The sequence below is a fragment of the Homo sapiens genome, chromosome X (genome assembly GCF_000001405.40).
Source record: "Homo sapiens chromosome X, GRCh38.p14 Primary Assembly".
Lineage (NCBI taxonomy): Eukaryota > Metazoa > Chordata > Mammalia > Primates > Hominidae > Homo > Homo sapiens.
This window is the reverse complement of record NC_000023.11, coordinates 51,762,929-52,051,286: the sequence shown is the minus strand read 5'-3', so window position 1 is coordinate 52,051,286 and position 288,358 is coordinate 51,762,929. Positions and strand designations below refer to the sequence as shown.

The following is a 288,358-nucleotide window of genomic DNA, read 5'->3' as shown; positions in this document are numbered from 1 at the left end:
GTGAACACCCAGAGACAATCACCAAACACTAAGGAGCTATGAGTGTCACATCATAATCCCTCACCTAGCTCTGCGCAGTGGCTCACACCTATAACCCCAGCTATGCAAGACACCGAGGCAGGAGGATTGGTTGAGGCCAGGAGTTGGACACGAGCCTGGTCAATGTAGCGAGACCTCATCTCTAAAATTATAAAAATAGAAAAAATTAGCCTTATATGGTGGCACGCATCTGTGGTCCCAGCTACTCGGGAGACTCATGCAGGAGGATCACTTGAGCCCAGGAGTTTGAGGCTGCAGTGAGTTATGACAGCACCACTGCACAGAGCTTTGGGAGGCTGCACTTTGAAGGCAGGAGTTCAAGACCAGCTTGGGCATCACAGCGAGACCCCAACTGCAGAAAAAAAATAAAATTAAATTTAAAAAAATTAAAAATATCTCTGACCGATACATTTCTCAAAATTTGAATTTGTCAGTTTACATTAACCTTCGTTACTCAGCCTGGATCCTATGGACTTCAAACTTCATTTCCTCATCCTCTGGACATCTCTGCCCTGCCAATCCCTCATTCTCAATTTGGCCATCCCCGGGGATGGAGGTTATCAGCATGGCTTTAACTGAGAGCATGAAGCATGGGGCTGGTGGCTCATATTTTTAACAAAGCCAGCCTCTCTGGTTGACCCCATCTTTACCCCTCACTGTTTCTCACAGTTTGAATTCCTGCAGATGTCCACTGTTTCTCTGCATCTTCAAATTCTTCTGCTCCAGTGGCTATTCCCCTCAGCATACAATTACGCTCCACTGTCCTCCATTTTAAACAAATACCTTCCCTTGGCGACACTTCCCTACCAGCTGTTCTCCCACATACCTGCTGCCTTTCACAGCAAAACTTTTCTGGTAAGTTGTCTGAACAGGTTGTCACCACTTCCTCATCTCCACCTCCGATGTCTTGCATGGCCTTCTGTCCTCCAATATGCTTTTTTTCTTTTTCATGCTCTTTAGTAACTTACATGATGTCAAATCCAATTATCATCCCTCTGACCTGGCTTGCCCTCTTAGTAGCATTGAACGTGCTGGCCACTATCGGTCTCTTGAGATCTTGTGGATTCCATGAAACCATCTTCTTCTGGTGATCTTCCTTCCAGGATAGATCCTATTCTTTGAGTTGTTTCCTGGCTCCTCTTCTTGTAAACTCCTCTACTTTTTGATATGCTCCAGATTGTGGCCTTGTTTCCTCCTTTTCTACATTTTTTTCTCGAAGAAATTTCCTTTCACTTTACAGATGTAAATAACACCTACATCTGCCACCTCCTGTGTCCATCAGAATGTTTGGTTAGCAACAACAGAAAAACACTCACGATTGCTCAACCAAAAAAAAAAAAAAAAACAAACAAACAAACCTGATGCAAGAATATCAGGTTGCACACGAAGTCAATAAGAGGGCTGCATAACCAGAATTGGAAAGCAGGTAGGATCCACGGGAGTCTGAGACATAGAAACAATCACAAAGGTCATGCCTGAGAAATAGCTTTGTTTTGACATTGTTCTTGCAACCTTGCTACTCTGCCAGAGAGGCCGCTTTGGAAGCCTCCTACCACATTTAATTTTTCAGCCTTATGGAAGTCTTCGTATAGGTTTCGTTTTGTAATAATTCAAAAATATCCCTCCAACTTGTATCCTAATATACTAGCATGTATGTTAACTTAGGAATAAGTTATGAACATTTTGAATTCCTTCAGAGATTCTTTCCTCCTTCATTAAAAGAAACAGCTTTATTGAGATATAATTCAGATACCACAAAGCTCACCCTTTTAAAGTGTACCGTGCAGTGGTTGTTAGTATATTCCAAAAGTTGAGCAACTCCCATTCCGTAGGTGGCCTTTTCACCGTGTTGATTGTTTCATTTGGTTCACCATAGGTTTTTGTTTTCGTTTTTGGTTTTTGCTTTCATTTTATTTTATTTTTTATATATATATATATATATATATATTTATTATACTTTAAGTTCTAACGTACATGTGCAAAACGTGCAGGTTTGTTACCTGTTGGTGTGCTGCACCCATTAACTCGTCTTTTGCATTAGGTATATCTCCTAATGCTATCCCTCCCCCCTCCCCCCTCCCCCTACCCACAACAGGCCCCGGTGGGTTCACCATAGGTTTTTGGTTCGACTTAGTCTCACCAGTCTAACGTGGCTTTTTGTTGCTTGTGCTTTTTGTCATATTCAAGAGATAATTTCCAAGTCAAATGCCATGGAACTTTTCACCTATGTTCTCTTCTAGGAGATTTACAGGAAAAGATATTTGAAAAGGATATATATGATAAGGGATTAATATCCAAGCTATACAAGGAACTCCTACAACTCAATACCAAAAAAGAAGACAACAAACTGACTAAAGAATGGGCAAAAGACTTGAATAGACATTTCTTCAAAGAGGACATGCACATGCCCAACAGTATATGAAAAAGTGCTCAACGTCACTACTCAGCAGAGAAATGCAAATCCAAACCACAATGAGCTATCACCTCACACTTTGAACGATAGCTATTATCAAAACAAAAAAGAAAGAAAGAAGAAAGAAAGAGAAAGAAAAAAGAAAGAGAAAGAAAGAAGAAAGAAAAAGAAAGAAAGAAAGAAAGAAAGAAAGAAAGAAAGAAAGAAAGAAAGAAAGAAGGAAAGAAAAGAAAGAAAGAAAGAAAGAAAGAAAAGATAACAAGTGTTGTTTTGGAGAAGATGTGTAAAAATTCCAACACGGGCACACTGGAGTAGGCACATAAAGCGGTGCAGCCACTATGGAATACACCGTAGTGGTTCCTCAAAAAATTGAAAATAGAACGACCATGTGATCTGGCAATCCCACTTTTGGGTATATATCCAAAAGAATTGAAATCTGGACCTCGAAGGGATATATGCACTCCCACCTCTATTGAAGCATTACATCTAACAGTCAAAATTTAAAAACAATGTGGAAACAACCTAAATGTTCATCGACAGATGAATGGATATTAAAAATGTGGTATACACATAAAATGGGACATTATTCCACTTCCATGAAGAAGGAATTCCTGCCATCACACCCAAATAATGTGGGTTCTAAATATTTCAGCTATCTAAAATAGTCAAATTTAAAAACCAGAGTGCAGTGTCGGCTGCTTGAACCTGGAGGGAGGGGGAAACAGGGAGTTGCTATTCTATGGGTATAAAGTTTCCGTTGTGCCAGGTGAATACATTCTTGAGATCTCCTGTACAACCCTGTGCCTATGGTTAAGAATATGGTATTTTGCACTTAAAATTTTAGTGAGGGCGGATCTCATGTTACGTGTTCTTAGCACAATAAAATAAAATTTAAAAAACGGAAAAGTTGTGCAACTATCACAACCATGTAATTTAAGAACTTTTTTATTCAAAAAACACGCTGTATGTATTTAAGTGACCTAATCTCCCCTCTTCTTCAAACCACTGGTACCCTCTGATCTATCTTCTGGCTCTCTGATTTTGCATGTAGTGAATGTTTCCTATAAATCAGATCATACAATGCGTGACCTTTTGGACCGGCTTCTTTCAGTAAGCACTATGTTTTCCAGATTAATCAATGTTGTGGCTCGTACATTCCATTAACTACCATATAATGATACTACATATTGGTTACTCATTCAACTGTGGATGGACTTTTAGATTCTTTCACTTTTTGGCTACTATGGAGGAGGCTGTTATGGACACTCTTGTACAGGATTTTACCTGAGTTATTTTTTGAAATCTCTTGGGTGAACACCTGGAGTGGACTTGCTGGGTCATAAAGGAACTCTTACTTTTGGAGGAACTGCTGCACCCTCTCCCAAAGTGATTGGGCCATCTTACAATCCCATGAGAAATGTCTTAAGATTCCAGTTCCTCCACAACCTTGCCAACATTTGTTATTGTCTATCTGTTTGATTTCAGCCATCTTAGTGAGTGGGAAGTGGTATCACAACGTGGATTTGACTTGCACTTCCCTAATGACTAATGACACTGAGCATCTTTTCTTGAGCTTATTAGCCATTTGTACATGTTCTTTAGAGAAATGTCTATTGCAATGCTTTGCCCACTTTTATTTGGGCTGTGTGTCTTTTTTATTAGGCAGTCGTAAGTGTTTAGTAGATATTGCAAATAGAGTCAAATATGAGATATATGATTTTCCAATCTTTTCAATCATCTCATAAGTTGTCTTCCCTGTCCTTGATGGTGGGCTTTGAAGCACAAAAGTATTTAATTTTAATGAAGTACAATTCCTCTGTGTTTCATGTTTTTCACCCGTGATATGGGTACCATATCTACAAAGCCAATTCCAATTTCAAGGTCATGAAGGTTATCCCCAAAGTTTTTTTCCAAAAGTTACATAGTTTTTTTCCCCTTAGGTTTATGTCTATCATTCATTTTGAATTAATTTTCAGGCATGGCATGAGATGGTGGGTCCACTTCATTCTTCTCCATGGGCATAACCATTTGTCCCAGCACCGTTTGTGGAAAATGCTATTCTTTCTCACTTTGAGTTGCCTTGATACACTTGTGGAAAATCAACTGAACTTAAAAGAAGAGGTTTATTTCTAAAATTTGCATTTTTATGACACTGATATATATATGCCTAAATTTATGCCAGTACCACAACACATTGATTACTGTAGCTTTGCAGTAAGTTTTGAAATAGAGACGTGTGAGTCCTCCATCATTGCTCTTTTTCAAGATTGTTTTGGCTTTTCTGGGTCCCTTGCGTTGCCAAGGGAATGTCAGAATCAGATTGTCAATTATGGCAAGAAGATCCTGGTGGGATTTGAAACGGTGAGTATGTTGTATCTATAGATCCACTTGTGGACTGTTACTATTTTAATGATACACAGTCTTCCCCGTCCATGTGTAAGGGACACCTTCACATTTCTTTAGGTCTTCTTTAATTTCTTTCAATAAGGTTTTGTAGTGTTCTGCGTACAAGTCTTACACTTCTTTTGTGGAATTTATTTCTAACTATTGTGTTTCTTTGGATGCTATGATAAGTGGAATTGTTTTTAAAGTGTCCTTTATTGGATTATTCATTGGTAGTACAAAGACATAAAATTGTATGTTTTACATTGATGTAGATATTATATGGAATAAATTCAATGACTCGTCCTGATAGTATTTTCTTTTCCGGCTTCTTTAGTGTTTTCTATGTACAAGATAATGTCATCTGTGAGCAGAGAGAGTTTTACTTATTCCTTTCAAGTCTGGAGGTCTTCTATCTCTTTTTCTTGCCTAAATGCATTAGCTAGAAGCTCCTGTACAATGTTAAATAGAAATGGTGAGAGCACACATTGTTGCTTGTTGAGGGTGAAAGTTTTCAGCCTTTCACCATTAATCATGATGGCAGTTGTGAGTTTTTGGTAGAGTCTACTGAGTTGCAGAAGCACCTTTTTTCTCCAGTTTCTTCATATTTTTTTAATTGTGAAACGGTTTTGGATCTGTCACAAGTTTTTTCTGTGTCTACGGAAACGATAATATGGGGTTTTTATTTGGTTAGTGTGGTATATTATATTGATTGATTTTTGTACGTTGAACCAACTTTACATTCCTGGAGCAAGTTCCACTTGGTCTTTGTGTAAAATCTGTGTGTGTGTGTGTGTGTGTGTGTGTGCACGTGTGTGTGTTGCTGGATTAGGTATGTGTGTAATTTGTGGAGGAGATTTGTGTATACATAACAGATATGCATCTGTAATTAGGTTAGTTATTTCCTTCTGATGCCTTGTCTAATTTTGGAGTTTGGTTAAAGTTGGGCTCGAAAAACTAGCTGGGAAGGGCGCCCTTCTGTTCTTGAGCAATCTTGTGAAGCTTTGGTGTTAAGTGTCCTTTAAATATTTGGTAGAATTCCACCAGTTAACCCTGGACTTTTCTTTGGGGGAATATATTTGTTAGTAATTCAATCCCTTTACTTGTTGTAAATCAATTCAAATCTTCTACTTCTCCTTTAGGCAGTTTCAGTAATTTGTGTGTTTCTGGACATTTGTCCTTGTCACAAGATTATCTAATTTGTTGCCATGCTGTTGTTCACAGTATTTCCCATAACCTTTTTATTTCTGTAAGATTGTATTAATATCCTATATTCTAGTTTTGATTTTTGTAATATGCATCTTTTCTATTCTTTCTTAGTCTAGCAAAAGCATGTCAATTTCGTTGATCTTTGTTAATGAACCAACTTTTGGTTTGGTTAATTTTCTCTATTATTTCCTATATTCTTTTTATTTATATCACTCTAACAGTCCTTATTTCCTTCCTTCTGCCTGTTTGGGGTTAGTTTAATTTTCTTGCTCCTGTGTCTTAACATAAAAATTTAGAAGAATTTTTTGAGAGCACTACTCTTTTTTCAATATAGGTGTTTATAGCTATACATTTGCATCTAAGAGCTAATTTAGCCACATCCTACAAGGCTGGGATCTTGTGTGCATCTTTCTCCCTTCAGTTGTGTCCATTTTTGCTTCGTGTATTGTGGGGCACTATTGCTATGTGTCTATATATTTTTATAAAAATCTTTATATCTTCTTGATGGATTGAGCACTCTACCGTGATAAAACGTCCTTCTCTGTATCTAAATCGAATTGTTGTCTTAAAGTATATTTTTGTCTCAGAGAATATTAGTAGAGCCACTCCAACTCTCTTTTCATGATTGTTTCCACACTATACTTTTCCACGCTTTTATTTTAAGCAATTTATGTCTTTGAAAGTAAAGCACACCTCTTCAAGATAGCATGTAACTGGAGCATTTAAACAAATCTGTTCTGCCAATCTCTCCTTTTGGTTTTGTTGAGGGCATTTTCTTCTACATTTATAAAAGATATTGTTCTGTAGTATGCTCTTCTTGGGATGTCCTCTTCTGCCTTTGGTTTCTGGGTAATATTGGTCTCATAGAATGACTTCAGTGAATTTGAGCAAGTTACCTAACTTTCATGAACCTCAAAGACTAAGAGGAATGTGAATGGGCTGAGTCTGGAAGGTCTTCTTTTCTCTAAGCAGTCTTCTCCAGGTGGTGGTGGGGCGGAGGCACCTGCTAGGAGTAGAATGAGGAGTGGATGGATAGTGGGGTCAGATATCATCCTGTGCACCCCTTATCTCCCAGGTCCTCCCTTCACCTTCCTGCCCATCCTCTCTCCCTCCCCATTTACATCTACCACAAGGAATTCGAAGGAGTTTGCAGAACTTTAGATGAAATTTCTCTTTCTCCAACAGTGGATTGGATAAGAGGCGCACAAAATATTTCCGAACCCAAATATTTTTCAGAGAACATAGGATGATGAAGAAACAATGTGCCGTTGAACTTCTATACTTTCTTCCACACAGTGAAAAGCATATTTAGTCTTTACAGTGGGTAATAAAATCCCTGAGTCCAGAAAATGAAACCTGGGGGAACGAAGAGGCTTCACTGAGGCTTCAGTATTTTGGCAATCTTCATAGCCAAGGAAAGGCTTGCTGGGGCACTAGGAGCAGGACTGATGGCTGTAGAATCACACAGCATACAGAATGGAAGATCAGGCTTCCTCTTACCACGGGAACTCCCAATCTGGTTTGAAAAATGGGACCCATACATGACATTATTCAATACAACGAAAGGTGCTATATAAGCTGAAGAGCCTTCGAAAAGATGGACGAGAATTAGTCACTGCCATTGAGAAGTTCAGAGTCCGGTGGGAGAGATAAGGCTCATAGACAATGATACTTATCATAGTGAATATTACCTTTCTTACAGGAACAAAGAGGAGGGAAGAAACAACTTCCTGAGGGAGTCAGGAGCACTTGCTCCAAGTTTAAGCGATGAATTGCAGGTTATCAACCATCAAAGCTGTGGCAATGACATTCTGGGAAGAAGGAACAGAATTTGCAAAGAAGGAAGCTTATTTGACACACATTTTTTGAGAGCTCTGTCTTCCCCAAATAGTGTGCAAGTTTTGAGAGCTACAGAGGAAATGAACAATGCCTCTGTCCAGATCACTAATGAATCCATGTACCCTGAACTGGCAAGGGAAACATTCACAAGCCGGTTCTCATCATTTTAAAAGGTATAATGACTCCAAGGATGCCTGGGGAAGGCCATCTCGTCATCCGGTCAGGTCCCCCACAGGGGAAGTCAGTACCATGCTATGATCACCGTTATTCCCAGTTTTGTAGGTGCAGCAATTAAACGTTGTCCACACATCCAGAGGGAATTGGGCTACAGAAGACTGCCTCACATTGATAAAATTTACCAAAATTATACCCATATGGTACACAAAATGAGGTCAGGTGCATCATTTGAATGAAACATTGACAATTTTAAAACACATTAAATAATTTTTCCTAAATGGTACATTTTGCCTCACGTTTGTTTTTTACAGTAACTTTCTATTTATGACAAGTCATGTTGGATTTCCACTTATGGTAGTGATATTAAGTTTCCTTTGAAAATATACTTATTGATGAAAAACTATTTTGTTCAAAGGAAAACACTATGCCTTCTAAACACGACAATGAAGATAGCGTGTGATATTAATGAATTAAAATTCTAAACAAACTATAAGAAATGCAAGTGAAATATTAACGTAGATCGGAAGCATTTGGTATTATAATAGTTTTACCACAATTAAATATCGCAAAAAGAGTGAAGGTGGTAAACGGATGATTACTGAAATCAGGGACCAACTCGAATTTTCTCCCAGAGTCCAGTGAATGCGTCAGACACTCAGCTTTGGTTCCCATGGTAACTAGGACTAATGGTCTCAGGACTAAGAATGAGACAAAGAGAAACACAGAGAAATGTGCACATTCTGTCTTCCTGTGAGGTACACAAGCCCCTATTCAGCAAATGAAAAGAACATTCACTTTAGTTCTGCCCTGACCTCCCCTCACTGCTGGGTGGAGGAGAACGGAAAGGCAGAGGGATCCAATACCAATCTTAAGCGTTTACATCCAGGCTTCCTTGTCCCTTAGCCACCATCTTACCAACAATGTGTTGTACCTCCAAATCATGCCCGTGGAATCTAGGATTCTTGCTATCCCAATCCACTTGCCCTGTTCCCCACCCACTAGCCGCTATCATAATATGGGAGGTTTTCAGTCATCCCCATTTTATGTCAGATAGTTCCAGCCCGATTTCAGAAATGCTGCCCCAGAAAAGTTCCCTGACCCTTCCTGCCAGATCGCACAGAACAGAACTGACTCCCTCCCTTTTCTCCTCTGTGGCCTGGGAGACCTCGGCCCAGATCATGGGCTCCCACTTCCTGCCACACTCCCATTCCACCAGGGCCTGGGGGGAGACCCAAAGGAGGGAAGTTTCTGACAGTCTCCTGTTTGGGGAAGCAGCCAAACTAATGAGGGGCCTCTTCCCTGTCCCTTTTTCCTGAGTAGCTATCTCCTTTGTATTGGCTCCCTGTATCAGAGGCTGGACAAATAGGGTTCCAGGCAGGACATGACACATTCCACACCATAAATTTGTGAAGAAAAAACACACAAAAGCTGGGCATAGGCCCCCAACTTCAACTCCCTTCCTTCCATTTATTCCAGCGAGTCTCTGAAGTCCCTTTGTCCAGCTGCACTCTCCTTTCCTGGGACCCAGCTGCCATTTCCCATGTCCTGGAAACTCTCGGCCCAAAATACCCAAGTAACTTCATTGTACTATTCCTTTCTTGCATTGCTGTAAAGAAATACCTGAGACTGGGTAATTTATAAAGAAAAAAGGTTTAATTGGCTCACAGTTCTGCAAGCTGTACAGGAAGCCTGATTTTGGCATCTGCTCGGCTTCTGGCAAGGCCTCAGGAAACTTGCAATCCTAGCGGAAGGCAAAGGAAGAAGGAGCACTTCACAGGGGGAGGGAGAACTTCACATGGGTGGGGCAGAAAGAAGAGAGTCAGGAGGAGATGCTACACACTGTTAAACAACCAGCTCTCATGAGAGCTCTATCCTGATAACAGCACTAGGGAAATGATGCTAAACCATTAGAAACCACCCCCATCATCCAATCACCTCCTATCAGGCCCAACCTCCAACACTGGGGATTACAACTGGACATGAGATTTTGGCAGAGACACAGGTCCAAACCATATCCCTCATCTTCACTGCAGTGGAGCAACCCACACCCATAGCCATGCCCTCCACCAGAAGGAACCACATGAAGGTCTGCCCATCTTCCTGACCTCCATGGACAGTAGGCGACGCCCAGTCTCCTTTTGGTCTGGGGGTTTGTCTCATATGCTCTCCTTGGTACCCACCTGCCAGTGACTCCTCTGTGTTTCACACCCCTCTCAGGGGATCCCAGACCCACTTGGGTGCTGGTCTCTGTCTGGATGACTAGTACCAGTTTCCCTTAGAGAAGGGCCAATGGGAAATGCTTATGTGAGGAAGGTAATGCTTCGCTTGACTGCTTTGCTCTTAAGTCCTCAAAAAACACCACTTACAAGACTGTAGACTCTATGCCGCTTACAGACTTCAATGAAAAGTCAATAGTTTCTATATGAAATGATAGTGGAACAAACCACTAGTGAGCAATGGCTAAATATCATTGCCCCGGGAGTCCAAAAAGAACCACCCATCTCCTGCCTCCCTGATGCCTGCAATCCCAGCTACCTGGGAGGCTGAAGCAGGAGAATCACTTGAACCTGAGAGGCGGAGGTTGCAGTGAGCCAAGATTGAACCACTGCACTGCAGCCTGGGCAACAAGAGCGAAACTTCGTCTCAGAAAAAAAAAAAAAAAGAAAGAAAGAAAAGAAAATATGTCCAATATTGAAAGTGGGGTGTTAAAGTCTCCAACTATTATTGTATTGTTTCTTATCTCTCTCTTTAGCTCTAATAATATTTGCTTTATATATCTGAGTGCTCCAGTGTTAGGTGCATATGTATTTAAAATTGTTATATACTCTTGCTGAATTGATCCATTCATCATAATACAATGACTTTGTCTCTTCTGATAATTTTCATCTTAAAATCTATTTTATCTTATATGAGTATAGCTACTCCTGTTTCTTTTGATTTTCATTGGCATGGACTGTCTTGTTCCATCATTTTATTTTCAGTCTATGTGTATATTTATAGGTGAAGTGTGTTTCTTGTAGGCCACAGATCCTTGGATATTGTTTTTTCATCCTTTCAGCTACTCTGTCTTTCAGTTGGAAAGTTTGGAAAGTTTAGTCTATTTACATTCAATATTATTATTGATAGTATGAATTTATTCCTGCCATTTTGTTATTTGTTTTCTGATTGTTTGTAGTCTTCTCTTCCATTTTTCTTTTCTTCCTGTCTTCCTTTTAGTGAAGGTGATTTTCTCTGGTGATATGATTTAGTTTCTTACTTTTTATTTTTTGTGTATTTATCGTATTTTTTTAGTTTGAGGTTAACATGAGGCTTGCAAATACTATCTTATAGTGCATTATATTAAGCTAATAACAACTCTGTTTTCTTTAACAAATAAACATACAAACAAGCAAAAAGGTAATAAATTCTGTATGCCTTAACTTTGTCCCCCAGCTTTTTAATATTTTTTGTTACTATTTATATATTTTTGTATTGTCTATGTCTTGAACAGTTGTTGTAGTTATTATTTTTAATTGGTTTTCTATTTAATATTTCTTAAAATAAGAGTACTTTACACACTACAGTTACAGTGTTATACTATTCTATGTTTTTCTGTGTACTTACTATTACCAGTGAGTTTTGTACCTTTAGATGATTTCTGACTGCTCATCAATATCCTTTTCTTTCTGATTGGAGTACTTCCTTTAGCATTTCTTGTAGGACAGGTATAGTGTTGATGAAATCCCTCAGCTTTTGTTTATCTGAGAAAGTATTTCTCCTTATGTTTCAAGGATATTTTCACCAGAAATGCTATTCTGGGGTAAAAGGTTTTTTCCTTCAGCACTTTATTTTTTTTTTAAATTTTACTTTCAGTTCTGGGATACGTGTGCAGAATGTGCACGTTTGTTACATAGGCATACATGTGCCATGGTGGTTTGCTGCACCCATCAACCTGTCATCTAGGTCATCACTTTAAATATGTGATGCTACTGCCTCCTGGCCTGTAAGGTTTCCACTTAAATGTCTGCTGCCAGGCATATTGGAGATCCATTTTATGTTATTTGTTACTTCTCCCTCTGCTTTTTCTCAAGCAGGGGTCTTGCCCTGCAGCCACCAAAGCTGAGAATGTTCTGAGTCTAACCTGAAGCCCGCAAGTCTTAGAGTATTGTCCAAGGTCCTTGATGTAGTACCTGGATATCATTGCTGGTTATTCAGGACCTAAGGGATCTTCAGTTAGCAGGTGATGAATCCTGACAAGACTGAGTGCTTCCCTTCAAGGTATTATGTTCCCTCCTTGTCCAGGGTGTGTCTAGAAATGTTGTCCATGAGCTAGGTCCTAGAAAGGTAGATTTATGACTCTGCCTGTCGCCTTATCCTGCTGTGGCTAAGCTGGTATCCAAGATGCAAGAGAAACTCCTCCTCACTCTTCCCTCTTCTCTCCTCAGTTATTAGGAAGGGACCTCTTTTGGAGCTACACGCTCTGCAGCCTGGGGTGAGGGAAGGGGTGATGCCAGAACTCCCTTAGGATCCTGGTTGTTGTCTCAGTAGGTTGTGTGTCCCCCTAGTCTTCTGGCTCTGGGCCCTGTTCAGCAGTAGAACTTGCCTAGGAATTGTAGTCCTTGTGGCCTAGACTGCATTTCATATTATTTAGCATCCCAGAGAACTTTAGCCCACAGGGGCGAGATTTGCTGGAACTCAAGCTCTGACCGCTGGGACTGGTGATTCTCATCTGATTAAGGCTGGTTTAAATGCTCTTGCCATGGGCAGACATCTGCTAAGTTTGATCCCATTTTGCTTTCTGCTGTATAAAGGGCAGCATTGAGTCTGGTGCCTCACAATTGCTGGCTCTTCCTTTCCACAGAGCACAGAAACGCTCTTCACACAATGCTGCTGCTGCTGGGGTGTGAAAGAGAGGTGGTGTCGGTGATTCACGACTGTTTTTACTACCTCTTCCATGCCTCTTTCAGCAATATAAATTTGAAACCAGGTACTGTGAGTGTTCAGCTGATTTTTGTTCCTATAAAAATGCTTTTTTCTGTGTAGATAGTTGTTAAATTGGTGTTCTTGTTGCAGGGACAATTGGTGGATCCTTCTACTCTGCCAACTTGCTCCACCCCCACCCTCACACCATAAATTTGTGAAAAAAGACAACAAAAAAGCTGGTCATAGGCCCCCACCTTCCCCTCCCTTCTTTCCCCTTATTCCAACGAGTCTTGGAAAGTCTGTCCAGCTGCACTCTCCCCTCCTGGGGCCCAGCTGCCTACCATTTCTTATGTCCTGGAACTCCTCTGTCTGAAATACCCATGTAACCTTGTCTTCACTGCAATGGAGCAACCCACATCCATAGTCATGCCCTACACCAGAAGGAATCACATGGAGGTGTGCTGCTCTCCCTGACCTCCAGGGATGTTGTGTGACATCCAGTCTGCTTTGGGACAAGGGGGTTGTCTCATACGCACTCCTGAGTATCCACCTGCCAGTGATTTCTCTGTGTTTCACATCCCTCTCAGGGGATCCCAGATCCACTTGGCTGCTGGTCTCTGGATGACCAGGACCAGTTTCCCTTGGAGAAGGACCAATGGGGAATGGCAATGCCAAGAAAGCAATGCTTCTCTTGACTGCTCTGCTTCTTAACTCTCCAAAAGCACCACTCACAGGACTGTAGACTCTGCCAGTTACAGACTTCAATGAAAGGTCAATAGTGACTACATGAAATTATAGTGGAACAAATTACTGGCGAGCAATGGCTATGTATCCATGCTCCTAGAGTCCAAAAAGAATTGCCCATCCCCTGCCTCCCATGGAAAAGATAAGGTCTTCTGATGACATTCCATTTCGGGTGAATTCCTGTTCATGGCTTTTCTTCCTGCTTTGAACACTGCCCTTTTCTCTCCCTGGAAAGGAGATAGTCCCCTCCATTAATCTGCTTTACTGTGGGGTTTTCTTTTTTAATCAACAATGGGATCTTCCCACATTTCCACCTCCCTGTGAACATATAAACACACACAAACTTGAAGGAACTATGAGTGGCACACAATAATCCCAAACCAATACATTTCTCAAAATATGAATTTGTCAGTACAGATTAGCCTCTAGTAGTCAGTCTGAGTCTTAGGGTCTTCAAGCCTCTCATTTCCTCATTCTCTGGACATCTCTGTCTTGCCAATCCCTCATTCTCAATTTGACCATCCCTGGGATGTAGGTTATTGGCATGCAGGTTATCACTGAGTATGAAAGTTGGGGCTGGTGCGTCACCATTTTAACAAATCCAACATCTCCAGTTGATCTAATCTTTACCTCTCACCCTTGCACAGCTTTAATTCCTGCAGATGACCACTGTTTCTCTGCATCTTCAAATTCTCCTTTTCCAGTGGTTATTACCATCGGCATACACTTATGCTCCATTATCCTCCATTTTAAACAAATACCTTCTTCTGATGACACTTCTCTACCAGCTATATACCTGCTTCCCTTCACAGCAAAATTTTTCTTATAAATTGTCTACATGGGTTATCCCCACTTCCTCCTCTCAATCTCCAATGTCTTGCATCCCATTATGTTCTCTAAACCTGCTTTTTTTATAGTTTATAATAGATAAATACAATAGCAATCCTAAGAGGAAAATGTATAGTGATATATACCTACATTTTAAAAAGAAGAAAAATATGAAATAAACAACCTAAATATACACCTGAGGGAACTAGAAAAACACGTGAAAATCTAGAAACACCAATATAATCATTTAGAGTAAGGGTGTTAGACACAGATCCTGGTCCAAATCCTAGGTCCATCACTTCTGGCCATGTGACAATAGGAGAATTACTTTTGCTTTCTCAATTCCAAAATCTTCTGTGAAATTTCTATAATGACCAAACTCAAGGGGTGTTTGAGAGAATTAAATGAGGTAGTCCCTATAAAGTAGTAGTAGGATACCTGGCAAATAGCGAGTGATCAATACATTTTAGCTACCATGAATGTCATTGTTCATGTTACTAGTGACCATTACTTCTCAGGTCATTGCTCCTCCCTTCATCATAGTAACTCAGATGCCAGGAAGATGCTTGCAACGAGGGCTTGTTATTGAAAAGGGGGAAGATGTAGGTATGTCACAGACTGGCGAGGCTGGTCTAGTGATTCTTATGGTTCCCCTGCCGTATTTCCCTTCCATTTCCTTTAAGATGAGTTCAGGAGGTAGTTAGCCTTGTAAATTCCCTTTGAAGGATTACGGTTTGCATTATATTCTTCAAAGAGATCACCCAAAAGGACATTAATTGCAGGGAATATTGCATTTTGATATTTTGAAAAGGCTCTTGATTTTCAAGTTTCATTACCACATGACATTTTAGGTACTGCTGAGTCACAGTCTGGCACTTGGAAGAGCAGAATTTTGCTGGGAATGAAGGTGATGTGTTGCAAGATGGATGAGCCTGGTGTAAACTCTGTTTCTCACACAATAGCTGGCCAGCTGGTAAGGCTTCATCTTGCCAACTCTATATTAGAAAGCTGTTTCCATATAACATATAAAACAGAGCTTCTAAGTACACACATGGGTTGATGTGTGGACCACAGTACCAAGCTATTCCATATCATGCCAACCATTTGAAGCCAATATTCTTCACACCAGAAAGCCTAAAAGCCCCCTCATTTACCAGGCAAGAGTTTAAATTCAGCATCTCCATTCCAGGCCCATGTGAAGGCCCTATGAGAAGTAGAGGCACAGGGACAACACTGGGAGTGGGGAGGGGGGCCATAAGCCACATGTCCATTCTTTCTCTGTCTCTTTTTCCTTCACTATCTTCTCTAGGATCATATTAAAAATTAACATGGGCCGGGCATGGTGGTTCACACCTGTAATCCCTGCACTTTGGGACGCCGAGGCAGGCGGATCACCTGAGGTCCGGAGTTTGAGACCAGCCTGGTCAACATGGTGAAACCTCGTCTCTACTAGAAGTACAAAAATTAGCCGGGCTTGGTGGCGGGCGCCTGTAATACCAGCTACTTGGAAGGCTGAGGCAGGAGAATTGCTTGAACCTGGGAGGTGGAGGTTGCAGTGAGCCAAGATCGCACCACTGCACTCCAGCATGGACAATAAGAGTGAAACTCCATCTCAAAAAAAAAAAATTAACATGTAAGATATCTGATTTAATATAATTGTTATATATTATCATTTTATACCATGCAAAAAAGAGGAAACTATCTTCAAAGCTACTAAGTATGGAAGACATTTGTGCATCAAAAATAATCACTAAAACGAGTGCAGTGGGAAAAATTCTCTGGGTTCAAATCCTGACTCCACCACGGGATGTGTGACCTTGAAGAAGTTATTAAACAAGTCTCTTTGATTCACAGGGATCAGTGGTGGTACCTGTGTTGGTGAGGGCATATATGTATAGGAGAACTGTGAACATGTTTTTTCTTCAACTTTTCTTCTAATTCCTACCATTTAGATATCTTGAGATCATTTCTATTACTTGCTGCTTTTGTTGATTCTGGTTCACACTTCTTGATATGTCTAGAAACGTTTTTGTGTGCAGTACATTGTGAATGATGCATTGTTTGAAATTTGGACTTTAACATCTTCCAGAAAGGTTGCTCAGTTTTGTTGTGGCAGGTAGTTGAATTACTATTGGGCCTTTTGGTCCTGCCAAGCTTGCTTTTATTCTTTGTTAGGATGGTTATACATCAGTTTTGAACTTAGTTCTAGGGCAAAGTATTTACTCTGAAATATGTCCTTACTCCTAATGCCTGGCCTAGTTGTGGTCTGAATTGAATGTCCACAATGTTCAGCAAGGTCTCTGTGCTTAGCCCCACATCACTTGCTCTGTCATAGGTTTCTTGGACTCTTGCCCTAAACCCTTGACCAGAACTGCCTTCTCTCCAGATATGACAAGCAACTTCAAATGCTTCAGTAGCCACAAACTGTCTCTCCAGCTCAGCGAAGTCCTTGCACTTTGTTTGGACTCCATCTCCTTGTGCCACAGCCTGGAACATACCCCCAGGCACATTGTATCCTGTAGAAAACATTGGTTTATCTCATGGGATTTCCTTCTCTCAAAGATCACAATTCTGCACTGCCTGTTTTACAATGCTCCCAAACGGTCTCCTAATGAATTTTGTACAATTTTATAGTTGCTTACACTGTAAGTACATGTCATGAGCCAGTTACTATGTCATAGCCCAGCTAGTATAACTAGTTTTACAAATCTCAATCACCATTCTATTGAGAGGAGGAATTTAATCTCAAAAGGGATTTAACATATTTTTCATTGCTTTTTGCAGAACACAGATTAATTTAGAAACAATACACGATCTAAAAAATTCTGTCTGTCTCAGTCTCTCCCGGGAAAAGGTTATCTAATCTCTACTGTCAGAGAAACAATCTTTGAGTACATAGAATGGGATTGTGGGAAGAGAAGGACCGTATTCAGCCTTCATTGACACATAGACAACCTCCTCATGTGAGGGAGAATGGAGGTACCTATCTTTTCTGCTTTCCCTAAATCAGTGAATGGCTGGCTGAATGACTGACTGATTTTGTAGTGCAAATCCAGAGAAGTATGAAGAAATATGGAAGGAAAAGTTAGTTAATATTGCAAAATTTTGCACAGCTCAAGTTATAAAGTTCTCTGTGTACTCTACATAATCCATAAACCAGAACTAGACATTTACCTCTCTGAACAGAGTTTGCTTAGTGAGTAGTGACTACGAAATTTTAAATATTGCAAAAGGCCTACTGGACATTGACAAGAACCTGGTTTCACTAAAAGCCACTGACCTTGGCAATGGCAAAGGTGGGTTTATCCTCCAGAATGACATGGGCTGGAGGTTGAAGAGGCTATCCAGAAGTTTCAGCCAGGAGCTGATCACCAACCTGAATCATGTTGCCCACCTGCATCCCTCACAAACATCACAGAATTGTAGTAGCCTTCCTTGGTTTATATGAGGAGTCAGATTGTTCATGCTTATCTTAGAAATTGAATTAAATACAAGTCAATCCTATCTACTTTGAAAACAGTACAAAAACAAACTTAGGGCAGCAATGTTGTTTTGGGAGTGCTCTAAAAAAATCCTATTCTTGCTCTCACTTGCTAAGCCCAAACCCTCCTTGCTCTTTCTTCATGTTCTACTGCTCTAATTCTGGGATTAAAAACCCAAGTGTTAGAGGTTTCCAAATGCGGAACATTAGGCCACCAAAAACAAGGACCCCTAGTATCTCTGAGGCAGCCCTTGTTCCTTTCCTATAATTGGCTTAGGAGATGAGAAAGTAGTTTAGAATATTCAGGAGGTTGGGCAAAGAGAGGGAAAAGGGTGGGGAAGCAGACTTACTCCTCACTGCTCTCACCTTCTTGGTACCTTGACTTAAACTTTGCCCTAACACCTTTCAAATAGGATTGAAAAGCATGAAAGGAAACATAAAAAATTAGAAACGCAGCATCAACCCCATGGAACCAGGGAAATTCAATTAGAACAGAAGGACAAGACTGGGAGGCTTTCACCTTGGGGAGTTGTTACTAAACTCCTTCATGATTAGAATGCATCCAGTTTCCCCAGCGTGGAATATTTAGAGGCCAGAGATATAATGCTTCTGAAAGGAGTGCCACACCTGGAAATAATGAAAAGTCTATTGCTCAGCTCCCAACCCTGCCCAGAGCAGCACTACTGAGTCAACGGGCTGCCTTCTCTTCCTGATGTAATGACAACAACATTCTTCCCATAGGTTCCAGGGTGAACAACCCAGAATCACTGTCAATTTAGGACAAGAAAACACCAAACGTCAGTGGCTGTAAGGAGGACAGAGCAGTCACCGAAAAATAAGTTATGACCCAGACCCTCAGGGAAGAATACATCAATGACTTAGTAAAGAACAGAGAGTTCTGTGCTGACGTGGGTGTCAGGTAAAGGAGAATGGAATAAACCTCAGTTGAGTAGGGTGAGAGATAAGTCTGCTAAGGTATTTTGGTGCAAATATAGAAAGTTTTTTAAAGGCACATGCCAAAGAGTTTTAACTTTATTTTATTAGTGATGGTTGAAATAATTTTTATCAAGGGTGTGCTTTTGTAAAATTCATATTAGAAGCACTATGGGGCACAGAAAAAATGATGAAGGCCTCCTCTCTTATGTAGTGAATAGCATAAACTGCTGCACTTGTCATCACTAAAAAGTTTCTCCTGGGAATTCTTTGAATATTTCATAATGAAGTATCCATGCCCCTGTCTCAGACACTGGGATGTTATCTAATCCCCTCTCTTAGTAAAATACTCATGCTGGTATTTTAAATTCATTAGATAAAAATAAATCTGTTAAATAGGAAACTTACATTCAGGAGACATGAAAATGTTATTCCCCTGGCACAAGTACATATTATAAACTATGACCACTAAGCACTAAGCTAAGTATTTTTTAAAGTTATTTCTCAAGTTATGCTGTGTTATAATGCACCATGAACAAATATTTTGAATGCTGGCTGATACAGAGTCTTTTAGCCAAGATTATTGGTAGTCTGATGAACTCAAATGGAAAAGTGCCTCTCATCCTGAAGTCATTTTACTGCACCAATGTTAGCTTTGTCATAAGGTTCTCCCAGTCCCCTTTCCTGAGTATGTATTAGGGAATACTTACTTTATGACCATTCCACTAGGGCTTAATTTGAGTGATGCCACCATGTGACACGAGTGTGATCTCAGTAGTGGGTTTATTTTCGGATGGCAGAGGAATGCAGGCTTGACCACAACCTATGAGAACAGAGAACTGATTTTCCAGTCATGGAGAAAAAGTTGTGGAGCCAGCATTATAAAACAGATTATGGAGAGTATAGGGAAGATGCCACCTGTTTATGTGGAGGCATATTTGGAAACTGATCACCTAAGAGAAACTTATCTCATGTGATTTTTGACTCTCAATAATTAACAATTGACACGGGTCTGAGTGTGAGATTTTTGTGCAAGGGTAATATTACATGTTGATAAGTGGTAGTGATTCTGCAGGACATTTGGGCTACCTCTAAGAAAAAAGGTAAGTTAAAATACACAACTTAGTGATAGCTTAAAGCCATTCCTAAAAGGATGGTACTGATATGTGTCATCTCTTTCAAAGCAAATGTAAAATGTGAGGTAAATAATTAACATTTGGGTGAAGAAAAACTGATAATTAGTTAAATATGTAGAAACAGTTACTGAAGATGACCAGAAATTTCTAATTTTAAATGAGAAATAGCAGAAGCCAGTAAGTCAGCCATGGGATATTTGCCAACTTGGGCAGTGTAAATTTAAAGGTTAAACTTCTGACAGATAAAATGAGGCCTAAATGAGGACAACCTATTTCTGTGAGACTTGTTCTAGAACCAGAACACTGGCTTTCTGGTATTTGAGGTTTTGGTGCATGGGCCCCGGATGGAAAAGACACGTGTTGGGGAACCAGTGGGATTCAGGAGGCTTTGACCATCCTCTCATCAACAAACGTTCACCTTATCTTTTCACACATGAAATCTACCAACCATGCCTGAAAACACCAAGTGCAGAGCTCTAGATGAGGGCATGGCAACACCTGAGGGCATGACTATCCGAATGGGTATATGTGACATTTTAATGTCACTGAGAGACATCAAGTATATGTGGTCACTGGTGAGAACTGGAGAGTTTGGGGCTAGTATTTGTCCAGAGGACATAATAATGCTATACATATGACATTTTCTTTCTCCATTGTCAATGGACCATCAATGGACTTAGGCTGTTTCCATTTATTGCCTATTATAAATCATGCAGCAATAAATATGGGGTGCAGATATCTCTTTGATTTCATTTCCTTCTGTTACATACACAGGAGTGGGATTGCTGTATCATATGGTTGGTTGTTCTGTTTTTAATTTTTTGAGAAACTTTCGTAATGTTTTCCATAATGACTTTACTAGTTCATATTCCCACCAACAGTGTATCAGGTCTCCAATTTCTCCACATCTTCACCAACAGCTTTTATCTTTTGACTTACTGATAATAGTCATCCTAACAGGTGTGAGGTGGTATCTTATTTTGGTTTTGATTTTCATTTCCTGATTATTAGTAATGTTGAACATCATTTCACATACTTTTAGCCATGAGTATGTCTTTGGAAAAATATCGACCCAGTTCCATTACCTATTTTTTAAATCAGGGTTTTTTGCTGTTGATTTGTAGGAGTTCCTTATATATTTTAGTTATCAACTCCTTATAGAACATATGATTACAAATATTTCCTCTCAATCCACAGGCTTTTTCATTTCGTTGATTCTTTTTTCCTTTGCTGTGAAAGAACTTTTTAGTTTGATGTAGCTCCACTTGTTTATTTTTGCTTTTGTTACCTGAGCTTTTGGAATGTTCTTTGTGTATAAAAATGTGATTTTAATTTGGTGTATTGATTTTGTATCTTGTATTTTATTGAATTTACTTATTAGTTCTAATAGTTTATTTTTGTTAAGTCATTTCAGTTTAGGTTTAGGGCTTTCTATGTGTATGATCATGTCTTCTGGAAATGGAGATAATTTTTCTTCTTCCTTTCTGGTTTGAATGATTTTTATTTCTTGTCCTTACCTAGTTGCTGTGGCTAGGAATTCCAGTGCCATGTTAAAAATAAGTGACAAGACTGCAAAAACATACCAAATTGTAAAGACCATTGACACTATAAAGAAACTGCATCAAATAATGGGCAAAAAAACCAGCTAGCATCATAATGACAGAATCAGATTCACACATAATAATATTAACCTTAAATGTAAATGGGCTAAATGTCCCAATTAGAAGACATAGACTGGCAAATTGGATAAAGAGTCAAGACCCATCAGTGTACTGTATTAAGGAGACCTATCTCACATGCAGAGACACACATAGACTCAAAATAAAGGGATGGAGGAAGATCTACCAAGCAAATGGAAATCAAAAAAAAAAAAAAAGGCAGAAGTTGCAATCCTAATCTCTGATAAAACAGACTTTAAAACAAGTTCTCAGAGACCCACAAAGAGACTTAGACTCCCACACAATAATAGCAGGAGACTTTAACACCCCACTGTCAATATTAGACAGATCAATGAGACAGAAAATTAACAAGGATATTCAGGACGTGAACTCAGCTCTAGACCAAGTGGACCTAATAGATATCTACAGAACTCTCCACCCCAAATCAATGGAATATACATTCTTCTCAGCACCTCATTGCACTTATTCTAAAATTGACCACATAATTGGAAGTAAAACACTCCTCAGCAAATGCAAAAGAACAGAAATCATAACAAACAGTCTCTCAGACCACAGTGCAATCAAATTAGAACTCAGGATTAAGAAACACACTCAGAACTGCACAACTACATGGAAACTGAACAACCTTCTCCTGAATGACTACTGGGTACGTAACGAAATGAAGGCAGAAATGAAGATGTTCTTTGAAACCAATGAGAACAAAGACACAACATACCAGAATCTCTGGGACACATTCAAAGCAGTATGTAGAGGGAAATTTATAGCACTAAATGCCCACAAGAGAAAGCAGGAAAGATCTAAAATCAACACCCTAACATCAAAATTAAAAGAACTAGAGAAGCAAGAGCAAACAAATTCAAAAGCTAGCAGAAGACAAGAAATAACTAAGATCAGAGCAGAACTGAAGGAAATAGAGACACAAAAACCCTCCAAAAAAATCAATGAATCCAGGAGCTGTTTTTTTGAAAAGATCAAAAAAATAGATAGACCACTAGCCAGACTAATAAAGAAGAGAGAAGAATCAAATAGATGCAATACAAAATGATAAAGGGGATATCACCACCGATCCCATAGAAATACAAACTACCATCAGAGAATACTATAAACACTTCTACACAAATAAACTAGAAAATCTAGAAGAAATGGATAAGTTCCTGGACACATACACCCTCCCAAGACTAAACTAGGAAGATGTCAAATCCCTGAATAGACCAATAAAAAGTTCTGAAATTGAGGCAGTAATTAATAGCCTACCAACCAAAAAAAGTACAGGATTAGATGGATTCACAGACGAATTCTACCAGAGGTATAAAGAGGAGCTGGTACCATTCCTTCTGAAACTATTCCAAACAATAGAAAAAGAGGGACTCCTCCCGAACTCGTTTTATGAGGACAGCATCATCCTGATACCAAAACTTGGCAGAGACACAACAAAAAAAGAAAATTTCAGGCCAATATCCCTGATGAACATCGATGCAAAAATCCTCAATAAAATACTGGCAAACTGAACCCAGCAGCACATCAAAAACTTACCCACCACAATCAAGTTGGCTTTATACCTAGGACACAAGGCTGGTTCAACATATGAAAATCAATAGACGTAATCTACCACATAAACAGAACCAATGACAAAAACCACACAATTATCTCAACAGATGCAGAAAAGGCCTTTGACAAAATTCAACACCCTTCATGCTAAAAACTCTCAATAAACTAGGTATCAATAGAACGTATATCAAAATAATAAGAACTATTTATGACAAACCCACAGCCAATATCATATTGAATGGGCAAAAACTGGAAGCATTCCCTTTGAAAACTGGCACAAGACAAGGATGCCCTCTCTCACCATTCCTATTCAACATAGTATTGGAAGTTTTGGCCAGGGCAATCAAACAAGAGAAAGAAATAAAGGGTATTCAAATAGGAAAAGAGGAAGTCAAATTGTCTCTGTTTGCAGATGACATTATTGTATCATCTCGGCCCCAAATCTCCTTAAGCAGATAAGCAACTTCAGCAAAGTCTCAGGATACAAAATCAATGTGCAAAAATCATAAGCATTCCCATACACCAATAACAGACAAACAGAGAGCCAAACTATGAGTGAACTCCCATTCACAACTGCTACTAAGAGAATAACATACCTAGGAATACAACTTACAAGGGATGTGAAGGACCTCTTCAAGGAGAACTACAAAACACTGCTCAAGGAAATAAGAGAAGACACAAACAAATGGAAAAACATTCTTCTCACGGATAGGAAGAATCAATAGCATGAAAGTGGCCATACTGCCCAAAGTAGAATATAGATTCAATGCTATCCCCATCAAGCTACCATTGACTTTCTTCACATAATTGGAAAAAACTACTTTAAACTTCATATGGAACCAAAAAAAAGCCTGCATAGCCAAGACAATCCTAAGCAAAAAGAACAAAGCTGGAGGCATCACGCTACCTGACTTCAAACTATACTACAAGGCTACAGTAACCAAAACAGCATGGTACTGGTACCAAAACAGATATATAGACCAATGAAACAGAACAGAGGCCTCAGAATTAATACCACACATCTACAATCATCTGATATCTGACAACCCTGAGAAAAACAAGCAATGGGGAAAGGATTCCCTATTTAATAAATGCTGTTGGGAAAATTGGCTAGCCACATGCAGAAAACTGAAACTGGACTCCTTCCTTACACCTTATACAAAAATTAACTTGAGATAGATTAAAGACTTAAACATAAGACCTAAAGCCATAAAATTCCCAGAAGAAAACCTAGGTGATACCATTCAGGATATAGGCATGGGCAAAGACTACATGTCCAAAACACCAAAAGCAATGGCAACAGAAGCCAAAATTTTCTAATGGAATCTAATTAAAACAAAGAGACTCTGCACAGCAAAAGAAACTGTCATCAAAGTGAACAGGCGGTCGGGCAGCCAAGATGGCCGAATAGGAACAGCTCCAGTCTACAGCTCCCAGCATGAGCGACACAGAAGATGGGTGATTTCTGCATTTCCATCTGAGGTACTGGGTTCATCTCACTAGGGAGTGCCAGACAGTGGGTGCAGGACAGTGGGTGCAGTGCACAATGCACGAGCCAAAGCAGGGCGAGGCATTGCCTCACTCGGGAAGCACAAGGGGTCAGGGAATTTCCTTTCCTAGTCAATGAAAGGAGTGACAGACAGCACCTGGAAAATCGGGTCACTCCCACCCTAATACTGCGCTTTTCCGACAGGCTTAAAAAACGGCGCACAAGGAGATTATATCCCACACCTGGCTCAGAGGGTCCTACGCCCACGGAGTCTCACTGATTGCTAGCACAGTAGTCTGAGATCAAACTGCAAGCTGGCAGCGAGGCTGGGGGAGGGGCGCCCGCTATTGCCCAGGCTTGCTTAGGTGAAAAAAGCAGCCGGGAAACTCCAACTGGGTGGAGCCCACCACAGCTCAAGGAGGCCTGCCTGCCTCTGTAGGCTCCACCTCTGAGGGCAGGGCACAGACAAACAAAAAGACAGCAGTAACCTCTGCAGACTTAAATGTCCCTGTCTGACAGCTTTAAAGAGAGCAGTGGTTCTCCCAGCATGCAGCTTGAGATCTGAGAACGGGCAGACTGCCTCCTCAAGTGGGTTCCTGACCCCTGACCCCCGAGTAGCCTAACCGGGAGGCACCCCCCAGTAGGGGCAGACTGACACCTCACACAGCGGGGTACTCCTCTGAGACAAAACTTCCAGAGGAACGGTCAGACAGCAGCATTTGCGGTTCACAAAAATCCGCTGTTCTGCACCGACTGCTGCTGATACCTGGGCAAACAGGGTCTGAGGTGGACCTCTAGCAAACTCCAACAGACCTGCAGCTGAGGGTCCTGTCTGTTAGAAGGAAAACTAACAAACAGAAAGGACAGCCACACCAAAAACCCATCTGTACATCACTATCATCAAAGACCAAAATTAGATAAAACCACAAAGATGGGGGGAAAACAGAGCAGAAAAACTGGAAACTCTAAAAAGCAGAGTGCCTCTCCTCCTCCAAAGGAACGCAGTTCCTCACCAGCAATGGAACAAAGCTGGATGGAGAATGACTTTGACAAGTTGAGAGAAGAAGGCTTCAGACGATCAAACTACTGCGAGCTACAGGAGGAAATTCAAACCAAAGGCAAAGAAGTTAAAAACTTTGAGAAAAAATTTAGACGAACGGATACCTAGAATAACCAATACAGAGAAGTGCTTAAAGGAGCTGATGGAGCTGAAAGCCAAGGCTCGAGAACTACATGAAGAATGCAGAAGCCTCAGGAGCCGATGTGATCAACTGGAAGAAACGGTATCAGTGATGGAAGATGAAATGAATGAAATGAAGTGAGAAAGGAAGTTTAGAGAAAAAAGAATAAAAAGAAACGAACAAAGCCTCCAAGAAATATGGGACTATGTGAAAAGACCAAATCTATGTCTGATTGGTGTACCTGAAAGTGACAGGGAGAATGGAACCAAGTTGGAAAACACTCTGCAGGATATTATCCAGGAGAACTTCCCCAATCTAGCAAGGCAGGCCAACATTCAGATTCAGGAAATACAGAGAAGGCCACAAAGACACTCCTCGAGAAGAGCATCTCCAAGACACATAATTATCAGATTCACCAAAGTTGAAATGAAGGAAAAAATGTTAAGGGCAGCCAGAGAGAAAGGTCGGGTTACCCACAAAGGGAAGTCCATCAGACTAACAGCGGATCTCTCAGGAGAAACTCTACAAGCCAGAAGAGAGTGGGGGCCAATATTCAAGATTCTTAAAGCAAAGAATTTTCAACCCAGAATTTCATATCCAGCCAAACTAAGCTTCATAAGTGAAGGAGAAATAAAATACTTTACAGACAAGCAAATGCTGAGAGATTTTGTTACCACCAGGCCTGCCCTAAAAGAGCTCCTGAAGAAAGCACTAAACATGGAAAGGAAAAACTGGTACCAGCCACTGCAAAATCATGCCAAATTGTAAACACCATCGAGGCTAGGAAGAAACTGCATCAACTAAAGAGCAAAATAACCAGCTAACATCATAATGACAGGATCAAATACACATAACAATATTAACTTTAAATGTAAATGGACTAAATGCTCCAATTAAAAGACACAGACTGGCAAATTGAATAAAGAGTCAAGACCCATCAGTGTGCTGTATTCAGGAAACCCATCTCACGTGCAGAGACACACAGAGGCTCAAAATAAAAGGATGGAGGAAGATCTACCAAGCAAATGGAAAACAAAAAAAGGCAGGGCTTGCAATCCTAGTCTCTGATAAAACAGACTTTCAACCAACAAAGATCAAAAGAGACAAAGAAGGCCATTACATAATGGCAAAGGGATCAATTCAACAAGAAGAGCTAACTATCCTAAATATATATGCACCCAATACAGAAGCACCCAGATTCATAAAGCAAGTCCTGAGTGACCTACAAAGAGACTTAGACTCCCAGACAATAGTAATAGGAGACTTTAACACCCCACTGTCAAAATTAGACAGATCAATGAGACAGAAAGTTAACAAGGATATCCAGGAATTGAACTCAGCTCTGCACCAAGTGGACCTAATAGACATCTACAGAACTCTCCACCCCAAATCAACAGAATATACATTTTTCTCAGCACCACACCACACCTATTCCAAAATTGACCACATAGTTGGAAGTAAAGCTCTCCTCAGCAAATGTAAAAGAACAGAAATTATAACAAACTGTCTCTCAGACCACAGTGCAATCAAACTAGAACTCAGGATTAAGAAACTCACTCAAAACCGCTCAACTACATGGAAACTGAACAACCGGCTCCTGAATGACTACTGGGTACATAACGAAATGAAGGCAGAAATAAAGATGTTCTTTGAAACCAATGAGAACAAGACACAACATACCAGAATCTCTGGGAGGCATTCAAAGCAGTGTGTAGAGGGAAATTTATAGCAGTAAATGCCCACAGGAGAGAGCAGGAAAGATCCAAAATTGACACCCTGACATCACAATTAAAAGAACAAGAAAAGCAAGAGCAAACACATTCAAAAGCTAGCAGAAGGCAAGAAATAACTAAAATCAGAGGAGAACTGAAGGAAATAGAGACACAAAAAACCCTTCGAAAAATCAATGAATCCAGGAGCTGGTTTTTTGAAAGGATCAACAAAATTGATAGACCACTAGCGAGACTAATAAAGAAGAAAACAGAGAAGAATCAAATAGACGCAACAAAAAATGATAAAGGGGATATCGCCACCGATCCCACAGAAATACAAACTACCATCAGAGAATACTATAAACACCTCTATGCAAATAAACTAGAAAATCTAGAAGAAATGGATAAATTCCTCGACAGATACAACCTCCCAAGAATAAACCAGGAAGAAGTTGAATCTCTGAATAGACCAATAACAGGATCTGAAATTGTGGCAATAATCAATAGCTTACCAACCAAAAAGAGTCCAGGACCAGATGGATTCACAGCCGAATTCTACCAGAGGTACAAGGAGGAACTGGTACCATTCCTTCTGAAACTATTCCAATCAATAGAAAAAGAGGGAATCCTCCCTAACTCATTTTATGAGGCCAGCATCATCCTGATACCAAAGCCGGGCAGAGAAACAGCCAAAAGAGAGAATTTTAGACCAATATCCTTGATGGACATTGATGCAAAAATCCTCAATAAAATACTGCAAACCGAATCCAGCAGCACATCAAAAAGCTTATCCACAATGATCAAGTGGGCTTCATCCCTGGGATGCAAGGCTGGTTCAATATACACAAATCAATAAATGTAATCCAGCATATAAACAGAGCCAAAGACAAAAACCACATGATTATCTAAATAGATGCAGAGAAAGCCTTTGACAAAATTCAACAACCCTTCATGCTAAAAACTCTCAATAAATTAGGTATTGATGGGACGTATTTCAAAATAATAAGAGCTATCTATGACAAACCCACTGCCAATATCATACTGAATGGGCAAAAACTGGAAGCATTCCCTTTGAAAACTGGCACAAGACAGGGATGCCCTCTCTCACCATTCCTACTCCACATAGTGTTGGAAGTTCTGGCCAGGGCAATTAGGCAGGAGAAGGAAATAAAGGGTATTCAATTAGGAAAAGAGGAAGTCAAATTGTCTCTGTTTGCAGACGACATGATTGTATATCTAGAAAACCCCATTGTCTCAGCCCAAAATCTCCTTAAGCTGATACGCAACTTCAGCAAAGTCTCAGGATACAAAATCAATGTACAAAAATCACAAGCATTCTTATACACCAATAGCAGACAAACAGAGAGCCAAATCATGAGTGAACTCCCATTCACAATTGCTTCAAAGAGAATAAAATACCTAGGAATCCAGCTTACAAGGGATGTGAAGGACGTCTTCAAGGAGAACTACAAACCACTGCTCAATGAAATAAAACAGGATACAAAGAAATCGAAGAATATTCCATGCTCATGGGTAGGAAGAATCAATATCGTGAAAATGGCCATGCTGCCCAAGGTAATTTATAGATTCAATGCCATCACCATCAAGCTACCAATGACTTTCTTCACAGAATTGGAAAAATCTACTTTAAATTTCTTATGGAACCAAAAAAAGGGCCTGCATCACCAAATCAATCCTAAGCCAAAAGAACAAAGCTGGAGGCATCACACTACCTGATTTCAAACTATACTACAAGCCTACAGTACCCAAAACAGCATGGTACTGGTACCAAAACAGAGATATAGATCAATGGAACAGAACAGAGCCCTCAGAAATAACACTGCACATCTACTACTATCTGATCTTTGACAAACCTGACAAAAAAACAAGCAATGGGGAAAGGATTCCCTATTTAATAAATGGTGCTGGGAAAACTGGCTAGCCATATGTAGAAAGCTGAAACTAGATCCCTTCCTTACACCTTATACAGAAATTAATTCAAGATGGATTAAAGACTTAAACGTTATACCTAAACCCATAAAAACCCTAGAAGAAAACCTAGGCATTACCATTCAGGACAAAGGCACAGGCAAGGACTTCATGTCTAAAACACCAAAACCAATGGCCACAAAAGCCAAAATTGACAAATGGGATCTAATTAAACTAAAGGGCTTCTGCACAGCAAAAGAAACTACCATCAGAGTGAACAGGCAACCTACAAAATGGGAGAAAATTTTTGCAAACTACTCACCTGACAAAGGGTTAATATCCAGAATCCACAATGAACTCAAACAAATTTACAGGAAAAAAACAAACAACCCCGTCAGAAAGTGGGCAAAGGACACGAACAGACACTTCTCAAAAGAAGACATTTATGCAGCCAAAAAGCACATGAAAAAATGCTCACCATCACTGGCCATCAGAGAAATGCAAATCGAAACCACAATGAAATACCATCTCACACCAGTTAGAATGGCAATCATTAAAAAGTCAGGAAACAACAGGTGCTGGAGAGAATGTGGAGAAATAGGAACACTTTACACTGTTGGTGGGACTGTAAACAGGTTCAACCATTGTGGAAGTCAGTGTAGCGATTCTTCAGGGATCTAGAACTACAAATAGCATTTGACCCAGCCATCCCATTACTGGGTATATACCCAAAGGACTATAAATCATGCTGCTATAAAGACACATGCACACATATGTTTATTGCGGCACTATTCATGATAGCAAAGACTTGGAACCAACCCAAATGTCCAACAACGATAGACTGGATTAAGAAAATGTGGCACATATACACCATGGAATACTATGCAGCCATAAAAAATGATGAGTTCATGTCCTTTGTAGGGACATGGATGAAATTGGAAATCATCATTCTCAGTAAACTATTGCAAGAACAAAAAACCAAACACCGCATATTCTCACTCATAGGTGGGAATTGAACAATGAGATCACGTGGACACAGGAAGGGGAATATCACACTCTGGGGACTGTGGTGGGGTGGGGGGAGGGGGGAGGGATAGCATTGGGAGATATACCTAATGCTAGATGAGGAGTTAGTGGGTGCAGCGCACCAGCACGGCACATGTATACATATGTAACTAACCTGCACAATGTGCACATGTACCCTAAAACTTAAAGTATAATAAAAAATAAATAAATAAATAAATAAATAAATAAATAAGAAAATGTGGCACATATACACCATGGAATACTATGCAGCCATAAAAAATGATGAGTTCATGTCCTTTGTAGGGACATGGATGAAATTGGAAATCATCATTCTCAGTAAACTATTGCAAGAACAAAAAACCAAACACCGCATATTCTCACTCATAGGTGGGAACTGAACAACGAGAACACATGGACACAGGAAGGGGAGCATCACACTCTGGGGACTGTTGTGGGGTAGGGGGAGGGGGGAGGGATAGTATTAGGAGATATACCTAATGCTAGATGACGAGTTAATGGGTGCAGCACACCAGCATGGCACATGTATACATATGTAACTAACCTGCACATTGTGCACATGTACCCTAAAACTTAAAGTATAATAATAATAAAATAAAATAAAACAAAGTGAACAGGCAACCTACAGAATGAGAGAAAATTTTTGCAATCTATCCATCTGACAAAAGCCTAATATCCAGAATCTATAAGGAACTTAAAGAAATTTACAAGAAAAAAAAACCCCATCAAAAAGTGGGCAAAGGATATGAACAGACACTTCTCAAAAGAAGACATTTTTGCAGCCAACAGACAAATGGAAAAGTGTTCATCACTGGAGAAATACAAATCAAAACCACAATGAGATAACATCTCACACCACTTAGAATGGCAATCATTAAAATCTCAGGAAACAGCAGATGCTGGAGAGGATGTGGAGAAATAGGAACGCTTTTACACTGTTGGTGGGAGTGTGAATTAGTTCAACCATTGTGGAAGACAGTGTGGTGATTCCTCAAGTATCTAGACCTAGAAATAACCATTTGACCATGCAATCCCATTACTGGGTATATACCCAAAGGATTATAAATCAGTCTACTATAAAGACACATGCACACATATGTTTATTGTGGCATAATTCACAATAGCAAAAACTTGGAACCAACCCAAATGTCCATCAATGATAGACTGGATAAAGAAAATGTGGCACATATATGCCATGAAATATTATGCAGCCATAAAAAGGATGAGTTAATGTCCTTTGCAGGGACATGGATGAAGCTGGAAACCATCATTTTCAGCAAACTAACACAAGAGCAGAAGTCCAAACACCACATGTACTCACTCATAACTGGGAGTTGAACAATGAGAACACAAGGACACAGGGAGGGGAACATCACACAGTGGGGCCTATTGGGGGTGGAGGGCTAGGGAAGGGATAGCATTAGGAGAAATACCTAATGTAGGTGATGGGTTGATGGGTGCAGCAAACCCCATGGCACATGTATACCTATGTAACAAAACTGCACGTTCCATTCTGCACATGTACCCCAGGACTTAAAGTATAATAAAATACAAAAATAAAAATAAGTGACAAGCGTGGGCATCCTTGCTTTGTACTGGATCTTAGAGTGAAAGCTTTTAATTTTTCCTCATTTATTGTGTTAGCTATGGGATTTTCATATATATCCTTTATTGTATTGAGGTAAATTGCTTGTGTACCTATTTTGTTGAGAGTTTTAATCATGAATGGATGTTGAACTTTGTCAAATGGATTTTATGCATCTATTCAGATGATCATGTGGATTTTTTCTTTCATTTTCTTAATGCGTTGTATCACAATGAATTACTTGTGTATATTGAACTATTCTTACATCTGAGGAATAAATTCCACTTGGAATTTATTCAACTGGGATATGTTCCTTTTAAAATGTTTTTGTATTCAGTTTTCTAGTATTTTATTGAATAATTTTGCATATATGTTCATCAGGTATATCAGACTATAGTTTTCTTGTAGTGTCTTTGTCTGTTTTGGGTATCAGGCTGATACTGGCCTTCTATGATGAGTTTGGAAATGTTCCCTCTTCTATCTTTGGGAAGACTTTTAGAAAGATAGGTATTAATTCTTCTTTGACAGTTTGATAGAATTCAGCTGTGAATTACTTGGTCCTTGGTTTTGTTTGCTGGGATAGTTCTGGTTACGGATTAAATTTTCTTATTTTTTATTGGTATGGGCTTTCTTTTTTTTATAATGTTTCTAGGAATTTATCCATTTCTTCTAGGTTATCCCGTTTGTTGGCATATAATTGTTCATAATAATCTCTTATGATCCATTTGATACTGAGGTGTCTTAATCTATTTGTGCTCCTGTAACAAAATATCTGAGACTAGGTAATTTATAAAGAATGGAAATTTATTTCTCATACTTCTGGAGGCTGAGAAGTCTAACGTCAAGGCAATGGTAGGTTCAGCGTCTGGTGAGGGCTGCTCTCTGCTTCCAAGATGGTGCCTCATTGCTACATCCTCCTGGGAAATGAATAATGCAGTCTCACACGGCAGAAGGGACAGAAGGGTAAAAAGAGTCAAAAGCTGTGTGAAGCCTTCTATACAGCAGTTTTAATCCCATTCATGAGATAGGAGCCTTCATGACCTGATCACCTCCTAAAGGCCCCTTCTAATACTATCGAATTAAAGACTAATTTTCATGAATTTTGGAAGGGTATGATGGTTAACGTTATGTGTCAACTTGATTGATTGAATTGAGAGATGCCTACGTGGCTAGTGAAGCATTGCAGATGGGTGTATATGTGAGGACGTTTCCCAAGGAAACTGACATATGAGACAGTGGACTGAGAGAGAAAAACCCACCCTAATGTAGGCAGGCATCATCTGATTGACTAGGGGCTTGTCTAGGACAAAGCAGGCAGAAATGGGGATATTCAGTTTGCTCTGGCTTCTTCTCTCTCTCCTTTCCAGAGCAGGAGGCCTTTGTTCTTCTCTTGCCCTTGGACATCAGACTCCTGGTTCTCCTGCTTTTAGATTCAGACTTGCTCTAGTGGCCTCACATGGGCTCTCAGGTCTTTGGCCTCAGACTGGTGATTGCACTGGTGGCTTCCCTGGTTTTGAGGCTTTCAGACTTGTACTGAGCCAGGCTACTGGCTTCTCTGGGAGCCACATGACAAGCTTCTCTGGTCCTTCAGCTTGCAGATGGCCTATTATGAGACTTTACCTTTCTGATTGTGTGATCCAATTCCCCCTAATAAATTCTCTTTCACATATATACTATTGTTTCTGCCCCTCTGGAGAAACCTGACTATTACAAGGAGACGCAAACATTCAAACCATAGCATAAGGCATCAGCTGCAATGTCTCCTCTTTCAGTTACGATTTTTTAAAATTTTAGTCTTCTCTCTTTTATTAATTAGTACAACTAAAGGTTTGTTGAGTTTGTTCATCTTTTCAAAAAACAAACTCTTGGTTTTGTTGAGTTTTTTATTTTTAAAAATCCTCCGCTTGATTTATTTCAGTTCTAATTTTATTATTTCCTCTTTCTGCTAACTTTAGACTTAGTTTGTTGTTCATTTTCTAGTTCCCTGAGTTGGAAAGTTAGTTTGTATTTTGGGGAGCTTTATTCTTTCTTCGTGTAGGAATTTATTGGTATAAACCACCCTTTCAGTACTGCTTTAGCTGCATCTAAAAAGTTTTGGTATGTTCTGCTTTCATTTTAGTTTGTCTTGAGATACGTTTTGATTTCCTCTTTGACACAATGATTGTTTAAGAGCATGTTGTTTAGGTTCCACACCTGTATATTTTCTGGTTTTCTTGCTGTTATTGATTTCTAGATTCCACTGTGACCAAAAAAGATACTTGAAATGATTTTGATTTTCTTGCATTTGTTAAGACTTGTTTTGCAACCTAAATGTGATCTATTTGGTAGAATGTTCCACGTGCACTTGAAAATAATGTGTATTCTTCTGCTGTTGAACGGAAAGTTTGGCTTACGTCTTTTGGCTTTGATCTGTAGTGTTGTTCAAGTCAGTTCTTTCTTTACTGATTTTTCTGACTGGATATCCATTCCAAAATGGAATATAGAAGTCCCCTACTATTAATTTATTCCTGTGAATTTCTGTCTTCAGATCTGTCCATATTTCCTTTATATATTTAGGTGTTCTCATATTGGATGTTTATATATTTACAATAGATCTTTTGGTTGAATTGACCTTTTCATCATTCTACAATGACTTTTTTGTCTGTACAAAAAGTTTTAGACTTAAAATCTATTTTGTCTGATACAAGTATAGCCACTACTGCCTATTTCAATTACTGTTTGCATGAAATGTCTTTTTCTATCTCAGCACTTTCAGCCCATGAATGCCTTTAATGTAAACCAAAAAGTGTCTGAGACAAATCTCAATCAATTTAGAGGTTTCTTTTGCCAAAGTTGAGGATGTGCCCAGGAAAAAGAAACACGAGTTATAGCAAGATCTGTAGCCTGTGCTTTCTCCAAAGAGGATTTTGAGCACTTCAGTATTTAAAGGGGAAAGAGTGGGCAGGAGGAAAAGGAAGGGAAACAAAGAAAGAAAAAGTGGGGTAGGTGGTGAACCAAGTGTTGCATTCTTGTGAGGCTTTGATTTGTGCTCACTGAATTCACATTTTACATGTGAAAAGAGAGGAGTGGGGACAGTCAATTATGCATTCGTCTTGTGCTGCATACATTACACTTGATGTAAGATAAAGTAACCATGTGAAATTTACAGTTACCTGGGAACAAAAAGGAAGGCAGATTTTTGCGATTTTTGCATGACTCAGTTCCCAAGCTTAACTTTCTCTTTGGCATAGTGAGTTTGGGTCCTGAGATTTTATTTTCCTTTCATGTTTCCCCCTTGTTCTTCAAAATCTTTTGGAGAAAGCATTGTAGAAGAAAATGAGTCTCCGGTAATGGGTTTGGTCTGATCCTTCATTGCTAGGATGGTTTATTCCTAGGATGGTAGGTCCCATGTTGTTAGGAAGCCTCATTCTAGAAAGTTGTGAAGTCTCACATCCCATGGAGAGAAATAGCAGGAGGAAGAAAGGTGGAGAAAAAAAGGACCAAATCCAGATTATAGCAATAAAGGGGAAAGCAACCCTGGAAAACTGATTTAGGCTATATTGCAAAGTCCATACATCATTAGGCAGGCAAAAAAGTGGTTTATGTATATAAATAAGTTGCTGTTATTTCTCCCAAAGTTTAAGTTGTCTAGCTTCAGCCTACAGAGCTTTAAGAAAAGCATAGTTTTAATTTCCAGTGATTCCAAGTCAGAAAAATGGGAGAGAAAAAAAATTGAAAACAGTTTGGAGACTTATAGCCTGTAAGGAATTCAGGATTCAATCTAGTTAAACCATAGACAAATAATAAAAGTGGAAAACAAAGGCCAAGGCTTGAATCTAATAAGAGGTGTACTATAGTTTCTTTTGAAACGTGATTTTTCTCTCTTCACTTCCTCATTTTTATTAAAGACAAATCATAATGGAATCAATTTGTTTGCAAAATAAGTTGCAGTCTTATTATACTTGGCCTGATTATTTGCATAAAATGCAACAAGAATAAGTATTTTCCACATAGGCTTTCTTTAAATTGGCTTTGCTGGAACTTTCTTAAAAATAAGGAATCTCAGATTTGACTTTTCAAAAGCCTCCTGAACCCAGCCAAGGATTCATCTGTGTCTGTAGATACTTGAATGAATTGAGTGAATTCTTCTCTTCTTGTGGTACCAAGATAACTTGGGGTTCCTGGGTCTGTCAGAAAGTGACATATTTACTTTCCACAGGTCAGGAACCCTGTAAAGGAACCACATAGACAAGGTACAAGGCCAGGTTTTCCAAGGTGCTTTTATCAGCTCTATAAGTCAACTTCTATTTTTCAAAGCAGTCTGCTCCACATCTGAATATATACCATTTCAGTCAAGGCCTTGGTAAAATAACCAGTATCTCCAATGGTGTTCTGTTATAAAAGGAAATAGATTCTTGTTGAATTTATGCAAATAACTATATTGCCAGAAATTAAGAAGATGCACAAACGGTTTCCGAATTCTGAAGAAATCAGGTAGAGAGAAAGAAATAGAAATATGCTTCAAATTTTGCTCACAAGAGTATACTTTACTCAATTGTTAAAAGAAAAGCTATAAGTAGCTCAAAAGGTTAGTTTTCTTGACTCTGAAAAACATCAGAAATATTTAGCAATGTTTCAAAAAAAATGGTCATAAAAATTATTTCAGTCTTCTGTTTGTTCAGTCCCATGTAATTAAGTCATTCCACTTGATATTGGGTTAGCAATACTCATGAACATATCAGACTTTTAATTAGAGTCTTGGAAGTTTTTGTTTCTGTTTTATTTGCTAGTACTATGGCACAGTCTCCAAAGTTATCAGAAACCTGCATTCAAGAACACCTGTCAGAGTCCTTTTCATGAATTCCCCTAAAAAAGCACGTTTGGGGCTGCAGCTTTTTTATAAACAGCCTTTTTTTTAGAAGAATAAAAGTAAAATAATAATTGTGATGACCAAAATCTTAGGACAGTCATGGTTAAAGACACAACTGACATGAAAATTTGTTTTTTTTTCCCTGTGGCATACAACAATTTAACATAATAATTATAACTATTACTGGTAACATATACTAAGACATACCAGAATTACAGGAATCTCATACAGTTTTGGAACATATATTAATTACAAGCTTATATAAATAGAACCCAAGGAAAGCTAAACATTTCATATTTGACGATGCTTCCTGTATGATTTTAACCTATCAAATAAGCCAAATATGTCTTCTTTGGAATTCAGACAATCTAACATTTAAAAGAGTTAATGAAGTCAAAAAGACTGAATTTAGACTTGATTTTGGAATGTTTATTAAATATCAAAGGTTTAAAACATTTGATATCACAAAATAGGATCACAGGTCACTGCAAAATATTCTTTTAGCCAAAGTAATAATTTAAAGATTTTTAAAAAGCAAAAACTTTTATTATTTGATAGAGAGGAAACTCAATTTCTCAAATAATGAGACCTAAGAAAGACAGTAAAAGGGCAACTAAATCTGTCCTCTCTCCCCTCTTTTTTGCAGTTTACTCAAAACACAAACAAAAATCTTTACTATCTCTTAATATTACATGAAAACCTTGTTCAAAAGAGAAAATCAAGTTTTATCTTTGCATAATGTATTAACAGTAAAGCTAATTTTAATAAAATCACATAAACAAACTCATCGTTAAAACCTCTAAACTAGACAAAATTACTTTCCCTTTAGCAAAGAACATATTTCCATGACTTTCTATAACCCCTTTTTCCAAACACATCCTAATTTCCTTATGTACTCTCTATATAGAAATGTTTCTCTTATACTAGTCATTTTAATCATATATAGTAATTAGTGTATTACTCTAAGCAACTCCTTTTTAGTGAACAACCTAGGACGTAAGCAATTTTAATTATGTATCAGATGCAGAACCCAGGACAAAAGACGGAGTTGCAGATAATGTCTAACCCTTCCCAACATAGTCAAGTAGCATAGTTGGGCCAGGGAGAACTTCACATTTCCCCAGGGCTTACTATAAGATAGACAACTCAAACAATTATTTAAAATGTCACAGAAGCAGTTTATGACCTTAAAATATCTAACAAAGACAGTATCTGACCTGCCTGACCAGATCAGATCAAATCATTAAATTAAATTTTGAAGACATTTTCATTCTATTTTACCAATAATTTAAATTAGCTTTACTTACTAAAGGTTATTACAGTCACAAGAACGAAAAGGTGTTCAAATAAAGTTTTTATTTTTCTGATGAAATATTTGAGCACTTACTTTTGTCTATAAGCCTATTAATTAGAGCTTTTTAGATATTTTGGTAGTGAAACATCACAAACACATGACATGTATAAACACATAGACATGAAGACATATAGACAGAAACAGATTTTATAGATTTATAAGATTTTTCATTTGCTAGTTTTTAAAGTTCCCCTCCCCCGCTTTAGATGCTCAATCTCTTTTAATTAACTGTTTCATTGTTCTAGGCAATTGTTAGCCATGACACCTTAAATTTGCATTTCTAAAGGGACAACTCCTAGATGAAATAAGATAGAGAATTTACAAGTCAAAGTTCAGAACTAAGAAGTTATTCTTAATATTGTATCGTTATTTGCTCAAACCCAGGGCAAAAACCAGGGTAAGTAAATTGCAGATAAGATAGGAAAAGTGCTTCAACAAGCATATGACATAAATTTAAAGCAATGGTGAGAGGTTTTATTTTTTATTTTATTTTATTTTTTTTTATTACACTTTAAGTTCTAGGGTACATGTGCACAGCAGGTTTGTTACATATGTATACATGTGCCATGTTGGTGTGCTGCACGCATTAACTCGTCATTTACATTAGGTATACCTTCTAATGCTATCCCTCCCCCTCCCCCCACCCCACAACAGGCCCCGGTGTGTGACGTTCCCCTTCCTGTGTCCAAGTGTTCTCATTGTTCAATTCCCACCTATGAGTGAGAACATGCAGTGTTTGGTTTTTTTGTCCTTGTGATAGTTTGCTGAGAATGATGGTTTCCAGCTTCATCCATGTCCCTACAAAGGACATGAACTCATCCTTTTTTATGGCTGCATAGTATTCCATGGTGTATGTGTGCCACATTTTCTTTCTTTTTTTTTTCTGAGACGGAGTCTTGCTCTTTCACCCAGGCTGGAGTGCAGTGGTGCCATCTCGGCTCACTGCAAGCTCCACCTCCCGGGTTCATGCCATTCTCCTGCCACAGCCTCCCGAGTAGCTGGGACTACAGGTGCCTGCCACTATGCCCAGCTAATTTTTTGTATTTTTAGTAGAGACGGGGTTTCACCATGTTAGCCAGGATGGTCTCGATCTCCTGACCTCATGAACTGCCCGCCTCGGCCTTCCAAAGTGCTGAGATTACAGGCATGAGCCACCGTGCCCAGCCTAATGTGCCACATTTTCTTAATCCAGTCTATCATTGATGGACACTTGAGTTGGTTCCAAGTCTTTGCTATTGTGAATAGTGCCTCAATAAACATATGTGTTCATGTGTCTTTATAGCAGCATGATTTATAGTCCTTTGGGTATATACCCAGTAATGGGATGGCTGGGTCAAATGGTATTTCAAGTTCTAGATCCCTGAGGAATCGCCACACTGACTTCCACAATGGTTGAACTGGTTTCCAGTCCCACCAACAGCGTAAAAGTGTTCCTGTTTCTCCACATCCTCTCCAGCATCTTTTGTTTCCTGACTTTTTAATGATCGCCATTCTAACTGGTATGAGATGGTATCTCATTGTGGTTGTGATTTGCATTTCTCTGATGGCCAGTGATGATGAGCATTTTTTCATGTGGCTGTTGGCTGCATAAATGTCTTCTTTTGAGAGGTGTCTGTTCATATCCTTTGCCCACTTGTTGATGGGTTGTTTGTTTTTTTCTTGTAAATTTGTTTGAGTAATCTGCAGATTCTGGATATTAGCCCTGTGTCAGATGGGTAGATTGCAAAAAGTTTCTCCCATTTTGTAGGTTGCCTGTTCACTCTGATGGTAGTTTCTTTTGCTGTGTAGAAGCTCTTTAGTTTAATTAGATCAAATTTGTCAATTTTGGCTTTTGTTGCCATTGCTTTTGGTGTTTAAACATGAAGTCCTTACCCATGCCTGAGTCCTGAATGGTATTGCTTAGGTTTTCTTCTAGGGTTTTTATGGTTTTAGGTCTAACATTTAAGTCGTTAATCCATCTTGAATTAATTTTTGTATAAGGTGTAAGGAAGGGATCCAGTTTCAGCTTTCTACATATGGCTAGCCAGTTTTCCCAGCAATGGTAAGTGGTTTTAATGTACACAGGCAGACTCCCTTACAAATAGAAATTTTTCTTAAAATGTAAATTTATTTTACAAAAGGATTTTAAAAAAGACTTCAGTCAGCTGGAAAAAAAAAATTCCCCAAATCAGGATCCATAAAAAGAAAAGGCATAAAGGCCTTTAAATATTTAATATATAGCTTGGATATCAGCTTTTAATTAAACTGACTTTTAACCATAGAGTTCTTTTTAAAACAACCATTTTAAATCTCTTATTATCAGATTTTAGCCAGGATAAACAGCCAATATTTTTGGCTTTTGAAGTTCTTTACCAAAGGTATCCTCCCAAGTGCCTTAACCAAGATTATGACTTAACCAGAGATGCATGAGATGTCTCCAAAGCGGTGGCAAGTAGGTTTTTCAAGATCCAGAATCACCCAAAAGATACCTTAGAGAAGGTAAAATTCAAGACAGGAAATCATAAGCAGTCCATCAAAGGGAAAGGGATCAATAAGTGGCAAAATTCTTGCAAATATCAAATGAAAAAAGACTCATTCCCTGGCTGGGAACTGAACACAGGCTGCTATGGTGAAAGGGCAAAACCTTAGCTACTAAACTACAGCATGGGGAAGTCTCTACTGTTATTCCAAGAAGAAATCTAGAGCAGGCAGTTTTGAGCTTGGAAAGGATTCTAACTTTCTTTCAAGTCAAAAATAATTTTTTTTTTTTTTTTGCTTTTCAATTTAGTGAGGTCTCATGACACTACTATGTGTCCTTTTTAAATTTAATTTTCTCATCAATTGTTTAGAATAAGATATCTCTAAAATCTTTATCTTTTGGCCATTGACAATCAGAATTTTCAATAATATACTTTATTCCAATAGTGAATATTCATAGCACAAAGTACCAAAAATACACCAGAGTCACTATACCAAGGCTAGTCACAAAAATCCTTTTTTAAAAATTAAAACTTTGCAGACGAGACGATTTTACCATCCATTCACCTGGAGTTCAGAGAGAGAGGCCAGGAGCCTAGCTGGTAAGAAAGTCTTCCCCCTTTGGCAATTAGGCAGGAGAAGGAAATAAAGTGTATTCAATTAGGAAAAGAGGAAGTCAAATTGTCCCTATTTGCAGATGACATGATTGTATATCTAGAAAATCCCATTGTCTCAGCCCAAAATCTCCTTAAGCTGATAAGCAACTTCAGCAAAGTCTCAGGATACAAAATCAATGTACAAAAATCACAAAAATTCTTATATACCAATAACAGACAAACAGAGAGCCAAATCATGAGTGAACTCCCATTCACAATTGCTTCAAAGAGAATAAAATACCTAGGAATCCAGCTTACAAGGGATGTGAGGGACCTCTTCAAGGAGAACTACAAACCACTGCTCAATGAAATAAAAGAGGATACAAAGAAATGGAAGAACATTCCATGCTCATGGGTAGGAAGAATCAATATCATGAAAATGACCATACTGCCCAAGGTAATTTATAGATTCAATGCCATCCCCATCAAGCTACCAATGACTTTCTTCACAGAATTGGAAAAAACTACTTTAAAGTTCATATGGAATCAAAAAAGAGCCCGCATCGCCAAGTCAATCCTAAGCCAAAAGAACAAAGCTGGAGGCATCATGCTACCTGACTTCAAACTACACTACAAGCCTACAGTAACCAAAACAGCATGGTACTGGTACCAAAACAGAGATATAGATCAATGGAACAGAACACAGCCCTCAGAAATAACGCCACATATCTACAACTATCTGATCTGTGACAAACCTGACAAAAACAAGCAATGAGGAAAGGATTCCCTATTTAATAAATGGTGCTGGGAAAACTGGCTAGCCATATGTAGAAAGCTGAAACTGGATCCCTTCCTTACACCTTATACAGAAATTAATTCAAGATGGATTAAAGACTTAAATGTTAGACCTAGAACCATGAAAACCCTAGAAGAAAACCTAGGCATTACCATTCAGGACATAGGCACAAGCAAGGACTTCATGTCTAAAACACCAAAAGCAATGGCAACAAAAGCCAAAATTGACAAATGGGATCTAATTAAACTAAAGAGCTTCTGCACAGCAAAAGAAACTACCACCAGAGTGAACAGGCAACCTACAAAATGGGAGAAAATTTTTGCAGTCTACTCATCTGACAAAGGGCTAATATCCAGAATCTACAATGAACTCCAACAAATTTACAAGAAAAAAACAAACAACCCCATCAAAAAGTGAGCAAAGGACATGAACAGACACTTCTTAAAAGAAGACATTTATGCAGCCAAAAAACACATGAAAAAATGTTCAACATCACAGGCCATCAGAGAAATGCAAATCAAAACCACAATGAGATACCATTTCACACCAGTTAGAATGGCAATCATTAAAAAGTCAGGAAACAACAGGTGCTGGAGAGGATGTGGAGAAACAGGAACACTTTTACACTGTTGGTGGGACTGGAAACCAGTTCAACCATTGTGGAAGTCAGTGTGGCGATTCCTCAGGGATCTAGAACTTGAAATACCATTTGAACCAGCCATCCCCTTACTGGGTATATACCCAAAGGACTATAAATCATGCTGCTATAAGGACACATGCACATGTATGTTTATTGCGGCACTATTCACAATAGCAAAAACTTGGAACCAACCCAAATGTCTGACAATGATAGATTGGATTAAGAAAATGTGTCACATATACACCATGGAATACTATGCAGCCATAAAAAATGATGAATTCATGTCCTTTGTAGGGACATGGATGAAATTGGAAATCATCATTCTCAGTAAACTATCGCAAGGACAAAAAACCAAACACTGCATGTTCTTACTCATAGGTGGGAATTGAACAATGAGAACACATGGGCACAGGAAGGGGAACATCACACACCGGGGACTGTTGTGGGGTGGGGGAAGGGGGGAGGGATAGCATTAGGAGATATACCTAATGTTAAATGACGAGTTAATGGGTGCAGCACACCAACATGGCACATGTACACATATGTAGCTAACCTGCGCATTGTGCACATGTACCCTAAAACTTAAAGTATAATAATAATAAAATAAAATAAATAAAAAAAGAAAGTCTTCCCCCTTTGTTGGCAGATCAGTTTCCTGGGTTCCCTTCACCATGGGTTCCAGAGGAGAAGAGCAGCTTTAGTCACCTTGCTTGCTGCACCAAACTGTGGGGGTCATGACTGCTTGTGCCCAAAGGTTCACTGAAAAATCACTGGAATGAGGCAATTGATTAATTGGAGAAAAGGCATAGAAATTTATTTAATATATATTCATAGGAACCTTCAGAATGAAGGCCCAATTTCCCAATAAATAACAGAAGCTCATATACCATATTGAAATGAAAGAAAGCATGCAGTTTCAAGGTATGTAAAAAAACACACACAAAAAAACAAAAACAAAAAAATAGTTTTAGTGGCAAGACAGGTTATTGGAAGAAGAAAGGAAAAGACTTGGTTAGCAAAAGTTAGTAAAAGGTGGCCTTGTTATGTGGGCAAAACTTTTCAGGTAGTCAAATTTTTTAACTTTCTTAACTGGCCAGTTTTCTATTTAGAGATGGAATTTTGACTTTCTAATTTCAGTCAACAGTAGAGGGGGCCAGGAGTTGGTCAAATCTAGTGGAAGATGAACTGAAACAAACAAACAAACAAAAAAAAAAACAGAAAAAAAGTGATCACACAATTTACATACAGTTGAGATCTCTGAGCATAAAAGTTATAGCCAGCTGACAATAAACCTTGACCTTCAGCTATCAAATCCCCAAATGAAACCCCAAACCAGCTTCTTACTTGAAGATGGAGGCCAATGTGAAGACTGATTTTCACCTGCACAAAAGAAGAAAACTCCAAGGAAATGAGTTCTACAACAGAATACAACTCAAAATTCAACCAAAAAAAATTGGGAGATCAGGGATCTCTGGAGAGAGAAGCTCCCATATTTCAGCAAATAGTTCAATCAGTCAGAGCAATAAAGAGCTTCCAGCTGGTACCAGATCCTTGCTAGGAGAATTGCTGCAAGCCAAAGGACCAAACTCCATTCAAAATCCCTTAGGGGTTGCCAACTGTAAACCAAAAAGTATTTGAGACAGATCTCAATCGATTTAGAGTTTTATTTTGCCAAGGTTGAGGACACACCTAGGAAAAAGCACACAAGTCACAGTAGGATGTGTAGCCTGTGCTTTGTCCAAAGAGTGTTTGAGGACTGCAATATTTAACGGGGAAAGAGCAGGCAGGAGGGAAAGGAGGGGGAAAATGGAGGTGTAAGAGGTGAGGGCAGTGTTACATTCTTGTGAGGCTTTGAATAGCACTCACTGAATCCACATTTTACCTCTGAAAAGAGAAGAGTGCGGGGGAAAGACTATGCATTCATCTTGTGCTGGGTAGATCCATATTCTATGTAAGATAAAGTAATCATGTGAAATTTACAGCTATGTGGGAACTAAAAGAGGACGTTTTTTTGCATGACTAAGTTTCCAAGCTTAACTTTCTCATTGGTATAGTGGGTTTGGGGTACAGAAATTTAATTTTCTTTCATATTAAATATAAAGTAAATCTCTTGTACTAAGCATATCACTGGATTCTGTTTTTATAAAAATCCACTCATCGGCCAGGCATGGTGGCTCATGCCTGTAATCCCAGCACTTTGGGATGCCGAGGCAGGTGGATCACCTGAGGTCGGGAATTTGAGAACAGCCTGACCAACATGGAGAAACCCCATCTCTACTAAAAACACAAAATTAGCTGGGCATGGTGGCACATGCCTGTAATCCCAGCTACTCGGGAGGCTGAGGCAGGAGAATCGCTTGAACCCGGATGAGCTAAGATCACTCCATTGCACTCCAGCATGGGCAACCAGAGCGAAACTCTGTCTCAAAAAAAAGAAAGTCCATTCATCAGAATGTACAGACCTTCTGATCAGTGGGTTTATTCCATTTCAAAAGATATAGAGCAGCTGAATGAATGAAAAAAATAATAATAAGACAAGACAAAACACTGTGCTGTTTACAAGAGACTTACTTAAGCTTTAAAAACACACATGGACTGAAGTGAATAGACGGTAAAAATATTCCAGGCAAGTTGAAACTATGAGAGAGCAGGAGTAGCTATCTTATAACAGACAAAATAGACTTTCAGTAAAAATCTATCAGAAGAGAGAAAGAACACCACTATGTAATGATAAAAGGGCCAATACATCAAGAGGATATAACAATTGTAAATACATATGCACTCAATATTAGAGCACTTAAATATTTAGGCAAATGTTAACAGAACTGAGGGAGAAATAGGCGCAATACAATAATAGTAAAGGACTTCAATACCAAACTTGCAACATTGGATAGTTCATCCAGACAGAAAATCAGTAAGGAAATCTTGAACTTGAACTGTATTTTAGATCAAATGGATCTAACGAACACATACAGAACATTATATCCAACAGCAGTAGAATACATATTTTTCTCAAGGGCATATAGAACATTCTCCAGGATAATAGGTTGTGCCATAAAACATGTCTTAACAATTCAAGAAGATTGCAATCATATCAAGTATCTTTTCCAACTACGACAGGATGAAACCAGAAATTAGTAACAGGAAAAAAACTGAAAATGTCACAAATATGTGAAAATTAAACAACAGGCTCCAGAATAACCAATAATCAAAGAATAAATCAAAGGAGAAATTAAAAAGTATCTTGAGACAAATGAAAATGAAAACACAGTATACCAAAACTCGTGGAATGCAGCAAAAGCAGTTCTATGAAGGATATTTACAGTGATAAATACCTACATTTAAAAGGAAGAAAGAATTCAAATAAAAAAAGTAATGTTATACCTCAAGGATCTAGAAAAAGAAAACAAAGTCCAAAGTTAGTAAAAGAAAGGAAATAACACAGATCAGAACATAAATAAGTATAATAGAGACTAAAAAACACCATAAAAATAAAACTTTAGTTGTTGGTTTTCTGAAAAAATTAAATATTTGACAAACCCTTAGCTAGACTAACAAAGAAAAAGACACAAGTTAATAAAATAAAAAATGAAAGAGGAACATTACAACTAATAGCACAGAAATATAACGGATTATAAGAGGCTACTATGAACAATTATATGCCAAAACATTGGATAACCTAGAAGACGTGGATAACGTTCTAAAAGCATACAATCTATCAAGTTGAATCATGAAGAAATAAAAAACCACAGAGCAATAATAGTAATAGTAAAGTAATAACAATAGTAATAGTAGATAGTAATTGTAAAGAGATTGAATCAGTACTCAAAAATCTCCCATTATTAAAAAGCCAAGGACATGTCTTCTTAGGTGAATTCTACCAACCATTTAGAGAAGAAATAATAAAAGTCCTTCTTGAACTCTTATACAAATGTTAAGAGGAGAGAACTCTTTCAAACTTGTTGTGAGGCAGCAGCAGTGATATATCAAAGCCAGACAAGGACACTACAAGAAAAGGAAATTAGGGAAGTGACATCAGGAAGATGGAAGAATAGGAGGCTCCTGCTTTCCTTCCTACCACAGATGCACCAAATAAGTTCTACACATGGATCAATTTCCTCTGAGAGAAATCCAGAAATCCTGACTCCTGTACTCCAGGCAGCTGAGAAAATATTCACTTCCAATTAGGTAGGAAAGGCTAAGATATATTCATGCACAAATCCCATCACAAGCACAGCACCTTACAATCAGGAAGAAATCCCTAACTCCCAACTTCTCCCTAAAGAGTGAAAGCTTTGGACCACACATAGAGCATTTCAACTTTTACTGCTCTCCTCACAGTGTTTGGGTCCTAAATCACCCAGCTCTGGAAGCAGAAAAGACTTGGCATTACCAGATCTCCCCAGACCACAGAGAACAAAGAGACAGTTTTAAACGGGTGTGTGAGCAGGTTCAGTGACTATCCTACCCCTTTCTTCACCTCTGTACTCAAAAAAGAGAAAACTGACAAAAGCTTCAAGCTCCCAGTTTCTTCCTGGTATTTGTCTATACACTTTTCCAGTTGCTGTTAGAGGATTGGATGTCTGACTAACCTGATTCCAGGAGCTGATGGGGCAGATAAACAGTAGGCCTTTGGGAGCCTGAATGAGAATGTGGGCACTTTCCATGCCATCTCCCCTGGCTCACTCCAGTGATTAATTCAGGTCTGCAAATTCTCCCTAGAAGGAGTTTGTGCATGCGTCAAGCAGCCTCACTTTTACAGCTCCTACCCAAGGGAATGAAAATTAAAATCAAATGAAATGTCACTTCATATCTGTTAGCATGACTACTATCAAAATGTCAAGAGATAAAAAGTGTTGGCAAGGGAGTTGAGAAAAAGCAACCCTTGTACACTGTTACTGCAAATATAATTTGCTACAGCCATTAGAGAAAACAGTATGGAGGTTCTTAAAATAATTAAAAATAGATCTACCATATAATCCAGCAATTACACTTCTGGGTATACATCCAAAGGAAATAAAACCACTGTTTCAAAGAGATATCAGCACTTTCATGTTCATTGCAGCAATATTCACAATAGTCAAAATATTCAAACAACCCAAGTTTCCATCAATGGGTAAAGAAAATGAGTTTTACACACACACACACACGCACACACACAATTTAGCCTTAATTCTACCATTTGTGACAGCATGGATGAACCTGGAGAACATTATCCTAGACGAAAAGAGCCAGACACAGAAAGCAAATACTGTACGATTTCTCTTATATGCAAGAAATCTAAAAAAGTTGAACTCATAGGAAAAGAGTAGAAGGGTTGTTACTGGTGGTCAGAGGTGGGAAAAATGGGGAAATGTTTGTCAAGAGTACAAACTTCCAGTTATGAGATGAATAAGTTCTGGAGACTCAATGTACACCATGGTGACAATAATTAATAATACTATATTGTATACTTGAAATATGCTAAGAGACTAGATTTTAGCTATTCTTACTGTATACACACACACATACACACACACACGGTAACTGTGTAAGGAGATGAATAAGTTAGTGTGATTGTGTTAATTATTTTACAATGTATATCGAAGCATCACATTGCATACCTTGAATATACACCATTTTCATTTGTCTATAATTTCTCAATGCATCTTTAAGAAGTAATTTTAAAAAGCCATGACCCCTATGCCTGTTCACTCTTTGGAAATATCTTATTCTAGAATCCAACAAATTCTAGATTTCTAGACTTGAGCTTTGCATGATTATTCCAGGTGACTTGTGATACTCTGTTCCCAAGAAGGCTATGTAACATGGGTTCCATTTATAAATTAAACTTAATTAAAAGAAAATTGTCAAGAAAAAGACAAGACAAGAGCTGCACTTTGAAAGGACTGAATTAGAAGATGTGGAAGAGAGGAATCCAGGGAATGGGTTAACAATTCCATACTATTTCGTGATTTAGGGGTGTGAAGCTCTCATTCTTCTCTTGGATCAACAGTTTCATCTATTAGCATTTCATCTGTTAGACGAATAATTTTGGAAGAAGAAGACACCTATATATTTTTCTACCTTTTCACATTATCCTTCCATGTTTTAAAGAGGGATATGATGTCCCATCTATTTGTTAGCCAAGTCCCATAAACACAGTGCAGGAATAAAATAATGCCTGTGTTCTAAGACTGTACTGGACTCATGACACATAGAATTTTAAAATTTTCAAAAGAAGACATTTATGCAGCCAAGACACATGTGAAAAATGCTTATCATCACTGGTCATTAGAGAAATGCAAATCAAAACCACAATGAGATACCATCTCACGCCAGTTAGAATGGCAATCATTAAAAAGTCAGGAAACAACAGATGCTGGAGAGGATGTGGAGAAATAGGAACGCTTTTACACTGTGGGTGGGAGTGTAAATTAGTTCAATGACAGTGTGGCGATTCATCAAGGATCTAGAACTAGAAATACCATTTGAACCAGCAATCCCATTACTGGGTATATACCCAAAAGATTATAAATCAGTCTTCTATAAAGACACATGCACATGTATGTTTGTTGTGGCATGATTCACAATAGCAAAGACTTGGAACCAACCCAAATGTCCATCAATGATAGACTGGATTAAGAAAATGTGGCACATATACACCATGGAATGCTTTGCAGCCATAAAAGAGGATGAGTTAATGTCCTTTGCAGGGACATGGATGAAGCTGGAAACCATCATTCTCAGCAAACTATCACAAGAACAGAAAATCAAACACTGCATGTTTTCATTCATAAGTGGGAGTTGAACTGAGAACACATGGACATAGGGAGGGGAACATCACACACCGGGGCCTGTTGGGGGGTCAGGGGCTAGGGGAGGGATAACATTAGGAGAAATACCTAATGTAGGTGATGGGTTGATGGGAGCAGCAAACCACCATGGCACGTGTATACCTATGTAACAAAACTGCACATTCTGCACATGTTCCCCAGAACTTAAACTATAATAAAAAATAATAATATATGAAAATGTCACCATTGTTGTTGTCTGAGGGGATACATATAATGTGTTTAAAGATTATTCAGTTCAATAGGAGAGTCCATCAGTGAATATGGCCAATAAAATAATCCTACTACAAAAAATAAATAATAAGGGTCAAAACTGGAAAGGAAGAAGTAAAATTATGTCTGTTCATATGACATAATCTTTTTAAAATATTTTTTATTTCAATAGCTTTTGGAGTCCAAGTGGTTTTTTATTAGATGTATGAATTGTATAGTGGTGAAGTCTGAGATTTTAGTGCACTTATCACCCAAGTGGTGAACACTGTACCCAACATGTAGTTGTTTTTACCCCTCACCCCCTCCCATGCTCCCTCTTCTGAGTCTCCAAAGTCCATTATACCACTCTGTATGCCTTTACATATGCACAGCATAGCTCCCAGTTATAAGTGAGAACATATGGCATTTGGTTTTCCATTCCTGAGTTACTTCACTTAGAATAATCTTATATGTAGAAAACCCCAAGTATTCTTTTTAAAAACTGCTATAATTAATACATAAATTTAGCAAAGTTGCAAGGTTCAAAATCATCACAAAAAAGAAGGTTTTTTTTCCTATGTACTACTAACAGTGAACAGTACAAAAAGATAATTAAGAAAACAATACAATTTACAATAGCCTCAAAAATAATAAAACACTTAGGGACAAACTTAACCAAGGTGAAGGACTTACACACTGAAAACTAAAAAACATTGCTCAAAGAAATCAAAGATAACACGTAAATGGAAAAAAAGAATCCTGTGTTTTTGGATTAGAAGACTTAATATTGTTTCAACTTCATACTACCCAAAGCAATCTATAGATGTAGTGCAATCCCTATCAAAATCCTAGTGACATTTTTTACAGAAATAGGAAAAACCATCTTAAAATTCATATGAAATTTCAAGGACCCTGAATAGCCAAAACAATCTTGAAAAAGAAGAGCAAAGTTGAAGGTCTCACTTTTCCTGATTTTAAAATACACAAAAATGCTACAGTAATCAAAACATTGTGGTACTGGTTCAAAGACAGACATATAGGCCAATGGAACAGAATATAGAGCCCATAAATAAACTCTTGTGTATATGGCCAAATGATTTTCAACAAGAGTGCCAAGACCACATAGTGAAAAAAAAAGAACAGTCTTTTCAACAAACACTGTTGATAAAACTGAGAACCTACATGCAAAAGAATAAAATGGGCCAGATGTGGCAGCTTCCACCTGTAATCCCAGCTACTTGAGAGGCTGAGATGGGACGATTGCTTAAGAATAAGAGTTCAAGGCTGCAATGAGCTTTGATTAGGCCACTGTACTCCAGTGTGGGTGACAAAGTGAAACCGCTTCTCTTAAGCAGAAAAAGGTTAAAGTGGAATCCTAACCTTAAGCCATATACAAAAATTAACTAAAAATGGATTAAAGACCTAAACATAAGACCTAAAACTATAAACTCTTAGAAGAAAATTGTATTAGTCTCTTCCCACACTGCTAATAAAGACATACCTGAGACTGGGTAATTTAAAAAGGAAAGTGGTTTAATTGACTCACAGTTCAGCATGGCTGGGAAGGCCTCAGGAAACTTACAATCAGAAAGTTTCTCAGGAAGGAGAAATGCCAAGCAAAAGGGGTAAAAGCCTCTTATAAAACCATCAGATCTCCTGCAAACTGACTCACTATCATGAGAACAGCATGAAGTTAACCGACCCCATGATTCAATTACCTCCCACTGAGTCCCTCCCATGACACACAGGGATTATGGAAACTACAATTCAGGATGAGATTTGAGTGGGGACACAGGCAAACCTTATCAAAAACATAGGGAAAAAGTCTTCATGACACTGGATTTGGTAACGATTTCTTACATATGACAACAAAAGCACAGGTAACAAAAGCAAAAATAAACAATTGAGACTACATACAACTTCAAAACTTCTGTAAATCAAAGGATACAATCAATAGAATGGAAAGGCAATGTATGGAATGCAAGAAAATATTTTCAAATCGTAATCTGATACAGGGTTAATATCCAGAATGTATAAAGAACTTTTTCAGCTCAACAACAAAAACAAATAACCCCATTTAAAAATAGGCAAAGCAAAGCAATCTATAGATTCAATGTTATTCCTACCAAATTATCAATGTGATTTTTCACAGGATTAGAATAAAACTATTCTAAAATTCATATAGAACCACAAAAGAGCCTGAATAGCCAAGGCAATCCTAAGCAAAAAGAACAAAGATGGAGGCATCACATTACCGAACTTCAAACTATACTATAGGCAATACTAACCAAAACAGTAAAGTACTGGTACAAAAACAGGCACATAGACCGATGGAACAGAATAGAGACCTCTGAAATAAAGCCACACACCTAAAACCAACTGATCTTTGGCAAAATCAAAAAAAAAAACAGTGAGGAAAGAACATGCCATTCAAAAAATGGAGCTGGAAAAACTGGCTAACCACGTACAGAACAATGAACCGGGACCACTATCTCTCACCATACTTAACTTAAGATGGATTAAAGACTTAAATGCAAGACCTTAAACTATAAAAGTCCTAGAAGAAACCCTGGGAAATACCCTTCTAGACATCGGCCTAGGCAAAGAATTTATGACTAAGTTCTCAAAAGCAAATGCAAATAAAACAAAAATTGACAAATGAGATCTAATTAAATTAAATAGCTTCTCCACAGCAAAAGAAACTATCAACAGAGTATACTGACAACCTATAGAATGGAATGAAGAAAATATTTGCAAACTATGCATCTGACAAAGGACTACCATCCAGAATCTATAAGGAACTTGAACAAATCAAAAAGAGTAAAACAAATAACATCATTAAGAAACGAGCAAAGTACATGAACAAAAATCTCTCAAAAGAAGACAAAAAAGCAGCCAAAAAACATATGAAAAAATGCTCAGCAGTAATAATCAGAAAGATACAAATCAAAACTACAATGAGACATCATCTCACACCAGTCAAAATGGTTATTACTAAAAAGTTGGAAAATAAGAGATTTTGTTGAGGTTGCAGAGAAAAGGGAAAACTTGTATACTATTGGTGGGCATGTAAATCTGTCCAGCCACTGTGGAAAGTAGTCTGAAGATTTTTCAAAGAACTTAAAACAGAGCTACATATCCATAGGAAAATAGATCATTATATTAAAAAGACACATGAACTCATATGTTCATCACCACACTATTCACAACAGCAAAGACCTGGAATCAACCTAGGTGTCCATCAGTGGTGGATTAGATAAAGGAAATATAGTACATATACACCATGGAATACCACACAGCCATAAAAAAAGAATGAAATCATGTCCTTTGCAGGAACATAGTTGCAACTGGAGACCATTATCCTAAGTGAATTAACACAGAAACAGAAAACTAAATACCACATGTTCTCACTTATAAGCAGGAGCTAAATATTGAGTACACATGGGCACAAAGACAGGAACACTAAACAATGGGGATTTTAAAAGGGGGAAGAAAGTAGGGGGAAAAGGGCTGAAAAACCATCTATTGAATACAGGGTTTACTACTTGGGGGACAGGAACATTAGAAGCCCAACCTCAGCATCATACAATCTACCCATTTAACAAACCTGCACAAGTACCCCCTGAATCTAAAATAAAATTTTAAAAACGGAAAAAGGACTTGAATAGACCTTTTTGCAAAACTAATCAAATGGCCAAAAAGTCTACGAAAAGAAGCTGAACATTACTAATCATTAAGGAAATGCAAATTAAATCTACATATCACTTCACATTCATTAGGATGGCAAATATCAAAAACAAAAATAACAAGTGTTGTCAAGGATGTGGAGAATTTGGAACCTTGTGCACAGTTAGTGGAAATGTTAAATGTGCAAGCAATATGAAACACAGTTTGGGGGGGGTGGAGCCAAGACGGCCGAATAGGAATAGCTCCCGTCTACAGCTCCCAGCATGAGCGACGCAGAAGACGGGTGATTTCTGCATTTCCAACTGAGGTACTGGGTTCATCTCACTGGGGAGTGTTGGAAAGTGGGTGCAGGACAGTGGGTGCAGTGCACTGAGCATGAGCTGAAGCAGAGCGAGGTGTTGTCTCACCTGGGATGAGCAAGGGGTCAGGGAATTTCGTTTCCTAGTCAAAGAAAGGGGTGACAGATGGCACCTGGAAAATTGGGTCACTCCCACCCTAATACTGTGCTTTTCCAACAGTCTTAGCAAACGGCACACCAGGAGATTATATCCCATGTGTGGCTCGGAGGGTCCTATGCCCACGGAGCCTTGCTCATTTCTAGCACAGCAGTCTGAGATCAAACTGCAAGGCATAAGCGAGGCTGGGGGAGGGGCGCCTGCCATTGCTCAGGCTTGAGTAGGTAAACAAAGTGGCCAGGAAGCTCAAACTGGGTGGAGCCCTCTATAGACTCCACCTCTGGGGGCAGGGCATAGCCAAACAAAAGGCAGCAGAATCCTCTGCAGACTTAAATGTCCCTGTCTGACAGCTTTGAAGAGAGTAGTGGTTCTCCCAGCATGCAGCTGAAGATCTGAGAACGGACAGACTGCCTCCTCAAGTGGGTCCCTGACCCCTGAATAGCCTAACTGGGAGGCACCCCCCAGTAGGGGCAGACTGACACCTCACATGGCCAAGTACTCCTCTGAGAAAAAACTTCCAGAGGAACAATCAGGCAGCAAAATTTGCTGCTCACCAATATCCACTGTTCTGCAGCCTCTGCTGCTGATACCCAGACAAACAGGGTCTGCATTGGACCTCCAGCAAAATCCAATAGACTTGCACCTGAGGATCCTGTCTGTTAGAAGGAAAACTAACAAACAGAAAGGACATCCACACCAAAACCCCATCTGTACGTCACCATCATCAAACACCAATGGTAGATAAAACCACAAAGATGGGAAAAAAACAGAGCAGAAAAACTGGAAACTCTAAAAATCAGAGCGCCTCTCCTCCTCCAAAGGAACACAGCTCATCACCAGCCACGGAACAAAGCTGGACGGAGAATGACTTTGATGAGTTGAGAGAAGAAGGCTTCAGATGATCAAACTAATCCAAGCTAAAAGAGGAAGTTCCAACCCATGGCAAAGAAGTTAAAAACCTTGAAAAAAAATCAGACGAATGGCTAGCTAGAATAACCAATGCAGAGAAGTCCTTAAAAGACCTGATGGAGCTGAAAACCATGGCACAAGAACTACGTGATGAATGCACAAGCCTCAGTAGCCAATTCGATCAACTTGAAGAAAGGGTATCAGTGATGGAAGATCAAATGAATGAAATGAAGCGAGAAGAGAAGTTTAGAGAAAAAAGAATAAAAAGAAATGAACAAAGCCTCGAAAAAATATGGGACTATGTGAAAAGACTAAATCTACGTCTGATTGGTGTACCTGAAAGTGATGGGGAGAATGCAACCAAATTGGAAAACACTCCGAAGGATATTATCCAGGAGAACTTCCTCAATCTAGCAAGGCAGGCCAACATTCAAATTCAGGAAATACAAAGAACTCCACAAAGATACTCCTCGAGAAGAGCAACTCCAAGATACATAATTGTCAGATTCACCAAAGTTGAAATGAAGGAAAAAATGTTAAGGGCAGCCAGAGAGAAAGGTCGGGTTACCCACAAAGGGAAGCCCATCAGACTAACAGCAGATCTCTCAGCAGAAACTCTACAAGCCAGAAGAGAGTGGGGGCCAATATTCAACATTATTACAGAAAAGAATTCTCAACCCAGAATTTCATATCCAGCCAAACTAAGCTTCATAAGTGAAGGAGAAATAAAATACTTTACAGAAAAGCAAATGCTGAGAGATTTTGTCACCACCAGGCCTGCCCTAAAAGAGTTCCTGAAGGAAGCACTAAACATGGAAAGGAAAAACTGGTACCAGCCACTGCAAAAACATTCCAAATTGTAAACACCATCGAGGCTAGGAAGAAACTGCATCAACTAACGAGCAAAATAACCAGCTAACATTATAATGACAGGATCAAATTCACACATAAGAATATTAACCTTAAATGTAAATGGGCTAAATGCTACAATTAAAAGGCAAAGACTGGCAAATTGGATAAAGAATCAAGACCCATCAGTGTGCTGTATTCAGCAAATCCATCTCATGTGCAGAGACACACATAGGCTCAAAATAAACGGATGGAGGCAGACCTACCAAGCAAATGGAAAACAAAAAAAGGCAGGGGTTGCAATCCTAGTCTCGGATAAAACAGACTTTAAACCAACAAAGATCAAAAGAGACAAAGAAGGCCATTACATAATGGTAAAGGGATCAATTCAACAAGAAGAGCTAACTCTCCTAAATATATATGCACCCAATACAGAAGCACCCAGATTCATAAAGCAAGTCCTTAGAGACCTAGAAAGAGACTTAAATTCCCAGACAATAATAATGGGAGACTTTAACACCCCACTGTCAAAATTAGACAGATCAATGAGACAGAAAGTTAACAAGGATATCCAGGAATTGAACTCAGCTCTGCACCAAGCGGACCTAATAGACATCTACAGAACTCTCCCCCCTAAATCAACAGAATATACATTCTTTTCAGCACCACACCACACCTATTCCAAAATTGACCACATAGTTGGAAGTAAAGCTCTCCTCAGCAAATGTAAAAGAACAGAAATTATAACAAACTGTCTCTCAGACCACAGTGCAATCAAACTACAACTCAGGATTAAGAAACTCACTCAAAACCGCTCAACTACATGGAAACTGAACAACCTGCTCCTGAATAACTACTGGGTACATAACAAAATGAAGGCAGAAATGAAGATGTTCTTTGAAACCAATGAGAAAAAAGACACAACATACCAGAATCTCTGGCACACATTCAAAGCAGTGTGTAGAGGGAAATTTATAGCACTAAATGCCCACAAGAGAAAGCAGGAAAGATCTAAAATTGACACCCTAACATCACAATTAAAAGAACTAGAGAAGCAAGAGCAAACACATTCAAAAGCTAGCAGAAGGCAAGAAATAACTAAGATCAGAGCAGAACTGAAGGAAATAGAGACACAAAAAACCCTTCAAAAAATCAATGAATCCAGGAGCTGGTTTTTTGAAAAGATCAACAAAATTGATAGACCACTAGCAAGACTAATAAAGAAGAAAAGAGAGAAGAATCAAATAGATGCAATAAAAAATGATAAAGGGGACATCACCACCAATCCCATAGAAATACAAACTACCATCAGAGAATACTGTAAACACCTCTACACAAATAAACTAGAAAATCTCGAAGAAATGGATAAATTCCTCGACACATACACTCTCCCAAGACTAAACCAGAAAGAAGTTGAATCTCTGAATAGACCAATAACAGGCTCTGAAATTGAGGCAATCATTAATTGATTACCAACCAAAAAATGTCCAGAACCAGACGGATTCACAGCCGAATTCTACCAGAGGTACAAGGAGGAACTGGTACCATTCCTTCTGAAACTATTCCAATCAATAGAAAAAGAGGGAATCCTCCCTAACTCATTTTATGAGGCCAGCATCATCCAGACACCAAAGCCTGGCAGAGACACAACAAAAAGAGAATTTTAGACCAATATCCTTGATGAACATTGATGCAAAAATCCTCAATAAAATACTGGCAAACCGAATCCAGCAGCACATCCAAAAGCTTATCCATCATGGTCAAGTGGGCTTCATCCCTGGGATGCAAGGCTGGTTCAACAATCGCAAACCAATAAATGTAATCCAGCATATAAACAGAACCAAGGACAGAAACCACATAATTATCTCAATAGATGCAGAAAAGGCCTTTGACAAAATTCAACAACATTTCATGCTAAAAACTCTCAATAAATTAGGTATTGATGGGATGTATCTCAAAATAATAAGAGCTATCTATGACAAACCCAGAGCCAATATCATACTGAATGGACAAAAACTGGAAGCATTCCCTTTGAAAACTGGCACAAGACAGGGATGCCCTCTCTCACCACTCCTATTCAACATAGTGTTGGAAGTTCTGGCCAGGGCAATCAGGCAGAAGGAAGTAAAGGGCATTCAATTAGGAAAAGAGGAAGTCAAATTGTCTCTGTTTGCAGATGACATGATTGTATATCTAGAAAACCCCATCGTCTCAACCCAAAATCTCCTTAAACTGATAAGCAACTTCAGTAAAGTCTCAGGATACAAAATCAATGTGCAAAAATCACAAGCATTCTTATACAACAATAACAGTCAAACAGAGAGCCAAATCATGAGTGAACTCCCATTCACAATGGCTTCAAAGAGAATAAAATACCTAGGAATCCAACTTACAAGGGAGGTGAAGGACCTCTTCAAGGAAAACTACAAACCACTGCTCAAGGAAATAAAAGAGGATACAAACAAATGGAAGAACATTCCATGCTCATGGGTAGGAAGAATCAGTATCATGAAAATGGCCATACTGCCCAATGTAATTTATAGATTCAATGCCATCCCCATCAAGCTACCAGTGACTTTCTTCACAGAATTGGGAAAAACTACTTTAACGTTCATATGGAACCAAGAAAGAGCCCGCATTGCCAAGTCAATCCCAAGCCAAAAGAACAAAGCTGGAGGCATCACGCTACCTGACTTCAAACTATACTACAAGGCTACAGTAACCAAAACAGCATGGTACTCGTACCGAAGCAGAGATATAGACCAATGGAACAGAACAGAGCCCTCAGAAATAATGCCACACATCTACAACTATCTGTTATTTGACAAACCTGAGAAAAACAAGCAATGGGGAAAGGATTCCCTATTTAATAAATGGTGCTGGGAAAACTGGCTAGCCATATGTAGAAAGCTGAAACTGAATCCGTTCCTTACACCTTATACAAAAATTAATTCAAGATGGATTAAAGACTTACATGTTAGACCTAAAACCATAAAAACCCTAGAAGAAAACCTAGGCATTACCATTCAGGACATAGGCATGGCCAAGGACTTCATGTCTAAAACACCAAAAGCAGTGGCAACAAAAGCCAAAACTGACAAATGGGATCTAATTCAACTAAAGAGCTTCTGCACAGCAAAAGAAACCACCATCAGAGTGAACAGGCAACCTACAGAATGGGGGAAAATTTTTGCAGCCTACTCATCTGACAAAGGGCTAATATCCAGAATCTACAATGAACTCAAACATATTTACAAGAAAAAAACAAACAACCCCATCAAAAAGTGGGCAAAGGATATAAACAGACACTTCTCAAAGGAAGACATTTATGCAGCCAAAAAACACATGAAAAAATGCTCATCATCACTGGCCATCAGAGAAATGCAAATCAAAACCACAATGAGATACCATCTCACACCAGTTAGAATGGCGATCATTAAAAAGCCAGGAAACAACAGGTGCTGGAGAGGATGTGGAGAAATAGGAACACTTTTACACTGTTGGTGGGACTGGAAACTAGTTCAACCATTGTGGAAGTCGGTGTGGCGGTTCCTCAGGGATCTAGAACTAGAAATACCATTTGACCCAGCCATCCCATTACTGGGTATATACCCAAAGGACTATAAATCATGCTGCTCTAAAGACACATGCACACGTATGTTTATTGCGGCACTATCCACAATAGCAAAGACTTGGAACCAACCCAAATGTCCAACAATGATAGACTGGATTAAGAAAATGTGGCACATATACACCATGGAATACTATGCAACCATAAAAAATGATGAGTTCATGTCCTTTGTAGGGACATGGATGAAGCTGAAACCGTCATTCTCAGCTACTATCGCAAGGACAAAATACCAAACACCGCATGTTCTCACTCATAGGTGGGAATTGAACAATGAGAACACATGGACACAGGAAGGGGAATATCACACACTGGGGCCTGTTGTGGGGTGGGGGGAGTGGGGAGGGATAGCATTTGGAGATATACCTGGTGTTAAATGGCAGTACACCAACATGGCACATGTATACATATGTAACTAAGCTGCACGTTGTGCACATGCACCCTAAAACTTAAAGCATAATAAAAAAAAGAGACAGAGTATAATTGTTCCTCAAGAAACTGAAAACTGATTTACCGCACGATCCAGCAATCCTACTTTTAGCAATATACCAAAGGAATTTTAAGGAAAATCTCAAAGAAATATGCATACTCCCGTGTTCATTGCAGCACTATTCACCATAGTGAAGAGGTGGAAGAAATCCAAACGTTCATTGAATGGATTAATGGATAAAGAAAATGTGGTATATGCACTCTTATTCCACATAGCATTGGAAGTTCTGGGCAGGTCAATCAGGCAAGAGACAGATATATAGGGTACTCAAATAGGGAAAGAGGAAGTCAAATTATCTTTGTTTGCGTATGACATGATCCTATATCTAGAAAACAGCATCGTTTCAGCCCAAAAGCTCCTTAAGCTGATAATCGACTTCAGAAAAGTCTCAGGATACAAAATCAATGAGCAAAAACTGCTACCATTCCTATACACCAATAACAGGCAAGCAGAGAGCCAAATTATGAATGAACTCCCATTCACAATTACTACAAAAAAAAAATACCAGAAATTCGGCTAACAAAGGAAGTGAGGGACCTCCTCAAGGAGAACTACAAACCACTGCTCAAGGAAATAAGGGAGGACACAAACAAATGGAAAAACATTCCATGCTCATGGATAGAAAGAATCAATATCCTGAAAATGGACATACTGCCCAAAGTAATTTATAGATTCAATGCTATTCCCATTAAATTACCATTGACATTCTTCAAAGAATTAGAAGAAACTGTTTTAAAGTTCATATGGAACCAAAAAGGAGCCCAAGTATCCAAGACAATCTAAGCAAAAAGAACAAACCTGGAGGAATCATGTTACCCAACTTCAAACTATACTGCAGAGCTACAGTATAAAACAGCATGGTACTGTTGCAAAAACAAACACATAGACCAATGGAACAGAATAGAGAACTCAGAAATTACACCGCACACCTACAAGCATCTGATCTTCAGCAAACCTGACAAAAACAAGCAATGGGAAAAGGACTTCTTATTTAATAAATGGTGTTGGGAAAACTGGCTAGCCATATGCAGAAAATTGAAACTGGACCCCTTCCTTATGCCTTATACAAAAATTAACTCAATATGGATTAAGGGCTTAAATGTAAAGTCCAAAACTATAAAAACCCTAAAGTAAGATCTAAGTAATACCATTCAGGACATAGACACGGGCAACGATTTCATGACAAAAACGCCAAAAGCAGTTGCGACAAAAGCAAAAATTGACAAATGGGATCTAATTAAACTAAAGAGCTTCTGCACAGCAAAAGAAGCTATCATCGGAGTAAACAGACAAACTACAGAATATGAGAAGAATTTTGCAATCTGTCCACCTGCCAAAGTCTAATATCCAGAATCTACAAGGAACTTAAAATAATTTACAAGAAAAAAAACAAACAACCCCATTAAAAAGAGGGCAAAGGACATGAAAAGACAATTCTCAAAAGAAGACATTTGTGTGGCCAAAAAACACATGAAGAAAAGCTCAACATCACTGATCATTGGAGAAATGCAAATCAAAACCACATCGAGACACCATCCCACATCAGTCAGAATGGCGTTATTAAAAAGTCAAAAAACAACAGATGCTGGTGTGCTGGTGAGGTTGCAGAGAAAAAGGAGTGCTTTTACACCGTTGGTGGGCGTATAAATTAGTTCAATCATTGTGGAAGACAGAGTGACGATTCCTCAAAGATCTAGAACCAGAAATACCGTTTGACCCAGCAAGTCCCACTACCAGGTAAATACCCAAAGGAACATAAATAATTCCATTGTAAAAATACATACACATGTTTGTTCACTGCAGCACTATTCACAATAGCAAATACATGGAATCAACCTAAATGCTCATCAATGATAGGCTGGATAAAGAAAATGTGGTACATATACACCATGGAATATTATGCAGCCATAAAAAGGAACAAGATCATGTCCTTTGCAGGGACATGGATGGAGCTGGAAGTCATTATCCTCAGCAAACTAATGCAGGAACATGAAACTAAACACCACAAGTTCTCACTTATAAGTGGGGGCTCAATGATTAGGACACACGGACACATGGTGGGGGGGAACAACACACACAGGGTCCTGTTGGGGGGTGGGTAAGGGGAGGGAGAGCATCAGGAAGAATAGATAGTGTATGCTGAGCTTAATATCTATGTGATGGGTTGATCTGTGCAGCAAACTACCATGGCACATGTTTACCTATGTAACAAACCTACACATCCTGCATATGTACCCTGTAACTTAAAATAAAAGTTAAAAAAAAAGAGAAAGATCTACAGGATAAAAGGCGTGCTTTAGTAGAAAGTAGGGGATGATATCTAATACACACGCCTTTCCATTGCCATCACTCAAATGACAAGTGCTGGGGGAATTCTTGGGCTACAACCATTTTTTTCCCCAGAGCACTACAGAGGTTACTCCATTACCTTCTCTATCAGATACCTTTTGTGCCCACCTTTGACACCAATTGTTTTCTTGTCTTGGCATGCCTGACCTCACAGTGCTTTACATCAGCTGCGATTCTCCTCCTTTCTGCCCTCGGGCTTCCCTAACGCTGAGCAGTAAGAGGCTCAAAAAATAACAGATGTTGAAGTGGATGTAGTGAAAAAGAAACATTTTTACACTGTTGGTAGGAATGTCAACTAGTACAACCACATGGAAAACAGTGTGGAGATTCCTTAAGGAACTAAAAGTAGTTCTACTGTTTGATCCAGCAATCCCACTACTAGGTATTTACTCAGAGGAAAAGAAGCCATTATACCAAAAAGATACTTTCACACACGTGTTTATAGTAGCACAATTTGCGATTGTAAAAATATGGAACCAGCCCAAATGCCCATCAATCAACGAGTGGATAAAGAAAATGTGGTAGATATATACCATGGAATACTACTCAACCATAAAAAGGAAAGATATAATGGCATTCGCAGCAACCTGGATGGAATTGGAGACTATTATTCTAAGTGAAATAACTCAGGAATGGAAAACCAAACATCGTTTGTTCTCACTCATATGGGAGAGCTAAGCTATGAGTACACAAAGGCCTAAGAATGATACACTGGACTTTGGGGACTTGGGGGAAAGGGTAGGGGTGGTGAGGGATAAAAGACTACACATTGGGTATAGTGTACACTGCTTACGTGATGGGTGCACCAAAATCTCAGTAATCACCACTGAAGAACTTATTCATGAAACCAAACACCACCTGTTCCCCCAAAAACCTATTGAAATTTAAAGAAAAAAACAGATGCTGGCGAGGTTGCAGAGAAAAAGGAACACTTTTATACTGTTGGTGGGAGGGTAAATTATTTCAACCATTGTGGAAGACAGAGTGGCAATTCTTGAAAGACCTGGAGGCAGAAATACCATTTGGCCCAGCAATTCCATTACTAGATATATACCCAAAGGAATGTAAATCATTCTATTATAAAGATACATGCATGTGTATGTTCACTGCAGCACTATATACAATAGCAAAGACATGAAATCAACCTAAATGCCCATCAGTGATAGACTAGGTAAAGAAAATATGGTACGCATACACCATGGAATACTATGCAGCCATAAAAAGGAAAGAGATAATGTCTTTTGCAGGGACATGAATGGAATTGGAAGCCATTAACCTCAGCAAACTAATGCAGGAACAGAAAACCAAACACCACATGTTCTCACTTTTAAGTGGGAGCTGAATAATGAGAACACATGGACACATGGTGGGGAACAACACACACTGGGGCCTGTTGAGTGAGGTCGGGGAAGGGAGAGCATCTGTAAGAATAGTTAATGGATCCTGGGCTTAATACCTAGGTGATGGGATGATGTGTGCAGCAAACGAACATGGCGCACGTTTACCCATGCTAAAAACCTCCACATTCTGTACATGTACCCCTGAACTTAAAATAAAAGTTGAAGAAAAAAATAAAATGAAATAAAAGCTAACCACTAACATAAGTCAAAAAAGAAAAGAAAAGAAAAATATATTCTACTGAGTACAGTGGCAGGCGCCTGTAGTCCTAGGTACTCAGGAGGCTGAGGTGGAAGGATTGCTTGAGCCAGGAGTTTATGTCCACCCTGGGCAATATAGCAAGGCCATGTCTCAAAAAAAGAAAAGATCCTATGCAAATAGTCATCAAAGGAGAAAAGGATAACTATGCTAATATCAGACCAAATAGATTCCAAGTTTACATTTACTATAAGAGAAAATGATGGGCATTACATATTGATAAAAATATTAATATATTAAGAAGATATAACCATTATAAATATATATACACAAAACAAAGGAGCCCCCAAATATGTGAACCAAATATTGACAGATCAAATCTATGGGTGAAATAGACCATTCTACAATAATAGCTGGAGATTTCAAGACTCCACTTTCAATACTTCATAGAACATCTAGACAGGAGATAAGAAAACAGAGCACTTGAACACCACTATAAACCAACTAGACCTAACATGTTCAAAATGGAATGAAGCTAAAAATCATAACAGTAGACAAAAAAGAAAATTCACAAATATGTAGAAGTTAAGCCACACAGTCTTAACCACCAGATCGGAAAACAAATCACGAAGGAAATTTGAAAATACCTAGAGATAAATGACCATGAAAGATAACATTCCAAAATTTATGGGATGCAGTGGAAGCAGTGCTCAGGAGGAAATCTATTGCTGTAAAAGTCTAAAATAAAAAGATAAAAACAATTCAACTTCTTCCTTTCCAATAGATGTCTTTTTATTTCTTTTTATTGCCCAATTTATCTGGCTAGGGCTTCCCGTACTATGTTGAATGGAATTTGTGAGAGTGGACATCCTCGTCTTGTTTTGATCTTAGAGGAAATGCTTCCACCTTTCCATTACCAAGTATGATGTCAGTTGTGGGATTGTCATATATGGCCCTTATTATGTTGAGGTACATTCCTTCTACACATAATTTATTATCAGAAAAAGATATTGAATTTTGTCAAATGCTTTTTCTCTATTGTCATGATTATATGATTTTATCTTTTATTCTGTTGATGTTGTGTATCACATTTATTGATGTGAGATACCATCATGTATCTCAGAGAAAAATCTAACTTGATCACAGTGTATGATCCTTTTAATGTGCTGTCAAATTCAGTTTCCTTGTATTTTGTTCAGGATTTTTCCATCTATCTTCACTAGGGATATTGGCCTGTAATTTTCTCTTCTTGTTTTGTTCTTATCTTGCTTTGTTGTCAGGGTAATGCTGGCCTTATAAAATGAGTTTGGAAGTTTTCCCTCCTCTACGATTTTTTGAAGGAGTTTGAGAAAGCTTGGCATTAATTCTCCTTTAAGTTATTATTATTATTATTATTATTATTATTATTATTATTATTATTTGAGATGGAGTGATGCTCTGTTGCCCAGGCTGGAGTGCAGTGGTGTGATCTTGGCCCACTGCAAGCTCTGCCTCCCGGGTTCATGCCATTCTCCTGCCTCAGCCTCCTGAGTAGCTGGGACTACAGGCTCCTGCCACCATGCCTGGCTAATTTTTTGCATGTAGTAGAGATGGGGTTTCACCGTGTTAGCCAGGATGGTCTCGATCTCCTAACCTCGTGATCCACCCATCTCCCAAAGTGCTGGGATTACAGGCGTGAGCCACCACTCCCGGACCTCCTTTAAATTATTGGTCAAATTTACCAGTAAAGCCATGTGGTCCTATGCTTTTCTTTGTTCGGAGAGTTTGGTTAGTGAATCAATCACTTTATTATTATTGCTCTGCTCAGATGTTCTAATTTTTCATGATTCAGTTTTGGTAGGTTGTAAGTATCTAGGAATTTATCCATTTCTTCTGAGTTATTCAATATGTTGTTGTATAATTGTTTATAGCAGTCTCTTATGATCCTTTGTATTTCTCTGGTATCAATTGTAAAGTCTGTTCTTTCACTTATAATTTTATTAATTTGATTGAGATCTTTCTTTCTTCTTGGTTAGTCTAGCTAAGCATTTCTTTTGGGCATATATCCAAAGGAAATGAAATCACTGTTTCAAAGAGGTGTCTGCACCTCCATGTTCATTGCCGCATTATTCACAATAGTCACAATATTAAAGCAACCTAAATGTCCATCAATGGATAAATGGATAAAGAAAACGCGATATACATGATTATCTCAATAGATGCAGAAAAGGTTTTTGATAAAATTCAGCACCCCTTCATGATAAAAACTCTCAATAAATTACATATTAAAGGAACATGCCTCAAAATAATAAGAGCCATCTATTGCAAACCCACGGTCAACATTATACTGAATGGGTAAAAGCTGGGAGCATTCCTGTTGAAAACTGGCACAAGACAAGGATGTTCTCTCTCACCACTCCTATTCAACATAGTATTAGAAGTCATAGCCAGAGCAATCAGGCAAGAGAAAGAAATAAAGGACATCCAAATAGAAAGACAAGAAGTCAAGCTATCTCTGCAGACGACATGATTCTATACCTAGAAAACCCCATAATCTAGACCCAAAAGCTCCTTCAGCTGATAAACAACTTCAGCAAAGTTGCAGGATATAAAATCACTGTACAAAAATTACTACCATTCCTATACACCAGCAACAGCAAAGCCGAGAGCCAAATCATAAAGGCAATCCCATTCACAGTTGCCACAAAAAGAATAAAATACCTAAGAATACATCTAACCATGGAGGTGAAAGAACTCTACAATGAGAATTATAAAACCCTGCTCAAAGAAATGAGAGAAGACACAAACAAATGGGAAAACATCCCATGCTCATAGATAGGAAGAATCAATATCATTAAAATGGCCATACTGCCCAAAGCAATTTAAAGATTCAATGCTATTCCTACCAAACTACCAATGACATTCTTCACAGAACTAGAAAAAAAACTATTTTAAAACTCATATGGAACCAAAAAGGAGTCCAAATAGCCAAGGCAGTTCTAAACAAAAAGAACAAAGCTGGAGGCATCATGTAACCCAACTGCAAACTATACTGCAGGGCTACAGTATAAAACAGCATGGTACTGTTACAAAAACAGGCATATAGACCAATGGAACAGAATAGATAGCCCAGAATTAAGGCCATACACCTACAATCATTTGATCTTCAATAAAGCTGACAAAAACAAGCAATGGGGAAAAGACTCCCTATTCAATAAATGGTGCTGGGATAACTGGCTAGCCATATAAACAAGATTGAAGCTGGAACCCTTCCTTACATCACATATAAAAATAATCTCAAGATGCATTAAGGACTTAAATATAAAACCCAAAACTATAAAAACCCTGGAGGACAACCTAGGCAATACCATCCTGGACATAGGAAAGGGTGAAGATTTCATGATGAAGACACCAAAAGCAATCGTAATAAAAGCAAAAATTGACAAATGGAATCTACTTAAACTGAAGAGCTTCTGCACAGCAAAACAAACTGTCAACAGAATAAACTGACAACCTACAGAATGGGAGAAAAAATGTGCAAACTATGCATCTGACAAAGGTCTAATATCCAGCATCTATAAGGAACTTAAACAAATTTACAAGAGAAAAACAAACGACCCCATTTAAAGTGGGCAAAGAACATGAACAGACACTTATGAAGAGAAGACATACATGAGGCCAACAAGCATTTGAGAAAAAGCTCAATGTCACTGATCATTAGAGAAATGCAAGCCAAAACCAAAATGAGATACCATCTCATGCCAGTCAGAATGACCATTATTAAAAAGTAAAAAAAAAAAAAGGCAGATGCTGCTGAGGGTGCAGAGAAAAGGGAACACTTATACACTGTTGGTGGGAGTGTAAATTAGTTCAACCATTTTGAAAAGCAGTATGGTAATTCCTTAAAGAGTTAAAAGCAGAACTACCATTCAACCCCGCAATGACATTACCGGGTATACACCCAAAACAATACAGATCATTCTACCATAAAAATATATGCATGCAAATGTTCATTGCAGCACTATTCACAATAGCAAAGACATGGAATCAATATAAATGCCCATCAGTGACAGAGTGGATAAAGAATATGTGGTACGTACACACCATGGAATACTATGCAGCCATTAAAAAGAGCAAGATAATGTCTTTTGTGGGAACATGGACGGAGCTGGAGGCTCTTATCCTTAGAAAACTAACCCCGGAGCAGAAAACAAAATACCACATGTTCTTACTTATAAGTGGGAGCTAAATAAATTATGAGAACTGATGAACACAAAGAAGAAAACAACAGACACTGAGGTGTACTTGAGAGTGGAGGGAGAGAAGCAGAAAAGATAATTATTGGGTACTCGGCTTAATACCTGGATGATGAAATAATCTGTAAAATAAACTCCCATGACACAAGTTTACCTATGCAACAAACCTTCACATGTACCCTAGAACTTAAAATAAAAGTTAAAAAAAAGAAAATGTGATATATATACAATGAAATATTACTCAGCTATAAAAAATATACTATTTTCAATAACATAGATGAGTCTGGAGGACATTATGCTAAGTGAAAAAAAATGAGACACAGAAAGACAAATACTGTATGATCTCTCTTATGTAGAGAATCTAAAAAAGTCAAACTCACAGCATTGGAGAGTAGAATGGTGGTTCTAGGAGAGGGGCGTGGAGGAAATGGGAAGATATTGGTCAAAGGAAACAAACTTTAAGTTATAAGATGAACAAGTCTGTAGACCTAAAGTACAGCATAGGTGGTGATAGGTCTTAATTTATTTGATGGTGGTAACCATTATATAACATATAAATCAGATCATCCCATGGCACACCTACAATATTTACAATCTTTGTCAATTAAATACTTTTTTAAAAAAACACAAATCTCTAATCAGTAAACTAACTTTAAACCTTTAGAAACTGGAGAAACAAGAGCAAACAAAAGCCAAATCTAGTAGAAGGAAGGAAATAATAGATCAGAGTGGCAATCTGTGAAATAGGAAACCAATAGGAGAAGCAACAAAACTCAATTTATTTCCTTGCAAATACCAACTAAACTGACAAAACTTTAGCTAACCTGAATTTAAAAAGAGAGAACAGGTAAACAACTAAATTATAAGTGAAAGCAGGGCTATTACTACTGACCTTAATGAAATAAGAAATAGAATTCTATTAAGAACTGTATTCCAAGGAATGAGATAAACTATATATAATGGCCAACTTCCTACAAAACACAAATTACCACAACTGTCTTAAAAAGAAATAGAAAATCTGAAAATGTATATCAAGTAAAGAGATTGAATCAGTAATTTTAAAGACCTCTCCACAAAGAGGAGACCAGGAACAGATGGCTTCACTATGAATTTTGCCAAATATTTAAATAAGAAGAAATGAGAGTTCTACTCAAGCTCTTCCAAAAAAAGTAGTAAAAGGACACTTCCTAATTCATTTTATGAGGTCAGCATTATTCTGATACAAAAACCAGATAAAGTCTTCACAAGAAAACTACACACCAATATCCCCTATGAATACAAGTGCAAAAATACTTAATGCATACAAACTGAATCCAACAGCATATTGAAAGGATTATAAACCATGAACAAGTAAATTTATTCAAAGAATGTAAGGGTGTTTCAACATATTACTATCAATCAATGCAATAAACCACGTTAATAGAATGAAGAAAAGAAAAACTATAACCAACCAAATTGATGTTTAAAAGACATGTGACAAGATCCAACACCCTTTCATGATAAAAACAGAAAAAAAATCCTAAGTGTAAAAGGTAACTTCTTCAACATGTTAAAAGGCATTTATTTAAAAAACTATAGCTATCACCATGCTCAGTTTCAAAACACTAAAAGCTTTCCCCCAGATCAGGAACAAGACAAGCTTTTATCACTGATATTCAACATTGTACTGAAAGTTCTAACTGGGGCAATTAGGCAAAAAAATGAAATAAAAGGCATTCAAAATAGGAAAAAGTAAACCTATCTCTATTTGCAGGTGCGATAATCCTATATGTAGACAATCACATATAATCCACAAAAAAAGCTACTAGAGTTAATAAATGAATTCAGCAAAATTATATGATAGTCTAAAATTCAGTTGTTTCTACATACCAGCAATGAACTAAACAAAAAATAAAGAAATCTATGACATTTGCAATAACATACAAAGAATACCTGGGAATAAATTTACCCAAGGATGTGAAAGACTTGCACACTGAAAACTATAGAACATTGCTGAAAGACATTAAAGAAAACCTTTAAAAAATTGAAAAAATATATTTTCGTGTCTTGAAAGACATTATTCTCAAAATATCAATGCTATCTAAAGTGATGTACAGATTTAGTTTAATCCTTATCAAATTCCAGTGGCCTTTTGTGTAGAAATGGAGTAGTAGAACCATAAAATGTATAAAAAATTTCAAGGGATTCTAAATCACCAATATAATCTTGAAAAGGAAGAACGAAGTTGGAGGAATCACAATTCTCAATTTCAAAAGTTACTTCAAAGCTACAGTAATCAATAGTGTTGGTACTGGCATAAAGACAGACACATAGACCAATGGAATAGAATAGACAGTCCAGAAATAATCCCCTGCATACATAGTCAAACAATTTTTTGGAAATTTTCTTTTAATTGACACATAATAATCATACATATTTATGGAGTAGGAAGTGATATTTCAATAAATGTATACAATATGTAATGACCAAATTGGGGTAATTAGAATGTATATCACCTCAAACATTTACAATTTCTTTGTGTTGGGAACATTCAAAATCCTTGTTTCTAACTGTTTAAAAATATACTGTAAATTATTATTGGAGAGTGTATTAGTTTGTTCTCACACTGCTATGAGGAAATACCCAAGACTGGGTAATTTATAAAGAAAAGAGGTTTAATTGACTTACAGTTCTGCATGGCTGGGGAGGCCTCAGGAAACTTACAATCATTTTGAAAACACATCCTTCTTCACAGGGTGGAAGGAGAGAGAAGTGCCGAGCAAAGGGTGAAAAGCCCCTTATAAAACCATCAGATCTTGTGAAAACTCATTCACTATCACAAGAACTGGATGGGGGTAACCATCACCATGATTCAATTACCTCCCACTGGGTCTCTCTCACCACATATGAGGATTATGGGAACTACAATTCAAGATGAGATTTGGATGGAGACATAGCCTAAACATATCAGAGAGCTTCCTGGTAGCTGAACATTTAGAGGTTCCTGGAGCATGGCATGCCTACCTCACTCTACACATCTCTTCATCTTTATCCTTTGCAATATCCTTTATAATAAACCCATAAAGGCATTGAAGATATGTGATTGTGAGACAAAAGTGTCTACAAAACTATGGATGGTACAAGAACTTCACTTGATATTGAATAGTACCCAGATACTGAGGTGCAAAAAAAACAAGTACTAACTCTGCAAGAATGGCAAGACAAGTGGGTGAACTGAAATATTGGTTTTCGTCAAAAACAAGGACATCAGCTATTAAAGCAGCATTTAGATACTTTTCTTAAAGGCAAGAGTGGAGTGAGGGTATTTTTTCCTCTGTGTGGAAAAGCAGTTGAGATGAAATATTTTGCAGACTGGGGACACAGTGTACTTGATGTGGAAATTACCAAGTACTTTTGGTGTGGAAATCACCAAGTACTTGCTGTGGAAATCACCAAGTACTTGGTGTGGGATATGAGATTTTTTTACAGAGCAGAATCTTTCTTACTCAGAAGAGCCAATCACCAAAATTCCTGGAGCCAAAGTGTTTAAGAGTTCTTTGGGGAACATTTCATTGTACTGTTGCTGTATTTTTTATCCTCCTAGAGCAAATATTGGCAAATTTGACAGGATTTAGGATGGAAGAGCATTAGTTGCCATTAATCCAGCTGATCACAAATGCTATGCAGTTATAATGTCGTCCAACCTGGGTAAAGGGTTTCAGTACCTCATGTGTGTTCTTTCTTATGATCCAACTAAACATGCAGGCCCACCATTTTGTGTTCTACTTGCTGAAATTGAAAGGCTGTTCAGTACAGTATGTAATATTCGTTGTCTTGAGAAGGTTGGTGCTTTTGAGGAATAACATAAAAGTTTGGGAATTGACCACATTTTTAAAAGATTGTATCTATTTACAGAAAAGTAAGTAAGATGTAAGTAAAATAAAGTAACATCAAAATGTTTTTGAGTTTTTGAATTTCTGAGCAATTGAAAATTATGCTGAGGCCTCAAAATGTAATGGATGAATTTTTTATTGCTTATAAATAATATAGTAGATTCTTGCTCAAAAATGCATAGAAGTTTTTAGAAGAACTTACATAGTAAAATGGTAAAGTAGCTCCTTTGAAGAGGAGAGTATGATGGTGAAAGATTATACCTGTGTGTCATATAGACTGAAAGACCTTTTAAAAATCAATCGGCATGTATTATTTGTATAATTAAAAAATAAAAGAAAAATGCAATGCATATTACATAAATATAGCAGACCTAGAAAAACCGACATTATTTTTTTTTGAGATGGGGTCTCACTCTGTTACCCAGGCTGAAGTGCAGTGGCACAAACATTGCTCACTGCAGCCTCAACCTCCTGTGTTTAAGCCACCCTCTCACCGCAGCCTCCCAAGTAGCTTGGACCACAGGCACATGCCACCATACCCAGCTAATTTTTTCTTTAATTTTTTGTAGAGACGAGGTCTTGCCATGTTGCCCAGGCTGGTCTGAAACCCTGGGTTCAAGCAATCCTCCCACTTCAGCCTCCCCAAATGCTGGGATTACAGGCTGAGCCACCCCACCTGGCAGAAAAACTGACAATCTTTATGAAATTTAGAATGATTGAAGGACGTAACACTTCAATAGAGTTCAAGATGGTCCCAAGAGTTATATAAAAGATTATCTTTTACTATAAACCCTTGTGTTTTTACTCAAATTCTAGTATCCCTTTTCACACATATTCTCCATACATAATTTTAGGTGTAACAGAATCAATAAACAAATAAATTTTAATTAAATAATCCAGTCTATGTGAAGCAAAATATTCCCAAGTTGTACTAATTTTTTAAGTTACAAAATTATTCTTAACTACAGTGACTCTATAGTTCTATAGAATACTAGAATGTGTTCCTCCTATCTAGCTGAAATTTTGTATCCATCGATCAACCTCTCCCTATCCTTTCCTCCTCCCTACCCTTCCTAACCTCTAACAACCACAATCCTACTCTTCTAATACTTTTATGAGCTCAACTTTTTTAGCTCCCACATGAGTAAAAACATGCAATATTTATGTACCTGTGCTTGATATTTCTTTTTCATTTATTTATTTATTTATTTATTTATTTATTGAGACAGGTGCTTGCTTTGTTGCCTAGGCTGTAGTGCAGTGGCATGATCATGGCTCACTGCAGCCTTGACCTCCCAGGCTCAAGCAATCATCCCACCTCAGCCCTCTAAGTAGCTGGGACTACAGACATGAGCCACTACACCTAGCTAATTTCTTAATTTTTTGTAGAGACAGGGTCTCATTATGTTGCCCAGGCTGGTCTTGAACTCCTGGGCTCAAGTGATCCACCCACACTGGCCTCCCAAAGTGCTGGGATTACAGGTGTGAGCCACTGTGCCCAGCTATGCCCGATATTTCACTTAGCATAATGTCCTCTAGGCTTAACCATATTGCAATGAATGATAGGATTTACTTTTTTATGACTGAATAGTATTCCATTGTGTATATATACCACGTTCTCGTTATCCATTCATGTGTTGACAGACACTTAGGTTGATTCCATATCTTGACTATTGTGAATAGTACTGCAATAAGCATGGGGATTCAGACATCTCTTTCCTTTCCTCTGGATAAATGCCCAGTAGTAGAATTGCTGGATCATATGGTAGTTCTATTTTTAACTTTTTGAGGAACTGCCATACTGTATTCCATAAAAGTTACAGCAATTTACACTCCCATCAACAGTATAGGAGTTCCTTTTTCCTCACATCCTCACCAGCATTTGTTATTTTTTTTCTTTTGATATTAGCCATTTTAACTGGAGTGAGATAATAGCTCATTATGGTTTTGATTTGCATTTCCCTGATGATTAGTGATGTTGAGCATTTTTACGTGCACTTATTGGCCATTTGCATGTTTTTTTTTTTTTAGAAATCTCTGTTCATATCATTTGCCCACATTTATTAGATAATCTGTTTTTTTCCTGTTGAGGTTTTTGAGTTCATTGTATAGTCTGGATATTAATCTCTTGTCAGATGAATAGTTTGCAAATATATTTGCCTGCTCTTCACCCTGTTCATTGTTTTCTTTACTGTAAAGAAGCTTTTTAGTTTGATATAACCAAGTTGTCTATTTTTGCTTTTTTGCCTGTGCTTTTGAAGTTTTACCCATAAAATATTTCCCAGCAAATATATCCTTCAGAAGTAAAACATTTCACAAACAAGCAAAAAATAAGGGAATTAATTGCCACTAGACCAGACTTACAGGAAATGCTCAAAGGAGTTTTACATCTGGAAGTGAAAAGATGATCATGAAAACATGTGAAACTACAAAACTCACTGGTAGAGCCAACACACAAAGGAGAAAAAGAAAAAAGTCAAACCTTATCTCTACAGAAAGCCACCCAACTGCAAAAATAAACAATAAGAGAAGAAGTAAGGAACAAAGTACATACAAAACAACTAGAAAATCAATAAAATGAAAGGAGTAAGTCCTCACCTAATCAATAACAACTTTGAATGTAAATGGATTGCATTCCCTGTTTAAAAGATATAGATTGGCTGAATGATTTTTTTAAAGACCCAACTATATACTGCCTACAAGAAACTCACCTCATCTGTGAAAACACACACGTATACTGAAAGTGAAGGGATGGAAAAAGATATTCCTTGCAAATGGAAACCAAAAGTGAGCAGGAGTAATTATGCTTATGTCAGACAAAACAGACTTCAAATCAAAAGCTATAAAAAGAGACAAAGAAGGACATTATACAGTAAAAAAACATCCAACAAAAGAATATCACAATTGTAAATATATGTGTGCACACAACACCAGAGCACCCAGATATATAAAGCAAATATTATTAAAGCTAAAGGGATAACCAGACCCCAATAAATAATAGTTGAGGACTTCAACACCCCACTGTGCAGCCCTGTAGGTGGTTGTGGTGGGATATTGACAGGGCTCCAGGGATGTGGAGATACAGGGGCCATTGAACATCAAGGGCAATACATACTCCCGTGACTCTGCTCTCAAAATGGCACCATACTGCAGCAGTCTGAGTCCCCGTGAGTCCTGGGGTCACGGGAAAATGTAGTGTGAATTCCCTCTCTAAAAGAATGCAGTCACATGAACTCTAGGCAGCTCCCTATACTGGACTCAGGACCTGTGAGGGCTGTCAGGATCTCCTGTAGCTAGGATTGCAGGCATCCATGGTGAGAATGAGCACTGCTAGGGATTTTCTGCTTACCTTTTTCCCACAATGGGGAGTGCCTCTTGACTCCAAAGCCTATTTAGGCCAGGGGCTTCACTTCCCTCTCTATGCTGCTATCTCGAGTTTCTGTGCCTCCGAAGTTCTTCATCATCGCCTTGTTGAATTCTGGTGTACACTGGAATTTGTATACTTGCTAAAATTTATTTGTAACCCCCAAATCAATACTTGTAGCATGTTTGTGGTCATTTGCAGACATGCACAGACCAGCAAAAACATTGAGTCACCTGACACACATGTTCCCAGCTGAGACTGAGCAAGAGAATATTCTACTGTCTTTTTTCAGCTCTCATATGTAAACACATACCCATTTCAAGTTCTGTTTGATCTTCTCTGTGGGCTGAAAAACGGAGAGGCAGAGGTGGAGAAAAGCCTCTCTCTCTCTCTCTCTCTCTCTCTCCCTGTCTGTCTCTTCCAACAATACCAAGTAAGTTCCTTCTGAGACGGTTACCTGGCTGACTACAGGAACTCTCTCTTAATATATATTAAATTCCCCGGGCAGTGCTTACATGTTCCAGAAATCCATGGGGGTTGTTACTTGTCACCTCCGGCTTAGTTGGCAGTTCCAGCCTTCTCTAGCGGGGAACTGTCAGGGTCTCCATCCAATTCCGCAGGCTACTGCTCTTTCCTTTCCCAGATCTACCTGTTCCTTCATTCCCAAAACACTGCTAACAGCAGACTATAACGTTTAACAAACATGCTACCCATTTTAGGAAACTAGAGGATATTACAGTGCACAAAAGGGTGACACTATGGTTTTCCATATCATGGAATGTCCACTACTTATGCACTGACCTACCACAATATTGCAGGAATCTAATTACTTCGTCAGACTGTGATCCCACTTGACTCTGCCCCACATTCTCTAAGACTAGAAAACTAACTCCCATTCTCTCTGGCCCAGCCAAAAAGGAGGTAACGTCTTGATCTCTGCCAAGATATACCTTATATTATCAATACAGCTTTTTATATTATTCAGCTTAGTATTTACTACCTTAATTTGAAGCATCTGCATATAAATCATGCCCCAGTGCATGGATTTTCTCAAAATAATACATAGATATGTCTATTTTGATGGCTGCATAATGAAAATGGCTTGTAAAAGTGGATTCCCTCATAATAGAGTGTCTCTTTCAAGCTCAAATTTCAGCTGACACAAGAGTAAGAAACGGATTCCACCTGAAGCATCTGGAAAATGTTGCTGGCACTCTAACAAAGTAGGCCTTTTTATGGCTCTTAGTAACTCAATAAACAGTGCCTATTATTATTAGTATCTTTTCTATAATACAGTTCAAGCTAGATTGAGAAAACCGAAGTTATCACCCCATTGCACATTCAAGCTTTGCCTCTTGAAACAGAGGATGCTTTAAAATAATCGATACACATTATTTCTCTTCAAATGCCATAATTCCTCTTGGTCCCAGACTGGCAACCCTAAGCAACATGAATGTAGATTTGTGAGGCTGTCAGTTTTTTGTTGACCCAGAACCATTCGTTGTGCGCCTACTATGCCTCTTATATTGTTCAAGAGATTATATCTCAATCAATGATGTTAATGCCTCCCTAGGGGCATTAACAGTCCCACCAACAGTGTAAAAGTGCTCCTATTTCTCCACATCCTCTCCAGCACCTGTTGTTTCCTGACGTTTTAATGATCGGCATTCTAAATACAAACTACCATCAGAGACTACTATAAACAACTCTACACAAATAAACTAGAAAATCTAGAAGAAATGGATAAATTCCTCGACACATACGTCCTCCCAAGACTAAACCAGGAAGAAGTTGAATCTCTGAATAGACCAATAACAGGCTCTGAAATTGAGGCAATAATCAATAGCTTACCAACCAAAAAAAGTCCAGGACCAGATGGATTCACAGCCGAATTCTACCAGAGGTACAAGGAGGAGCTGGTACCGTTCCTTCTGAAACTATTCCAATCAATAGAAAAAGAGGGAATCCTCCCTAACTCATTTTATGAGGCCAGCATCATCCTGATACCAAAGCCTGGCAGAGAAACAACCAAAAAAGAGAATTTTAGACCAATATCCCTGATGAACATCGATGCAAAAATCCTCAATAAAATACTGGCAAACCGAATCCAGCAGCACATCAAAATCTTATCCACCATGATCAAGTGGGCTTCATCCCTGGGATGCAAGGCTGGTTCAACATATGCAAATCAATAAATGTAATCCAGCATATAAACAGGACAGCAGATATATAGAACAATAGCTGGTAGGGAAGTGTCATCAAGGGAAGGTATTTGTTGAAAATGGAGGACAGTAGAGCATAAATTGTACATTGATGGAAGTAACCACTAGAGTAGGAGAATTTGAAGATGGAAGAGAAATGGTGGTTATGTGTAGGAGTTAAAATTTTTAAAGAGTGGGAGATAAAGATTAGATCAACTGGAGATACTGGCTTTTTAAAAATTGTGACTCGTCAGCCTCAAGTTTCATACCCTTAAATGCTGATAACCTACATCCCAGTGGATGACAAAATTGAGAATGAGGGATTGGCAAGGCTGAGATATCCAGAGGGTGAAGAAATGAGGTTTGAGGTCCATGAGATCCAGACTGAGTAACAGAGGTTAATCTAGACTGACAAATTCAGATTTTGAGGAATGTGGTTTGTCCATTCAGCAATTGATGGACATTTGTGTTGCTTTCACTTTTTAACCATTGTTAGGATTTCTGCTATAAACATTCATGTAAAAATCTTTGCACGAATGAATATTTCTGTATCTATTTGGAAGATACTCAGGAGTAAAATTTCTGGGTTATATTTTTATCTTTTAGAATTGTGTTTTTACTGACTGGAATTATTTCACTTATTAAGGGTTGTTATTCTGTTCCATTGTTCAATATGCCTGTGTTTATACCAATACCACACCTTCTTGATTACTGGCTTGATGGTAAGATTTCACACACACACACACACACACACACACACACACACACCTGCATATATATAATGCAAGCAATTTGGTAAGTTTGGACATAGGCATACACAATAAATCCATCACTACAATTAAAGTAATTAACATATATCCATCATCTCTAAAAGTTTCCTCAGGACTCTCCTTTTATTGTAGTAAGAATGCTCATTATGAGGTCTACCCTCAGCAATTTTTTAAAGTGCACAATACAGTATTGTTGACTATAGACACCAACTTGTATAGCAGATCTCTAGAAGTTACTCATCCTGCATAACTGAAACTTTATACACATTTAACATATTCCCCATTTCTTCCTTGCCCCAGCCCCTACAACCACCATTTTACTCTCTGCTTCTATGAGTTTGACTATTTTAGATACCTTCTGTTAGTGGAATCATTGAGTATTTGTCTTTTGTGACTAGCTTATTTTACTTAGCATAATGTTCTCTAGATTAATTCACATAGTCACATATGGCAGGATTACCTTCTTTTTAAAGACTGAATAATATTCCATTGTTTGTATATGCCACAGTTTTTTTTCTTATCCATTCATCTGTCAATAGACATACAAGTTGTTTTCATATCTTGGCTCTTCTGAATAATGCTACAATGAATTTGGGAGTGCAGCTATCTCTTCAAGATCTTGATTTCAATTCTTTTGGATATATAATGAGAAGTGAGATTGTTTTATCATATGGTAGTTCTGTTTTTAATTTTTCAAGAATTCTCCATACTGTTTTCCTTAATGTACACCAATTTACATTCCCATCAACCTGTGCAAGGGTTCACTTTTCTCTATATCCTAGTCAACATTTGTTATCTCTTGTCTTTTTTATAATAGCTATCCTAACAGATGTGAGGTGATATTTCATTGTGGTTTTGTTTTCTTTGATGATTAGTAATGTTGAGCAACTTTTCATTATATCTGTTGGCCATTTGTATATCTTCTTTGCAAAAATGTCTATTCAGCTTCTTTGCCCATTTTTAATAGGATTATTAGGAGTGGGTTTTTTGTTGTTTTCTGGGTTTTGTTTTTCTTGTTTTGTTTTTGCTAAGGAGTTGTAGGACTTCCTTATAAATTTCAAATATCAACCCTTTATCAGGTATATGGTTTACAAATATTTTCTCCCATTCTGTCAGTTACATTTTCATTTTATTGATTGTTTTCATTGTTGTGCAAAAGCTTTTTAGTTTGATGTAACCCCACTTGTTTATTTTTGCTTTTGGTGTCATGTGCAAAAAATTATTGTTGAGAACAATGTCAAGGAGATCTTTTTCCTGTTTTTTTTGGTAGGAGTTTAAGGTTTCAAGTGTTACATGTATGTCTTTAATTCATTTTGAGTTCATTTTTGTAAGTAGTGTAAAATAAGGGTCCTTTTTTTTTTTTTTTTTTTTGCCTGTGGATATCCAGTTTTCCCAATACAATTTATTGAAGAGCCTTTCCCCATGACATGGTTTTGACACCTTTGTCAAAGATAAATTGACTGTAGATGGATGAGTATATTTCTGGGCTCTCTATTCTATTGCTCTATGTGTCTGCTTTTATGCCAGTACCATGCTGTTTTGCTTTCTACAGCTTTGCAATACAGCTTGAAATAGGAAGTGTGATGCCTCTAAATTTGTTAGTCTTTCTTAAGATTGCTTTGAAATCAGGGTCTTTCGTGGTTTCATGCAAATTTAGGATTTTTTATTTTCTGTGAAAAATAAGATTAGAATTTTGATAGGATTTTCATTTATTTTCATCGGATTGCTTTGAGTAGTATGGACATTGTAACAATGTTAATTCTTCTGTTTCAATAACTCAGGATATCTTTCTACTTACGTGTGTCTTCAATTTCTTTCATCAATGTCCTATAGTTTTCACTGTACAGATATTTTACCTCCATGGTTAAAGTTATTTCTAAATATTTTATTCTTTTGGATGCTATTGTAAATAAGATTGCTTTTCCAACTTTTCTTTCTGATTCTTCATTGATTAGTTCTATCGTTTTTTATGGATTCCTTAAGATTTTCTGTATACAAGATGATGCCATCTTCAAATAGAGATAGTTTTAACCCTTCCTTTGTAATCTGGATACATTTTATTTATTTTGCTGGACTAATTGCACTGGTTATAACCTCCAGTAAAATCCTGAGTAAAAACGGTGAGAGCAGACATCCTTGTCATGTTCCTGATCTCAGGGGGAAGCCTTCAGTCTTTGAACAGAAGTATGACATAAGCTGTTGATTTTTCATAGATGTTCATTATCATGTTGAGGAAGTCCCCACCTACTCCCAGTTTTTTAGTGTTTTTGTCATGAAAGAATGTTGGATTTTGTCAAATCCTTTTTTTGCATTTATGGAGATAGTCATGTATTTTTTAGTTTTGTTTTATTAATATGATGTATTATATTAAGTGATTTTTTAAAATATTAAACCAATCTTGCATTCCTGGGATAAATACCACTTGGTCATGGTGTATAGCTCTTTTTATGTGCTGCCATATTCAGTTTGCTAGTATTTTGTTGAAAATGTCTGTATCCATATTCATAAGAGATTTTGATCTGTAGGTTTTTTTTTTCTTGTGGTGTATTTGGTTTCGGTGTCAGGGTATAAAAAGCTATAAATTTATAAAATGAGATGAGAAGCATTCCTTCTTCTGTTTTTTGGAAGAGTTCAGGAAGAATTAGTATTTCAAAAAATGATTGATAGACTTTAGTGATAAAGCAATGTGGGTCTCGTCTTTTCTTTATGGGTGGTTTTAAATTATTGATTCAAGCTCTTCACTGGTTATGGGCCTATGAAGACTCATACTTGAATCAGTTTCAGCAGTTTGTGTTTCCAGGAATTTGTCCATTTCATCTAAGTAATCTAATTTGTTGGTGTACAATTATTCATAGTATTTCTTTATACCCCTTCTTATTTCTGTAAGGTCAGTAGTAATCATCTCTCTTTAATTTCTGATTCTGGTAATTTGTGTCTCCACTCCCTTTTTACTTGGTCAACCTAGATAAAAGTTTTTCAATTTTGTTGAGCTTTTAAAAAAATAGCTTTTTGTTTCTTTGATTTTCTTGATAGGTTTCCTATTATCTATTTCATTAATTCCCATTCTAATCTTTACTATTTCCTCTGCTTGTTTAAGGTTTGGGTTGTTTTTCTTTTTGTGTCTTAAGTTGGAAGGTTAGGTTATAGATTTGTAGTCTTTCTTCTTTCTTAACATAGGTATTTACAGCTATAAATTACCCTCTAAGCACCGAGTTTGTTGCATTGCATAAATTTTGTTATTCTATGTCGTCATGTTATTCATTTCAAGAGATTATCTAATTTCCCCTTTCATTTGTTCTTTGACCCATTGGTTATTTGGGAGTATCTTGCTTAATTTTCACATATATGTGAGTTTCCCAAATTCTTATTATTGATTTCAAATTAAATATTTTGTGGTCAGAGAACATACTTCATATTATTTCTCTCATTTTAAATTTACTGAAGTTTTGTCTATGGACTAGCATTTGCTCTATCCTGGAGAATGTTCCATATGCACTTGAGAAGAATGTATATTCTATTGTCGTTGAATGGAAGGCTCTATTGATGTCTCTTAGGACTCATGGCTTTATAGTGTTGTTCAAACCTAATCTCTTGCTAATCTTATGTGTGGTCATTGTATCATTATTGAAAATGGGATATTGACATCTTCAACAACTATTTTTGATTTATATATTTTTACCTTCATTCCTGTCAGTTTTTACTGCATGTATCTTGGTGCTCTGTTATTAGATGCATATATAATTGTTATAACTTTCTAATGCATTGACTCTTTTATCATTATAAAATGTCCCTTTGTGTCTCTAGTAACATACTTTTTGGTTTAAAGTCTCTCTTGATTGATAATGGTATAACTACTCTAACTTTGCTATGGTTGCTACTTTCTTTTTCCCTCCACTTCAGAAGGTTTTATACTCTGAGTATCTAGCCAGAACAAGTCATATGACTCTGCCTCACCAAGTGGTTGTGTGAGAAATCAAGAGCAGAAAATGGAATATTTGGTAAATGCTATTGTGATTTACATAGGTACTAAATTGCAGAGAAACTTGACAGAGTTAAATGCAGTTTCACTCCTCATTATATATGGCAAATAAAAATAAAAATATAGAATAGGATGGGTTGGAGCAAGATGGCAGAATAGGAGCCTACACCATTTGTCTCACATGCAGGAACACCAAATTTTAACAACTGTCTGCACACAGAAAAGCACCACCGCAGAACCAAAAATCAGGTGAGCAATCATAGTACATGTTTTTAACTTCATATCTTTGAAAGAGGCATTGAAGAGAGTCAAAGAGACAGTCTTGAGTCGCCAATGCCACATCTCCTCCATCCCCCAGTAGAGCCATGCTGCATGGAGACTCTGTGCACTTGGGGGAGGGAGAGTGCAGTAACTGGAAGACTTAACATCGAACTCGGTAATGCTCTATCACAGCAGAGAGGAGAGCAAACTGTGCTGGGTTCAGCCAGCATTCATGCAGAGAGAGAGCATTTGGACCAGACTCAGCCAGAGGAGAACTTCCCACTCCAGCAGTTGGAACTTGAATTTCTTGGCAAGCCTTGCTACTGTGGGTCACAGTGCTCTGGGGTCCTTGATAAACTTGAAAGGCAGTCTAGCACACAAGAACTGCAATTCCTAGACAACTCTTACTGCTGGGCTGGGCCCAGAGCCAGAGGACTAGGGTGGCACATGACATAGGGAGACAAGCTGGGCAGGTAAAGGAATGCTTGCACGACCCCTTCCCCAACCCAGGCAGTGAAACTCACAGCAGCAAAAGTGACTACTTCCTCAGCTCAGGCAGAGTCAGTCATGAGGTTCCTGTTCCAGGCCCTAGCTCCCAGACAGCATTTCTAGATATACCCTGGGTCAAAAGGGAACACGCTGCCTTGAAGGGAAGAAACGGTCTTGGCAGAATTCATCACCTGCTTACTAAAGAGCCCTTGGGCCCTGAATAACCAGCAGCAATACCCAGGTAGTATGCCATGGGCCTTGGGCTGTGAGACCTGCTGGCTTCAGGTATCACTGAGCACATTGCCAGCTGTGGTGTATGGATAAAGACTCCTTCTGTTTGAGAAAAGTAGAGTGAAAAGTTAAGGAGATTTTGTCTTGCACCTTAAGTATCAGCTTGACTACAATTGGGTAGAGCAACAAGCATGCTCTTGGGGTCCCTGAGTTCAGGCCTAGAATCTTGGACAGCATTTCTGGGCCTTCTCTGGGCCAGAGAAGAGATCATTGCCCTGAAGGGTGAGTTTAGGGCCTGGCATCATTCACCACAAGCTGACTGAAGAGAACTTGGGCCTTAAGTGAACACTGGCAGTGGCCTGGCAGAAACCCCTATAGGGCAGTGTTGGTGGTGGCCACAGGGAAATGTTCCTCTGACTATGGAAAGGGAGGGAAGGACTGCATCTTGTGGTTTGAGTGCCAGCTTAGCTGCAGTAGCACAGAGCATCAGGCAAATTTCTAAGTTTTTTTTCCTCAAATCCCTGGCTCCCAGACAGCATCTCTGGACCCACCTGGGGCCTGGGGGAATTCACTGCCCTGAAGGGAAGGACACAAACCTGGGTGAATTTGCCAACTACTGGTCATAGAGCCCTAGGGCCTTGAGTGAACATAGACGGTAGCCAGGTAATGGTTACTGAGGGCCTTGGGCAAGACCCAGTGCTGTGTTGGCTTCAGGTCTGACTCAGTGAAATCCCAGTAGTGTAGCCACAGTGGTCCTTGCACCATCACACTCCATGTGGCTTGGCAGAAAAAGAGAGAGAGAGAAAGAGAGAGAGACTATTTGTTTGGGAGAAACTAAGGAAAAAGAACAAGAGCCTCTGACTGGTAATCCAGAAAATTCTTTTGGATCTTATCTAAGACCGCCAACACAGTACTTATACAAGTCTGCAAAAACCAGTGTTATTGGGCTTAGGGCCCAAGTCCCTTGGAATACCTGGAAAGCCTTCTTAATAACGACAGGAGCAAACAAGCCCAGACTGTGAAGACTAAAATAAGTACTTAACTCTTCAATGTCCAGACACTGATGAATATCTACAAGCATCAAGATCTTCCAGAAAACATGACCTCATCAAATCAATTAAACAGGACACCAGTGACCAAACCTGGAGAAACAGATATGTGGCCTTTCAGATGAGAATTCAAAATGGCTGTCTTGAGGCCCTCAAAGAAATTCAAGATAATACAGAAAAGGAATTCAGAATTCTATCAAATAAATTCAACAAAGAAACTAAAATAATTATAAAGAACCAAGAAGAAATTCTAGAGTTGAAAAATGCAATTGATATACTAAAGAATGCATCAGAGTCTCTTAATAGCAGAATTTATTAAGCAGAAGAAATAATTAGTGAGCTTGAAGACAGGTTATTTGAAAATACACTGTCAAAGGAGAAAAAATTCAAAAATAAAATGAAGCATACCTACAAGCTCTAGAAAATAACCTCAAAGGGGCAAATCTAGGAGTTAATCCCCTTAAAGATGAAGCAGAGAAAGAGATAAGGGTAGCAAGTTTATTCAAAAAAAAAATCAGAGAACTACCGAAACCTAGAGTAAGTTATCAACATTGAAGTATAAGAAGGTTTTAAGCACCAAGCAGATTTAACCCAAAGAAGACTGCCTAAAGGCATTTAATACTCAAATTCCCAAAGGTCAAGGATGAAGAGATGATTGTAAAACAAGCAAGAGAAAATAAATAAATAACATACAATGGTGTTCCAATACATCTGGCAGCAGACTACTCAGTGGAAATCAAACAGGTCAGGAGAGTGTAGCATGACATATTTAGAGTATTGAAGGAATAGTCTATCTGGTGAATATATCCTCCAAGAATGAAGGAGCAATAAAGACTTTCCCAGAAAAACAAAAGCTGAGATATTTCATAAAACCAGACTTGTACAAGAATTGCTAAAAGGTGTTCTTCAATCAGAAAGAAAACGATGTTAATGAGCAAGAAGAAATCATATGAAGGTACAAAACTCACTGGTAATAGCAAGCACAAAGAAAAGCAAAAGATATTATAACACTGTAATTTTAGAGTATAAACTGCTCTTATTTTAAGTAGAAAGACTAAATAATGAGCCAATAAAAAATGCAACTTTTCAAGACATAGACAGTACAATAAGACATAAAGAGAAACAACAAAAAGTTAAAAAGTGGGGGGATGAATTTAAAGTGTAGAGTTTTTATTAGTTTTCTTTTTGCACATTTATGCAATCAGTTTTAAGTTGTCATCTGTTTAAAATAGTGGGTTATAAGATAGTATTTGAAAGCCTCATGGTAACCTCAAATTGAAAAACATACAATGAATACACAAAAAACAAAAAGCAAGAAATTAAATCATACCACCAGAGAAAATCTCCTTTACTAAAAGAAAGACAAGAAGGAAAGAAAGGGAGGAGCCAAGATGGCCGAATAGGAACAGCTCCGGTCTACAGCTCCCAGCGTGAGCAACGCAGAAGACGGGTGATTTCTGCATTTCCATCTGAGGTACCAGGTTCATCTCACTAGGGAGTGCCAGACAGTGGGTGCAGGACAGTGGGTGCAGTGCACCGTGCACCAGCCAAAGCAGGGCCAGGCATTGCCTCACTAGGGAAGCACAAGGGATCACGGAGTTCCCTTTCCTGGTCAAGGAAAGGGGTGACAGACGGCACCTGGAAAATCGGGCCACTCCCCACCCGAATACTGCGCTTTTCTGACTGGCTTAGGAAATGGCTCACCAGGACATTATATCCCGCCCGCATCTGGCTCAGAGGGTCCTACGACCATGGAGTCTTGCTGATTGGTAGCACAGCAGTCTGAGATCAAACTGCAAGGTGGCAGCGAGGCTGGGGGAGGGGCACCCGCCATTGCCCAGGCTCGCTTAGGTAAACAAAACTGCCAGGAAGCTCGAACTGGGTGGAGCCCACCACAGCTCAAGGAGGCCTGCCTGACTCTGTAGACTCCACCTCTGGGGGCAGGCCACAGACAAACAAAAAGACAGCAGTAACCTCTGCAGACTTAAATGTCCCTGTCTGACAGCTTTGAGAAGAGCAGTGGTTCTCCCAGCACGCAGCTGGAGATATGAGAATGGGCAGACTGCCTCCTCAAGTGGGTCCCTGACCCCTGACCCCCGAGCAGCCTAACTGGGAGGCACCACCCAGTAGGGGCAGACTGACACCTCACACCACCAGGTACTCCTCTGAGACAAAACTTCCAGAGAAATGATCAGAAGGCAGCATTCACGGATCACGAAAATCCGCGGTTCTGCAGACACCGCTGCTGATACCCAGGCAAACAGGGTCTAGAGTGGACCTCTAGCAAACTCCAACAGACCTGCAGCTGAGGGTCCTGTCTGTTAGAAGGAAAACTAACAAACAGAAAGGACATCCACACCAAAAACCCATCTGTACGTCACCATCATCAAAGACCAAAAGTAGATAAAACCACAAAGATGGGGAAAAAACAGAGCAGAAAAACTGGAAACTCTAAAAAGCAGAGTGCCTCTCCTCCTCCAAAGGAATGCAGTTCCTCACCAGCAACGGAACAAAGCTGGATGGAGAATGACTTTGACGAGTTGAGAGAAGAAGGCTTCAGACGATGAAACTACTCCGAGCTACAGGAGGAAATTCAAACCAATGGCAAAGAAGTTGAAAACCTTGAAAAAAATTTAGACGAATGTATAACTGGAATAACCAATACAGAGAAGTGCTTAAAGGAGCTGATGGAGCTGAAAGCCAAGGCTCGAGAACTATGTGAAGAATGCAGAAGCCTCAGGAGCCGATGCAATCAACTGAAAGAAAAGGTATCAGTGATGGAAGATGAAATGAATGAAATGAAGTGAGAAGGGAAGTTTAGAGAAAAAAGAATAAAAAGAAATGAACAAAGCCTCCAAGAAATATGGGACTATGTGAAAAGACCAAATATACGTCTGATTGGTGTACCCGAAAGTGACAGGGAGAATGGAACCAAGTTGGAAAACACTCTGCAGTATATTATCCAGGAGAACTTCCTCAATCTAGCAAGGCAGGCCAACATTCAGATTCAGGAAATACAGAGAACGCCACAAACATACTCCTCGAGAAGAGCAACTCCAAGACACATAATTGTCAGATTCACCAAAGTTGAAATGAAGGAAAAAATGTTAAGGGCAGCCAGAGAGAAAGGTCGGGTTACCCACAAAGGGAAGCCCATCAGACTAACAGCAGATCTCTCAGCAGAAACTCTACAAGCCAGAAGAGAGTGGGGGCCAATATTCAACACTCTTAAAGAAAAGAATTCTCAACCCAGAATTTCATATCCAGCCAAACTAAGCTTCATAAGTGAAGGAGAAATAAAATACTTTACAGACAAGCAAATGCTGAGAGATTTTGTCACCACCAGGCCTGCCCTAAAAGAGCTCCTGAAGGAAGCACTAAACATGGAAAGGCACAACCGGTACCAGCCGCTGCAAAATCATGCCAAAATGTAAAGACCATCGAGACTAGGAAGAAACTGCATCAACTAACGAGCAAAATAACGAGCTAACATCGTAATGACAGGATCAAATTCAAACATAACAATATTAACTTTAAATGTCAATGGACTAAATGCTACAATTAAAAGACACAGACTGGCAAATTGGATAAAGAGTCAAGACCCATCAGTGTGCTGTATTCAGGAAACCCATCTCACGTGCAGAGACACACAGAGGCTCAAAATAAAAGGATGGAGGAAGATCTACCGAGCAAATGGAAAACAAAAAAAGGCAGGGGTTGCAATCCTAGTCTCTGATAAAACAGACTTTCAACCAACAAAGGTCAAAAGAGACAAAGAAGGCCATTACATAATGGTAAAGGGATCAATTCAACAAGAAGAGCTAACTATCCTAAATATATATGCACCCAATACAGGAGCACCCAGATTCATAAAGCAAGTCCTGAGTGACATACAAAGAGACTTAGACTCCCACACAATAATAATGGGAGACTTTAACACCCCATTGTCAACATTAGACAGATCAACGAGACAGAAAGTTAACAAGGATATCCAGGAATTGAACTCAGCTCTGCATCAAGCGGACCTAATAGACATCTACAGAACTCTCCACCCCAAATCAACAGAATATACATTTTTTTCAGCACCACACCACACCTATTCCAACATTGACCACATAGTTGGAAGTAAAGCTCTCCTCAGCAAATGTAAAAGAACAGAAATTATAACAAACTGTCTCTCAGACCACAGTACAATCAAACTACAACTCAGGATTAAGAAACTCACTCAAAACTGCTCAACTACATGGAAACTGAACAACCTGCTCCTGAATGACTACTGGGTACATAACGAAATGAAGGCAGAAATAAAGATGTTCTTTGAAACCAATGAGAACAAAGACATAAGATACCAGAATCTCTGGGACACATTCAAAGCAGTGTGTAGAGGGAAATTTATAGCACTAAATGCCCACAAGAGAAAGCAGGAAAGATCCAAAATTGACAACCTAACATCACAATTAAAGGAACTAGAAAAGCAAGAGCAAACACATTCAAAAGCTAGTAGAAGGCAAGAAATAACTAAAATCACAGCAGAACTGAAGGAAATAGAGACAAAAAAAACCCTTCAAAAAATTAATGAATCCAGGAGCTGGTTTTTTGAAAGGATCAACAAAATTCATAGACCGCTAGCAAGACTAATAAAGAAGAAAAGAGAGAAGAATCAAATAGACACAATAAAAAATGATGAAGGGGATATCACCACTGATCCCACAGAAATACAAACTACCCTCAGAGAATACTACAAACACCTCTATGCAAATAAACTAGAAAATCTCGAAGAAATGGAGAAATTCCTCGACACATACACTCTCCCAAGACTAAACCAGAAAGAAGTTGAATCTCTGAATAGACCAGTAACAGGATCTGAAATTGTGGCAATAATTAATAGCTTACCAAACAAAAAGAGTCCAGGACCAGATGGATTCACAGCCGAATTCTACCAGAGGTACAAGGAGGAACTGGTACCATTCCTTCTGAAACTATTCCAATCAATAGAAAAAGAGGGAATCCTCCCTAACTCATTTTATGAGGCCAGCATCACCCTGATACCAAAGCCGGGCAGAGACACAATGAAAAAAGAGAATTTTAGACCAATATCCTTGATGAACATTGCTGCAAAAATCCCCAGTAAAATACTGGCAAACAGAATTCAGCAGCACATCAAAAAGCTTATCCACCATGATCAAGTGGGTTTCATCCCTGGGATGCAAGGCTGGTTCAATATACACAAATCAATAAATATAATCCAGCATATAAACAGAACCAAAGACAAAAACCACATGATTATCTCGATAGATGCAGAAAAGGCCTTTGACAAAATTCAACAAAGCTTCATGCTAAAAGCTCTCAATAAATTAGGTATTGATGGGACGTATCTCAAAATAATAAGAACTATCTATGACAAACCCACAGCCAATATCATACTGAATGGGCAAAAACTGGAAGCATTCCCTTTGAAAACTGGCACAAGACAGGGATGCTCTCTCTCACCACTCCTATTCAACATAGTGTTGGAAGTTCTGGCCAGGGCAATTAGGCAGGGAAAGGAAATAAAAGGCATTCAATTAGGAAAAGAGGAAGTCAAATTGTCCCTGTTTGCAGATGACATGATTGTATATCTAGAAAATCCCATTGTCTCAGCCCAAAATCTCCTTAAGCTGATAAGCAACTTCAGCAAAGTCTCAGGATACAAATCAATGTACAAAAATCACAAGCATTCTTATACACCAACAACAGACAAACAGAGAGTCAAATCATGAGTGAACTCCCATTCACAATTGCTTCAAAGAGAATAAAATACCTAGGAATCCAACTTACAAGGGACGTGAAGGATCTCTTCAAGGAGAACTACAAACCACTGCTCAATGAAATAAAAGAGGATACAAACAAATGGAAGAACATTCCTTGCTCATGGGTAGGAAGAATCAATATTGTGAAAATGGCCATACTGCCCAAGGTAATTTATAGATTCAATGCCATCCCCATCAAGCTACCAAAGACTTTCTTCACAGAATTGGAAAAAACTACTTTAAAGTTCATATGGAACCAAAAAAGAGCCCACATCGCCAAGTCAATCCTAAGCCAAAAGAGCAAAGCTGGATGCATCACACTACATGACTTCAAACTATACTACAAGGCTACAGTAACCAAAACAGCATGGTACTCGTACCAAAACAGAGATGTAGATTAATGAAACAGAACAGAGCCCTCAGAAATAACACCGCATATCTACAACTATCTGATCTTTGACAAACCTGACAAAAACAAGCAATGAGGAAAGGATTCCCTATTTAATAAATGGTGCTGGGAAAACTGGCTAGCCATATGTAGAAAGCTGAAACTGGATCCCTTCCTTACACCTTATACAAAAATTAATTCAAGATGGATTAAGACTTAAACGTTAGACCTAAAACCATAAAAACCCTAGAAGAAAACCTAGGCATTACCATTCAGGACATAGGCATGGGCAAGGACTTCATGTCTAAAATACCAAAAGCAATGGCAACAAAAGTCAAAATTGACAAATGGGATCTAATTAAACTAGAGAGCTTCTGCACAGCAAAAGAAACTACCATCAGAGTGAACAGGCAACCCACAAAATGGGAGAAAATTTTTGCAACCTACTCATCTGACAAAGGGCTAATATCCAGAATCTACAATGAACTCCATCAAATTTACAAGAAAAAAACAAACAACCCCATCAAAAAGTGGGCAAAGGATATGAACAGACACTTCTCGAAAGAAGACATTTATGCAGCCAAAAGACACATGAAAAAATGCTCATCATCACTGGCCATCAGAGAAATGCAAATCAAAACCACAATGAGATACCATCTCACACCAGTTAGAATGGCAATCATTAAAAAGCCAGGAAACAACAGGTGCTGGAGAGGATGTGGAGAAATAGGAACACTTTTACACTGTTGGTGGGACTGGAAACTAGTTCAACCATTGTGGAAGTCAGTGTGGCGATTCCTCAGGGATCTAGAACTACAAATAGCATTTGACCCAGCCATCCCCTTACTGGGTATATACCCAAAGGACTATAAATCATGCTGCTATAAAGACACATGCACAAGTATGTTTATTGCAGCACTATTCACAATAGCAAAGACTTGGAACCAACCCAAATGTCCAACAATGATAGACTGGATTAAGAAAATGTGGCACATATACACAATGGAATACTATGCTGCCATAAAAAATGATGAGTTCATGTCCTTTGTGGGGACATGGATGAAGTTGGAAATCATCATTCTCAGTAAACTATCGCAAGGACAGAAAACCAAACACTGCATATTCTCACTCATACATGGGAATTAAACAATGAGAACACATGGACACAGGAAGGGGAACATCACATTCTCGGTCTGTTGTGGAGTGGGGGGAGGGGGGAGGGATAGCATTAAGAGATATACCTAATGCTAAGTGACGAGTTAATGGATGCAGCACACCAGCATGGCACATGTATACATATATAACTAACCTGCACATTGTGCACATGTACCCTGAAACTTAAAGTAAAATAATAATAAAAAAAAAGAAGGAAAGAAAGAAGGAAGAGAAGACTAGAAAAGATCTGGAAAACAAATAAAATTGCAGGGGTAAGTCCATATTTATCAATAATATCATTGAATGTAAATGGAACAAATGCTCCAATTCAAGACATAGACAGGTTGAATAGATTAAAAAAAAAACAAGGCCTGGCCAGGCACGGTGGTTCACGCCTATAATCCCAGCACTTTGGGAGGCCAAGGCAGGTGGATCGCGAGGTCAAGGGGTCGAGAATATACTAGCCAACATGGTGAAACCCTGTCTCTACTAAAAATAAAAAAATTAGCTGGGCGTGGTGGCATGTGCCTGTAGTCCCAGCTACTCCGGAGGCTGAGGCAGCAGAAACCGGGAGGCGGTGGTTGCGGTGAGCCAAGATCACACCGCTGCACTCCAGCCTGATGACAGAGCGAGATTCCATCAAAAAAAAAAAAAAGACCCAAGGGTCTGTTGCCTGCAAGAAACACACTTCACCTATAAACATACACATAGATTGAAAATAAAGGGATGGAAAAAAGTATTCCATGCCAATGGAAACCAAAAAAAGAGAAGGAGTAACTTTAATTATATCAAACAAAATAGATTTCACAATAAAAAATAAGAGACAAAGAAGATTATTATATAATGACAAAGGGGTCAATTCAGCAAAAGGATATTACAATTGTAAATACATAAGCACACAACACTGGAGCAACAAGATATATGAAGCAAACATTATTAGAGCTAAAGAGAGATAGACCTCAATACAATAATACCTGAAGACTTCAAAGAAATATCAGACGTAATCTGCACTATAGAACAAATGAACATAATAGATATTTACAGAACATTTCATCCAATGGCTGTAGAATACACATTCTTCTCTTTAGTACATGAATCATTCTCAATGATAGACCATATGTTAGGTCATAACACAAGTCTTAAAACATTCAAAAAAATTAAGATTATATCAAGCAATGGAATAAAACCAGAAATCAATAACAAGAAAAAATTTTGAAACTATATAAACACATGGAGTTAAACAATGTGCTCCTGAATGACCAGTGGGTCAATGAAGAAATTAAGAAGACAATTTTAAAAATTCTTGAAACAAATTATAGTGGAAACACAACATACCAGAACATGTGGGAGACAGCAAAAGCAGTACTAAGAGAGAATCTTATAGCTATGTGCCTACATCAGAAAAGGAGAAACATTTCAGATAAATAACCTAATGATACATCTTAAAGAATGAGAAAAGTTAGAGCAAACTGAATCCAAAATTAGTAAAAGAAAAGATCAGAGCAGAAATAAATGAATTTGAAAGAAAGAAAAGACACAAGAAGAAAAGAAAACTACAGGCCAATATCCCTGATGAACATAGATGCAAAAAGCCTCAAAAAATTACTATCAAGCCAAATACCAAAGTGCAGTAAAAGAATCATATACCATGACCCAGTGGGATTTATCCCTGGGCTACAATGATGGTTCAACATATGCAAATCAATCAATGTGATACATCTTATCAACAAAACAAAGGATAAAAACTATATCATAATTTCAACTGATACTGAAAAGGCATTTGATAAAATGTAACATCCCTTCATGCTAAAAATCCTCAAAAAACTGGGCATAAAAGGAAAATACCTCAACATAATAAAAGCCATATACAGCAGACCTACAGCTAGTATTGTACTGAATGGGAAAAAACTGAAAGCCTTTTCTCTAAAATCTGGAATATGACATTGATGCCCATTTTCACCTCTGTTATTTAACATAGTACTGGAAACCCCAGCTAGAGTAGTTAGACAACAGAAAGAAATAAAGGACATCCAAATTGGAAAGGAAGAAGTCAAATTATCCTTGTTTGGAGATGATATGGTCTTATATTTGGGAAAAGCCTAAAGATGCCACAGGGAAACTTTTAGAACTGTTAAATAAATTCAGTAACATTGCAGGACACAAATTCAACATACAAAAACCAGTAGCTTTTCTACATGCCAACAATGAATAATTTGAAAAAGAAATCAAAACATAATCTCATTTACAATAGCCACAAATAATATTAAATACCTACCAGTCAACTTAACCAAAGAAGTGAAAAACCTCTACAATGAAAACTATAAAACTATATATAGACTGGAAGAATCAATATTGTTAAAATGTTCATACTATCCAAAGCAATCTACAGATTTAGTGCAATCCCTATCAAAATAGCAATGACATTCTTCACAGAAATAGAAAAACAACCTTAAAATTTATGTGGAAATGCAAGAGTCCATAATAGCCAAAGCTATCCTAAGCAGAAAGAACAAAACAGAAGGAATCACATTACCTGATTTCAAATTATACTACAGAGCTATAGTAACCAAAACAGCATGGTACTACCCCCAAAAGGCAGGTAGACCAATGGAACAGAATAGAGGACTCAGAAGCAAATGCACACACCTGCAGTGAGCTCAAAGGGGCCAAGAATATACACTAGAGAAAAGACAATTTCTTCAATAAATGGTGCTGGGAAAATTGGGTATTTATATGTAGAAGAATAAAGGTAGACCCCAGTATCTCACTATATACAAAAATCAAACCAAAATGGGTTAAAGCTTTAAATGTAAGACCTCAAACTATGAAACTACTACAAGAAAACATTTGTGAAAACCTCCAGGACATTGGTCTGGGCAAAGATTTCTTGAGCAATACCCACAAGCACAGGCAACCAAAGCAAATATGTACAAATGGGATCACATGAAGTTAGAAAGCTCCTGCACAGCAAAAGAAACAAGCAACAAAGTGAAGAAAGAGCCCAAAGAATGGGAGAAAATATTTGAAAACTACCCATCTGACAAGGAATTAATAACCAGAATATAAGGCATTCAAACAGCTCTATAGGAAAAAGTCTAATAAGATCATGTCACCTGCAAACAGATATTTTTACTTTTTCCTTCCCAATTTGGATGTGTTTTATTTCCTTCTCTTGCCTAATTCCTCTGGCTATGACATCCAGTACTGTGTTAAATTGAAGTGGTGGGAGTAGGCATCCTTGTCTTGCTCCATATCTTACAGAAAAAGCTTTCAGTTTTTCGTCATTGAATATGATGTTTGCAGTGGGATTTTCATATATGGTCTGTATTGTTTTAAGTTCCTTTTATACCTAGTTTGTTGAGTTTTTAGCATGAAAGGGTCTTGAATTTTGTCACATATTTTTTGTGCATCTATTAATATGATCATGTGATGTGTAGCCTTCATTCCATTAATGTGGTGTATTACATTGATTGATTTGAGTATGTTGAACCATCCTTGCATCCTAGGGCTAACTTACACTTGGTTATGGCATATAATTCTTTTAATGTGCTGTTGAATTTCATTTGGTAATATTTTGTTGAAGATTTTTGTTAGGTCTATTCAGTCTGTAGTTTTTCCTTATTGATCTTATCTCTGGATTATCTATCCCCAGTTGTAAGTGGGGTCTTAAAATCTCCTACTTCCATTGTATTGCTATGTATTTCTCCCTTCAGATCTGACAACGTTTACTTTACATATTTAGGTGCTTTGATGATATGTGCTTATATATTTATAATTTTTATATTTTACTGTTGAATTGGCCCTCTTATCATTATGTAACAATCTCCTTTGTGATTACATTTATAGTGACAGTTTTTTACTTAAAGTCTATTTTGTTTAAGTATAGAGTCTCAAAAGGCAGAGGAAAAAGAAAAGGGTCTAGCTGCTATAAAAAGTTGCTGGAATCCAACTTTTTGATGAGCATTTTTCTGCTCATGCCCACTGGATTGCTCAGGTCAGGCAGGAAGCTTGGTGAATAGAAGCCAGGGACAGGTGAGAAAACATGTCTCTCTACTGTCTTTGTCTTCTTGTGGTGACAGGTTAAGGCAAACGACTGAGACAGGCTATTATGGAAACCGAAGCTAATCTGAGTCACGACAAAAATAACAAGTGAAACTTGAGACACAAGTTATATTATGGAGGCTCATTCACAGGTGTGCAGTTCTGAGCAGATTAGCACAGTGATTCAGTGTGACTAGAGTAAAAGAAGTTGTGGTCGTTGTGGTGAAGAGGAATGCTATGAGGCTGAAAGGAAAGTAGGACCCAGATTACAGAAACAGTACATGTATGTTGTGTTCAGGGAGTCTTTATTATTTAAAGATCATTACATAGCTTTTCCTTCAATATTCATATTTCACATTTTCTTTACACTTTGAACTATGTTAACAATTTATTTAGACCTAACTCTTTTCATTTGAAATGTGGTACATCTACTTTTTTAAAATTGGGGAAGAGTATCTCTGAAACCTGTAAGTCTTTGATGTTTTGCGGCAGCTCTGGAGGGTAACAGATTTGGAACTGTCAAATCCTGAATACCAGAGAGAGTGATCAGTTGAACAAGTTGCATTTGATTTATTCCAGTTTACAGGTAAGATATGTAGATAGCTTTGACTATGGCCTAAACCTCTTGCTGTTTCCAAACTACAAATAAGCTAGATTTAACTTGAGTTAAATGCATCTCTGCCCCTCCAAAAATCAGTCTCCCTTCTCTGTCCAAACATGACCTTTTGTCCTGTTCCCTTATCTCTATTCTGTCTTTGCTCTGGACTTTGACATTACAGACATATCTAGATATTACAGACTTCTATTAAGCTGCAAATATGAATCATTCTTCTCTTATAAAAATTATTATCCAGCTCTTCTTGCACTTTTCCCCCAAGACACATACACATAATTAATAATGTTTACATGCTAACAGACTTAGGTTTTTCTCTGGTGATGCTCCCCATTATCTTTTCTCTCTGAACCCCTGGACTTGATCCCATTTATGGATAGGCAAGAGATCAACTCAAAATCCTTTTCGTTTAGAGGTGTTCACCACAGAAGAATAAATACCAGCCAGACTTCTGTGAGGTAGTGTCCTCATTGTTCCTTGAATAGGTAGAAACACAACTACTCTAGATGTGAGAGAATAGAGCTCAGCAAGGAATTGACAGGCAGGCTTTCTGCAAGGAGATCCTGCAGTAATTATGGAACCATATTGTGCAGAGAGGTGGCCATTAGGAGATTCTTCCTACAATGTCATTCATCCACTCCCACTCAACAAATATTTACTTATCTTCTATGGTTTACCAAGTACTGTGTTAGGTGCTGAAAATATAGTAGTGAATGAGATAGGTAAAATTACCTGAACTTGTGAAGTTTATATTATAATTGAAGAAGATAGATAAAAAATCTAAATAAATAAAATGCATAGGATTTTAATGGTGATAAGCAGTAAGGAGAAATGTAAGGTGTGGAAGTGAGCTGGGAAGGATGAGGGGGTTACAGTGTTAGGTAGGGTTGTTAGAGATGGGCTCACTGTGTAAGTTATATCTGAGTAAATAACTGAGGGAGGTAAGGTAGAAAATCATTTGGATATCGGCTGTGATGGTAACGATGATGGCAGTTGTGGTGGATATTTCAGACAGAGGAGACATCAATGGCAGTTTCCTGAAGAAATATTCTTCCTGGAAGTTTTACTAACAGCCAGAAGGGTGGTGCAGATGGGGCAATGTGAATGAAGGGGAAAAGAATAGGAGATTAGGTCACAGATTTTACGTTAGTTCATATCATCTAGAGCCCTGCAGGCTATTGTATGAACTTTGGCTTTAACTCTGAAAGCAGCAGAAAATCACTGGAGGGTTTTGAACAGAAAATTTATGTTATATAACATGCTTTAATAGGATCCTCTGGCTGCTGTACTGAAAAGGACTGAAGAGGGGAAAAGATCGAAGCCAGTTAAGAGGCTATTGTGAAAATCTAGTGAAGGAGATTATAGTAGTTTAGACGAGAATGATAGAAGTGGTAATGGTGAGATGTTGTCACATTCTGGATATATTTAGAAATGTAAATCCTTTCATAGTTTCCTATGGATTAGATGTGGAGTGTGAGAGAGTCAAAGATGACTACAAGGTTTTTGGCCTGAGGAAAAAGAAGAATGGATTTGCAATTAACTGGAGTGTGAAAGACTGTGATTTCAGATTTGGCAGTGAGGGAATCACGAGTTAGATTTTACACATGTTAAATTTGCAATCTATTGCTTTTCATCAAATTTTTTATTGAAGAAAAATTCACATAACATACAATAACCATTTTAAAGTGCACAATTTAGAGTCATCTAGCATATTTACAATGTTGCAACAAGCACCTTGACCTGGCTCTGAAACATTTTCATCACTACAAAAGGAAACCCTGAACCCATTAAGAAGTCGCTGGCCATTTCCTTCTCCTTCAGTACCTGACAACCACTAACCACTTTCTCTCTGTATGGATTTAACTATTCTGGATATTTCATACAAATGGAATCATACAATACTTGGTATTTTGTGTCTGGTTTCATTGATTTAGCACGTTTTTGAGGTTCATCTGTGTTGCATCATGGATTAGTACTATATTCCTTTTTATGGCTCAATATTTCTTTAAATGTTTTTATTTTTCAATTTGTATCTATTTATTTATTTATTTTGAGACCAAGTTATGAGGCTGGCTAATTTTTGTATTTTTCGTAGAGATGGGGTTTTGCCTTGTTTCCCAGGCTGGTCTTGAATTCCTGGGCTCAAACGATCTGCCCACCTTGGCCTCCCAAAGAGCTTGGATTACAGGATGAGCCATTGAGGCCAGCCATCAATATTTCATTGTATGGATATGCCACAATTGTTGGTCTATTCATCAGTTGATCGAAATTTCATTGATTCCTTACTTTGGCTATTGTGACTAGTACTGCTATGAACATTGGTGTACAAGTTTTTAGGTTTTTTTGTTTAATACCTGTTTTCAATTATTTTGGACATACAATTACAACTAATCTAAGTCCATTTTCAAATGACACTGTACCGCTTCGCAGGCAGTGTGAATACCTCATAATAACAAAATAACCTAATTTCTCCCTCCCGTTCCTTGTATCAAAGATACATTCATTTCACTTGTATGTAAGCATACATAAGCTATATATGATATATACATTCACCTACATAATTGATTATATTGCTGCTATTATTTTGAACAAACTGTTATCTGTTAGATCAATTAAGAATTGTAAAATAAAAGTTTTCATTTTACCTTTACTTATTCCTTCTTTGATGGTTTTACTTTCTTCATGTAGATCAGAGTTTCTGTCCTTTATCATTTTCCTTCTCTCTAAAGAACTTCTAACGTTGCTTGCAAGGCCGGTCTACTAACAATAAATTCCCTCAGTTTTTGTTTCTCTAAGAAAGTCTTCATCCTTCACTTTTGAAGGATAATTTTGCAAAATATGCAATTCTAGGTTGGTGGATTTTTCCCTCAACACTTTGAATATTTTGCTCCGCTCTCTTCTTGTTTGCATGGTTTTTGAGGAGTTGGAAGTAATTCTTATCTTTGTTACTCTATAGATAAGAATCCCCCCCAACCCTTTGGCTTATTCCAGGATTTTTTTCTCTTTGATTTTCTGCAGTTTGAAAATGATGTGCTTAGGTGTCATTTTTTAGCATTTATCCTGCTTGATGTTCTCTGAACTGAGACTCTCCCCAAATAATGCCAGACACAAAACCACCTGGATCTGTGGTTTGGTGTCTGGAATTATTTAGGGAAATTCTCAGTCATTATTGACTCCAATATTTCTTATATTTCTTTCTTTCTCTTCCCCTTCTTGTATTCCCATTATGCATATGTTATACCCTTGCAGTTTTCCCACAGTTTTTGGATAATCTATTCTGTTGTTTTATTTCAGTTTCTGTTCTCTTTGCTTTTTTAGTTTTTGAAGTTTCTAATGATATATCCTCAAGCTCAGAGATTCTTTACTCAGTTGTATCCTGTCTACTAATAAACCCAACAAAGGCATTCTTTATTTCTGTTACAATGTTTTTGATCTTGAGCATTTCTTTTTGGTTCTCTCTTAGGATTTCCATTTCTCTGTTTACATTGCCCATCTCTTCTTGCATACTGCCTACTTCATCCTTTAGAACCCTCGGCATTTTTAAATTCCAGGTCTGATAATTTCAACACCCTGCCATATCTGGTTCTGATGCTTACCCTATCTTTTGAACTTGTGGGGTTTTTTTTTTTGCCTTTTGATATGTCTTGTAATTTTTTCTTAATAATGAGACATGATGTACTATGTAAAATGAACTTCTGCAAATAGGCCCTTGGTAATGTGGTAAAGTGGGGTGGGGAGAAGAAGCATTCTATGGTCCTATGAATAAGTCTTAGTCTTTATGTACTCTGAGTACTTTGGTGTATTTCAAAATGGTTCCTTTTTCCTTCCCACTGCTGAAAGCGTGAGAAGATTTTCCTCCAATATTTACTATGGCAACATGGCTGAGCTCCTGGAGGTAAATCTCATAATACTGTAAAAACCCGTCTATCACTGGGTCCTCCTGGAGTTTTTAATTCTTAGACTTGTCTGCACTGAACCTTCAGCAATTATTTAATTACAGTTTAGATTTTCCTACCCTAGTACCGGTTCCTCTGGCAGTTTCTGCTCATGAGTCATGACTATATTTACCTGTATCTCCAACCTTGGGAGTAGTAGTTTCCCTGTGTCCTCCCCTATCTTACAGATCCAAGAAGAGTTGTTGACTTTTTCAACCTATTCAGCTTTGTAGTTGTTAAGAAGGCATGGATTTCCAAGCTCCTTACATGCAGAACCACAAACCAGAAGTCCATACACAGCTTTTAACAACAACAATAAAAATGAAAAGAAACACCAGAGAGGCAAGAAGGAAAATACTCTGAAGGGACATATCAATTATCAGAACCAGACTCAGATATGAAATGGGGAGAATGTTTAATATATTTAGGCTTTAACGTAAAAGAAGGCAACATGCATGACCAGAAAGGTGGCAATTTTAAGAAAGAATCAAAAGGAAATTTTACAAATAAAAAATACAGCAACAGAAATGAAGAATGCCTTTGACAAGTTTGTTAATAGAATGGACACAGCCATCAATAGAATCAGTTAACTTGATGATAGACCAATAGAATCTTTCCAAACTAAAATAGAAAGAGAAAAAAGAATTATAGAAAAAAACCAGAGTAGAACATACAAGAACTGTGGAACAATAGGAACAAATATAACATATACATAATTGTGGCCGGGCTTGGTGGCTCATGCCTGTAATCCCAGCACTTTGGGAGGCTGAGGCGGGCAGATCACGAGGTCAAGAGATCGAGACCATCCTGGTTAACACAGTGAAACCCCATCTCTACTAAAAATACAAAAAAATTAGCCAGGCATGGTGGCGGGCGCCTGTAGTCCCAGCTACTTGGGAGGCTGAGGCAGGAGAATGGCGTGAACCCAGGAGGCAGAGCTTGCAGTGAGCCGAGATCGCACCACTGCACTCCAGCCTGGGTGACAGAGTGAGACTCCATCACAAAATAATAATAATAATAATAATTGTAATACTGGAAAGAGAAGAAAGAATAAATGTCACAGAAGAAATATTTGAAGAAATAGTGGACAAGAACTTTTCAAATTAATGACAGATACTAAACCACACATTCAAGAAGCTCAAAAAACACCAAACAGGATAAACATGCACAAACATGCACTACACATACACACACACACATATTATATCTAGATATATCACCTTAAAAGAGAAGAAGACCAAAGACAAACAAATTCAATCCATTTATCAAAGTGTCTACAGTTTCTGAATCTAGAGATATTAAACAATAATAAATTTGCAAAGGAAATTTTTTAAAAACAGCCCATAACATTGGTGAAGCCAATGTGCAGATAAGGTTATTTTATGGAGGTGCAAGTAAGGTTATTTTAGTATGAAAGGAACACATAATGATAAAGAAAGGTTTTGAATATAGAAAGAGGAGGCAGGAGGAAAATTTTGGAGGTGATGGATGTGTTCACTACCTTGATTGTGATGATGGCTTATAAATGTATGCATATCTCCAAATCCATCAAATTGTATATATTAAATATGTCCAGTTTTTTGTATATCACTTATACCTCAATAAACTGTGAACAAATATAGAGAAAAAGAAAGGGAAAGAAAGAAAGAGAGAAAGAAAAAAAGAAGAAAAGAAAGAAAGAGAGAGAGAGAAAGGAAGGAAGGAAGGAAGAAAGGAAGAAAGAGAAAGAAAGAAAAAAGAAAGAAAAAGAAAGAAAAAGAAAGAAAGAAAGAAAGAAAGAAAAAGAAAGAAAGAGAAAGCATGGAAGGAAGGAAGGATTTGAATAGAGTGATAGAGTCCTCTTACCAGAATTTGTTCTACCATTTAAAAGATAAAAGACATTTGAGTTTTGCAGAGAAGATTTGTGTGAAATACACATGGAGTAATTCTACTGTCTCTGTTCTCCAGCAACTTTACATCATTGTCTCTGTGGAGACGGCCTACTGCTCTCTTGATCCTGTTCACAAGCATGAGAGTTTACAAAGCCTCTAAGGAGTTTTGTCTTATACATATATTCAGTAAATTATTTTTGCCTTAGACTGTAAAGGAAATTTGTTTCATATATAAACACTTGGGAATACAGGGAAAGCATAAAGAATCCAGCCACTCATAGATAACCATTTCAATACCTTTTGGATAGTCTTCTCAACATTTAAGAAAAAAATTTTGCACGCAAGATAATATATTATCCAGTATTGAATCTACTTTAGTCCATTTAGTGTTGCTACAAAAGGAATATCTGAGGCTATTAATTTATAAAGAAGAGAGGTTTATTTGGCTTATGGTTCTGCAGGCTGCACAAGTAGCGTGACACCAGCATCTGCTTCTGGTGAGGGCCTCAGACTGCTTTCATTCATGGCAGAAGGTTAGCGAAGCTGACGTGTGCAGAGATCCCATGGCAAGAGAGAAAGCAAGAAAGGAGAGGGAGGTACCAGGCCCTTTTTAACAACCAGCTCTCTTGGAAGCTATCAGAGTGAGAAATCACCTATTACAGTGAGGACAGCACCGAACCATTCGTGAGGGACCTGCCCCAGTGACCCAAACACCTCTCATTAGCACCACCTTCAATGCTGGAGATCAAATTTCAACATGAGGTTTGAGGGGACAAACATCCAAACTATAGCAGAATCCTAAATATTTCTTTCTTTCTTTTTTTTTTTTTTTTTTTTTTTGAGACAGAGTCTTGCTCTGTCACCCAGGCTGTAGTGCAGTGGCGCGATCTCGGCTCACTGCAAACTCCGCCTCCCGGGTTCACGCCATTCTCCTGCCTCGCCCGCCACCACGCCCGGCTAATTTTTTTTTTTTTTTGTATTTTTTTAGTAGAGACGGGGTTTCACCGTGTTAGTCAGGATGGTCTCGATCTCCTGACCTTGTGATCCACCAGCCTTGGCCTCCCAAAGTGCTGGGATTACAGGCGTGAGCCACCGCGCCTGGCCGAATCCTAAATATTTATTTGCTACACATTATATAATCAGGGCTTCTCCCTTTACAATTCAAATTTCTTTGTAAACACCATTTAATGACTGATTGCCCAATACTAGAGGGTAAGAATCGTCATATGTTGCCTAACAATTTCTTTATTGCCTTTTATTTTATTTCAATAATGCAACATTGAACTTTTTGCATATTTGGCCACATTTAACACATATTGCTAAATTCCTTTCACTAAAAACATATAATAGTGTCATACGCTGTATTCATTATAGCACTGAATAATTTTTAACTATCGACAATTTGGTAGCTGAAAAATATCTCATTGTTTTGGCTTAAATAATATTTATTTGATTATATGTAAGTGCATATGTAATTATATGCACTTTAATACTTTTGTAATTATTTTAAAATTTGCTTTGAGAATGCATATGATTCACACAACATGTAATTAACATTTGAAAATAATTAAGACAAAAGGGAAATGGGTAGAAAAAAATAAAATCAATATTAAGAAGTTAAAACACAGAAGGAACACCATTAGGTGAACCGCAAATATGACCCTAAGTTTCTAGCAGCCAATTTAAAGAGGAAAACATAAGAAGATAGAGTGTATACTGGTGATGGCCAGAGCCAGGGAGCATATGGGGGAGAGGTGGATGAAGAGAGGTTGATTAAAGGGTACAAATATACAGTTTGATAGAAGAAATAAGACCTAGTGTTTGATAGATCAGTAGGGTAACTGTCTGTACAATCTACTGTATATTCCAAAACAGCTAGAAGAATACTTCCAATCTCATTAGGTATTGTGAATAGAATTGCTATGAAAATGAGTGTGCAAATATCTCTTCAAGATTCTGCTTTTGAATCTTTTAGATTATATGCATATATCAAATCTTTCCAGCATAAAGACAAATATTTAAGGTGATGGATATCCCAATTACAATGACTTGACCTTTACAAATTATGTGAATGTATTTAATTATCATATGTACCCCACATGTTTGAACTTTGGACATTTAGATAATCTTGATTTGTATCTTCTCCATTTTTCAATAATTTCTAGAACTACAGGAAAACTCATTAACTCTGTCCCTTCTCTGGATTTCGCACACAAAAAATTGCCTGTTTTTTTCTTTGGTTTTTTTTTGTATTGTGGTAAAAACATATAACATTTATGTTTTTAACTTAAAATTTTGTGTGTTTAATATGTACAGTGTGATGTTTTGATATAAATAAACAGTAAACTGATTATTACAGTCAAGCTAATTAACATATCTATCTCTTCACATAGTTACATTTTTATGGTAAGAATACTCAAGATCTAACCTTTTAGCAAATTTTAAATATCCACATAGGTATTAACTACTGTCCCCATGCTGTACATTAGATCGCTAGAAATTATTCATTCTGCACCATTGAAACTTTGTACCCTTTGACCACCATCTCCCATTCTTCCCCTCCTCCTGTAACTACCATTCTACTCTCTGCTTCTATGAATTCAACTTTTTAAGATTCCACATGTAAATAAGATTACGCAGTAATTTTCTTTCTGTGTCTAGCTTAATTCACTTAGCATAATGTCTACCAGGTTCAACCATATTGTCACAGAGGGCAGGATTTTCTTTTTTTCTAGGGCTGAATAATATCCCCTTGTATATACATTATTAAGTAAATTGACCAATACCATGTAACCAGTAGTGGAAGAAAGAGATGATAAACCCAGGACTAACTCCTGAGCAAAGCACTCATAAGCACTATAAAATAGTGTAGCTAACATTTATTGAGTGTATACTATGTGCAAAGCAGTAAGTTCTTTAAATATGTTATCTATTTTAGTTCTTATGACAAACCTGTAAGTTAGATTGGTACAAATATCCATGTTTTACTGATAAGCAAATCACTGTTATTAAGGATGTTATTTGCCATCAAAACAAAGGAATTGTATTATTAGCAGGAACAGTTGTATCTCTCATAAGCAATTGGTTTGTTATGACTTTATGGTCACTGTAGACCATGGAAAATATTTACTAAGTGCCTTCTATGTGTCAGGTCCTTGTTTAATGTTCTTCAGAAACATAAGACAAAACACCCAAATATTTCTTCCCTTTTGAATCTTATTTTCTAGTGGAAGAAATATTCTGTAAATAACCATATAGTGCATTACAAAATAAGAGTTGTGTAGAAGAGAAAAATAGAGCATAACAAAGGGGATCAGAATATTCTTGGGGTGCTCACTTGAGCTAATGGGGGGAATTAGTCATGCAGCTGTATTATGGAAGAGTATTTCTGTCAATGAAAACAGCTGAGAAAAATACCTAAAGTGGGAGAGCAAGCCTGGTATATTTAAGGATCTGGAAGGAAGCCAATATGGCTACAGTGGAGTGGATGAGACGGTGAGGCAATTAGATCATAGAGGTGATAAATGAATCCAGTTAGACTTTATAAACCACTGTAACAACTTTAATTTTCCTCTGAGTTTGATAAGAAATATGGAAAGATTTTGAGCAGAGAAGTGACATAAGATGTCACAGGATACCTCCAGATGCTGTGTGGAGAGGAGACTGCCTGAGACAGGGTCAAAGTAAGGAGACCAGTTGTATTAGTCCATTTTCACACTGCTATAAAGAACTACCTAAGACTGGGTAATTTATGAAGAAAAAAGGTTTAATTGACTCACAGTTCTGCATGGCTGGGGAGGCCTCAAGAAACTTACAATCATAGTGGAAGGTGAAAGCGAAGCAAGGACCTTCTTCACATGGCTGCAGGAGAGAGAGAGAGCAAGGGGGGAACTGCCAAACACTTTTAAACCATTAGATCTCGTGACAACTCACTCAATATCACTAGAACAGCATGGAGGAAACCACCCCCATGGTCCAATCACCTCCCACCAGGTCCCTCCCTCAACAGGAGGGGATTACCATTCAAGACGAGATTTGGGTAGGGACACAGAACCAAACCATATCACCAGTGAAAATACTATTGTAATGGTCCACATGAGCAATGATGGTGGTTGGAACCAGAGTGATAACTATAGAACTGGTAATAAGTTGCCAAATTTTAAATATATTTTGAAGATAAAACCAAAATATTTTCCTGAAAGATTGGTTGGATATTGAATGTGAAGAGAAAGAAGGAGTCAATGATAATTGAATAAACAACTAAATGTAAACAAAATATTTAAAATGATAACAGTAGTTATATTAGTGTAAGATTATAGACTTTATTTTGTTCTTCATTCTCTTATGTATTTTCCAGTTTCCTAGATAAATATAAATGGTTTCTATAATTAAAAGGCAGTAAATATATTTTTAAATAAAACAATATTAAATCACTTATTTTTCAAATACGAGGTTGGCGGCCAGCTGTGATGGCTCACGTCTGTAATCCCAGCACTTTGGGAGGCCAAGGCAGGTGGATCACTTGAGGTCAGAAGTTTGAGAACTGCCTGGCCAACATGGTGAAATCCTGTCTCTACTAAGAATACAAAAAAATTAGCCAGGCATGGTGGTGCACATCTGTAATCCCAGCTACTTGGGAATCTGAGGCACGAGAATTGCTTAAACCCAGGAGGCAGAGGTTGCAGTGAGCCAAGATCGCACCACTGCACTCCAGCCTGGGCAACAGAGTGAGACTCTGTCTCAAAATAAAAACAATATGAGGTCGGCAAATATTTAGAGAATAGTGGCCAGTGTTGATGATAATGCAGTAGAACTGGCATTCACACATAGCTGTAGCATTATGAATTGGTACAGCTATTCCGGAGAGAAATGTATTGATGAAAGCTTTAGAAATGTTCATATGGTCACATATCAATGATTCCAGTTTTAGGAATTAACTGCAAAGAAACAATCAGAGATTTACTTTAATATTTAAAAGTAAAAATATTCATGCTTCATATGCAATTGTAAAAATTGGAAAATACCTGAATGTCCAACAATATGGAATTATTTTATTATATTACAAAGAATGTAAATCCACAGTTAGCATACTTTTCTGCTCTTACAAAAAAAAAACACATCTTTTTGAGTAATATTTTCATGGCATTAGGAAAGGGTGAGGAAAAACCACAATTTAAGGAATAAAATTATCTTTAAGATTAATCCTAGAGAGCATTTGTAGATGTGGGAAGCCTGAGGACACTCCTCCCACCAGTGGCCAGATTCTCATGTGGAGGAGGTAAAGCTATATTGATATTAATACCTAATATAATGACACTGTGTTTTGTATGAGAAAAAACTGCATGGAGCAAAAAAACAAACCCCATTAAAAATAGGCAAATTATGTGAACAGTCGCTTTTCAAAATAAGACATACAAGCAGCTAATAAACACGCAAAAAAATGGTCAGCATCACTAATCATCAGAGAAACGCAAATTAAAACCAAAATGAGACACCATCTTTCACCAGTCAGAATGGCTATTATTTAAAAGTCAAAATATAACAGATGCTGGCAAGGCTGCAGAGAAAAGGGAATATTTATACACTGTTGGTGGGAATGTAAATTGGCCCAGCCACCATGGAAAGCAGTCTGGTCATTTCCCAAAGAACTTAAAACAGAGTTACCATTCGAACCAGCAATCCTATCACATACCCAAAAGAAAATAGATAATTATTTTTTTTGATTTCCAACTTTTATTTTAAGTTCAGGGTTACATGTAAAGGATGTGCAGGTTTGTTACGTAGGTAAATGTGTGCCATGGTTGTTTACTGCACAGACCAACCTATCACCTAGGTGTTAAGCCCAGCATCCATTAGCTATTCTTCCTGATCCTCTCCCTCCTCCCATCCCCGACCCTCCAAAGACCCCAATGTGTTATTTCCTCCCCCATGTGTCCATGTGTTCTCATCATTTAGCTTCCACTTATAAGTGAGAACACGGTTTTTGGTATTTGGTTTTCTGTTCCTGCATTAGTTTGCTAAAGACAGTGGCGTCCAGCTCCATCCATGTCCTTGCAAAGGACATTGTCTCACTTCTTTTTATGGCTGCATAGTATTCCATGGTGTATATACGACATTTTCTTTATCCAGTCTATCATTGATGGGCATTTGTGAATAGTGCTGCAATGAACATACACGTGCATATATCTTTATAATAGAAATATATATATATATGGTAATTATTAGGTATATACCTAATAATGAGATTGCTGGGTCAAGTGGTATTTCTGCCTCTACATCTCTGAGAAATCACCACACTGTCTTCCACAATTGTTGAACTAATTTACACTCCCAACAACAGCATAAAAGCATTCCTTTTTATCTGCAACCTCACTAGCATCTGTTGTTTTTGGACTTTTTAATAAGAGCCATTCTGACTGGCATGAAATGGTATCTCATTGTGGTTTTGATTTGCATTTCTCTAATGAACAGTGAAGATTTTTTTCATACGTTTGTTGGCTGCATGTATGTATGTATGTCTTCTTTTGAGAAGTGTCTGTTCATGTCTTTTTTTCACTTTTTAATGAGGTTGTTTGTTTTTTATTTTAAATTTGTTTAAGTTCCTTATAGATACTGGATATTAGACCTTTGTCAGATGCATAGTTTGCAAAAATGTTCTCCCATTCCGTAAGTTGTCTGTTTACTCTGTTGATAATTTCTTTTGCTGTGCAGAAGCTCTTTAGTTTAATTACATCCCATTTGTCAGTTGTTGATTTTGTTGCAATTGCTTTTGGCATGTTCATCATGAAATGTTTGCACATGCCTATGTCCTGAATGGTACTGCCTAGGTTTTCTTCTAGGGTTTTTACAGTTTTGAGTTTTACATTTAAGTCTTGGATCCATTTTGAGTTGATTTGTGTATATGGTGTAAGGAAGGGGTCCAGTTTTAATTTTCTGCATAAGGCTAGCCAGTTCTCCCAGCACCATTTATTAAATAGGGAATCATTTCCCCATTGCTTGTTTTCAACAGGTTTGTCAAAGATCAGTTGGCTGTAGATGTGTGGTCTAATTTCTGAGTTTACTATTGTATTCCATTAGTCTACTTTTGTAGCAGTACCATGCTGGTTTGCTTATTGTCACCCTGTAGTATAGTTTGAAGTCAAATAGCACGATGCCTCCAGCTTTGTTCTTTTTGCTTAGGAATTGCCTTGGCTATTTGGGCTCTTTTTTGGTTCCATTTGAATTTTAAAATAGTTTTTTCTAATTCTGTGAAGAACGTCAATGGTAGTGTAATGGGCATAGCATTGAATGTATAAATTGCTTTGGGCAGTATCGCCATTTTCACAATATTGACTCTTTCTATCCATGAGCACGGAATGATTTTCCATTTGTTTGTGTCATCTCTGATTCTTTGAGCCATGGTTTGTAGTTCTCCTTGAAGAGGTCCTTCACTTACCTTGTTAGCTGTATTCCTAGGTATTTTGTTCTTTTTTTGGCAATTGTGAATGGGAGTTCAATCATAATTTGGCCCTCAGCTTCCCTGTTGTTTGTGTATAGGAATGCTAGCAATTTTTGCACATTGGTTTTGTATCCTGAGACTTTACTGAAGTTGCTTATCAGCTTAGGAAGCTTTTGGGCTGAGACGATGGGGTTTTCTAGATATAGGATCATGTCATCTGCAAACAAAGATAGTTTGACTTCCTCTCTTCCCATTTGAATACCCTTTGTTTCTTTCTTTTGCCTGATTGCCCTGACCAAAACTTCCAATACTATGTTGAATAAGAGTGATGAGAGAGGGCAACTTTGTCTTGTGCCAGTTTTCAAGGGAAATGCTTCCAGCTTTTGCCCATTCATTACGATATTGGCTGTGGGTTTGTCATAGATGGCTCTTATTATTTTGAGGTATGTTACTTCAATACCTAGTTTATTGAAAGTTTTTAACATAAAGGGATGTTGAGTTTTATCAAAGGCCTTTTCTGCATCTATTGAGATAATCGTGTGGTTTTTGTCTTCAGTTTTGCTTATGGGATGAATCACATTTTTTGATTTGCATATGTTGAACCAGACTTGCATCCTGGGGATAAAGCCTACTTGATCGTGGTAAATAAGCTTTTTGATGTGCTGCTCATTTCAGTTTGCCAGTATTTTGTTGACGATTTTTGCATCGATGTTCATCAGGGATATTGGCCTGAAGTTTTCTCTTTTTTTTGTTGTATCTCTGCGAGGTGAAAATAAATTATTATATCAAAAAGAAGCACCCATTCATATGTTCATCACCACTCTATTCACAATAGCAAAGATATGGAATCAACCTAGGTGCTCATCAATGGTAGACTGGATAAAGAAAATGTGGTACATATATACCATGGAACACTACACGGCCATAAATAGAAATAAAATCATGTCCTTTGCAGCAACATCGATGGAGCTACAGGCCATAATCCTGAGCAAATTAATGCAAGAATGGAAAACCAAATACTGTATATTCTCACTTAGAAGTGGAAGATAATCATTGAATATATATGGACATAAATATAGGAACAATAGTCACTGTGGAATACTAGAGGATGGAGAGAAGAAGGGTAGGTTAAAAACCTACCTATTTGACACTATGTTCACTACCTGGGTGACAGGATCAATACTCCAAACCTCAGCATCATGCAATATTCCCATATAACAAATCACATGTACCCCCGTATCTAAAATAAAAATTAGAATTTCAAAAATTTTTTATTTCTTTTTATTTCTCAAGTAGTTTTTGCTAATATTCTGATTTGATTCTAATTTGATTAGTATCAAGATTTTAAATTTATTAGAATAGTTTTATATCACATTGTATATTTATATAAAAGTGTACATCCTATTATAATTTCTTATTTTAATTTCAGTTTTTTCTTCATGTGATTTACAAAAAAAAAAAAAATCCATTTTTTTTTTTCCAAATGATCAGCTCCTGGATTTATGATAATTTCTAGTTTTCTGATTTTCATTAAAAGGTTTCTGTGCTTATCTTTGATGTCTGGATTGTAGTGTCTAGTTCACTTGTTTTGCTTCTTTTTCTTTAATAAGGAAGAAAATATTTAATACTATGAATATGTAGTTTTATATGCATCCTGTTTGCTTTGATATATGCAATGTTTTCATTTTCTAAGTGCCCTGTGGATTTGCTCTTCTCTTTAATTCAATAGTTACTTTGAAGTGCATGTGTGAGAGTGTGCATGTATATGTGTATGCACAGTTTTATTTGTGGGTACAAGTGCTTTTTAACTTAAAAGTATGGTTTCTGTTTAACTTTTGTTCTAATTTCCTAGATTTGCCCTGTCCAATATGGTTGCCACTGGCCACATGTGGCTAGTTACATTCAGATTAATCACAATTAACTAAAAGTTAAAAATCAGTCCCTCCAATAAAGTAGCCACATTTCAAGTGCCCACTAGTCTCATGTGGCTAGTGATCACCATATTGGACACTGCAGATATGGACTATTTCCATCATTACACAAAGTTCTTTTAAACAGCATTGCTCTAGATTGCTTTTGGCATTGTGGTCACAGAGAAGGTTGTTTTATACTTTCTACTTTTGGGAATTTTTTGAGGTTTTCTTTGTGAGTTGGTATAAAATAAATTTTTATAAATGATTCTTTGATGCCTGGAAAGAGAGTAAATGATCTGTAAAGTAAAAAGTTATATAAATATCTCAATTAAAACTTAATAATTACACTAAAAAATAAAGAAAGGACTGTGTAGGAAGGAGGGAGGTGGGCTGTATGGAATCTATGAAGGGGACATCTAAGCAGCAAAAAATATGTGTAGTACTTTTGTCTGAGGCAGTCTAGCTGTGAGAGGATGACCTGGCTGCTGACAGGCCCACTAAAATATTTTTTAAGTTTATTTTTTATTGTGGTAAAATATAGTAAGTATATTTTCTCTTTCTTATGATTTTCTTAATTACATTTTCTTTTCTCTATCTTATTTTACTGTAAGAATAGAGTATATAATATATATAACAGAAAATAGGTTTTAATCAACTGTTTATGTTACCAGTAAGTCTTCCAGTCAACAGTAGGCTATTAGCAGTTAAGTTTTGGGGGAGTCTAAAGTTAGACGTGAGTTTTCAACTGTGTGGAGGATGGGCACAGCTAGCCCCACCCCCGACCATTGTTCAAGACTCAATCGTACTTTGTTCCTGTTTATGGTCGAGTAATATTCCATTGTATGGATATACCACATTTGTTTCTCCATTCATCTGTTGCACAGTGCCCTCCAGGTTCATCTATGTTGCTTCAAATGACAGGATTTCATTCTTTTGATGGCTGAATATTATTCAATTGTGTATAAATACACCACATTTTCTTTATCCATTCATCTATTGATGGGGATTTAGATGGATTTTATATCTCGGCTACTGCAAATAGTGCTGCAGTAAACATGGGCATGCTGATATGATTTCTCTTTGTTTGGATATATGTCCAGCAGTGGGATTGCTGGATCATATGGTATTCCTATTTTTAGATTTTTTAGAAACCTACATACTGTTTTCCAAAATGCCTGTACTAATTTACATTTGCACTAACAATATACAGGAGTTTCCCTTTCTCTACAGTCTCGCCAGCATCTGTTACTTTTTGTCTTTTTGGTAATAGCAGTATTAACTGGGATGAGATTATGCCTCATGGTTTTGATTTTCATTTCCCTGATGATTAGCAATGTTGAGTACTTTTAATATATCTGTTTGCCATTGAATGTCTTCTTTTGAGAAATGTCTATTCAGATCATTTGCCTATTTTAAGATCAGATTATTTGTTTTTTTCACTGTTGAGTTCTTTGAGTTTCTTATATATTCTGGTTAATAATCCCTTGTCACATGAATAGTTTGCAAACATTTTCTCCCATTCTGTAGGTTGCCTCTTCAATCTGTTGTGTCTTTCGCTGTTCAGAAGGTTTTAGCTTGACATAATTCGATTTGTCTATTTTTGCTTTAGCTGCCTGTGCTTTTGAGGTCCTACACAAAAGTTTTACCAAGACCAATGTCCTGAAGCATTTCCCCAATGTGTTTTTTCTAGAAGTTTCATAGTTTCAGGTTTGATATTTACGTCTTTGTTCTTGATGTCTTTGTCAAAAATGAGTTAGCTGTAAATGTATAGATTTACTTCTGGGTTTTCTATTCTGATACATTGGTCTATGTGGCTGTTTTTATGCCAGTACCGTGCTGTTTTAGTTATACCTGTGGAGTATATTTTGAAGTCAGATAATGTGATGTCTCCAGCTTTGTTCATTTTGCTCAGAATCACTGTGGCTATTCAAGGTCTTTTTTGGTTCCATATACATTTTAGAATTACTTTTTCTGTTTCTGTGAAGGATGACATTGGTATTTTGATAGGGATTGCATTGAATCTGTAGATTGCTTTGGGTAGTATGGACATTTTAACAATATTAATTCTTCCAATCCATGTACATGGGATATATTTCCGTTTTTTGTGTCCTCTTCAATATCCTTCATCGGTGTTTTATAGTTTTCATTGCAGAGATCTTTGACTTCTTTGTTTAATTAATTCTTAAGTATTCCATTTTTATAGCTATTGTAAATGGAATTGATGTCTTGATTCCTTTTTTCAGATTGTTTGCTGTTGGTATATATAAATGCTACTGATTTGTGAGTCCTGATTTTGTATCCTGCCTCTTTACTGAATTCATTTATCAGTTTCAAGTTTTTTTGGTGGGGTTGTTAAGTTTTTCTAAGTATAAGATTATGTCATCTGAAAACAAGGACAATTTGACTTATTTTTTTCCAATATAAATGCTCTTTATTTCTTTTTCTTGCCTAATTGCTCTAGCTAGGATTTCCAATACTATGTTGAACAAAAGTGGTGTACATGGGCATTCTTGTCTTGTTCCAGATCTTAAAGGAAAGACTTTCTATTTTTCTCCATTAAGTATAATGTTAGTGGTGGGTTTGTCATATATGGCCTTCATTTTTTTGAGGAATGTTCTTTTTATGCCTAATTTGTTGAGAGGTTTTTTATCGTGAAGAGATGCTGAACTTTGTCAAATGAGTTTTCCACATCTATTGAGATAATCATATGCTTTTCATCCTTCATTTGTTAATGTTATGTGTCACATTTGTCACATTTATAGATACGTGCATGTTGAACCATTATTGCATCCCTAGAATAAATTTAGCTTGCTCATAGTGAATAACCTGTTTGATATGCTGTTGGATTCAGTGTGCTAATATTTTGTGGAGGATTTTTGCATCAGTACTCATCAGAAATATTGTACTGTAATTTCATTTTTTGGGGTGGGGGGGGGCCTTGTCTGATTTTGATTTTTGTATGGGCCCAGGGTAATGCTAGGCTTATAGGATGAGTTAGGGAGAATTCCCTCATCTTCAATTTTTGGAAATATTTTGAGATAAATTGATATTAGTTTTTCTTTTAAAGTTTGGTAGAATTCAAAAATGAAGCTATTTGGTCCCTGGCCTTTTGTTGTTGGGAGGCTTTCTTATTGATCCAATGTCTTTACTTATTATTGGTCTATTTGGTTTTTCTGTTTCTTCATGCTTCAAACTTGGAACATAGACAAACTAACTTGTCTGCAGACCACCAAAATTTGTAACCAGACATTCCATGTAAAAGCTTCTGTGAATGGAAAATTTTAACTCAAGAATTCCAGCCACTGACATGACCATCAATTCCCCTCCCTCAAGTTACCTGTGACTGTTTTCCTTTATTGGGAGAGAAGGTGCACAAGAGTGAGCACCAGGCAGTCAAAATGAGTTTATGTTAATAAATTGGCTTCTGTTCTATAATTACTTCTGTGAGTCCAATTGCCATGGATCAGCCTCCTTAGGCAGTATCTTTGCTGAGTGTCAACAACATGAAATACTGTGAACCACAGGACTTTCCACAAGGTGGCCAGTAGAAGATATCAGCTGCTTCTCTAAAAGAGATCTTTATGAGGGCCTCTAACTGAAACAAGTGCTACATCAAATACCTCTTGAAAAACTCCTCAGCTCTAGGGCTGAGGAAAAGCAAGGACTGAGAGAAGACGCATAAATGGGGGCCGAGTGCCTCCACATGAGCACCTCACTCATGAATTGCCTGTATCTTCCCTGCCTGTTGTGTAGGCCCAGCAATGAACTTATTTTGTGTGTGCTGGGGAAGGACAGAAGGGCAAGGCAGACTTGGATATCACAGCAGGATCTGTTATGGGGCTTGTCTTCCTCTCATAGCAGCTCTGGGAAGTGGATGTCAGCATCTTCATTTTACAGACAAGAAGCTGAGGCATAGACATACATATTGCATGAACTAGACAAAGCCACAGAGCTAGTAAACAAAATTTAAAATTTGGTCCTGGGCAGCACATTCCCCAACTTCAAACCATGCTATAAGGCTACAGTAACCAAAGCAGTATGGTACTGGTACAAAAACGGAAACATAAACCAATGGAAGAGAATAAAGAACCCAGAAATGAAGCTTCACACCCACAGCCATCTGATCTTCAACAAAGTTGACAAAAATAAGCAAGGAGGAAAGAACTCTCTATTCAATAAATGGTGTTGGGATAACTGGCTAGCCATAAGCAGAAGATTGAAACTGGACCCCGTTCCTTACACCATATACAAAAATCAGCTCAAGATGGATTAAAGATTTAAATACAATACCTTAAACGATAAGAATCCTAGAAGAAAACCTTAAAAACACCATTCTGGACGTTGATCTTGGGAAAGAATTATTGGCTAAAAGTCCTCAATAGAAATTGCAACAAAACCAAAAATTGACAAGTAGGACCTAATTAAACTAAAGAGCTTCTGCACAGCAAAAGAAATTATCAACGGAGTAAACAGCCTACAGAATAGGTGAAAGTATTCTCAAACTATGCATTCAACAAATGTCTAATATCCAGAATCTACAAGGAACTTAAATAATTCAACAAGCAAAAAAAATTTAAGATGGGCAAAGGACATGAACATTTCTCTGTTTTTGTGTGTGTGTGTTTTGTTGTTGTTGTTGTTGTTTATTTGAGACAGGGTCTCACTCTGTCACCCAGGAAGGAGTGCAGTAGCAAAATTATGGCTCAGTGCAGCCTCAATCTCCTAGGCTCAAGTGATCCTCCCACTTCAGCCTCCTGAGCAGCTGGAACTACAGGTGTGCATCACCACACCCGGCTAACTTTTTTGTTTTTTGTAGAGACAGGGTTTCACCATGTTGCCTAGGCTAGCCTTGAACTGCTGGACTCAAGCAATCTGCCCTCCTCAGCCTCCCAAAGTGCTGGGATTACAGGCATGTGTCACCACACCTGGCTGACACTTCTCAAAAGAAGACATACAAGTGGCCAAAGAACATACGAAAAAATGCTCAACATCACTATCATTAGAGAAATGCAAATCAAAATCATAATGAGATACCATTTAACACCACTCAGAATGGCTGTTATTAAAAAGTTAAAAAAACAACAGATGCTGGCAAGGCTGCAGAGAAAAAGGAATGCTTATATGCTATTGGTGGGAATGTAAATTAGTCTAGCCACTGTGGAAAGTAGTCTAGATATTTCTCAAAGGACTTAAAACAGAGCTGGACATTTCTCAAAGAACTTAAAACAGAGCTACAATTTGACCCAGCAATCCCATTACTAGATATATATCCAAAAGAAAATAGATTATTATACCTAAAAGAAACATGCATTCATAAGTTCATTACCATGCTATTTACAACAGCAAAGACATGGAACCAACCCAGGTGCCCATCAGTAGTGTAATAGATAAAGAAAATGTGTACCAAAACAGAGATATAGATCAATGGAACAGAACAGAGCCCTCAGAAAGAACGCCATGTATCTACAAGTATCTGATCTTTGACAAACCTGAGAAAAACAAGCAATGGGGAAAGGATTCCCTATTTAATAAATGGTGCTGGGAAAACTGGCTAGCCATATGTAGAAAGCTGAAACTGGATCCCTTCCTTACATCTTATACAAAAATTAATTCAAGATGGATTAAAGACTTAAACGTTAGACCTAAAACCATAAAAACCCTAGAAGAAAACCTAGGCATTACCATTCAGGACATAGGCACAAGCAAGGACTTCATGTCTAAAACACCAAAAGCAATGGCAACAAAAGCCCAAATTGACAAATGAGATCTAATTAAACTAAAGAGCTTCTGCACAGCAAAAGAAACTACCATCAGAGTGAACAGGCAACCTACAAAATGGGAGAAAATTTTGCAACCTACTCATCTGACAAAGGGCTAATATCCAGAATCTACAATGAACTCAAACAAATTTACAGGAAAAAAACAAACAACCCCATCAAAAAGTGGGCGAAGGACATGAACAGACACTTCTCAAAAGAAGACATTTATGCAGCCAAAAAACACATGAAAAAATGCTCACCATCACTGGCCATCAGAGAAATGCAAATCAAAAGCACAATGAGATACCATCTCACACCAGTTAGAATGGCAATCATGAAAAAGTCAGGAAACAACAGGTGCTGGAGAGGATGTGGAGAAACAGGAACACTTTTACACTGTTGGTGGGACTGGAAACTAGTTCAACCATTGTGGAAGTCAGTGTGGTGATTCCTCAGGGATCTAGAGCTGAAAATACCATTTGACCCAGCCATCCCATTACTGGGTATATACCCAAAGGACTATAAATCATGCTGCTATACAGACACATGCACACGTATGTTTATTGCGGCACTATTCATGATAGCAAAGACTTGGAACCAACCCAAATGTCCAACAATGATAGACTGGATTAAGAAAATGCGGCACATATACACCATGGAATACTATGCAGCCATAAAAAATGATGAGTTCATGTCCTTTGTAGGGACATGGATGAAATTGGAAATCATCATTCTCAGTAAACTATCACAAGAACAAAAAACCAAACACAGCATATTCTCACTCATAGGTGGAAATTGAACAATGAGAACACATGGACACAGGAAGGGGAACATCACACTCTGGGGACTGTTGTGGGGTGGGGGGAGGGGGGAGGGATAGCTTTAGGAGATATACCTAATGCTAAATGACGAGTTAATGGGTGCAGCACACCAGCATGGCACATGTATACATATGTAACTAACCTGCACATAATGCACAGGTACCCTAAAGCTTAAAGTATAATAATAATAAAAAAAAAGAAAATGTGGTACATATACACCATAGAATACTACAGAGCCACAAAAAGCATAATGAAATCATGTCCTTTTCAGGAACATGGATGCAACTGGAGGCCATTATCCTAAGTGAATTAATGCAGGAACAGAAAACCAAATACCTCATGTTCTCACGTATAAGTGGGAGCTAAGCATTGAGTACACATGGAGATAAAGATGGTAAAAATACACACTGTGGACTACTAGAGAATGGATAAATTAAGTGGGGCAAGGGCTAAAAAATTACCTATTGGGTACTATGCTCATTACCTGAGTGATGGGATCATTCATACCCCAAACCTCAGCATCACGCAATATACCCATGTAACAAACTTGCACATTTACCTCCTAAATCGAAAATAAAAGTTGAAATTACAAAAAGAAGTTTGAGCCTGGGTCGTCCTAACTCCAAAGTTCACATTCTGCTCATGCTGGCCTGGGGACCGAGGCACCCTTCCCATTTGAATGACAGACCTCCTCCACCCCAACATTTGCTCCAAATAAGCAACGTTTGTGTTCTAGGAGGTCCAAGCTCATGCTCTGCATTCAGGAGGACACAAGCAGAGGCCCCCACCCTCCCCCTGCCCTGTGTGGGTCCATCCAGGCATGAGAATTGCTCCTTGGTATCCACTCTGTACTCAGAACCTCAGGCCTCTTCCTTATCAGGGACACAATCACAATGTCCCTGAGGCCTTCCTGGTGCCCACTGGAAGAGCCAGGACAATCAGACCTATGTGTCTGAGCCATGGCAAGCCCTGGTTCCTTTCAGAGCTGGGGCCTGGGGCAGCTGTGGTCTTATGGAGAGAACCTGCGCTGGGCATCAGAATTCCAGGGATGGAGTGCCCAGCCTGTCTGTCTCAAGATGTGTGAGCCCGCTCAGGCCACTCAATTCTCTGAGCTTGGTTTCTCAATGTGCAAAGTGGAATGCACAGTAATTGGGTCCTACCCAAGGACGCACATGCTGCTATGCTTCCAGGATAACTGGAGAAACTCAAAAAGGCAGAAAATTAAATACAGATGTGAGCTGACTCAAATTAAACTGATACTTTTCCAAAATTCAAGACAGATCTTTGTGCAGTTCACATTTGTTCTGGCATCAACTCATGCCAGAAGCCTTCATATGAAAGGCAACTAATGCTAGGAAGGACGGCAGCATTTTGTTCCCAAAGGCCAACTTCAATTCTGCCTGGCTGAATGACTTTCCTCATCTGTTGCATAGCAACCTCCCTTTCAGGTGCATGCTTTTCCTCAGCACTTCCTCTGTAATGTCTCTACAGTGAAATGTAAACAGGTTCAGGAAAGGAGGTTTAAAACACCATTTTATGTTTCCTGCTCCCAAATCTGTATCTCCTCTACTAACTTGGCCTATGATTTTTAGACCCATAATGCAACTGCCTATCTCCATTCTATAATTGGAAATCTCTCAGTACATTCAAAATTAACATGTCTCATATTGATATCTTATAATGTATCCTTCTCACAAACATTATGTATTCCTTCACTTGACTTTTTCAACTCAGTGAATACCACCGACATACATTCAGATTCCCAAACCAGAAATTTATGAGTCTTCCATCACTGCTTACTTTACCTGATCTCTTATCCCATATTAAAAATACCACAAAATCCTTAATATTCTACCTCAAATATATATCAACTTATCTCTATATCATCCTAGTTGAGGCCACTGGCATAAGAGTCTCTTAAGTGACCTCCCTACTTCAAATATTTCCCCTTCTACAATCAGTTCTCCACAGAGTACCTACAGCAATTGCTTTAAAGTGTAAATCATATTTACAAAGCAAATGGAAGGCAAAAAAAATAAGAGTTGCAATCCTAGTCTCTGATAAAACAGACTTTAAATCAACAAAGATCAAAAAAGACAAAGAAGGGCATTACATAATGGTAAACGGATCCATGCAACAAGAAGAGCTAACTATCCTAAATATATATGCACCCAATACAGGAGCACCCAGATTCATAAAACAAGTTCTTAGAGACCTACAAAGAGACCTAGACTCCCACGCAATAATAGTGGGAGACTTTAACACCCCACTGCCAATATTAGACAGATCAACGAGACAGAAAATTAACAAGGATATTCAGGACTTAAATTCAGCTCTGGACCAAGCAGACCTAATAGATATCTACAGAACTCTCCACCCCAAATCAACAGAATATACATTCTTCTCAGCACTACATAGCATTTGTTTTAAAATCGACCACATAATTGGAATTAAAACACTCCTCAGCAAATGCAAAAGAATGGAAATCAAAACAAACAGTCTCTCAGACCACAGTGCAATCAAATTAGAAATCGGGATTAAGAAACTCAATCAAAACTGCACAACTACATGGAAACTGAACAACCTGCTCCCAAATGACTACTGGGTAAATAACGAAACTAAGGCAGAAATAAATAAGTTCTTTGAAACCAATGAGAACAAAGAGACAATGTACCAGAATCTCTGGGACACAGCTAAAACAGTGTTAAGAGGGAAATTTATAGCACTAAATGCCCACAAGAGAAAGCAGGAAAGACCTAAAATTGACACCCTAACATCACAATTAAAAGAACTAGAGAAGCAAGAGCAAACAAATACAAAAGCTAGCAGAAGACAAGAAATAACTATCTTGTTACAGAGATACGAAAAACCCTCAAAAAAAATCAATAAATCCAGGAGCTGTTTTTTGGAAAAGATTAACAAAATAGACTGCTAGCCAGACTAATAAAGAGGAAAAGAGAGAAGAATCAAATAGACACAATAAAAATGATAAAGAGGATATCACCACTGATCCCACAGAAATACAAACTACCATCAGAGAGTACTACAAACACCTCTATGCAAATAAACTAGAAAATCTAGAAGAAATGGATAAATTCCTGGACACATACACCCTCCCAAGACTAAACCAGGAAGAAGTCGAATCCCTGAATAGACCAATAACAAGTTCTGAAATTAAGGCAGCAATTAATAGCCTACCAACCAAGAAAAAGCCCAGGACGAGGCAGATTCACAGACGAATTCTACCAGAGGTACAAAGAGGAGCTGGTACCATTCCTTCTGAAACTATTGCAAACAATAGAAAAAGAGGGACTCCTCCTAAACTCATTTTATGAGGACAGCATCATCCTGATACCAAAACCTGGCAGAGACACAACAAAAAAAGAAAATTTCAGGCCAATATCCCTGATGAACCTCGATGTGAAAATCCTCAATAAAATACTGGCAAGCTGAATCCAGCAGCACATCAAAAAGCTTATCCACCACGATCAAGTCGGCTTCATCCCTGGGATGCAAGGCTGATTCAACACACACAAATTAATAAACGTAATCTATCACATAAACAGAACCAATGACAAAAACCACATGATTATCTCAATAGAGACAAAAAAGACCTTCAATAAAATTCAACACCCCTTCATGCTAAAAACTCTCAATAAACTAGGTATTGATAGAACATATCTCAAAATAATAAGAGCTATTTATGACAAACCCACAGCCAATATTATACTGAATGGGCAAAAGCTGGCACGCTTTGACAACTGGCACAAGACAAGGATGCCCTCTCTCATCACTCCTATTCAACATAGTATTGGAAGTTCTGGCCAGGGCAATAAGGCAAGAGAAAGAAATAAAGGGTATTCAAATAGGAAGAGAGGAAGTCAAATTGTCTTCATTTGCAGATGACATGATTGTATATTTAGAAAACCCCATCGTGTTAGCCCAAAAATTCCTTAAGCTGATAAGCAACTTCAGCAAAGTCTCAGGATATAAAATCAATGTGCAAAAATTGCAAGAATTCCTATACACCAATAATAGACAAGCAGAGAGCCAAATCATGAGCAAACTCCCATTCACAATTGCTACAAACAGAATAAAATACCTAGGAATACAACTTACAAGGGACGTGGAGGAACTCTTCAGGGAGAACTACAAACCACTGCTCAAGGAAATAAGAGAAGACACAAACAAATGGAAAAACATTCCATGCTCATGGATAGGAAGAATCGATATCATGAAAATGGCCATACTGCCCAAAGTAATTTGTATACTCAATGCTATTCTCATCAAGCTACCATTTACTTTCTTCACAGAACTAGAAAAAACTACTTTAAATTTCATATGGAACCAAAAAAGAGCCTGCATTGCCAAGTCAATCCTAAGCAAAAAGAACAAAGCTGGAGGCATCATGCTACCTGACTTCAAACTATACTACAAGTCTACCGTAACTAAAACAGCATAGTACTGGTACCAAAACAGAGATATAGACCAATGGAACAGAACAGAGGCCTCAGAAATAACACCACACATCTACAACCATCTGATCTTCAACAAACCTGACAAAAACAAGCAATGGGGAAAGGATTCCCTGTTTAATAAATAGTGCTGGGAAAACTGGCTAGCCATATGCAGAAAACTGAAACTGGATCCCTTCCTTACACCTTATACAAAAATTAATTCAAGATGGATTAAAGACTTACATGTTAGACCTAAAACCATAAAAACCCTAGAAGAAAACTTAGGCAACACCATTCAGGACATAGGCATGGGCAAAGACTTCATGACTAAAACACCAAAAGCAATGGCAACAAAAGCCAAAATTGACAAATGGTATCTAATTAAACTAAAGAGCTCTGCACAGCAAAAGAAACTATCATCAAAGTGAACAGGCAACCTACAGAATGGGAGAAAATTTTTGCAATCTATCCATCTGACAAAGGTCTAATATCCAGAATCTATAAGGAAGTTAAACAAATTTACAAGAAAAAAACAAACGTAAGGATATGAACAGATACTTTTCAAAAGAAGACATTAATGCGGCCAACAAACATATTTTAAAAAAGCTCATCATCACTGGTCATTAGAGAAATGGAAATCAAAACCACAGTGAGGTACCTTGTCACACAAGTCAGAATGGCGATCATTAAAAAGTCAGGAAAAAACAGATGCTGGAGAGGATGTGGAGAAATAGAAACACTTTTACACTGTTGGTGGGAGTGTAAATTAGTTCAACCACTGTGAAAGACAGTGTGGCGATTCCTCAAGGATCTAGAACCGGAAATACTATTTGACTCAGCAATCTCATTACTGGGTATATACCCAAAAGATTATAAATCATTCTACTGTAATGACACATGCACACATATGTTTATTGTAGCACTATTTACAATAGCAAAGACTTGGAACCAACCCAAATGCCCATCACTGATAGACTGGATAAAGAAAATGTGGCACATATACACCATGGAATACTATGCAGCCATCAAAAAGAATGAGTTAATGTCTTTTGCAGGGACATGGATGAAGATGGAAACCATCATTCTCAGTAAACTATCCCAGGAACAGAAAACCAACACCATATGTTCACACTCATAAATGACAGATGAACAATGAGAACACATGGACACAGGGAGGGGAACATCACACACTGGAGCCTGTTGGAGGGTGGGGGCAAAGAGAGAGAGAGCATTAGGACAAATACGTGATGCATGCGGGGCTAAAACCTAGATGACAGGTTGATGGGTGCTGCAAACCACCATGGCATGAGTATACCTATGTAACAAACCTGCACCTTCTGCACAGTTATCCCAGAAATTAAAGTAAAATTTTAAAAAATGTAAATCGAATCATGTCATTTCCCTGCTTATATCTCCTATTGCCTTCCCATTGCAATTAGAATAAAAGTCAACTCCTAACCCTGGCCAAGCAATGGCTTTGGCAGGGCTTTAACCTTCTCTCCCTTCTGTTTTCTTCATCTCCATTCCTCACCATCACTTCATTTCAACTATTAATAACATTCTTCAATAAGAATTCTTGCTTCCTTAGGTCATGCAATTTGATAATATAAATATCTTTTTAAAACAGTGATATTTTTATTGACCTGTAACATGCAATTCTATATAGAATTCCTATGCTTGTTATAAAAATGCAACTTTGTTGACAAATAATCTATTGCCCTCGTTTCAACCAGAAAGCCTCATCTAAGTTCCCTTCCCCCATGTACAGGAATTCTGGATGTCCATTTTTCAATTCCTGTCCTGATCTGGCTCCTCATTATTATCCACATCGGCAGCCTCAGCCTATGCCACTTTTCCCATCTTTTTCCATTCTCCAGCTACTTTGAACTTCCTTCATTCTCACCTCAGCGCCTCTGTACTCTCATTTGTTTTGCCAGTAATATGCTTCTCCCCACTCTTCATCTGGCTCTTACACATCCTACAGAAATTGACTTAATATCATTTTCTCATAATGACCTTCCCTACCCATCTGGACCCTAAATTGGGGCTTTACTACAGCTAGCGTGACCATATATCCCAGTTTTCCTAGGACAGTACTGGTTTGTACCTGTTGCCTTAGCAAAATTACAAATAGCACCTTCATTTACTTTCAAAAGTGACACCACTTGGTCGATAAATTATATGATTAACTCTAAGTAGAGGTCCAATACATGCAGAGAAGTAGTAGAAATCAGGCAGAAGAGAGGAGTAAGAGGAATGACAGGAGGATGTAATAAAATTTTAAGTGTAGGAGGGGTGGAAAGATGCAGGAAGAGGAGAGATTATGAAGGATAATAAAGATTGAGAAGAGGAGATGAAGGACTAAATACAGAGAAAAGAGAAATGGGCAAGCTGAAGAGCAAGCAAAAGGACAGGGATGCAAAGAGAAATAATAGTTGAGATAAAGTCAAACTTCAACTGTAAGTGAATATATTAAGGATTCTCAACTCATTAGAGTGCAAACATAAAACATGATGTTATTTTTTCCATTGACTGTTCTCCATCTAAGAAAGTTGAAAACATGCCCTTTACACTTGCGTGGGTTGGCCACATCCTATTAGTTGGTGGTGATATTATTAGAATGATCTCATATAATTATTTACTTATAAATATAGTAAATATATGTGCCATGTAAGTCAGTCACATTTATTTTACAATTTGATTTTTGAACTTGATGTAAATCTCAGATCTCCTTGCCTACCTCAGGTCATGCTAGATCAGGCTGTGACTTCAAGATCATAACGCGTAAAGGAGATGAAGACGTCAAGGACTGTACATTCCCTCCCTTTGTTGTCCTCCCTTCTAGACACTTACTTTCCCCTCTGTGGTGTTGTGGGATATGGAAAGACAAAAAAAGGGACACGCAACTCTTTACTCAACTGGATGAATTTTCCAGTCCCACTCTCTTATTGATGTAACTTCTTCCTTAGACCACATTTGAGGCTTAACGAGAATGGGTTGTAATTATACTAATGCCTTATTGATGAGGGGCTCACCTCAATGTAACTTCCCTAAACATTGAATACCTTGCAAGATTTGGTCACCACTCCCCACTGTCCTCCAACTGGTGGCTTTCATATAGCATCGCTCTATTGTGTGTGCCTTTTAGCTATCCACCCACATACTGTGGCAGTACTAGAAAGACTATGGCCCTCAATCGCATCTTCTCTCAGTTATCAATGCTATGACAGTCCTATAAATCCTCTTTACCAGGCAATTCCCACAATGTCATCTTTCCCCATTCTCTTTTGTGCTACTCAACTAATATGGGATCAAATCAATAAGTACATAGGCTAATCAGACATATAACTGAGGAAAAAATATGTCTGCCATTCTCAGAGGAAATCTTTATTTTTATAGTAATATTCATTTCTAATTTAATTTTGTTGTGGTCAGAGAATATACTGTTATCAATCTTCTAATATCCATCAAATCTGTAGTGATGTACACTCTTTTATTCCTGTTACCAGAGTTTTCTCTTTCTTTGTTCCTTGGACATTCTCTCTAGGAATTTATAATTTTTATTAATCTTTTCAAATTATCTCTGATAAAATATATACTTTATATTCATCTCTGATAAAATACATATATATTTTTTGGATATGGAGTCTTGCTCTGTCACCCAGGCTGGAGTGCAATTGCACGATCTCGGCTCACTGCAACCTCCTCCTACCGGGTTCAAGCGATTCTCCTCTCTCAGCCTCCCTAGTAGCTGGGATTACAGGTGTACACCACCATGCCTGGCTAATTTTTGTATTTTTAGTAGAGAGGGGTTTTGCCACCTTGGCCAGGCTGATCTCGAATTCCTGACCATCACCTGCCTTGGCCTCCCAAAGTGCTGGGTGATTAACATCTTATTTACAAATATGTTATTTCATTTATAAATATTTGGAGGCATTTACAGATATTTCTAGATACTTCATGTTTATTTCTAATTAAATTTTGTTGTGGTCAGAGAACATACTCTGTAAGATTTCAAACTTTTGATATTTATGGATACATATTTTATGGTACAGAATATAATTTACTTTGATGAGCATTCCATGTGCCCTTGGAAATAATAGGAATTCTTCAGCAATTAGGAGTAGTGTCCTATAAAATGTCAATTACATTAATTTGGATGACAGTATTATAGAAATATTTTAAATCTTTACTGATTTTTTTTAGTTCTTCCATTAATTACCGAGAAAGGAGTGATAAAAATCATCAATTATGATTTTAGATATGTCTCTTTCTCCCTTCAGATCTGTCTGCATTTGTCTCATAAATTTTGAGGCTCTGTTTTTAGACACATATATATTTAGCATTACTATTTATTAATGTACTATCTTTATACCCCTATCTCATGTGATATTCTTTTTCTTGGTCTAGTTTGTCTGATATTTATATAGCCAAAACAGTATTCTTAGGTTTGTATTTTGCTTTTTCTTCATTTTATTTTCAATCTATTTAAGTTTTTATATGTAAATGCATCTCTTTTTGTTAGCAAATAGTTGGGCCTTGCTTTCTTATCCTATCTAATAATCTCTGCCTTTCTATTGGAGTGTTTAGTCTCTTTCTATTTAATGTAATTATAGATGCGATTCAGTCTGTCATTTGCTATTTGTTTTCTTTTTGTCTCATTTGTTTATTATTCCTCTGTCTCACATTCCTCACTTATTTGGGGATAATCAAACATTTTTAGTATTTTATTTCAATACCTCTATTGTCTTTTTTTTTCAAGGGCAATTCACATTTATTTCTTGATGATGCTGACTAAACATACTTCAAACACGGCAGAAGGTAAAGAGTCTGTTCTGTAGGTAAAGCTGTTTCTTGCCAACAGTGAACAGTGGTACATGAAAAGTAACTTGAGCATCGTCTTCAAGCTGAGGCCCCAACTCTGGGCAAACAGCTGGCGAGTGGACCTGGTCCTTCTGGCCTGGATGGGGGCCTCCAAGGAACTACTTTTTCTCATACTTTTGCTTGATGTGTTTCCATAGCTTCCCCTCGCTGATGTGCTGGTAGATCTCGTCCGCGCCCTGATGGAAGACTCGCTCGAAGAACAGGACGCCCACAGCGATGGTGAGGGCGAAGGTGGAAGTCCTGCGGAACAGCAGGGAGTACAGTTTCGCAGTCAACGTCGGCATCGCCATGTTTCTTCCTCTATTATCTTTTTAATAATAAATTTTGGTATTAATTTTAGGGGTTGCTCAAGGGTTACCATATGCATCTTTAACTTATCACAGCCTATTAACGTTAATATTTACAACTTCACATAAAACATAATACATTTACAATAGTAAAAATTCATTCACGTCTCTCAATTGTGTAGTTGTGAACATATATTTTATTTCTACATTCATTATAGACTCCACAATAGAATTTTTTTGCTTTAGTTTTCCTTTTTATAATTAAGAGAAAATAAAAGGTAATATTTTATGCTTACCTACATATTTAACATTTCTGCTGCTCTTTATTCCTCATTGTAGATAAAAATTTCCATTGAATCTCATTTTCCTTCAACCTAAAGAACTTCATTTAGCATTATTTGTAGTACTATTCTGCTGGTAACAACCTCTCTTAGTCTTCACTTCTCGCAAAAGATTTGTATTTCACATTGATTTTTCAAGTACATATATAATATATATATGATATAAAATGTTGGTGTAACAATTAACTTTTTCGTTTTGCACTTTACATATATTGAAGAAAAGTAAGGCAGCAGTATTGTTTTGGGAGTAATGTAAAAATTCTATTCTAGCTCTTGATTGCTAAATCTAAATCCTCCTTCCTCCTCTTTCATGTTTTTCTGACTTGGTACTAGGACTAAAAACCTAAGCATTAGTGCTTTCCAGATGCACAACAATAGGCCACCAAAACCAAGGGCCTCTATTATCCCTGAGGCAACCCTGGCCCCCCTGTTGTCATCCAATTAGGAGATAAGAAAGTAGCTTAGATTATCCAGGAGGCAGATGCAGAGAGGGAAAGGGATGGGGAAGGGGACTCACCCATCAGCTATTACACACATTGTTCTGCAGGGAACTGATATCACCTGCCTGGCGACTTGACTTAACATTTCTTTGTACCTCCACACCTTTCACAGAGGGTTGAGGAGCCCTAAGGAAATACAAAAGATTGGAAACACGGTGTCAACACTGCAGGACCAAGGTAAATTCACCTTAGAACAGACAGACCAGACTAGGAGGCAATGCAACATTTTCTGCCAGTTCTAAAGGATCATTTTATCCAGCTTCTTTCTGACCAGTCTGATCAGTCTGTCCTCAATCAGAAACAAATATTCAAGATCTTCTATGCTCTTGTTCAGTAGATTTAACGGATTTAAAAGAGCATATGCCTGCCATGCAGAACACGGGAATGACAGTGATGATGATGATGAAGCTGAAGATGATGATGAAACCGAGGAACTGGGGAGTGATGAAGATTATATTGATGAAGATGAGCAAGAATATTTGGAGATTCTGGCTAAGCAGGCAGGTGAAGATGGAGGTGATGAAGATTGGGAAGAAGGTGATGCTGAAGAGACTGCTCTGGAAAGCTATTCCACAATCATTGATGATGAAGATAACCCTGTTGATGAGTATCAGATATTTAAAGCTATCTTTCAAACTATTCAAAATCGTAATCCTGTGTGGTATCAGGCTCTGACTCACACAGTCTTAATGAAGAACAAAGAAAACAGTTACAAGACATAGCAACTCTGGCCAATCAAAGAAGAGCAGCCCATAAGTCCAAAATGATTGAGAAGCATGGAGGATACAAATTTAGTGCTTCAGTTGTGCCAAGTTCTTTGAATTTTGGAGGCCCAGCACCACGGAAGAATTGAGTTATCTCTTTCTTTCCTGCTGTGTGATTGCAGTGAAGAGCTTGCGTTCCTCCTAGTAGTGGCTCCAGAACTGGTTCATGTTATCTATTCTAAACTAATGATCAATAGATGGAAAAAACAAACAAACAAACAAACAAACACCAACAACCCCAGGAGATGGGACCTGATCATGCAACCTGGCACTGGAAAAGAAACCAGCGGGATTTGGGGGGTGGGGAGATCTTACCTTAGGTACCTTAGGGGGCATATTTTCTTTATTTTTTGAAGAAAGTAAGATCCTGACTCTGAAGCTTTAAAGTGACACTGTGGAAATCTGAAACAAGAGGGGATGTCATGAAGGCAGCTTTTCTTTTTCTGAGGAAAAAATAGGCATGGGCTACAGGACTATTTAAAATGTTTCATTTACAGTATAAAGCTCAAAAGTAGATGTAATGTTTACACCCGTGGGTATTTGTCCAATTTCTATCTCTTCCTCGCCATTGGGTGTCTATTCTTTATATGTACATAAAATAAGGTAATCTGATAGCCTTATTCAATCTTCATCATTTTCATTCATCGTTGTTCCTATGTAGATTATTGGACACTTACTGTAGCACTACATAACTGATTATACAAATCTGTAAATGAATTAGCACTTTCATATTAAAACAAGGCTGCTAGCCTATGTATAAAATAGCAAAATGTTTTCTGTTTATAAAAAGATGTAATGGGGTGGGGAGGCATGGGTAATTTCAAGTTATTAATTTAAAAATGAACTAGCAATTTTATACCTGGTGACTGTGTGACACTCACCTCTGATAGTGACTTGAATTTGGTATGTAAAAATGGGTTAGTGGTATTTCATTGCTGCTAAAAATGACGACTCACTCTGTGTCCTGTTTTTCTTAAAGCTGTCAGTGTACAAGTGGGTATTTTAATACCAGACCTTACTATAAAAAATAAGAAAGGTGGTATCTAGAGCATGTAAATTGGATATAAAGTTCTACTCTTAAAAAGTTCATCTAAGAGTATGGCTAAACATCTATATATGCAGTCTATTAAAAGAACTTAGTTCGGCTATTATGTCTTGATTTGATTGATTGCAGTTTTTTCCTAATTAAAACATTTTTTTCCTCACTGGCCTGCTTTTAATCCCATACCTAGAAGAGTACAAAATGCACACTTAAAAAAAATTGATATCTAACACTTACCTACTCCCCCTTCCCCATCTCTTCTACTCCTCTTGTTGATTGTGGTATCTAATCTTAACTAGATAGGCTGACGGCACACGGCTCCCTTCAAAAACCACTATTGATACCACTGCAAAAACAAGCCAGCAAAAAGACAGTGTAGAGAGGTTGGCTTGCTTCCCTCTCTTCCTAACTGCATGTTGAAAAATAAGCCTTTATTGATCTTAAACATCTGTCAGATGAGTCATACTTTGGGTTATTTTTTATATACGTGTATACACAAAATATTTCAAATTGAAAGCAACATCTTAATGGATTCAAAACTATTACAAGCTGTTGTCTAAAACAGATGAGAAAATTTATAACTGTAAAAACAAATGCACATACTGATATTTAAAATGCATAATTAAGAAAACCCATTGGTGTTGTGTTTTTCTTGTATACCAATAATTAAGCCACTACTGTCAGCACTGTTTGGTTTTCCATTTTAACACTGAAGAAGTGAAAGTATTTCCTATATTTGTGAACTTACTACTAAAATCTTGGCAAAAAAAGAAAAAAATTGTCTAAAATGTGTGGGTGAAAACTGTTAATCAAGTGTGTTTCTACTCCCCACCCCCAACCCCCTGAAAGTTGGACCCCAACTGTATACCCTAGGTTGCTTAAGGGGATTTCACTATTATATAAAGTCAGTAAAAATGAAGTGGTTGTATATATGCAACACTGTGTACAGAGGGGAGATAATGAATAGTATAAAAGAAACATTCTCACCTTCCTTTACCTTTTGTTCCCTAACACCTAGTCTTCTTTTTAAATGTTCAGACTTCACTGCCTTTTGAATTCATAATTGTAATTTTCACATTATTGTTAATGGAAAATCATATCTAATAAAGGTTTTAGTTATTCCCATGCAAAGTATGAAAAAAGAAAAAAGAAAAAAGGACAGAGAGCTCTATGCTAATGAAGGTGCTGGGTAAGAGTGGGTGGTGACTCTCGGGAGAAGAGGGAGAAAAATGGGCCTGCTAAGGAAGTTTAGTCAAAACATAGAAAATCTTAAAGGCACATGACACAGAGTTCTATGTTTATCCTATAGGTGATAGTCAAAAGAATTTTAACAGGGGTATGTTGTTACAAAGCAAATACTACCAGCACTTTAGGGAATGAACAAGAGTGGTGGATGCCTCTTCTTTCACATAGTGAATAGCATAAACTAAAAAGTTTCTCTTGGGAATATTTTGAATATTTTGTGGTGAAGTATCCATACCCTTTTCTGGGACACTAGGGTGTTATCTAATCCTCTCTCTTAGCAAAATACTCATGCTGGTATTTTAAATTCATTAGATAAAAATAAACCTACTAAATAGGAAACTTAAATTCAGGAGCCATGAAAATGTTATTCCCCTGACACAAATAAATATTACCAACTATGACCATTAAACAAGGTAATCTTGGTGCAAAGCTGCAGGATGGTGTTACAGGTTTCTCACGTTAATTTTTTTTTTTTTTTTTGAGACAAAGTTTCGCTCTTGTTGCCCAGGCTGAAGTGCAGTGGTGTGACCTTGGTTCACTGCAACCTCCGCCTCCTGGGTTCAAGCGATCCTCCTGCCTTAGCTTCCCAAGTAGCTGGGATTACAGGCACCTGCCATCATGCTCAGCTAATTTTTTGTATTTTTAGTAGAGACTGGGTTTCACCATGTTGGCCAGGCTGGTCTCGAACTCTTGACCTCAGGTGAGCCATCCCTCCTCAGCCTCCCAAAGTGCTGGGATTACAGACATGAGCCACTGCGCCTGGCCTGGTATTAAATTTTTTAATTCCTCATGAGCTGGTATTGTTAATACAAGCTGATAAAGTCTTTTTGTCAAGACTTTCAGTATTCAGAGAAACTGAAATGGAAAAGTGCCTCCCATCCTGAGACCACTTTACTGCACCAATCTTAACTTTGTCATAGGGTGATTCCAGTCCCCTTTCATGAGCATGTATTAGGAATACTTACTTTATTACCATTCCGCTGGGGCTCAACTTGTGTGATGGTACCATGTGATATGAGTATGATCTCACAAATGGATTTGTTTCGAGATGGCAGAGGAATGTAACTCTACCAAAGCCTATGGGAACAGAGAATTGATTTTCCAATGGTGGAGAAACTGTTGTGTAACAGACAGTTGAGGATTGATTATAGAGACTCTAAAGCAGGCTCTACCTGTCATGTGAAGGTGTAATTGGAAACTGACCACCAAAGAGAAATTTATTCACCCTGTTTTGACTATGCTTATATAAATATTTGACATGAGCCTGTGTGAGGTTTGTGTACAAGAGAAAATGTATATTGGAAAGTGGTAGCAATGCTGCAGGACAAAATTTCAAATACATAACTTACTGAGAGCTGAAAGTTACTTCTTAAAAACACAAGAGCGATATGTGCTCTCTCTTTCAAAGAAATCAAATAATATGAGGTACATAGAATAGCATTATGTGCAAGGAAAGACAACAATTAGTTAAATATGTGTGTGCAGTTACTAAAGATGAACTTAATTGTCCAATTCTAACTGTAATTAAGACAACTGAGAAGTGGCAAAAAAACAGCAAGTTCACCTGGGATGTGTTTGTCAGTTTGGACAATTTAATGTCAAAGTTAAATTATTGAGAAGTAAAATGGTAGCTAAATGAGGACAACCTGCTTACTGTGAGACTAGATTAAAAACCAGGAACTGGTTTCACAGCACCTGAGCATGGTGCATGAAACATAAAAAGAAAAGTAAAGAGTAGGGAAACTAACAGAGTTCAAGAGGCCTCCCATCAGTCTTTTTATTTAAGTTGCCTGTATTGCATCACCATGAATTCTAAGAAGGCAGGGTACGGGTGACATCCTGATACGAATTCAGGAAATGAAAGCAGGTGCCAATAAGGCTAAGTATCATAGAACACCCTAAAGAATAAATGGGGAAGAAACAAAAAGGAGAACAGGGAGGGAATAATGACTCTGCAAATGATTGAAACTACTAATAACTACAGAAAGTTACCCTTGTCTTTTCATACATGAAGTCCACCAATCATATCTGCAAATACCTAGTGCTGACATCTGGATGGGGGCATGGCAACACCTGAGGGCATGTCTATTTGAGTGGGTATGTGTGACATTTCAATGTGGATTATGACATTTGGGTCGCCATCTGCACCACCTGCAGTAGAACGAGAGTTATCCAATTATGTGGCATTACTGGTAAGAATCTGACAGTGTGAGGTTAGCATTTGTTCAGAGGATACAAGAACACCCTACTCCTATGTTACACTGCTTTATTGCCCCCTCTTAGGGCTTTCCTTGAAAAAGACATGCACACAAGGACCTGAAATATCATTCACTGGGCCAGTTCCCATGACCCCTCAGTGCAGAGCCCTCAGGTCAACTTGAATTGAAGCACAGGTTTAGGCACAAGAATGAAGCAGGGTATCTTTGCCTCTTTTATTCTACAGAAATCTTATCATCAGCTGACCCCTAGTAGGCAGGAATGACAGAGCCCAAAATCTCCAGTGAGAAGAAAGAGAGGCCAGTGTGTCAATGCCCAGCTTTCACAGTCAGCACCAGCTTATCTCATCACTTCAGTATCATAAGAAAGAGAAGAGCTTAGATGTGTCTTACATGTATGGGTGTCACTTAGCAATGCACAGTGGTACTCCTTACAGTGCTCCAGAATTTGACCTATCACATTGGTCTTCCTTCCTCTAAGGGAGTAGTGAGGAAGAAGCTTGAGAGAAAGAGGCTTTTCTTGAGCTGGAGATGAGTTGTAAGAGAAACCTGCCCCCATCCGAGTGACCTAAATCACTAATGCTTGGGTAGAAACTGATATGATCATAGAAAAAATTAGGTCATGTGTAAAAAAGGATTTTGCTGCTCAAATCTCAAGTGTGTCAAGTCTAAAAACTATAAATACTGAGGATTTTCAAGTTTTAATAACAGTGTAAATCAGCCACATTTTTTCCTTGACAATATATAGCTACATTTACAAATATAATAGAAGGATAGTGACTTCACAAATTTATTATATATTCATTGCTTTATAAAAATCAAGCACTATACGAAAATATAAAGGCAAAAGCAATATATTATACCAAATTGAAACACCAAGAATTAAGCAGTGTTAACACAGGATCAAAAACACATCAAAAGTAATGTTTCTACACTTCACTCTAAGTGGAATCCTAACAAATGTTCATATAACCTATAGGGAGCAGAGAGAGAGAGAGACAGAGACAGAGAGAAACAAAAAACAGAGGGATGCACAGAAAACAAAATGGCATACTTAAGCCTTAAAATAGGGACAGTTATTGTAAATAAAAATGGTTTAAATATACCAATTAAAAAGAGATTAGATCACCAAGAAATGATAGATGTTTAAGGTGATGGATCTGTGAATTACCCAAACATGTATACATGTATACCCAATGTATACATGTTTCAATATATGTTACCATTATACAATGTATACATGTATTGAAACATCACAGTGTACCCCATAAACATGTATAATTATTATGTGTTAATTATAAAAAAATTTTTTTAAATACTTGGCAAAAAAACAGATTGGCAGTATGAATTTTCAAAAAATCCAATGTATACTATCTACAAGAAATTTACATCATAGTACTTCCTGTACTATATTGAATAGAAGTGGAGAGAGTGGGAATCTTTACCTTGCACTGGATCTTACAGGAAAAGTTTTTCATTTTTCCCCATTGATTATGATATTAATTGTGGGTTTTTCATAAATGACCTTTATTTTGCTGAGAAACTTTCCTTTTATACTTAAACTGTTCAGCATTTTTATCAAGGAAGGATGTTGAACTTTGTCAAATGCTTTTTCTGTGTAAATTGAGATGATTTTTGTGTGCTTTTTATCTTTCATTCTGTTAATGTATCACATTGATTCATATGCATACTTTAAAACAGGCTTGCATGCCAAGGATAAATTCCATTTGGCCATTATCTTAGTCTTTTCTGTTGCTTATAACAGAATATCCAAAAGAGGGTACTTTATTTTAAAAAGGAATTTATTCTTATATTTATGGATGCTGAGAAGTCCAAGGTCAAGGGACTACAAATGGTAAGAACCCTCTTGCTGCTGGGGACACTGCAGAGTCCCGAGGCGGCTCAGGGCATTACATGGTGAGGTGGCAGAGCATGCTTGAGTCTCTTTCTCTTCTTATAAAGCCACCAGTTCCATTCCCATGATAACCCATTAGTCCATTAACTCATTAATCCATTAATCTATAAATGGATTAATCCATTCATGAAGGCAGAGATCTCATTACCTATTCACCTCTTAAAGGCTCTACTTCTCAATATTGTCACACTGGGGATTGAGTTTCAACATGAGTTTTGGAGAAGACATTCAAATCATAACAGTCATGATGTATAATCTTTTTGATGTGTTGTTGAACTTGGGTTTGCTAATATTTTATAGAAAATTTTTGTATCAATGTTTATCAGAGATATTGGCCTGAAGTTTTCTTTTTTTATGGTGTCTTTGTCTGGCTTAGGTATCATGGTGATGCTGGCCTCATAAAATATGTTTGGAAATAGTCCCTCTAGCTCTAGTTTTTGGAAGAGTTGAAGAAGTATTTGTATTAATTCTTCTTTGAATGTTTTGCAGAATTCAACGATAAAGTTATCTGTTCCTGGGCTTTTTTTTGCTGGGAGCTTTTAAGTTATTATACCACTTCAATCTATTTGTTATTGTTCTGTTCAGACTTTCTATTTCTTCCTGATTCAACCTTGGTAGGTTGTATTTTTTCAGGAATTTGTCCATTTTATCTAAATTATCCAGTCTGCAGGTGTATTGTTCATAATAGCCCCTTATGACCCCTTTCATTTCTGATTTTATTGATTTGACTCTTCTGCCTTTTCTTCTTAGTCTAGCTTTTTTTGAAAAAAATCACTCAGTTTTATTGATTTTTTCTTATTGTTTTTCTATTCTCTATTTGATTTACTTCTGTTCTGATCATTATTACTTACTTCTGCTAAAAAAGAAATACAAGGTATCCAAGTTGGAAAGAAGAAAAGTAAAATTATCTCCATTTGCAGATGACATAATCCTATATATAGAAAACCTCAAAGATTCCACACAAAAAAACTGTTAGAACTAATAAATCAATTCAGGAAAATTGCAGGATACAAAACAATCCCATTTATGGTAGCATTAAAAAACATTTAAGAGTAAATTTAACCAAGGAGATGAAAGACCTGCACATGGAAAACTATAAAACATTGAGGAGAGTAATTGAAGAAGATACAAATAAATGGAATGATAGTCCATTCTCATGAAATGGAAGAACTATTAGGTTGCTGCAAAAGTAATTGTGGGTTTTGCCATTTCTTTTGGTTACAGTAAAAACCACAAATAGTTTTGCACTAACCTGATAATATTGTTAAAATGCCCATGCTACCTAAAACAATATACAAATTCAATACACTCTCTATCAAAATTGCCATGGCATTCCTCCCAGCAATAGGAAAAATAATCCTAAAATTTGTGTGGAATCACAAAGACACTGAATAGCCAAAGGAATTCTGAGGAAGAAAAATAAAGTTGGAGGGATCACACTTCCTTATTTAAAATTATATTACAAAGCTACAGTAATCAAAACAGTATGGTAGTGTCATAAACAAACACATACAAAACAGTGGAACAAAATAGAGAGTCCCAAAATAAATCCACACATATACGGTCAACTAATTGTAGATAAGGGCACCAAGAGAACACAATGGGGGAAAAGATAGTCTCTTCAACAAATGGTGCTGGGAAAACTGGGTTTCCACGAGGAAAAAAATGAACTTGGACTGTTATCTTACACCATACACAAAACTCAACTCAAAATGGATAAAAAGACCTAAATGACAAAGGAACCAAAATACACATTACAGAAAGGACAGGCACTTCAATAATTGATGCTGGGAAAACTTGATGTGTTTATGTATAAGAACAAAACTAGACCCCTATCTCTCACCATATACACAAACCAACTCAAAATGGATTAAATACTTAAATCTAAGACCTAAAACTATAAAACTACTAAAAGAAAACATTGGGGGAACATTTTAGACTGTTGGTCTAGTCAAAGATTTTTTTAAGACCTCAAAAGCATAGGCAGCAAAAGTAAAAATAGACAAATAAGATTACATCAAGATAAACACCTTTTGCACAACAGAGGAAACCATCAACAAAGTGAAGATACAACCTGAATAATGGAAAAAATATTTGGAAACTATTCATCTGACAAGGGATTAATAACCAGAATATATAGGTGATATGGTTTGGCTGTGTCCCGCCACCAAATCTCAACTTGAATTGCATCTCCCAGAATGCCCATGTGTTATGGGAGGGACCCAAGGAGAGGTGATTGAATCATGGGAGCTGGTCTCTCCAGTGCTATTCTCGTGATAGTGAATAAGTCTCACGAGATCTGATGGGTTTATCAAAGGTTGTTTCTTCCTCATTTTCTCTTGCTGCCAACATATAAGAAGTGCCTTTCACCTCCCACCATGATTCTGAGGCTTCCCCAGCCATGTGGAACTGTAAATCCAATTAATCCTCTTTTTGTTCCCAGTTTTGGTTATGTCTTTATCAGTAGCATGAAAACGAACTAATACAATGGGTAACTCAAACAACTCATAGCAAAAAAAAAACAAATAATCCAATTTTAAAATGGGTAAAAGATCTGAATAGACATTTCTCAAAAGAAGACAAACAAATGACCAATGGATATAGAGAAAATACCCAATCACTAGGAAAATGCAAATCAAAATCACAATGAGATATCATCTCACTCCAGTTAAAATGGCTATTATAAAAAAGACAAGAATAACAAATGCTGGTAAGAATGCAGAGTAAGGGGAAAACTGGTACAGTGTTGCTGAGAAGGTAAATTTGTACAGCCACTATAGAAAAGTTCCTCAGAAAACTAAAAACAGAACTTCCATATGACTCAGAAATTCCACTGCAGGGTATATATCCAAGAGAAAGGAAATAAGTATACTTAAGAGATATCTGCACTCCCAGGTTTATCATGGTACAATTCACAATAACCAAGACATGGAATCAACTTCAGTGTCCATCAACAGATAAATGGATAAAGAAAATGTGGTACATGTATACAATGAAATATTATTCACCCATAAAAAAGTATTAAATCTTATCATTTGCAGCAACATAGATGGAACTGGAGGTCATTACCTCAAGTGAAATAAGCCGGGCACAGAAAGACAAATGCTGCATGTTCTCATTCATTTAAGAGTGAATACTGCATGTTCCCATGCCCATTTAATGGGAGCTTAAAAAGTGAATCTCATGGAAGCAGAGAGTAGAACCGTAATTACCAGAGGCCAGAAAAGGTAAGGGGGCAATGAAGCGAAATTGTTTTAGGGGTACAAAAATACAGTTAGATAGAAGGAATAAGTTATAGTATTCAATAGTACAGTAGAGAAGCTGTAGTTAACAATAATTTATTGTATATTTCAAAATAGCTAGAAGAATCACAATGCTCCCAACATAAAGACAACATAATGTTTGGTGACAGATATCCCAATTACCCTGATTTAATTATTACACATTGTATACAGGTATCAAAATATCACATGTACCCCCAAAATATGTACAACTATTATGTATCAATTTAAAAAGAAATAAAAATACAAAGACATAGTAGGATGAAAGTGAAGGATGGAAAGTGATGTATAATGCAAACATTAACGAATGAAAGCAGGGGCCGGGCGCAATGGCTCACGCCTGTAATCCCAGCACTTTGGGAGGCCAAGGCGAATGGATCACTTGAGATCAGGATCTCAAGAGCAGCCTGGCCAACATGGAGAAACCCCTTTTCTATTAAAAAAAAAAAAACTAGCCGGGCATCGTGGTAATCCCAGCTACTTGGGAGGCTGAGGCCGGAGAATCGCTTGAACCTGGGAGGTGGAGGTTGCAGTGAGCCACTGCACTCCAGCATGGACGACAGAATAAGACTCCGTCTCAAAACAAAAATGAAAGCAGGAGTATTGATATTAATATCAAATAAAGTAGAATTGAGAGCAAAGGAAATTACTGGAGACAGAGAGACACTGCGTAATGATAAAAGGTCAATCACCGAGATTTACAACGATTTACAGGAAACTACAATCCTAAATGTGTATGCATCAAACAAAAGAGCCTCAAAATATATGAAGGAAAAGCTGATAGAGCAGAAAGAAGAAATAGACACATTTAAATTTATACTAGGGGACTTCAACAGTGCACTCCCAGCAATTGATAAAGCTACTAAACAGTATATCTGGAAGGACATAAAAGAAATGAGCAATGCAATCAACCAATATGATATAATTGACACATATATATAGAAAGAGCACTCCAACTAACAACAGCAGAAAACACATTTTTTCAAGCACCAGTGGAACATTCAATAGGATACACTATGGGGAAAACTTCAACAACATTAAAACAATTGACATCATACGGAGTATGTTCTCTATCCATAAAGAAATGAAAATAGTAATCAATAACAGAAAAACAACAGAAAATCTACAGATGCTTGTGAATTAAGCAACATATTTCTACATAATCCATGAATCAAAGAAGTTTCTAAGAAAATTTTAAAAATACATAGAACAGAATGAGAATAAAAACAAAAAATATCAATATGTGTGGAATACTATAAAGCAAAGATGAAATGGAAATTTAGAGTACTACATGCTTACATTAGAAAGAAGAAAGACGTAAAATCAATGATCTAAGTTTCTATTCCAAGTAACTAGAAAAAGAAGAGTAAATTGAACCTAAAACATGCAGAAGGAAAGTAATAATAAAGACGAGAATAGAAAACAATAATATTGAATACAAGAAAATTATACAGAACATCAATGCAACAAAAGCTGGTTCTTTGAAAATATCAATAAAATTGATCAAACTTCAGTAAAGCTGACAAAAATAAAAACAGAAAAGATATAAATGACCAATATCAAGAATGAAATAAGACTATTACTACACACCCTGCAAGAATTAAAAGGATAATAGGGAACATGACAAATAACTTAATGCTTATAAAAGCTACAACTTAGAAGAAATGAACCAATTCCTTAAATACTACAAGATAACAAAATTCAATTGAGATGAAAGAAGTATATAACTATTAAATAAAATAATTTGTAATTTCAATGCTCCATAAAAAGAAACCTACAGGTCCAGGTGGCTTCACATGAGAATATAATCAAGTATTTAAACAATTAGTATTGATTTCACACAATATAAGATACAGATAATATAAGAATAGAAAACACTTCCAAACTAATTTAATGAGCCAAGTATTTTCCTTTAAGTTAAGGAATAAGACAAGGATGACCACTGCAGCCATTTCTATTCAACATAGTGTTAAAGTCCTATCCAGAACAATCAGGAAAAGGAAAAGAAAAAGTAAAAAGCATCCATACTGGAAATGAAGAAGTAAAATTATCTCTGTTTACAGATGACATGATCTTTCTTATATGCTGAAAACTCTAAAGATTCCACACACAAAAACTGTTAGCTCTAATAAACAAATCTAGGAAACTTGTAGGATACTAAAATCAACACACAAAAATAAATTGCATTTTATACAGTAACAATGAACAATTCAAAAAGAAAATTAAGAAAACAATTCCATTTTCAATACAATGAAAAAGAATACAATACTTAGGAATAAACCCAACCAAGGTAGCAAAAAGACTTATACACTGAAAACCATAATATATATATAATAATATATTGTATATAATATATTGTATATATATATTCTATATTATAATATTTATTATATATATATGGTACCGGCATAGACATATAGACCAATGAAATAGAATAGTGAGTCAAGAAATGAACCCTCATATATGTAGTTAAATGATCTTTGACAAGGGTGCCAAGATTACTCAATGGGGAAATGACAATCTTCAACACATGGTGCTGGGAAAACTGGACATCCATCTGCAAAAAAGTAAAATAGACCTTTTACACCATAAAAATTAATAAAATAGTTTGGAGATTTAAATGTAAGACCTAAAATTTAAAAACTCCTAGAAGTAAAGATAGAAAATCTTCATGACACTGGATTTGGCAAATAATTTCTGGTTATGACACCAAAAGCAAAAAATAGACAAATGGGACTACATCAAACAAATACGTTTGTGTATCAGAGGACAAAGTCAACACAGTGAAAAGGCAACATACAGAATGGGAGAAGATATTTGCAAAGTATATACCTAATAAGGGATTAATAAGCAGAATATATAAAAAATACTCTCCACAACAAAAAATTAAATAACTTGCTTAGCACGGTGGTTCATGCCTGTTATCCTATCTCAGCAGAGGCGGGAGGATCACTTGAGGTGAGGAGTTCAAGACCAGCCTGGGCAAAATAGTGAGAACCTGTTTCTAAAAAAAAAAAAAAATCAATTAGCCAGACATGGTGGCGTTCACCTGTAGTCCTCACTGTTCAGGAGGCTGAGGTGGGAGTATCACTGGAGCCCAGGAGGTTGAGGCTGCAGTGAGCTACGATTGCACTACTGCACTCCAGCCTGGGTGACAGAGCAAGACCCTATTTCTTAAAAGAAAAACACAAGTAACCCAATTGTAAAATGGACAAAAGACAGACATTTCCCCAAAGATTATATGCAAATGGCCAGCAAGCATATTGAAAGATGCTAAACATTGCTGATCATCAGACAAATGCAAATCAAAAACACAATTAGATATTACCTCATACCGATTAGGATGGCTGCTATCAAAAGAGAGAAAATAAGTGTCACTGGGGATGCGGAGAAATTGGAACCCTTGTGCACTGCTGGCGGGATTGTAAAATTGTGCAACTACTATGGAAAATAGTATGGCTGTTCCTCAAAAACTAAAAAATAGAACTACCATATGTTTCAGTATTTCCACTTCTGGGTATATATCCAAAAGAATTGAAATCGGGGTCTCAAAGACATGTTTGCACACCCATGTTCATAGCAATACTATTCACAATAGCTAACAGGTGGGAGAATTCAAAGTATCTATTGACAGATGAATGGATAAACAAAATGTTTTATTATTCAGATTTGAAAAATAATGGACTTTTATTAGCCACATGCTACAACATGAATGAACCTTGAAGACATTATGCTAAGTAAAATAAACAAGTTACAGAAAGACAAATACTGTATAATTCTGTTTATGAGGTATATCATGTAATTCTGTTTATATGAGGTATATCGCTTGAGCTTGGGAGGTTGAGGCTGCAATGAGCTGTGATCGCGCCAATGTACTCCTGCCTGGGTGACAGAGTGAAACACTATCTCAAAAACAAAACAAAACATCATGTTGTACTCTGTATATATATATATATATATATATATATATATATATATATATATATATACACACACAATTTTTGTCAACTGTACCTCAATAAAGCTGAAAGAGAAAGAATCATGGAAATAGAAAGTTATTTTTGCACAATAAACATGGTAATAATTAAACAAGGGAAGAATAATTAATGGATACTAAAATCAGTCGATGAAAAAAATTGACATTATGTACGTGTCTAATGCCCCAGGAGAAAGTGTAACCTGCCAAAGCTTGTCTTTAAGGCCTTTCTTCAATCTGGCCTCAGCCTACACTTGTTATTTTGGTCCCCTCTGGGCCCTCTAGTCCAGTCTTTCTGCATCATTCTCCTGCCCCTCTCCACACCAAATCAAACTTACTAAAATCACCTCCCACATGTGAGCCCTTTTGCAGCTTACTGCTCTGTCAGAGACAGGGAAGGTTGATGCCAGGCTCCAGGTTCAGAGGCCATCCCAGTCCTTCCCCTATCATCCTACTGCACCAGTCTCGCCCCCGCGAGGATATCCAACCACCCATTCAGGGTACCTACCCCAGGACTCTGCTGGGCACACATTATTTTGAAGATATTTGGGCTTTTAGGTGTCTTATCCTAGAAGTGCAGATATCACTTCTGTACACTGGCCAGAAATAGTCATATGACCCCAACACAACAAGAAAGTTGGCTGGGAAATGTAGGGGAGTGCATGAAAATTCAGTTTTTGCCAAATGGTGTATTTCCTCACCTACTTTCATAGGTGAGTACACTAAGACTCAGAGAGGCGAAGATACTTGCTCAAAGTCACACCACTGAAGAAACATGGGATTAGAATCTAGGATTCTCTGATGGTGAAATCCAAGTTCTTTCCACAATACCCTGCTGCCTTTGCCCTCCTAGAGCTCAGTGTCCAGCCCCTTTGTAATCCATACGTATTCCATTACTTAAGATTTTGTTTGCAAGCAATGATGTGCTGGTAAATGGTTAATAACTAGTTCTCTGATTTTAAAAATTCCCAATTGGTAGTCTGCCATTTTTCACAAAGTTAATAATCCCACCATGGCCAATTTCACTGAAGGCAAAGGTGGGACGAGGTACATACAATACACTGTCTCAAGCTGGTACAAACTGGCTTCACCACATGATTGGTCACAATCAATAAGAATTTTTCTTTGCCAATGTAAATAAAATGGATTTTGTTAGACAGATGTCAGAGGCTCACAGAACTGGAAGGAGACTGGAGAAAGTAACTTGAGAACTGGATAGGAGCATGAAACACAGGAACGGTCTGATAAGGATGCTGCTCTGGGGATAAAAATCACATAAGCCTTTTTTTTCACTCTTGTGTCAATCACTTAAGTTTCAAAGTCCAAGGAGAGGGCATGTAATTGACTAAGAATAGGTTGCATGCCTGTCCCGTGGCAATATTGGAACCAGAGAGGAATAATCTGATTTACTCCTTGTCAATAAGGGGAGGAAAACATCTAGACATGTCATTCCACAAAGACTACATATTGGTTTTCTTTTAATGCATAGCAAACAGCCACAGACTGAGTGGCTAAAACAACATCCATTTATTATCTGCAAGTTATTATAGGACAAAAGGTGTGGCATGCCTTGGCTAGGTTCTCTGTTCAAGCAAGATGGAAATCAAGGTGTCAGCAGGGCTGCCTTTCTTTCTGATGCCTTCCAGTCTCATTCAGATTATTGGCAGAACTCTTGTACTTGCAGCTATAGTTCTGAGGTCCTCATTTCTTTACTGGCTATCAGCTGGAGGCCTCATTAATCCCATAGAGGCCACTCATATTCTTTGCCATGTAGCATCTCCATCTTCAAATCTAGGAATGGAGAATTTCCATGCATAAATCCCTCTCAATCTTCAAATCTCTCTTCCCAAGATGAGTGCAGTACCCTCTAAAGTCTTACTTGAGTAGGTCAGGCCCACCTGATTTTAAGGTCAACTGATTTTGGATGTTAATTACATGTACAAAATCCTTTCACAACAGCATCTAGATTAGTGTTTTACTGAATAACTGCCAAAAAGTCTATGTACACCAGAGGGTAGGGATCTTGTCGGCCATCCTAAAATCCCATTTACTACAATTGGAAACTGTATTATCCTAAAAGGAAAATGGGTGCAATCAGGATACCAACAAGATAAATATTCACCACAGTTCATTTGGCTAACATATACACATATTTTTTTGTCATCCCACGCTGAAATTTCACAACAGTGAATGAGGCATTCTGTAGGATCACAGGTGGTGATAAGACAGAAATATTGTGTGTAGGGAAGGCAAATCCATACCTAGAATATTCACTTATTGCTGACAAATCATAAAGCCAACAAACCCCTCCATGATGTAATGGGCCCAATGTAATTAATTTACTGCCAGGTACTGGGCTGGTCCTCTTTGGATTGGTACATATCAGAAACTCAGGATAGTTTTGGAAATTTGCACACTCAGCAGTAGGGGTAGTCATATCAGCCTTTGTGAGCGCCTTTTGTTGAGGCCATACATAGCCTCTGTTCATGCCACCATATGACTTTGTATAGGTGCCCATCGAGCAAGCACAGGAATAGCTGAGAAAACAGTCTTCCTGACCTCCAATGAGTAGGTAATACTGCTCACCTGATTACTAAGAGCTTATTGGTGAGAATGCACATTTAACACTAAGTCTCATGCTTTGGATCAATCCCAAGAAGTCCACATACCACTTCCCTAGACCTCTTTTTTGGATATTTTCCCACATGTCCTTATTCAAAATCCCTGCTAAATTAGGATGAACAATTATCCCTGGATTTGGATCTGCATGCAACAGCTTATGAGACTTTTGGTTTTCTTGCTTTGGAAAGGAGTGAATGCACTTTTGTTTGTATGAAGAATAACTGCATCATGTTGCACAGTGACCTTTTCCCAAAGGGTGCAATGTCAAGAAGTGTGTGTAGTACCATGGAATACTATGCAGCCATAAAAAAGGATGAGTTCATGTCCTTTGCAGGGACATGGATGAAGCTGGAAACCATCATTCTCAGCAAACTATCACACGGATAGAAAACCAAACACTGCATGTTCTCACTCATAGGTAGGAGTTAAACAACGAGAACACATGGACACAGGGCGGGGAACATCACACACCAGGGCCTGTCAGGGGGTGGGGGACTGAGGGAGTGAGAGCATAAGGAGAAATACCTAATGTAAATGACGAGTTGATGGGTGCAGCAAACCAACATGGCATATGTATACCTATGTAAGAAACCTGCACATTGTGCACATGTACCCTAGAATTTAAAGTATAATTTTAAAAAATTCCTATAGAAATTAATTAAAAATAATAATAATAATTAAAAGGAAGTGAGCATTTGGTGATAAAAAAAGAAGTGTGTGTAGTACATGCTAGTCAGATGAATTTCAGTGAATATTTGTAAAAATAAAAGTACTTTTTAAATTTAAATTTTTATTCTGATATAATTGAAGACTTACAAAAAATGTTGCAAAACTAGTTAAAAAAAATTCCTGTCTACACTTAACCTAGATTCTTCAATGTTAACATTTTATCACATTTGTTTTATCCTCCCTGTCTTTTGTCTCTCCTTCTCTCTATGTATGTGCACACGCACACACACTTCCATAAATATTTGGAGACTAAATTACAAAGACACTCTCTTGCAGAAAAAAATAATATAATCAAAATAAGGCCACTAACATTAATATAATATTGTTGTCTAATCTAAATCTAAAGACTTTGTTCTGATTTTGCCAATTGTGCAAATTACACAAGAATTTCATGAGCAGGGAAGGGACAGAATCAAACCTATTCTGGGGTGTGGACAGAGCAGAATGGCCTACTGAAGCCTGGAGTAAGGTGCAGTCCACAGAGCTTCCACAGGCATTAGGCCTCCTCTGTCAGCCCCAAACCCCAAAGATGCAGCCCCAAACCCCAAAGATGCACCCTCTTCCTTCTTCAGGTTCCCTAAAACTCCCACGTGATCTTCCACACTCCTGGTGTTGCCACAACCACATTGTCCTCCTGATAAACTTTGCCTGGTACTGATCACCCAAGGCAGTAGCCCCAGGACTCTTGCACCTCTTCAGCACCTAACACGGCTTGGAGGATCCACAGAGCTACATCAATATTACACAGATGCGACTGATGTCCTGCGGACCTCAAGAGCTGTGGGCAGCCGTAGAGTTCATCTCTCATCTCCATCCCCATTTACAAATGAGCAACTAAAGCTCAGAGAACTAAGACTGTTAGGGGCAGAGGTGACAGGATGCCCTGTTGGCTGCCTCTTAGGCCTGGTGTCTTCCCCACACATCACACAGCTGTCTAAATTCCCCAGGCAAGTCATGATCTGTACACAGTATGAAGCTGGGAGTGTGGGTGGTGATGGGAGGGAGGTGATACCCCATGGAAGACCTGTGCCTACCTTGGGGACTTATGGAAAGATGGATTGTTCTTTTCCAAGGCTGCAAGGTGGAGTCCGTCCACCTGAATGTGGAGGCCGTGAACACACACCGGGAGAAGCCTGAGGTAGGTGGGGGACTCCATTACCCAAGCTGGCTGTGGACACAGCACATGGTGGAAGCACCTTCTCCACAGAAAGACTGCCCCAACCCCACCGAGCCTGGGTGTTTTGCACCAAAAGGTGGAAAAAACAGCACCCAGAAATGCAGGAACTACAGCCCAGACCTGAGGCATCATGGAGATGCAGGGCTGGTGCAATCCCTGCCAAAAAGGCCTCAGGCTGAGATTTCCTCCAGGCCTACCTGAGGGTCAGGATCCAGGCCTGGCTGAAAGAGGGGAGCCTGGCAATGAGGACAACAGGCAGGGGAGGCGTTGGGGCCCTGCACTGCTGTCTCCTTCCTATTAATCCTGGGCTCTCTCCTCAGAATGTGGACATCACTCAGGAACCTAAGGAAGCTGTGGACACCATCCCTACCCACTACCAAACCCTTCCCAGGAGGCCAAATTGCCTTTGCTCTTTTTTGTGCCCCAGGAGCTCCCGTCTCTGCCCTTGTCCACATGTCCAGATACCACCAAGCACCCAAGGAAGTCATGGCCTAGGCCTAATTTTGTCCTCAGTGGGAGAGCCTTGCTTCCAGCATAGAACTCAGCAGCTCAAGCCAAGTTCCTGCTCACAGTCACAGTCAAAGCCTGTGCATGGAGCTTTGTCTTACTTTGTAATTCTTGTTCTTGAGGTAACAAAGTCTTCTCTTTCTCCCTGCAGGAGAGAAGAGGCCATTGTGAGGCCTCCTTCACTGCCCATAAGATCCTGTCTCGAGGAGGCAGCCCCGGTCCTGTGCAAGTGGGAAGATTGTGAGGGCCTCCTAGAGGGACAGGATCCTGGGCAGCATTTCCAGAGATGGGGAGGAGTGCCTGTGAGCCCATCCCTTTATGAGCAATGTGGCTAGGGGTATATCTTCCTTCTCACAGAGGAGACTCTGGCATCTAACTCATAGTGTTCTCTACTCCTACTCCTGCTGCCCTCCTGGAGTTCTTTCACTTTCCACATGGGTTGTATAACCAACACCCTAGAATCACAGGCCATGGACCCCTTATCTCCAGAATAGTCACCTTCTGTCCCCTTCAACTACCTACTCTCTGGACCTTATCATCACCTGGAGCTCCACCTCCTCTGTGTTCTTAAGTGCAACTGTCTGAGCACCAATACCCTCTCTCACTATGCGACTTCTCGCAATGTCACTCCAAGACACCTAGCAGCATATCTATCACATGAGAGTCACTTAAGTGATATTTATTGAATAAACTATACTAGTTCTTGGGTCTCGTGTTCATTGATCCTGCCTTTGTATCCCAATCCAGTAGCTAGATCTTCCCACATTTCCACCTGCTGAAAGCTGATCTACCCTTCAAACTACAGCTGAGGTCCTGTCTCTCCCACATAAACATGTTGCTCGCTCCCCAAATATAGGGAAAAAAAGAAGCAGAGAGCACATCTAATTCACTTTGCAATTTCAATGTTTATTTCTGATACCAAAACTTGACAGCACACAAGGGGAAAAAAAGCAGTAGACAAGGAACAGCAAATAAATTTATCTTGCATGCCACTTTCAGTCAACAGGATGTGGCTCTCTAGATAGCTGTGTTTAGAAGGAATCTGAGGCTTCAGCCTCACACAGGGGAAAGACTACTGCGATTGATAGCAATATCTGTGAACATAAGAAAGAAGAAGTAAAAAAATCAATGATATATATCAAATAATAAGGAATATACATACCAAAGAGTGCTGCCCCATACTTTCCTCATCTCCCTACAATGAGTTTCCTAATACTTCTAGCTCATGCACATAAATACAACCCCATGGACCCTATATCCCCCAGAGACCCTAACTGCCCAATCCAAAGTGATGTACCTACCCAACATCTCACTCAACCCAGAAGAAACCAATGGCACCAAAGTTGGCAGCGAAGTTGGCACTGGCTGTACCACCAGGACCAATAATGGGACCGGCAAAGGTCTGAGGGAATCTGGAGCGGGCATTCTGGTGGTATCTGGCCCAGAAGGTAAATGGAATTCTGGACCAGGGATCTCCAAAATCTCCTTCCTCATCCCAGGTCAGCAGCTCAAACTCAATGTCATCCCAGCTCCAGGGCCCAGACACAGCCTCATCTCCAATTCCCATGCGGGTTCTTGCTTCAGCCCGGGCTTCGGCCTCAGCTGCAGCAGCATCCAGAGCATCCAAGGCCTCATCTGCAGCCTCCATGAACTGTGCAGTCCAGTCACGAGGGTCTCTTTTCTGAACCTGAGATGAGGAATAGAAAACAAAACAAAATCCATTTACAATAGCCAAGATATGGAATCAACCTACCTGTCCATCAGTGGATGAATGGATAAGGACAATGTGATACACACACACACAATGGAATACTATTCAGCCTTTAAAAAGAAGGAAATTCTGCCATTTGCAACAACATAGATGATGCTGGATGACATTATGCTAAGTGAAATAAGCCAGACACAGAAAGACAAATACTGCATGACCTCACTTATACATGGAATCTAAAAACGTCTAACTCATAGAAGCAGAGAGTAGAATGGTAGTTTCCAGGGCCTGGGGTCAGGAGGGATAGGGAGATATCGGTTAAAAGGTACAAAGTTTCATTTAGATAGGAAGAATATGTTCTGGAGATCAACCGTATAGCATGACGACTATAGTTAATAATAATGTGTCGTTTATTTAAAATTGCTAAAAGAGTACATTTTAAATGTTCTCATCACAAAAAAAATGTCAAGTATATGAGGCTATGGAGAGTTAACTAGCTTGATGTAATCATTCTGCAATGTACATGTATTATCAAAACATCATACTGTACCCCATAAATATGTATATTTTTTATTAGTCAGTTAAAAATAAATGAATGGGCCGGGTACGGTGGCTCACGCCTGTAATCCCAACACTTTGGGAGGCTGAGGCAGGCAGATCACTTGAGGTCAGGAGTTTGAGACCAGCCTGGCTAACATGGCAAAACCCTGTCTCTAATAGAAAAATAAAAATTTAGCCAGGCATGGTGGTGGCACGTGCCTGTAATCCCAGATACTTGGGAGGCTGAGGCACAAGAATCGCTTTAACCTGGGAGGCAGAGGTTGCAGTGAGCCAAGATTGCGCCACTGCACTCTAGCCTGGGCAACACAGCAAAACTCCATCTCGGGAGAAAACAAATAAATAAATAAATAAAACAAAATACTTAAAAATTACATTGTACACCACAAATATATACAATTTTTGTCAATTATAATTTAGTAAAGTTGGGAAAAAATAAAAATACTTTAAAAACCTAAAAAAAAACCCAAAACAAACTCATAATTGTATTAGCTAATATATTAACATATGTTAGCACCTAATACATGTTAAGTTTACCTAACAGCAACAACAAATACCACCAGCAATGCGGCACCTACCACCTGCCACACCTAGGATCTCATTCCTACCCTGGGCCTTTCCCAGCCAGCTATACTTCATCCCTTGACCTATCAATGCTGGAACAGTTCCTCCATTACCTCTGCAATGAATCTCAGCACTTTCATCTTGCTAGTCTCATGGTAGGAACGGAGGCCCCAGAGGAACTCATACTCCGGGGGGTTGCTGTTGGGCACTCGTCTGTAGTCCAGGTATCTGAAAGAGCAAAACAGTCTTTGTGTCTACCTACCCAGGCAGAATGGTAGTCCACTAATGAAAAATAATCTTACATTTTTTAACAGATTTCAGATAGCAACTCCCCCTTGGGCTCATTCCTGAACACCATCAGGGTATTTACCCCTTAATCATCAAGCCTTAAATTCCTGCACTAGAACGCTAAGCACTCACTAGAGATGCAGGCGAGGCTTGTATAGGGTCACAGAAAGGACAACATTTCCTTTCACTCCTTCTGCCTCAGCTCTAGCTCCAGATTCTTGTAATCTTGTCAGTGAGCCACAGAGGTCCATTGAAATGAGTACAATGCAGTGCAAAAGTGTCAGCCTGGCCCAGCCTTGGGAATGTCTACTGTGGGGATGGTGGATGGGCTTCACTTGCAAGACAACTGCTTAGAAAAGTAGAAAAATTAGAAAAATTCTGGCCGGGTGTGGTGGCTCACACCTGTAATCCCAGCACTTTGGGAGGCAGAGGTGGGTGGATTGCTTCAGGTCAGGAGTTTGAGACCAGCCTGGCCAACGTGGTGAAGCCCCATCTCTACTAAAAATACAAAAACAGCCGGGCACGGTGGCACGCACCTGAAGTTCCAGTTACTCGGGAGGCTGAGGCACAAGAATTGCTTGAACCTGGGAGGTGGAAGTTCAAGCGAGCCAAGATTGCACCACTGCACTCCAGCATGGGCAACAGAGTGAGACTCAGTCTCGAAAAAAACAAACAAAAGAATTCGCCCGGTACGGTCGCTCACGCCTGTAATCTCAGCACTTCTGGAGGCCAAGGCAGGCAGATCACCTGAAGTCGGGAGTTTGAGACCAGCCTAACATGGAGAAACACCGTCTCTACTAAGAAGACAAAATTAGGTGGGCGTGGTGGCACATGCCTGTAATCCCAGCTACTCAAGAGGCTGAGGCAGGAGAATAGCTTGAACCCAGGAGGCAGAGGTTGCGGTGAGCCGAGATCACGCCATTGCACTCCAGCCTGGGCAACAAGAGCGAAACTCCGTCTCAAAAAATAAAAAAATAAAAAATAAAGAATTTAACCATGAGGAGTATATGCAATAAATACTCCTGAGGACATAAGTGTTTCTGTATGCACAGAAACACATATGCACAAGTATAGTGTAAGAAACGAGCTTGAGAAGGGCTTTCTTTTATTTTTTTTGAGACAGGGTCTCACTCTGTTGCCCAGGTTGGAGTGCAGTGGCATGATCACAGCTCACTGCAGCCTCAACTTCCTGGGCTCAGATGATTCTCCCCTACCTCAGCCTCCCAAGTAGCTGGGACTACAGGTGCATGTCACCACGCCTGGCTAATTTTTGTATTTTTTTGTAGAGATGGGGTTTCGTTATGTTGCCCAGGCTGGTCTTGAACTCCTGGGCTCAAGCGATCTGCCCACCTGAGCCTCCCAAAGTACTGGGATTACAGGCATGAGCCATTGTATCCAGCCAGGAAGGGCTTTCTAAAGCTGACCAGCACACAGGCAGAATCATAAGAAGCAGGAAAAGCCCCTTAGGCATCACTTACTTCTGCTTTACAAACTCATAGGTGAGAAGTTTCCTTAGATCTCCAAGGAGGGGATGTCTCACCCTGAAGGTAAAAAAAGGAAACCCACAATCAGAGGCTATTACCATGCCCAAAGAGCTTTCCAGAACAGAGGTCAGAGATGAGAAAAGAGGCAGAGAGTTCAGAACTGTTTCCCCATCCACCCAGGTCACATCTTTGGGCTCTGAACATCCCCAAACCAAACCCTCCAGACCCCCAGGTTAATGCAATCCTGGGACCATCCACTGTTGCCAAAGGATGGCACAAACAGGCAAGAGATGAGAGAGCCCAATCATACCCAGGACGCAGTCCCATCTTGCGTAGTGCCTCCCAGAGGACAGCTGCAATGGGAGGCAAGGGGAGACAAGGGACGGAAAATAAGCATGGAAATCAGGCTGTGGCCAACCCCCAGCTGCAGGTCCAGCCACTCACCCTCACTGGCACGGTTGCCATTCATGAAGATGACACCCAGAATCACCAAGAGGAGACCGAGCTTGGGTGTGTCTTTGGTCCTAAGGGAATATAGAAAGAATATATTTTCAGTAGCCATTTGCATGAGAGACCCCAACCAGCTTGCCCATCTAGCCTCCCCAATATTCCTCAGCTAGGGGAGAATTATACCCCAGCTCTGCCCATGACCTGCTATGTGACCCTGAACCCTGGACCCTGATCTACGTGAAACTCCTAGAAAAAAAGCACCACTGAGAAAGGCCATGTTCCACCTTCTTTCCCATCTTACGTTCCCAGTATGCCAGCCAGGGACTCGGGGGTACTGATGAGAATATACAGGTGTTCTTCTTTGTCAATTTCTTTCAGTTGAATCCCAAATTTCTACAGGGGCAAGAAAACAGACTATGAAATTACAACATCTAGCATAAGCTACCCATAGGCAGACACTCATCTCCCTGAGACTTGCCCTAAACTCCCAGTAGGAACCCCATGAATCTTTGAAATCAAGACTTTCCCCATTATTCCTGTACCCCAGGGCTGCCTTCTCACCTTCTCTAGGACAAAGCATGCACGTTCAATGATTTCTGGATAAACATCAGTGTATTCACGGATGATATCTCTCAGCATTTCTGTAGGAGAGAGGAGGGAGCCATCTGAGCCGAGCGGGGGCCACAGAGCAGCAGTCCCTTTGCCAGCCCTGCTGGGGGTAGCACAGTCAAGGTCCTCAAGGGTGGAAAGAGCCAACCATGGAAAGGAGGGGATAGAAGGGGAAGGGTCATACAAGCAGAAGAATGCCGACAGAGCATGGAGTGAAGGGAAGGGCAGAGCTACAAGCAGAAGAATGCTGACAGAGCATGGAGTGAAGGGAAGGGCAGAGCTTGGGGAGGGGACACTGGATGCATACCTGAGCGCTTGATGGGCACCTTTGTGTAGTCCTTAAGCATCAAGTACTTGACCAACTTATTTGCCTGGGAGGGAAAAAGGAAATCATTAAACTTATAAAATATTTACAAAAAAACTTGGTTGAATTACAGATGAGAGGATGACAAAGAAAAGAGCAAGAGAGGGGAAAAGTGACTGGGGAGTTACAGCTCTTACTCTTTCCTGAAGAAGGGCCACATCTCGGGGCTGTGCAGCACCTGGGTTCTGTGAGGCACGCGAGTTGGGAGAAGGGCGCAGGTTAGGCGAGGGGCGCAGGTTCTGCCAGTCAGGTGGAATTGGCCAATCAGCGGGGATCCAGTCAGGTGGTAGTGGCCAGTCAGTGGGAAGTGGCCAATCAGGTGGCAGTGGCCAGTCGGGTGGTAGCGGCCAGTCAGGAGGACCTTGCCAGTCTGGAGGACCCTGCCAGCCCGGTGGGGTCTGCCATCCAGGTGGAGTCTGCCATCCAGGTGGATTCTGCCAGGCCAGTGGATTCGGCCAGACAACAGGGCCGGGCCAGACAATGGGGTTTGGCCAGATCACTGGGTTCTGCCAGATTACTGGGTTTGGCCAAATCACTGGGTTCTGCCAAGCGACTGGGTTCTGCCAGGCTGGTGGGGTCTGCCTAGCTGGAGGGCTCTGACGTGCTGGTGGGGTCTGCCTGGCTGTCTGGTTTTGCCAGCCTGAGGGGTTCTGCCAAGCCAATGGCGTCTGCCAGAGCACATTGGGGGGTGCGCCAGGTGGGTTCTGAGTGGTCACTGGAACTGGTGCAGACCTCCAGGTCCCTGCAGCCAGTGGGGCCCGCCTCTGATCCCCACTGCTGTTCTCTTCAACATTCAAGTTATTAATCTGCATCATCAGAGAGAAGTTCAGAATCACCAGTGGGTTCTGTGTCCTCACCTTATCTATTCCAGGAATGCCCTCTAAACCCTCACCTGTAGTGACAGCCTGACCCACTAGCCATTGGTCACCCTGAGTCCTGGGTTTGTCTTTCACTGTCTTCCAGGCAGGAGTTTCATCTCCGAGCCAGGCCAGGAGCAACCCAAAGATGGGGCCTGAGGCTTCTCCTCTTCCTATGTCCACCACTGGTTCTGCCTGTACCACCCTGAACAAATCACTCAAGTCACTTCACCTCTCTGGCACTTAATTTCCTTCTTTGTAAAATTGGCACTATGATCCCTACCTGGTAGGAGGTGCCTTTAAGGTTTAATGAGACAACCTGTGTGAATGTGCCTAGCTCAAGGCTTAACACATGGTGGTTACTAACATAACAAAATGTAAACTGAATTACATACAGGTTGTATATATTATTTGTGTCCATGTATTATCTCCCCATCAGTTTGTGAACATCCGGAGGACAGGAATAAACATTCTCTTCAAATGCCCTATAGCCTAGCTGAATACAGTTACATACATTGTTTTGTTTAGAACAAATGAACACCCTCAGAGAAGAAAGGAGACAGCCCCAAAGCAAAATGAAGTTAGCAGAGATCTCACCTTGCGGGTCCTCTTGCCCCGAATTATTGTCCGGGACTCCAGATTCTGAGCCTGGGAACCATCTGCTGATGTCTGTGCAGTTGCACCGTCAGGTTCAGAGATACCTGGGTCGGTCTCTATGTCAGCCTGGGAAGTGGCCATTTTGGCCTGATTTACATTCTGGGTCTGGGTATCAGCTGTTGGGGCCTTAGTGGTATCATTCCAAGCCTTGAAAGGGGTCTTAGGCCTGCTGTTGGCCAGGTCATTGGCATTGAGAGACTGAGAGAAATTGTAGGTGGCATTTGGGCCCACTTTAGTAGTGGCATTCTGGGCCTTGAAGGCCATCTCAGACTTGTTAGCAGCTAACTCACCAGTGGTTGCTGCCTGGGAAAAATCATAGGCAGCATTTGGACCCTTTGGGGTAGCATTTTGGGACTTAAAGGCTGCCTTGGGCTGCGTGTTGGGCACATCCTTGGCATTATGAGCCTGAGAGAAATCATAGACACCATTTGGGCCTTTTGTGGTGGCATTCTGGACTTTAAAGGCTGACTTAGGCCTAGCGGCAGCTGCTGAAACCTGAATGTCAGCCATCTCATTGGCAGTTGGGGGCTGTGAACTCTGGGGACTAGCAGCTGCGGTGGCCTGGTTAGTAGGTGGAGCCTCTGAGATCTGGATGGCCTCCATCAAGGTCTGCATAAGCAAGGCGCTGTCTTCTACGGAGGCCTCAGCCTGCAAACACAGGGGGGAAAAAATTAAATCTCTGGGCCTCTGAGGCAGGAGGTGGGGTGGGAATAGGGAGCCCGGGTGGCAGCGCAGCAGCGGAGCTGCAGGCGGGCGGTGGGTGCAAAAACAGGGGGGCTGAGGCAGAGATCTAGGGGGCCCGCGAGGGGCGATGGGGGACCAGGCGGGTACTAAACATGTGGCAGGGGTGAAGTAGGGCAAGGGCAAAATGAGGGGTGGGGCGGTATGCGGAAAGTGGGCACGAACAGGAGCCGGGGACGCTCCAAGAGGCGTGCAGTAGCAGCTCAGGACGGCAGGCGGATCGCGGAGTTGAGAATAAGGGGGGTCGCACAGAGTGGGGAATGCAGAAAGAGGGAGGGTGGAGGCAGGAGGCTGGGGGAGGGGGTGACAGACTGCTCTACAAGCGTCAGGATTCTGGAAAAAAAAAAAAATGGTTCCTTACCCACCCCGCATTCTCTGGGCAGATTGCCCTGACTACTAACAGGGTCTCCCCTCTCTCTGAGCAGGGACTGATGGCTGAAAAGAGACGCCCCTCCCCCCCTTCGATAAACGATGGGAATTCGAAAAGCCCACGGAGTCTAGTCACTAAATAGGGTCAAACCGGATCCCGGCGTTTGGGAGACCAAAGAGGCCCGCGGGGAGGGGTGACTGTCGGCTGGGGAAATGGTGGGGTGGGGAGTGGAGATCTCACCTGGAAGCCGAGGAGGCCCGCACCACAGTCCATTTTCTGAGCCATGGCTCCTGTCCCTCTGGCAAGAGCGGAGCCTGGGGGCTGTGGGAGAGGGGCAGGGCGTTATACTACAGAGGGCAAATACGAAGGACCTAATTGGGAGGGGGGTGACTGTGGTCTGACTGTGCGGGCGGATAAGGTGAATGTGAGGAGGAACGGATCGGAGCGGTAAAAGTGAATGGGCGTCCAGATGGAGGTTCTGAACCCCGAGAAGCTACTGACAGGGCGAAGCTTCAAATGGGGATCGGGAAGCAGATGAGTTCTGAATTCGGAGCGGGGGTGCGGTTGGGTTGGGATTCGCATTTGGGAAGTTGCATGGAGGTTTTGAGTCAGGAGGAATCATCTAACAGTACAGATCGAGGTCAAGGAATCTGAGGATTTCGAACGATGGGAGGGATCGGACAGGGGTTTTGAATCAGGAAGGATCGGGAGGGGCATTGAATTGGGGTTTGGGGGGTGGAAGGGGATTCAGAATCCAGGGTGAAGGGATCGGGATAAAAAAAAATGGGGGCCCGCACCAGGGGGCAGATGCCCAGTCTGGGGGCTAATTCTCACCTTGCCTCAGGCCCCAACCCCAACCCCCTCGCTGCCTCCCTTCTTCACGACTCAGAGGATCGGGATTGCTGGGCTCGGCTCTCAGCAGCCGCACTCTCTCCTTGTCCAGGAGAAAATGCCAGCGCGGCAGCTTGGGCGACCCCGCCTCTTCGCCTAATATACCACCCACCGCCTCAGGACGTTACGCGCATGCGCAAACACTGAAGAGCCAAAGTCAGTCCCGCCTGCTTTCCCAACAAAAGCTTCGTCCTGGAGACCATGATGCGCATGTGCGCTGGAAGGCGGTCCCGCCCCCTTTGCCAACACACCACCCCACCACCAACCAGGTCGACACTATACAACAGCACCTCCCCTTCCTCTACGCCCCCTCCCCCACAGATGCGCTGTGCCTCTTGGTCCCACCCCTTGCCCCACACACCGGCCCCCTACCTTTTCCGCAATGCGTCTCTATTCCGTCCCTCCCCTATTCAAGGCCCCTCCTGTCAGGCCGGCTTGCATCTCCACCCCCTTGTCCAGCATGCTTAGGTCTCTGTTTGGGGTCTCTAATTGCAACAAGTGTTAGACCTCTGCTGAGGAAACGGAATGGCCTGAGAGGATACACTATTGGAGCTAACAAAGTAGTAGTAGTAAGTCTGTGGCTGCCACGTGACTCCATGATTTCTCCCTCACCCCCTGCCCGCCCCCACAAGCTCCCAGACGCAGAAAGAACGTTAGTTTCTTCCCTTTCTTTCTGCAGCTCCGGTGATGGACTCATTTTGTGTGTGTTGGGGGAGGAAAGGAGGGAAGGGCACAGCTTGTACATCACAGCAGGATTTGTGCTGGGGCTTGTCTTCCTGTCACAGCAGCCCTGGGAAGTGGATGTCAGCACCCCTATTTTGCAGATCAGGAAGCTGAGGCACAGATACATTGCATGAACTAGACAAGGCCACAGAGCCAGGAAACAAAATGCAAAATTTGGGTCTGGGTCTTCCTGACTCCAAAGCCCACATTCTGCTCATGCTGGCCTGGGGACTAAGGGTACCCCTCCCTCCTCCATTTGAGCAACAGACCACGGCACCCCATTTGTACCAAACAAGCAAAGTTTGTGTTCTAGGAGGCCCAAGCTCATGCTCTGCATTCAGGAGGACACAAGCAGAGGCCCCCACCCTCCCCCTGCCCTGTGTGGGTCCATCCAGGCGTGGGAATTGCTCCTTGGGGTCCACTCTGTGCTCAGAACATCAGGCCTCTTCCTTATCAGGGATACAATCACACTGTCCCTGAGGCCTTCCTGGTGCCCACTGGAGCAGCCAGGACAATCAGACCTGTGTGTCTGAGCCATGGCAAGCCCTGGTTCCTTTCAGGGCTGGGGCCTGGGGCAGCTGTGGTTTTATGGAGAGAAACTGGGCTGGGCTTCAGAATTCCAGGAATGGAGTGCCCAGCCTGTCTGTCTCGAGCTGTGTGAGCCCGCACGGGTCACTCAATTCTCTGGGCCTGGTTTCTCAATGTGCAAAGTGGAATGCACAGCAAGTGGGTCCTACCCAAGGACACACACGCTGCTATGCTTCCAGGATAACTGGAGAAACTCAAAAAGGCAGAAAATTAAATACAGATGTGAGGTGACTCAAATTAAACTGGTACAGTTCCAAAATTCAAGACAGATCTTTGTGCAGTTCACATTTGTTCTGGCATCAACTCATGCCAGAAGCCTGAACATGAAAGGAAGCTAATGCTAGGAAGGACTGCAGCATTTGGTCCCCAAGGGCCAACATCAGTTCTGCCTGGCTGGATGACTTTCCTCATCTGTTGCATAGCAACCTCCTCTGTCAGCTGCCTGTTTTTCCTCAGCACTTCCTCTGTAAAGTGTCTGCAGTGAGACGTGATCAGACTCAGGAAAGGAGGTCAGAAACACCATTTTCTATGCTATCTGTTTCCATATCTGTATCTTCGGTCATGACTTGGCCTATGAATTCTAGATCCATAGTAACTACCTACCTCACTTCTCCAAATGGATATCTCTCAGTATTCTCTAAATTAACAGGTCCCAAACCGATTCCTTCATACGCCTCCTCCTTCCCACCAACACAGTGTTTCTCCTCTAGTTATGCCTTTCTCCCCCATTTAGAGTGTAAACCTCTTAGGGAGACAGATTTTTGTTTTATTCATTGTTGTTTCCCCAGCACCTAGAACCATGCCTGGCACATTTTTATATCCTCAATAAATATTTGTTAAATGAATGAATCGCACTCTCCATCCCATTGCTAAAGCAAGAAACCTGAGAGGCAATTTTTCCTGTGATCAATTCACTTATTTTTCCTCATTATACAAATAATGCACACTCATCACTATACATTCAAACACTGCCTAAATATTTTAGAAATTAAATAAACATCACTAAATCTCATCACCTTGGACAATTGCTTAGATTTGGTGCTACCTTTTCATACTTTACACACATATATGTTGTTACATAAATGATGTGTTATATATGCCAGACCTTAAATTGCATTCTTTTCCTTACTGCTTCCCACTTCCTTTCAATTCTACCTTCACCTGCCAAACACTTGTTTTTAACACCATTTGATATCCTTCCATACTCAAAAGTTGTTTTTTATTTTTACAAATTTAAGATTACATGAACTTTTATGTGTCTGAATTATCTTATTTGACAACAGTCTACCTGTGATTCGTTCTTTTAAATGACTGCATAATATTCCATGGTAAGAATGTACCACAATGTATTTAACCATTCCCCCATGGATGGAATCCATTTTAGTTTCAGGATTTTTGTGGGGAGCGTGGCAATACAACAACATTGCAATAAAAATACTTGTACATGTATTCTTATACTTTAATAATTAATGTTTGTCTTTATTTCCGTGACACCAGAAGCCCAGGAGTAAGACTGACATACTCTACAAGACTTTTCCTTTTTTTTTTTTTTTTTGCCAATCTTATGTGTATTTATTGGTATCTCCTTATGGTTTTAATTTATATTTCTGATAAGCAATGTGGTAGAACACATTTTTATACATTAATGAACATATTAGATTTATTTTGTAATATGCTTGTATATTTTACCTGTTTTTCATTTGGGTTGTCTGTCTTACTGACTTTTAGGAGTTCTTTATATAGCGTTATAGATCCTTACTGAAAACCCTTGGGGCCAGATGTATTTCGATTTTTAACATTTTAGTAAGGTCATATATATTCTTACTTAACAGTTCCAAGTGCAAAAGCCACAAAGGCCAGATATTCACTTCTTCACATGCCCTTGGCAGCTAAGAGAATGTGATCTAGGATTTACCAGTGTGGCAAGCTCCTGAAGACCATCCTCAGATTCAATGATTTGCTAGAAGGATTCGGAGAACTCAGAAAAAGTGTTATGGCTATTGTTTATTACAGTGAAAGGATACAGATTAAAATCAGCAAAAGTAAAAAGTGCATAGGGAAAAATTCAGGAGAGACCAGGCACGACTTTTCAGTTGTACTCTCCCAATGGAGTTGTATGGCCAGTGCTTAATTCCCCCAACAATGATGTGTGAAAACATGTATGAAATACTGTCAACCAGGGAAGTTCACCCAAGCCTTGGTGCCCAGAGTTGTTTTTGGGGTTCAGTCAGATAGGCATGGAGCACCTGTGTGGTTGACCTTAGTTATTCAGTCTCTAGTCCATGCAGAGGTTAAACTAGTATCTCTCAGCCCAAGGCTCACACCACAAATCACACTGTTAGCACAAACTATCCAGTGTGGGCCAAGGCCACAGTAAACAAAGACACTCTGATCAGGCAGGATACTTCCAAGGGCTTACAGATTATCTCCCAAGAGCTGGTCAAGAGCCAAAGCATTCTTTGCAAAAGACCTTTTTTTGGAAAGCATAGGGTTTGAACATTGCAGACCTGCTGAGTACAACCCTTTCACTGCAGTTACAACTTAGACCTAACACTTTGTTTCAAAGGAGTGATTCAAATATGCAGTGATGGAATTCACCACCATAGTTGTGGTGGTGGGAGCAGCAGCCACAAGAAAATCCAGTTTCTAGGGGCAGCATTAGTGGCAGGGCTAACATCCGGTGTCCACTGTTCAGTAGCGGCAGCAATGGTATCCAACCAGCTAATACATATGGCTTTTTTTTTTTTTTTTTTTTTTTTTGAGACAGAGTCTCACTCTTTCACTCAGGCTGGAGTGCAGTGGCATGATCTCAGCTCACTACAACCTCCACCTCCCAGGTTCAAGTGATTCTCCTGCTAGAGCCTCCCGAGTAACTGGGATTACAGGCACCCACCACCACGCCCGGATAATTTTTCTATTTTCAGGAGAGATGGGGTTTCACCATGTTGGCCAGGCTGGTGTAGAACTCCTGACCTCAGGTGATCCACCCACCTCAGCCTCCCAAAGTGTTAGGATTACAGGCATGAGCCACCATGCCCGGCCCTATGACATGATTTTTGAAATATAACTGATGCCCTACTGCTTTTAGGTAATATTTTATTAATTCTGCTTTTAAAAAACTTTTTAAACTTTTTATTTTGAAATAATTACAGATACACAGGGAATTGCGAGGATAGTACAGTGAGGTTCTATGTACCCTTTATCTGCTTCCCCAATGGTTACATCTGTGTAACTGCAGTACAAAATCAAAACCAAGACACTGACATTGGTACAATATGTGTATATAGTTCTATATCACCTTATCACATGTGGAAGTCTCTACAAACACCACAGCAATCAAGACACAGAACTATTTCATCACCACAAAGATTTCCCTCTTACTACCCCATTATAGTCACAACCAACCCTCCTCCACCGCCCCCATCCCTAACCCCTGGCAGCCACTAATGTGTTCTCCATCTCTATAATTTTATCATTTCAAGAGGTCATGAAAATGTAATCATACAATATGTCACATTTTGAGATTGGCTTTTTTCACACTCAGCATAATGCCTGTGAGATGCATCCCAGTTGTCTTGTGTATCAGAGTTTCTTGTTTTATTGTTGAGTACTATTACATGGTATAGAGGTGCTACAACAGTTGGTTTAACCATTCACCCACTGAAAGACATCTGGGTCATTTCCAGTTTTGGGCTACTGTGAATGAAGCTGCTACACACATTTGTGTACAAGTATCTGTGTGAACCTAAGTTCCCAATTCTCTGGGATAAGTACCCAAGAGTGCAATTGTTGGGGTATATAGTAAGTGCATGTTAGTTTTACAAGAAATTACCAAACTTTCCTAGAGTGATCATACCATTTGACATTCCCACCAGCTATGTGTGAAGGATACAGTTTCTCCAAATCCTTGCTAGCATCTGCTGGTGTCAGTATATTTTGGCCATAGGTGTGTAGTAATATCTTACTGTGGTTTTAATTTGCATTTCCCTAATGGCTAATGATGTTGAACATCTTTACATGTGCTTTTCTGCCATCCATATATCCTCTTTGATTAAATGCCTCTTCATGCCTTTTACCTATTTTTTAATTAAAAAAATTTTGTGGGTACATAGTAGGTATATATATTCATGGGGTACATGAGACGTTTTGATACAGGAATGCAATGTAAAATAAGCACATCACTGAGAATCCATCCCCTCAAGCATTTATCCTTTGAGTTACAAACAACCCAATTACACTATGTTACTTTAAAATGTACAATTAACTATAGTCACCCTATTGTGCTATCAAGTAGTAGGTCTTATCCATTGTTTCTAAGTATTTTTTGTACCCATTAACCATCCCCACCTCCTTCCCAGCCCCCATTACCCTTAATTGCATTGTTTTCTTTCTTTTCTCTTTTACTGTTGAATATTGAGAGTTCATGTATTTTATGTATGAGTCTTTTGTCAGATATATGGTTTGCAAATACTTTCTCCCAGATTGCAGAGACTTTTGCAGGGGAAATTTTGAAGAAATTCAATTTATTGGTTTTTTTTTTTCCTTTTATGGATTGTGGGTTTTATTTCATTTCTAAGAACTCTTCAACAAGCCCTAGTACCTCACAATTTTCTCCTACAATATCTTCTAAAAGTTTTATGGTTTTAATTTTTACATTGATGTCTGTCATCCATTTGAGATTAAGTTTTAATGAGGTGTGAAGTTTAAGCTGAAGTTCATTTGGCAGCGGGGAGGGGGCAGGGGGGCGGGTGTCAGAGCTATGGATATCCAGTCAGGCCAGTACAGGGTGATTAAAGGGTGATCCTTCTTCCTTTGAATTGTTTTTGTACCTTTGTCGAAAATCAGCTGGCATATTTGTGAGGCAATTTCTGAGTTCTCTGTTCTATTCTATTTTCTGTGTCTGTTCATCTATCAAATCCTACAGTCTTGATTATAATAGTCAGTAGTCTCAAATTTGAATAGAATGATTTCTCCCACTTTATCTTTCTTTTTCAAAATTATTTTATGTATTATTCTGGTTCTTTTGTCTTTCCATATATTTTGGGATAATCTTATTTATAGCTACAAAACATCTTGCAGGGATTTTGATAGGAACTGCACTTAAACTGTGTATCAATTTAGGGAAAATTAATATCATTTTTTACATTGATTCTTACAATCCATGAATGTGACGATATGTGCTTCTCCATTTATTTTGCTCTTCTTTAATTTCTTCACTAACGTTGTAGTTTTTAGTATAGAAATATTGCATATGTTTTGTCAATTTACACGTATTTCACCTTTTTTTTTTTTTTTTGAGTCATTGTATTCTCTTTTTTTTCTTCTTTGTTTTGAGACAGGGCCTTGTTCTGTTGCTGAGGCTGGAGTGCAATGGTGCGATCATGGCTTACTGCAGCCTTCAACTCTTGGGCTCAAGCGATCCTCCCACTTCAGCCTCCCAAGTAGCTGGGACCACAGGTGCGTGACACCATGCCCAGTTAATTATTTGAATTTTTGTAGAGATGTGGTCTCCCTATGTTGCCTAGGCTGGTTTCGAACTCCTGAGCTGAAGTGATTGCTCCCGCCTCAGCCTCCCAAAGTGCTGGGATTACAAGTGTGAGCCACTGTGCCCAGCCCAGTATTCTATTTTTAATTTCCACGTGCTCATTGCTAGGATATAGAAATAAAATTGATATTGGTAAGTTGACCTTGTACCCTGTGACCTGCTAAACTCACTTATTAGTTCTAGGAGATTTTTTCTTTTTTTTTGTAGATTTTGGGAATTTCTACATATACTATCATGACATCTGGAAATAGTGAGTTTTATTTCTTCCTTTCTGATCTGTATTGCTTTTCTTTCTTTACTGAGCTGGCTAGAATTTCCATTATTATTTTGCTTTTTGTTGTGCTTTGTTTTTTAAGAAGCATGCTTAGATTTACCTTTAATTTTTAATTTTTATGGATACATATTTGTTGTATATATTCATGGGTTACATGTGATACTTTGATACATGTATATGATGTATAATGATCTCATCAGGGTATGATCTTGTATAATGATCTCATCAGGGTAACTGAGATATCCATCACCTCAAACATTTATCATTTCTTTGTATTGGGAACGTTCCAAATCCACTCCCCTAGTTATTTTGAAACATACAATAAATGATTGTTAACTATAGTCACTGTATTGTGCTACTGACTACTAAGTCTTATTCCTACTATCTAACTGTATTTTTGTACCCCTTAAACAACCCCTCTTTAAGCTCCCCACCCCCCACCCTTCTCAGCCTCTGGTAATCATCACTCTACTCTCTACTTCCATGAAATCAAATTTTCCTTAGCTCCTGCATATAAGTGAGAATATGTAATATTTGTCTTTCTGTGTCTAGCTTATTTCACTTAATATAATGTCCTCCAGTTCCATCCATGTTGCTGCAAATGACAGGCTCTCCTTATTTTTATGGCTGAATAATATTTCATTGTGCATATATACCATATTTTCTTTATCCATTCATCCACTGATGGACCCTTAGGTTGATTCCCTATCTCGGCATTGTGAATAGTGCTACAATAAACACAAGAATCCAGTTATCTCTTTGATATATTGATTTTTCTTTCTTTTGGACCTATCTCTCACCATATACAAAAATCAAGTCAGAATGGGTTAAAGACTTAAATATAAGACCTATAACTATTAAAGTACTGGAAGAAAACATTAGGGAAGTGCCCCGGGATTGGTTTGGGCAAAGATTTTTTTAGTAAGACCTCAAAAGCACCTCAAACAAAGAAAAAATGAACAAATGGGATCACATCAAGCTAAAAAGCTTCTGCACAGCAAAGGAAACAATCAACAAAGTGAAGAGAAAACCTACAGGATGGGAGAAAATATTTGCAAACTATTCAACTGACAAGGAATTTAATAACCAGAATATATAAGGAACTCCAATAACTCAATAGAAACACACACACACATACACACTCCGCAAATACTCCAATTTAAAAATGGGTAAATGACCTGAATAGATAATTCTCAAAAGGCATACAAATGACCAAGGGAATATATTTTTAAAATGCTCACCATCACTAGTCATTAGAGAAATATAAATCAAAACCACAAAGAGATATAATTTCTCTCCAGTTAATAATGGCTATTACCAAAAAGACAAAAAGTAATGGATGTTGGCAAGGATGTGGAGAAAGAGGAACACTCATACATTTTTTTTGGAATGTAAATTAATACAGCCACTTTAGAAACAGTATAGAGGTTCCTCAAAAAACTAAAAACAGAACTGTCATATGATCCAGCAACCCAATACTATTTTGATAGCAGTGGTGAGTGCAAATACTTACCTTGTTCCTGATGGCAAGGAGAAATTCAGTCTCTCACCATTAAGTCTGATGCCAGGTGAAGGTTTAGTGCATATCTTAAAAAATCAAATTGAGGAAGTTACTCTCTATTAGTGGGTTGCTGACAGTTTTTAGCAAAAATGAACTGTTGGATTTTCTAAAATGCTTTTTCTTTGTCAATCAATATGATAATGGCTTTTATTCTTTAGCCTGTTGATATAATGGATTACATTGCTGGATTTATGGATGCTGAACCGTACATGGAATAAATTCCACTTGGTCATGGTGTATAACGTTTTCTACAACACTGGATTTGACTTACTAATATTCTGTTAAAGACTTTTGCGTCTATGTTCGTGAGACATATTAATGTGTAAGTTTCTTTCGTGTACTTTGGTTTCGGGATGAGGGTAAGACTGACTTCATAGAATTAATGGAAGTTGTTTCCTCTTATTTTCTGGATGAGATTGTGTAGAAATGCTGTTCATCCTTCTTTGAACAATTGTTAGAATTCTTAATTTCTTTTATAAGAACTTCCTTTGGCCATTATTTTAGGATAGGTAGGCTAGAAACAAATTCTTAGTTTTCCTTCTTCTGGAAATGTCTTGATTTACTCTTCATTACTAAAGGATATTTTATTTTCATTGGGTATTTTATTTTCATTGGGTATTTAATTCCAGGTTAATGAGTCTTTTCTTGCAGCACTTGAAAAATATTGTGGCCTCTATGGTATCTAATGAGAGAGCTTCTGTCTGTCATTGCTTTGGTATTCTCTATAGGTAAGGTGTCATTTTGCTCTGGTGGGTTTCAAGATTTTTTGTTCTGTCTTAAGCTTTCAGAAGTTTGAAAGTGGTTTCTTTGACCGTATCTTCTTGGGGGGTTGCTCAGCTTCTTGAATCACTCAATCTGTGGGATTGTCTCCCCCACCCCCAAATTTGGGACATTTTCAGCCATTGTATCTCTCAACACTTTTTCAGTACCTCTTCTCTCTCTCTTCTGTGATTACAATGACACATATTTAAATCTTTTGTAATAGTCCAACAAGTGCCTAAGGCTCTGTTTTTTGTTGTTGTTGTTTTGTTTTTCAGTATATTTTTCTCTGTCATTCAGACTGAATAATTTCTATTGTTCTATCTTCAAGTTCCCTGATTAATTCTTCTGTTATTTTTATTTTGCTGTTGAGTTCATCTACTGAGGTTTGTTTTTTAAAGTCCATGTATTAAAATTTTCAGTTTTAAAATTTCCTATTAATTTTTCTTTATATCTCTGATTTCTTTTAGAGATTTCCAATTTCTTTGCTAAGACATCCTTTTTTTCATTTGTTCTAAGCATGTTCACAATTGCTCACTGAAACATTTTTAGGACGGCTGTTTAAAAATCTTTGTCAGATGATTCTAATAACTGTGCCATCTTGATGTTGATGTGTGTTGACCGTCTTTTGTCACTCAAGTTGTGATTATTACAGTTCTCACTATGACAAGTGATTTTCAGTTGAATCCTGGATATTTTTGCATATTATGTTATGAAGATCTGGGTCTTATTTAAATCTTCTGTTTTACCACATGTAGGTGGAAGTCCAGGTTCCATACTCAGATTCCACTGATACCTGGGGTTGAGGAGCTTCCTGTCACCATGGGCTAAGTGACAGTTCCAGCTTTTACCAGTACCACTCTGCTTGGGAGAGACTGGGTGCCCAGTTACTTCTCTCCAAATGGCCTCCATTGAGACCACTGATAGACAGGTATCATTGTTACTGTTGGGTGGTGATAAAAACCTGACTCTTCATTAGGCTTCCTCTTGATACCACACCATTTGTTAGGGGAGAGGCACCTCATTATCACTCATTAGGGGTGGAAATCTAGGCTCCCCACATAGTCTCTACTAACTGAGGGGACTAGAATGTTCCCACTCCCCATTCATCTTACCACTCTATCAGGGAACTAGAGGTCTTATTACAGGCTGGCAAGGGTGGAAGTCTCTCTAGTTGGCCTTTGCTAGTAGGGGTAGAGGTATAGTCTTCTCTGGTATTTAGCTACAATAGAGCGGTCATTGTTTAAAAAATTTTGTCAGCCAGGTGCAGTGGCTCACGCCTGTAATCCCAGCACTTTGGGAGGCTGAGGCAGGCGGATCACCTGAGGTCACGAGTTAGAGACCAGCCTGGACAACATGGCAAAATCCCGTCTCTACTAAAAATACAAAAATTAGCCGGGCGTGGTGGCACGTGCCTGTAATTCCAGCTACTCAGGAGGCTGAGGCAGGAGAATCGCTTGAACCCGGGAGGCGGAGGTTGCAGTGAGCCAAGATCGCACCACTGCACTCCAGCCTGGACAACAAGAGTGAGACTCCGTCTCAAAAAAAAATAAAAGTAAAAAATAATTGCCTTACTAAGCTGTCTGTTCTTTAGGTGAAGAAAGAGTGGATTTACATTGAAGCTTTTTTTTTTTTTTTTGTCTGTGCCCTTTGGTGTTTCCAGTTTGCCAGTTTCTCTAGCATCTGGTCTAGGATGTATGCAGCAAAAAGAAAACACAGGGAACTTACCTCCATGTTGATTCCTTGGTTCCAAGTTCCCTAGAGAATACATCATCTTCTTTTCAACTTTCTGGGTCTTCTTATGTTTTGTTTATATATTTTTTCCAGAGATGAATAGGGAAAATACATCTACCCTGTTTACTACTTCTTTCTGGAAGTAGAAGTCCTCAATTCTAGTATTTTATTTTTTTAAAAATCTATTGTGATTTCTTAATGTACAATCACACTATAAGAAAAAGAAATAATTTGATCACTTCTTTTACAATATGAATAGCACTTATTTGGTGGTCTTCTCTGAGTTGCTAAAACATCAAGAGCAATACTGAGTAATAATCTAAATAAGTAACATCCCTTTCTTTTTCCTGAAGTGACTTTACCATTTTGCCTATCAGAATAATTATGGCTTTTTGATAAGTAGTTTTAAAAAATCATATTTAATAGCCTCTTTTTCTCCCTATTTTACTTTGGGTTATTCATAATGCCTCTCTCTGCCTTATTCCCCAGTCAAACCCATCACCTATTCCTGTTACCATTTTAAGTACATTTTTATTGCATTCTATTACCTTTTTCTCTCTTTTCCACTATCTTGTTAGATGGGAGCATGAAGAGTGGGAGAAATGAGAAAGAAGGTCAAGTAGGAAAGAAAGGAATTGAGGAGGAAGAGAGGGAAGAAGAAAAGAAGAAAGAATATAATAGGAATAAGAAAAGATGAATGAAAATAGCAGCTGGAAGTAAATGGAATTAGGAAGATAAGGAAAAATAAGATAATGGAGAAAGAACAGATACTAAGTTGAAGTAGAAAAAGCAAGAGGAGGCCAGGTGCAATGGTTCATGCCTGTAATCCCAGCACTTTGGGAGGCTGAGGCAGGTAGATCACCTGAGGTCAGGAGTTCGAGACCAGCCTGGCCAACATGGTGAAACCCCGTCTCTACTGAAAATACAAAAAATTAGCTGGTCATGGTGGCAAGTGCCTGTAATCCCAGCTACTCAGGAGGCTGAGGCAGGAATATCGCTTCTACCCAGGAGGCGGAGGTTGCAGTGAGCCAAGATCTTACCATTGCACTCCAGCCTGGGCAACGAGAGCGAAACTCCATCTCAAAAAAAAAAAGAAAAGAAAAGAAAAAGAAAAAGCAAGAGGAAAGAGAAGAGGATGTAAGGTGGAAGAGCATGAGAGGGAGGCAGGAGTAGATAGAGGGGTGGTATGGACAAAATGTTTGTGGCCCCACCAAATTCAGATGTTGAAACCTAAATCCTCAGTGTGACTGTATTGGAGATGGGGACTTTGGGAGGTAATAAGGTCATATGGGTAGAGCCCTCATAATGAGATTAATGACCTTATAAGAAGAGAAGGGAGAAAGCTTGCTTCCTCGGTCTGCTCTCCACCTTGTGAGGACACAACGAGAAGATGGCTATCTGCAAACCAGGAAAAAGAGGGCCCTCAACAGACAGCAGATCTGCCAGTGCCTTTGTCTTGGACTTCCCAGCCTCCAGAATGGTGAGAAGTATATTTCTATTGTTTAAGCCACCCAGTCTATGGTAGTCAGTTACAGCAGCCCGAACTGACTAAGACAAGAGGTTAAGGAATAGATAAGGAGGGATGAAAAATAAACAAGGAGAGGGATAAAAAAGAGGAAGGAGGGAGTAGAGGAAATAACCAGGGAGAAAAGAGAAGTATTTGAAGTAAGAGGGACAGGGACAGGAAGATGAAGAAATGAAGTAGAATCACACCTCACCAATGACAGTGATTTCGTTCTGCAGAGAAGTTGTCCTTTGCTCTCCTCAGATTCCCTGTTCTCTTTATGTTGGTACCCACCAAAATGCCAGAGGTCATTTCTCACATCTCACTCTGGCCTTGAGATAAGACCACCGTGGTTTTCTACTATAAGAGCCACATACCCCATGTTTTGAGTAGATAAATTTGTTTGAGATACTCAGTGTTTATCACCCACTTTCTGTTAATGATTATTCTGCAGGTATGGGTATTATCTGACAAACTCCGGTATGCAGGAAATGTAAGTTATTTTCTCTGCAACTCAACATAAATTATATGTCAAGTTCCCATTCTACTGAGTGGTGGAAACTTAATCTCCAGCAGTATGGAGTCCCCCTCTCACTCTCTGCTTTGGGGTTGTATTTAAGTTCTAGGGATGTTAAATAGTGTCAAAACATCAGGATGGGTAACATATGTTGGGTATCATGTATCCATGCTGGCATACATGTCATATTTGTTCATCAATGTCTGTCCAAGCAGGTAGCTGTTGAGTGAGCTTCCTTCTTTACTGTAAAGCTGCTTTGGGTCCAACTATCTCTTTGGGTATCATATATCACTCATATACATGGAAAACATTCTACTGTTCCTATGATATGCTGAGGTCTATTAACCTCCGTGAGGCTGTCTTTGTCTCACATATACTCCTGTAAATACCCTGAGCTGAGGGAAACCACATGAAGAGGCTCCAAATAATTATAGACACCACGCAGACAATTCTATTTTGTAGTCTTGTCCTCTCTGGCCTTAGCCAGAAGGTGAGACAAAAGAACACATTGCTTAAGGATCTTGCAAACCTACCTGGCATTTCTTCCCATCCCTAAAATATGGGGCTTATGGTTCCTCCTTTTTAAGGAACCCACAATATCTACTGACTCTTTGCTTCCCCATGCTTTTCTTCCACCACAGAATCAATGTGAGGCTGGAGGCACCAACAACCAGAAAAAAAACCTGGACAAACTAAAAATCAATCACTTTTTTGGACCTGTCAGAGAAATGAAATTTCAGGGCAAATCATCACCCTAAAATCTTGATGGATAGGCAAATCTGGAGTCACATATGCATAACTGGAACATCAGATGGAGAAGAGAAAGAGAATACAGCAGAAGAAATATCAAGTAATAATGGCTAAGAATTTTCCAAAATTAATGACAGACACCAAATTACAGATCCAGGAAGCTCAGAGAACACCAAATATCTTACTTATAATAGAATAAGAATAATAATTCTAGCAGCTTTCATCAGAAACCATGCAAGCAACAAGAGTAAAGTGAAATATTTAAAGTGTTAAAAGAAAAATGACTACCACCCTAGATTTCTACATATAGGAAAAGATCTTTCAAAAGTAAAGGAGAAGAAAAAAAAAGTAAAGGAGAAATAAAGACATTCTCAGATGAACAAAAACAGAATGAATTGATCACCAACAGACCTGCCCTGCAAGAAATATTAGAAGATTTTCTTCGGGCAGAAAGAAAATGATATAGGGCAGAAACTTGGAAGTACATAAAGAAAGGGAGAGCACTGGAGAAGGAATAAATGAAGCTTTCCTTCAAAGAGGAAATCAAATCTCCAATTACAGAATATTTGAGGATGCTGTAATTAAAGGAAATTTATGTATCTTTCCATTATAAAGGCAGCTACATGCAATTAACAAGAGAAATATCTTAAACATAAAGATACAGCAAAGATGAAAATAAATGGATGGAATAAGTTATTACATGCAAATAATAAAAAGATGATGTATTAATATCAGACATAGTACTTTAAAGCAAAATATAATAAAAACAAAATCATAGCATGAGATTATAACACCCCTAAGTAAAGGATAGAATAACCATATGAAATAATGGGTCCCTCTTGAAGCCTCTACATTGATAATATACACTGAGCCTCCAAACATAAAGCAATATGGTGCCTCAGAATAAACACTTTAGAATTCTTAAATCCCTCATCCATGTTTTCTAGACTTGAGTCAACTTGATTTTATCTTCTTTATTTATATATGTATAAGAATTTTAAAACATTTTAAAAGTATACCTAGTAAAGTGCTACACATTGTGATAAGTGCTGGAGAAATAATGATGGCAAAAATACATGTATTACCTGCTTTCAAGGATTAATGGATCTGAGTCCAGTCAGATTTCCACAATTTTAATAAAGTTGGCTGGATTTCTGGTGCCAATTTGCATCATAAGAGCAGGCAAAGTGACATCTTAGGATTATATCAAATGCGTTCCTATGGCTTCAGTATGTATTTAACAATAATGAATAACATCCAAACTCTGCTTGAACGACCATCCATGATTACTACATTCATAGAGTTCATCACTGCTAATGAATTTTGATGTTAATAAGATCTGAAGCTTGGCTAAAGGCTCTTCAATGCTCTTCACACATTTTCTCACCATCGCAGGCTTTCTTGGTGACTTGTAATCTCTTACAGACTTAAATAGATTACACCTTCCTTCATATTGCACAATTCCCTTCCAGTTAATTCCTCACCCCCATCACCACAGCAACTCACATTCCATTAATAAGCAGAAGGTTATCAGAAGAGACAAGGGGAGGAAGCCTGCAAGTAGAACCTCAATGCACAGTTTGGGGATATTTGTTTGATACTGCATCAGATGACCTTACCATGTGAGCTTCTGGTATCTTGTGACATAGAGTCCCTCTTTGATTTGCACTGGAAAATTTCAAGACATATCTGAATGCTCTCAGACACCTGGGATATGATTTAGTGCCATATGTGTCCTCAATGTTCAGCATCAATATAAACCTCATAAACCACTTAATTTGGGAATCATGGAACATTAACAACAATTAAAATAGATATATAGCTGGACTCAGAAAAGTCATATGAGTTCAGCTACATAGTATGACATTTCCTGATTTCATTTTATAAAAGAAAAATCATCTGAAAAACATTGGGAAAATGGTCCATACCAAGTCTAACATCACACACATACATGCACAGTTGTAATTAATATACTACATCTGAGATTCTTTTTGTATATAATGTTTTATCACAATTATCTTGGCATAACATTTTCTATGACATTAAAAAGTCTTTGCAAAATTCTTTATGATAACGTGTAATATCCCATCATATGAACTTACCTACTTGACCAAATAACAAAAATCTTGTTTCCATTTATTTTTGTTCACTAGATTATCATTGTGGTGATTTTCCCCCAACAAACCTCTGTGCATACCTCCAATTATTTCTTTATGGTATATTATTAGAAATGGAATTACTAGTTCAAACGGGTATGAACTATTTTAAGGCCGTTATTCAATAATACCAAATTGCTTTCTAGAAAGGTTTTTGTCAACACTAGCAATGCAGAAGACTTCTCACATACCCTTAACAGTGCTGAACATTTGCTTTGAAAATATCTTTGCCATTTTGACAGACAAAATGACATTTAATTGATTCAAACTGTATTTATTATTATTATTAATGATGGGAAGATACTCTCAGCGTTTCTTAATCATTTGTATTTTGCTGTGAGAATTCTTTGTACATTAAGGTTATTAACCTTGTATCTGTCACACTTGTTGCAAATGCTTTTTTTGGTTGGTGTCTTGCCTCTTAGTCTTATTTATGAATTCCTGATCTAGGAAAAAATGCAATCTATGACTTTCTTTTCCACTATCATTTTCTCCATTAAAAAAAATGCTGAGGATGTCCTTTGCTATTGAAAAGCCAAACAAATATTCCTTTTACTAGAAAACAATTCAGAAACGTATATTTAGAGCCTAAAAAATATCTATACTTTCTTAGTAATTTACCTTTGAAGACTATGCTTTAAATTGAAAGTGATAAAAAATCCGATTCAGATGTTTTTAATGGCAGAAGCATGCTTCTATTGTAATATTAAATGAGAAAAGATAATATAAATTTAGCAGGTTATTGAATGGAACTTTCACACTTTCCTCAGAATTTTGGTTAAAGCCATATAGCCTTTAAAAAGAAAAGAAAAGAAAAGAAAAGAAAAAGGTACCCAGTGCCTCCACATTCTAAAAAGAACATCCCAGGAGATCTGAACACAATCCTACGGGCCTTACATGGGGAGAGCATACTAGTCATGCTACTGGTATTCATTCCATTCCTTTTCAGCCCATATGTACTCAGAAAGCTAGAAAGAATTAGATAAGAATTTACAGTGTTGTGAGTCCTTGGCTTGGGGAAGAGTGTTTTCCTTTTTCTTGAGGAAGGAGAGGGGCATGCAACTCCCTCACCAAAGCCATGTGAGGAGGGATCCAAAGGAATCACTTACACAGATTGGGGGAGTCTGCATGGGATAAGAACAGAGTGGAGTATCACATTTTGTATATTCAACAGTTTCTCTCCAGGTTGAAATTTCTCATGATTACTCAGGTTTGATTTGTTCCTGAAGGCTTTTTTCCACTGACTGCATTTCTATGGCTTCAGTATGTGTTTAACAATAATGAATGACATTTGAACTCTGGTTGAAAGACCATCCACAAAGTCAACTGAATGTGAAAAGAAAAAAAAAAAAAGAAAGAAAGACCATCCATGATCACTACATTCATAGAGTTTATCTCTGCTAATGAATTATTTGATGTTAATAAGATCTGAAGCTTGGCCAAAGGCTCTTCAATGCTCTTCACACATTTTCTCACCATCATGGCCTTTTCGTGCTGATTTATAGTCTCTGAAATTGGTCTGAAGCTATGGTCATGTGACCCACACTATGGGTGTGGGTGTGGGTTTGTCCTATGTATGGTTTCATCCTCCCGTAGGATGTCTGAGATTAGAGCACAATTACTCTAACACTTACTATAGTCTTGGAAGCCCCCTGGCTGGGAACCAATCCTGTGAATATCTACCCCAAGCCTTAAACATCTATCCTTTGAAAGAAGGTTAATCTCCTTTTCTAACTTGTCTTTATGCTCAGAAGTTCCTTGTGGTTAGAGTCATGAGGAGTTATCCTTGTAATATATGGCCACATTCCCCTGTGACCCAAATTGTTCCTCAAATCCCTGATTTTGAATACATTTCTTATTCTCAGGCTTTTCTCATTTGATAAAAAAATTATAACTGTCACTCATTTGTGATACTTGGCAGTAGTGAGAAGGTCAAACAACTGTAAAAGAAAAGAAAATAATTATCTAACAGGTCTCCACCATATAACTTCCTAAGAGGCAAGCTGGAGACAGGATTTTGCCCTCCAACCTGACAAAAAACACTTAAAAATGGACATAAAATATGAAATAATGGTTTTTGAAGACACTGAACATTAGGCAATGAAGAAGAGTAATCCCTGAGAGATGAGGAAAAAAGAAGTGAGCACTTACTGCTTGAGAGGTTCCAGTTTGTGGAGCAACAAGGGAGAATGTAGTCAGAATCCAGGGGATTCCTTGAATTGGAGTGACAGAGATGAGAGACCAGAAAGACCAAGGTAGCTAGAGTTCACAGAGCAGAGTACCCAAAAAGAGAGAGTTACACAGGGAGAACACTGGAGATCTTTGAAGGATTGCCATTAAGTATTTGACAGAGTACTGATCAGTGAATTCATAAAAGGAAATTGCCTGAGGCTGGGGAAAGAGTCACCTGAAAGGATTAAAGGGAACAAGTGCCAGAAGCTCCAACAGGTCTGGGGACCATGCTGTTCTCACCAGCTAAAGTGGAAAACTTCCTAATTCATTGGCATGGGATACTCAGAGGGGTCTTGCCTCATCAGTCAGGGATAATTAGCTTTATGCAAAAAACTGCTGTGGTCCTGCCTAACAAATCATAAAAGCAAGACTCAAAAAGATCTAACTGTTTCCAAAGAAGTGCATTTCAGAACAAAGCTCAGGTAGCTTTGTAGGAATATAAAAATATCTAGCACCAAAAGAAAAAATTTCACCAAAATTTTACCGAAAGGTAAAATTTACATTGCCTGGCATCGAATTAAAAAAAAACCAGGCATACCAAGAAGCAGAAAAATAGGACCCATCTTGAGGAGAAAAATCAATCAATCCAAACTTACCCAGAACTTAAATATTTAATAGATGTTATAATTAGCAGATAAGCACATTAAAAGCCATTATAACTATTTCCATGTGTCCAAAAACTTAGAGGAAAGAATGGTCATGTTAAGTAAAAACATGAGATCTATTTAATAAGGTCCAAGTCATATATCTAGATATAAAAACTGTAATATTTGAGAAGAAAAAAATGCTAGATGATATTAATTACTAAAGATTAGTGAACTTGAAGACATAATGGAAAAGATTCTAAGTGAAATAAAATACATTTTAAAAGACAACAGAGCATAAGTCCCTTTGTTCATGCTGTTTCCTCTTCTGGAAACACTTTTACCCCATCCCATCCACAGATCCTTCAACCAATCAATTCTGAATCTGTCTTCTGGTTTCATCTCCATCATTACTTCCTCCCTGCTTTTACTTCCCTGATTAGGTAAAGCCCTCTTTTAACCTATTCACAGAACCATGTACTTCCCCTCCATAGCACTTACCAGAGTGACAACTTCACAAATATTTGAGTCTGCGATTACTGTCTTCTTCACAAGACAGTAGCTTCATGAGGGCAGAGACAATATGTCTATTTTTGCTTACCATGATATCCTCCAGCATCTCAAACTCTGCCAGTCATATCCCATCTGTATCTAGCACCATCGTGATTTTCATCTATTAATTATACTCCCTCTCGCAAATCTTCAACCTCTCCTTCTCTACTGGTGATATCCTACCAACATCTCCTTTTCCTTACTAAGAAACTGTTTTTTCTTACCATGTTCTCTCAGCTACAGATAGTGGTGGCTATGTGTCACAGTTCTTTCCCATGAGATGTATTTGGCAGTAACTGGATAGGATTTTTGGGAAAGCTCTGTATAAGGAGACTAATTCCACTGACAAGGTATTTTTGCCCTCTCCTCTTCCTCATTCTTTCTACCTGAAACATAGAAATGATGGCCAGAGTTGCAGCAGGCATCCTTCAACCAGAAGGTACCTGGAAGATGAGAGCTATATACCAAGGACCAAGGAACAAAAAAATATATAAGGGGACTGAGACATTGATAAAATTGTGGAGGTCCTGGGCTTGTTTCAGGTAAGGAAAAGATATCCCCTAATTATTTTAAGCAACTCATTTTTAGGTCCTTGTTACTCATATCCAAATGATATTCCAAATACCCATCCTAAAACATGACATGCCCCTACCCCAACTTCTCTCTCTCTCTCTCTCTCTCTCTCACACACACACACACACACACAGTCTAACACACTATCTCATTCACATGACTCTCTCTGACTCATGATCATGACTATGACTTATAAGTATTATCTCCACATATTGTCCCAGTTCTCCAAACTATCATATTCACACTTTACCTTTCAATCCTGCTGATATGGTTTGGCTCTGTGTCCCCACCCAAATCCCATCTCAAATTGTAATCCTCATAATCCCCACATGTCAAGGGAGGGACCCGGTGGGAGGTGACTGGATCATGGAGTCATTTTCCCTTACCCTGTTCTCATGATAGTGAGTGCTCATGAGATCTGATGGTTTTATAAGGCAGTTTTCCCTACTCTTGCTCACTCTCTTTCACCTGCTGCCATGCAAGATGTGCCTCTTCCCCTTCCACCAAGATTGTAAGTTTCCTGAGCCCTCCCAAGCCATGCAGAACTGTGAGTCAATTAAACCCTCTTTCTTTTTATTTTTTTATTTATTTTTTTTTTTTTGACAATGAAAGAAAGCAAGTTTATTTGAGCAACAGTGTACAGCCAAGTGACTGCTCCATAGACAGAGCAGGGCCACCCCAGAGGCAGATTGGTCCAGAGTAGCACTTGTGGATTGCTGGCTACCTATATTTATACCCATTCTTAATTATTTGCTAAATAAGGGATGGGTTATTCACAAACTTTATGGAAAAAGGGAAGAGAGTTCCCAGAATTATATAAGGTAACTTCCAGGTCATTGCCATGGCATTTGTAAACTGTCATGGTAGTGGTAGAAGTGTCTTACGCAAGTGCATTATAATTGCTGGTCCTACATGGCTTTGGCCAGTTTCTTTGCTACATATCATTTAGATAGACAGGGTCCTGACCAGTGCTCAGAAAACAAGTCCTGCTGATCGCCTACCTCAAAGCAAACCAAAACATTAATTGTGAAAATATTCTAGAAAGACAAGTTGGTAAGAAAGAAGATACTGTAAAGACTCAAACAGAAATGTAACATAACATATAAAGAATGAAATAAGAAAGGAAATATAGCAAAGATGCTAAATCGGTGTAAGTTAAGAGTTAAATGAACCCAGAGAACAAATGATAAAGTCCTTTAAAAAGCACTGTGATGGAAAGAATGGGGTGTGCCTGGTGGAAAGCCTGGCATAGATAATGTTTTGTTAGCTTTCCAGAAAGATTAAAAGATTATGCCCAACAAGGACTTCATGTCTAAAACACCAAAAGCAATGGCAACAAAAGCCAAAATTGACAAATGGGATCTAATTAAACTAAAGAGCTTCTGCACAGCAAAAGAAACTACCACCAGAGTGAACAGGCAACCTACAGAATGGGAGAAAATTTTTGCAACCTACTCATCTGACAAAGGGCTAATATCCAGAATCTACAATGAACTCAAACAAATTTACAAGAAAAAAACAAACAACCCCATCAAAAAGTGGGCGAAGGATATGAACAGACACTTTTCAAAGGAAGACATTTATGCAGCCAAAAAACACATTAAAAAAATGCTCATCATCACTGGCCATCAGAGAAATGCAAATCAAAACCACAATGAGATACCATCTCACACCAGTTAGAATGGCAATCATTAAAAAGTCAGGAAACAACAGATGCTGGAGAGGATGTGGAGAAATAGGAACACTTTTACACTGTTGGTGGCACTGGAAACTAGTTCAACCACTGTAGAAGTCGGTGTGGCGATTCCTCAGGGATCTAGAACTAGAAATACCATTTGACCCAGCCATCCCATTACTAGGTATATACTCAAAGGATTCCATAAATCATGCTGCTATAAAGACACATGCACATGTATGTTTATTGTGGCACTATTCACAATAGCAAAGACTTGGAACCAACCCAAATGTCCATCAATGATAGACTGGATTAAGACAATGTGGCACATATACACCATGGAATACTATGCAGCCATAAAAAATGATGAGTTCATGTCCTTTGTAGGGACATGGATGAAGCTGGACACCATCATTCTCAGCAAACTATTGCAAGGACAAAAAACCAAACACCGCATATTCTCACTCATAGGTGGGAACTGAACAATGAGAACACTTGGACACAGGAAGGGGAACATCACACACCAGGGCCTGTTGTGGGGTGGGGGAAGGGGGGAGGGATAGCATTAGGAGATATACCTAATGTAAATGACGAGTTAATGGGTGCAGCACACCAACATGGCACATGTATACATAAGTAACAAACCTGCACGTTGTGCACATGTACCCTATAACTTAGTATAATTAAAAAAAAAAAAAAGATTATGCCCAAAATATTCCCTTGAGAAGGGCAGGTGTAAAACGACTCTGGAAATCAGTAAGTAATGCAGCTTCAAAAAAAATAATTTTTAAAAAGGAGTCTCTTCTTGAGGAGAAATGGAGATCCAAAACAGATGTTCAAGCACATCAGAGGCCCCTACTGTTCTGCATCTGCAGAGGCAGAGTCTTATGCAGTCTGGGCTCCTGTTGTCACCGAGGCCATTAAGCCATCTCTGAGCACCTGCTGGGGGGCCACATACAGCCTGAACCCTCTCCGGGAGTGTGCTGCCAAGCACTGGAGAGGAGATTTAGTTTGGTTTTATTCTTATCATGATCATGTTTTATTAATTTATATCTTTCATTCCTCTATAACATGAGGTCCATTTGTCATCCATGAAATACCTTAAGCCAGATCTATACTGTTTTAACATACCATGTAATATTTGATAGGATTAAGAAAAGCCGTGCTTGCTTTGGCAGCACAAACACTAAAATTGGAACCGTGCAGAGATTAGCACATGGCCCCTGTACAGATGACACATAAATTCATGAAGCATAAGAAAGAAAAGAAAAACAGTAAATTAGTGAGTTAACAGTTAACTGGAAAAGATATCACTTTGAAGGCAATCCAATGTATTACCCTTCTACATATCAACCTTACCACCTGATTCTAAATTTAAATACTTGCTGTTTACCAACAGGAAATTACAACTCCATTTACATGTGTCTCTGGGGAAAGAGCATGCAAAGAATGACCACATCTTTATATACGCAAGGCAAATATCTGGAACAAAACAAAACAATTCTGGAATCCTGCATGACATTAATATTTTAGGAGTAGAGCACAAGATCCCCAAAGAACAACAACAAAAAAAACTTCACATTATAGAAAAAGAAATCACATACGCATCAATTTTGAGTAAGATAGAGCAATATATTTCAAACTACTTGTGCAAAACCAGTTGGTTTTTTGTTCACTTTAATTCGTTTCAACCAATACTTTTGTGAAATAAGAGTCTGTTTCTAGAAAAAATGATATTACAGTAAATTATAGAATACAAAATACAAGCCTCACTTTTTAAATTATTGATTCAACATAAATAAAATCACTCTAAAATTGCAGTAAAATTTGCCAAACACTTAGGCTCAGTTCATGGCAGACCAGATCACCAACCCACACTTGTCCAAGAACCATATTTTGAATACACTGAGATAAAGTGTCTAAAAATGGAGATCCTAGCCCAGCACGGTGGCTCACCCTCCTAGTCTCAGCTACTCAGGAGGCTGAGGCAGAAGGATCCCCTGACCCCAGGAGTTTAGGCTGCAGTGAGCTATGATAGCACCACTGCACCCCAGCCTGGGCGCCAGGGCAAGACTCCGTCTCTTTTTGTTTTGTTTCATTTTGAGACAGGGTCTCACTCTGTCACCCAGGCTGGAGTTCAGTGGCACGATCTCGGCTCACTGCAATCTCCGCCTCCTGGGTTCAAGCAATTCTCCCGCCTCAGCCTCCCAGGCACTGGGACCACAGGTACCCGCCACCACACCGGTCTAATTTTTGCATTATTTTTGTAGAGACAGGGTTTTACCATGTTGCCCAGGCTGATCTCAAACTCCTGAGCTCAAGCGATTCGCCTGCCTCGGCCTCCCAAACTGCTGGAATCACAGGCATAAGCCACCGCACCCGGCGGATACCCTGTCTCTTAAAAAAAAATTAAAAATGAAAAAAAATCATAAAAATGGAGATCTTCCAGGCCAAGGGCAGTGGTTCACACCTGCAATACCAGCACCCTAAACCCTCTTTCTTTTTAATAAATTGTCCAGTCTCAGGTATCTCTTTATAGCAGTGTGAAAATGGATTAATATGCCCACTAACATGTACACTGTCTCTATCACTCCCATTTCCACACATACTCTGTCCTATCCTGTACTATCATAAATAAAATGTCTTTAGACCAGAACAGATATGGTACCCACGACACCCACTGTCAAATACCACTAACTTAAATCAATCCCCATTATCATACACACCATCCCCATCATTCATATAGTCACACCCCAATTACTCAATCCCTACACTACACCATTACGCAGTGTCTAGCCACACCCACTATCATACACACAGTCCACATCTCCATTATCAAACTTGTATCATCCTCCAAATCTCCTTCCACACATTCTCATACCACCTCCATTTCATACATACTCACAACCAATAACCACATCAACTCTGCTCTCACTCACATATATTCCCCATTCCTCACTGGCACTCAGAAACTCTTTGCATTTTCCCATCATATACTTTATTCAACAACCCTATTCAGACACTCATGATTTTCCCACTCCAAATTATCACATTTTCATTGACTGTGATTACCCATGCTCACTGTATCCATCTGTCCTCACAAAGAGACACACTTCTCATTTTCCCCAGCACACATAGACACACAGACATACACCAGCCTTCTCACTTCCATCATGTACCTATCTTCCATAATGACATTACACCTGCCCCATTCCAACCTCCCTCTACATCAACATGTCCCATCCACATTTTCACACACACAATGATCCCAGTGTCCCATTATCCTGTCCTCTCCCTCCCCACTTTCTCACACAACCATATTCACACACATGCACAATTCTTGTCTTTCACATACACTGTGACCATAACTACAACTGTCACATACATTCTGATCTCTTCCTGTTACTGTCACTCACATTGCCTCTGTCTTCATGATCACAGTGATTTCATACCATCCTTACACTGTCCCCATTGACACCATTATCACACATACCTTGGCCACATACCTCCACTACCCCACTACCACACAATACTCTCTCCCTATCTCTCCATCAAACACATGACCCACATCACTTAGGATTTTACACTTGTGGTGCTCATTCCCTGATATCTCATTTTCCTTCTTTTATTTCCTCTCCTCTCCCTTCTTGTCCCCCACTCCTATCTTATTCTCTCATACACACACACACACAAACACACACACACACTTACTTTCCTGATATGTGGATCTTACATCAACCCAGATATAACAGAGAAGTTTCTCACTTGAAGCCTCACTGCAGAGTTCTAGTAGGTGTTAAGTGGAGAAATATACCATGCTCTAAAGGTACAATGTTTGATGTTCCCATTGGTAGAGAGTGGTGAATGGATTCCTTTTGGTACATCTGCCTTTAAGAAGCATTTCTTCATGTTTTGTTATAGCATTTAGATGGAGTTTTAAATATTCTATTGATATGTCATTAACATGATATTCTGTAATTGAGCTATTTGTACTACAGTCTTCCTAAAATATCCTAATACCTTTCGTGTCACAGCAAAATTATGATATTTTTGGTCCTGAAGAGATAGACAAGTTCAAGCACATGGCAATACTGAATACATCACTGAGCTATGTTAGAGGGAACACTTAATCTTTACTTCTCATGTTTCTAAGTGGAAGAACTTCAAATAGACTAACACTCCTGCTTTTCTGTCCACAGAAGAAGGAATGAGTTATGTGACTAGTATGTTTGGAAGAAACATCTGAGTATGCTTGTGTGATGGTTAATACTGAGTATCAACTTGATTGAATTGAAGGATACAAAGTATTGATCCTGGGTGTGTCTGTGAGGGTGTTGCCAAAAGAGATTAACATTTGAGTCAGCGGGCTGGGGAAGGCAGATATACCCTTCAACTGGTGGGCACAATCTAATCAGCTGCCAGCGAATATAAAGCAGGCAGAAAAACGTGAGAAGGAGAGACTGACCTAGCCTCCCAGCCTACATCTTTCTCTCGTGCTGGATGCTTCCTGCCCTTGAACATCAGACTCCAAGTTCTTCAGTTTTGGGACTCGGATTGGCTCTTCTTGCTCCTCAGCTTGCCGATAGCCTATTGTGAGACCTTGTGATCGTGTAAGTTAATACTTAATAAGCTCCCCTTTATTTTTATGTGTATATATAGTTCTGTCCCTCTAGAGAACCCTGACTAATACAGCTTGGCTTAGGCTCTTGCTCTCTGCCCTTCATCTACATGCTTACAGAAAACATATCATGCATCAAGTGGCCCACTTTTGGCCCAGAGTCTTGTGGTTTTTCACCATTGCTTATGGTGGTTTAGGTAAATCTGCTTAATTCTGGGGTCCAATATTAGGAAGTCCACATTAAAGCCATATTCTCTGAAGTGTTATCAGTAATAAAGATGATGTTTTGAGTTCCATTTATCGGATTCCTACATCTTTCAATTTCAATTGGTTCTGAACCTAGTCAGGAAAGATGAATGTTATTTATTGATCCCTCACAGCTCCACACAATGGATCAATGAAATCATATAAATTCTCTTTACTGGTGTTATCCATGTTTTACCACTAACAGGTTTCTAGGTGGAGTTTGTTTTTGATTAGCATTACCAGCAAACACTGATACAAATTAACATCAAGTCTAAACAAGGATATTGCATTGCCACTACCCCAGATTCCTCCTTTCCCTGAACTAGGAATTCAAATTCTGAATGGGTAGAGTTACCATGGTACAGTAGGTGAAAATTAATCAGGAGTAGAAAAACACCCTTTGATGAAAAAATTTAGAATTTAGTCTTATAGAATGCTCTTGTTAAAAACAGGTTATGTAGAATTACATCTAACAGTCATTTTAGCTCTTTCTTTTTTCTTTTTGCTAGCTAGCTTTGTGTTAGCTTTTGAGACCTTGCATATAAACTTAAATACTGTGCTTGTCTGCTCTCAGTGAAAGAACAATATTTCAGAGTGCAATTTGTGTCCAAGGTGACTAGGCCTAAATATTGGAATGTTCACAGTTTTATCCGGGGACAATCAGTGTTCTAAAGAAATGGCAACTTTTCGCTGGAAATAAGGCAGTGTGAAGATCAGAACTCACATGTGACCTCGTTTCCATAGTAACACCATTCATATCTGCACATAGTTGATATTCTAGCAGTACTGACTCAAATACATTCCAATCTACATCAAGGCCCACAAAGTGATCATTCATAAAAACAAACATTAAAAAGTTTCAGCAGTCAGAGAGAAATAAAACAAAGCTATTAGACAAGATATGTAAAAACTGACTAAAAAGTAATAAGAACACCTGAGGAAAATGCAGCATATACACACAAAAACTTTCTAGAGCTCAAAGCTTTAAAAACAAATTCTATATTAGTCTGTTCTCACACTGCTATAAGGAAATTCCTGAGACTGCATAATTTATAAAGAAAAGAGGTTTAATTAGTTTATGGTTCCACAGGCTGTATAGGAAGCTTGGCTGGGGAGGCCTCAGGAAACTCACAATCATGGCAGAAGGTGAAAGTGAAGCAGGCACATCTTACATGGCCAGAGCAGGAGGAAGAGAGAGAAGGGTGGAGGTGCTACACACTTTTAAACAACCAGATCTCGTGAGAACTCACTATCATGAGAACAGCAAGGGGGAAATCTGCCCTCTTGATCCAATTACCTCCCACCAGGCCTCTCTCCCAAATTAGGGATCACAATTCAACATGAGATTTAGGTGGGGACACAAATCCAAACTGTATCAAATTCCAATTAAACAATAAAATGAAAAATGATGTCAATGATGAGCCCTGAATTACTTGACTAGAAAATTAAGTGCAAGATTTATATCAAGGCACTGAGCAAAAAAACCCAAAAAGCAATAGATACAATGAGATACAAGACAAGGTATCTAGAGGATAGTGTCAATGAACCTAAAATGTGAATATGGGAGATGGATGGGGAGTTAAAGGAGAAAAGAAATAGAAGGAAGAAAGGCAATATTTAACTAAATGATAGAAGAAAATTTCCCTGAGCTAAAGAAAGGGCTACCTGAATTCCAGACAAGATTGAGTACCTGTTCATCCATCCATTCATCAATTTATGCATTCATACATTAATTTAATCAACTCATCTAATGAGGACTTATTACATAGCCAGCATTATTCTAGGCACTTGGGATATATCAGTGAACAAAACAGACAAAAATCCCTGTCTTTGTGGAGCTTACATTCTAAGATATACTCAGGATACCCTGATTAAATTCTTGAATTCAAGGAAACAAGAAAAAAAATTACAATCTTAAAGAGAAAGAGAAACAAAATTTAGAAATCTTCAATGATAAAAACTCTCAACAAATTAGGTATAAGAGGAATGTACCCAAAGGCAGTAAAGGCCGTATATCACAAGCCCATGGCTAACAACATACTCAATGTTGAAAAGTTGTAAGCTTTTCCTCTAAGATCATGAACAAGACAAGGATGCCCACTCTCACCATTTCTATTCATCATAGTACTGGAGGCCCTAACCAGAGCAATTAGTCAAGAAAAGGAAATAAAATGCATCCAAATTGGAAAGGAAGAAGTGAAATTATATCTGTTTGCAGATGACATAATCGTATATACAGAAAAACCTAAGGACTCCATAAAACAAACTATTAGAACTAATAAATGAATTAAGTTACATAATATACTATCAGCATAGAAAAATCAATAATATTTCTATGTACTAACAATAAATAATCCAAAAGGGAAATTAAGAAAATAATCCCATTTATAATAACATCAAAACCAATAAAATACTTAGGAATAAATTTAACCAAGGAGGTAAAAGATCTGTACACTGAAAACTACAAAACAATAATGGAAGAAATTGAAAAAGACACAAATAAATTGAAAAGTATTCTGTGTTCATGGATTGGAAGAATCAATATTGTCAAAATGTCCGTACTAACTAAAGCAATCTGCAGATTCAATAAAACCCCTATTAATAACTAAAAGCAATCTTGAATAAGAAGAACAAAGTCAGAGGCATCATACTTCCTGATTTCACATTACGTTACAAAGCTATAGTAATCAAAACAACATGGTACTGGCATAAAAACAGACACATAGACAAATAAATAAAATAGCCCAGAAACAAATCCATGCATATACAGTCAACTAATCTTTGACAAAGGCATCAAGAATACATAATGTGGAAAGGATAGTTTCTTCAACAAATGGTGTTGGAAAAACTGAATGTCCATTGCAGAAAAAAATGAAATTGGATCATTATCTTACACACACACACACACACACACACACTCTCTCTCTCTCTCTCTCACACCCCTCAACTCAAATTGGAAATTGGATTAGAGATTTAAATGCAAGTCCTAAAACATACAACTTCTAGAAGAAAACATCGGAAAAGGTCCTTCACATTGAACATGACAATGATTTTTTTGTTATTACACCAAAAAGGCAGGTAACAAAAGCAAACATAAACAAGTGGGACTACATCAAACTACAAAGTTTCTACACAGCAAGGGAAACAATCAACAAAATGAAAAGGCAACCCACAGATTAGGAGAAAATATACACAAACCATATATCTGATAAGGGGTTAATATACAAAATATATAAGGAACTCACATAGTTAACTCAGTAGTTAAAAAAAAACACACACAAATAACCCAATTTAAAAATGGGCAAAGGACCTGAATAGACATTTTTTCCAAGGAAGACATACAAATGCCCAACAGGTATATTGAAAGTGTTAAACATTTCTAATCTTCAAGGAAATGCAAATTAAAACCACAATGAGATAACATCTCACACTTGTTATGATAGTTATTATCAAAAAGTCAAATGATAACAAGTGTTGGCAAAAAGTGGCAAAAAGTGAACCTTTATACATTGTTGGTGAGAGTATAAAGTGGTACAGTCACTAGCAGAAACAGTATGGAGGTTCCCCCCCAAAATTAAGAATTGAACATATGATCCAGCAATTCCACTTCTGGGTGTATATCCAAAGGAGATAAAATCACTATCTTAAAGAAGCATCTGAACTCCCCTGTTCATTGCTGCATTTTTAGCAATAGTTACAATATGAAAACAATCTAAGTGTCTGCAACAGATGCATTAAGAAATTGTGTGTATACACACACACACATACATACACACACACAATGGAATATTGTTCACCCTTGATAAAGGAAATCCTGCCATTTGCAACAACACAGATGAACCTGGAGGACACTATGCTAAGTGATATAAGCCAAACACGGAAAGACAAATACTGCATCATCTCACTTATATGCTGAATCTTTAAAAAGTTGAACTCATAGAAACAGAGAGTGGATGGGTGGTTACCCAAGGTCAGCCAGTGTGTGGGGGAAGTGGAGAGATGGTCAAAGGATACAAACTTGTGGTTGTAAGATGAGTAAGTTCTGGAGATCTAATGTACAGCATGGTGAATATAGTTAGTAATAATGTATTACATACTTGAAATTCATTAAGAGAGTAGATCTTAAGTATTCCCACAAAAAAGGTAACTGTGAGTTGATGGATATGTTAATTAGCTTGACTGTAGAAATCATTTCCCAATGTATATTTATATCAAAATATCACTTTGAATATGTATACACCTTGAATACGTATAATTTTTGTCAACTATAACTCTGAGAGCTGAAAAGAGAGAAAATGTCACCTGCAATAGAAAAATTAAATTAGACAGATAGGACTTTCATCAGTAACAGTAAATTTCATGACCTCATTCACTAATTATCCCAGAAATGGCTTTACAGTTCTCAGAGAAGCTAAAATCAGTTTTTGACGCAGAACCTCTGTTTTCCTGGGAGACTATCTAACAGGGGCAACAGTACCCTTTTCTCGTACAACTAGGTTTGTGTTCGCTTTTCCATTTTTTCAAAACTAAACAATATGTTGTTTAAAAACATATATACAAGTGATAAAAATATACGAAAACCAAAGAAATTGTTAATACAAAAATCAGGGTAGTATTATCTCTAGGTGGAGGCGGACAGGAAGGTGTGATTGGATAGGGCACTAAAGTACTGATAATGTTCTATTTCTTGTCCTGGTCGGTGGGTCTGGAGGCATTATTTCATTTTTATTATTTTAAATGTAAATAGTAATTCATTCAACAAATAAATGTCTATCATGTATCAGGCACTATTTTAGGCACTGGAAAAACAGAAATAAATAAAATAGATAAAAATGTGTCCTTATGGAGCTCACAAAGTATCCAAGAAATAATAAAACTTTCCAGAGTCCAAGTACAAAAACATACAAACTGAAAGAGTCTACCTACCAGGTATCTAGGACAACAGATATACAAATATCCACACATCATCATGAAAGTTTAGAATATTAGGGATAAAGTGGAAATCCCAAAAGCTTTCAGGATTGAAAACAGCCCAGACTGGATCAAGAGAGAAGGCTCTACAAAGGGGATTTCTAGAAAATAAATATTCTGAATACTCTGACGTTTTTTAGCAGTTACACAAAAATAGACATATGATAGAGCTAACAGAAAAAATAAGGATATTTTGGGAGGCCAAGGCGAGCAGATCACTTGAGGTCAGGAGTTCGAAACCAGCCTGGCCAACATGGTGAACCCCCATCTCTACTAAAAATACAAAAAAATTAGCCAGATATGGTGGGCGCCTGTAATCCCAGCTGCCTGGAGGCTGAGGCAGGAAAATTGCTTGAACCCAGGAGGCAGAGGTTGCAGTGAGCCAAGATCGCACTATTGCACTATAGCCTGGGTGACAGGGCAAGACTCTGCCTCAAATATAAATATATAAAAATACACAGATAAAAGGGAATTATAACTCTAGAAATGATACAAATGTGTTCAAAACAGAAACATAGACACAATTCACTACCTGTCTCTTTAGTGAACAATGTTTGCACAATCACAATAGTATAAACATCATTAACCAGAAAGTATGCTATAGCTATACTAAAAGAATAGAGAAGGTAATTGAGGGAGAAAAAGTGAATTAAATCTTCATCTACCATAATGGGAAGTCAACAGCTAATATCTGAAATAGGTAACTCATGAAATAATGGTATTTAGATAAAAACCAAAAGAAGTAGATTTCAAAGTTGGCTAATTTGCATTCTAGCCTTCAAGTGTTCAAGTCTGGTGGTGAAAAAAAGTGAAGCTAATACTGCTATTTTTTGTTATTTCTTTTTTAAGCCATACATAGGTCTTGCTATAATATACAGTATATTTACTATAATAAAAAAATTCAAAATAAAATGTCTTTTAATTATAAAGGGAGCGAAGGGATATGATGAGAGTTGAGATGTACTAAAATTAATGAGGCCAATAGAATAGATCAAAAGATGGTGGAGCATATAAATGTGGAAACTGAAGCCCCGCCCCACTGTTTGCTTTTTATTCTTTTGCAACATGGGGGTGGGGTCCAAATTGCTCTTGAATTGTAGAAATAATCGAAGAGGAGCTTTACATTTGAGAAATGACCATGAGAAGACCTGGCAGCTCCATTCTCCCAGGTAGGGTGGGAATGGAATTATGAGTCAGAGACCTGGAAGACTGAAGACAAGAGAGGGAAGATTTATGCTGGGACACACTCAGCTTGCCACAAGAGGGCAGAACAAGAATGCTGTATCTCCTCTGGTCCCCCTCCTACCTTTCTTCTGCTGATTCTCAGCTTTGTCTTCCCTCAAAATGCCTAGGTTTCTGAGATTCTGCCTTGGGTCTTTTTTTTTTCTCACTCCACACCACCCTCTCCCGGGGCAATCTCATTGATACTTCAATTAAAACCACCACTTCTGTATTTGATGACTACCAAATTTCTATCTGATTTCTATCTGTAACCCTACTTGCTTCACAGCAGCAGAATGAATTCCGGACTACCTACTGAATAATTCCTCTTGGACACTGCAAAGGTCATTCTTTCCCCACAAACCTGCTCCTTATTCTGAGTTCTCCATGAATGGTTTTTGCAACTTGTTAACCATCCAAGGCAGAAAGACAACTGGGCATCATCCTTGATTCCTTCTTCTCCGTCAGTCCCCCTATATCTAGTCAGTGACCAAGTTCCAAATTTATTGCATATATGGTATTCTCATTTCATTCCCACTGCCTTAACCCAGATTTCAGTATCTACTTTATAAATAGCCTCCTAACTGGTCTCCCTGCACCCAGTTCTCTTTTCCAATCTATCCATCACACTCCTTTTTTTCTTTTCTTTTTGAGACGGAGTCTCACTCTGTCACTCAGGCTGGAGTGCAGTGGCGTGATCTCAGCTCACTGCAACCTCCCCCTCCCAGGTTCAAGCGATTCTCCTGCCTCAGCCTCCCAAGTAGCTGGGACTACAGATGTGCACCACCATGCCTGGCTAATTTTGTATTTGTAGTAGAGACAGGGTTTCACAGTGTTGGCCAGGATGGTCTGGAACTCCTGACCTCAAATGATCTGCCCGCCTCGGCCTTCCAAAGTGCTGGGATTACAGATGTGAGCCAATGCACCCGGCTATCCATCACACTCCTACCCACAGGATCTTTCTTTCTTTCTTTCTTTTTTGAGACAGAATCTCACTCTGTTGCCCAGGTTGGAGTGCAGTTGCATGATCTCAGCTCACTGCAACCTCTGCCTCCCAGGCAGTTCTTTGTTCATGGCTCCTTTCTCCAAATTCAAAGCCAGCAGCATAGCATCTTCTTCCCTCTCTGACCTCTCCTTTAGTCCTCACATTCTCTCTCTATAAGTCTGGTCCTCCTGCCTCTCTCTTATAAGGATCCTTGTGATTACATTGGGCCCACCCTAATAATCCAGTATTATCCCTGCATCTCAAAATCCTTAATTTGATCACATCTGCCGAAGTCCCTTTTACCATTTCAGGTAATATATATTCACAGGTTCTAGAGATTAAAATGCAGACAGTTTTGGGGGGCCATTTATTCAGCCTACCAACTTCAGGTTTTGCAAATTGTGGGCCGCATGATTCTGCAGAATACCATTCACATTATGACCATCAAAGATATCTGTGTTTATTATGACAATTTTCTAGCAAGTGGTAAGAAAGTCTTTTGAGGAAGAGGTATTATTTTACAATTCACACAAAGGTACCATATAAGCCAGCAGAAGCCCCATAATCTAAAGTGATTAATACTATCACAACACAAGTGTAACACATTCATTCCCCAACTGGGGTTGGAGAGGTCTATTATAGAGTGTTAAGATCCTTGCAGAACCAACAATAATATATTTCAATAACATATTTATTAGGTATGTACTACATGCCAGGCGCCATACTAGACACTTTATACCCTTTATCTAGAATCCTTACAACTTGGTACAGTATTATATCCTGACCTAAAAAAAAAATGAGCAAGGTGAGACTCAAAGAGATTTATTAATATAACTAAAGTCACACAGCTAGAAGGTGGTTAAGCTGGCAAATAAACCCAGTTATACCTGAAGGTAGATCCTGAATACTTTCTGGTGTAGCACACTGCCTCCTTGAAGTGAGAAGGTAGAAAATCAATTTATTAATATTTCTTATACCTTGAGTTTCTGAAAGTCACGCTTATTTTTGACTCAGTGCTAGAGTACTGCATATTCCTGAAGCAATTTCAAATTCAAGTTCCTCTGAATACTGGGTGATACACAAGCAACCTATAGCTAAATCCATCTGGGGAGAAAATCATGCCACATACCCTAGCTTCTCCACTTCCTTATAGGCTGAATTCTACTTTATTTTGGCTTGTTTGGTTATAATTCCTAGAATGACCTGACTCTGTTCCTGAAGCTCTCACCACATCTGTCCTCTCCATTCCTACTCAATCTTTTTAAGAACTGGGTAACTCTACCTTGTTCCTGATGGTGAAGCTATCCTGGCCAATCCCAGAGCCTGTGCTTTCCATCCCACTCCACGTTGTCTACACCACAGAAAGTGGTTAGGGTGAGCATTTGAGAACAGAATTTTGTTATTAATGAAATCTTTCAAGATTGGAAGTAATCCCTATTCAAAGGGATAATATAAATATGATAAAGTCTTTATAGTCCTTACTAAATTTGATAGAACCCAATGTAGAGTCTCTAATTCCAAAACTGACTGAAGGCTCCCAATACTCACTGAAGAGTGAATCCTGATTTCTGAAGGAATTTCTTAATAATGAATAAAGACTAACACATCCTTGAAGATTTACATATTGCCACTATAAACCCAGAACAATTAAACTCTCTAGGACTCAAACCCTGGCTCTTCCAGTGACTAGTATGTGATCTTGGGGAAGTTTTTCCACCTCATTTCTTTGGTTTCTTCATGTGTGTGTAAAACAACGAGGATTTCTACATTGTATGATTATTGTAAAAAAATGATTAAACAATGTAAAGTTCTTGTAGTGCTTGGCACACTGGCAGGCGTGTAATTATGTGGTAACTATTTTAACTTTTACAAAGAATCTTTTTTTCATTTTTACCAAGACGTGATTTTCTCATAAAGACTTTCCCACACACATTACATTAATAAGATTCCTGCCACTCTGTATTTTCTGATGCTGAGTAAGATTAAACTTCAGATTGAAGGCCTTTCCACACTCACTGCATTTAAGCGAACTCGCTATAGACTTGCCAATATCAAATAAGGCTGATATCCTGCTGAAAGCATACCCATAATTTTTTACGTACATAGAAGGTGATGCCTTTATGAATCCTCTGATAATGAATAAGACTTAGCCTCTAATTGAAGGCTTATTCATTACAGGTACAGAGTGTCTGTCCACTATGAATCTGCAGATGATGAACAAGGATTGATTTCTGTTTGGAGGTTTTTGTATATTCATTGTAAAAGATTATCTTTGATGACAAATAAAATTTGAGCTCTAGATTAAAAACATTTCCATATTCATTACACTGAAAGGATCTCTTTCCATCTCCGCTATAAATTTTCTAATGTTTTTGAAGGTCTGTTATCTCCAGATACCCTTTCCCACATTCATCATTGCATAAGGTTACTTTCCACTATGAATTCTCTCATGTTTAGTAAAGTCTGAGCTGGATCTGAAAGCCTTTCCACATGCATTATGAGCATAGGGTTGTTCTCCACTATGAATTCTCTCATGTTAAAAAAAACAGTCTGAGTTTGTCTTGAGGCCTTTCCCACAGTCAGTACACTCATAGGGATTCTGTCCAGTATAAACTTTTGCATGATTCAAAAAGCTTCATCACCCACTGCAATTTGTCCAGCATTGGGAAAGTTTTTCTACCCTATGAAATTTCTGGTGTTGAAAGAGAATCATGTCCTGCCTTTCCACATTCTTATGGCCATAACAAATCAATGAATTCTCAGGTGTGAGTCCTCAGATGGTAAGTAAGACTGGCATCATGATTAAAAATTTCTTTATATTCACTACATTCACAGCATTCATAGGGTTTCTCTTTATCATGAGTACTCTGAGGTACCTCCCTTGAACACTGACAAAGGGCTTTTTGACATTAATCACATACATAAGACTTTTCCCCATGAGAACCTCCCCAGTGTCTCACAAATTCTAAAACCTTTGCAAGAGTTATGGTCATGTGAATCATATCTCTGTGCTTTTTTTCCTAGAAGATTCCCATATATAATATGCATCTAGCTTGCCTTTCCTCAGTTAATTCACTCACAGCCTTTCTCTTCAGTAGTATAAGTGGCAGTACTGTGCCTGTAACAAATTTCCCTGCGTAAGGAATACATTCAACTCTTCCCTGCCAAGCTTTCCTGCAGCCATTCCTTTACCTATATGTCATCACATGCCAAGTCTTCTCCAAAGAAGAGACTCAGACCAATAGTCCTTGGATTCTGGATCCATAACATTCTTTGGAATTTCACTTTTTCTGAAATTTCCCTCTTTAGAGTAGAACTCACTCTAAATCATAATCTTATCACCTAAAATGATAGACTCACATACATAAATGGGCAAAGAACATGAGTAACAGTTCACAAAAAAGGAAATGCAAACAGATTAATAAATACATGAAATATTCCATTTTGTTAGTCATCAATTAATGTAAAGTGAAACAACCATGAGAGTTTATTTTTCCTTTCTCATTCCCACCAGCAGCTTATATGAATGCCTAACTGACTATTCTCCTTCCTGGTATGAATGTAAATTAGTACAATTTTCTGGAAAACAATTTTGCAGTATGTAATTAAAAACCAGAGAATAGTCATACCTTTTGACCCAATAATCACTCTTCAAGCAATCTATTCCAAACAAATAGTCAGATATCCAAACATCCATGTACAAAACTACTTATGGAAGCATTTATATTAGTGAAAAAATGAAAACACCTGAAAGGTCCAAGAATATGAAATTGATTAAGTAAATTGTGGTATATTTTAATGATGGGATATTATGTAGTCATCAGAACTATTGTCAAAGAATTGTTATCGACAAGTGGGAATTCTTAAAAGATAACTTTTAGAGAAGAAAGCAGGTGTTATGGGCTGAACTGTGTCCCCTCAAAATTCATACGGTGAAGTCCCAACCCCTAGTACCTCAGAACGTGACTACACTGGAGACAAGATCTTTAAAAAGGTAGTTAAATTAAAAATGACATCATTAGTGTCTAGTTAGGTAGTTAAATTAAAATGACATCATTAGAGTTCTAATCCAACATGCCTGGTGTCCTTATAAGAAGAGGAGATAAGCCCGGTGCGGGGGCTCATGCCTGTAATCCTAGCACTTTGGGAGGCCGAGGCGGGCAGATCATTTGAGGTCAGGAGTTTGAGACCAGCCTGGCCAACATGGTGAAAACCCGTCTCTACTAAAAACACAAAAATTAGCCGGGCATGGTGGTGGGCACCTGCAATCCCAGCTACTCAGGAGACTGAGGCAGGAGAATTGCAAAAATAAAATAAAAAGAAGAGGAGATAAAGACAGAGATATACAGAGAAGGAAAACCATGTGAGGACACAGGAAGGAGAAGACGGCCATCTACATGCCAAGGAGAGAGGCCTGAGAAGAAACCAACCCTGCCAGCACCTTGATCTCAGACGTCTAGCCTCCAGAATTGGGAAAAAATAAATTTCTATTGTTTAAGCCACCCAGACTGTGGTACACAGTCCTAGCAAATGATACAAAACTGTATATACTGAAAAGAAATATATCAATTACTGAATAGTATTTATCTCTAGTTAATAAAACTGTGGGTCACTTTTATTTCCTTCCTAATAAAGTTTTGTTGTTCTCTAAAATCTTCAAAATGAGCATGTCTCTACTTTTATAATGTAAAATACGTAAAAAAGGAAGATATCCATAACTAAACAGCTTAAAAAATAATACACAGAAAAACATAACTTTTACTTAATGAAAAGAAGCTGACAAAATAAGACAGAGAATCAGCTGAGAAATTAAGGCCTGCTGAGACCCAGTGATATGTCTCACTTTGGGGTGGCCTCCCAAATCAGGGAGAGAGGGACATGAAGAAACAAAGTGATATGAGGATGACTGGTTTATCTGGAGGACAATGCAGAGGCAATGAAAAGAGATTAAATTGAGTAGGGAAATGGGAAGATTATCTGAACAAAGGAGGTGTTGACTGTGTAGAACTAGGAGAGGAAAGCAAGGATTGGGAAGAACGTAGACGGTAAGAGATCTTCAGGAGACTGAAGAAGATGATGCAACAGAGGAGAGAGGAGTAACTGGGCATACACACAAATGAAAAATGAACTCTCCTGCCTGGTCTTAGGGCACCCACCAGATGAAAAGTTTGAGGGGGACAACAATAATAATAACTACCACAACCATTTAGTAAGCATGCACCAAACACAAACACTTCACTGAAATACATCATTGGTATTTCACACGGAAACCTTGAAAGTTTGCTATTATTATTCCAAGTTTGTGGATGAAGAAACTGATGGTCAAGAGAGGGAAGCTGACTTGCCCAACATTTTAGAGTTAATATGTAGGTGAACTGATATTCAGCTGAAGTGGGTCTGGCTCCAAAGCTCCTGTATTTGTCACCATGACAAGGTGCCTTGTGGGCATTCACCAATCCAAAATCTTCAACTATCCCACCACTATACAACTAAACTGTAAGTTCTCTAACCCCTACTTGTATCATTCTCCCTCCTCCTTTCATCTAAAAGGATTGCTTCCCGGGTCACTTTGTCCTTAGCTCTTTCCAAATTCAGCAGGGAATTCATCTAGGTCTTTTGAGGAAAATACTGCAGTTGAAAAGGAAATCAAACTTTATGGTTACAGTTGGATACTGAATGTCCCTGAATTCAGTTCTGAAAGGTACAAGGTGGGTGGTAGAAAGGGATACTTATTTATCAGGACGTCTTAGAAACAGGACAAGGACCTTGTGAAAAAAGCACAGAACTGTGTGTGCTTCCAAGAGACAGGGAGATAGATGGTCTTGACCTTGAGAGATAAAACTCAAGGAAGAAAATCACGAGTCATTTACCTGCTTCCTAAAAGAAAGAAGTTCCAGAACCCAGGAACAAAAACTGACACAGTGTAGGTTTCAGGGTTGGACAGAGCTGGGTTCAAAGCCCAATATTACCACTTACTTGCTATGTGACCTTGAGCAAGTATTTGTACTTTTCTGAGCATCAGATGTGTCCTCTATAAAACAGAAGAAACAAAACCCAAAAGATAATGAAGTTCTGAGCCTAAATCTAATCTCAAAGAAAATGTAGCAAGGAGTTATAAGAAATGTTTCTAGTTCTGATGATTGCCTGCCACATTATTTGGACCAATCATCAGGTTGAAAACAAATTTTAAAAATCTTGATGAAAGAAAAGTAGTAACACCTACTTAAAAACAATAAAATGGCAGTATGGAAACACTAGGGCAACATTCCTGGGAAATGGGGAACCTAGAGGTAAATAGAGCAGTGAAGCAACTTCTGTCCTAAGGGCATTTGTCTATTCCAAAAATTTCAGCTTTCATTTTGGCTGCCTTGAAAGGCAAAAGAGATAAGAGATTAAAACCCAGAGCTACACTAAGTGGGAAAACTAAGAGGAGACATTCCCAACAATGAGCTGGGACCTCAAAGGGCTACCCCCTAAAGGGGAGGGTGAATGGAAGCAGGCCAGTTTTGCAGCTCAGATTTGGATCACATAACTTGCCCTGGGAACCTTGAGCCTTGAATTAGATAAAGAAGCAAATCAGCAGGATCAGCTGACAACAGAAATGTTCACAAAAAGACTTTAAACAATAGGATTATCAAACACAAACTATAAGACGACTATGTTTACTATGCATAAAGAGATAAATAAAAAACTTGAAGATCTTACCAAGCAACAGGAAGCCATAACAAATGGCAGACCATAATTGAACCTAATCAAACATTTAGAAAAAAAATACAGTACTCAAAATTAAAAACTCAAGGGATAGCTTTAATTAGAAGATTAAGTAGAGAATTTAAATTTAAAGACAGGTAAGACGAAATTATCTGAGCTCAGCAGGAAGATACAAAAGGGCGGAAAGTACAAAAAAGAAGGTAAGAGACTCAAACTGCTCTCATTCATCAAGCAGTAGTCAGGGCTTGTAAGTGGTCACATTAAATCTTCACAACTACTTTACAAGGCACAAAATATAGAATTTCATTGGTAATAAAATCCTTTCAGCTTTTTCTCCATTTCTGCCAGCATAACGAGGACCCAGACATGTTTTTTATTTAAAACTAGCTAAGAAATTCCAGAGCCTAGCTTTACAAATGCAAATCTTCAGAATTAACAAAAGGAAACTCAGAAAGATATGAAGGCTCTGTGCCCGCTCCCCTGCTGCTGTGGAGGCGTGGAAACCATTTTGCTGCACAATAATTTCAAATAATCTGAATTTAAAAAGGCATTAAATTGAGAACTTTAACAAGAATGTAAATCTTGTTCCCCTTTGCAATATGGTGATTTGAGAATATTTGTAACTGTTACCAACTAGTTCTATTCTCTGTTAATACAAATCTTTCCTTGGAAGTATTGTCTAAATAAAGCCATTTTATGACTCCTACAACTTTAGAAATTAATGCCTGTTTCAGTGAAAATAACCTACAAAAGAGATGTGTAATTCTAATTAGGTATTTTACTTGGTAATTCATTAACCTGGTGTGGTAAGCAGAATAATGGTCCTCCCAAGATGTTCAAATCCCAACCCTTGTGAAGATGTTACCTTACATGGCAAATGGGCTTTGCAGATGTGACTGAGTTAAGATTCTGAGATGAAGAGATTATCCTGGATTATCTTGGTGAGCCCAGTGTAATTACTGGGATCCTTATAAGGAGGCAGGAGGATCAGAGTCAGAGGAGAGATGGCAACGGGAGCAGGTCAGAGTCAGAGAGCTGAAAATGCTTTGCTGTTATGTCTGAAGATGGAGAAAGGGAGCAGGAGCCAAGGAAGGTAGGTGGCCTTTAGAAACTGGAAAAAGCAAGAAGACAGATTATTTTCTAGCGGTCCCTAAGGGAAGGGTAGCCCTGCCAACACCTTGATTTTAGGACCACTAACCTCCAGAATTGTAACATTAAAAGTGTGTGGTTTAAACTACGTTTGTCATAATTTACTACAGCAGTAATAGGAAACTAATACATCTGGTAGTAAAGTTGTAGTTGCCATCTCTATACAGCAGTACCCCCTTATCTGTGGTTTCACTTTCTGCAGTTTCAGTTACCTGCAGTAAACTACAGTCCAAAAATATTAAATGGGAAATTCCAGAAATAAACAATTCATATATTCTAAATTGCACACTGTCCTGAATAGCATGATGAAATCTCTGGCTGTACCACCTGGGCCATGAATCCTCCCTTTGTCTAGCGTATCTGTGCTATAGATGCTCCCTGTCTATGAGTCATCTAGTAGCTGGCTAGGTTATCATCTCTCAACATCACAAGAAGGTAAGTATGGTGCAATAAGATATTTTGAGAGAAAAGAGAGAAAGAGACCACATTACCATAACTGTTATTACAGTCTATTGTTATAATCTTTCTATTTCATTATTAGTTATTGTTGTTAACTGTGCCTAATTTACAGGTACATTATGTATAGGAAAAAAACAGTGTATGTATAGGGTTCAGTACTGTCAACAGTTTCAGGCATCCACTGAAGGTCTTGGAATGTATCCCTGGAGGATAAGCGGGGACTACTTGTACTTGGAAACAGACTGGTACTAGGATTTATTCCGGCAAATTAGGCATAATCATTGACTGGCACTTTCTTCTTTACTCACAGGCCTGGATAAGCAAATGCAAGCCTGTGATTCTGCTGGATTTACTCTATAATAATTACTTTGAGATGCTGTATTTCTTTTAAATTAACAATGTCATGATTTCTATTTCAACAGTGAGAAAATGGAAACTCTGAGAAGTTAAGTGCAGTAACTTGCCTAAGGTCCATCCACAAAGAGCTAGGATTCAAATCCCTGTCAATCAGTTATCAAACCCAGTACTTTTCCACTGCATCTTGCTGCCTCTCAAACTGCTTGGGGTGTGATAAAGAGAAGGCAGAGTAACTGAATATATTCCTTAATACAAAGGATTCCACGTTTACAAGATTCCTTACTTTCCTTTGCTTTAGTGCTAGGTCACAGTAAACAGAATTTTGCTTTCTCTTTTTTTTGTTTGTTTGTTTTTGAGATGGAGTTTCACTCTTGTCGCCCAGGCTGGAGTGCAATGGCACCATCTCAGCTCACTGCAACCTCCACCTCCCGGGTTCAAGCAAATCTCCTACCTCAGCCTCCCGAGTAGCTGGGATTACAGGCACCTGCCACCATGCCTGGCTAATTTTTTGTATTTTTGGTAGAGACAGGGTTTCATCATGTTGGCCAGGCTGGTCTCAAACTCCTGACCTCAGGTGATGTGCCTGCCTTGGCCTCCCAAAGTGCTGGTATTAAAGGTGTGAGCCACTGCGCCCAGCCAGCATTTTGTTTTCTTAGTTTGACTTCCCATGTACCTCAATACTGAAACTGACATGCCCTGGATAAAAGGCCTGAGTGTGTTGACCAGTGGAAATAATACATTAGTATGATGTGTGTGTTTTTCTCTCTGTACCCGTATCTATGTTAGTCTCAGTAAATTAATTTGTATTTGTTTACCACCAAGTCTTGTTTCAACATTTCACAAATGCTCAGAACCAAATCCTGGACTGTGGTCAACTAACTGAAATCACCACTCTGTAGGCCCTTTTGTTAAGTTCTGTTGGAATTTCCAAATACTGGTAATTTCCTTTCTTTGATAAGTTGAAAAGCATTGACACATCCAACACAGCTCACTAGAGCGTGAGCCTCCTCAGGTGCTTAAATAAAATTGTTTCAGGCCGGGCGCAGTGCCTCACGTCTGTAATCCCAGCACTTTGGGAGGTCGAGGTGGGCAGATCACTTGAGGCCAGGAGTTTGAGACCAGCCTGGCCAACATGGCAAAACCCCATCTCTACTAAAAATATAAAAAGTTAAACAGGCGTGGTGTTGCGCACCTGTAGTCCCAGCTAGGCAGGGGAATTGCTTGAACCTCAGAGGCAGAGGTTGCAGTGAGCCGAGATCATGCCACTGCACTCCAGCCTGGGCGACAGAGCAAGACTCTGTCTAAAAAAAAAGAGATTATTTCAGAAAAGAAATTCTATTTTATTTTACATAGAAAGACATCAAATTCTGGCGGTATAAGGAAAAGGGAAAAAAATTATTCACAAATTACATAAATAAACCAAAAACACTTTGTGACATTTCATTTAGCTCTATAGTTATGGTTCATGTACTTTTAAGCATGTTTTATATAATATTTATATAAAACCCTAGCAAAATATATAAACAAATAATTGGACTTAGAGAGAGAGGTCAGCAAGGTGGATGGATTTAACAACAATATACCAGAATCAAGCATTCCTATACACCTGGCACAACCAATAACAAAATGTAATTTAGAAATATTCATGAGAGCAATAGGCACACAAAAATATATCTAGCAAACTATGAATTAGATACTTATAAAAAAACTTATAAAACTTTCTCAAAATAATGAAAAACACCTATATAAAGGGAGAGATGAACCACCTTCATTTTTGTAAAGATGCCAGTTCTGTCTCTAATCTATAAACAAAATGCAGCTCTAATCAAATCTCAATGTTTCTTACAGACCTTAAGATTTAAAGTAAGCTGACCTTAAACTCATATGAAAAGAACATATTTTTGAGGGAGAGGAATAAGAGGCCTTTCCCTACCAAATATTAAGATGCATTATAAAGCTACAGAAATAGACAAACGAACCAATGGAACAGAATAGAAAGCCTAGAAGCAGACACACATATATATAGGAAATTGGTATACGACTGAGATAACATTATAAATCTGTGCAGAAATAACAGAATAATTAATAGTCCTGGAACCACTCATTAATCATTCAGAAAAAAATTAAGTAAGATCCTTACATCCCTACATTCTTCTAATAGAATTTCTTTTCTACAAAAAGAAATTCCAAGTGGACCACAGAGCTAAATTGTGAAAAGGAAACTATAAAATTTTACATGAGAATTTATAGTAGAATATCTTTATGACATCAAGGTAAGGAAGAATTCCTTAAACGAGATGAAAAAAAAAACAGAAAAGATCTTAATCCCACTGGAAGCAAGAAAAAAAAAGAGAAAAAAAAGAAATAAAAAACAGAAAAAGTACAACATGAAGGAAAAGGAAGATAAATGTGACTATTAAAATATATACCTCCTGTGCAGGAAAGGGTTAACTCAAAAACCCCCAAACCCTGCAAATTCTCAGGAAAGTCCTGTCTCCAGGAGTGGCTGGCCCTTGCCCAATTCCTGGGAGATGAGTTCTCAAGCCACCGGCATATTTTGCTTCACGTTGTTTTCATATGCCTGAGGCCTTGGGCCATACAGTACCATTATGATCAGATAGTTTGTGCAAATGCTGTGATTTGTGGTAAGTGCCTGTTTTTGTGCTTTATGGGTGAGGGGAGGCTGTAGTCTCAGTAACTAAGGCTAGTCATGCAAGTGCTGCATTCTTATGTGACTGATTCCCAATTTTAAAAGCCCGGGACACCAAGGTTCAGGTATGCTTCCCTGGCTGACAACACTTCACATGCACCGTCACACATCCTAATAAATTGTAACCATGAGTATAACAGCTTTTGTAAGTTCTGTGAATCCTTCTAGCAAATCATCAAGCCTGAGGGTGGTCTTGGTTAAAATACACAATAAGCAGATGGAAAAGACAGGCCGCAGACTAGAAGATATTATAAACTGTAAAATCAACATAAATATCCATTGTATATAAATATATAACAACAAGTCTTGCAGGTATATAAAAAAGACCCAACACAATAGGAAGAGGATGTAAAGTGGCAAATCACAGAAGATGAAAAAAGAATGGCCAGTCAATATATGAAAAGATGTCAAATCCCCCTAGTTTATCTGAGACATTAAAGTTAGATACCATTTCACACCCATAATACTGACAAAAATTTAAAAGTCCAACAATACAAAGTGCTGAAAATATAGGGAGACAAATTGAAATTAAAGTGTCACAGCCACAATTTTTCAACATCTAGCTAACTGAAGATGTACATAACTTACTATACAGTAATTCCTCTTCTAGATACCTATTCTAGAGAAAATCTTGCACACGTACACAGGAAATTTGTACAAGAATGCTCATTTCAGCATTGTAATATTGAAAAAACTGGCAACAAGTAAATGTCCATATTTGGTATATGACATATCAGGAATGGAAAGATAAACACCACAAAATGTAATACTGATAAATGCAGGAGAAAGAGATAGGAGGAGGGTCCCCCGGAGAATCTCCGACTAGTTTGCCCACTGGGAGAATGGGGTGGAGCCATGGGAAGTTCACTCTTTGCAGTGGGGAGGAGCCTGGCCTCTTCATCTTCGGTTCCTGTGTGGTGGCCTGGCATTCAATCTGTGAGATGGGAGCCTGCTGCTGGCAGGATCCCCTTGCTGATTTTTTTTTTTCCTTTTCACCCAATAAATTCCATTCCCCTCACCCTTCAATGTATCCATGTTCCTAATCCTTCCTGGTCTTGTGACAAGAACCCAGTTCTAGCTGAACTAAGGAGCAAAATTCTGCAACAATACTATATAGCAGTTAAAAATGAACTCAATAAATCTAAAAACATGTTGATGAATAAGGAGTTAAATAACAGGTACAGTATGATAGCATTTATACAATATTTTAGAACGTAGAAAACAATACTATATGTATTTTAGGGGTATATGTCCAAAAACGTGACCCAAAAGGATACATACCAATCTCAGAATAATGGTTACTTTTACAGAGGAAACAAGGGAAATGGGATGAGAGTGAGCTGAAGGTGTATTTGTACACTTTATTTCTTTTTAACAAGACATTGAAATAAAGTGTGGTAAAATGTTTATTTTAATCTGGATAGTGAATCCCTGTTATTTTCTGATTCTTTTCTATAGGTTTGATGTATTTGATAATCAACATTTTAAACAGATACATATTTGTTTGTTTAAGAAGTTGTAATCATCCTGTTGCTGCTATAACAAATTATGACAAACTTAGTTGCTTAAAACAATACAAATGTATTTTCTTATAGTTGTGAAAGTCACTGATACGGTTTGGATCTCTGTTCCCACCCAAATCTCATGTTCAATTATAATCCCCAATGTTGGAGGTGGGGCCTGATGGGAGGTGGTTGGATCATAGAGTGGAGTTCTCATGAATGGTTTAGCACCATCCACTTGGTGCTGTTCTTGTGATAATGAGTGAATGAGTTATCACAAGATCTGGTTGTTTTAAAAGTGTATAGTACCTTCCCCCTCTCTCTCTTCCACCTGCTCCGGCCACGTAAGACATGCCTTCTGCCATGATTGTTAAGTTTTCTGAGGCCTCCCCAGAAGCAGAAGCTGCTATGTTTCCTGTACAGCCTGCAGAACTGTGAGCCAATTAAACCTCTTTTCTTTGTAAATTACCCAGTCTCAGGCATTTCTCTATACCAGTGCGAGAATGAACTAATATAGTCAGAAATGCAAAATCTGTTTCACTGGGCTAAAATTAAGGTGTCAATACAGAGCATTACTTCTGGAGGCTTTTGGGGAAAATCCAGTTCCCTGCAGTTTCTAGCTTCCACAGTCTACCTACATTCCTTGGCTCGTGGCTCCATCTTCCATCTTCAAAGTAGGCACTGCAGCATCTTCTCTTCTCTCTGATCTCTGCTTCCAACCTTGTATCTTCCCTTTCTGACTCCAAATCTCCTGCCTCCCTTATAAGGAACTTTGCGACTACATTGGGTAATACAGGATAATCTCCCCACCTTAATATCTATCCTTAACTTAATCATATCTGCAAAGTCTCTTTTCATCGTGTAAGGTCATATATTCACAAGTTTCAGGGATTAGAATGTGGACATCTTTGGAGGCCATTATTCAGCCTATGATAGTCCACTCTCTGGCCCCCAAAGATTCACATCGGGCCGGGCACGGTGGCTCATGCCTGTAATCCCAGCGCTTTGAGAGGCTGAGGTGTGTGGATCACTTGAGCTCAGGAATTCAAGACCAGCCTGGGCAACATGACAAAAACCCATCTCTACAAAAAGTACAAAAATTACCCGGGCGTGGTGGTATGCACCTGTAGTACCAGCTACTCGGGAGGCTGAGATGGGAAGATCACCTGAACTTGGGAGATAGAGGCTGCAGTGAGCCATGGTCACGCCACTGCACTCCAGCCTGGGTGACAGAGTGAGACCCTGTCTCCAAAACAAAACAAAACAAAACATTCACATCAGATCCACATAGAAAATATATTCATTTCATACCAAGATCTGAAAAGTCTCAACCCATTACAGGATCAAGTCCAAAATCTCATGTAAGTCTCATCAGCTCAAAAGTCTCAAATCTCATCATGTAAGTCATCTCATTTAGGTATGGGTGAGGCTCTAGATATAAAGGATCCTGGGGAAAAATTCACCTCCATCAGTGGACCTGTTAAACTGCAAAACGAATTATCTGCTCCCAAAATACAAAGGTGAAACAGGCATAGTTTGATAGTTACAGGCATTCCCATCCAAAATGGGAGAAAAACGAAAGAGAAAAAAAGAGCTACCAGTCCCAAGCAATTTTAAAATCTAACCAGTCATACTCCATTAGGCTAAAGGCCTAAAAATATCCTCTGTGGCTCAAGGGTCTACCCTCTGGACCCAGGCTCATTCCACCTTCAGAGTCATTCTTTTTCATAAAAGGTAGCATGTATTTACAGCTAAATTTTTTGTTTGTTTGTTTTGTTTTGTTGCTTGTTTTTGAGACAGAGTCTCACTCTGTCGCCAGGCTGGAGTGCAGTGGTGTGATCTTTGCTCACTGCAACCTCCGCCTCCTGGGTTCAAGCGATTCTCCTGCGTTCAAGCGATTCTCCTGCCTCAGCCTCCTGAGTAGCTGGGACTACAGGCACGCACCACCATGCCCAACTAATTTTTGTATTTTTGGTAGAGACGGGGTTTCACTGTGTTGGCCAGGATGGTCTCGATCTCTTGACCTCGTGTTCCTCCTGCCTCAACCTCCCAAAGCGCTGGGATTACAGGCATGTGCCACCACGCCCAGCCTACTGCTAAATATTTTTATCAGCCTGTCTTCTGCCTGTAGAATTTTAGAAGTCCAACAGCCTTCTTTCATTCCATTCTCTCTCTGTCCCTTTCAGTCCAAGCTGGTAGTGTTTCTGCTGCTACAACCTTCTAAAATGCCTTGTGGGTCTCTTGTGTATGTCTCAGTATTCACTCCATTAGACAAGGACTTCCTCCAGATATCTATCCTGGATAATTCCATCTCTATTCCTGGCTTAGAGGATTTATGAGATGCATGCCTAATCTCTTCACAAAGCCCTCTTCCAAGGCAGTAGCAAAAGGCTGTCCAGTCACACCTTTGTGTGTGACTGAGATCAGAGAGAAGAGAAGATGCTGCAGAGATCAGAGAGAAGAGAAGATGCCACACTGCCTGCTTTGGCTTTCTCTCCATAGTAAGCTTTCCTGACTGTGAATCTCCAAATTTTAACATCATTTGCAGTCTGGATAGGCTGAGAATTTCCCAAACTATCAAGTCCTAGTTCATTTTTGCTTAACAGTTCTTCCTTCAATTTCTCTCATTCTTGTCACATTTTAATGAGCATCGAGAAGAAGCTAGCCATACTTTTAACACTTTGCTTGGAAATCTCAGCTAAATATCCAAGCTTATTGCTTACAATGTCTGCTTACTACAAAACTGTAAGCCACATTCAGCTAAGCTTTCTGCCACTATATAGTAAGGATCTTCTTTTCTTCAGTTCTGGGGATTAGAATGTGAACATCTTTAGGGGGCCATTATTCAACTTACCATAGAAACAATTTGGGAACCTGGAAAGGGGCAGAGGGAGAAGTCACATGCTGGCTCATATCTAAGAGAGGAGCAATAAAATGTTCCTTATTTCCTTCTGTGCTGTCACCAGCAATACCTTTAAAGTCTACATATCTGCCTTCACATGAAGCTTTTTTAATGTCTGTATTTTTAACAAGCTGATACAGATTTTCTTTAGGATAATATAGGTTTTCTCTGATATGTGCCTCACTTCCTTCTGGGCCCTCACTATTAGAATGTTTAACATCTATGTTTCTACTAACAATTCAAAGAATTCAAAGAAATATAGGCTTTTTCTATCACACTTCTCAAAATTCTCCATCCTCAATCATTCTCAAAATTCTTCCACGTATTCTCAAAATTTTTCCATTCTCAACCATTACCCAATTCCAAAGCCACTTCCACATTTTTAGGTGCTTGGTACAGCAGCACTCTACTTCCAGGTACCAAAATCTGTGTTGGTTTCTTACTGCTAATATAAAAAAATTACCAAAAACTTAGTAGCTAAAACAATATGAATTTATCATCTTATAATTCTGGAGGTAAAAAGTCTAAAAATTTACTTCCCTGGTTTAAAATTAAGCTGTTAGTGAGGTTCGTTTCTTCTGGAGGCTCTAGGTGAGATGCTATTTACTGGTCCTTTCCATTTTCTAGAGGCTGTTTCCATTCCTGGGATCACAGTCCCTTCCTCCATCTTCAAAGCCATCAAGATAGCATCTTCTCTCCTCTCTGACCACTTGTCAGTCTTACATCTTCACTCTATAACTCTAATTCCCCTGTCTCCATCTTATAAGGACCCTTGTATCACATTGGGCCCATCCTAATAATCCAGGATAATCCCCTCATTTCAAAGTCTTAATCATATCTGCAAGTCCCTTGTAACATGTAAATTAACATACTGACAAGTTCTGGGGTTCAGAATGTGAACACCTTTAGGGGACATTATTGAGCTTACCACAAAAACAATCTGGGAACCTGGAAAGGGGCAGAATGAGAAGTCACACCCTGGCTCATGTCTAAGAAAGGAGAAGCAACAGTTAATGTGTTCAATTGACAACAAACATTGGCAACAAAGCCTTCTCCAAGAAAATAAAGCCCTCAAAAGGAGACTTATAAAAACTCTTTATAAGGCCAGAAGTTATTACTTCAAGCATGTTTAATAATGTGACACCTAGCTGGGTGTAGTGGCACATGCCTATAATCCCAGAACTCTGGGAGGCTGAGGCGGGTGGATCACTTGAACTCAGGAGTTAGAGACCAGCCTGGGCAACATGGTGAAACCCCATTTTTACCAAACATAAAAAAAAAAAAAAAATTAGCCAGCCATGGTGGTGCGCACCTGTGGTCCCAGCTACTCAGGGAGTTGAGGTGGGAGGATCGCTTGAGCCTCGGAGGTGGAGGATGCAGTGAGCCAAGACCACTCCACTGCACCCCAGCCTGGGTGTCAGAGTGATACCCCATCTTATAAATAATTAATTAATAAAGTGGTATCTAATATTGTTGGCACATTAAAAGAACGTCAAATCATACTCAAAATATAAAATCCACTAAGAATAAAGAGAAGTGATGTCTTTAAAGTGTCTACAGCTGTATGAGCTTCTGATAGCCTGACCTCATCTCATAGGAACACCATTAACATTTTGGGGCCTCTGCTCATTGCCTTTTCTCCCTTGGCCCACCTAACTTAGCAGGACTCAAGATTATATCATTTTACATAAAGAAGATATGCAATTGGAACTTAAAGCTATAGCAAGTATACTACATGTAGAAGGTGAGAAAAAAGACATGAGAAAGTGGAGCAAACCAAAGCATTCAAACAACAAAGTCCCCAAATCACAATGTTGAAAATAAAGCTTTTCCTACTACTAAAAACTGACTACCTCACCAACAAACCGGAAACTCTTCTATTAATGTGTCACATAGTACAGTGTTAAACTAAATAAACAAAGGCTCTTCAAATATATTACAAAACTAACAGGCTTGTAAGTTTTTATTTGCTCCTCCATGAATGAGGTAGAGAAGAAAACACCAAAAGTATCTGCACTGTTTGAGAATACATGTAAGTTCATTACAACATTATTACTAGGGTAACAAATCATCAATTAAGACAACCAATGAGAACTATAGGTTTTTCTTCTGAAGCTTTTCTCAGAGGACATGGCAACAGTTTCTAAAGTCTTTGGAATCTTGACTTTCTTCACAGAATTGGAAAAAACTACTTTCAAGTTCATATGGAACCAAAAAAGAGCCCGCATTGCCAATTCAATCCTAAGCCAAAAGAATAAAGCTGGAGGCATCACGCTACCTGACTTTAAACTATACTACAAGGCTACAGTAACCAAAACAGCACGGTACTGGTACCAAAACAGAGATATAGACCAATGGAACAGAACAGAGCCCTCAGAAATAATGCCACATATCTACAACTATCTGATCTTTGACAAACCTGACAAAAACAAGCAATGGGGAAAGGATTCCCTATTTAATAAATGGTGCTGGGAAAACTGGCTAGCCATATGTAGAAAGCTGAAACTGGATCCCTTCCTTACACCTTATACAAAAACTAATTCAAGATGGATTAAAGACTTACATGTTAGACCTAAAACCATAAAAACCCTAGAAGAAAACTTAGGCAATACCATTCAGGACATAGGCATGGGCAAGGACTTCATGTCTAAAACACCAAAAGCAATGGCAACAAAAGCCAAAATTGACAAATGGGATCTAATTAAACTAAAGAGCTTCTGCACAGCAAAAGAAACCACCATCAGAGTGAACAGGCACCCTACAGAATGGGAGAAAATTTTTGCAACCTACTCATCTGACAAAGGGCTAATATCCAGAATCTACAATGAACTCAAACAAATTTACAAGAAAAAAACAAACAACCCCATCAAAAAGTGGGCGAAGGATATGAACAGACACTTCTCAAAAGAAGACATTTATGCAGCCAAAACACACATGAAGAAATGCTCATCATCACTGGCCATCAGAGAAATGCAAATCAAAACCACAATGAGATACCATCTCACACCAGTTAGAATGGCGATCATTAAAAAGTCAGGAAACAACAGGTGCTGGAGAGGATGTGGAGAAATAGGAACACTTTTACACTGTTGGTGGCACTGTAAACTAGTTCAACCATTGTGGAAGTCAGTGTGGCAATTCCTCAGGGATCTAGAACTAGAAATACCATTTGACCCAGCCATCCCATTACTGGGTATATACTCAAAGGACTATAAATCATGCTGCTATAAAGACACATGCACATGTATGTTTATTGCAGCACTATTCACAATAGCAAAGACTTGGAACCAACCCAAATGTCCAACAATGATAGACTGGATTAAGAAAATGTGGCACATATACACCATGGAATACTATGCAGCCATAAAAAATGATGAGCTCATGTCCTTTGTAGGGACATGGATGAAATTGGAAATCATCATTCTCAGTAAACTATCGCAAGGACAAAAAACCAAACACCACATGTTCTCACTCATAGGTGGGAATTGAACAATGAGAACACATGGACACAGGAAGGGGAACATCACACTCTGGGGACCGTTGTGGGGTGGGGGAAGGGGGGAGGGATAGCATTAGGAGATATACCTAATGCTAAATGACGAGTTAATGGGTGCAGCACACCAACATGGCACATGTATACATATGTAACTAATCTACACGTTGTGCACATGTACCCTAAAACTTAAAATATAATAATAATAAAATTTAAAAAAAAAAGTCTTTGGAATCTTGAGCAGCGGTTCTCAAACTTTTTGTTTTGCAGAGCCTTTTATACTCCGAAAAAATTTTTTTGAGGACCCCAAAAGGCCTTGGTTCATGTGGGTTCTATCTATCCATATTTAGTGTATTAGAAATTTAAATATTTATTCACTTACTTTTAAATAATAACAAAACTCATTACATGTTAATATAAATAACCTATCTTATGAAGAATAACTGTATTTTCCAAAATAAAACAAATAGTGGGAAGAGTGGCACTGATTTACAATTCTGCAAATCTCTTTAATGTTTGACTTAATAGCTGACAACTAAATTCTCATATCTGATTCCTCACCCAATCTGTTATGATATCTCACAACAGAAAGTCTCTTTTTAAAATCCACTGTAACACTGCAAGATAATGAAATTTTGAAAGCGAATGTATTAGCGTTATTGAAAATAGTTTCAATCTTGAAAAGGCCTTGAAAGGGTCACATGGACACCCAGGGCTCCCTGGACCACATTTTGAGAACCATTGTCTTACAGGACTCCATTTGTTGACATGAAAAATTTGAAGGACAGATTTCTATTAACCAAGAAGACCACAGGTTGGTAACAGTTCTGTATATTCACACAAATCTCCATGCAGCAAAAGAAAACCAGATAAAAATATTTGCAGACATATTGATTTCTATATCAAATAAGATTCATGGAATTGGTTTTATAATACAAGATGGCATGTATCCCTTTGCAGCTATAGGCATGAAGACTCATTTTGTCAATTATGAGCCTTGAATTTTTAAGGCTAAGTTCTAAAATTTTATTAAGATTATAGAAAAAAATGCAAGCTTAAAGAACATATTTTTTTCTGGCAGAAATGGAGGAAGGCTGAATTTTATATAATAATAGAGACAGAAGCATACATATTTTCTTATAAAACAGTTTTCTCTTAGAACAAAAGAGCAGGTATGGAACAGGAAGGGAAGGACTTGTCATGGATCTGAAGCTGCTCATGCAGTTGACTACTCAAAGGTTTCTGCCTGGATCCATTTCTGTACACATAGGACAGGAGGATATTGCTTTTTAGTACACAGAAGACACATCTTCCTGGACACAAGGAATTCTGCTAATGTGGACACACTAGTAACTTTAAATATGTGGAGAATAAAAAGAAAAGGAGAAGCAGTGAGACTTGATAGATTGAGATAAATTTAAGTATTGAGAGTATAAGTATTTGGGATAAATGTTCGAATAGTAGTGAATCTGACTGGAATAAAATTAAGAAACACTCTGCTCTTCTAGAGAGCTCTGGCAGAGGAATGGCCATAAGAAACCTTCACATAAATAATCTCCAAAGTGGAAGAGGTTTGATTTTTTTAATTTTAAAATATCCACATTTAGGTTCTTAAGCCACTTATACTCTACAGAAATAGATCTCTCCCTGAGTGTCGCTCTGTGATGCTATTTGTCTTTTAAAATTTATATCTAGTGTATTGTTGTGCAGACTTTTGCTGAAACATGCTAAACACTATTCCATAGTCAGAAAAAAAAAGCAATTTGAAAGTGGTTTTACTTTGAAGTGATTTCTCCAAGTGTTTGCAAGCCAATTTCCTCCACTTCGTCAGCTTTATCGTCTGTGTGAGTTTTGTATCCTGACCACTGAGGTCAATGTATGCCACTGAGAAACCTCACCCAGATCTTAGGAAGAAATTCCTATTTTCATAAAGACATGATTTTTAGTTTACATTCTTCTCATCGGTCCTAAGTCTGCTTCAGCTCTGTATTAGTAAAGCAGAAAGTTATGTTCATAAATCCTTTTAAGAAAGCAGCTACTAATAAATTAAGAGATTTATTATTGTGCAGGATCTGGATTTTATGAAAAAATTTTAAAAAACAAAACAAGAGATGTACTAATTTGCCCAAATATTCCCTGGTACCTGAGTTAGTTAAATCAGAAATACTTTATTCCTATAATCTGCCAATAGGAAAGAAAAGAAATTTTTGTGATGGAATCACTGCATTCTTGGTGTAGATGCCTAAAGATTCTAATGCAGCATCTACATTTCTTTAAATATCAGCTTCACAAATGGCTATTGAATGGCTTGGGCCTGTTTCTTAAACTTCTCCAGAAAAAAAGTTAATTACTGACACTAAGAGTACACGGGGTTTCCTAAGCAACAATTTGTATTTTATTGATTCTTAACTATACAGAACCTCTTCATCTTTCTGGAACAAATATATGGAGTTAATTAGAGCCATTAGGCCAGGGTATTACAGCACTGAGACAGCGGAAAGTAGTAAACAGCCAATCCCTGGCCTGCAGCCAACAAAACTCATGGGATAGCAGGAATCACGTAACTTGAATCTAGTAAGTTAAATTCCTCAAAACCAACCTGCTAAGAGGGCTACAATTTTACTCCCATCTTTTCCTATAGTGAAATATCTACTGTTTGTAACTTTTGTTGATAGTGGTTACTTGGCTGGCATAAATAATTGAAATGTGAACACTAAGTGCTAGAAATGTCTTTGTGGTCATTTAAATGAACCAACTGACAATTGCATTTAATACTCTCATATTAGTTAAGAGCAGAGAAATACAGTGCAGAAGCAGCCTGGGCTCTAGTGCCAGGTTTCTTAGACTCGAATCTCAGCTTCACCATTTATTATGTGCAACCTTAGGAAATGTATTTAACCTCACCGTCTCTCATATGTGAAGTGGGGATAATAACAGTACCTACCTCTTATGTTTGTTTTGGGCCTCTCATGCGTTAATATAGGTAAGTACTTTGAAAGATGGCATATAATAAATGTTGTTTGACAGTTAACTTAAGCACTAAACTGTTACTCAATAACTTAAGGGCTTACAGGAAATTCTTGTCAAACAGCACTTGTAAACTGATGTGAAAGAAGAGCACAAAGGCTTCATTGTAAAAAACAAATAATGACATTAGAAATGTGTTCCCCCTTTAATAATGGGAGTCAGGAATCACTGCTATCATCCCTTTCATTCATTATACTGAAGGCCCTATCCAGAGGTGTGGGAGGAAGTAAGAGGAAGAAGGAAAAGGAGAAAGCAGAAGAGAGTAAGGATTAGAAATGAATAAAGGGAATTGTTAATATTTAGAGTTGATAAGATTCCCTACATAAAAAACTTATGAGAATCTTAACACTTTTTAAACTCTCAGCTGAACTTGCACTTCTGGGCAAGATGGAATAACAGGGACCATTTACCCAACTTGTTGAAAAATTAAAAAGCAAATTATTCTCACAACAATAGATATCAGGTAGTGAGGGCCAATAATCCTTGAGAAATGGTAAAGAAACAAGGTGACCCTATAAATGCCCCAGCGTACTTCCCTGAGAGAATTTTCAGATCATGCCACAGGCAAGGGTAATAACTGAGTCAGAACCTGGCAGATCCCCTGAGGTAAGGAGACAAAGCTCAGAGTCCAGTGAGAAGAAGGCAGCTAAAATCTGCAGGTAATAGTTAGCAGAATGGGGAAACAGTGCAGAAAAAGAACTCCTGAGATCTGCAAAGGCTCCATTGAGTATTCAACAGCGTATACATTGCCAGGCGCGGTGGCTCATACTTGTAATCCCAGCACTTTGGGAGGCCGAGGCGGGCGGATCACAAGATCAGGAGTTCGAGACCATCCTGGCTAACATGGTGAAACCCCCATCTCTACTAAAAATACAAAAAAAACTAGCCGGGCGTAGGTGGTGCATGCCTGTAGTCCCAGCTACTCGGGAGGCTGAGGCAGGAGAATGGCGTAAAACCCGGGAGGCAGAGGTTGCAGTGAGCTGAGATCGTGCCACTGCACTCCAGCCTGGGAGACAGAGCGAGACTCCATCTCAAAAAAAAAAAAAACAGAGTACACATTAGTGTATACAGAGGCAACTACCCAAGGCAGGGGAAAGAACCATTTGAAATCACTAGAAAGAACAGTTTTCATCACTTACACTGAGACAGGAACAGCACCTGTTACCAACAGCCAGCAAGGAATAATTTTCCGTAGACTGAGCACCACCCTGGTTCCACCTAATCAATCTTAAAAGCAAGACATAAAAGGATCAAACTGTTTCCATGTAGTTTTATCACATTCCAGAATAAAGCTCAAGAAATTTTTAGTTATATAAAAATATCTAGCATCCAACAAGGTAAAATCCACAAGGCTTGAATGTAAACAAACATCACCAGCAATGCAAAGAAGCTTGAAATTACAAAATAAAAAAAAAAAAAAATCAATAAATTGAAACCAACCAAGAATTGATGCAGATGTTAGAGTTACCAGACAAGGACATTTAAAAAGTTATGACATAATCTATTCATTTACAAAGTTAAGTAGAGGCATGGAAAACTGTAACAAAGACGCCCAAATTAAAATTTTAGAGATGTAAATAATAATATCTGAGCTTAAAAATACGACAAATTGGATAAATGACATATTAAACTATGGAAAAGGAAAGATTAAAGAATTTGAAAAAATGGAAATAAAAATCATCCAAAATGAAACAGAAAAGAATTTTTTTGAAGTATGAAAAATATCAGTGGACTGTTGAACAATGGCAAGCAACTTAATACACAGGTAAAGTCCCCAAAGCGGATGAGAGAAGTATTAATACTTTTCACCTGGCAGATCCCCTGAGGTAAGGAGATGAAGCTCAGAGTCCCGGGAGAGGAAGGCAGCTAAAATTCTTAGCCACTGTTTCTTCAAATGTTACTATTAATTGTGGGTTTTGCCATTATTTTAGCGATAATTTTAACTTCCAAATCAAAAAATATCAACAAATTTGGTGCAAAAGAAACATGAAGGAAACTACAAGGCTCATCACAATCAATCTGATTAAGAGATTTTTTTAAAAACTCTGGAAACAATCCAGGAAAAACAAAAAGACACATTAGTAACAAAGGAACAAAGAAACTAAATTAGTAGTACAGACAATTCCCAACTTATGATGGTTCAACTTATGATCTTTCAACTTTACGATGACACAAAAGCAATATACATTCCATAAAAAATATACTTTGAGTACCAATACAACCATTCTGCTTTTCACTTTCAGCACAGTATTCAATAAATTACATGAGATATTCATGTAATTTATTATAAAAGAAGCTCCGTGTTAGATGATTTTGCCGAACTGTAGGCTAATATTAAGTGTTCTAAGCATGTTTAAGGTAGGCTAAGCTAAGCTACAATGTTTGCTAGGATAAGTGTATTAAATGCACTTTCAACTTACAGTATTTTCAACTTAAACAGCTTTATTGGGATTTAACACCATTGTAAATCAAGGAGCATCTGTATAACCTTCCCACAACGAAATTTTAAAGAGTCAGACGACTTCACAAGCAAATTCTACCAACATTTAAAAAAGAAATAATACCAGTTCTACACAAACTTTTCCAGAAAATTCAAGAATAGCAAATACTTCCTAACTCATTCTATGAGGCCAGCATGATCCTGATACGAAAACCAGACAGACATTACAAGAAAGGAAATAATTTATACAACAAAAAATAAATAGATCAAAGTCCTAAATGGGAAAAATCAACTTTAAAGGTTTTAGAACATTTAGAAGAGCATTTTTATAGTCTCCAAATCAGAGAAATATTTCTTAAAGATACAAAGATCAATCATAAATAGACTGGTAGATTTGATCAAAATTTATATCAAAATTCATCACCTCTGTACTACAAAAGAAACCATTAAGGTAAAAAGACTAACTACGGACTGAGAGCAGATATTTGCAACACTAACAAGGAATCCATATCCAGAATATAAATGTAACTTCTACAAATCAATAAGAAAAAATAAAAAGTATCCATAGAAACAGTGTTTTCAACTATAAAAAAAAGGAAACAACCTAATATCCATTAACAAAAGAACACTGAAATAATTTTTTGAATACTCCACAAGGACAGGATGGACTCCAGTTCAAAATTTGGTTTAAATGTCAACACCAATGATACCAAACAAACACACACCAATATTCATAAAAAAGCTGATTACTCACATAATGAGGCTTTCTGCAGAGAGCAGGGGTGGCTCTCAGACACATCCAAAAATGGCTTGATAGAGCAAGGACAGAAGATTGGCTTGGGTTTTTATGGTGGTTAGGGGTGGGGCTGGAATGAGGATTCTCACCTGTGGTTTGAACTTTACACTGGTGGTAAGGAATGCAGCATCTTGGCTTTCTTATCTTGCCCAGATGTGGGACAGAGGGAGAAGAGGGAGAGATAAGACTTCAAAGCTGTCAGCAGTCAAACATTAAAAAATGGAGTGAGACTTTTAATTATGATTTTATACGGGATTATAAATAGATGCATGAGTTTTACATTCATCAATGAGTCTTACAAATACCATGATGAACAATAAAAAAGCAAGTTTGTAGAAGAATGCATATATTTCTACCATATAATGTTCAAAAAAGCAAAATAATTTCATATATTTCAAGTGATATTTATATAAGTAGGAAAATCAAAAGACATGCAGAGGAATGATAAATACTGAATTGAAGATAATGGCAACATGTAGAGGGAAAGGAGTAGGATGTGATTGGGGGTTCATACAGGGGGCTTCAATTGCATTGCGATTTTCTAAATGTATTGAGTTAGGCAATAAATGCAAAAGTGTTCATTGTTTTATTATTTACACTTTTCTGCATATTTTAATATTTCGTGATTTTATAAAGTAGAAGTCAGCTTTTAACACATATACTGTCCCTAGTTAAATATCTTTAAATATCCTGACGATGGTAAAGTCTCAAATCAAATAAATCTTAAATTACTTGGTGTTCTCCAGCTTCTGACAACCATAGAGAAAAAGTAGACACTTTACTAATATGAGTAACACTAATAAATGAAATGTAATAAAACAAGTTTTATCCTATATAGATTAAGAATCTTCAAACATAATTTAGTTACAAGTATTGAATTATTCAGATAAAAGTTACAAAATGATTAGCACAAAAAGTAATGACAGATGAAACCCTGTAGTACTTAATGTAAAAAAAATTGATTCAGCAACAGCACACTTACTAAGATTTTTTAAGAAATTAAAGGTACCTCACATTTGAGAAATATAGAAAAAACTAAATGTATGTGTGTGGGGTGGGAGAGACTGGTTGACTGACTTAGGGTATCAGAGAGCAATTCCACTACCTTATTCCTGTAGAAAAAAAAAAAACTAAATAAAGTAATTTCTACCACTTTTTACCTCCTGAAATCTAACCACAATATAATGCTTTAGTTTAATAAACATTTCAAAGGATTCACATATGGGATTTGTCAACTCAAACTTTTATTCTTCTTCTACTTTCTTACTAACTTTCATGAATTAAATGTAGCCCCAAACTACCATTTATAAGAAAATTGCATTACAAAACAGTTTTCCATTTAAAAAAAGAAAATGCCATAAATGGTAGTTAGGTACTTACGTTGGACTACATAAGATTGCTTGACCTATGTTGGTGCTGAAATTTTCCAATACTATTGTAGATAAAGACCACTAATAAAACAATGTGCTTTTATGAGAAATTAATAAAAGGGGGCTAACACTGAGATGCTAAGAACCTATCTTCCAGTGCTATATCCCTGGTAGTACTGCTGATTCTCCTACCTATCTCCTTGATATCCCATTTGACTCCCAGTATGAGTAGAACTTCCTAGTAATTCCTGAAGAGTGAAGGTGGGGAGGCATGCAGAAGTAGGGCTGCAGAGGTTTTGGCAGGTGAGGAAAAGAAGAGGTAAGAAGACACATTAAGGCTCGTGAGTAGCAGGGTCAAGACCAAGTTTCCAATCTTTCTTGTCTACCTTTTCCCTTCTCTTTCCCCTCCATGGAGCCTGGATGGGAAAAAAGAAGTGGAGTCAAAAAGATAAATATCACATGTTTGCATTCATATGTGGAAGCTAAAAAAAAAACTGAACTCATGGAGAGAGTAGAATGATGGTTACCAGAGGCTAAGAGTAGCAGAGAGGGAGAGATAAAGTGGGAGTGGTTAATGGGTACAAAAATACAGTTAGATAGAATGAATAAGATCTAGTATTCAGTAGCACAATAGGGTGACTATAGTTAACAATAATTTATCGCATATTTAAAAATAACTAAAGGAGATCGAGTGCAGTGGCTCATGCCTGTAATCCCAGGACTTTGGGAGGCCAAGGTGGGCAGATCCCTTGAGCGTAGGAGTTCGAGACCAGCCTGGGCAACATGGTGAAACCCCATCCCTACTAAAAATACAAAAATTAGCCAGGTGTGGTGGTGCGCGCCTATAGTCCCAGCTACTCAGGAGGCTGAGGTGGGAGGAACCTGAGCCCGGAAGGCGGAGCTGCAGTGAACCGCCTGCGCACCACTGCACTCCAGCCTGGGTGACAGAGTGAGATCTTCTTTCAAAAAAGTAAGAATAATAAAATAAAAATAAAATAACTAACAGAGTGGAATTGGAATGTTCCTAACACAAATGATAAACACTAACTTCATCATGACACATTATATGCTTGTATCAAAACATCCCATGTATGCCATAAATATATACAACTATTATATAGCCATAATAATTAGAAATAAAAATAATTTCTTTAAAAAGGAAAAAAGTGCAGAGTGCCTGTTTAGCCTGCAAAGTGGGAGAAGATGAAAAGGAAGTTACCCATAGAGCCCAGTGAGGATGTCCATTTATCTTTTGGAAACTCTGTATTTGGAAAATTTAAAGATTCATAGTACATTGCTTCCAATGCCCAAACAACAATATTGGGAACTTACTAATTCCTGAAATTTTCTTAATCATTAAAATTATTATGTATTTATTTATTTATAATTTAATTTAATTTCTGAGGCAGCAACTGACTCTGTCGCCCAGGCTGGAGTCCAGTGGTGAGATCACAGCTCACTGCAGCCTTCACTTCCTGGGCTCAAGTGATCCTCCCACCTCAGCCTCCTGAGTAGCTAGGACCACAGGTGCACACCACCATGCCTGACTAATTCTTTTATTTTTTTGTAGAGATGGGGTCTCCCTGTGTTGCCCAGGCTGGTCTTGAACTCCTGGGCTCAGGTAATCCACCTGCCTTGGCCTCCCCAAGTGCTGGGATTATAGGCTTAAGCCACTGCCTCCAGCCTAAAATTATTTTTAAATACATTTATTGCCAATATTTTTTGCAAGAGCTATGTCAGAAAACACTGTACTTGCATCTCAGTGTAACTTTGTTAGGAACATTTTGTTACTTTTTCAAGTCAAGATTGGGAATAACAGTTGCTTGATATGTAGTTATCATATATAAAACACCAAGAAGGCCGGGTGCAGTGGCTCACGCCTGTAATCCCAGCACTTTGGAAGGCCGAGGAAGGTGGATCATGAGGTCAAGAGATCAAGACCCTGGCCAACATGGTGAAACCCTGTCTCTACTAAAAATACAAAAATTAGCTGGGCGTGGTGGCACGCGCCTGTAGTCCCGGCTACTTGGGAAGCTGAGGCAGGAGAATCTCTTGAACCAGGGAAGCAGAGGTTGTAGTGAGCTGAGATCGTGCCACTGCACTCCAGCCTGGTGACAGAGTGAGACTCTGTCTCAGTAAATAAATAAATAAATATATAAAACACAAAGGAGACAGCATATGAAACCTTATTACAAATAGCTGTATCAGTTAAGAAATACATTTTTGCCTTAGGTGACAAATACATGATAGATCAGTTGGGGAAAATGGCTGTGCTTCACTCCTCACAAGCTGGGTCCTGGTACTTTAATCATCTCTCCTTACACCTGTACTTTGAACCACTCCCTCTCCCTAGGCTCCTTCCCACCAGTAGTTAAATCTATTTGAGTTTTTACCACCTTGAAAGTAATTTCTCCTCCAGATTTCTGCATCTTTCTCCAGGTACTACCTTTTTTTTTTTTCCTCTTTCCTCATCTCCTATAAACTTTAATTGGTATTGGTGTTATTTTGGAAATATCTCAAAAATATAGAATAATATAGAATATCCACCCAGAATTAACAATTGCTAACATTTTTAAAAATGTAGTCACACTTGCTTCATCTATTTTATGAAATAAACTAAACATTCTAGATAAAGATGAAGTACTCTTTAAACCCACCCCTAGCCATTATCCTTTCCTCTCCCCAGAGGCAACCAAATTTGATATGGTGTGCATCATTTCTATTCCTTCTTTATACATACATTTTCAAACACATCTGTATCTATGAGCAATATATAGTATTTTTGTATGTTTTAAGTTTATATAAATGGTATATTATGTGATTGTTCTGTAACTCACTTTTCTCAATCAGCATTATGTTTTTAAGATGACACTGATATATATTGATGTGATTTCTTCATTTTCACTGCCATATTAAATTGCACTGTATGAATAGATGATGACTGATGAGTTATTGATCATTCCCCTATTAATTTGGAACAGTTGGGGAATTTAGTTTATTTCCAGTTTTTCACAATATCACGTAATACCGCAATGTTTTCTTCCATGTCTCCTAGAATTGGAAATGTTGCAACAGAAGGAAATGCCCATCTACAATTTTACTAGATCCTTGACAATTAATTTCATTTGAATGTGATTGTATTTCTTTCCACCCACATCAGCCATATATGAAGACTACTGTTTCCCTACAACCACGCCAATACCAGGTATTGTCAAACAATAAAATTTTTACCTGATATGTTAAAAGTGACATTTCATTATTTTGATTTTCAGTCCCTTGTCCTTGTTATTAGTGCAATTGACCACATTTCAATGTATTTATTGGACTTCTGTATTTCCTTTTTTATAAATTACCTGTTCATAACTTTGCCCATTTTTCGGATTGGATGGTTTATCATTGATTTATAGGCATTCTTTATACATTCTGTTTCAACAACCCTTCCCTTCCCTGAGATAATAAACAGTCCCCTAATTTTTTTTTTTAAAAATTAAAGTTTTGCTTTTCATAATTGGGTTTATAATCTATAAAAAATTAATGGTTTGTTTTTGGTGTTGGTATTTTATTTTATTCTATATGGATAATCAATTGTCCCATCACCATGTATTGAATGATATACTCTGCTCTATTAATTTATGTTGACACCTCTTTCATTTACTAATTTCACATATATATACATATACACACACACACACACACATACACAAACACACTGGTCTATTTCTGTATTCTCTATTCTTTTCCATTTGTCAATTCCCATATCTACTCCATATCTACCCTGAGCTCCTCGCCACATTTGACACTATTTGAATACTTATTTTTCCTTGAAACATATTCTTCCCTTTGTTTCAGTTATACTTTTGCTGTCTTCAATTTTTCTCTGACTTTTCTTTCTCTGTCTTTAGGCCTCTCTTCCTCTGCTTAATACCTAACTGTATCCCCAAAAGTTCATCCTCAACTCTCCTTCCTTCTCTTTCTACATATTCTCTTTGGACATGTGCTGCCCAATGCAATAGCCACAAACCGCATTGGGTTACTGATAACGTGAAATGCAATAGTTCAAAGTGAGATGTGATACAAGTAGAAAAAATCCATATGATATTTAGAAGAGTTTTTTTTTTAATGTGGAATAGCTCTTAAGTATTTTTATACAGACTACATGTTAAAATGTTATTTTTGTTGTTTGGGTTTAATAAAATACTTTATTAAAATTAATTTCACCTGTTTTCTTTTTACTGTTTTTGGCAACATATCCACAAGAAAAATTTAAAAATACATATGTGAGCACCTCTAATTGTAGCTCCAAATTGTAAAGAACTGGGAAGATGTCACTCCTGCCCTTACAAGACCGAAAAGCTAGACAAAATGAAAATCAATAACTTTTTAAAAATCATCAGAGAACTGAGGCCACATGGGAAATCACCACTTGAACATTTGGAGAGACAGGAAGATCTAGCACTTATGATTTGTTTACATGGTAGAGAAACTGCTGGATACCATAAGCTGACATGTCCTGCAAGAAATGTCAAAAGAAGTTCTCCAGGCACAAAAAAAAAACAACATGTCAGAAACTTGAATCTTCATAAAGAAAGTCAGAGAAAAATAAATATAAGTAATATAAAACTTTTTATTTTTCTTAATCAATCTAGGAGGTAACTGTGTATAAAGTAAAAACACTACAATGTATGAAATGACTGTAGCATATAAGTAAGTGAAAGGGATGACAGCAATGTCAAAAAGAAAGCAAGGGAGAAACGGGGGATAACTCTTATAAGGTACCTACACTACACAGGAAGCAATACAATAGTATTTGAAAGACTTAGATTAAAAATGTGTACTGTGAAAACTAGGGTAACCACTAAAAAGTTAAGAAAAACAAGTATAAATGATATGCAAAGAGAGAGATAAAATGCTCAATTAAAGCCATATAAACACAATTCCAATCAAAATTTTAGCAAGCATTTTGTAGACATAGCTAAACTGAATCTAAAAAATATACATGAAAAGGCAAATGACCTAACAGCTATCACAACTCTGAAAAAGGAAAACCAAGTTAGAGGACTCATGTTATCCGATTTCAAGTCGCAGTGTAAGTCTATAGTAATCAAGGTGCCATAGTATTAGCAAAAGAAATGACACATAGATCAACAGAACAGAATAGGGAGGCCATAAATAGATCCACACAAATACAATCACAGATTTTTTTTGATACCGCAAAACCATTTATTATTGCCTGAGGATTGGGGCAAGGTGTGGGAGAGAGAAGCATTTCTTTTTTTCAGTTGACTTTTAAAAAATTGACTTTAGTTTTTAGATAAGCTTTAGGTTCACATAAAAACTGAGTCCAAGGTAGAGATTCCTCACATACTCTCTGCTCCCGTATATGCACAACCACCCTCACTATGAAAATCTCCCACCAGAAGGGTATGTATATTTGTTATAATTGATGGACCTATATTGACATATCGTTCTCACCTAAAGTTCATAGTTTACATTGGGGTTTACTCTCAGTGTTGTACATTCTATAGGTTTTCACAAATGTATAAACACATGTATCCACTATTATAGTACCATACAGAGTAGATTCACTGCCCTAAAAATCCCATGTGCTCCGTCTATTCATCCATTCCCAACCCCCAAACCCTGGAAGCCACTGATCTTTTTACTGTCTCCATAGTTTTGCCTTTTCCAGAATGTCAAATACTTGGAATCATACAGTATGTAGCCTTTTCTTTCTTTTTTTTTTCTTTGTTTTTTTGAGACAGGGACTCGCTCTGTTGTCCAGGCTGGGGTGCTGTGCAATCTCAGCTCACTGCAACCTCTGCCTCCCAGGCTAAAGCCATCCTCCCACCTCAGCCTCTGAGTAGCTGGGATATGCAGCCTTTTCAGACTGGCTTATTTTAAAACTCAGTAATATGCACATATGATTCCACCATATCTTTTCATGGCTTGAAAAGGCTTTTCATAGCCCTTTTTTGGCACTAAACTCCATCGTCTGGACGCACTACAATTTATCCATTCACCTACTAAAGGACATCTTGATTGTTTCTACATTTTGGCAATTAGGAATAAAGCTACTATAAACATTTATGTGCAGAGTTTTGTGTAGACATAAGTTTTCAACCCATTTGAGTAAATATCAAGGAACGCAATCGCTGGATCATATGGTAAGACTACATTTAGTTTTGTAAGAAACTGTCAAACTGTTTTCCAAAGTGGCTATACCATTTTGTATTCCCACCAGGAAAGAATGAGAGCTCCTGTCGCTTCATCTTTCCACCAGTATGTGATGTTCTTAGTGTTTTGGATTTGGAACATTCTAATAAATGTGTAGTGGTATCTTTTTTAACTTACAATTTCCTAATAACATATGCTGTTGAGCATCTTTGCACATGCTTATATATTATCTGTATATTTTCTTTGGTGAGGTGTCTTTGTTCAGGTCTTTTGCCTATTTTTTAATCAGTTTATTTCATTTAGTCAACTGATTTTTTTTTACATAAGCATAAAGGTAATTCAATGGAGAAGGACAATCTTTGCCAAAAAAAATGGTGCTGAAACAACTGGAATCCATGTGCAAAATAAAATTATGACACAAACCTCACACTTCACATGAAAATTAATTCAAAATGGATCACGAATCTAAATATAAAACAGAAAATTATAAAACTTCTAGAAGAAAACAGAAAACTTGCATGACCTTAGGCTTTAGCAATGAGGTTTTAGATACAACACCAAACTTATGGGAATTCTGGAATGGCTATGTGAGGAGCTCAGTGAAATCTCCTCCCCAAAGAGACATCTAATAAAACTGGTCAAAACAAGCAAAGCCAATCACCTAAAGTCTCTGGGGATTGATCAACGGCAACAAAATCTACAGAACTAAGTAAGAACAAGGAGAGTCTGCGGCATTTCAGCCAGGGGCTGCTCATTTCTCCCTACATTTCTGTGCTGTCAAAGAACTACATTAGCTGGCTCAGCTGTTTAGCAGTGGCATCAACTCCCAAAGCTTCAGTTCTAAAGAACTGTCATTATTTGTCCTGTCTGTTGGTTCCCCAGAAGACGCTACTTAAAAGGTTTATGTTTGATTCAGTGCAAAACCCATACTAAAAGCCCCTCCACAAATGATAACACTTGGAGCAAACAATAAACTAAATAAAAAGAATGAAAGGAAAAGCTGAGGAATAAGCTATCAATAGGGGATTTGAAGAGTTCTGATATTTTCTAGGGAATATAGAAGACCATCTGCATGTATAGGGCTGTGTGCATGCTCAGGAAACACCTGAGAAGGCCATAAACTCTCACTTCTAACTGACTTTTCGGCTCTTTGCAATCAGGAAGTGAAGGCTAATGTACGGTTGTAAACTGCCTGGCTAAGTGTTGCATGCCCCAAGATGTATACAGATCCCTTTGTTAAAGATGATGCAATTTATTGGTCCCAGGCATTTAAGGAAATCTTTATCCAATGATGGCTAAGCTACTGAGTAGATACTTTAGTGGTTACACATACAATAAATACACTTTGTTCTTTGCTTCTTCAGCCCTTCTCCTCTACGAAGTCAACCTCTTCTGCTCTCAGCTCATTTGAACAAGTATTCTATTTTGTGGAATAGTGTTGCCTGATTCTAGAATCACAAATACGGCCAAGTGAGATCTTTAAACTAAATTTGTTGTAATTTTGTCTTTTGACACATTGTTGCCCTTTAGAGCTCTCTCTGACCCAGAGACTCCCCACTGTGCTGCTGAGTAGCCATCACCTAAACATGTAAGTCAAGTCCCCTCTACAATCTCCCTCTCTGGAAATTCCATGGCCTCTTCCCCTTCAGAGTAGCAACTCCCAAGCCATGGCCTCTGGACAGGCTCCTACTGTGAGAGACTTCCCCAACATGCAAGCCTGTCAACACATCTCCCAATAAAGCTTGTGTGTGATACTGCCACCTCATAGACATATGTCTTTCTTTGATAAGCCCCTAAATCCTTCAAGCCCCCTACAAATATAAAGTAACAGATACGAAAAATTCATTAGAGGGGCTCAAGAGCAGATTTACACTGATAGAAAAAAATAGTCAGCAAGATAGTCCAATTCAGATCATCCAGTCTGAGGAACAGAAATTTTACACACACACACACACACACACACACACACACACACACAGGTTTCTGAGACTGTGTGTGTCTGTGCATATATATATATGTATATATACATATATGTACGTATATATACGTATATATATGTGTATATATACATACGTGTATATATGTATGTGTATATATATATATACAGACACACACACACACACACACACACACACAGAGACAATATAAACACAGCCTCAGAAACTTGTAAGAAATCATCTAGCAACCAAAATACATATAATGGGAATCAGAGAAGAAAATAGAAAAGAGGAAGAAGATATTTGAACAAATTACAGCTGAAAGCATCACAAATTTGATGAAAAAATGTTTACATACACATTCTAAAAAGCAAACAAACACCAAGTAGGAAAAATGAGAAGTATATACACATAGGCACATCATAATAAAAATACTGAAAGCCAAAAACAAGGAGAAAATCCCAAAGAGCAATAAGAGAAAAACAACTCTTCACAAACAAGAAAACAGAAGTTTAACAGTTGACTTCTCCTCAGAAGTCATGGCCAAAAAGCAGTGGGAAGACATATTCAAGTTACAGAAAGAAAAAAAACTGCAATCAAGAATTCTATATCTAATAAAGGAAGTAAAACTATCCTTCAAAAGTGAAGGAGAAAATGGGACATTATCAGATAAACAAAACTGAAAGAGATATCAAGTAGCTGGCAGATGCCCTATGAGCAATACTAAAGGAAGTCCTTCAGTCTGAAAGGAAAGGACACTAGATAGTAACGTGAAATCATAAGATGAAATAAAGTACACTGGTAAAGGTAACTACATAGGTAAATATTAAAAACAGTATAAATATAGTTGTTGCTTTTTTAAAATTTGCAATTCCTATGTTTTCCAGTCTGACTTAAAACATGACTACCACAATAATTATAAATCTACGTTGATGGACACACAGTGCAAAAAGACGTAATTTGTGACACTAACAACATAAAGAAGGTTACAGTGCTATTAAAGAAGCAAAGCTTTTGTATTCTAGGACAGTAAGTTCATATAAATCTGAACTAGATTCTCATCAATTGAGATGTTAATGGTAATCTCCAAAGAATGAACTAAAAAAAAAATACCAAAATATATAGCAAAGAAACAACAAGGGAATTGAAATGGCACAGTGGAAAATATTTAAGACAAATGAAAGCAGTAATGTAAGAATAGAAAAACAAAAGTGACATAAGACATAAGGAGGACAGATAACAAAACACACATGTAAATTCTACCTGAAGAGTAACTGCACTAAATGTGAATGGATTGAACTCTCCAATAAAGAGAGAGACTAGTTAAATCGACAAAAAAAGTTATGGCCCAACTATACATTATCTTCAAGAGAATGATTTTAGATTCAAAGGCACAAATAAGTTTAACGTAAAAGAATGGAAAAAGAGATACCATATAAACATTACCCAAAAAAGAGTAGGAGTGGTTATACTAATAGCAGACAAAATAGACTTTAAAACAAATATTGGTAAAACAGACAAAGAATAACATTTTGCAATCTTTAAGCTGCCAATCCATCACAAAAATATAACTATGATAAACTTACATTCATCTACCAACAGATTCCAAAAACTGACAGAACTGAAGAGAGAAATGAACAATTCAATAACATATTCTGGCTGCCTCAATATCCCACTTTCAATAACAGATAAAAACAATCAGACAGGAGATCAACAAGGAAAAAGAAGACTGCACCTAATAGACACTATAGAACACTTAACCCAGTAACAGATGAATACACATTCTTCTCAAATGCATATTAAATATTCTCATCGAAGATAGACCATATGTTAGATCATAAAACAAGTCTCCATAAAACGGACTGAAATAATAAAAAGTATCTTCACCAACCACAATGGAATTAAATTAGAAATCAGTAACAGAAAGATATTTTGTAAAGTAATTCAAAAGTAGAAATTAAACAACACACCTCTAAATAAGCCAAAGGTCAAATAAGAATCTACACAGGAAATGAGAGAGTTCTTTGAAATTAATGAAAACTTAAACACAACCTACCAAAACATATGAGATGCAGTGAAAGCAGTATTTTTTATTGATGAAAATTTATAGTTGTAATAACTATATTACAATATCCCTTATGAATATAAACACAATAATCCTCAACAAAATACTAGCAAACCAAATTCAGACACGTATAAAAAGAACTCCACACCATGACTGAGATCTATTCTAGAAATAAAAAGCTGGATAAATATATGAAAAACAAGAAAGATCTAAAACAATGACCCTAGCTTTTCATCTTAATTAACTATAAAAAGAAAACTAAACTCAAAGCAAACAGAAGGAAGGAAATAATACAAAGACCAAGGAGTAAATAAATGACATAGAGAATCGAAAAATAATAGAGAGCCATCAATGAAAATAAAAGTTGGTACTTCCAAAAGATCAACAAAATTGACAAACCCTTAACCAGAATGACAAGAAAAAGGATAGAAGACTCAAATTACTAGAATAAGAAATGAAAGAGGGAATATTACTTCCAATCTTATAAAAAAATGCTATAAATAAGTGTATGGCAAAAAATCAGATTAACTTAAATAAAACAAACTCCTAGAAAAACAAAAACTACTGAATCTGACTTAGGAAGAAATAGATAAGATAAAGAAACCTATAACAAGTGAAGACATTGAATTAGTAATCAAAACACTACCCACAAATAAAAGCCAAGGCCAAGACGGCTTCACTGCTAAATTCTACACAAACTCCTTAAAAGGAGGGAAGACGAGGGAACACTTCCTAACTTATTCTGTGAGGCCAGTATTGTTCTGATAGCAAAACCAGACAGAGGCATTACAAGAAAAGAAACCTACAGACCAATATCCCTTATGAATATAAGCACAATAATCCTCAACAAAATACAAGCAAACCAAATTCTGACACGTATTAAAAAGAACTCCACACCATGACTGAGATCTATTCCAGAAATAAAAAGCTGGATAAATATATGAAAAGCAGTGTAATACACTATACTAACAGCATAAAAAATGAAAACCACATGACCATCTCAATGGATATAGAAAAAGCCTTTGATTAAGCCCGATAACTTTTCATAAAAAAAACCCTTAAACTAGGAACAGAAGGAAATTTCTTCAACCTGATAATGGCATCTAGGAAAAAGTCACAGAAACACCATACTTAATAATTAAAGATCAGGCCCAGGCACAGTGGCTCACGCCTGTAATCCTAGCACTTTGGGAGGCCAAGGCGGGCAGGTTGCTTGAGTCCAGGTGTTTGAGACCAGCCTGGGCAACATGGCGAAACCCAGTCTCTACAAAAAATACAAAAACTATCCGGCAAGGTGGCATGTGCCTGTAGTCTCAGCTACTTGGGGGGCTGAGGCAGGAGGATCACTTGAACCCGGGAGGTCGAGGCTGCAGTGAGCAGAGATTGCACCACTGTACTCCAGCCTGGGTGACAGAGGGAGACCCTGTCTCTAATAATAATAATAATATCAATAAATAATTAATGATCAAAAGCTTTCCCTCTAAAATCACGAAAAAGACAAGGATGTCTACTCTCTCCACTTCAACAATGTACTGAAGATTCTAACAAGGGCAATTTTAAAAGAAAACACAATGAAAGGCACTTAAGTTATAAAGGAAGAAGTACAACTATCTCTATTTGTGGATGTCATGATCTCGAATGTAAAAATTCTAAGGAATCCACTAAAAACTACTAGAACTTATAAATGAGTTCAGCACAGCTGCAGGTTACAAGATCATAAACAAAAATCAATTGTAGTTCTACCTTGCAATGAAAAATCCAAAAATAAAATTAAGAAAACAAGTCTAAGCGAAATAAGCCAGGCACAAAAAGACAAACAGCACATGATCTCACTCATTTGTGGAATCTTAAAAAAGCTGATCTCATAGAAGTACAGATTAGAATAGTGGTTACCAGAGGCTGAGGAGAGTAGAGGGAAAAAGTGGGGTGGAAGAGAGGCAGAAAGACTAGTTAAAGGGTACAAAATTACAGTTAAATAGGAGCAACAAGTTCTGTTGTTCTATTGAACAGTAGAATGACTATAATTAACAATATTGCGTTATACATTTCAAAATAACTAGTTGAAGGATTTTGAGTGTTCTTACCACAAGGAAATGATAAATGTTTGAGGTGATAATATGCTAAATACCCTGATTTGATCACTGCACAATGTATACATCTATTGAAACATCACACTGTACCCCATAAATAAATAGAATTATTGTGTATCAATTAAACATAAAATAAAACTTAAAAAAGAAAACAAGTCCATTTACAGTAGCATAAAAGAAAAATTCAACACTTAGGAATAAATTTAGCCAAGGAGGTGAAAGACTTGTCAACAATACTGGGTATGGGGACCTTAATGTGTGGGACCACAACTTGTACACTGAAAACTACAAAATATTGCTGAAAGAAATTTAAGACCTTTAAAAATGGGAAAACACTTGGTTTCATTAATTGTAAGATTTAATATTGTTAAGATGGCAATACTCTCCAAACTGATCTATAGATTCACTGAAATTCCTATTGAAATTCTAAATACCTTCTGTGCAGAAACAGACAAGCTGACCCTAAAATTAATACTAAAATGGAAGTAACTCAAAATGGTCAAAACACCTTTTGAAAACGTGGAACAAAGTTGGAGGAGTCATACTTCCCAATATCAAAACTTACTACAAGGCTTCAGTTACTAAGATTCTAAGGTACTAGAATAATTGTAGACATATAGACTGATGAACAGAATTGAGAGTGTAGATATAAACCCTTATATTTATGGTGAATTGACTTTTGACAAGAGTGCCAAGTATAGTCTCTCAAACAATGGTGCCAGGACAACTGGATATCTATATGCAAATGAAACTGGACCCCTATCTCACACCACATACAAAAATAAACTCAAAAGAGATCAAAGATTTACATGTAGAAGCTAAAATTATAAAACTCACAGAAGAAAGCATAGGTGTAAATCACTGTGAACTTGATTAGGTAACAATTTTTATATAAGACACAAAAACACAAGCTATAAAAGAAAAATTAGACAGCTTGGACTTCACTAAAATGAAAAACTTTTGTACTCAAAAGACACTATCAAGAAAGTGAAAAGACAACCCATAAAATGGAAGACAACAATTGAAAATCATGTATCTGTTAGGGACCTAATACCCACAATACATAAAAAGTCATATGACTAAACAATTAAAAATATAAATAATGTAATTTAAAAAGAAGGGACTTGAATAGATATTTCTCTAAAGAAGATATACAAATAGCCGATAAGGACATGGAAATACGTTCAACATCATTAGTCATTAGGGAAATGCAAATAAGAACCTCAATCAGGTACTACTTGACACTGTGAAGAGGAAGAAGGGACCCCCATCCCAAACTTAGGTTAGACGTTGAGACTGGTTACACACACCAAGATGGTACAAGAAAGTTTAATACTTACCTAAATGAAGATTTTCTTGGTGGAGAAGGTCAGGCTTCCCAAGCAGGTAAGAAACGGCTTGACAGAACAAGGAAAGGAGACAAGCTTGGGTTTTCGTTGTGGTTAGGGCCCAGTGTAAGGCTTCCTATACACATGAAGGAGCTTCCATGGTTTGAATCTTTTCCTGACCCCCAAGGAGGGAGCAACCAGAGCTTCTTATCAATTTGTCCCGATGTGGGGCAGAGGGGAAGAAGGTGAAGCTTAAAAAAAAAGTCAGCAAACTTGAAAAAATAGAGTCAGAATCTTACAATTCACCCCTGATGTTTGTCTAATGACTGAAATGTGCCATGTTCATTTAATCAAATATACATTTGTTTAATGAAGCCAGTATGGTGCTCTGTAAGTCCTTCAGAATGAAGTCTGTAAAGAAAGTAAATGTTTTGTTGTATTCCTTCATTAAGCCCAGGACTGTATATTCTAAGAAATGAAATGAGTGCCTTCATCACTATCAATGATGCCTCAAATTCTGAAGGAAAATAAGGAGTCTCTTGGTGAGACCTTATGTTTGACCTTCACTATGTGAAGATAAATGTGTTAACTTGATTTACATTTTGGGTATCTGTGAGGTTAGAGATTCTCAGAGTTCTTTCCCCAAATGGGGCAACTCTTAGGCAGTGGCTCAAGAACCTGTAAAAATGTGCAGATGGGGCCAATTGTTGGCTAGGGCATACAGTGCTAAGGTGAATGCCTGAAGTTTGGCCAACTGTACTGACACCTGTGTTCCTGTCCTTATCAGAAGCATCATGGTTAAAGGATGAAACGCATAAGCTCTCCAGCAAACTCCATTGTATACAATGCTTGTGGTATCATCCATAAATTGTACAAACCATTGTTTTTCACTCCATTTGATCTCAAGGGGCTCTGCAGGTAGCCACAGGGTCTGGGAGAGGGGTGATGGGTCCCCCAACACCATGGTATTTAGCAAGGAACTAAAGACGGGAGGCTACCCCTTCCTCCAAGTGGTATATGACAGAAGACCCAGGTTTTTCTCCATCTTGTAGCAAAGAGGCCTCAGTAGCCATGCCCAGCTTGTAGTGCCATGGCTTCCATGACCGAAGGCACAATAGGCAGCTGGATATGGAGGGTCACAGGCTGAGGGATTGTGATAGCCTCTATTTCTAAGACAGTCCACTATGCAGCTAGCAATTGTCACTCTAATGGTGTATAAAACAGGTCCAAGGATGACAGTCTCTTGCCTCAGAAACCCTTGGCAACTTATGGCAATGATGGATGTTCCAGAGGGAGAAATGAGGAAGTTGCTAAAACCTCTATGGTGAAGCGCATCTGGGGTCACTAACGATATTGTCGTTAGTGACTAATTGTCATTAGTGTCATATTGCAATTTTGACAGATTCTAGAACCTCTTGTTGGAGGGGACCCCCATTCAAGATGAACTGATTTGTAAGAAATAGCGTAAATGGGCTTCAATAAAATTTATAAAAGAGGAATGTTTTGTCTCCAGAACACAAATGAACCTAAAAGAAGTTGTGGGTGCTGACAGGGTCAATAGCTGCTTTTCTGACAGTGTCAGAGACAGAATGGTCTTCAGTTTAGCAAATAATGTGTAGGTATTGAAAAGTGGTAGGGCCTTGCACTACGTGTGGCACAACAGCCATACCATTTTATGAGCAATTTTGTGAGTATCTGTATTTCCTGAATGAGTGTGTCAAATAAATCTCCTCAGGGAAGGATGTCATCAATGTAACATCACACCTGTACATCTAGAAAAAGCTCGGTACAGTTAAGATCTTGCCAGCAAAGATAGTGTACAATGGCAAAACTGTGGAGGTATCCCATGAGTAGCCAGGTACATGTTTATTGTGTCCCTTCAGAGGTGAAGGCAAACTGAGGCTGAAAGGCTGTTGAAATAGGCAGTGAATAGAACACATTAGCCAAATCTATAATAGCAAAATATTTACCAGTCACAGACCGGATGGAGTCAGTAATGTCAACAATATTGGGTATGGGGACCTTAATGTGTGGGACCACAACATTAGCGTTATGGTAATCCACCATTAGGTGCCATTCATTTGAAGTTTAAGAACAAGCCAAATTGGGTTGTTAATGGAGAAGACATGGGGATAATCACCCTTTCACCAAATAGGCCTTGTATCATGGGTTTCCATATTTGTAGACTTATTCTAATTTACAGTGGGCTGTATTAACCTATTTTAACTGGGGGTATAGTCCTTGGGATCTCACATTGTCAAACGGATTCACATGTGCCAAATACTTAATTTTATCACTCATTGGATCAGAGTGCTCATACCCACTATGGGATATTTTAAGGCAATGAATGGTACAAATGTGAGGAATTCAGGCAAGGCAATAGTTCTGATAGTTAATGTGAGGTATACTTGTTTATCTCTTTCCTGTTCAGGAACTCCCCTTAGATTACAGGAGGCACCTTGATTAAATATAGTGGGATCCTGACATAATAACCAATTTGAGCCCCAGTAGTAATTAAGGTCATGAAGTTTTGCCACCCACTGCATTTCAACACCAATCAGCACCCTTTTATCTTTTTGCTCTTTTAGTAAAATTTTTCCATAAATTCTGGATTCTAATTGGGTCAAATTGTGGATCTCCGTTTCTGTTTGTTTCCTCTGCCTCTCATATCTGTTTTTTTTTTTTCTTTCTTTTACAATCGTGTCACTTAGCAATGGAGATACATTCTGAGAAATGCCATGTGTCATTAGGTGATTTCATCACTGTTGTGCGAATATCACAGAGTGTACTTACACAAACCTAGATGGTATACACTACTACACACCTGTGTTATATGGTATGGACTATTGCTCCTAGACTACACACCAGTACAGCAGGTTACTGTACTGAATACTGTAGGCAATTTTAACACAATTTGTGTATCTGTGTATTTTTGTATCTGTGTATCTAAACCTACCTAAACATAGAAAAGGTACAGTAAAAATATGGTATAAAAGACAAAAATATGGCCAGGCGCGGTGGCTCACGCTTGTAATCCCAGCACTTTGGGAGGCACAGGCAGGCAGATCACTTGAGGCCAAGAGTTCGAGACCAGCCTGGCCAACATGGTGAAACCCCATCTCTATTAAAAATACAAAAATTAGCCGGGCATGGTAGCAGGCATCTGTAATCCCAGCTACTCGGGAGGGCGAGGCAGGAGAAATCACTTGAACCTGGGAGGAGGAGGTTACAGTGAGCAGAGATCGCACCATTGCATTCCAGCCTGGGCTACAAGAGTCAAACTCCATCTCAAAAAAAAAAAAAGACAAAATATGGTACACTTGTACTGGGCACTTACCATGAATAAAGCTTGCAGGACTGGAAGTTGTTCTGGGTGGGTCAGTGAATGAGTGGTGAGTGAATGTGAAGGCCTAGGACATTACTGTACACTAATGTGCACTTTAGTACACTTAGGCTACACTAAAATCATTTTTTAAACATTTCTTTCAATAATAAATTAAGCTTAGCTTTCTATAACTTTTTACTTATAAACTTTTTAAAATTTTGTAAAGCTTTTTGACTCTTTTGTAATGATGTTTAGCTTTTAAAACACAAACACATGGCCGGGCACAGTGGCTCACATCTGTAATCCCAGCACTTTGGGAAGCCGAGATGCGCGGATCACCTGAGGTCAGGAATTCGACACCAGCCTGACCAACATGGAGAAACCCCGTCTCTACTAAAAATACAAAATTAGCCGGGCATGGTGGCACACGCCTAAAATCCCAGAACTCCGGAGGCTGAGGCAGGAGAATCGCTTGAACCCGGGAGGCGGAGGTTACAGTGAGCCGAGATTGCACCGTTGCACTCCAACCTGGGCAACAAAAGCAAAACTCCATCTTAAAAAAAAAAAAAAATTATACAGCTATACAGAAATACTTTCTTTATATTATTATTCTATAAGCTTATTTGTTTAAAATTTTTTATTTCTTAAACTTTTTTCTTAAAAACTAAGATACACACAAATTAGCCTAACCCTACACAGTCAGGATCACCAATATCACTGTCTTCCACCTCCACATCTTGTCCCACCGGAAGTTCTTCAGGGGCAATAACACACATGGAGCTGTCATCTCCTATAACAATGCCTTCTCCTGGAATACCTCCTGAAGGACCTGTCTGTGGCTCTTTTATAGTTAACTTTTTTTTTAATAGGTAGAAAGACTACATTTTAAAATACTGATAAAAATTATGGTATAGTAAATACATAAACATGGTTGTTTTTCATCTTTTTTTTTTGAGACAGGGTCTCACTCTGTCACCCAGGCTGGAGTGCAGTGGCACAATCTTGGGTCACTGCAAGCTCTGCCCCCCAGGTTCAAGCGATTCTCATGCCTCAGCCTCCAGAGTACCTGGGACCACAGGCGTGCGTCACCACGCCCAGCTAATTTCTTTTTTTTTTTTTTTTTTTTTTTAAGAGAGAGGTTTTCACCCTGTTGGCCAGACTGGTCTCAAACTCCTGACTTCAAGTGATCTGCCTGCCTCGGCCTCCCAAAGTGCTGGGATTACAGGCGTGAGCCACCACACCTAGCTGTTTTTTTATCATTATCAAGTATTATGTACCATATATAATGGTACTTGTTCTAGTTTTATATGACTGGTACTACAGGCTTCTTTACACCAACATCACCATAAATACGTGAGTAACGCATTGCACTACAATGTTACAACAGCTATGACATCACTAGATGACAGGAATTTTTCGGCTCCATTATAGTCTTATGAGACCACCGTCCTCATATGTGATCTGTCATTGACCAAAACATCATAATGCTGTACATGACTGTACTTGTTTTTTTGTTGCTGTTGTTACTGGATATATTTCTGCGGGGTCCCTAACCTGCTCATATTTATAAATGTCTTCCTGCAGAAAGTCTCAAATCAGCACTGTCACTGTAAGGGGCCTCCCCAAAGGCAATGGTGGTCATATAAGATTAAAGGACTAGGAGCTTTATGGGTTTGAATTACCCCTTTCTCCATGCTACAGGGGTGCCACTAATGTTTTTCCCTATAATCCTGAAGATCAGGATCTTTGTTGCAACAGAAGCACAGGTGGTGGTGGCGGCAGTGGCAGCGGCAGCGGCGGCGGCGGTAGCAGCAGCGGCAGCGGCAGCAGCAGCAGCAACAGCCATAACAACGGAGGTATTTAAGGGTTCTAGTGAGTCATTTGTGCTTCGAAGTCCAGACCCCAGCAAGCCACATAATAGCTGTTTCTTTTCTCTTTTCTCTCTCTTTTTTTCACTCCCTGATGACTGCTCTCAAGAGCGACCACCCAATGGGCAGTCAGCTGTCAGGGTCAGAGCCTAATTGAGACACAAAACCAGCTAGTCATAGACATGGTTTTCCTCCTGAGCCTAGCATCAGTCACAGCTTTACGTTAAGACACACAAATAGGTCTGGGCTGAGACACATGATCCAGGGCTACTTTAAGGATCCCATACTACTGTTCCTCAATGTCCATTAAATTACCTAAACTTCCAAGTTAGCTAAATCTGTAAGAGAGGTTCTACAGGAGTCAACAATACAACACAGCACAGTACAACTAAAAAACTAGCTACCCTTGCAGGCTCAATGTTTATGCTTGCCATCAGAACCAATTAGTGAGCCAAAGCAATTAAGGAAAGATACTCCCTTCCCCCCATGATGGCTGTCATTATCTGAGCACCAAGCTCACTGTGCCAATTGTTCTTGCCATCCTGCAGAAGAAGGAGGGACCCCACCCAAATTTTGATTCCAGTGTTCAGATTGATAACACCTCACACACAAAGAGGGTATGAAAATGTTTACTACTTACTTACATAAACAATGCATTTCTGGGGACAGCAAGGCAAGTCTCCTAAGCAGGTTAGAAAAAGCAAGGAAAGGAAACTAAATTGAGTTTTTACTGTGGTTAAAGGATGAGGCAGGAGTGAGGGTTCTTACATTCAGGAAGACACTTGCATGGTTTGAATCTCTTGCTAGCTCCAAAGGATGAAGCACTCATGCTTTCTAATTAACTTGCCCAGTTGTGGAGCAGAAAATGAAGAGGGAGAGGTGAGGCTTAAAAGATGTCAGCAGTTAGCAGAACATGGTGGCTCACACCTGTAATCCCAGCACTTTGGGAGGCAGAGGCGGGTGGGTCACCTGAGGTCGGAAGTTCGAGACCAGCCTGACCAACATGGAGAAACCCCGTCTCTATTAAAAATACAAAATTAGCCAGGCATGGTGGCACATGCCTGTAATCCCAGCTACTCAGGAGGCTAAGGCAGGAGAATCGGTTAAACCCGGGAGGTGGAGGCTGTGGTGAGCTGAGATGGCACCATTGCACTCCAGCCTGGGCAACAAGAGTGAAAGTCTGCCTCAAAAAAAAAAAAAAAAAAAGATGTCAGCGGTTAAATATTATATTTTAAAAATTAAGTGAGATTCTTTATTATATATACTCACTAAGATGGTTGTAATTTAAAAAAAAAAAAAAAGGAAAACAACAAGTGTTAGCAAGGATGTGGAGAAATTGGAACCTTATACATTCCTGGTGGGAATTTAAGTGGTAGAGCCATTTTGGAAAAGAGTTTGGCAGTTCTTCAAAGAGTTAAGTATAGAGTTACTATCAATTTCACTCCTAGGCATATACCCCAGAGAAATGAGAAGAACATATGTTTGCACAAAAACGTATACCAGAAGTTCACAGCAGCATTATTCATAATAGCCAAAAAGTAGAAACAACTCATCTGTCCATCTACAATCTGATGAATGAATACATAAAAGGTGGTATACTCATACAATGGAATATCTTTCAGCCATGAAAAGGAATGGAAATACTAAGACATGCTATAATATGGATAAACTTTGAAAACACTATGCTAACTGGAAGAAGTGAGACACAGAAGGCCACATATTTCAAGACTCTAGTTATATGAAATGTTCAGAATAGGGAAATTCAGAGAGACAGAGAGTATATTAGTGGTTGCCATGGGCTGGGAGAATGGGGACACCATTTATAAAACTATTCCTTTCCATTTGCCCCTTTTCCTTAGCTTTACTAGACCACAGAGTAACCTCTAAATTGCCCATTATTTTAGGTACTTTCAAGCTCAAGGCTAAATGGCATATCCAGTCAGCTACTTTACATCGTCTAAATGACCAATGACCACTTGCTCTCTGGTCCCACTCACAGCTTTTTTTTGTCAAAATTCAGTTTTTTATTTATTTATTTATTTATTTATTTTTATTATTATACTTTAAGTTTTAGGGTACATGTGCACTTAATATGGTCTCTTCTAGGAAGCCTTCTCTGAGCCCTTAAGGTAGGTTAGAGGTCCTTCCTCTATGTCTCTACTGCCAGCACCACACCTTGGTCTCTCCTCTAGCATAGCACCGCTGTTGCAATGTCTATGTCTACCTCACTCAGTTGAAAACATGTTTAAGTCAATTACATGTTCTCATTATCCAGCTAGTCATCAGTATGTTTTTAGTTAATTGACTGATTAATTAATTAATGATCTGTCTTTTCTAAGACTTATCAATCCATCCTAAGGCTTGCAATCTATCTTCCCCCCACTGCTCTCCCATCACATCTGACGTTCTCAGACAGTGTATGTTTTCCTTTCTCACCTTCTCTGACTCCCCGCTTGTTCACTCATACTTCTTGCCTTTCAGGACTCTGGGAACATATTATTCTTATAATAAAGAAGACAAATAGAGAGAATGAAAAGTAGTAATCTACTCCCACTTCCCCTTTAATCTACTGTTTCACTGCTCTCCTTCCCACCTGGAATCTTTTCTTTGTGACCTCTAGAATCCCCCTTAAAAAATAAGCTTCCCCACATTCTTCAATGATTTCTAGAACACCCCTTCACCTCCTGGCCACATATGAGATGTGGTTCCTTCCTAAGCCTAGTGATTCTCCCACACTCACGGTCCCAAAATTCCCAACTGGTAAACCATAGCACTCCGGTAAACCACAAACCTGTGTTTAACATACTATTCATGCAGTATCTGTCAGATGGATAGCCTCAGGTGCAACATGCTGTAAAATGTAACAGGTATAGTATAATGTCCAATTGGTAATAAAGAGAGATGACATGTTTTCTGGAACAACTTTGCCTTGTGAGTATGTAAGGGGCTGTAATTATGGTATTAAACGGGTTGACACAAATAGCAGCCAAAGAATGAAGGGAGATGAAGAGCCACAATAAATATGCCACTATTTTTAATGTCATATCTTGAAAATTCAGATTCTTAACACGTATAAAGCAAAATAATAGTAAAAAATAAAGAAGCAGTGAACTAAAACACGAAATAGACATCTCCTAACTGTAACTATGCTTTAACATTAATGAAATAACTAAAAAATATGATCAGGTCCAAGAAGTACATTAAATACTAATTTTAATTAGAATTTGGATTATTTCATTATCAGATTTAAAATAAAAATCAACAACACATACATACAACATTTTACATCTTCATGTCTGTGGTAAATAGACTATTTTGTCAATCTTCTGAAAACTGAAAAACTTACACAATTATGTTCCCATCATAACCAACTACATATATGCCTTTCCTTGACTATATCAAGATTCCCCCCTACTTCTTCCAGTTTGCTGAATGGAACACTCTTCATTACTCTTCTACCTTCATACCTCATTTACTCACCAGTATCAAGCATTATCTTCCCTTTCCAAAGCATTTTGGGATGTCCTCTCTGTGCTCCTATAGCCCATTTGCCTATGCCCAGAGTATGCTCAGTGTCTAAAGAGTATGAACACAGTACTGTTCACTGCTCTTTAGACACTGCGTATTTGCTCATATCCACACTAGAATGAGTCTTCTCCAAGGACAGGAGACCAGTCAGGTTTACCCTCACATTCCCTGTGCCCAGCATAAGACCAGATACATGATAGTAAGCATTCTATAAATTTTGGCTGAATGAATGACTACATAAACAAATGAAAGCCATGTTTAGCGAATTTTCAATAAAATGCTGCAAGAGTCATTCCAATGTATTCACAATAGCAGGGAAAAGAGCACAACTAAAGATCAGGTAGCATGACTTTTAAAATAATAATCCCCTGAGTATTCCCATCTTAGTTTCTAAATACCAAGGTTCACTGAAAAATTACATAGTTCCTTGTAAAATGGCTAATTCCAGGGGTGGGGCAGGGAGTGTACATGATGAGCCTAAAATAGCTTATGCCAAAAAGCAAGGACGCCAACAAAGACTAACGAGATAATGTGAAAAAAAACATAGAAGTGAAAACAGAAGGGGCTCCTAATTTATAAGATGACACTGTTTAAGCATTAAAAAATGACCACAATGGGTTGATACACTTAAAATACATAAAAATCCATGAATTCTTAATGATATTAAAGAAAACAGTGGCGGTTGCTAAGAAACCAACTCATTACTATGAACACTGATAAATGAAAAAAAGCAGCAGCGGCAGCATCATTTATCTTGATTATTATGAAATATACTTCAGGACAAAAAATAGCTGATAAGGAAAAAGTCTTCTTTATAAAGTAATTCCAGTTAATAATGCAGAAAGATTGAAAGAATTAAATATCACCATTTTTCAACCTCTACAGAAATAATGAATCTAGGCAATTATCATCAATGGCTGCTAAAACCAACAGAAGAAAGGTTGGTGGGAAAAGCTACAATGGAGAGATCAGCCCGACAAACACCCTGAAATGACAAATCAATCCCAGCATCAATTAAAAAAAAGATAAAATTAGACATGATAAAATACAATAGAAAGTAAACAGCACTGCCTAAAATGAGTCTTTCTCTTAAAAAATAATCAAAATTGAATCTAATCAAGCCTCTAGCTCTAAATGTCAGTAAATAGGAAACACGAGGATGAGAAAACAAAATAAATGCCACCTCAAGGAAGCAATCATCTAAATCCAGATGAGACAGTCTATAGAACTAATGACGTAGTTTCTTGAATTAATCAACGATCTTTCAAAAAGGAGACTAAGGGGCCGGGCGCGGTGGCTCACGCCTGTAATTAATCCCAGCACTCTGGGAGGCAGAGGCGGGTGGATCACAAAGTCAGGAGGTCGAGACCATCCTGGCTAACACAGTGAAACCCCGTCTCTACTAAAAATACAAAAAATTAGCCAGGCATGGTGGCAGGGGCCTGTAGTCCCAGCTACTCGGGAGCCTGAGGCAGAAGAATGGCGTGAACCCGGCAGGCGGAGATTGCAGTGAGCAGAGATCGCGCCACTGCACTCTAGCCTGGGCGACAGAGCGAGACTCCGTCTCAAAAAAAAAATAAAATAAAATAAAATAAAAAGGGGACTATGCAAGGGCTTTATAAGGCTTAAGAGAAAAACATCCATTGGCAATAAATGGTCCTTGTTTGGATACTGACTTAACAAAGCTACTGTATAACTATAACTTTAAGACAATTCACCAGGCACAGAGCAAGACTCCGTCTCAAAAAAGAGAAAAAAGAAAGAAATTATTATTTATCTTACTAAGTATAATAATGACGTGGTGGTTACTTAATGCACCTATGAATTAGAGATACATACTGAGTTATTCACCTGTGTAATGACATATCTGGGATGTGGAAAAAAATGGGTGAGAATAGATAAAACAAAACTTGCCAGTTTTGGCAAAATGTTGTTAATTATTGAAGCTGGGGAATGGATACATTCATGTTTATTTTACTATTTTTTTTTCTAAGGCAGGGTCTCACTCTGTCGCCCAGGCTGGAGTGCACTGGTGCAATCACAGCTGTCTTCAGCCTCAAACTCCCCAGCTCAAGCGATCCTCCCCCCTCAGCCTCCCAAGTAGCTGGGACTACAAGCACATGCCACCATGTCCAGCTAATTTTTAAATTTTTTGTGGAGATGGGGTCTCACTTTGTTGCCCAGGCTGGTCTAAAACTCCTGGGCTCAAGTTGTCCTCCCACCTCGGCCTCCCAAAGTGCTGGGATTACAGGGGTGAGTCACCATGCACAGCCTATTTTACTATTTTCTACTTTGAATATATTTGAAAATGTATGTAACAAAAGAGAAAAGACACAGAAGCCAATGTGAATGTGAATGGGCTCCCACTTGACATGATTGGACAGTTGGAACAACAGAAGAAATAATGACTGCAATGGATTGAAAAGTACTAAATATATAAATATTCACAAGTTCAACAAAGGAGAGAAAATAACACCAATAAAATCCCCAAAAACTTAACAATACATTAATCTAGGTTGGATGATAGTTTTAAATACCAGCTTACAAAGGCTTATTGAGGAAAATAAATTTGAAAAGATTAGGTATTTGTTGATATTAGGGAATCATTAATTTTCCTTAGTGAGATAATGGTAATTAATTACTACAAAGTAATGCTAATATTAGGAGATGAATGCTGAGATATTTAAGGGTGACGTGCCATGATATCTGCTCCCTAAACTGATCTGTTAGATGGTATCTCAATCAGAATGCCAAGAAGAATGTTTGTAGAAATTGACTAGCTCTAAAACGTATAAGGAAAAAGACCAGGAATAACCAAGGCATTATTGAAGAAAAAGAACAAAAGTGTAAGACTCACATAACCATACATAAGGCATGTTGTGAAGTTACATTAATTAAGACAGTGGTATTCATACAAGGATAGACAAACCAAACTGAACAGAATTCAGAACTATATCAAATTATTGATTTATATATTTGAGTTAATGAAAAGGATGGCACTACAAAAGGGAAAGAATGATCTTTTCAATAAGTGGTTTGGGGTTGACTGAATGTCACTTCAACAACAAAAAAAGGGCCTTTACATATACCCATACTGACAATATACACAAAAATCAATTACAGATTATAAACATAAATATGAAAGGTTAAACAATAACACAGCCTAGGAAACTATCTTCATGGCCTTGGGAAATATAAAAGTTTCCTAATCAGTACAAAGAAGCACTAACCATAAATGAAAAAAAATAATGAACGGAATGATATTAGAATTCAGATATTCAGTTCATCAAAAGACACCATGAAGAGACTGAAGATACAAGCCACTGAGATTTGTAATACATATATCTGACAAAGCATTCACATCCTTAATATAGAAAGAGCTCCTATAAATCAATAAAAAAAAGTTAGCCCAGGAGAAAAAGTAGTCAAAAGATTTGAACAGGCACCTCATAAAAAATATCCAAAAGACTAACAAACTTATGGAAAGGTCCATCATCAGAGAAATGCGAAATAAAACCACAGTGAGATACCATTCATAACCATTAGAATAGCTACCAAGACAAAGGCAAGTGTTGGCTATATTCTAGAGCAACTTCCACTCTGAAAAATTTCTGGCCAGGTGCAGTGGCTCAGGCCTGTAATCCCAGCACTTTGGGAGGTGGAGGCTGGAGAATCACGAGGTCAGGAGTTCGAGACCAGCCTGGCCAACATGGTGAAACCCCATCTCTACTAAAAATACAAAAAATTAGCTGGGCGTAGTGGTGGTCACCTGTAATCCCAGCTACTCGGGAGGCTGAGGCAGAAGAATCACTTGAACCCGGGAGGCGAAGGTTGCAGTGAGCTGAGATCACGCCACTGCACTCCAACCTGGGCGACAGAGCAAGACTTTGTCTCAAAAAAAAAAAAAAATTATGTTAGGAGTCTTCTCGTACAATCACCTTGGAAAGCTGGCTGGCAGTATTTACTAAAATTAATCTTATACATAACCTGTGATTCAGCAATTCTACTCTTAGGTATATGTCCAACAGAAATGTGTGAATATATCACCAAAAGACATGTACTAGAATGCTCACAATACTATTTGCAAGCTGAAAATGAAAACAACAAAAATGTCATCTACAATAAAAGGATAACTACATTGTGGTACATTCATACAATGGAATAGCAATGAAAATAGAGGAATTACTACTACACTCAATAATATGGATGAATCTCAAAAACAAATCCTCAAGCCAAAAAATTAACACAAACTGTGTTACTTTTTAAAGTTTAAAAACAGACAAAATTATTATTATACAATGACAGAGGACAGGATTGTGATTAATTTGGAATAGTAACAAATAAGGGATACATTTAGGGGCTTTCAAAATTTCCCGATCTTGATGCTGGTTACACAGCCGAGTTCACTTTGTGAGAATGCTTTGAGCTGGCCGGGCGCGGTGGCTCACGCCTGTAATCCCAGCACTTTGGGAGGCCCAGGCGGGTGGATCACGAGGTCAGGAGTTCGAGACCAGCTTGGCCAACATGGTGAAACCCCGTCTCTACTAAAAGTAAAAAAGTTAGCCAGGCATGGTGGCATGTGCCTGTAATCCCAGCTACTCGGGAGCCTGAGGCAGGAGAGTCGTTGGAACCCAGGAGGTGGAGGTTGCAGTGAGCCAAGATTTCACCACTGCACTCCAGCCTGGGGGACAGAGCAAGACTCCATCAAAAAAAAAAAAAAAAAAAAAAAAAAAAGAAAAGAAAAGAAAATGCTTTGAGCTGTACACTTAGGACAATGTGCACTTTTCTGCATGTATTTACATTTACTTAAAATAATGCCTGCAAGTGTCAAATGGTTCAGCCAAAATAGATAAAAAAATAGATAGATGGATGGATAAATGGATGGATGGACGGATGGACGGATGGATGGATGGATGGATGCATGGAGAAAGAGAGTGAGTAATAGAGAGAGTGAGCTAATATGGCAAAGGTTAACAGTTGTTGAATCTAGGTCCAGAATATAAAAGTTTTCATTGTACTCTTCTTTCAACTTCTGCTTGTTTAATTTTTTATTTAAAAATATTCTGGTAAAAAGAGGCATTATTCATGCCTCTCAGAGCTTAATATTTATAATTAGGGAGTAATTCAAGCACCTGATATGATCTAAGTTGTGAAAGAAGCACAAAAAATAAAATTTCTATACCCGGATTGTCTTATAAAATAATAAAATATTCTGTATATTTTTTATTTCTCATTAAGAAACAGATAGAGAGAACCAGACCAGGACTGAGTGCCTGAAAAACCTTAACTCCATAAACTGTACCACAGTTTAGCAAGTTACTACATACCTCCTAGTCTTGGTTTTAGCATTAGTAAAATGACAATGATAATACTGACCTTAGAGAATAGTGTTGAACATTAGGGGGAAAGCCATATTTAAAAGTTTTATCTTTTATAAACAAGCACTGAATTCATTTCACTTTACCGTACCAAATATTTATGGACAACATATTATGAACACAAAGTGGTAAGAGCAGCGAGAGAGATAATCAAATATCCTGTAGGATAGCACACAATGCACCAGCAATCAACAAACTGAGGATGAGGTGAATATGGAGATAGTGATATGTCTTCCTAAAGAGGCTGACAAGTCGCCTAAATGGTAGCAAGAAGCTAGCCAGGAGGAAGAGAATATGAGAAATTAATGTGAATGGATCAGGTTATTTGAGTATGCAGAGCGTTGAATTAATGCTATGCAGAAAAGTGACCACTAGGGGAATGGGAAGGTGGCCGCGGGTTAGGAAACAGAGTGAACAAATGCAAAGACTATGACATAAATCCTGTTTTCCCATTAATATCTGCATAGTGTGTGCCCTCAGTTCCTTCAGGTTCCTGCTCAAATATCACCTTACCAGTGAAGCCTTCCTGCCCATCCTATCTAAAATAGTAGAACCCGTCCACATTACAACCTATTACATATTTATTTCTTTTTTTGTTTTTTTCTTTTTTATTTCTTCATGTATTTTTTTGTTTCGTTCATTTAACACCAGTGCCACTTGCCAATATATATTGTTTATATATTAAGTTATTGTCTGTCTCCCAGCTATAGTTTAAAAGACTTTGTTTTTGTTATCCACTGTTGTATCTCCAGTGCTGAGAACACTGTCTGGCAAATAAAAATTATTCAATAAAAAATTATTGAATGAATGGATGGATGCACAGTGGGTTGAAACAAGTGTGATATTTAAATGCTGTGTAATAATGATTTGAATAGAGTATAAAGAGACATCAGCAATACTCTTTCCTAAGTGTTTTGGTGTCACAAAAGCTCTGCCTCATTGTTTATTCTTAAATAAAAACTATACATGGCCTAGAAAAGATAATCACCCCTTAGTCTGGCAAGCATAACACACAGGAAGGAGTCCACTGCTTATTCAAAGAGAACTTTGGTTAAATTCCTCGTTAGATCCTGATAGAGCCTGGAAAACTCTGATTCTCAGCATAAATTTAATGATCATTTCGGTACTGTGATTATTATTTAATAACTAATGTTCTCACAAGATAAATTTGACATGGTAACAAATGTAATAGAAAAGTACATTTCACATTGCAACAAATAGATTGTGTAATACTTGCAAAGCTCTCAGAAAAAGTCTTCGTCTGCAAAATGTCAGCTTGCTGTTTAATGTTGCTATCAGAGACCAGAAAAGAAATTGCATAATAAACTCAACTCATATAAAGTAATAAATTTGTGACTGGATGCCATTCCTGTCAACCATTTCACTGCTAAGAGAAGTTTTACAGGGGATGGGAAAGCTTACGCTGAAGCTGAAACCAGGTTACAGGTATAATCCACTATGTTTGCCCCCCAAAATCTGAGGATTCAATTCTATGGCAACATAAAAAAATAAATGCAATGTGTAGAAGACTGAAACCTGTGCAATAGTATCTAAATGATGTGTAATTTTGTTTAGAGTTAAAAAAAAAAAAAAAAAAGAACATCATTTGGACAAGTGCCTATGCCTCTTAGGGCTCTAAGGTTTCTGCTTCTTTGCTTATACTTTAAAAGAACCAAAAAAAAAAAAAAAAAAAAGCCTTGACCTTGAAGTCACACCTACTGTTGCAAAGTACGTAATTTACTGGTCTCCGCGGGAGGGGAACAGGAAAGACCAAAGGCCAGCAGGGGGAGTAAAACAGAGGGTAGGAAGGGGCTCGCAAAGAGTCGCAGGTTAACAGGATGGGGGGCAGAAGGCGGAGGTGAGAGGTAGGAGGTAGGAGTGACCTGTGGTAGAGGGAATGACGCTGGCTCAGACCAGAGAAGAGGATACGGGATAAAGAGGAGAGGTGAAGCATGACCAGGAGTCAAGCGGTTAAAGGGACCACCAGAGTGAGGAGGTGAGGCAGGAGCGGGCCCCCCATCTCCGGAGGAGAAGGGAGGAGATAGCGAGGCGATCAGAACCACAGGCGTCAGAAGCATCCTTCATACAACGCACGCGGGGATGAATTCTCCTTTCCACCCCACGTTGAGGCACAAAAGGAGGTTTCCCTGGAGTGTATGGGGATTTATTTGTGAGAATTACCAAGTCCCCTTCTTTACACTCACCTTGACGAAGAAGGCAGCAACGATGGCGTGACCGGAAGTGCTGTCCTCTTTTGTTTGGCGGAAGCTTTAGCTTCTGCAGCCGCTACCCCCTCCTTCACTTCAGGCAACTTCCTGTGCCTCTCTAGCAAGCTCTGCAATGCTCTATCTCATTGACTCCCTCCCTAGATCAACACCTACGTTGTGATGTAAACCGGCAGGGAGAGAGAATCACTAACTTTTTACAAATCCTAATTCTTGTCGTGCCAGGAGCTGCAGTATCTCTGCCAAATCCCTCATGTACAATTCGCCACCTCTCCTTGTTGATTCGCCTTAGAAATATCTCCCTTCATCTTAGTCCCTTAACTCAGGCCTCATTTTCTCTGTCTTGGATGTCTACAGTTACATATTTACCAAACTGATTTACTGTTTTCTGGCACACCACTTTTAAAAAGTTCATTTGTATTAGCGGTATACTTCAATTTCAAGCTTTTTACAAAAATCTTCAATCTAAATCATTTTTGCTTTGAGATCGTATCCAGAGTTACATACCATATTCAAATATCCAAAGAATAAACGTGGACTCATTTAGAAAGCATTCTTGCATTATTTTACATACTCCCCAAGAAAAGGAAGAAAATGAAAACTGAAAAAAAATGTTTCAATAATAAAAATCCGTACTCTGGTTAAATACTTTCAGAACAAGTTTAGAACTGAATTATTTATTGCCACTACCTCCAGAAAGTTCTCCTGGCCCCCAAATCTGCGCCACAATTCTCACCACAGGGGAGGATCTCTTGTGGTTATTTTTAGTCAGTCCACAAGTATATACTGAGCACCTACCATGTCCCAAATACTATGCTACACCCAGAGACACTACACTAGGATCCCAGAGCCTAGAGCTAAAGATGACATTTAAACACTTAAGAGCCTAGCATAAAATACGTGTTTATCAATGTTTGTTAAATGAATAAATGACCAAAATGTGGTCAGAGCAAAGAAGGAAACTAGCAATAAGGTCGGTCCTTAGTTTTGCTGGTACTTTTACAATTTATTTCAACAATTTGACTCACGTTCCCCACTAAGCACTGCTTTAGCTGCATCCCACCAATCTTTATATTTTGTATTTTGATATTTTTGTATATTGATTCTAATTTAGTGCAAAATGATCTCTAATTTTACCTTTGTAGTTCCTCCTTTTTTTTTTTTTTTTGAGACAGGGTTTCACTCTGTTGTCCAGGCTGGAGTGCAGTGGCATGATAATAGTTCACTATAACCTCAAACTCCTAAGCTCAAGTGATCCTCCTGCTTCAGTCTCCCGAGTAGCTAGACTACAGAAGCACACCACCATGTCCAGCTAATCTTTTTTTATTTTTTGTAGAGATGGGGTCTTGCTTTGTTACCTAGGCTGGTCTTGAACTCTTGGGCTCAAGCAATTCTCCTGCCTCAGCCTCCCAAAGTGCCGGGATTACAGGCATGAGCCACTGTCTCCAGTGTGTACTTCCTCTTTGACCCATGGGTTCTTTAGAAATGCATGTTTAATTTCCAAGTATTTGGAGATTTTCCTGTTATTTTCCACTATTGTTTTTTTAATTCCATTATGATCAGCAAACTTACAATATATGATTTCAGTTCTTTTACATTTGTTAAATTTTGTCTTATGACTGAAGATATGGTCAATTTGGTGAATGTTCCATGTACACTTGAAAAGAATGTGAATATGCATTCTCCTGTTGTTGAGTGAAATGCTCTATAAATATCAGCTAGAGATAATTGATAATATTCAGTTATTCTGTATCCTTGGTTATTTACTATGTAAAATATTATATTAATTATTGAGAGAGGAGTGTTTATGTCCCTGATTATATTTGTGAATTTGTCTATTTGTTCTTTCAGCCTCTGAGATTTTGCTTTATATATGAGGGGTCTTCAAACTGTTCATGGAAATACATATTATAAAAAAAACTATGCCTGGATTTCAAAAATTTTTTGCACCAAAATAAACACTAACATGTCCGAACAGGATCTAGCTTGAAGCGCTATGAAGGATAGGACATCAGTTTGAACAGAGCGCCTGTGAGAGTAACATGAATTCTGCTACAATTGAAACAAGAAAAACCTCATATTTATGGTGAAGCTGGGTGGATGCATGGTGAAATCATTGATGTTTTATGAAAAGTTTACAGAGACAATGCCCAAAGAAATCAGCAGTTTATATATTTTTTTGTAGTTTTAGTAGAGATGGGGTTTCACCACATTGGCCAGGCTGTTCTCAAACTCCAAGCTTCAAGTGATCTTCCTGACTTAGCCTCCCAAAGTGCTGGGATTACGGGTGCACACATGTAATCCCAGCTACTCAGGAGGGTGAGGCACAAGAATCACTTGAACCCAGGAGGCAGAGGGTGCAGTGAGCCAAGATTGTGCCACTGCACTCCAGCCTGAGCAACAGAGAAAGACTCTCAACAAAAAAAAGAAAGAAAGAAAGAAAGAAAGAAAGAAAGAAAGAAAGAAAGAAAGAAAAAAGAAAAGAAAATTTAAAAAATGAAATCAGCAGTTTACAAATGGATAACCTGTTTTAAGAAGGGATGAAGGCCAGGTGTGGTGGCTCACATCTATAATCCCAGCACTTTGATAGGCCAAGGAGGGAAGATTGCTTGAACCTAGAAGTTTGAGACTAGCCTAGGCAACATAGTGAGACGCCATCTCTACAAAAAATTTTAAAACTAGCCAGGTGTGTTGGTGTGCACCTCTAATCCCAGCTACCCAGGAGGCTGAGGTGGGAGGATCACTTGAGCCAGGGAGGTCGAGGCTGCAGTGAGACATAATCACAAAAACTGCACTCCACCCTGTGCAGTGCCAGGGTGTCAGGTGACAGAGTGAGACCCTGTCTCAAAAAAAAAAAAAAAAAGAAGGAATGAGACAATGTTGAAGAGGAAGCTCACAGCAGCAGACTATCCACATAAATTTGTGAGGAAGAGATTCAACTTGTTTGTGCCCTAATTGAAGGGAACTGATGAGTAACAGCAGAAACAATAGCCAACACCATACACATCTCAACTGGTTCAGTTTACTCAATTCTGACTGAAAAAATAAAGTTGAGCTAACTGTCCACTCAATGGGTGCCAAAACCATTGTGCCCAGATCGGCAGCAGATAAAGAGGAGAGCTTTCAATGGAAATTTTACACAAGTGGGATCAAGATCCTGAAGCCTTTCTTCGAAGAATTATAACAGAAAATGAAACGTGGCTTTACCAGTAAGATCCTGAAAACAAAGCACAATCACAGTAATGGGTACAAAGAGGTGGCAGTGGTCTAGTCAAAGGAAAAGTAGACTGGTCAAGAGCAAAGGTAAAGGAAACAGTTTTTTGGTATACTTGAGGCATTTTGCTTGTTGACTTTCTGGAGGGCTAAAGAAAAGTAACATCTGTTTATTATGAGAGTGTTTTGAGGAAGTTAGCCAAAGCTTAAGCAGAAAAACACCCAGAAAAGCTTCACATAAACAGTGCTCCTGTTCAGTCCTCTAATCAAACAAAAGCAATTTTGAGAGAGTTTTGATGGGAAATCATTAGGCATCAACCATGCAGTCCTGATTTGGCTCTTTCAGTCTTCTTTTTGTTTCCTAATCTTAAAAAAATCTTTAAAAGGTGCTTGTTTCTCTTCGATTAATAATGTAAAAAACAAACAAACAAACAAACAAAAACCTACATTAACATGGTTAAATTTCCAGGCCCTTCAGTTCTTTAGATATGGACTAAATGGCTGGAATCTTTGCTTACAAAAGTGTTTTGAACTTGATGGAGCTAATGTTGAGAAATAAAGTTTATAGTTTTTATTTTTATCTTTTAATTATATTTTCCCACAAACTTTTTGAAGTCCCCTCGTATTTTGAAACTCTTTTGTTAGTGTACGCACATGTAGGAAGGTTATGTCTTCTTGGTGAATGGAACCTTTTTATTATTATATAATGCCCTTCTTTATTCCTGGGAATTATCTTTGCTCTGGAGTATAATTTGTCTGATATTAATATAACCACTCCAGCTTTCTTTTCTTTTCTTTTCTTTTTTTTTCTGAAGACAGGGTCTTACCTTGTTGCCCAGACTGGAGTGCAGTGTTGCAATCACAGCTCACTGCAGCCTCAAACTCCCAGGCTCAAGTGATCCTCTGGCCTCAGCTTCCTGAGTAGCTGGGACCACAGGTGTGCACCATGATGCCCAGCTAATTTGTTTTATTTTTTTTTGGTAGAGACAGGGGTTTGGCATGTTGCCAGGCTGGTCTCAAACTCCTGGGCTCAAGCTATTGGCCCTCCTCAGCCTCCTAAAGTGCTGGGATTGCAGACATGAGCCACTGCACCTGGCCCTCTATCTTTCTTTTGATTACTGCTTTCATGATATACCTTTCCATCTTTTTACTTTTAGGCTACTGATGTGAATTTCTTGTAAGCATACTTAGAAAACCTTTTTCTCCTCCAAGATTATGAACAGCTCTCCTGTTACGTCTAATGTATCAATGTTTGAATTTAAATATTTGATCCATTAGGAATTTATTCTAGATGACATATGAGGGAAAATCCCATTTTATATTTTTTTCTTCCAGGTGGTTTACTTTCTTTTTCCAAAAACATATTTTGACTGAATCTATTTTTTCCCTACTGATATGAGCAGCTAATGCAAATAACCTAAATTTATTTATCCTGCAGCTTTTTGTTTTGCCTTCCCTTTTACTGATTTCTTACTGAGTTTCACTCTACTTAATTTGAAGATATCCATTAATCTCAGCTTTTGTATGAATAAAAACACAGACTTCCAGAAAGGAAGTATCAGGTGTTCTACAGACCATCCGCACAGGGAAACAACCATAACTGCTAAAAATTATTTTTAAAACAACCATATAAAGTCTCAGAAAATTTCTCTAAAGGCATAGAACAAATGAAGAAACATTTATTCAAAAAATATAAATGTCAGTAAGAACAGTGAAAGTCTGCGGCACTTGAGCCATGACCTACTCAATCCCTCCCCCATCAAAATCAGCGTGATTAAAGCTATCATTTGGGTGGGTATGGCCAAGAAAATATAGCCTCCTCTTCCCCAGTCTCCTGGTTAAGGGCTATTATTTCTCCCTTGGGGTGAGCAGGCCACCAGTATTAGTATTTTTCATCACCTCCAGCTTTATGTTGCAGAGTCTAAATTCAAAGTGAGTGCAGCTGAGAGGCCCAGGGTGCCCTTCCTCTACCTAGCCACCATTTATAGGGTGGAAACTCTATGTCAGGAATGGCAGGCCAAAAATACTGGAGTTTTAATATCCCTCGTTCAAGTTTGCTCATAGAGTGCAGGTTCCACAGTGGCAGAGACAAGCCAAGAAGACCAGAGGGTGCTGCCTCTACCCAGTGCTCAACTCATAAAGTAGGGCTTTCACTCTGAGAGAAGCAGTCCACTGTTTCTACTCCAAGCCCCAGAGCAGTGGTGCAGTGATTTTGCCCAGGAGGGAGACTGGCCATAAGAAGAGAGCTTCAAAGCTCTCTGCAATAAAACTGAATTTATTTGGAACAGAGTGTGGTAAGTTCAAGCACAAGCACAATCTCAAAAACAATGAAGTTTTTAGTGGTGAGCATTGAGAACAGTCTGGTAGATCCATGAGAGAAGCAAAATAAACCACAAGCCAGGTAGTTTTCCAGGGAGGATCAGAGAAAGAGACAGCTAACAAGAGTCCTCCTAGAGTCAGAAGGAACTTCAGTTTGACTTCAAAAACTATTCCTGCAAAGGGGTCAAATTTAATGGATCAGACTGTTGAGTAATTTATGCCCAAGGGTGTTATCCAAAACAATAGAGCAAATCAGCCGGCAATTAGTGGAGCCTAATAGCAGGGAATGATACTAACAGAGGCAGACAGCGTAACAGATCATGAAAAAAGACAATATGTTTTACAAAAAAATGATGAGACATGCAAACAAACAGAAGTGTCTGACCCATGCACAGGAATTAGAAGGAGGCAACAGAAATTGCCGGTGGGATGGCCTAGATGTCAGATATAACAGAAAAAATGTTTAATCAGCCTTTATGCATACATACAAAGAACCATGGGAAACCACGCTTAAAGAAGGAAAGGAGGTATGTTGACAAATAGAGAATATTAGTAAAGATATAGAAATTATAAAACAGAAAAATTAAAATTTTGGAGTTGAAAAGTGTAAGTGAAAAATTCCTGGGAGGAGCTCAATAACAGACCTGGGCAGGCAGAAGGAAGAATCAACAAACTTGAAGATAAATCAATTAAGATTCACCAGTCTGAGGCACAGAGAGAAGAAGAAATGAAGAAAAATGAACAGAGCCCCAGAAAAAGGCAGCACACCATTATGCCCACAAATATACACATAACAGATGTACAATAAGGAGAGAGGAGAGAAAAGGGAGCAGGAAAAAAGTATTCAAAGAAATAATGACTGATAAAATTACAAAATGTGATTTTAAAAATTATATATCCAATAAGTTCAGTAAACTTCAAGTATGATAAACGCAAGAACCATACACAGAAAAATGCTGAAAGCCAAAGACAGAGATAATATTGAAAGGAAGAAGAGAAAAACAACTCATCAACTACAATGGAGCCCCACTAATATTACCAACTGACTTCTCTTTAGAAATAATGGAGACCACAAGATAGTGGGATGACGTATTCAAAGTGCTGAAAGAAAAAAAATGTCAACATAGAATCTTACATTCAGAAAAACTATCTTTTAAAATGAAGACAGCTGTCCACGGTGGTTCATGACTGTAATCCTAACATTTTGGGAGGCCAATGCAGGAGGACCGCTTAAGCCCAGGAGTTTGAGACCAGCCTGGGCAACATAGGGAGACCCCATGTCTATGAAAAACTTAAAAATTAGCCAGTGGCTAATTTAGTGGCACATGCCTGTGGTCCCACTTACTCAGGATGCTGAGGCCGGAGGATTGTTTGAGCCTGGGAGGTGAAGGCTGCAGTGAGCTGTGATTGCACCACTGCACTACAGCCTGGGTGACAGAGTGAGACCCTGTCTCAAAAAAATAATGATTAAAAAATAAAAAACTTACATGAAGGCAAAATAAATACATTCACAGATTTAAAAACTGTAAACACTTATTGCTGGTAGATAAATCTAACAATAAATGTAATAAAGAAACTTCTTCAGCCTAAAAGCACAGAGCGCACAGAATCCACACACACAAAGTAAATACTGGTAAAGGAAACTATATAATAATAAAAATGGCTATGTAAATCTATATTTTTTCTCTGTTCTCTTAACTCATTTAACAACAATTATATAAAAATGCGTACAATTTTATTGTTGGGACTATAACATTCATAAATACAATATAATTTCCAATAACATCACATGGGAGGGGATGGGAGCAAAGCTTATTGGAGTAAAGACACAGGTGGCAATTCAAATTCACATTAACAAATAGGAGTCAGAAATGATAAATTAAAAGGTTAATGTGACAAACACCATAAATATATAGTTGCTCACCTTTCATCTCTCAGCTTCTTTACAAGGCCCGAGAGTATGTACAGTAATAATCATAATAAAGTATTATTGGGTTTGTAATACATATGGATATGATATGTATACAAATAATACTACAAAAATCAGGAAGGGGGAACAGAGCTATATAGGAGTAACAATTCTATCAGAAATTCAGGAAAAAATGGCGCTGATTTTAAAATAAAGTTTTTGATTTCTTGTCTAGGCAGGAAAGAGGGAAAAGAGGAAGTAAGCCATTACTTTTTCCACAGCACCATGCTGCTTTTCGTGATCTGAGTCATAATCATAATCCATTAGCATCACTTACTTTCTGTAGCATCTATTGGTATTCTATGTGAATAATAAACTGGTAACAGTGAGATCAGGGTGGGTTTCAATGTTAAACTGGGAACATCTAAATACTTAGGCCCAATATTCTTGGACAAAAATACTCACTCTGTAATGACCATCTGTTGGGAAAAAAAAATGAATCTCTGAAATGGGACTACTTCTGGAAGATGGAGATTGATAGTAGGGGTGGCAGCAGTAAAATTACTCAGATTTATCCTGATTCTAGCATAAGTTTCCTCAAGGTCAAAACAAAAGAATAAGATAGCTTTCAATAAGACAGAGTAGTGAGGTAGCCTGCTAGGGGTGCTTGAAAATGTTAATATCTTGATCCAGATGGTGATTGCACAGATACAGAAATAATTGAGCTATACACACATGAGTAGTACATATTATTGCATATAAAATACCTCAATTAAAAAATTATTTATTGTTCTGTTATGGACAACATGGAATAAGAAGTAACAGATTTACCCTTATAACTGAAATAACCAAAATATGTTTCAGCTATAGGAAACAGTTTCCAAGACATTGGAGATCCAGAAATCCAGAAATGAAGGATAGTGAGCCCTGAATGATGGGGGTGGGGGAAATGAGGTGAGCCCAAAGACTGTCCCAATTTTTGCCTTGAAATATTTTCTGGGGTATGGTACATCAAGAAGATGGAGCTGAGCATCCAGGAAGACTGAGGTGAACAGACTTTGCAGGAGAAAGGATCAGAGAGGAGAGAGCTGTAGATAGCTAGATATCTACAGAGATTTTCCTCCAACATTCAACTGAGGACTGATGAGAGCATGCATGTGAGGAAAGTACCCAAGACCAGATAGAGAATCACCCAAAAAGATTAGACCTAACAGTGTCTGCGGTGAATGAAGGGGCAAAAATAATGGTGTTCTCACCAGCTACACTAGATAACCTCAAAATTCATGGAGCATTGGGTAGAGTGCACAGAAGGATAGCTTCAGTAGTGGAAAATAATTAGGCCTAAAATGAACACCATTTCAGTCCTGTAACAAAATTTAAAAGTATGAACCAAAAGGGTCAAACTAAATACCTTAACTATGTTTCAGAACTATGTTAAGAATATTTATGTAACTACAGAAACAGTCAGCACCAAACAAGGTACACTCTACAATGTCTATCTAATATCCAATTAAAAATTATGAACAATGAAAAAAAGCATAGAAATACGAGCTATATTGAGAGAAAAAACAAACAATTGAAATTGAGCCACGGCTAATAGAGACATTAGAATTGGCAGACAAGGACATTTAAGTAGACATTATAACTATGTTCCATATGTTCAAAAAGTTACGTAGAGACATGGAAGATATGAAAAATACCAAAATAGATATTCTGGAAGTGAAAACTAAAATTTTTAAGATGAAAAACATGATGATGGAAATTAACGGCAGATTAGATATGCAGAAGAACATTGTAGTGTACGTGACGGCATAGCAATGTAAACTATCCAAAATAAAACACAGGGACAAAATGAATTCTAAGAAATTAAAAGACCATCAGTGAAAAGTGGGACAACTTCAACTGACTAATAGATGGGTCATTGGAGTCTCTAAAAGATAGAGTGGGAGGAGATAGAAAAAAATTAAAGCAATAATAACTGAAAATTTCCAAATTTGATGAAAACTATAAATCTGCAGAACTAATAAGATAAATGAATCCCAAGAACAAGAAAAATGAAGAAAGCTACACCAATGCACATTATAATCACATTGCTTAAAATCAGTGAAAAAGAGAAAATCTTAGAGGCAGCTAGAGATAAGAAGCATGTTATATACCGAGGAATATAGATAACAATCACATTGAATTTCTCTCTTCTTTTTTTTTTTTTTTTTTTGAGACAGTCTCACTCTGTCACCCAGGCTGGAGTGCAGTGGCATGATCTCTGCTCACTGCAACCTCCATCTCCCAGGTTCAAGCGATTCTCCTGCCTCAGCTTCCCAAGTACAGGATTACAGGCGCCCACCACCACACCCGGCTAATTTTTGTATTTTTAGTAGAGACGGGATTTCATCATGTTGACCAGGCTGGTCCCGAACTCCTGACCTCAGGGGATCCACCCTCCTCGGCCTCCCAAAGTGCTGGGATTACAGACATGAGCCACCGCGCCCAGCCGACATTGGATTTCTAATTGGAAATAATGCAAACGAGAAGACAATGGAGAAACACCTTTAATATACTGAAAGAATAAAATGTCAAAGTAAAATTCTGTAGAGGATCTTTCAAAACGAAGGTAAAATAAAGACATTTCCCAGACATAGAAAAGTTGAAATAATCCATTACTAGCAGAACTGTACTACAAGAAATGTTAAAGTCTTTCATGCAGAAGGAAAATGATACTAGGTGGAAATATGTATCTACAGAAAGGAATTAAGAGGGCCAGAAATGGTAGTGAAAAGGATAAATATATTTTTTAAAATCCTCATTATTTAAAGCCTTTAAAATGAAATTTGACTAATCACTACAATAACAAAACAAAAAGTTACAAGTAATGAACTGACAAAGGAGATAAAATAGAATCAGAAAAATGCTTGACTAGGCCAGGCGCGGTGGCTCATGCTTGTAATCTCAGCACTTGCGGAGGCCGAGGCAGGCGGATCACGAGGTCAGGAGTTCGAGACCAGCCTGACCAACATGGGGAAACCCCCGTCTTTACTAAAAATACAAAAATTAGCCATGTGTGGTGGCACATGTCTGTGATCCAAGCTACTCGGGAGGCTGAGGCAGGAGAATCGCTTGAACCTTGGAGCAGAGGTTGCGGTGAGCTGAGATGGTGCCGTTGCACTCCAGGCTGGGCAACAAGAGCTAAACTCCGTCTCAGAAAAAAGAAAGAAAGAAAGAAAAAATGCTTGACTAATCAAAAGAAGACAGAAAACAGGGAAAAGGGAACAAAGAGCAGGTGGGACAAATAAAAAAATACTAGACTCAAACCAAATCATAGTAATAAATGACATTAAATGTAACAGGTCTGAACACCCCAATTTAAAGTCAGAGATTGGCAGACTGAATAAAAATGTAAGACACAACTATATGCTATCTATTGCACGTTAGTTTTAAAGCCACAAATATAATAAAACTAAAAGATGTGACAAAGATATGCCACGTTAACTTTAGTGCAAAGAAAGCCAGAGAGGCTAAATTTGGAGGAGACAGAGTACATTTTAGAGCCAAGAATATTACATGGATAAAGAAGGATATTTAATAGTTATAACTGGCCGGGCACAGTGGCTCACACCTGTAATCCCAGCACTTTGGGAGGCCGAGGCGTGCGGATCACCTGAGGTCAGGAGTTCGAGACCAACCGGGCCAACATGGTGAAACCCCATCTCTACTAAAAATACAAAAATTAACTGGGCATGGTGGCAGGCACCTGTAATCCCAGCTACTCAGGAGGCTGAGGCAGGAGAATCGCTTGAACCCGGGAGGTAGAAGTTGCAGTGAGCTGAGATCGCGTCATTGCACTCCAGCCTGGGGGACAAGAGCAAGACTTCGTCTCAAAAAAAAAAAAAAAGTTATAACTTAGTCAATTACATAAGCAGACATAATAATCATACATGCTTATGTACTTAATAAAAGAAATACATGGAGCAAACCCTGATAGAACTGCAAAGAGAAATATTCAAATCCACAAATACAGTAAGGGATTTTAATATTCTTCTCTCAATGTAAGCAGAAAAGTCAAAATGATATAAAGCAGATTTGAACAACACAATCAACCAACTAGACCTTACTGACATTTATAGAACACTCTAATCAACAATAGAATGTACATTCTTCTCAAATACATATGGAACATTTACCAAAATAGACCATATTCTGTGGAATAAAACATCTCCCTGTAAATTTTAAAGGATTCAAGCCATACAAAGTATATTTTTAGATAACAATGGAATTAACTAAGAAATCAATAGTGCATAAACTCTGGAAAATCCCTAAACATTTGGAAACTAAATAACAAACTTATAAATAACTCATGTATCATAGGATTAAATGAAAAGGGAAATTAAAAAGTATTTTTAAGCTGGGCACGGTGGTTCATGCCTGTAATCCCAGCACTTTGGGAGGCCAAGGCAGGCGGATCACGAGGTCAGGAGATCAAGACCATCCTGGCCAAAATGGTGAAACCTCGTCTCTACTAAAATAGAAAAAATTAGCTGGGCATGGTGGCAGCTACTCGGGAGGCTGAGGCAGGGGAATCGCTTGAACCAGGGAGGCGTAGGTTGCAGTGAGGCAAAATCGTGCCACTGCACTCCAGCCTGGCAACAGAGCAAGACTCTGGTCTGAAAAAAAAAAAAAAAGTATTTTTAGCCTAATGGAAGATGAAAATGCACTATATTAGAATTTGTGGGATGCTGTTAAAGAAGTACTTAGGAGGAAATTAATAGCAATGAATATCTACATTAGAAAAGAAGAAAGATTTCAAATCAATGACCTCATGTTCATCCTTAGAAACTTAAGAAAAAGTGAAAATCCCAAAGTAAGCAGGAAAAAAAGGGAATAATAAGAATCAAAGTGGAAACTAATGTAAGAGAAATGATAAAAAACAACAGAGAAAATCAATGAAACCAAAAGCTGGTTCTGCAAGATCAGTAAACTTGATTAACCTCTAATGAGAGCGAAAAAAAAAAAAAAGAAAGAAAGAAAGAAAAAAAAAAAACAGGCCAGGCACGCACGGTGGCTCATACCTGTAATCCCAGGACTTTGGGAGGCCGAGGTGGGTGGATCACCAGGTCAGGAGATCGAGACCATCCTGGCTAACGTGATGAAACCTCGTCTCTACTAAAAAATACAAAAAATTAGCCGGGCATGGTGGCACGCGCCTGTAGTCCCACCTACTCAGGAGGTTAAGGCAAGAGAATCACTTGAACCTGGGAAGTGGAGGTTGCAGTGAGCCGAGATCGTGCCACTGCACTCCAGTCTCGGCAACAAAGCAAGACTCCATCTCAAAAAAATAAAAATAAAAAACCCCACAAAATTGACTATTTCCATCTAAATGGGGCAGCAGCTAGCAGCTACTACTCAGTTTCGATTGATTGGTACCTCTAGGGAATGCAAATATCAAGTTACCAAATCTTCTGATTTTCAAGAGAAGTTTGAAGTTCCTAATTTTACATGAAATCTACTGAATTTTATCCATAAAATGTTGGCAATTGATGTAAAACTTTCAGCACTGTGATAACCAAACTCAACCTGTCTATAGTCCTCCAGTTAACAAACTCTATATTGAGTACTAGGTAGTTGTTAAATAAACATTGTAAACAGAAGTTGAGTTTGAGATATTTCATTTCTTAAAAAAGACTGCTACAATTAATTCTAGCTGTAATACTGAATTTTATGTAGTTATACAAGTTAACACACCTGTACCCTGTCTTATCTTGTCGTCACTCAGTGGTTCTCAATCTTGGCAGCACAAGTCATCTGGGGAGCTTTTAAAAATACTGAGGACTAGGTCACATCCCCAGAGATTCTGATTTGGCCTGGGGTGCAGCCAGGTTATTGGGATATGTTTTAAACTACTCAGGTGTTTCTAACTTGCAGCCACGGATAAGAAGCTTTGACATAGACTGAGATAATAATGAGTGATCAATAAGGTAAATTACCAATTTAATCTCAGGAAAAGGAGGGCATGATTTACTCAAAGGAAACTCAATTTTAAATACTTCTTTTTAACCCCAATATAAACTCTTTTAGGGTGGTATTTTCAACTTGTTCTCAAATATATTGTTTACACTCGTTTGATGATCACCACACATTCCCTAATTCATTCATCCATATATTCAATGCTTTGTACTCTGTATTAGATGCTAGGATTCCAGGATGATGAAGTATGATTCCCTGACTTTCAGGTACCGCAATCTAGTAAGTGGGAGTCAACATGTACACAAATCCTCTTCCTTGTTATACTATGCTATGTTCTTGGTCATCGCTCCTCACCATGTAGCTGGTTCTTATTTCCCCCTGCAATTTCTGCCATTATCATAAATAACCTCAAGATTTATTTGGATTATCCATCCAAATTTAGTCTCAACGTTCTTTGATGCCCACAACCCCAACAATTCCTATGCCCTTTACTATAGGTTCAATTTAATATAACTTGTTTCTCAAAATTCACCAGCAATGACTGTCTTTAAAATTTGATACCGTTCTATCGCTTTTATTTCTGCTATTTGGCACTCTCAGCCTATGTCCCCTTCTTCTTCATGTCCTCCCAGGAGTGTCATACTTTAGGTACATACTCTATTTCAAGGACAACTCCAATTGATTAGTTATGATTCCCTGAATCAATATGTTGAGAAAAAAAATTGAGGTCATATCTGAGATCAAAAAGTAGTGTCCGCCCATGGATATAGGAGGGGTATGGCAATATACTTGCTTTCCTAGTTTTAATGCTACATCTCGACCAGGCGCAGTGGCTCACGCCTGTAATCCCAGCACTTTGGGAGGCCAAGTCAGGTGGATGACCCGAGGTTGGGAGTTCAAGACCAGCCATGACTAGCATGGGGAAACCCCGTCTCTACTAAAAATACAAAATTAGCCGGGTGTGGTTGTGCATGCCTGTAGTCCCAGCTACTCAGGAGGCTGAGGCAGGAGAATTGCTTAAACCCGGGAGGCGGAAGTTGCGATGAGCCGAGATCACACCATTGCACTCCAGCCTGGGCAACAAGAGCAAAAAACTCCATCTCAAAAAAAAAAAAAAAAAAAAAGCTACATCTCCAGATCTCAGCATGTTCCAAACCTTTGAACTCTCACAGCATTTTGATAATGGAATTTATGTTATTATACATCTTATAGTAGCTATTTGTATGCCTACTTTATCCTTCTTACTTTTTGACAAACTCCTTGAAGACAAGAATAAAGGCTTACTTTTGTTTCCCCTGCATACTTAGGATGACACAAAATGACAATAGAAACTGCATTTATTGGGTGTCAGGCACTGTGATGAGGCACCTTAATAACAAAATTATCTCATTTAACTATCACAACTACCTTGTGAAACAGGCACTATCCCTACTCTTTTACAGATGAGGAAACATAGTTTCTAAGAGGTTAAATGACTTGCTTAAGGTCAATTAACTAATAAATAGTAAACTTTGGACTAGAACCTCGATCTGACATCAACGCCTACAGTCTTTACTTTGTCCTCAAAATTTGCAGAGCCGTAATAATGTTTCAAAGAATACAAAAACAAGCATTAATATAGTTTAATGTAGTTTAATTTCTTAAGCTGGATGGTGAGTACATGGGACTGCATTGCACCATTCTTTATACCTTTTTATGTCTTTAGTGTGCTACAATATTTTTAATATTACTGATCACAAGAATGTTAGATAACTGAATCCTATCTCTTGTTAAACGTATCAAGTCACTTTATAACACCCATAACGTATGTTCACTTCACTTTAACAATTTTATCAAGGATTATTCAGATACCAAATGCTCTTGTGTGATATACCATTGGCTACCATGTACACTATATATGCAAATTTGTATCTGAGGCAATTTAACAATATCGAGGTCTATATGAATGACAAGAATGAAACATCAAAGGGGTAGGATAGAATCCAAGAAATTTGAAACCTAATGAACTACATTGGGCACAGACTGAAGAAAAACTAGTAAAGAAAGGAGGAATGGGCTGTTATTATAGACCCCAGAAAAATGGTGCATGAAAATAAAAATTGAACATTAAATTCCTTTTGGTAGCAGTGATAAACATGTTAGGCTCCTTGACATAACTAGTAAGAATCACTTGTCTCTGACTCTTATTTGCTCACCAAGGAAGCTTCTTAATAAAATTTGTTTTCCTAGGCAGACAGGAAGAGAACATGTGAATGCAAAGATGCAAATCGTTAGCCCATTTGCAAACTAAAATTCTCATTTAGAATTGCCAGTCAGGTTTTGGTTCTAGAACAAAATGGAGAAGATGCACTTCTCCCTATTCTTCCCACTAAATATAGCTAAAAACCCTTACATAGTATATAAAACCTATATAAGAAGGTTTTGAAACATAGAGAGAAGAAACCTGACCAGCTAGGAACTTCAGAACATGAGGTGCAACACAGAAGTGAGACTGTTCATTTTCCTTTTGCCTTACATATCCAAGTCTGGGTACTGCAGAATCTAGAAACCCAGAAATGCTAAGGGCACAGAAAAAAAAAAGCCCAAGAAGAGCCTTGTCTTTCTAGCCAAAGGACCAGGAAAGGATCAGCATAACAATATAGAAAACTTTAGAAAATAACCACCCTACTCCAGCCAAATTTCATGGCAAAGAATGTGGCCTTACTCCACCTCTGGACTAACAAAGACCAAGTTGGGAGCTTAGACTTGCATTCTCACCTGGTTATAACAAAGCACTACTTCTCCCTCATTGGGGTGGTTTCAGAGGAGGATGAATGGGAGGCTGTGACATTCATCCCCACCTGGTAATAAGGAGGCATTCCCCCATGGTTTCAGTAGAGGCCATATTGGAAACAGTAATGAGGTACCCCCTACAACACAGAGACAGAGTAATTCAGTGTTGGCCTGGTGGGGATTCCTACCCTTTTCCCAGTAGTAATGAGGAACCCCTCCTTCTCTGGGTACCAAGGGAGGCTAAGTGGGGAATCTGGACTTCCATACTCACCTAGCAGTTATAGGGCAACACTCCTCCTTTCCCCACTGATATGGTATCAGAGAAGATCTGCTGAAACAAAAGATTTAAATAATATCCAGAGTCTCATAACATAAAAAACACCGAGGCTCACGCCTGTAATCCCAGCACTTTGGGAGGCCGAGGCAGGCTGATCATGAGGTCAGGAGCTCGAGACCAGCCTGGCCAACATGGTGAAACCCCACCTCTACTAAAGATACAAAAATTAGCCGGACGTAGTGGCAGCCACCTGTAATCCCAGCTGCTCGCAAGGCTGAGGCAGGAGAATTGCTTGAACCCAGGAATCGGAGGTTGCGGTGAGCTGAGATCACGCCATTGCATTCCAGCCTGGGCAACAGGGCGAGGCTCCGTCCCAAAAAGAAAAAAACACTGAGATGACACAGATGTTGGCATTATTGGACAAGTATTTTAAAGCAGCCATCATAAAAAGGTTTCAATGTGCATTTACAAACACGCTTGAAACAAATAAAAAATAGAAAGTCTCAGCAAAGAAATAGAAGACATAAAGAAAACTCAAAGATACATTTTAGAACTAAAAATATGAAAACCAAAATTTTAAAAAATCACTGGATGGACTCAAAAGCAGACTAGAGAAGACAGAAGATTGAATCAGTGAACTTGAAATAGAATAATAAAAATTACCTAATATGAACAAAGAGAGAACGTATACTGGGAAAAAAAGAACAGAACCTCAGGTACTTGATGGACTATTACAAAAGACCTAATATTCCTGCCATCATAGCCTCACAGAAAGCAAGAAAGAGAGTGGGAGCTGGAAGCATGTTTGAAGAAATACTAGTAGAAAAATTTTCAAATTTGGGGGGAAAATTCCTGAAAGCAGCAAGGGAGAAGTGATGCATTATCTACAAAGAGGAAGCAATTAGGTTGACAGTGGATTTTTCATCAGAAATCATGATGTCTAGAAGGAAGTGACAAAGCCTTTTTCCAGTGCTACAAGAAATGAGCTATTAATCTGGAAATCTATATCCAGTGAAAACATCTTTCAGAAAAGAAGAGGAAACCAAGATAGTCTGAGACTTAAAGAAACTAAGAGAATTTGTCACAAATAGATCTGCCCTGAATGAATGGTTAGAGAACATAAACAGAAAAGAATGATAAAGGAAGAAATCTTGGAACATCAGGAAGGAAGAAAGAACAATGAAAAGAGCAAAATTAGGGGTTAATACAACCCACTTTTCTTCTCTTTAGTTTTCCATATTATGTTTGACAATTGAAGTACAAGTTATAGCATTGTCTTGTATGGTTCATAAAGTATTTAGAAAAATATTAATGTTTAAGATGATTGTATCATAAATAGGGGAGGCAAAGGGAATTAAAGCCTAGAAAGTTTTCTACACTTCACTTGAACTGGTGAAATGAGGACATGGGTAAACTATAATAAGAAATGTATGTATAATGCAATAATATGTATAATACATAATGTAATATCTAAAGCAACAACTAAAAAATCTATACAAAGAAATACACCCCAAAATAATAGAGATAAATCAAAATGACAAAATGATAAAAATGCTATGAGTGAACATCCAGTCCGTGGACTCACTTTTTTCCCTGCTCCTTACTGCTAAGTACAACTATATACTATGTGACGAATGCAAGAAGCAATCAAAAAAGATCTCTGAAAGGTAGAAAGAAGAAGGCAAACTAGTAAGGGATCCCAGGGCTGTGGGAGCAACCTGTAGGAGTAGGGTGTCTCATGACTCCCCCAACTTAACAGAATAAGGCAACCCAGGCTTGACATTTCCCAGACACCAACCTAGCTACAACAGAAAGCCCAGGCAGGCTCATTTCTTCCCTGAATTGAACTTAAGTGCCATCATCAATACCAACAGAGCTAGATAGCAATGGCCAGGGGGATCTGCTGACAGTAAATGGCCAGGGAAAGTGCTGTCTTTTCTTCTCTGTTGGGCTATCCTTTATCACCAGAGATAGGCTGCAACAGTGTAGCAGGATCCAGCATATTCCCACCACAACAAGCAGCTCCACCCAGATGCCTATTCATTTCCAGGGCTGGGACACCCTAGACAAGGATTTTTAAAGGTGCCATCATAAAAATACTTCAACAAGAAATTTGAAATTCTCTTGAAACAAATGAAAAAACAGAAACTCTCAGTCAGAAATAATATAATATCTGAGTTAAGAAAACACTTCCTGGATAAGCTCTAGTGGAGAAGACAGAGGATAGACTTGGTGAAGTGAGGACATATCAATAGAATTTATCTAATCTGAACACGGAAATTGGCCAAAAACAAATAAAACGGTCTCAGGAACTTTTGAGAAGATAGGCTACCATTTACAAGAAACTCAATTCAAATTAAATGACATAGGTAGATTAAAGTGAAAGCATGGAAAAAGATATACACTGCAAACATCACCAAAAGGAAGTTCTATGACAAAAAAGCCAGTACAATTAATAAACCTCTTGATAGAAAAACAAAATAAAAAAGCACAAATCACCAATATCGGGAATGAAATGGGATACCACTGTAGAGCTTACATAATTAAAAAGATAATAAGTAATAGTATGGACAACTTTATGTTCATTCGTTTGATGGCATAGAAGAAAAAGACACATTCCTCAAAAAATCACAACTTACCAAAACCCAACCAAGATAAAATACATAATCTGACAATCCTATAACCATGAAAGATATTGAATTTTTAAATTGAAAGCTTCAGAAAAAGGAGTCTCCATGCGAAGATGGTTTAACTGGAGAAGTCTACCAAACGTTTAAAGAATAATTAAAACCAATATACACAATCTTTTCTAGAAAATAAAAGAGGAGGCAACACTTCCTGATCATTTTATGATTTAAGTATTATCCTAATTCCAAAACCAAACAAAAGCAGTACAAAAGGGGAAAACTACAGGTTATTATTATTATTATTATTATTTGAGACAGGGTTTCACTCTGTCACCCAGGCTGGACTGCAGTGGCACAATCACGGCTCACTGCAGTTTCCATCTCCCAGGCTTAACAGATCTTCCTGCCTTAGGCTCTCAAATAGCTGGAACCACAGGAGCACACCACCATGCCTGGCTAATTTTTTGTATTTTTGGAGAGACAGGGTTTTGCTATGTTAACCAGGCTGGTCTCAAACTCCTGGGCTCAAGTAATCCTCCGGCTTCAGTCTCCCAGAGTGCTGAGATTACAGGTGTGAGCCACCGTGCCCAGCCAGACCATTATTTTGAATGAACCTAGATGTTTTTTAAAAACCCAACAAAATATTAAAAATAGAACCCAAAGATGTATAAAAAGAATTAGAAACCATGATTAAGAGGGATTTTCTCACCACTCCAGCCCCAGCAGTAACACAAACTGTATAAATGCTTGACACATTCGTCACATTAATTAATTAATTAATTTTTACTGGACCATTCTCTCCATCCAGCAGTCCCGAAGTCAGGTAAAACTCAACATGACTAAAAATTCACTTACTGATTTATATGTTCCTCTGCCTGTCTAGCACAGTGCCTAGAACATAGTCAATATTACTACAAATAATATTTATTGAAAGAATAAATGTATCAGTTAAAGACAGATTACCACTATCCAACCACATAAGCCAAAACTGAGAGGCTATAGCGACAAATGACGTAGACTTTAGAGTCAAGTAGAGTTGCATTCAAATTCACCTCTCCCATTTACCAGATGTGTGAACATAAACAATGTTCTTAATATCTCTGAATTCTCAATGAATTTTTCCTCACCACCCGACTGCTTAGTCAATGTCATTTAGGTTCTTATGGGTTTTGTCTCTGTAGCACTTCACTTCCAGCACCAACAGCTATTTCAGTCAGGTTAAGCTAGATTAGGCCCTTGTAATAAAACATAACATTTTCTTGTTCAGTAGCTTAACACACCAATGTTTGTTTCTTGTTCACTGTACTTGTTTATCATGAATCAGAAGGGGTATGTGATCCACATTGAGCTCATTCAGGCACTCATAATGATGGAGACTATACTCTCTGAACTTTACCAGTTATAGGAGTAGGGAGAAGAAAGCATGGAGAAACACTCAACAATTCTTAATTGCTCCCAAAAGGAAGTGACCATTTTTAAAATTTCATTCATATTTCATTTACCAGAGAAAAGAACATTGCTACCTCTAACTTCAAGAGGACAAGAAAATGTGACATTCCCCTTTGTGCAGAATTTCCCAGATTCAAAATTGGTGAAGAGTGGTAATATCTATCACATATTTGTTTAAGAAACATTTAATAAATATTTGTCTTACATGGCATATCTGATTCATCAGCACATTCTGTCAGCTCTATCTTCAAATGTATCCTGAATCTGTACACTTCTCCTATCCTCTATTAACCTCTGTCACAGACTGGGTTCATTGGGATGCAGATAATGAGACAGAGTTAGGAGTGTCAAAATTTTATTTGGGACTGTATTAGTCAGAGTTTTTCAGAGAAACTGAACCAATATGAGATATATAAAGAGATTTATTACAGATGCTCCTCAACTTACCATGGGTTTACATCTAGATAAGCTCAGTGTAATTTAAAAATATTATAAGTAAAAAATGCATATAATATACCTAACCTACTGAGCATCACAGCTTAGCCCAGTCTACCCTAAGTGCACTCAGAACACTTACATTAGCATAAAGTTGGCCAAAATAATCTAACATAATACATATTCTATAATAAGGTGGTGGATATTTCATATAAGTTTGTTGAATACAGTACACTGTATAGTATTATTTGTTTACCATTGGGATTATTTGGCTGGCTGGGAACTGTGGCTCATTGCCACTGCCCAGCAACATGGGAGAGTATCATACTGCATATCACTAGCCCAGGAAAAGATAAAAAATTCAATTTTGAGGCAGGGTTTCGCTGTCACCCAGCTGGAGTGCAGTGGCATGATCATGGCTCACTGCAGCCTCAACTTTCTGGCCCCAAGTGATCCTTCCATCTCAGCCTCCTGAGTAGCTAGGACCACAGGTTCATGCCATCATGCCTGGCTAATTAAAAAAAATTTTTTTGTAGAGACGAGTTCCTGCTATGTTGCCCAGGCTGGTCTTGAGCTCCTAAACCAAGCTATCCTCCCATCTCTGCCTCCCAAAGTGTTAGAATTACAGGCATGAGACACTGCGCACATACAAAATTTCAAAATTTGAAGTATTTGAAGATCCTGAAGTAGCTAACAAGTGGAATTTGTCAGCTAACCACACTTTTCTCAGTTGGATGGCAAGTCCCACTTTAAAGGATTCCAGAGGTGCATCTCCATATGTGCCGCAGCATCATGATCTAAGCCACCATCATTTCTCATTTGAGTAATTGAGTAGCCTTTTACCTAATTTCCCTATCACTGTAGTCCCTCACCTTCCACTCTTGAGTCAGTACTCCTCACAACAGCCAGAGAAATCCTGTTCAAATGTAAGTTAATTTCCTACTTTGCTCAACAATCTCCAATGGCTCTCCACCTTGCTCAGATAAAAAACTTACTACAATGAACATCAAGGGCTCACATGATCAAATGACGGCATTTTCTATTTTTCCACAGGTCATATATCAACTTTTCAGAGAGACCTTGACTATCATACCAAAAATGGCACCCACTCTAATTCTCTATCACCATACCATGTTTATTTTACACGAAATCTTATCAGTACTAAACCTCATATAGATCTATTAATATATAAATATACACTAACATGAACATATGTAAAACAAAATGTAAAGTCTGAGAGAATACAAATTGTATCAGGTTTGTTCTCTGCCGCATCCCTACCTTCCAGAACAATGTGCAGTTTCTAGGAGTTGCTCAATAAATATTTGTTAAGGGACTTAGTCATTTCTTATGTTATCTTTTCTGACTAAAATGGAATCTCCATGAGGACCAGGACTTGGACAGTTTTAACTTTGGATCCTAGATCAATGCAATAATTATTTGTAGAATAAAGAAATGATGAATACTGAGTGCCCACAATGTACTAGGCCTCCTAATAGATGCTGGGCTATAGCAATAAGCAAAGAAGACTGGTATCTACCCTTAAAGATATTAAATAAATAAACAGTAACACAAACAAATGTATATTACAAATTAGAAAAGTGTATATAATGGGAAAAACCTAACACACTATCAGAGAATACACCCAGATTTTGCCGAAGGAGTTGGGAAAACATCCTAAAGAAAGTGATATTTATGCTGAGAACTTCAAGATGGGGAGGGGCTAGCAAGGTCAAGGAGGTGAAGAGAACAATGTTCTAGGCAGAAGGAATAGTATGTGCAAAGTGCCTGTGGCAGGAAAGAAAATGGAATGTTGATAAACTGGAAGAAGATCAGCATGTGTATATGCCAATGTCCTCCAGCCAAAGAGTGCCAGGAATGCACAAGTAGTTAAATAAGTTGGGTTTACTATTCATGGCAATAAAGGACAATGCATGTCAGGAAGAACAATGGTGTTTCAGAAAGATCATGATAGAAAGAATCTGTTATGGGATTTGGGATTTGATTGGGTGATTCTGGTATTTATGTCTATCTGGAGAACAACATGGTCTAGCCATCGGCAAGAGGCCATGCTACTAGCAACATGGAAGCTTAATTGTAAGTGTCATACCAGTGCCCAGATGTCAGGGACAAATTTTTCCCCATATGACTCAAAAGCAGAGAGATTTGGACACAACTGGCACAAGATCCTGGAGAGGTAGGCAGGGCCAGGCTATGCAGGGCCTGGAAGACCATGAAGACCATATTAGTGGAGTTGACTTTGATGCAAATTGCAAAGGGAAGCAGAGAACTTGCGCACTCTGATGAGGTTTAGTACTGATAAGTTTAAATCTATGTGTCAAGAATGGTAGAGGGCCTATGATTTTAACCTACTTGCAAGTTTACAAGTTCATTTGCCACAGATTGACATTCTGGCAGAAGACAGAAACCCTCTGGGTCAGAGGCAAAGGACTTTATTCCTTTCAACAAAAGTAGTTGCCAGAGCCTCCTGTTTGCACTGGCTCTGTATGCCCTCCAAGCCCCACGGGGGTGATGAAGGTGGACTTGCGTGGATGCTCACACTTGCTGAGAATTGTGTTACAAGAGAGGAACACTGAGCTTGGGAGATCCTATGTCTTTCTTGGGAGTGGGAGCAATCATGCTCTCTGTGGGGGGTGTTACCTCATCCCTCAAGCATCCCTGTTTGTTGCTCACTAAAAGAGAACTCTGAGAAATCTCCCAGGTAAAGAGTGGGGGACTTTGAATTATTGGTGTACTCCGCAAAAGCATAAAGGAATGCTCAGGGCTCCCAGCAGATTTCCTCTCCCAACACTGTGTCTTTAAAACATTAACATTTGGAGAACTGGCTCATTACCATGGAGAAAACTGACACTGAATCACTGGCCTACACTATATATGAATCATCCCTATCACTCCACAAACATGTTATGATCTCTCCCCTGTTAACCTCCACACCCCCTCTGGCTACCACCCCCCCACCCCACCACCCTATAAATGGAATGCGAGGAAGGGAACATACCCTGGAGTATCTCGGATGAGCAGAGCATGGACAGGGATGATGGCACTATGGTGAATGAAAAGAAGAGCTACCCAAACCCATAAGGAAGGCAGAGCAGGTAGAGGCAAAGAGGCTGGTGTCCTGGGCTGAGGACAGGAAAGAAGTCTAAACCTATGAACACTCCTGTCCCATGGAAGCATGAAAATGGCACACCAACAGGTGTTCTTAGTTTGAAGACAGGGTGTGTTTCTGGTGCAAACTGGACAATACCCAGAAGATAGGCACCAACTCTTCCAACCAACTTCCAAGCCTGACCCTTAGGGAAAACCTCACCCTGCATTTCCTAAGGGAGACAGATCTCCCTGATATATTGGTTGCCTTGGGGACTCAGGGCCATGACCCTGCTTCTAGGAACCACAGGTGCCTCACCGGGACCAACTTCTTCCCAGTTGGATTCATAACGGTCAGGTACTTTGTTGTGAACTGACTGAGATGATCTGCAGGTGGGTGGCCTAGTTGGACTTTATGGATGGATGAGACAATTCCTCTCCTACTAAAGAAAGAATAGCCCTGTTTAATCTGGTGTTCCATGATTCTGTCTCTTGTGATGTTGCCATGTGTTGATGATATCAACTTTACACTATTTCATAAGGTATTTCATAGTTTATATTTCATATGTAGCATTCACAAGTTGTTAACTGATCAAGTAATACCAATCATAGTCTCATTAATAATTTAATAGTGTCAATGAAGAGAGGCAGACTCTGTAAAATATTTGGAGAGATTTATTCTGAGCCAAATATGAGTGACCATGGCCCATGACACAGCCCTCAGGAAGTCCTAAGAACATGAGCCCAAGGTGGTCAGGATGCAGCTTGGTTTTATACATTTTAGGGAGACATGACACTTCAGTCAAATACATTTAAGAAATACATTGGTTCGGTCCAGAAAGGTGGGACAATTTGAACTAGCGGGAGGGGGCTTCCAGGTTACAGGTAGATTTAAAAATTTTCTGGTTGACAATTGGTTGAGTTTAATCTAAAGACCTGGGATCAATAGAAAGGAAATGTCTGGGTTAAGATAAAGAACTGTGGACACCAAAGTTCTTATTGTGCAGAGGAAGGCTTCAGAGAGAAAAGATTGTAAATGTTTATCAGACTTAAGGTCTGTGTTGATGTGAATGCCAGAGAGGTACAATGAGGCACGTCTGAACCGCACTTCCCATCATGGCCTGAACCAGTCCCTCAGGTTAAATTTTAAGTGTGCCCTGGCCTAGGAGGAAGTCCGTTCAGATGTTTTGGGGGTGGTGCTTAGAATTTTATTTTTGGTTTACATTCTCCTCCTTCTTGACAAGATTTGCCAGAGGCAACATCAATAGCCAGTAAATTTATTTGTTTATTTATTTATTTAGCCAGTAAATTTTTATTTTCTCTCATAGCGTTGCTGGGGTGGCAGGGCTGCCCTCCCTGGGTCCATCCTGTCCCTCGGTGGAAGTCCCTATGGCCAAGGACCTTAAGAGTAAAAAGACTTACAGCCAATTAATTGTTATAGGCCAGATAGGATGAACGTGGACAGGTATTTATTATCTCTTAAAATTATTATTATTTTAGGTAAAAAGCCAACAAACAAAAACCAAAGGCAAGGTTACAAAACTGACTGTAACTTTTATGCGTTGACCTACTATAAGTTTGGATTTAGTTACAGATTTGTAGCAATTAGCTATACAAATCATAAGCACTGCTCTGAAAAAAAAAGTTTTAATATATTTATCTTCTCAACTCATAACTGGGAGTATTATATCCAGGAAGCTTTATCACAAGGTATCTTTCTTGTGTCACAGATATTTTCTTTTAATTCTACAGGGAGCAAAAAATGCTTTATGGTTGGGGTGGATGCAAAAGTGACACATAATAGCTTAGAAGACAAAGTCCCTTGTTTTACCAGCTCTTTAGGCATCTTTGTATCTATCCTTGCTTTGGAGGGTCTGATCTTGACCTAATTTTATTCCTCAAAACCAGCCCTTACTATCTCTCACACCCACGTCTTCTGTGACGATCCCTGGGCCTGGGGGGATGGTGCTTGCATCGTTTTAGCAGTAGGGCATTTGCAGTGAAAAACAGATCAGACCCAGTGGGATGCCAAATGAGGGAGATTTGCATCTCTGGTCTTCAGAAAACCATGATTTGGGTTTCCTTGGAAGTAAAACAAGGAGAGATAATAACATTAATGTTTTGACAATCAAAGAATTTTTGTGTGTTTGAACAGAAAAAGGAACCTATTCCATTAGGGCACCAACTAAAGATATGAAGAAAAATTATAATCTAGTACTCTGTAGAGGATTATTGTAGCCAAGAAATAATTCATGATTCAATCTGCACTTAAAAAAAGAAAAGTTAGGGCTGAAATCTAGTATCAAGTGTTACGCTTTTCCTTGGAAACAATTTCTTTTACTCTAGCCCTCCTTTTCTATTAAAGAGAAATTATAGTAAGACCAATTTGTGTGCGAACTAGGTTTTAGGCTTATTATACTTGGCCTGATTATTTGCATAAAATGTAACAAGAATTGATTGGCCATATAAGCTCCTTTTAAGTTGGCTTTGCTGGAACTTTACCTAAAATATGCTATTTTAGTTAAAGTCTTGGTAAAATAACCAGTGTCTCCAATTGTTTTGTTTTAAAAGACTATTACTAAATTTATGCAAGTAACTATATTGTCATGAAATCACAACCCGAATTCTGGAGAACTCAGGTACAGAGAAAGGTAAATTTGCTTACAAAAACATACTTCACCCAAATAACTCAAAAGAAAACGATTTTTTTTTTATCCTTCTTTAACCAGAGCAGCAGCTTTCAAACAAGATGTTTGTTCACCTTGGAAATGCCATTCGCAAACCAAATAACTCATGGGAGCTGTCTATCAGGCACTGTAGAATCTAGCAGATCCTCACATAGTGAGAATTAGTCCTAGGGAAAAAAGAAGCTCTCTGCTTATAAGTTTCTCCTCCTTGTATCCCCAGGTAGCAAGATTCTATGTAAACCATTTTTTATTTTACTCTTTGGGGCACCATTATTTTCATTCAGCATAGGGGTAGCTTCAGTTAACATTTCATAGCAAGGCAGTAAATGTTCCTCAAGTGGAAATTCTCTAGTTCAGTCTTTGTCATTGGAAAGTACAGCCTTGTTGCATTAAGCCCCAATAAATACTTCATAAAGGGCTATAAAGTGGAGGATTTGTCTCAACTAGCACTCCACCCTTTAGGCTATATTTTGTGGGCTCAGGGAATCATACTACTTTTCATTTAGTGAGTCCAAGCAACAGTTCTCAAAGAGCAGATGTACATGTCTTCAGTTTTATAGTACTAGATAGGGGAAAAATCCCCCAGTTAGATACAATACTTATTTTCGTAAGACATTTAGGTAAAGGGGTTACAACTACTTTACATAAAGCCTGTGTAAACATCTTAAATTTCATAATTCTATTAACCTGTATGTTTTTGTGTTCTGATCCCAGGAACTTGTTTTACTATCCCCAGATCATTTTACTTTTTCTAGTGAAAAAGGATTTGTGTTCCCAGCAGGGAGTTGCATCTGTAAAACCCATGAGGTACAGTAAACTTGATAAGGCTTCTCAGACAGTTGTATGATTCTGCAGGAGGGGCACCCATGTAAAAGGGCTCCCCACTTAACCCCCAAATTTACCATGACCAGGGTAATAGGCACATTTGGTAGGAGGATATCCCAGTTATCATAAAGCTGGTCCCACATGGCTTGCATATGAAGCATACTAACTGCTTCATCTGGGGTTCTCCACTTGGTATTTTATAGGGAGAGCTGGGTAGTCCCCTCTCAGGGCAAACAGAGCTTACAGTGTCATTTATCCAGTCCACTAGGCTGGTTGTTCTCTCCTCCTGTGCATTGAAATCACATATACTCATTAGTGATGGTTCAATAGTGAGCTGTGGGTTCTGGGTCAGCCCAAACAAGCTTTTATTTTCTGTAGCATTTAAAATTAAGGATTGTGTCCTTAAGATGGTTATTTTTACCATCTATTATAGTAAAGGTTTCTCAAGAAGCTGATGATACCAATCTACAAAATGGAACAATTCCTTTACATTATACCCTCTGGTTTTACATTATACCCTTTAGTATAGTTACTTGGTTTTGCCCTTCCCCTACATTGACTATCATTTTGGTAATCAAAGGTCTCAGAATTAACTTTTGTTGCTCTGGCTTAATTTTTCCTTTTATCCATTTACTTTTATCTGTATAATTTTTCATTTATTTTAAAGCAACTCTTAAATAGTTTCTTAACTAGAAAAAAACCCTACATTTTATTTATTTATTTTTATTTTTACTTTTTTGAGAGGGAGTCTCACTCTGTGCCAGGCTGGAGTGCAGTGGCGTGGTCTCGGCTCACTGCAACCTCCACCTCCCGGGTTCAAGCGATTCTCCTGTCTCAGCCTCCCGAGTAGCTGGGACTACAGACGTGGGCCACCACGCCCAGCTAATTTTTGTATTCTTAGTAGAGACAGAGTTTCACCATGTTGGCCAGGATGGTGTCGATCTCTCGACCTCGTGATCTGCCCATCTCGGCCTCCCAAAGTGCTGGGATTACAGGTGTGAGCCACCGACCTACACTTTCTTTAGCAAAATCCATATCCTTGTGTTTTATAAACTTCACCAAAAACATTTTTATGACCCTACAATTTTAACTTTTAGTAACCTAAACTCTCAGTTGAAAAAAAAAAAAACCCTGAGATTACTTAATTTAACACAACATAACTTTAAGATTTTAAATCACTGGAGAGAGTTTTGAGATTAAATTTACCAAATTAATTTTACCAAAGATTATCAAAGTGATGTGAATTAAAAGGCATCTGAGCTAGTTTCTACCAGTCTAGTGAATACTCACTTTTTTTGTAAGTTACTTGATTAGAGCTCTTTCATATAGTTTGGTAGTGAAGTATCACTTTCACATGACACATATAAAGATAGAGATATAACAGGCATACAGAATTTAAAAAGGCAGATCCAAAATATATTTAATTTACCTATTAAAAAAAACTCTCCTTTACTTTAGATTTTAAAAGTTATAGGTGCCAATAAAAGGTGAAAGTTATCATCCAAGTCCTTTTTAAAAGAAAGAGGTGACCTTCTTAGATATCAATCTGAAAAATTTCAGACAGATTATAGAATTCAAAAATTAAAAATTTTGCTTTAAGCATAAGTCAACATTTTAAATAAAATCTTGTTTTAACCAATTATTTAGTTTTGTATTAGTGTATTTTTAATATCAAAGTTTAATTTTAGAAAAACTTTATTACAATTTTCCTTCATTAAAGCCAATTAATCACATAACATTTTTATAAATTCTCTTTTTTTAATGACCTTATTATGACTTAGATCATTCAAGACATATTTGAACTTTTTGTTTTGTCCTAAATATCCCTCTTCATTGAAAAACCCAGTCATTTTATTTTAGGACAAAATTTCACCTTACAGGATTATTTCTCATGTAAAATTATTTTCCTTTTTACCTTTCTTACCCAAAATACCTCTTTATAGCTATAATTCACAGTTCTAATTTACTGATGCCTTTTACCTTGTTTTATACTTCAGCTTTAAGTAACTCTGAATTAGGTAAAAAGATTCACCTTTTAATAAGAATACATTTTTTAAAAAATTTCTGATAATTTTTAAATTGGAAATTACCTAGACATTTAACTAATATCTACTATAATATAACCTTAGATTCTAAATTATATGACAAGTTTGTTTACAAGCATTTATTCCATTACATTTACCTGATTAATAGTTTACCTAGATTATTTATGAAAACTGTGATAGTCATCATTTAAAGTGAATTCTTTGTTAACCATTTTTATTACCTATGAATTTCATGTGTTTATCTAAAAATAAGGAAAATTATGGTTAAATATAAATTTTTTTTTTTTACCAATAACTCAGGATTTAGCTGTTTTCATTAAACCAACTATATTACATGTCTTATTTATCAAAAATTACACAAGTAAGATCCTTCTGTTTTGGGCTGGGTTTATAGTTTTATAATCCTTATGGCAAATCTTGACACTTTAGGTATTCTGCAGGAATAAATATGAAACCTTTTGATTAATACATGCAAACAAAAATGCCAACAATTCTTAAGACATTTTAAATATTATTTTACCAATAATTTTAAAGCCAGTTTATTTGTTAAGTCATGTGAGCTTAAAAAAGCATTTGACTGGGCTGGGCGCGGTGGCTCACGCCTCTAATCCCAGCACTTTGGGAGGCCGAGGTGGGTGGATCACAAGGGCAGGAGTTCAAGACCAGCCTGGCCAAGATGGTGAAACCCCATTTCTACTAAAAATACAAAAAAATTACCCAGGCATGGTGGTGGGCGCCTGTAATCCCAGTCATTCAGGAGGCTGAGGCAGAGAATTGCTTGAACCCGGGAGGCGGAGGTTGCAGTGAGCCAAGATCGTGCCACTACACTCCAGCCTGGGCGACAGAGCGAGACTCGTCTCAAAAAAAAAAAAAAAAAAAAAAAGGAAAAAACATTTGACTTAAAGTCTCTATTTTTTCTTATAAAAAATTTTCTGATTAAAAAATGTTTAAGCCAATTAATTAGAGCACTTTATATATTTTTAGTAGTGAAATATACACACAACACAAATACATATTAGGCATGCCAATAGAAGTACATTTTATTAGACTTCGGAAGTCTTTTTATTTTTTTTTGCGACAGAATCTTGCTCTGTGGCCCAGGCTAGAGTGCAGGGGTGCGAGCTCGGCTCACTGCAACGTCTACCACTCAGGTTTAAGCAATTATCGTGCCTCAGTCTCCCAAGGAGATAGGATTACAGGCATGTGTGGACCAACACACCCGGCTAATTTTTGTATTTTTAGTAGAGATGGGGTTTCATCATGTTGGCCAGGCTGTTCTCAAACTTCTGACTTCAGGTGATCTGCCTGCCTCAGCCTCCCAAAGTGTTGGGAGGTCAGGCATGAGCCACCACGCCTGACCTAAATTCTTGATAACCTGTTTCCTTACCCTAAGCAGTTGTCAGCTGAATAGCCCTAAATTTGCATATTAAAAGAAACAGCTCTTAGGTGAAAAATCAGATAGCAAAATTGACATCTCAAAGCACAGAGAGAAAAAGCCTGGTATGCTAGAGGGAAATAAAGCAAATTTCATTGCAAGTTAAGCATAAAAGTATAGAAATTTATCATAAGATTGTGTAAGGAGAGACATTTTATTTAGATAGGTAGTTCTAATTTTATTCTCCACCTTTTAATTGGACCTCCGAGCTCTGGGGAGAGTCCACACTGTATCCTGGGCCTCCTAAAAGAGAATTATAATGAGGCTAGTCCATGCTTTTACAGTGCACCTTTTTTTTTTAATTTTATTATTATTATACTTTAAGTTTTAGGGTACATGTGCACAACGTGCAGGTTTTTGTTTTTTTTTTAACAAAGACATTTCTCTAAGTGTCTAAACTACACTCTTTCTTATTTTAAGCATCCAAGAGTAGCCTCTGTTTTAGTAACTATTTTAGTTGAAAAAAGGTAACACAACACAAACAAGAAGTTTAATATCTGAAGGGAAACTTGTCTGTTTATACTCTTGGGATTTCATAAGGAAAAACAGAGGTTTCTCCCCAAAAAGGAGTCTGATGCCTTCTCTAGTTCCTTTAAAGGATCCCAGGTTGTTAGAAATTAAGAAAAACTCTCTCAAGAAGAACAAGGTCATAGGAAAGAAAACAAATAAAAAACATAAAGTCCTTTTAAATATATATATATATATGTACACACACACATACACACACACAAAGATCCTATAGCTTTTACTTCAGAATTCTAGCTATTAATACAAATTTACTGGCTTGCAAAACAAACAAACAAAAAACACACACACAGAAAAAAAACCCAGTTGGAGCCAAACAGTGTTTTTTCATTTCAGTAGAAAAGCAACAGCAGATCTAAAGCAGGCAGAAAAGAAAATAGAGAAAAAGAGAAGTTAGGAACTCTATAGTTTGCAGGTCAACCTTAGAGCTCTTTTTCTTTGATGTAATTGTTCACAAAAAGACCATAATATTTCCATTTTACACAAACTCTCACAAGTGGAGGCACCATAAAACCAATGGAGTGCCTGAAAGAGGGTTATTTCCCACCTTTTTTTCTTTAAAAGGAGGAACTGGCTGGGAGCTGCGGCTCACGCCTGTAATCCCAGCACTTTGGGAGGCTGAGGGAGGTGGATTGCCTGAGTTCAGGAGTTCAAGACCAGCCTGGCCAACATGGTGAAAACCTGTCTCTATTAAAAATACAAAAATTAGTTGGATGTGGTGGCACGCACTTGTAATCCCAGCTACTTGGGAGGCTGAGGCAGGAGAATCACTTGAACCCGGGAGGCAGAGGTTGCAGTTAGCCAAGATCATGCCACTGCCCTCCAGCCTGGGCAACAGAGTGAGACTCTGTCTCCAAAAAAAAAGGAGGAACTGAGCCATGGCCTCGGGTTTTAGTGGAGTGGATCAAAGTGTGCTGGTTGCAAGTGGGACGTCACAGTGTGTCACCACTGAGTCATTCCCAGTCTCTTATGTGTCTCAGTTTCCCTTTCTGGAGGCCTAGCACCTCTGGGAGGGCTCAAAGCACAGCAAAGGCCATCTCCTATATGTGCTTCCTGGAGGGGCCTTTTTAAGCTAATTTTGTTGAGAGCTCCTTATAGGGCTGCTGTATGTGGGATCAGGGGTTCAACACCCCAGACACTCCCAGTTGGCCCCCAGTCACCCAGGGGCACCTTTGGCTGGGAGGAACAAAATGCCCATTCTCTTCAGAACTGAGAAAACTCAGTCTCTCATTTACAAAAATGGCAGCTCAGTTCCTGACGCAAATGTGCACACAAGTCAAATCAAGATTAATTTGGGGAGATACAAGCAATGGAGAAGACCATTTAGGATGAACCTCCAAACAAGAATTTGGGTTCTAAACAACCACCTTCCTAGGAGAAAAAAATCCAGCTTAGAATAAATGAAGGACCATCAACCAAAGGGAGGTCCAAGGCTCAGAAGGACTTACCAGTTCCATCTGAAGGGAAGCTCAAAGTCTGGGAGGCTTTCAATGGGCCCTTGCTGGTACCTTAGCTCCGAGTTTGGGCTACTGCTATTTTGGGATCCTGAGGCTTCTCCTCTGAGGCCCCACGTGTTCAGGCGCCAAATTATTGTTGACAAAAAGAGTCAGACTCTGTAAAATATTTGAAGAGATTTATTCTGAGCCAAATATGAGTGACCATGGCCCATGAAACAGCCCTCAAGAGGTCCTAAGAACATGTGCTCAAGGTGGTCAGGATGCAGCTTGGTTTTATACGTTTTAGGGAGACATGACACTTCAGTCAAATACATTTAAGAAATACATTGGTTCAATCCAGAAAGGTGGGACAATTTGAACTAGGGGGAGGGGGCTTCCAGGTTACAGGTAGATTTAAAAATTTTCTGGTTGACAATTGGTTGAGTTTATCTAAAGATCTGGGATCAGTAGAAAGGAAATGTCTGGGTTAAGGTGGATACCAAAGTTCTTATTGTGCAGAGGAAGGCTTCAGGTAGCAGGCCTCAGAGAGAATAGATTGCAAATACTTCTTATCAGACTTAAGGTCTGTGTTGATGTGAATGCCAGAGAGGTATAATGAAGCCTGTCTGAACCCTACTTCCTGTCATGGCCTGAACTAGTCTTTCAAGTTAAATTTTAAGAGTGCTCTGGCCTAGGAGGAAGTCCATTCAGATATTTTGGTGGGGGGTGCTTAGAATTTTATTTTTGGTTTACAATGATTTTACTTAACATGTAAAGACTTACACCATGCCAGATACTTTGCTAAGTACTTAGCATTAATATTGACACAAGATTTTCTTCTCAGTCACTTTGCAAGCTGGGTAGCTTCGGCCAGTGGGACCTGACCTGGGCCTAGCTCAGCCAGGCCACCTGTGGCAGGAGATGGCCCACCCAGGCCGAGTCTGGCTTGTGCACTAGTTCCTGAGTTCTTGTCTGGTGCCCAAGAAGAATGAGGATGCGCTGACAATTGAAGAGTGAGTAAGGTGGGGAGTTTTACTGAGTGATGAAACAGCTTTCAGCAGAGAGGGTATGCAGGGGTGAACCCCGTATCCACAGGCAGGAAAGTCCCCTTAATATGGCTGAGTCCAGGGCTTTTACGGACTCAGATGGGGTAGTATTGGAAAAGGCAACATTCGATTGGTTAAAAGGCATAATTCAGCAACAATCAATCGGAAAAGGCCAGCGAACAGGAACAGAAGTTCTCTCTCTGGTTGCATGTTTCATATGCGACAGCAGTCTGGTCTTTCAGCCTTCAGGATGTGTTTGGCTTGAAGGTGGGGTTTCACTGGGGACCCACCCCTATCTGCCTAGGCATTTGGCTGCCTCCTGTCGCTATCAATATCTTATTTAAGTCTTAGAAAAAAAGTGTGAGGTTTTTTTCTTTTTCTTTTTCTTTTTTTTTCAATATCCACATTACTCATGAGGAAACTGAAGCCACAGATAAGTAAATCATGGCACACAGGTAGGATGTGGTACCAGGGCTAGCTTCATAGGACTGCAACCAAGATAGTCCCACAGGGCTCCATGCTCAGAATGGGTCCTTAGGCTTGAGGTTTAGTGTGGCTGTCTTGAAATTCTTAACTGTTTTTTTTCCTTGAATTTGTGCTTGGTAGGTGAGGTCTGATTAAACAATGCAGTGTTTGCTGAGGTTCTTGAGCCTCAGCTGTCATGTGGTCCAGCTCCCACCACCTCCTGGCCTCACTGGGACAGGTTCTCTGCTGCCCAATCACCCACCCACCCTCTCAGATTGCCCTTCCCTCTGCCACCCCAGCGACTGCTGCTGCACTTCGCCCACAGGAGAGGGCCTGAGTGTGGGTGCAGGGAGGGGAAGGGTGGGAATGCCAAGCCACAGGGCAGGGCTCTGGACACCTGGGAGGATCTCCACTCACCCTATGCATGTCCCCTTAACTGAGGCAGCACCACATTAAATTGCAACTACAAAAATTGTGAGAGGTCAAAAGAGAGACTGAATAAGAAAGGAAAGTCAGCTTTTGCTGCTTTTCTGACAAAGGACTCTACATATTCCTTTTTCAGGAGGCCCCTCATTATATTGCTTTACCTACATGGTAGAGAAGGGTCACAAATTCAGGACTGCATAACTCCAAAGCCTGCTATTTCTTTTTCTTTTCTGTTCTTTCCTTTAACAAAGATTTTTAAAAGGAATAGGTGATACATACACACTTGGTATAAAATTCCAAGGTTTCAAAACTATGCAAGCAATGGATTCTTCTCACCACCTTGCTGAACTATCCAGAACTTTACCCCAAAGGCCACCTTTCTTTTCCATTGGGCTCTTAGAGACATTTCCAGAGGTATATCACTGGTGTTCAAGCATATACATCATTCCAAACTCCTCTTTGTATATCAATGGTGAGTAGCAAATGGTGTGTGGACCCAGCATTTTTTCATCTCACAATGTGTCTTGGAGTACTTTCTGTGCTTAATAAGGGCAAAAGTTATAGAGTATTTGTCCTGCCATTGTTTTTAGTGCTTTAAACGCATTGAGCTAATCCTCCTCATAATACAATGAAGTAGGTTTTATCTTTATTTTATGTATGAGGGAACTAGAGCACATACAATTTAAATAATTTGCCAAAGGTTATGGGGCTAAAATCCTACAATCTTGTGCTGCTTTTTCCCTTAGGGAATATGCAGAATCCTAAACTTCTCTGGTGAGAGGACATAATTTTATATGCAAAACACCTGCTAAGAAGCAGCGAAGACATCAGCTCTTCAGAAAATTTCATGGGACTAGGGAAACAAAATTTGGAACTCAGACTTCCAAACCAGTCAGTGCCTAAGAAGTAAAGATCTTAGGAAGAAGAAGGAGAGACAGAAGTGAGATCCATATGGGGTGGTTTTCTTTCTGGAGGCGTTTGTTCACACTTAATCTACAGAGGACATGCCACTAAGAACCTCAGCAGATAGCACTTAAGTCTCAACAGATTTATCTGCCATCTCATGGCATTGCATGGCAAAATACTGAATTCAGAAGTCACCCAAAATGGGACCCTCAAAAAGCACCCCAGACTCACAGTTGGGGGTCCTGGAGAGCTGCAGCTTGGGAGGAAAAAAAAATCATAGATAGATGAAGCTTTATAAAGTCTGAAGCATCCCTATGTCAGCTAAGTCTCTGATTGGATGAATGTGATTGTCCCTACACTAGCAGCCTGCCAGAAGACAGGATGAATCTTCTAGGGAGGGGGATAACATCATGTAGAGCCCATAAACTTTTTCAATAACAATGCCCGACATTTAATTCAATTACCAGACTTATTAATAAATGAAACAGGAGAGTTCCCTGGCCCCCTCACGGGACTTGTGAGGGGTCATGGCTTAGCCTCGGAGAGCTGAAACCCCTTTCAGGAGGGGGAGCCCGCAGACAGGCAAGTGCAGGAGCCGGGGCAAGTGCTTTTTGGCTTCATCCCCAGGGTAGTGTTTAAGGGTGAGTTACAATTAATACTCTTTTAGCAGTTGCCAGCAACTATTAAACCAGTTTAACAGTTTAACAGTTGTTCAACAGTTTAACAAACAGTTTAACCAGTTTAACAGTTTAACAAACAGTTTAACCAGTTTAACAGTTAAACAAACAGTTTTACCAGTTTAACAGTTTAACCAACAGTTTAAACAGTTTAACAGTTTAACAAACAGTTTAAACAGTTTAACAGTTTAAAGTGTTAAACCAGCTGAGTGGAGAGTCAGGGTGACAGCCTTTTACACTCTGTGGTCTTGGTACCTGGGTCCTTGTTTGAGGTCCAGGAAGAATCAGGTCACACACGGACTTGAAGGGTGGTGAATGCGGGTGTTTTATTGAGTGATGGAGGTGGCTCTCAGCAGAAAGGCTGGGGAGCTGGAAAGGGGATGGAGTGGGAAGATGATCTTTCCCTGGAGTCTGGCCATCCCACAGCCAATCTCCTCTCCAACCATCCCCAGCCGAACTCCTCCAACTCCTCCAGGGATGGTTGGAGAGGAGATTGGCTGTGGGATGGCCACTCCTTCTCTTTTCTCCTTCCATGCTGTGTCATTCTGCTGCTCTTGTGCTCTTCCACTCTTCTGCTTGTGGAGCCTGGGGTTTGGGGTTTACATGGGTACAGGATAGGGGCATGGCAGGCCAGAGTGCTCTTGGAAAAGGCAACATTTGGGCACCAAAACGGGAATGCATGTTCTATTTAAGGCTGTGGGTTTCCAGACTTGAGGGTGGGGCCTTTGCTGGGGAACTGCCCTCTTGTACCCGGTATTTCCTTGCCTCCTGTCCATATCAGAACAGGTCAAGAGAATAAAAACACAAAGAAAAATACCCACAACCCTTCAATATTGGAGTTATCAGACATGGACAATGAAGTAATTATAATTGGTATGTTCAAATATGGATGACAAAATTTAAATTTCAACAGAAAACTGGAATTTAAAAATCAATCATATTGATCATACATTGAAAAATGGAGAACTGAAAATTTCAAACCCTGAAACTAAGAATTCATGTATTTGAATTTAACAGAATATTGGAAACAGCAGAAGAGAGCGGGAGGCAAAGACCAAGCAGAAAAGTTTACAGGTACGTGAAGTTTGTCCCTGAGACATCACAGATACACCATCTGTTAGAATGGGCAAGGACAGATGATAAAGTGGCAGCTAGTACCTTTGAAGCCCTCACTGTGTGCTGGACACTCATCTGGACTCTGTAATCATTATCCAGAGACAGAACGTAGGTGTCACCTTAGAGATGAGTGCATCTGGCCCTAGGACTTTTCAGACTTTTCTGGTTCCTGGTTAAAACTCTTAAAGATTTTTTAAAGAGTATTTATGGTGTTTACATATGTATAAAAATTTTTGCCATTTTAACCATTTTTAAGTGTATAATTCAGTGGCATTAATCACATTCACACTTTTTCTTCCCATAAATATATTTGAAAGGATAGAAATAACTAGTTTTCCATTTTCATTTGAGCTGGTATGAATAATTTAGAACCAACCTTTAGTAGCCCACTATAGGCATGTGCATAATTTATTGTATGCATTTTCAGTCACATCTTGGGTATTTTAGAGTGTTGAGGCAAAGATTAAGTAAGATTCTTCTCCCACTGACAAGCCTGCCAAATAATAGATGTGGTGTTTCAATAAATGAGGGAGTGAGATGTTCTGAATTCTACCAGGCAGAAAAGAGTTAAGAGGGTTTTTCGTCATAGATCATTTATTTTCTACTAAAGATTAAATTAAATGAAATAATATATTATCTACACGAATTTCTCGGAACTTTGATAGTAAATTTCTCTCCTTAGTGGATGAATTATTTCAAGATGAGAGCAGAGATGTCTTACACCTCCCAGCCATTTCCAGGGAAGCTCAGTCACCTTAGATGGGACAGAGAAAAAAAGAGGTTTGCCCCAATGTCAAACCCTGTGGACACAACCTGTTCACTGTTTCTATTCATTTAGGTGATACTTTTCTTTTCTTTTCTTTCTTTTTTTTGAGTCAGAGTGTCCCTCTGTCACCCAGGCTGGAGTGCAGTGGCGCGATCTCGGCTCACTGCAACCTCCACTTCCCTGGTTCAAGCAATTCCCCTGCCTCAGCCTCTCGAGTAGCTGGGATTGCAGGCACACGCCATGACGCCCAGCTAATTTTTTAATATTTTTAGTAGAGACAGGGTTTCACCATGTTGGCCAGACTGGTCTTGAACTCCTGACCTCAGGCAATCCGCCTCCCTCGGCCTCCTAAAGTGCTGGGATTACAGGCGTGAATCACTGCGCCCGGCCAACACCTTTCTTATTTACACGCCAAGATGATTGACACTCCACTACTTTTCTTTTCTCATTTTCAGATCTGAGTGGTTCACTTCATCTATTGCTAAACAGATTTTATAACTAATAGGTAAGCATGTAAATATTGACAAGATATAATCAGATTAATAAACAAGGGACATCCTTTGATCCGTTCTGCTTCCTTTGCTCTTACCTACATTATCTACTGTGAACAGAAATGTTTTCATCTTGCTGTGCTTTGATTTCCTATTTAGAAAGGTTAGTAAGTCTACAGTAGGTTCCAGAGGAAGCAAAAGGGTCACATATTGGGGCCGGGCGTGGTGGCTCACGCCTGTAATCCCAGCACTTTGGGAGGCCGAGGCGGGCGGATCACGAGGTCAGGAGATCGAGACCATCCTGGCTAACACGGTGAAACCCCGTCTCTACTAAAAATACAAAAAAATTAGCCGGGCGTGGTGGTGGGCGCCTGTGGTCCCAGCTACTTGGGAGACTGAGGCAGGAGAATTGCTTAAACCTGGGGGGCGGAGGTTGCAGTGAGCCAAGATCACGCCACTGCACTCTAGCCTGGGCAACAGAGTGAGGCCCTGTCTCAAAAAAAATAAGTAAAAATAAAATACATGGTAAGGGATCAACACAATAAATAACAGCTATTTGCCTCTATGAATGGCAATCTCTTGTTGGCATGAAGGGAAGTTGTGGAGCATAAGAAAGGCCTTCTAGGATCTTTCTTTGATGTTCTGGCAGGGCGTAAGCTGGGCTCTTCTGGAGCTCATGGAACCAAATGTTTGTCAGATTCGTTCCTTGCGATTATGGCCAGACCTGCCGGCAACATGACCAGCATGGCAGCACTTCTGAGTATGGTAAAATCGTCAAGCCTCACAGCCTCCCAGGAAGAGTGTTAGGCCTTCAGCTCCTGTGTCAGTGCACAACTGAGTTCCTGCAATCTTACTTATCATGTGTGAGTCGGCTCTACAGAATGGGCAGCAGGGATAGTATGGGGAAGCGTATTAGTTTGCTTGGGCTGCCATAATAGAATCCACAGACTGGCTGGCTTAAAAACAGTTTATTTTCTCACAGTTCTGGAGGCTGGAAGCCAAGATCAAGGTGCCAGCCTGGCTGATTTCCTCTGAGGTGTCCCTCCTTGGCTTGCAGATGATTCCCCTCTGTTACCTCTTCACAGGGTTGTCCCTCTGTGAATGTATGCCCCTGGTGTATCTCCTTGTATTTTAACCTCTGATTCTTATTACAAGAAAAAAAATATGAGGCCTTGTTGATCATTGGCTCTAAACTCATTTGAAGGTAGCTTTTAGAAGTACTAAAACCCTGGCCCATATCCAGAAATTTTGATTT

At 38.4% G+C, this 288,358-nt stretch overlaps 1 protein-coding gene, 1 long non-coding RNA gene and 5 pseudogenes across 7 annotated transcripts in view, besides 5 other annotated features; 4 read left to right on the top strand and 3 right to left on the bottom strand.

The window, feature by feature from the left end:
• Positions 1-116, top strand: part of LOC401589 (Putative uncharacterized protein FLJ39060) — a 3,085-nt gene extending 2,969 nt beyond the window's left edge. The window contains exon 2 of the long non-coding RNA NR_188270.1: positions 1-116. This exon is cut by the window's left edge and continues 1,681 nt beyond it. This is a non-coding gene — a long non-coding RNA (Putative uncharacterized protein FLJ39060).
• Positions 71,229-72,214, top strand: TPMTP3 (thiopurine S-methyltransferase pseudogene 3; annotated as a pseudogene).
• Positions 127,107-128,306: an enhancer, noted in NCBI's record as "BRD4-independent group 4 enhancer chrX:51666077-51667276 (GRCh37/hg19 assembly coordinates)". NCBI's record gives its function as "activates an origin of replication core promoter dependent on BRD2, P300/CBP, MED14 and CDK7 cofactors, and independent of BRD4, by STARR-seq in HCT116 cells {active_cell/tissue: HCT116}" and the evidence as "EXISTENCE:reporter gene assay evidence [ECO:0000049][PMID:35650434]".
• UQCR10P1 (UQCR10 pseudogene 1) lies at positions 127,319-127,743 on the bottom strand (annotated as a pseudogene).
• Positions 128,788-129,623, top strand: IPO7P1 (importin 7 pseudogene 1; annotated as a pseudogene).
• On the bottom strand, positions 148,933-248,211 carry MAGED1 (MAGE family member D1). Of its 6 annotated transcripts, XM_047442676.1 has the most exons (15): positions 248,170-248,211; positions 168,767-199,178; positions 166,232-166,305; positions 156,938-157,018; positions 155,527-156,234; positions 154,210-154,878; positions 154,016-154,079; positions 153,661-153,740; positions 153,401-153,492; positions 153,094-153,173; positions 152,960-153,002; positions 152,644-152,706; positions 150,991-151,105; positions 149,349-149,734; positions 148,933-149,141 (listed from the first exon to the last, which is right to left on the bottom strand). In XM_047442676.1, the coding sequence occupies exons 4-14, from the start codon at positions 156,980-156,982 to the stop codon at positions 149,357-149,359; spliced, it is 2,337 nt and encodes a 778-aa protein (XP_047298632.1). In that variant the 5' UTR covers positions 156,983-157,018; positions 166,232-166,305; positions 168,767-199,178; positions 248,170-248,211; the 3' UTR covers positions 148,933-149,141; positions 149,349-149,356. The 6 variants fall into 6 exon arrangements, with proteins under 6 accessions (XP_047298632.1, XP_011529137.1, XP_047298633.1 ...); XM_011530835.3 differs by lacking the exons at positions 166,232-166,305; positions 168,767-199,178 and adding an exon at positions 231,879-231,935; XM_047442677.1 differs by lacking the exon at positions 168,767-199,178.
• Positions 156,888-156,937: an enhancer, noted in NCBI's record as "active region_29642". NCBI's record gives its function as "activates an Ori minimal core promoter by ATAC-STARR-seq in GM12878 lymphoblastoid cells {active_cell/tissue: GM12878}" and the evidence as "EXISTENCE:reporter gene assay evidence [ECO:0000049][PMID:35858748]".
• Positions 157,158-157,207: an enhancer, noted in NCBI's record as "active region_29641". NCBI's record gives its function as "activates an Ori minimal core promoter by ATAC-STARR-seq in GM12878 lymphoblastoid cells {active_cell/tissue: GM12878}" and the evidence as "EXISTENCE:reporter gene assay evidence [ECO:0000049][PMID:35858748]".
• Positions 157,520-157,609: an enhancer, noted in NCBI's record as "active region_29640". NCBI's record gives its function as "activates an Ori minimal core promoter by ATAC-STARR-seq in GM12878 lymphoblastoid cells {active_cell/tissue: GM12878}" and the evidence as "EXISTENCE:reporter gene assay evidence [ECO:0000049][PMID:35858748]".
• Positions 158,250-158,369: an enhancer, noted in NCBI's record as "active region_29639". NCBI's record gives its function as "activates an Ori minimal core promoter by ATAC-STARR-seq in GM12878 lymphoblastoid cells {active_cell/tissue: GM12878}" and the evidence as "EXISTENCE:reporter gene assay evidence [ECO:0000049][PMID:35858748]".
• RNU6-504P (RNA, U6 small nuclear 504, pseudogene) lies at positions 180,478-180,581 on the top strand (annotated as a pseudogene).
• Positions 193,198-194,389, bottom strand: LOC100631242 (zinc finger protein 852 pseudogene; annotated as a pseudogene).

Bases quoted from the DNA above. Each gene is read 5' to 3' on its own strand.
- MAGED1 (NM_001005333.2), bottom strand. From the start codon at position 156,982: ATGGCTCAGAAAATGGACTGTGGTGCGGGCCTCCTCGGCTTCCAG. The intron at 156,661-156,937 runs GTGAGATCTCCA...TTTTTTTTCCAG, and splicing joins CGGGCCTCCTCGGCTTCCAG to AATCCTGACGCTTGTAGAGC. The intron at 149,735-150,990 runs GTAATGGAGGAA...TCCTCATCTCAG, and splicing joins TGCTGAGATTCATTGCAGAG to GTTCAGAAAAGAGACCCTCG.